The following is a 288,358-nucleotide window of genomic DNA, read 5'->3' on the forward strand; positions in this document are numbered from 1 at the left end:
CTCAATAAGACTTTGTTTGTCATAAACTGGAGATAATAGTACCTACACGATAGGTTGATTGTGAGGATTAAGTGAGAAAGTAAGTTGCATGTCTAATGTAGCATCTCATCAGGATCCCGGCAATGCAGAACGGTCAGTATATCATTAAATATAATGTTTACAATGTGGATGGGGAAGGGGAAGAAGTTTGCCAAGGATTTGGCCTTAATAACTTTACAAGATTTTCATTCTGTGAGTATCATTCACACTGATGTTTCTTAGGGCAAGTAATAATAGTAATTATTATTATATTCACAATGTACCAAGCACTATTCCAAACACTTCCCCTTTATTAACTCACTTAATCTACACAATATCCCTATGAGGTTGGCATTATTGTTGTCCTCCAATTTAAAAATGAGGAAACTAAAGCAAAAAAGTTAGTGTAATTTGCCCAAGGTCACACAGCTGTTAAGTGACAGAATTAGAATTAGAAACCCCACATGGCAGTTCTGGAGGCTTCACTCCTAACCATTCTGCTCTACTTTCCAAATAGGAGAAAGAAGCACTAATCCTCACATACCTGGGGGTGGGGGTGCTGCTCAGCTTCCTCCCTTGCATGCAAAATTGTTTGACTTGGGATGTGGAATAACAAATGACAACTCCAGTTTTAAAATTACATGTGTTTTGTGGATCCTCAAGAATAAATTTAAAGAGTTTTCAAGTTTTAACTTTCTTTAGACAAATACTTTATGTGAATAAATTCTCGGAGGACAGGGACCCTTTTAAGCCTTATTTCAATAGGAACAACTATTTCCTATATGCTGTTCCTTGTACATGTGAACAAACCAGCCACAGCTACCTGTGCACATTCCTTTAACTCTTGATATTGGTCAAGCTTCTCAGCTCCCTCTGGTCTTGTGAGCGAAACACATGGCATGAAGGTGTCATTGACTGGTATGGGATCAGAGGGACACAAGTCTTCTTTTCCTAGAATAGATTAAAATGGTTTGTCTCCAAGTATTTGACTATTTTAGATACCTCTTATAAGTGGAGTCAGGTAGTGTTCTCTCTTCTGCGGTTGGCACATTTCACTCAGACTGAGGTTCCCATGGTTCATCCATGTTGTTTCATGTTACAGAATTCACTTCTTTTTCAAGGCTGAAGACTATTCCGGTTTATGTATATATCATATTTTCTTTATCCATTTATCTATAGATGGGCACTCAGGTTGTTTCCATATCTTGGCTATTATGAATAACGTGCACTGGACAATGTGAGTGCTAAAATACATGCAGTCAGGCACTGGGTGGCTCAGTCGGTTAAGCGTCTGCCTTCAGCTCAGGTCATGATCTCAAGGTCCTGGGATCGAGCCCCACATCAGGCGCCCTGCTCAGTAGGGAGTCTGTTTCTCCCTCTTCCTCTGCCAGCCACTCCCCTTGCTTGTGCACTCTTTCTCTCTCTCTCTGTCAAATAAGTAAATAAAATCTTTAAAAATAAATAAATAATAAAATAAAATATACACAATCAAGGAGTAGAATGGTGGTTGCCAGAGACTGGAGGAAGGAGGAATGAGGAACTGCTAATCGATGGACATAAAGTTTCAATTAAACTACATGAATGAATTCTAGAGATCTGCTATACAGTGTTGTACTTACCGTTAATGATATTGTGTTGTACACTTAAAAATTTGCCAAGAGAATAGATCTCACATTAAATGTTCTCACATCATAAAATAAAATTTAATTCTTTTAAAGGATTTGGAGAAATTCTGGTAGACACCTGTTTCCCTGAACCCTGGCCTTTGGCTTTGGTCCTCTCAAAGGATCGCCAGGCTGGTATGAAAAGGATTTCTTCTTTAGGCTCTATTGCCCAGCTAGTGTCTTGGAGGATTAAGACCAAAGCCAGTCCTGGCAGAATTCCAAAGTAAACCAGATATCTCTTTGGTATCCACTCACTTTCCTTTCAGTTCATCCCCTCTCACCAGGATACAGTATCCTAAGTACAGAAAGCTTCCAACAGCTGTACTGTACCCCATTCCTGCCTCAGAAGCCATACTCTGCTCAGTCTTTCTTCCATTTCCCTCATTAATCAAATCTCCTAGCCTTCAATGTCCACGTTATTGCTCTATCAGGGTAATAATCTCCTGTCCTGCTTCTTACAAACTCCCATGAAGATATTCATAGAAGCTGCTTAAAACATAGAAGTTTCAACAGCATTAGAAATCCTGTCAGCCATTTGACAGGACCTAAAAAGCATCTAGCCCCATGTCCGCACAGAAGGGGCTGGACTGTGGAACATCACTGTGGCCAAGACACTAAGAGAACTTCTTGAAATAAACAGAATTCACCCTTGGGGACAGAGTCGCATAAATACCTGGGAAGGGCCGAAAAGGAGCACAAGTCACCCCACTCTCAGCACCGGGTCAGAAATCCAGGGCCTGCACAAAATAACACCCAGGGAGCTCTGTCCTGGTGCTGCCTCTTTTTGTATCCACTCCGGACTTGCCTCTCAGAACACCCACAGCTGGACGCAGAGGGGGTACCGAGCGGTGGAGGTGATGCTGGCTCATGGAGGCTAAGGCGGGAAGAGCTCCAGAGGCCAGCCACACTCAGGATGTCCTGCTGATAATATTCTTGATGACAAAAAGTAACTTTCTTAGTGAAGCAGAACAAAAGGGAAGGTGTTAGGATGACAATTTTTTAAAAGATTTTATTAAATTATTTAACAGACAGAGATCATAAGTAGGCAGAGAGGCAGGCAGAGAGAGAGGAGGAAGCAGGCTCCCCACAGAGCAGAGAGCCCGATATGGGGCTCAATCCCAAGACCCTGGGATCATGACCTGAGCTGAAGGCAGAGGCTTTAAACCACTGAGCCACCCAGGTGCCCCAGGACTACAATTTTTTAAGCTGCAACCATTGCAGCATGGAGGACACTGTAGACAATGGCTGGGCTGGGGGGGGGGCGGGGGGGGACTGCTTGCCCTCCACCATTTTTTGTTAAAATGCTTTAAGGTGGGTATTATAGAGGGCACGGATTGCATGGAGCACTGGGTGTGGTGCAAAAATAATGAATACTGTTATGATGAAAATAAAAAATAAATTTAAAAAAAATGCTTTAAGGGAAACTCTGATCACACAAAAGGAAAACCCCAGCCCCGTCCAGCAAGGATGGACGACAGGGAGAATGAGGACCTAAACTGCAGTAATGTGAGTGCAAATAGGTGGGGGGTTGCTTGTTTATTTCATTTTAAGAAGACTTCTTTTTCCTCCTCGCAGCCAGAGATTGCAGTTGGGGGGCGTCAAGGGAAAGAAGAGGTGGGAAAAGCCACTCCCATCTAAAAGGATGGTCTCTAAGAACATGGAAGCCAAATAGGATCCAAGGGAAGAATCAGCCAGAAAGGAACTCCCTCTTAAAGTGTGTCAGATGGTCTTTGGGCTCAGTGGTATCTGATCATTGATTTCAAGATATTTCCTGTGTTGTGACACACTTCTCTTCTATGACCACCCTCCCTGCCAAGGCGTTAAAGATGCTTCTTAACTCATATAAACCAGTGCCAGTTTTAAGTGAGAAGTGTCTCAGTGCTTGAAACCAAGTGATTTGGGGATTAGAGAGTAAACCAAAATGCCCAGGATTGACTGAGAATAAGCCGGCACCCAAGCAACACATTTCTTCTAACACATACCATGTTCTCAGTAAGAAGACTCTATAAATAAAAATTTCTCAATTTTATGACTTATTTGTCCTTATTTTTTAGATTTCCTTTCTTTGCTGTATTAATTCTTTCTCTTCTGTGGGTCAGTTCTGTCTATTGAAACCATGCCTATCATGCTTTTGGTCTGCCTTAAATGTTTGGCTATATTTGTGTTGAAGGTATATAGAACAATATCGGTAGTTTTGATTTTTTTTTTCAAACCAGTGAAACTGTTCTCCAACAACAGGATTGATCAGGGCAGAGGAGGATGTGCATTGAACAGTCTCCCCATCTCTCCTGTGGCTATAAGTTACCTGGGACATTAAACCCTTTATCGTGCCCAAATCTCTACTCTTGGAGCATGGCATTTGAGGAGACCCACTCGGGGAGCTGTATTCTCAGCTTTATCCTAAGGGTCACCGTGAAATTAGAGATAAGGGCTCATTTAGTAACTTAATTTCCCAGTGGGTCACCATATCAAGGGTCCCCAAGACAAAATTTATGTTCAGTGATGTTCGAGAAGGACTCACAGGAGCCGGGCGCGGTGGCGCGCACCTGTAGTCCCAGCTACTCGGGAGGCTGAGGCAGGAGGATCGCTTGAGCCCAGGAGTTCTGGGCTGTAGTGCGCTATGCCGATCGGGTGTCCGCACTAAGTTCGGCATCAATATGGTGACCTCCCGGGAGAAGGACTCACAGGATATAGTTATCTTCATAGGTACAGTTTACTGCAAAAAAAAAAAAAAAAGGATACAATGCAAAATCAGCACCCCCCACCAAATATACATATATGGGACAAAGTCCTGCTGAACCTAGAACCAGCTTCCAGAAACTATAAGTGGAGTCACAAGATGTACTTAATTCTTCCAACAACCACATGTGGCGACAAATGCAAAGTGTTATCTACCGGAGAAGCTCATTAGACTTAGATTCCAAGGTTTTTATTGGAGGCCCCTCATTTAGGAAACTACCATGTGTCAAAATTCCAGATTCCCAGAAGAAGAGCAGGTGTTCAGCGTAAACATATTGTTTGCACAAACAGTAGACTATCCTTATCAGTTAGGGAATGGTGAGAAAACTCCTGAATTCTAAGTTTCCAGATGCTGGACAAAGGCCAAACTTGCAAGTAAGTCTTTCTAAGGACAGCAGTCTCAGGGTCCCTATGTTATCTCTTTCCTGCACCATCTCCTGGAGGTCACTCTTCCCAGTGCCATGCCATCTCTGATCTTGGAGTTGTTCTGGATTCTGCTGGGTAACCTCAAGTCTTAGAGATCCTGTAAGAGATCACAGGATCTCTGGTTCTATTCATTTGGGATATCAGTACATAGGAAGTTCTCAAAAACATGCATTGAATAAAAGAACTTTGTAAAAAAATGGGTAATTTAAAAACTAAAAGAAAATATTCTAAAATATTAACAAAGGATGATGCTATTACATGAGGTTTTTATTTGTTATATTTTTATATGCCATCCTTATTTTCTAGAATAAACACATGCTAGTTTTATAATTAAGAAACAAGTAGAAATAATGTTATTTTCAACAAATTCAAGTGAAAATCTAGTAGGTTAGATGCAGAATTTGCAGTGTGGTGCCAAGAACTATTAGGTAACTTTAATCCTAAGGATATTTTTGGCCACAGAGATTCTGGGGAAGGCCAAGAGCATAAAACGTTTGTTTTTTGGGACCCAAACTTAGTGCTATTCCCTTCCATTCAGTCTTCATAGTTGAAATTCCTGAAATACAATGGTCAGCACATAAAACAGATAAATTGAAAATTTAAAAAATTAGAAAACCCACTGATGTTTTTCAGTATCCAGTTGTAAACACCACAAATTTTAACCATCTCCACTGATGGACAGAAATAATTTTTTTTTTTTTTATAAAAGACTTTTTTTTTTTTTTTAAGATTTTATTTATTTATTTGACAGATAGAGATCACAAGTAGGCAGAGAGGCAGGCAGAGAGAGAGAGGAGGAAGCAGGCTCCCTGCCGAGCAGAGAGCCCGATGCGGGACTCGATCCCAGGACCCTGAGATCATGACCTGAGCCGAAGGCAGCGGCTTAACCCACTGAGCCACCCAGGCGCCCCCAGAAATAATTTTTTTTAATTTTAATTACTTTCCTAAGCTTATCTTCCTAAGGCTAATAAAATTTAGCTCCCAGGAGGAGAAATGCTGAAATATTCTAGGTAGCAGTGGAAAACTAACCTAATTGTTTCTAAATTTATGATGAGCAATGACATAGTTTGCATTGTTCTCATTTATTATAACTTATGTTAACAAGTTATGATGTTATGTTAACAATTATGTTATGATGATTCAAAAGTATTGGTACCCAGCTAGTCTGAGCAATCCCAAAGCTTTCTTCCTAGCCTTCTGGTCAAATTATTTCCATCACTACTTCAATCCCTTTACTTCGAGAGAAATGTATATCTATACCCAAACTACATTTTCAATGTCAGGAAGGAAAAAAGATGCCATTAAATCTTATGTAAGAGATCCAGCTATTACATTGCCAACAGAAATGAAAGCATGTGTTCAGGAAAAAAACATGTACCGATATCTTTATGACAGCATTGTTCATAATAATCAAAAATTGGACACAATCCAAATGTCCACCAACAGTAAAACATAAATGCAATTGTGCTACATTCATATAATGGAATACTATACGGCAATGGAAATATGAGGTTTGGCAAGAACATAAATGAAACTTGTAGACCTAATATTGAGTAAAACAAGCCAGACAGAATATAGATGCTCTGTATAATTCTATTTATGCAAAGTTCAAAAGAGGCAAGAGTAATTTGTAATATTGGAAAACAGGGTGGTGATTACCCTTAGAGAGGGAGATTGGAAGTAGTCTAAGAGAGGCTTCTAGGCTGCTCATAACGTTCTGTAGACCAATCTAGGTGAGTCTGCATGAGTTATTCATTTATAAACTTCATTGTGATACACACTTCAGGTTTATTCACCAGCGTGTATTTTACTGCTATAAAAATAATACCCAAGATTAATAGAGTTTTGTAAAAGAGTTTACACATCAAATGAGAGACACGGTAATGAAGATTCTTTTAGTAAATGCTTTATAATTCTAAGAACCTGGTTAATAGTATATCCATAATGCCTATTTGTCCAGTTCTTACAAGCCTCTGTGTCAGAGGACATCCCATTAACTCCAACACAATGTCACTGGTTCTTGCTACCAAACCTCCAACCCCTGCATGGCAAATCCTGTATTTCTGGGAGTGTCCAGAAGGTGTCTCCACGTGCTCCCAGTTCTGCAGGCAACCCCCATGCCGCTTGAGCTAACAGCTCATAGCGACCCTCCTCCAAGCTGTGCAAGAGAATGACTCACCTGTTCACGTTGGAAGGGAAAAGAGTGTTTCTGGGATCTGAGCATTTTTTATAAAACTGGTGTGAAAATTCATTCAGTTTTTTTACCGACAGCCCTCCATGTCCCAGTGAGGCACATGCTTCTAAGTAGCTAGACTACAGAACACAATCAAGAAAGGGCCACACTGTCCCAGCCAGACCCACCAGGCCCCTCTGACAACAAAGGCTTCCTCCCGGCTCAATCGAATCAGCAGGTTCCTTCTGCCCTTAGGGTGAGCTGTCACCCAGGAAGCTCCTCAGACCTCACCAGCCACCCACAGCTTGCTAGACAGGCTCATATACACCTAAACCCCACAATGGACATGACTTGACTTCCTCCCAGATGACTTCAACCTGCCCCGGGCACATTGGCTTCACTCAGGCCTGTTTCATCAGTTCCGACATGCTTGAAAACACAGGATGGGCTTGAAAGCATGTGACAGACTCCAGTGGAGATCCCTCCACTCTGCTAGTCTAATCCTGTAAACTCTTACGGGTGACTGGGGAGCCCACTAGCACACCCAGCTTTGAGGGTGTTCTAAACCTAGCATAAGAATGTTAAGATCTCGGGGGTGCTTGGGTGGCTCAGTCGGTTAAGCCTCTGCCTTCGGCTCAACTCATGATCCCAGAGTCCTGGGATGGAGCCCCACATCTCGGGCTCCCTGCTCAGCAGGGAATCTGCTTCTCCCTCTCCCTCTGCCTGCTGCTCTCCTGACTACCGCTCCCCTGACTGCCAATCCCCTGACTGCTCATACTCTCTATCAAATAAATAATTTTTTAAAAATGTTGAGATCCCGTGCTTTTTTTTCTTTTAAATTTTTTTAAATACCTTTTTTTTTTAAAGATTTTTTATTTATTTGACAGAGAGAGAGAAATCACAAGTAGGCAGAGAGACAGGCAGAGAGAGAAAGGGGAGGAAGCAGGCTTAATCCCAGGACCCTGGGATCATGACCTAAACTGAAGGCAGAGGCTTTAACCCACTGAGCCACCCAGGTGCCCCTTTTCTTTTAAATTTTAAGACTGCTCCAGTACTCTGTCTCAGCATAAATTATTCCTTTAGATTTCAATATTTTACATTGAAGATTCTGAAAGGGAGAAAGTGCCGTCTACTTTATGCTCTGGCTGGACTGATGAAAATAATCAATTTTGATTTACCATCTTTGGATTATGGGTATCTTTTTCAGGGTGTTTTGTTGCATGGATATCTGGAACAAAGAAGGAGAAATAAAACAGTAATTAAAATTGCTATCACCATCTTGCCAAACCACTGGATAACCTGAGATGTCAAGTTCAAATGGCAAATTCCTCCACCTGCTGGTATGAGTCTGTCTCTGCAGTTCTCACACTAAATCTTATCCTCAAAAACATGAAAGATGATTTGTAATGAAAATAATGAGTGAAGTGAAGCTTCATGTTTTCATCTTAAACAGGAAGTGTATTATTTTTTTAAAAGATTTTATTTATTTATTTATTTGACAGAGAGAGATCACAAGTAGGCAGAGAGGCAGGCAGAGAGAGGAAGGGAAGCAGGCCCCCTGCTGAGCAGAGAGCCCACTATGGGACTTGATCCCAGGACCCTGAGATCATGACCTGAGCCGAAGGCAGCAGCTTAACCCACTGAGCCACCCAGGCACCCTATACTGGAAGTGTATTATGATCCCATGACTAAGATACTATCATTCAAGAGGGTGGAGGAGGACCTAGAACTTCCAGAAAGAAAAACAGAAGAAACAGCTGTTGTCATTTGCCTTTAAGACAAAGATAAGTCACTCCTTCCTGTGAACTTAGATAACACTCAAGGTCTGGGCTAATTATTTTTATACTTTAGTGTGGTCTGCCTTGTATTTTATTTTATTTATTAATTTATTTATGTATTTATTTTTCTTTCTTTTTTTTTAGAAGGAGAGGGCAGGGAGGGAGAGGGGCAAAGGTAGAGGGAGAGAGAATCTTGAACAGCCTCCACACCCAGCACAGAGCCCCACCCGGGGGCTCAATCTCATGAACCTAAGATCATGACCTGAGCAGAAATCAAGAGTCAGACACTTAACCAGCTGAGCCACCCAGGGCCCCCCGCCTCATATTTTTATGTGAATGTGGTACCTTAACATAGTTTAAAAGTTCTTGGTAAGGCAGAGACCATAGCCTGTATTTTTTATACCATTAGCAGTGAACACTATGGATTTATACAGTGGGTGCTCATTCAATCGTTGCTTTGTTGATTTTCCAAGTTGGCCAATACTTTCAGGTCCTTCTTTCAACTGGGACATGACCACAGGGGAGTCCTATAGTCATGGCTATAAAACCAGGTTAGGTTGTCAAATGACCCACTCCCCTGTCATATATATACCCAATATATACTATATACCCAACAAGTATATAGACTTATTATTAAAAATAAAGGGGTGGGAGGGAGATAAAAGGAGAGAGGTAGTCCCCAAAAAATAGAGTGACAGGGAAACAATGTAACTGGCTACTCTCTAGTCAGTTTGGTTCACTGATGTATCTCAAGTGCCCAGCCCATGCTAAATACATAGTAGTCACTGCATACATATTTTTCAAATAAATTGACAAATTAGAAATATTGAAAATGAGAAACAGAAATAGATTATGCTATGCAAAACTATGCGTTATGAACTATAATCCACCTAAGAAAACAAGAAATGCAAAAAGAAGAGCCCTGCATTTGTGTTTGAGAATGGCTTTTAATGCCTCATCCCAACTCCCAGGCTCCATCCTTGCAAATATTAAGTGAAAAAGAAGCTATATTTCTCTGTGTTATATGTTTGAAGTCCTCAGTATCTAAACACCTTACTGATTAGAGCTTTAAAGGTTGGTAATTAAACAGCTCAGAAATGTTAAAGAAAATATCTGGCATTTAAGAACCTATGTTGGTGATTCCCTTAGATTGACTTTCTAAAGAAACAAAATTCTAAAAACTAGTATTTGTATAGGAGAACCGCAGCTTTTCAGGGAACCACAGTTTGTTTTTCGTGGTTTATCTTTTATATGGTTAATGCTTACAATTAATCAATCGCCCACAAAGGGGAAGTCAAAATGTGCTCACGTAGGTGTCTGCATGACCAAGGGCCCCAAACAAGGTCACTGGGATGCTGTCTCTAGGGCATGTCCCATCATGATTATCTGCTGAAACCCTGTGCTTAGCCCATTTCTCACTTCCCTTCATTTGTTAGGATTTGTTTATATCTCTTTGCAAAATGTCCTCAGAATCAATCTTCTCATTTGTTCCCATAAAAAGTTAAAGTTTTTTCTGAAACATGTGTTGTTGCATTAGCAATGACACCAGAGGGTAAAGCAAATACAAACAGCATATAAACTCAGTTGTGCAAAAAATGCAACTTTATTTTTCATATATCAGCTTAATTTCTAATTTGAGCATTCATTTCTCCAGGAAAGGAGAAAACGGTCCATTCATTTGGAGACCAAAGCACCATGGAAGGGGCGGGGGATGGAAGGCTCAGGCCTTGACATCTCTACCCCTGGGGATTTGCTGAGTCAGCCTCATACTGGGTCTCCTGGGCCAATGGCTCCTTGGAGGTGGGGAGTCTTTGTGAACAGGTCTAAGCCCTAAGCCCTTCTGGAAGCCTCCAAGCAGCCACACCTTCCCTGGGGTCCTGTCACCTCCCTGGGTCTTCCAACGAAGGAGAGCAACATCCCAGGCTGCTTTCACAGACTCAGGCTTCCGGGGTTTCTGCTGCCTCCCCAGAAAAGCAGACTCCAGGCTCCTCACTTCAAGACCAGAGACATCATCATTCCCCCCACAACTGTTAGGTAACCTTCTCTCTCCTGCCCCAGTCTCCTCAGTCCCTTGGCCCTCACTCCTCCTGCATCTCCCAAATGCTCCCAAGGGCCAGCAGTCCAAAACCAGGAAGGCTCATGTCTTTCCTCAGAGATTCTAAGCCCAAGGGCTAGAGGGGCTTCTCAAAGGAGATGGGGAAAAAGTAAACTCCCAGGAGAATACTAAAATACATTGACTAACATTTCAAAACATAATCTCCAGCCCAAAGTTGACATCTTAAGAATGCTTGCTAACATACCCTAGTACTTCTCCAGGCATACCTTTTTTGAGCTTACCCACCTTGTGGCATGAATAGGACAGAGAGCTTCAGTATTATTTTGCAGAAGTCGAAATGGAGGCATTACGTGATTCTCCAGTCTCAGCCTATTCCCCGGCAGGCATATTAAGACCATCAGTGATTTGATGGACGGGAAGAGATGGGTTGTTAAATATTTCTGGCTTTTCAGGAACTCCCACTGGACCACACCTAATGAGCCAAACTACCATATTAATGAGCAAATCAAATATGACAGGACCTGAAAGTGCCAGGAACACTCACTTGCTTCAAGATAAGTCAGATATATTCAGGTAACAAGTGAATGGTCACGGTCACGGCCAATTACAGAGATGGCAATTCCGTCAGCCATGCTGTCTACAGATTCTAAGGGCATTTGATAGTATAATAAATCTATAATAAATATGCTAAATATTTAAAACAGCAGAGCCTGGGTAGTCCCCTTGGTTGACAGACTCATACATTAAATATACTGAGCGGAATGTAGTGAAACACGCTCACTGAACATAAAGCTCACCTTTCACACCGCCAATCTCCGGAGCCCAAGTGACCTAATGTGGGGCCACTCTGGACTTCTGACATCTCCCTGGACTTCAAAACTGATTGGAAGTAGGTCAAAAGGCCAGGGGACAGTATGGAACAAACCAAGCGGATAGGGTAAATAGGTCAGGGGAGGTGCGGTCAGAATTCAGGTTTACAAAACAGATCCCAAACCCTGTTTCAGAAGAGGGAAAACAACATGCAGAGATCTGAAAACCTCTTCAGCCCGTTCCCTGCGGGATCTTGAGCAAGCTACGTACCTTCTCTAAGCCTCGGTTTCCTCGTCTGTCAAATGGGAAGAAAATTACAACTTGTCCAGGATTAAATGAGGGAACACATGGCAAGCGCCTAGCCAGAGCCCTCAGGAAATGCTTGCTGTGGTTTTGATTAATCTGAAGATGGTTTGTCAACCCAATAAGCTCTATCTTAAAACACAGTGACTGTTAACCTATGTTTATCCGTTAACCTACGTTAACCTATGTTTAACCTTTGTTAACCTATGTTTAACCTATGTTAACCTATGTTTATCTATGATGACCTATGTTTATCTTCTGTAGTGGCCACCAGAATGGGACTGAGAGACCTCGAGGGAGCATAAGTGACCAAGGGCCCCAGATAACCTTGCTGTCCATGTGCAGAGGCCACGCCTGCAGGGCACCCCCCCCCAACCACCTCCCACCATGACTCAGAGAGCATGGGGACACTTCTGACCGTTGACTTTGGCTCCAGAACAGCCTAGTGGCCTTTGTGGTTCTTCCTAGGACTGCAGGGCAGCCTGGGATGCCCCCTTCCCATTCTCCCCTCCTTCTCTCCCTCACTGGTGCTCAGGCTTGCCTCAAGGCCTGATGCTTTCCCAGGCTAACTTGGCTCCTTCTCTATTTTCTCTCCCTCAGGCATTTGCCCTGATAAAAATCTTTGCATGTTTAATCATGTCTCAGCATCTGCTTCTCAGTCAACCACACTAACACACTTTCCCAAGGTTCTCTGCCCACAATGGGCAACTTAGACTTGTCCTGGGAGGTCTGGACAGTTTATTCAGCAATTCCCCAAGCCCCGTTTCATCATCACGCCCACTGGGTAACAGTAGTTGGGAACCAGGAATCACAGAAGCCTTTGTTGGCAAGGCTGGCAATTCAGGCAATGGGCTGTTCCTAATAGAATCTAATAGATTAATACTACCCTTTATTGAAGAAGAAAAAGCCTCTGACATCCTAAAATACCGTGTGTTTGCCTTTGCCCAGGCTTAAACACACACACACACACACACACACACACACACACCCCACCACAACCACCACCACCACCACCACCAAAGCTGGGGTGACCGGTGCAAAGATCAGTCTGTACTGTAGATTAAAACAGGCTACTTTGTTTTATGTCAACAAGGCAGCTGGCTCCGTGAGTTTTCCTTCATTTTCCACACACATACCCTTCTCTTTTCTCCCTACTCCACCCCGCCGCCTTCCTTTAAAAAGGTAATTCAAACAAGAGTCCTGATGGAAAAGCTCTCGACTCCTAGTCAGCCCCAAGATCCAGTGCAGGACTTTCTGACTCTTACCAACCCTTCTCTACAGATGAGCAGTAGGGAGCTTTTGATGGGGCAAACTGGGGATGGGTCTGAGGGGTCAAGCAATCCGTGGCCCTGAGTCTTCGAAAAATAACAGAAAGCAGAAGAGGCCCCTGGGATCTCTTTCTGAGGCCTGGGATCCAGGATGGGGGCCATTCAAGGAGGATTTGAAGTAAAAGCGGGCGGCTCCCTTCAGAGGCTTACGGTGGACCCCATTCCAGGTGAGAAGTGGTAACGCCAGGGGCACAGCAAGTAGACGTGCGTCAGACAAAGGTCTGCCCGTGGTCCACACGCACACATCCTCCAGTGTGGGAGCATCTCGAGCGGGTTGCCAGGACCAGCGCCGCCCTCCGGGACTCGCGGATCCGGAAGCTGGTCGCCGAGTGGCTACGTGACGGGCCGTAGGTGCCACCTCGGACGGCCCAGGGGACTCAGCCCAGCCCCCCCGGGGGGGGGGACGGTCCCTGGGAGAGGGGTTCCAGGCCCCCCTCTCTGCCCCGCCCCAGCCCCGCGCGGCGGGCGCGCAGACGCCGGCCGCCCGGGGACCCACGCGTGCGCCCCGCGCCCCCCGCAGGCCCCACCCCGGCGGCCGCAGAGTCCGGGGCGGACTAGGCCCTCCTTCCGCCCCCCTGGCGCGAGAGCTGGAGCCTCGGGCGGCGCCGCGCCCAGGGGCGGACCCCAAACTTTCCTCCCACTCAAAAGCGGCGGCGGGCGGCCCGCAGCCTGCTCCGCCCTCGCCCTGTCTCAGCTCCTGGGCCGCTAGACCCGCTCGCCGCGCTGCCCGCCGCCGCCGCCGCCGCCATGGCCAAGCCCCTGACCGACCAGGAGAAGCGGCGGCAGATCAGCATCCGCGGCATCGTGGGCGTGGAGAACGTGGCCGAGCTGAAGAAGGGCTTCAACCGGCACCTGCACTTCACGCTGGTCAAGGACCGCAACGTGGCCACCCCCCGCGACTACTTCTTCGCGCTGGCGCACACGGTGCGCGACCACCTGGTGGGGCGCTGGATCCGCACGCAGCAGTACTACTACGAGAAGTGCCCCAAGGTACGGCCTGGCGGGAGGTGGCCCCGGAGTGGCCCTCCTCGCCGCGCCCTTGCCCGCACCGCGCTCCCCGCGGGGAAGTGCCCCTGGAGTCCGGCTGGACGGGTGGGGTGGGGGGCACCCAGGGGACGGCGCTGCACCGCTCCGCCAGCCCCAGACCCACCCGAGTCGCCGCGCCCTGGGCTCCCGCGGCAGCCGGGAAGTGGGCGCCCGGGCCTCCCTCGTCTGTCCGCTGATTTCCCAAACTTGGGAGCATCCACATCAGCATTAAATGGGAGGTATAGGGCGCCTTCTGGGTGAAAGCCAGGCACGGTTCTAGGCCCTTAGCAAAACCGACGAAAGCCGTGCTCTGGCTAAGTTTAATGTTTTGGGAAGGGAGACAAACACAGACGCCCGTCAAGTGGTCATAATAGCGGGGACTCGGGATGGGGTTGGGGGGGAGTGGAGAGGAGGCAGAAGAGTTGAAGGAGCGTGCCTCACTGCCCCTAGATCCTTTGGAGGGGCTGGCCTGGGGGGATCGGTGGATGACCTGGGTTCTCCGGGGTCTGAGAGAGGTGAAGAGGGAGGAGCAGAGGTCCCGCCCCACTGTCAGAACTCCGCCCAGTCATGCCCACCAGTTCGGAGGAGTTGGGTGTGGAGCTCCAGGACTTCCTTGTTTCCTGCGGGGATGGAGGCGGAGGGCCAGCCGGTTCTCTGACTCTAAGCCCTACCCCAGAAGCTGCTGGGGAAGACTGTACCTGACCACCCTTATCCATGGCGCAGGGGCTGGGACGCAAGGTTCCTTAGAGAGCTTTTGGGCGCACAGAGGGGCACTATTTCCACCTGGCGAATGTTGGAAGATTAGGAGGGTGCGGGGGTGGGGGCGGTGGTTGGAAAGGATCTGGCAGGGAGAAGCATTGTGTTGTGCAGAGAGAGAGGGGTGTGAGTATGTATTGGGAGAGAAAACCGGACAGACTGGCTGGGGGCGTACTGAAAAGGGTGAAGGAGGCAGTGGGGAATGCATATAAACGTCTATTAGGAATATTTTTAATATGTAAACATGGGGGAAAAAAAGAGTAGTCCAAAGAACCCATGAGCAAAAGAAAGTAAATACTTGTAATAAGAAACTGCAGCAGTTACAAAGCTTTCAAATACTTCCACACCCTGGAGGCCTAGATCTCTACCCAAAGGTGGCAGCTGCTAAAATAGAACCTTAGAAATCACTTGGTGTGTACTTATGTCTACTGTACTTTTTTTATTTGCATAGGAGGGGCTGCACCTTCCATTAAATAAAATTTTTAAAGTTTTTTTTTATTTTTGAAAAATTTTGTTTTATTTATTTGACAGAGAGAGACACAGCAAGAGAGGGAACACAAGCAGGGGAGTGGGAGAGGGAGAAGCAGGCTTCCCGCTGATCAGGGAGCCGAATGTGGGGCTCCATCCCAGGACCCTGGGATCCTGACCTGAGCGGAAGGCAGATGCTTAAGGACTGAGCCAGCTAGGTACCCCTGTTTTAAGTTATTAAACTGGAGAGTGAGATGATGAGCCTATTTTAGAACCTAGCCTCCCCCAACACACACACACACCTCCATAGCCTTTAGCACTACAGAATACACTCACCTTGTGTGTTTCTCCTCCCTTGGCTTATCTGGTACTTTACTGTTCTCCAGTCCTCTGGCTAGTTTCCCACTGGACAGCACTTTCCTGCCTCAGCGCAGGTATAAACCAAATATTCTGATGGGGATAGGCTGGGGATACCACAGTGAACGAGATTCACTCCACACTTTAATAAAATATCTCCACTGTGGCAGTTGTTCCCCTAAGCAGAAGGTTCCTGCCCTCATTAGAACACAGAGCGGAGCCAGTAAGTGTCTCCCCTGCTCTCTATACAGATGAACCCCAAATCTGGACCTTTTGCCTAGATTCCTTTTCAGAATCCGTTCCTGCATTTCTGAGTGCTCAGTGAACATACCTAGACCTCTCCCTATTTCCTCAAACTCAAGTCATCATCCATCTGCATCCTGGCTATCTTCTGTATGTAATTCTAATGGCATTGCCATCCTGTCACCCAGACGCAGAACTTTGGTCTCACCTTTGATTTCCTCCTGTATCCCCCATTCAGCACATTGCCAAAGTCCGTTGGTTCCCGTGGGTTCTCTTGAAATTACCCACTCCTGCTTTCTCCCTTCTCTGCGCTGGAAGCCTAGGCTACTGGTGTGTGAAGTAGACCTCTGCATCGTTACCTTGCTTCCCATGAGTGTAAAGCTGGCAGCGTGCGGCTGGATATGGCTAGCTCTTGTGCTTCATTTGGCCAGGAACACGCCTTTAAGCAGTTAAATTTTCAGTGCCTTCGAGCAGGACACATACACCCCAGTTCTTGGCCCAGGACTCATTGTTTCATGTGATTCTCATTACACATTTATTTTCTCTGCCTGGCTCCTGAAGGCATTTGGGTATGCAATCCTATCTCATTCTGTGTGCTGTAGCCAGTTAAACTTCCTAAAGCAACACATTTTGCCCTCTGTTCAAATATGGCACCCACTGCCTGACACAGTCATGGAGTTCAGGTGAACCTCCCATTACCCTCCTGGGCTCACCTTGCTCTCCCACCAAAATGATCTGCTGTCCCTGTCCATGCCCTTGCCTCCCCTCATCTGGGCCTCTGCCCACAATGCACCTGTCACTTGGGATGCCACCCCCCCAACATGTGTCTCCATGCTCAACTCTTGACTGTCCTGCAAGTTACAGTTGTGTTGTTACCTGTTCATGGATCTTCCCAGAAATATCTGGGTCTTCTGGTTGATGCTAGAACTAAAAATAACATTTTAAAATATTGGTTATTGTTATGTCTTCTTTATAAGCCTTTCAAAAATGTCCACTTTATAGAAAATTTACATAAAATATCAGTAGTAATAGTAGTACATGCATATAATTTATAAGGTGTATTCGAGATGTTCAAATATTTTCTACCAGGAATATGTTTTAAGTGTTTAGAGACCTCTGACTAAGAGGATTAGTTTTTCAAGATTTTCAAGTTTTATCCCCAAATGTGAGGTGAGGTTCCCCCCAAAAAAATTACTTAAGGGAAAATGGGAAATCACCTTAAATTCATGTGCTTATGAAGTCTGTTGTGTAATGAGGTGCTTTTTCAATAACTTTATTTTAAGCAACAACATTTTTTAGGAAGATATTAAAATGTCTGAAGTCTGTGCTAATTTAGAATCATGAAAAAGGAAGCAAAGAGAGGCCCCTGAATGGCTCAGTTGGTTAAGTGTCCCACTCTTGATTTCTGCTCGGGTCGTGATCTCAGGGTCCTGAGGTCAAGCCTCTCTGGGAACTTGATGCATGGGGCTCCGTGCTCAGCGGGGTGTCTGCTTGTCTGTCTCCCCACCTCTACCTCTCTCCCCTTCCCCGTTGGATCTCTCTCTCTCCCGCTCTCAATAAATAAATAAAATCTTTTTAACGGGGTTGGGGGGGGAAACTAAAGGAATATAACACAGATGTAGTCACCTGGGGGTGTGAACTCACAATTGGAAGTGTTGGATATATATATGTACTGTATTTACAAACAAGCTTATTATAGATCATAAAACATAAAAAGCAATATATGGTGGTTTTATTATCAAGATCATGAATACACAGAGAAGAACAGAGAAAAACTGCCCTAATGTTATGCAAATGTGGCTTGTGGCTTGATGTATTCTTTCCTGTGATGTGGTAGCCTCCTATATGGGTTGTGTCCTTGGAAGGGGAGAGAAGTGGGGCCATGCACTTCCCTGGCCTGTTTCTGCCTCAGAAAAGATACCTTTCCTGACTCAAATAGAAGCAGCTAATAAGCTGATGAGGTCCCTAATGGCAGCATTATAGATATTCAGACACCTTGGATAAAAATAAGAGATATGCTGTGGAACATCATGTGATATGACCCATTAAGGTATGGATGTTGACAATCCATGGGAACACTTAGAATTCAATTGTTTCATAAGATGAACATGGGAAAAGGGGAAATTTCTAAGTTGACATTTTCATATAATATTTTGTTTTATTATTTTTTTAAAGATTTTATTTATTTATTTGACAGAGATCATAGGCAGAGAGGCAGGTGGGGGTGGGGGGGAAACAGGCTCCCTGCTGAGTAGAGAGCCCCATGTGGGGCTCAATCCCAGGACCCTGAGATCATGACCTGAGCCAAGGACAGAGGCTCTAACCCACTCACTGAGCCACTCAGGCGCCCGTAATATTTTTTATTTTAAATATAAATGTGTAAGTAATGCGTTAAATATTAGGTAGTTAAATATTAGATAGTTAAATATTAGAATAAGCCTTTGTGATATTGAGATATGTTCTTTTTGTATTTTTGGGTTGACCAAATACTTTTCTTTTGGGTTCTTCCTGTTGGGTAATGAAGGAGTCCCTAAACTTTGAAGTGACTTTATATAGATGCATTTCTAGATGTTTGCTTCATGTTTGGCAGAAAAGGAAAGGGGAAGTGATATGGAAAGTAAGGTATTGTAAAAGGGGATGATGAAGTTACTCACTGATCTTCCTTTTTTTTTTTTTTTAAATTAGTTAAACTTGGGGGCACCTGGGTGGCTCAGTTGGTTAAAGCCTCTGCCTTCGGCTCAGGTCATGATCCCAGGGTCCTGTGATAGAGACCTGCATGGGGTGAGGGCAGGGTGGGGGGGTGGTCTCTGCTCATCAGGGAGCCTGCTCCCCTTCCTCTCTCTGCCTGCCTCTCTGCCTACTTGTGATCTCTGCCTAATAAATAAATAAATAAATAAAACCTTTAATTAGTTAAACTTAGATTGTATTTTGAAAGGCTTTAGGCAATTCTGACCTTGGCACCTTTCACTTTCATCTCAAAAAGTTTTTACCTGGCTTTAGGTCAAAGGCAAACAGTTGCTAAGTTGTTAGAGAAATTTCCCATTTCATTAAGGACAAACACCAGTAAACCTGAGGTAGTCTTTTGTTTTTGCCAGACCATGGCCGTTCTAGAATCATTTTATTCTAAAATAATTAACTGTAGTATTACTTGCAGTAATCAGACACACTGGCTAAGTTCTAGCCATTGTGTGCATCTCGAAGGAGTTAATCTTTACATTTCCTGGATGAGTTGAGATGATCACAGTCAACTTCACCTGAATATCATCATATAAATATGTTACAAAATGAGTGATGAGCTGTGACAGTCTGATTTCTCTTTGTCCCAAACATATGCGTAATTCATGAGGCTCCTGAACAGGAAGGAAAACACACACACAAAACAGTGAATCTAATTAGTTGGAGGAGTTTGCTGTTCTCTCCCCGGGGATAAAAACTACTTTGCCAAAAGAAGAGTATAAAATGGTTTTTCTCAAAGCCAGCTGTCAGTTTTGCTTGTGTTTAGCCTTTCATCCATCGTTCAGAGTCTCATTTGAACCTGTCTTGGTCTGGCCTGTTTGTGTCTTACCGGTGACCTTTTGTGTTTGTATGTTGACAAATAGTGTTGGCCTTACAGCATTCACCTGACCTCTCTTTGTTTCAGAGGGTTTATTACCTCTCTTTGGAATTTTACATGGGCCGAACATTACAGAATACCATGATCAACCTTGGCCTGCAAAATGCCTGTGATGAGGCCATTTACCAGGTACGTTGTCTCCGTATTTCTTTCATTCTCTCCCCTTAAATTTCAAGTTCAATTCAGGAACCTTGAGAATATAACGCCAAAAAAAAAAAAAAAAAGTGAAAAATTGCTCCTTAGCTACAGCTATTACAATTAGAAATATAAACTAGTGGAGATCTCTGATTTAAGAGAAAGAAAGTTAGAGAACTGGTTTTCCCTCATGAGAATTTTGTTCGTCAGTTTTTGACAGCACTCCCCAGCAAATTACATCTTAGGAATTAGCATCTGAACAAGCCTGTGGGCGCTTATGTACTTTCATTATTTTTAAAGAATTTTTAAAGATTTTGTTTATTTATTTGACCGAGAAAGACACCTTGAGAGAGGGAACTCAAGCAGGGGGCATGAGAGAGGCAGAAGCACCTGCCGAGCAGAAAGCCCCATGTGGGGCTCAATCCCAGGACTCTGGGATCATGACCTGAGTGGAAGGCAGATGCTTAACAATTGAGCCACCCAGGTGTCCCTTAAATAACTTATTTTTAAATAATCTCTATATCCAGTGTGGAGCTGGAGCTTGCAACCCTGAGATGGAATCACACGCTCCACCAACTGAGCCACCCAAGCCCCCCTCCTATCTAGTTTTAAAAATGATCAAAATTTGACTGTTATTCATGTATCAAGGCAACATGTATAAATAATAAGTTTTTTAAATTACCTTGACATGCTTTCTTTACTGATAACTGAGCTGTAAAATACACTTCCTCCTTTAATGAGGAGCTCAGGGTCTTAAACTTACTATGCTAATTTGTTTTTATGGAAAGTATTTAACTGTTCCTCTCCCGAGCTTCAGGGATCTCCCTGCCAAAAACCAAATAGTTCTTAATCCTTTTCATGGGACTGAAAGGAGGAATGTGAATTTTCAAAGACACATTCTAAATGAGAGACCGTCTAGTCCAAACGGCTCCTTGTCCTTGCCATGGGATTGTCTCGTGTGGCCAGCCGCTGACACGAAGGGCTGGTTTCTTTCATGGCAGTTAGGTATTTTCTATGAAAGAATCATTGCAGCTCCCCTCCATGTCCCTGTTCTTTGCTTCCCCTGATAGCATGTGAAAATAAAATACCTCGCCTGGCCTGGCATATAACCAGATGGGTGAAGTAACCTACGTCAGCCTCCTCGAGGTTTTCAGCCAACTGTAGACTTCCATGTTTAGAACTGAAAAGGTCCTGAGTGTTAGCATTAGCCCTAAAGGGTTTCCAGAGCAGCCTCGTCTTTACCTTACTGTTGTTTGTTCACAGCTACTCGATTTACACAGTGGTGTGATACTTATTACTTAAGCTGCTTCCACATTGTGTTGTAGGCTTGCACAAGGACCCCAATAAACCCTGGTCACCGGGAAGCACATTTGAAAACTCCTTCAGAAATAAACAGAGGCGAGGCCATTTTTGAACTCTCAGGAGGTTTAGTTATTAAGACTTGTGTGAGAAAGCCACCTTCGGTGAAAGGGTGGGGATCCAAGTAGTTGGCTTTAAGGAAACCCAGGCGTCAGCTTCAAGCATGGTTCTAACTTAATGTGTCTGTTTGTAAATCTGTCAGTTATGTTCCCATTTTTAAAATAATGTCTAATTTAATGGCTTGTCTCACTTTCAGATAAGAATACAGTCATTTTCGCAACAAACCATTGTTAGCCAAGCATGGGCTAGATTACTATCTAGTCAACATAGGGGAGATCCTTTAATTTCTCTAGCCATCAGTTTCCTCATTGTAAGATGAGAAGCCCAAAGGGGTCTCCAGGACTGCTCAGCCCTGACATGAGTCCACACTGGTGCCAACCAGCCTCTGGTTGTATGAGCTAAACACTCGGGGCAGGGAGCTGGCTGGCAACCCATTCCGTCCATCAACAAGGTCATAGATGTCCATTGGCCTCCCATAGTCTCTTTCCCACTTCAGAAAGAAGTAGAGGATTTTCACCCTTGTCCAGCTGGCCCTCAGGGCTGTTTCCCCGGGGTGTTCTCTGGTCCCAGGCCTCATGGGAACAACCATTGACCCTACTGAGTAAATATGTTGTGGTCATGAAAAGATGAACTTTACTCCATCCCAGAAGTCTGACCTCGTACTCTTTGATAGTTTTCAAAATCCTTCAGCCCAATTAGTGTCAGCTTGGCGCTAGACCATTCCTGAAGTTTTACCCCTACGGCACACAAAAAAATAATAATAATTTTAAGAAATAATAATAGCTAATATTTATTGAGGAATATCTGTTCGGGGTAATTCTAAATGCTTTATTTGAATACGCTCATTTAGTTCATAATAGCCCTAAATCAGGCAGATGCTGTTTTCCTCACTTTTTTAAACAAGAGAGGAGGGGCGCCTGGGTGGCTCAGTGGGTTAAGCCTCTGCCTTCGGCTCAGGTCATGATCCCAGGGTCCTGGGATCAAGCCCCACATCAGGCTCTCTGCTTGGTGGGGAGCCTGCTTCCTCCTCTCTCTCTCTGCCTGCCTCTCCACCTACTTGTGATCTCTCTCTGTCAGATAAATAAATAAAATCTTAAAAACAAACAAACAAACAAAATAGAAAAAAAAGAGAGGAGAAGCACAGAGATTTATGTGGCCCAGAGTCAGAGAGCTAACTAACAGAACCCGGGATGGCCCTTTACAGCACACACTCCTCCCCACGCTGCTGCTGGCCATCTGGTACGGTTTGCAGTGCGGTCTCCAGCATCTGCTGGGGGCCTCTCATGTCAGAACACTGTGAGGTAGCTGACAGAACTGAGTCCCCGCAGGACCCTGGAGGCCCGACCCAGAGATTGAGGAAATGACTGTGATTCCTGAAGCGCCCTGCATTTGTGCCTGCATCCAATGGTGCTTTCCTTTCATCTCCAGCTTGGGTTGGATATGGAGGAGCTGGAAGAAATCGAGGAGGACGCCGGGCTTGGCAATGGTGGTCTTGGGAGGCTTGCCGGTAAGTGACATCATGAGGGTGTTATGTGCTGTCTGGCCGGTTGACGGCTCCTCACATGCCCAGTGTGACTATGCTTGGAAGAACCAGACAGGCTCTCTAGGAAGAGTGCAAAGTGTGACCTGGCTTACAGGTATCTTTGTTTTTGAGTTTGCACTGTGGTTTGATCAGTTCTACACAAAGAGCAGAGAAGGGAACTTGAACCAAAGAGACATTGCTTAAAACCCTTGGAGACATTGCTTAAAACCCCACAGTTAACCAGCTCCTTCCTGTGCTCTTCAGGGTTTCCCAAGTGGCCCCTTTCCTTCACTGCTGTTTGTCCACAGCTGCTCACTTCATGAACCTGTGAGGGGTGACCTGAGTTGTTTCACTATTGCGCTATTGTCTTGTGCCCTTGACAGTCTGCTTTCTGATTGACTGGTAGGCAACGGTACACTTACTATATTAGTGGTATGATTTAGTACATTAATACCTTTTTTTATATGGATGCAATTCGAGTGCTTTATCCAGGAAATGATTTTTCTGCAAATGTAAAGGAAAACGTTAAAAAGCTAATACCAACTGCATTAAATAAAAAATATGCTTCCGGATCTATAATGAACTCCTCAAACTCAACACACACAAAACAGACAATCATATCAAAAAATGGGCAGAAGATATGAACAGAGACTTTTCCAATGAAGAAATTCACATGGCTATCAGACACATGAAAAAATGTTCATCATCACTAGCCATCAGGGAGATTCAAATTAAAACCACATTGAGATATCACCTTACACCAGTTAGAATGGGCAAAATTAATAAGACAGGAAACAACGTGTTTTGGAGGGGATGTGGAGAAAGGGGAACCCTCTTACACTGTTGGTGGGAATGCAAGTTAGTGCAGCCTCTTTGGAGAACAGTGTGGAGATTCCTCAAGAAATTAAAAATGGAACTTCCTTATGACCCTGCAATTGCACTCCTGGGTATTTACCCCAAAGATACAGATGTCATGAAAAGAAGGGCCATCTGTACCCCAATGTTTATTGCAGCAATGGCCACAGTCGCCAAACTGTGGAAAGAACCAAGATGCCCTTCAACGGACGAATGGATAAGGAAGATGTGGTCCATATACACTATGGAGTATTATGCCTCCATCAGAAAGGATGAATACCCAACTTTTGTAGCAACATGGATGGGACTGGAGGAGATTATGCTGAGTGAAATAAGTCAAGGAGAGAGAGTCAATTACCATATGGTTTCACTTATTTGTGGAGCATAACAAACAGCATGGAGGGCATGGGGAGTTAGAGAGGAGAAGGGAATTGGGGGAAATTGGAAGGGGAGGTGAACCATGAGAGACTATGGACTCTAAAAAACAATCTGAGGGGTTTGAAGTGGCGGGGGTGTGGGAGGTTGGGGTACCAGGTGGTCGGTATTATAGAGGGCAACGGATTGCATGGAGCACTGGGTGTGGTGAAAAAATAATGAATACTGTTATGCTGAAAATAAATAAAAAATAAATTAAAAAAAAATGCTTCCCTGTGACCAGCCATTCTACTTCCTGATATTTACACTGAAGATATATTCAACACTTGCACAAGGAGGCATGTGAAAAAGTTATTATAGTATTATCTGTTAAGGCAAAGTATTAGAAATAACATGATGCCCCTTGATCTAAGAATAGGCAATTAAGTGTTAGGACATGTATGCTGCAGAAAAATATGCAGTAAAAGAATAAAAACAATAAAATCAATCTGTATGTATATCTCTGGGTAGACCTCTAAGGGGAAAGAAAAAAAAGCAAGTGGCATTAAAAGGAACACAGTGTGATACTATTTATGTTTTTTAAAAATTAAATATTTTCTGTAAGTAAATCCATAGGGAATAAAGTCTGGAATTTGAAATACTGAACTGCTTCCCCTGATCCTCCCTAGAGAGGAGTGTGAAATTGGGTGTGCTCACCCTGTCTGTAATGTTTTAATGTTTTTTACAATGAGGATATATTACTTGTGAAATTTATTTTTTTATTTTAATTCTAGTATAATTAACATACAGTATACTTGTGTAGTTTAAATTAAATAATAAAAATGTACCACCGTACATTTCTTTATCAGATTTCACTCTGAAAAATAATCTATTTCTTCTTCTTCAAGAATGATTTTAATATCTCTAAATTTACACACACTTTCGAGTTACTGGAAATCCATTTGTGTGTGTTTCATGGTATTTAATCCTTACGTTAGTGGCAGTGTGCATTAACATTGCTATCCGTATTAGAGATACTTACTATCTTGTAACATCAGCCTTTGGGCAGTTCAGTAGGCTTTCCATGAGGCGGTAGGAAGATCAGCAGAACCAGTGGCATACACATCTAAGAATGACAACCAGCTTGCCTTTCATTTATGTAAAGCCCCAGGCCTGTTTATTGGCTGGGTTAACCCCATTCTGTGCCTGATATTAATGACCTTGCTCCTTCAGTTGGCTGATAAGGTCAAAGAGTGAAGTGGTGAACCAGGCTGAGTGATTCTCTTTATATGGCTTCATCTCTGACTGACTGAAAAGGTTGAGACCCTGTTCTGGTCAGACTCTAAGAATAATTTGATCAGGATCCAGGAAAGACAAATGGCCACAGATCTGAGAGAGCAGGAACTAGAGCAGAGTCAGACCACGTGAGCATAGAGACCAGAAGACCACTGTGAGGTTCCAGTAGTAACTTGACAGCATTGGCCATTGGCCTTTGTGGATTCTGTTTTAGAGCCCACCGTGAATCTAACTCAGCCCATTTCTGTGTGATCTGCAAATGTTCTTTTCCATTTTAGATCCTATTGTGTGTTCCCTCATTCTCTGTATATTTCTCAGTTCCGATTCCTGAGAAGGACAATCAGATTGGTATAACCCCTCACGTAGAATCTGGCCACAACATAGATCCCTGCCTAGCTTTTGTTATTTTTTAAAGATTTTATCTATTTATTTGAGGGAGAGAGATAGTGAGCAAGAGTGGGAGAGAAGGAACAGAGGGAGGAGCAGAACCAGCTGGAGAAGCAGACTCCCCACTGAGCAGGGAGCCCGATGAGGGGCTCTGTCCCAGGACCCTGAGATCATGACCTGATCCAAAGGCAGACACTCAACCGACTGAGCCACCCAGGTACCCCGTGCAGCCTTTGGATTGGCTGCTCTGGATCGGGGCTTTATCATTAATGCTCTTGTCTACAAGTAACAGAAAATCTAGCAAAAATTGGTTCACCTGACAAGATGTGTGTTATCACTGACTAAACAAAGACTCCAGAATTCAGGCTGCTCCAAGATGAGTTTATTCAACAGCATGATTCGGTCAGGACTCTGAGTCTTTGTGGTTCTTCTGGCTTTCCCCCCATGGAAAAAAAGGTGGTAGGAGCCAGGAAATCTTTCAGTGCACCTAGCAGACTTCCTAGCACCTCTCATTAGAGAGTTCATCGCATGCCCATGCCAAAACCAATCACTGGTGAAGGAAATAGAAATACTATGAATGGCTCAGACCAAAGCAAGATTCATTTCCTGGCCCAGCCTCCCTGAAGCATATGGCCCCTTGATACCTGAACAACACTGGAATTCCACTGGCCAGAAAAGAGTCTGCCACAGATGTCTAGCTAGTTGGTTGGGTGGGCCTATGTAAATTACACTCTCCTGGGGCTATCTTTTCAAGCAGGGGCCACGGAGAGAGCTTCCCTTAGAAAGGGCAGTGTGAGTGACAGACACAATAATGGATGTGTCTGAGGCAGGCCAGCTTCCTTCTCTGTTCTCAAATAAGATGCCAACACATAACAGTGTTATTTCTAAATGGCAAGATAGTCAGTGCTGTTTATTTTCGTCTGTATTCATTTTTGTACTTTCTAACTTCTCTATATAATATTCGTTTTATAATTTTAAAATGTTATTTTAAAACAATACCACCGCACAGCTGTCTCTGTGCTTTAAAATACAAATGTGGGTTTTCAGAAAAAAAATGTTTTGTGGCTACCATGTCTTTTAAAGGAAGATGGAATTTGGACTAACCCTGATGACTCTGCCTTTGCCCATGTTTTCTGTGATTCAGCCTGCTTCCTGGATTCCATGGCAACCCTGGGACTTGCAGCCTATGGATATGGCATCCGATATGAATATGGAATCTTCAATCAGAAGATCCAAGATGGATGGCAGGTATGTGAAACGTCTTTCAAAAGTTTGTTATTAAAATACTTCTCCTTCGTAGTATGCTGGGTGATTTATAATTTACAGACATTTAATGTAGAGCTTTTCTAATATTTCTGGCATTTAATTGCCGTCACTGAAAACCGTCAGTCTTACCCCTTTGGGATGTGAGGGATGTGAGTTCCCTAAGAGCAGAGAGCCTGCCAGTATCATTCAGCTCCAGATCCAGAAGTACCTCATCTAGTCTGACTTCTGAGAATGCTCTGAAAATGCTCACCACTGACCCCTGACTGTGGACCACCTGTTATAACAGTAATCAGACCAGACAAATAACTCTCATATGATTTTTATGTAACCAAATTGGATTCTTAGGTATTTGTTTCTTTTATCTTTGGTCATTCTTTGAGCTTATGGTCAGCCCTAGTGGGGAGAGTCTTCCCTGATGCTGAGTGTGATTTAGACTTTCTCTCTCCCTGTCTTTTTCCCCTACACACCCCTCATTGACAAAAAGATACGGAATTCGATTTCCGAAAAGCCCACATTCTCTGGGCCCCTCCCACACTTCTGTGAGTCAGTCTGAGAGGGCAGAGTGCTCAGGACTGGATGGGGGCGGCCTAGGCTGGAACTAATCGCAGGGGAGAGGAAGGATGAGAATAAGCTGAGTGTCAACACCATTCTCCTTCCCCTCCCTCGGTATTTTGACACCCTCTGAACCAGTGAAGAAGGAACTAAAAGGTTTGAGGTAATCAAAGAATGCACCAAGGAAAGAGTCTCAGAAGGAGAATACTGAGTACATACCGAAAGGCAAACATTTTGAAAGATAAACTTCCAAATTTTGTTAAGGACCAGTGGATTTATTTAGGTATCCCTAAGTAAATTAGAAGGCAGCATTGCATAGAAAAAAACATGTAAGCCCTAACTGAGATCTGTTTTCTAATTTGAGGCCTAACTGCAACTCATTACCCCATGCAGGGTGTTGCTTTAATTAGGCTACCTGACCTATCTGACCCTCAGCTTTCCCGTCTGCACGATGGAGACACCAGCTTCACGAAACCATTATGAATATATGTAAAATGTCTGGCACACAGATAGGCACTCAGTAAAACATTAATTTTGCCTAAGAAAGGAGGATGATTTAATAAAATAGTGGTATTGTATAATATTGGTATAGTTATATATTAATTTTGATGAAATAGAAAGTTGTTTATGTTAGTTGAGAAGACAGGATTTGGAATCATATGGGTGATATGACCTACCCAAAAGAAGCCAAAAAGATAAAGTACTAGGAAGAAAATACATGGAAGCTTCAACAGTCATTATCTCTGGGAGATAGGGTTACAGGTGACTTTTACTATCTTATATTCCTCCTCCAAATGACTCATATTCCATAAGAAATGTGTATGTTATAATCATAGAAGTTATGAAAACAAAGTAATGGGTTCCCTTCCTCAGTGAAGTAACCTAGAGTTTCAGTGTGAGAAACCCAGGTTAGCAGGCCTTTCCAGGATGACCAACATTCTGACACCATCTGACCAAGCCGTACATGATTTCCATTTTCAGTCTTTGAGCGTGTCCTGTGCAGTATTCGTTATACCCCCCACTATTTAAGGATGTCCTTTCTTATCCCTTTACTGTTCTGTGGAAATTTTTAAAAGAAACTCAGCAAGCCCATCTCAAAAAATTTCTGTTCAAGTGTGTTTTCCCCAGAATCATACCTTTGCTACTGTTCAGTGGCCTTTAACCCAAGAAACTGTCCTTTTCTCTCGTATCAGACCCAGGTCGTAAAAAAGAGAAACTGCATGACTTTTGCTGGTCTCCAAAGCTGACCTCACTGGCCATCATCACTACTCTCACTATGACTTGAAACTGAGTCAGAAAAACTCATTTTCTTTACCATATCCATTGTTCACTGAGATGGGATTTTAACAACGTACCATTAAAAAAGAAACAATTTCCATTTAAAAAAAGGTATTTTTCAGGAAAGCAGCATGCCTCTTGAGGGAGGGGCACGCCCCCACACACATCAGATACATCATTGCTGAAGAAAATGGCACAAACTGAGGACTTTTTTTTTCAAGTAGGGTCCACAGCCAACATGGGGCTTGAACTCCTGACCCCAAGGTCAAGAGTTGCCCACTCCACTGACTAAGCCAACCATGCACCCCCAAGCTGGGTAGATTCTTAAAGGTTAATGAACTTCTACTTTTGAAGTCTCTCTTCAACAAAGATTTACAGAACTAAACTGTTCCCTTTCCCCCTAAGGAAAATAATTTCATTGCAAAAATTCTTGACTTAACAAAATTCTTGAACTCTAATGGGGATCGTTGAAACTTTATCAGTAGTAGTGTTCTATGAAAATAATTACGCACTGAAAGAAGGACAAAAAGACAATTGCGACAGCCTCGCATTAAAGTTTAACAGTCATAAGTGTCTCAGTGTTGAATCAAAGAGTATCTACTAGAGCCCTTCTCTCTCTTGGAACCTGGCCAAGCCTGCTATAACTAGTCACGCACAATTCACGTTCCCTAGCAAGCTTCTAGTTACCACTGTTCGATTTGTGGGCTTCTCCAGGAAACCATGGGTTTTCAGTTATTTGTACCATCAGAAAGCAATGTTTGTTTGCTCGTAAGTTCTTCATGTCCTGTGTATTCCACAGTGGAGGGGAACAGCATTTCTTAGAATTCGGTCAGTAAGAGAGCTCCCTGAGCTGACCTCCGCTTCTGTGCTGGCTGGAGGACAGATGCCATTGAGTAATTCCTCTAGGGAGGTGCCAAGAGCTGGTGGTCCTCCCTCCCCTGACTGGCACCCTGCTCCCCACTCAGCAGACCCACATTCGCTTTGTCTCCGTTCTCTTTCAAGTGGGATATTCAGATCCAGCAGCCCACTTGGATGGAAATGAAAGCTCTTCTCCCATCTTACTCCCGCCCTTCACATGGCCCTGTGTGTTAGTACATTCAGGAATCACTCACTGGCTGCACGAAAATCTAAATTTACAGAGTGGTTTGTTGTTTCATCAGAAGAAAGCAAGGTAGAGAAGACGTTTATCATCATCCTGCAGCTTCCGTCGATTTACTAAGGGTGGCGGGGTGTCTGTCCTCTGATCTGCTCAGACCAGCTTGTGGTAATGAACCAAGTTTTTCAGTTTACCTGATAAACAAGCTTTGTGAAATCGGGGGAGTTAACATCCGGTTCCTTGCCAAATTGGGAAGAGACTCAAAATAACAGCAAGCTAGGAGTTCTGTCTTCCTACAGAACTTGTTACCCCAGTCAGGCGAAATCAGCCAGAGCAGCATTTAATGGCATTAAGAGTGATCTGCTGACAGGTGTCGTGTGGCTTTGTGTACCCACAAAAGGGCAAATGCAGCCTCTGACTGGCATAGGAGGGGGCCGGTGGTGGCAAGCCCAGAGGGCAGCAGAAAATGTGTTGTCAGCTCTCCTGTACACCTGGTTTTTGAGAGGAAACCTTTTTCTGCCTCCTTGTCCTGTTTCGTGCCGTATCTTCAGGTGTGTTTTACAACAATCCGGAGTGCTGAAATGAAGTGTCTTCCTGTTACAGGAAGCAGTGTTCACACCAACCAGCGTTTGAAAACTCCGCACCCGCCCTTGCCTAAGAGCAGTAGAAAGTTCTTTTGTGTCAGGATGTTTTGATCCTCTGTGGATATTCTCATTTATTTGTGTGGCGTTTCTAGTTATTAACACAAGCAAGTGGACTCTGACTTCACCAAAGCTTAACAGCCAGCTGATGAAATTCCACCGTTTCTGTGTTAAGTTTTTGTTTTATTTTTTGTTGTTCTCTTTCTGGTTAGATTAGCAGAAGTTTAAATTTTGAGTTGCAGTTATTGACTTTTTTTGTTTGTTTGTTTTTGTTTTGTTTTGTTTTGTTTTTCAATTTATTTATTTTCAGAAAAACAGTATTCATTATTTTTTCACCACACCCAGTGCTCCATGCAAGCCATGCCCTCTATAATACCCACCACCTGGTACCCCAACCTCCCACCCCCCAGCCACTTCAAACCCCTCAGATGGTTTTTCAGAGTCCATAGTCTCTCATGGTTCACCTCCCCTTCCAATTTACCCAAATTCCCTACTCCTCTCTAACACCCCTTGTCCTCCATGCTATTTGTTATGCTCCACAAATAAGTGAAACCATATGATAATTGACTCTCTCTGCTTGACTTATTTCACTCAGCATAATCTCTTCCAGTCCCGTCCATATTGCTACAAAAGTTGGGTATTCATCCTTTCTGATAGAGGCATAATACTCCATAGTGTATATGGACCACATCTTCCTTATCCATTCATCCGTTGAAGGGCATCTTGGTTCTTTCCATAGTTTGGCGACTGTGGCCATTGCTGCTATAAACATTGGGGTACAGATGGCCCTTCTTTTCACGACATCTGTGTCTTTGGGGTAAATACCCAGGAGTGCAATTGCAGGGTCATAGGGAAGCTCTATTTTTAATTTCTTGAGGAATCTCCAGACTGTTCTCCAAAGAGGCTGCACCAACTTGCATTTTTTATCACCGTATGTACCTCACCCTGGGGACTTGTTAAAAATGCAGAATTTCAGACTCCTCCCCAGACTGCTTGAGAATCTGCATTTTAACAAGATTGGATCAGCCGATTAGCTCAAACTTCACTGCAACCTTCGCTAGGCTTCCCCTTGCCTGTGAGTCAGCCTCTTGCCTCCCGCATCTCTCTCACTCCCAGATCTACTGTTTACAGATGTCGTTTCTATGAGTCCCCTTTTCATTCACCACTATCCTGGAACTTAATGTTAATGGGTAGCTCCCTGGCTTTCTGGACAAAAAGTCATGATCAGTGTTGAAATAAATGCATGTGTATTTCCTTGTCTGTCTGTGGACTGCAGTGTTTTCTCTGATATCTCAAAACACAGTAGCTGTGTTTGTCTCTACTCTATGCCCACGGCAGGCATTGCATTCATATTTAGGTGGTGGTCATAAAACCACCTAAGAATTCATAAACAAAATTTTCTTAAACTAAAGCTATCTTTTCTAAGAGGGGAAAGTGAGAAATCAGATAAGTAAAATAACAAGATTTGGGGTAATCTCTTTCACAAGAGTACTTTGTCCCAAAAGCCCTCACCTCTCCTTTCTTGTCCAAACACAATTGCATTTTTTAACATATATGTAATATTTTAAGCTTTCACTGATAATGTCTTTACTTTAAAAGTACATTTCCCTCTCCATTGTGTTTTTTTGTTGGTTTTGTTTTGGCATGTTTGTTTATTGCAAACCAAAATTCATTGGAGGTATAGAATAACCTAAATACAAATTATGATTTTAAAATTTTTATGAGAAATATGTGGTTATAAATTAACATAAACATATGGGAAAATGTTGAAATTGTCAATAAAATAAATTCCTTACATATTAGTATATATTATTTTCAAAATGAACCATAATTAATAGTTCATTATCAGATCAAAATTACTAAAGGGATTAAATTAAACAAAGACTATAAAATGTAATAGTGTCTTGTATCTATACAGTTCAGCCAGGGTCCTGGGATTGAGCCCCACGTCAGGCTCCCTGGTCATTGGGGGGGAGCCTTCTTCTTCCTCTCCTGCTCCCCTTGCTTGTGCTCTCAGTCTCTCTCTCTCTTTGTCTCTCTCTGTCAAAAAATGAATAAAATGTTAAGAGAGAGAGAGCTTTCTATGAGTGGTATTTCTTAACTGGTCTGTGCATTCTAGGCAAAACAATCTTGACAGAAACCATCATGTAGAACCTTCAGGTCCAGGTATCCAGCTATAAACATTCCTAGATGGCCTCTCTCAGTCCCCCGAGCTGGACAGTTGTATTCACAGATTTATAAGACACAGGCCAAGAACCCACACACCTAACGTCAAAACTCAGCAGTGCCATTTACTATCTGTGTGACTTTGAGCAAGTTCCAATTTCCACTTCTTTAAAAAGGGAAAAATCATAGTTTCATCCTACAGGGTTATGCCATGAGAATGAAATGCAGTGCTATATATTGACAGGTGTGATTGTTGTTGATTTAGGTTGCAATACCCTAACATAGGTGAACTGCGTTCTACAGAATCAATGACCTCTCTTACCAAAACAGTATTTTTGCAGTGAGTTAGTCAAAGATATTTTGATTTGATTTGATTTGACTTTTGACTTGAGATAATGGAAGGTCCATATCTCCCAAAAAATAAATTTTCAGCTGTGTCCTTTTTGTAGGTGGAAGAGGCAGATGATTGGCTCAGACATGGAAACCCCTGGGAGAAGGCCCGACCCGAGTTCATGCTGCCCGTGCACTTCTATGGAAAAGTAGAGCACACCACCACTGGGACCAAATGGGTCGACACCCAGGTATTGGAAGTGTTCTCATGCTGAGCATTTTGTACAGTAGAGCATGGGGAATCCACGGCACTAAGGATGATATGCATATGATACTGAGGGTAGTATATTGTTAGTGAAGGACAGAGTCTGTTTTTGTCCATAGCTCTGTTCCTTCTCCTAGTGAACCCACTCTTGCAAAACAAAGGAGCTGAGACCAAGAGACAAGTGACTTCCCCAAGGTCAAGTGACTTATCAGGGTCATTCTGCAAACAGCTTTATCAGAGATTAATCAATTCTGTAATACTAGTAGGCTTAGCTCTCCAGTTTTATATAAAGTTTTTGATACCAAGATTAAATAAATGTAAATGTTCTTCCTTACCTTGCTGCCATAGATACCTTTACTTGTGAGTTCTCAGGGGTAAATATTTTAAAACCGAAGTACTTATTGAAAGGATTGAGAAAAATTTTATTTGTTGCAAAGTCAAGAAAAATAGTACAAAATGTTGCAAAATGTTTTTGTTCTGTGCAGATTCACTTCTAGAGAAATAATGCTGGTGTCAGTCCAAGTGGGCTTACTTCATGGCTGGGTATTTATCTTGCCACCAGATGTGAGCGTTACCTTGTTGCTGACCAGTTCACTTCTGAGCACCTCAGTGATGCTGTGTGCTCTGCTGTCTTCTTACTTTTCTGACAAATAACCCCTATTCATTACTAGACTGCCTTGTCCAATCTTTTGGAGGCTCCAGTTGAGATATTTGCTTAATGAATATGATCTTGGGCTGGGAGGGATATGACACCAGCCATTCTTTAAAAGCTTAAAGTAAACAGTAAAGAGCAAGTTAATATTTTTAGCTGGCAAAGCTGTGAGTGAAATTCAGTACTGCAGTGCTAAATTCATTTGGTTTGTGGATTATGCCCCATGAATAGATCCTTTATTTTATTTTAGAAGAACCAAGACCCATGTTATAGTTGACTTTTTAAACTGATAATTTATTCCGCTAATCCACATAGAGCGCTTCACACTATTTAAAAATGATTTTTCTATCTGAGGATAAATTTATTCAACATAGGAAATAGCAGAAGCTAAAATAGGTCATTATGGTATAATAGTAAAAGGCATAGACGAAGACTATAATTTCAAGGTAAGTTTCTCTTTCTCTTTCTCTAAATTTGGTTAAATGATGAAACACAATTTGAGTTGAAGTTTGTTACAAAGACAGTCAAGAGAGCTGCAAACAAATCAATTGTTAATATGCCTGAAGAATTCACATGTGTATTTGGCATTAAACTAGCATTTGGTATAGGTTTTGGTGTCTAAAACTTCCAGTGACTTTTGAGCTTTTTAACCATATGCAGTTTACACAATCAGTCCTGGAAATACTCTGTTTACAGGAGGTCCCACTGTTGAGCTACCTCGTATTTACAGAGCACCTCTACACATTTTCATAATACATCCAGAAATTCAGTTAGAGGCAGTATATTTTTCTGTGCCCACAAAGGCAATGTTACGGGGCAGATAGAATATAAGGTGAGCTGCCCCAAGGCAGGCAGCACTTTATGGATTTCTGGAAGCCGTCGTGCAAGTCAGCCCCAGATCTGTAGCTGGTGAGGTCAGAGGGCATGAGGACCGGCACAGTGTGCACACGCTGGGGGTAGATTCCAATAAACCAAGCAGTCCGTTTCATTCATGTGTCTGCTCCACCAGAGAGAATTAGAAGTGTAGGTGTGATATCGGGGCAAGGCCTGTGAATGACAGAGCGGAGAAGGGGAGGAGGCGTGGCACCTATGAAGAGAAAAGGGCAAAGAAGGAGATGTCAGGAAGAGCCTCTGCAGGCCCTGGAACCCAGAGCGAGCGGCCCCGCTGATGGGGCCTGAGATTGAAGATTGCTCATGAGAAAAGTCCTAGCTCTCAAGATCCCACCACACCGGGAGCCTCCCTAAGAAAGCACAGCCTCGCCTCAGTGGGACTCGAGCTCCCAGGTGGCAAGTTCTGCCAGACGTTCTCTAAAGGGACATCCGAGCTCTGTGTCTCCCCAGCTTCCTCAGTTACACTTCAAGGATCAGAAGGACAAATCATGTTCAACACCCAGACTCACTCCCACTCTGCAAACACCTTTTACTGATGGATCACAACATGCTTTAAAAATCTCCAGAGACCTTTATTTCCCAGTCAGAGGTATTTTAAGAAGGGTGGTTACTTCGCGGTCATGGTACTCGTGGAAGCATGACTGAATTTACGGGATTGACTGACCCGGCTATAATCTTCCTTCGCTCATAATTCAGCAAACCACATTAAAGAGATGAGTGTAGGTTTCAACCCTGCCACTGACTGTGACTGTGGGTGAGTCACTTCTCTCTCTGCCTCATTCCTCTCGTGTCTCAAATGAGTGGATTGCACGAATTGATCTCTGGCACCCTCCAGTACAAGCTGTCTGTCATTCCCCTTCCTTCGAGCTTGACGGATGAGGCGGGGAATACAAGTGAGGCTTTTCCCACATAAATTTTCAATTCACAGGCAACACAGTTATCTTCCTGTTCTTCTCTGTCTCCATGACTGTCACAAAGACTGAGCTAGAGTTTCTGAAGCTCACCTCTTAAACCCATCTCAGCTAATTATCAGCTGATTTGTCAGACCACTAAAATAACTCTTCTTCATGCAACTTTGAAAAATCTCCCACAGCACTTCCAACATCCTCTATAATCTATCTTCATATATTTTTGTTCCATTCATTTTCACCGTATTTGAAGTCAGATCACTGCATTACCTACACTAAACTTACCCTGATTACTATTTTGTAATGGCAACAGATTTACATTTGTCACTTGGCAAGTCATATTTTATTATTCTCAGAACAGTAGCTTAAATGAAACATGAAAGAGTGGCTTCCAGATCAGGACAAGGGACAGGCTCCACATTGCCCATCAGAACCTCCCCACCCCAGACCTAGGACCTTCCATCTTGGTTTAGGCGTCCCACAGTCTGAGTCTGGGATGGAGTCGAGAACAGAATCCCTTGCTGTGTCCCAGCCCACTGTTCAGCCTGCGTCACCACACATGGGAAACTGAGCAGCTGCTTCGGTTTAACCCCACAGGTGGTCCTGGCTCTGCCATATGACACCCCGGTGCCTGGGTATATGAATAACACTGTCAACACCATGCGACTCTGGTCCGCTCGGGCGCCCAATGACTTTAACCTCAGAGACTGTGAGTACAGCCTGGGCTGGAGGTGTGTGTGTGTTTAATCTTGTTGCTTTCAGAGGCAACCAGATCAGTACCAGCTCTGAAAGAGGACACACAACAAGGATCTTGGGTACCAGGACATAAATGGTCTCTGTGTCAGTGTGTGTGTGTGTGTGTGTGTGTGTGTGTGTGTGTAAAATCTTTCTGATCGCTAGTTAATATCAAATTGAGCTTGAGAGATAAGCCTTGAGTTTCTGATCAGAACTTTCCAGTGAGCAGACATTTTACGGAGCACGCACAGAGGACATTTTAAAAGCAGTCCTTCTGTCTGGCCCTCCCAGACTCTCATGAGGATCTCAGCCTGGACGGTTGTGGAAATCCTTTTGGATTTTCAGGAGTTGTAGGAATCCCCACATTCACCTGGCAAGCAGCAAGCATCAGGTGAGGTCAAGGGGCTTTGATAACCGTGGCTGGCTTGTCTACTTATTCATTTTTCTAACCTTCCCCTCAGTTAATGTTGGAGACTACATTCAGGCTGTGCTGGACCGAAATCTGGCCGAGAACATCTCCCGGGTCCTCTATCCCAATGATAATGTGAGTGGTGATGCTTGCTCTCGCAGCGGAAACAGAAGCAGCCTATTTCAGAGGCACTTTTCTGTAGCCCCTAAAGCACATCTTCGGAACTGATTTTTTGGTCTTCAGTGTACAATAATCTCCATATCTCTTCCTGAATTGTCTAGATTTCCCCTGCCCCCAAGTAAGGAAAACATATTGTAAAAGACATGAAGTCAGAATTGGTATTTTGCCTTTCACCGGTGACCTCACAAATTTCAAAACAAAACCGAGATATAAAAGATGAAGTGGAGCACTGATGAGTTACTGTTTCCAAACAGAAGTTTCTTCCACAGAGTCAGAAGCCCCTGGAGGTTTCCTGCCTGGCCTCTTCCTTTTGCTGACAGGCTCTTCCCAGCCTTCTATGTTCAGGCGAGTTGGGGTCTGGACCTCAGAGCAGACCCAAGAGCAAACACTTGCTTCTTATGCCACTTATTCATCTCTTGAAATTTTTCCTCATGAGTGATTATTCCTAATTTTACACTAAAAATAGCTGAGCTAAAATTTAAAAAAATAATAATAATTTGGAACTGTATCACAGATGAATGCCAGGGATTCTAAGTTGGTTTAAATACACTTATCTTATATGTGGGTAAAATTACCTTCTTGATGCTGTAATGATTGTCCTTTTAATAATAAGTCTCAAAAACAACCAGATTAGTAATCTGCTCTGCAAAGATGGCACCAAGCAAGGATTGGGAGATGAGGACATAAATGGTCCTTAAGGCTGGGTGTCCACTTAGTTGTAAACCGTTGTCTCAATTGTGGATGAAGTTTGTTGCAGCATTTTCAGAAACTTAATGCTCTATGTTATTTTGCCCTTTGAGAGGGACATGGTGACTTCAGTACAGGTCAGAAAAGTCTCTGACCCAAAAGCAAAAAGTCTTTTTGTTTCGTGGTCAGTTAAAGTAAGAATCCTTCCAAGCACTGCCTAGCCTAACCCAGCCTGCAAAATTATTTAACTGGAAGGGGCTTGAAATTCATCCTCCTGCCCTCAGTAAGGACCAAACCTAACTTTTCGTGGAAATAACTATCTACAGCAATTCACGGGGGACACAAGGTTAGAATGGGGTGCAAAGTTAACTGAATTCTTTGAATAAAAGGTAGCTGTCAGGGTCATGCCTATTTTTAAGTACAAGTTGATAAATCCGTTTTGTGCTGTAATTACAAAAACAAACTCGTTCACTCTCCCCAACTTGGCCATAGCCCTCCTCCAGGCATGAGTCCCTCTTCCAGGAATCTTGCAACTGGTAGCCCTCTGCAGCTAGTTATTTTTGCCTTGCTTAAAACTCCTTGAAGTCTTCTGATCATCTATAAGAAAAGTGCAGAATCTTAGATGTTCTCCCCAAGTTCCTCAAAGATGTGGTCATGCGTTTTCAGACGCACCCTCCATGATCTCGCCTGAGGTCCCCACTGTGCAGGACTGTTTGCTGTAACCTTTTCTCACCTCCGAGAGAAGCCTCTTGCAGCTTCCTTCCTGGGAGAAGTGATAACCGCTGCCTGGGTTCTGAAATTTGGTTGGGAGAAGAAGGCTCAGAGTCTCAACAATTCAGCACATAAACTTCCCTATAAATCCCTTCCCCCCATTTTCAGTACAGAGTGGTACCCCTGCTTTCGACTTCCTGTCTCCCTCCAGCCCAGAGACCCCTGTGTTAGCATCTCCAGAGAATACACATCAGGCTTCTGCCTGCATTGGGGGAAGAGATTGCTCAGCTGGGGGGGATCTGCGGGTGAAGTCTGAGGCCAACTCCTGCTTAGTTAGGCTCACAACTAACCTTTCACCACATCTTTTCCCCTACTTCCAAAGGCACCAGTGCTGCTAAGTCCTGATCCTTTAGGACTTTGGAGCATAAATTTAGTTGCTCTTTGGCCCTTCTTTTCTAGAAGGTCAGGATCCGGTTTTTCTGGGTCTTCTGGCCCAATTACCACTCATGCATCTATTTTTCAGCTTCAGAAAGGTTGTTGCTGTTGTCTTGTCTCCATTCCCTTTATCCTGTATCTGTACACCTTCTTTAAAGCTCTTTAGAATTCAGGAAAGAGCAAGGTCTGATGCTTGGCCTTCAACCTGTCCTCTTCCGCCAGATGTTCTATGAGCTTTCGTCTTGAAGTTCTCTGGGCAGGAGATCCCTGGCATATTTTGGCCACGCCGCAGTGTGAACCACTCTCACTCTGTCTCTCTCTGGCTTGAAGTTTTTCGAAGGGAAGGAGCTGAGGTTGAAGCAGGAGTACTTTGTGGTGGCCGCCACCTTGCAAGATGTCATCCGACGTTTCAAAGCCTCCAAGTTTGGCTCCACGGACAGCGCCAAAACTGCGTTCGATGCCTTTCCAGACCAGGCGAGTATTCAGTCTGCAAACACGGACAGAGACAGTGAGGGAGCAGGACTTCCTATCAGATGTACTGATAGGAACATCCTCTTTCTCAGGGCTAAAAAAAAAAGTTGAGTAGGTGCCGTATGCTTAAAGCGCCTCACCCAGGGTGGGCATTCTGTTAGGTGCTTTGTGCAGGTGTGCTTGAGGGTAAGAAAGACCTTATCCCAGGCCATCCGTCCCCTGCTCGCTGATGCCTTTTCCTCATACAGGTTGCCATCCAGCTGAATGACACGCACCCTTCACTCGCCATCCCTGAGCTGATGAGGATTTTTGTGGATATTGAAAAACTGCCCTGGTCCAAGGTCTGGATAGTTTGGCTTCCTTTTCCTTTAATTAAATAGTATATCTATGGTTCAGAGATTTTCCCAAAAGCTCCCTTTACAGTTTTTCAAAATAAGTTACTGTTGCTAACTTTACTTAACTTGAGCAAAGTTAAAGTCTGCCCAGTGCTAACATTTCTCTGTCCTTACTGCTTTACGGGGAGGAAGACTAAGAAAGTAAATACATTGCTAATGGTACCCAGCTCAGATGGATGGGGTCTAAAAGGATTTTTTGTGTGAGTCTTAAAGGATTCTAAATTAAATTCTCCAACCTCAGAACACAGCTAATTTTAAGTGTCCCCACCAGCTTGCAAATCAAAATTTTAAACATACTCCATACTTTCCCAGAAAATTCCTTGTTTGTGTTGCTCAGATTTCTGGGTTTGTTTTTTGTTTTTTTTTTTTTTAAGATTTTATGTATTCATTTGACAGAGAGAGAGATCATAAGTAGGCAGAGAGAGAGGGGGAAGCAGGCTCCCTGCTGAGCAGAGAGCCTGATGCAGGGCTTGATCCCAGGACCCTGAGACCATGACCTGAGCCAAAGGCAGAGGCTTAACCCACTGAGCCCAGGCACCCCGCTCAGATTTTGCTTTTAATAAATGGCAAGTTAGGACCGTAGAGAAGACTTATCAGTATGTTGTCTTCAGTTTTATCAGTTTTACACATGGCTGCTTCCCCCCCACCCAAAAGAGAAAACCATATTCCCAGTCTCTGGATGATTCGGACCCTGGTTGAATTGAGTGTGTTCGACTATGTGAATGAGCTGTGCTGTTGCAGACTGGCAGCAGCTGAGGAAGTGTGTGGTCCTGTGTGATGGGGTGAGCACCTGCTGGGCAGGCTTCTTGCACAGGGAAGCAGCTAACTCCTCTCCCTTCCCTTAGGCCTGGGAGATCACCAAGAAGACCTTTGCATACACCAACCACACGGTGCTCCCAGAGGCCCTGGAGCGCTGGCCTGTAGAGCTTGTGGAAAAGTTGCTTCCTCGACATTTGCAGATCATTTACGAGATAAATCAGAAGCATTTAGATGTAAGTCATTTTGAGAAATTCGTACCCCTTTTGAGAATGAAGTCTTGAGATGTTAAGGGCAGCTACCATGTTTCCTCTTACCAAACTGGAGGCCCAAACATCTTTCAGACATAGATACATTAAAAGTATTCAAGACTTGGTGGGCCACTGTTAAAGACACCTTTAGGAAAACAATAAAATTAGAGGATGCATCTCCCCAGGGTGAACCCCTGCCCTCTCTTTGGAAGTGAAATTTCATATTTGCTCCATCAAAGATTTTGCTGGGGAAGTGAATGACGTTATCTCAACACTGCTTTAAACCTGAGTGGCCAGCAAGGCCTTTCTCTTCCCTTGGCCAGAGAATTGCGGCCTTGTTTCCTAAAGATGTCGACCGTCTGAGAAGGATGTCTCTGATAGAAGAGGAAGGAGGCAAAAGGATCAACATGGCCCATCTCTGCATTGTGGGCTCCCATGCTGTGAATGGCGTAGCTAAAATCCACTCAGACATTGTGAAGACCCAAGTGTGAGTCTCCATTCCTGAGGTGGTGGGTCGAACATTGCTCCATGAATGTACTGATGCTAGTAAAGGCTGGGTTGCATTTGGGGAAGAAAGGCCCTGTCAAAATGCGCCGAATTATTTTCTCCTATACAAAGTAACCTTCTTTTTTTTAAAAAAAAAAAAAATGCCTTCCTCTCTGAACCATCCTAATTCTAGATGTAGGAGCAAAGGCGGAAAAAAAACCTATTCTGCAGAAAAGTCTGGTATATATGTCAGTGCCAGGAAATCATATAGAGGTGACTTGATTTGGAATTTTTCTTATAATGCTGAATTGCAAATGAATCTGTTTAGAATGACAGCATTAGCTGCTGCCAGCCTCTCCCTCCACCTTTCATCTCTCTAAGCCTACACTTGGCTTCTTGAATGTAACAGGAGCCTGCTCTTTCAGACAAATTCAGTGATGTCTCTCTTCCAACTCCAGATTCAAGGACTTCAGTGAGTTAGAACCAGACAAATTTCAGAATAAAACCAATGGGATCACTCCGAGGCGCTGGCTCTTACTTTGCAACCCAGGGCTCGCAGAGTTAATAGCAGAGGTAAGGAGGAAGGCAGGGGAGGCCTGACTGCAGGGTGAGAGGTGGTCGAGGGCCCTTTTGACTTGTGAGTCTGGTCTGCAACAGACAGCGGGGCCAGCCCTCAGCAGGTGAAGGGTGCTGTCCCATAGGGCTTCCTGTTTGATCCGGTTCTCTGCTGTAGGCCTGTCGAAAGTCTTAATTTTTATTTTTATTATTTTTTAAAAAAGATTTCATATATTATTTATGTCACAGAAAGACACACAGCGAGAGAGGGAGCACAAGCAGGGGGAGTAGGAGAGGAAGAAGCAGGCTTCACGCAGAGCCTGATGTGGGGCTCGATTTCAGGAACCTGGAATCATGACCTGAGCCAAAGGCAGATGCTTAACAACTGAGCCACCCAGGTGCCCCGAAATTCTTAATTTTTAACCAGGGGGTTCACAAATTACGTGGCTGGCTAACAGTACTCCTGTGACACGACAGATGAAAGACGGTGACCCTATTTAGTAAGCGAAGGTCATAATAACAGCTGGTGGAACCTGGGTTCTGCGTTACCCCTTTTAGGTAGGGCTCCTGTTTCTAACGCTCGCTGCCACTGAAACTGCATTTCGGAGACTAGCAAAGGGTTCTTCCCACACCAGGTGTGGTAGGTCCGCCGCCCTGTTGTAGGCACCCGCCGCAGACGGACACAGACTGCTCGTGTGGGCAGGTGCCGTCCCTGACTCAGATCCCCTCTTCTCTAAACTGAAAGAAAATCGGGGAAGACTACGTGAAAGACTTGAGCCAGCTGACGAAGCTGCGAGACTTCCTGGGTGATGACGTCTTCCTCCGAGAAATCGCCAACGTGAAGCAGGTGAGGCTTCCTGGGGCGGATTCCTCCGGCGGCACGAGTCCTGGGGTGCGCGAGCCCCCCCACCCCCGACCGGCTGATGCGTCCCAGTGCAAACAGGCTCCCGCGTGGCGTCCTTGTCTCCACAGGAGAACAAGCTGAAGTTTTCCCAGTTCCTGGAGAAGGAGTACAAAGTGAAGATCAACCCCTCGTCCATGTTCGACGTGCACGTGAAGCGGATCCACGAGTACAAGCGGCAGCTCCTGAACTGCCTGCACGTGGTCACCATGTACAACCGTGAGTCGGCGCGGCCGCAGCGCCCCCTGCAGGCGGGAGCCCCCCCCACCGCGCCCGCACCTGCCTCCCGCCCACCCACTCCTAAATCTTTTCCAGGCATTAAGAAGGACCCCAGGAAGTTATTCGTGCCCAGAACAGTCATAATCGGCGGCAAAGTAAGTTGATTCTCTTCAGTGGGGCTGCGGGGGCCCTGATCTCATGCCGTTTGTCCACTTCATCGCGGCTGCTTCCCGACCGTGTGTTTGACGTCCTTCCCCAAGGCTGCCCCCGGATATCACATGGCCAAAATGATCATAAAGCTCATCACCTCCGTGGCAGATGTGGTGAACAATGACCCTGTGGTTGGAAGCAAGCTGAAAGTCATCTTCTTGGAGAACTACAGAGTGTCTCTTGCTGAGAAAGGTAGTATGCCCTTCCCAAATCATGCAGGGGCAGGGCAAATTCTCGGGAAATACATGGTAGGGAAAAATGATGTAGCTGGGTTCAGGGGGTCAGTAGCTTAAGATAGAAAGCATCACTCTTGGGCACCATAAGGGCCTAAGCTAAGAGTCTTTAAGTAGATGTGACTGACAATGAGATTGTGGTCTCCAAAGTCACTATCACCCATTACCTTTGCAAGTGCATTTTTCTGTCAGCTAGCTAGCCAGAACTGGGTGCTGGAGGAGGGGGCCCCGATGTCTGGGCAAAGTACAGATGGTGCTCTATAAGGGAAAGGAAAGGAAAGGGCTTCCATTCCCAGGTCCAGTTTTGCGACAGAACGCCAATTCCCCAGCCCCTGATATTCCTCTGGTCACTTCATGGAAGGAAGAAGGGCTGTCATTTGTTCACGTGGCAACAGGGAATGAGGACAGATGTCAGGCTGCCAAGCCTGAGGCTTAGATGTGCTCAGATGGGCACTGAGCATGCATGGAGTTCCCACGTGGGGAGAGTTAGACTGGCAGAAAGCCAACATCCCTTTCTCTACTGCTCCCTTTGCTCATTTGCATCATGTGCTTACAAAGCACGGTCCACAGGCAGATGCCAACTGTGCATTCACCCAAGTCCCAAATTGAAAACAGGCCTTTCTCTTTTTGAGGTATTTTTGGGTCCTCTGATGTTACTGTTTAAGACTGTATGCAGAAAGAGGAAAGAGCCAGGTTCCTACTGATGTCAATGAAAATATATCTAATCTACAAATAAGACTTCAAAGTAAAACAGAATTGGTTCTGACTTTTGAAGTCAAAGAGGGGGAAGGGGGCCTTCTGGCAGCACTAATTTGTGTGTAAATTAGGCTGAAAGGTCAGAGGCTTGGTGTCTCGCCCCAGGCGCACCTCAGGTGCACCCAGCACATTTCCCTGCCTTGGAAGAGGGAGGGAGAGAGGAGGTGGGAAATGGAAAGAATGCAGACAATCCAATTTGCTCAGATCGTAACAGAAGGGTCAGGAGAGACTGAATTTTAAAGATCAAGAAAGAGAAGATTCAATATATTTTATAAAGTTATCAAGCAGAAGAAAAAAAAAAAAAAACACCATAACCAAAACCGGAAGGAAGAGAGGGAAGAAGAGAAACGAAGTGTCAGCTTTTATAGGGGAGAGTAATAGGTGCTCTCTAGAGTTTACAGACCAAGACAGAATAGTAGAAGCACATGATTATTTAGCACTGCAGCCATCACTGCCCAGGTAGCACATCAAAAAATGATCAAAAGTAGTTGCCTCAGTCAAGGGGAAGAGTAAGATCCATCCTTCCATGCCATATGAATGTTTATCTTGATAAACATGGGCTATTTTAATGATCACAACAGGCCAGCTGGATAAATACTCAGATCCAATGCAAGCAGATCTAGAGAAACAGGATCACTGACTTTATTATACCTTCCTTGCAGTCATCCCAGCCACAGACCTGTCGGAGCAGATCTCCACTGCAGGCACTGAAGCCTCAGGGACAGGCAATATGAAATTCATGCTGAACGGGGCCCTGACCATCGGGACCATGGATGGGGCCAACGTGGAAATGGCAGAGGAAGCTGGGGAAGAGAACCTGTTCATCTTTGGCATGAGAGTAGATGATGTGGCCGCTTTGGACAAGAAAGGGTAAGGGAGCAGCTCCTTCTTATTGGGCAAGTGCCCCCCACCCCTAGGAGGGTGCCTGCCTATCCAGGTATGCCTTTGAGGTGGAGTCACGGGAAACACAGCCATAGAACTCTCCCACACACCTGGGCAGCCTCCTCACAGCTGAGTTTTATTAAGCCCTGCAAGTGAACGTGAAAGGAGCTTGGGACCAGGTGCATCGGGTCCTTGCTATTTGTTATTGGTGGGTGTAGTTGATTACATTAGTTTCAGGTGTACAATATAGTATTTCAGCAATTCATTACATCACCCTATGCTCATCGTGGCAAGTGCACGCCTTAATCCGCATCACCTGTTTAACCCATTGCCCCACCCCCAGCCCATCTCCCCTCTGGTAACCATTAGTTTGTCCCCTGTAATTAAGAGTCTAAGGGTCTGGTTTGTTGGTTTTTCTCTTTATCTTCATTCATTTGTTCTGTTTCTTTAAGTTTTATATATAAGTGAAATCATATGGTATTTGTCTTTCTCTGACTCATTTATTTCACTTAACATTACATTCTCTAGATCCATCCATGTTGCAAAGGGCAAGATTTCATTCTCTTTGTGACCGAATAATATTCCATTATATATGTATACCACTTCTTTATCCATTCATCTTTCATTGGACACTTGGGTTGCTTCCATAATTTGGCTGTTGTAAATAACGCTGCAATAAACATAGGGGTGTATGCATCCCTTCGAATTAGGGTTTTTGTATTCTTGGGTAAATACCCAGTGGTAGAATTGGATCATATGGTAGTTCTATTTTTAATTTTTTGAGACACCTCCCTACTGTTTTCCATGGTGGCTGCACCAGTTTGCTTTCCCACCAGCAGTGCACGAGGGATCCTTTTCTCTACATGCTCACCAACACTTGTTTCTTACGTTTTTCATTTTAGCCATTTTGATAGGTGTGAGGCAATACCTCATTGTGGTTTTAATTTGCATTTCCCTGATGATGAGTGATGTTGAGCATCTTTTCATGTGTCTGTCAGCCACCTGGATATCTTCTTTGGAAAAATATCTCTTTGTGTCTTCTTCCCATATTTAACTGGATCATTTTTCTTTTTGGTGTCGAGTTGTATAGGTCTTTGTATATTTTCAATACTAACTCTTTCTCAGGTAAGTCATTTGCATGTATCTTCTCCCATCCAGTCAGTTGTCTTTTAGTTCTGTTGATTGTTTCCTTTGCTTTACAGAAGCTTTTTATTTTGATGTAGTCAAATAAACAAACAAACAAAAAAACCAAAAAGTTTGATAAAAATAAACAAAAAGTTTATTTTCGCTTTTGTTGCCCTTGCCTCGGGAGACACAAACAGAAGAATGTTGCTGTGCTACATGTCAGAGAAATTACTGCCTGTGCTCTCTGCTAGGACTTTTATGGTTTCGGGTCTCACATTTAGATCTCTAATCTATTTTGAGCCTTTTTTGTGTGTATGGTGTAAGAAAGTGGTATAGATATTTAAAATTGTTAGATCTTCTTGTTGGACAGACCCTTTGAGTATGATATAGTGTCCTCCCTCATCTCTTATTATAGTCTTTGGCTTAAAATCTAATTTATCTGATATAAGGACACCCCCCTCACTTTAAATCTGGGGGTGTCTTTGGGTCTAAAATGAGTTTCTAATAGAGAGCATATTGATTTTTTTTAATCCATTCTGATACCCTGTGTCTTTTGATTGGGCATTTAGCCTATTTACATTCAGGGTAACTATAGAAAGATACAAATTTAGTGCCATTGTATTGCCTGTAAGGTGACTGTTACTGTATATTGTCTCTGTTCCTTTCTGGCTTGCTACTTTTGGGCTCTCTCTTTGCTTAGAGGACCCCTTTTAATATTTCCTATAGGGCTGGTTTGGTGTTTGCAGATTCTTTTAATTTTTGTTTGTCCTGGAAGCTTTTTATCTCTCCTTCTATTTTCAATGATAGCCCAGCTGGATATAGTATTCTTGGCTGCATGTTTTTCTCATTTAGTGCTCTGAATATATCATGCCAGTTCTTTCTGGCTTGCCAGGTCTCTGTGGATAAGTCTGCTGCTAATCTAATATTTTAAACATTATACGTTTCAGACTTCTTGTCCTGGGCTGCTTACAGGATTTTCTTTGTCACTAAGACTAGTAAGTTTTAGTATTAGATGACGGAGTGTGGACCTATTTTTATTGATTTTGAGGGGTGTTCTCTGTGCCTCCTGGATTTTGATGCTTGTTCTTTTTACCACATTAGGGAAATTCTCTACTATAATTTGCTCCAGTATACTTTCTGTCCCTCTCTCTCTTTCTTCTTCTTCTGGAATCCCAATCATTCTAATATTGTTTTGTCTTACGATATCACTTCTCTCTCGAATTCTCCCCATGTGTTCTAGTTGTTCGCTCAGCTTCTTTATTCCCTGTCATTTGGTCTTCTGTATCACTAATTCTCTTCTCTGCCTCATTTATCCTAGCAGTAAGAGCCTCCATAATTGATTGCACCTCTTTTGATTTCAATACTTTTTTTATTAATACCTTTTTTGATTTCAGCTTGGTTAGATTTTAGTTCTTTTATTTCTCCAGAAAGGGATTTTATTTCTCCAGACAGGGTTTCTCTAATATCCTCCATGCTTTTTTCGAGCCCAGCTAGCTCCTTGAGAATTGTCATTCTGAACTCTAGTTCTGACATATCACCAATGTCTGTATTGATTAAGTCCCTAGCCATCAGTACTGCCTCTTTGTTCTTTTTTTCTTGTGGTGAGTTTTTCTGCCTTGTCATTTTATCCAGATAAGAATATATAAACGAAAGAATAAAGTACTAAAAGGGTGACAAAGACCCCAGAAAAATGTATGCTAACCAAATAAGAAGAGAACCTAAACTGGGGGGAGAAGTAAGGGGTTAAAAAGAAATAAATTTAAAAAAAAAAAATATATATATATATATACCTATATAGATAGATAGATAGATTATATTATATTAGACTGGTGAATAGAACAGAGCCACCTGTTTGATTTTGGGTATATTTTGGTCTCTTAGAAGAAACTACCTCCCAAAATTTTAAAGAACAAAAAACTTATATATATACAAAAATAAGGGTAAACACGATGAAGGGATGGAATATGACTGTAAAGATGAAAAGTTTTTAAAAATTCTAAAAAAGGAATTGTAAGATATGTTGGTTGGAGAAAGAAGAAAAAAAGGTCAAGGGAGAGAATGTGCTCAAGCTGGAGACTAGAACAAAGCCATGTGCTAGATTTAGGGTATATTTTGATCTATTAGAATAAATTGTATCCCAAAGTTTTTTAGGGAAAAAAAAAAACCTACATGTATACAAAAAATAAGGTTAAATACAATGAAGGATAAAATATGACTATGATAATGATGACTTAAAAATATTATTTTGGAAGGTATTAAGATAAACTAGTTTAAAAAACGTTAAAAGAGGAAGGAGGAAAAGTTTAAAAATTAGAATAATAAAAAAATAAAAATTTAATTTAACTTCGCAAGACTAAAGAATCATGGGGAGAAAGCCATGAATTCCATGCATTGCTTTCCCCTAGCTTTGGAGTTCCACTGTTTTCCTTGATCAGTGAGCTTGGTCTTGTTCTTGCTGATCTTCTGGGGGAGGGGCCTGTTGTAGTGATTCTCAAATGTCTTTGTGTGAGGCGGAATTGCACTGCCCTTGCCAGGGGCAAGGCTAAGTAATCTGCTTGGGCTCACTCTCAGGAGCTTTTGTTCCCTGAATGCTTTCCGTAGAGCTCTGGAGGAAGGGAATGAAAATGGTGGCCTCCCAGTCTCTGGCCCAGAGGAGCCAAGAGCTTATGTCCCCACTCCTCAGTGCGCCCTCAGAAAAAAAGGGGTCAGTCAGTCTCCCTGGTCTCTGGCTGCACTCTGGGCTCACTTGGCCTGTGACCGAGAGTTTCTGTCTCTGGTACACAGCCCCGTTCGGAGTCTCCAAACCCAGCAGATTCTTGCTTCTGGTGAGTCTCCCTGGATCTGCCACTTGTGGGGTCCCTGCTTAAAGAACAGTGCTCCACTCTGTCATGGATCATGGTTTAAGGTAACCCTAAGCTGAGAGGTCACTCTTCGGCTCTGTCCGGCTCTGTAGTCAGCTTCCCCACTCTGATATCACACTCAGACACCCCCAGTCTTTCTGTGACCCTGAGGGTCCTGAGACCACACTGTCCCCATGAGGCCTCCACCCCTGCTTAGCCTCTACAGCGATGTGCCTCAGTGGAGCAGACTTCTAAAAGTTCCAATTTTGTGCTCCACTCCTCCCACATTTCCTGGGAGCTGGCTCCTCCCTCCCATGGTCTATCTTCTTGTCTCCTCAGATTCACTTCTCCGCACGTCCTACCTTTCAGAAGGTGGTCGATTTTCTGTTCCTAGAATTGCTGCTCTTCTTCTCTTCTATCTCTTGTTGAGTTTGTAGGTGTTCAGAATGGTTTGATAACTATCGAGCTGAACTCCTGCGACCTGATGTCATTTCAATCCGCTACTTCTCTGCCATGTTGCCTCTCCTCCTGGAATTCTTAATTTCTTCTTCTGCCACTTCATTATTAGTATAAAAATGCAAGACTTATGTATACTTATTTTTCTATCCCATGATTTTACTGGATTTGTCAGTTCTAGTAGTTTTTCTGCGGAGTCTAGGGTTTTCTATATGTAATATGATGTCTTCTGGAAATAGTGAAGGTTTTACTTCTTCCTTACCTATTTGGATGCCTTTTGTTGTTGTCTGATTGCTGTGACTAGGACTTCCAGTATTATGTTGAATAAAAGTGGGGAGAGTGGGCATTCTTACCTTGTTCCTGACTTTAGGGGAAGAGCTTTTAGGTTTTCAGCATTGAGTATGATGTTAGCTATTAAGATTTTATTTATTTCTTCAAGAGAGAGAACATGGGCAGGGGGCATCAGGGAGAGGGGAGAGGGAGAGGGAACAATTCCCCACTGAGAAGGGAGCTGGGTGCTGGGGTTGATCCCAGAACCTGAGATCATGAGCTAAGCCCAAGGCAAGCACTTAATTAACTTAACCACCCAGACACCCCTCCATCTCTTCACTTTCAATCTATGTGTGTCCTTATGCCCAAAGTACGCATCTTGTAGAGAGCATATAGATTATTGTTTATTTATATATATTTATTTATATCTTATTTTTTTAATCCATTCCATCACCCTATGTCTTTTGATTTGAATGTTTAGTCCATTTACATTCAGAATAATTATTGATAGGTATGTACATATTGCCATTTTGCTACTTGTTTTATGGTTGTTTCTGTAGTTTTTCTTTGTTCCTTTCTTATTTTCTTCTTACGTTTGTTTTTGCATATCTAGTACTGGTTTTTGATTTGTGATTATCATTAGGTTTTATTTAACATCTTATGTATATAGCAGTGTCTATTAAGTTGATAGGTGCTTAAGTTTGAACCTATTCTTTACTCCCCCCACCAACATTTTAGGTATGTGGTATCATATTTCACATTCTTTGATTTTACAGATCCCTTGACTGATTTTTTTTAAATATTTCATTTATTTGAGAGAGAAAGAGCATGAACAGAGGAAAGGGGCAGAGAGAGCAGGTGGTAGGGGAGAAGCTGGCTCTCCACTGAGCAGGGAGCCCAACATGGGGCTCAATCCCAGGACCCTGGGATCATGATCTGAGCTAAAGGCAGATGTGTAACCAACTGAGCCATCTGGGTGCACCCCCTTGACTGATTTTTATAGATGTACTTATTTTTATTGCTTTTGTGCTTCCTATTTTTCTTACTCCTACTTATGATCATTCCTTTCCACTCAAAGAATCCTTTTTTTTTTTTTAAAGATTTTATTTATTTATTTGACAGAGAGAGAGATCACAAGTAGGCAGAGAGGCAGGCAGAGAGAGGAGGAAGCAGGCTCCCCGCTGAGCAGAGAGCCCGACACAGGACTCGATCCCAGGACCCTGAGATCATGACCTGAGCCGAAGGCAGCAGCTTAACCCACTGAGCCACCCAGGCGCCCCTCAAAGAATCCTTTTCCCGTAGGGCTGGTTTAGTGGTCACGAATTTCTTTAACTTTTGTTTGTCTGGAAAACTGTTTCTCTCTCCTTCTCTGAATAAATGGTTTTTTTTCTTTCAGCACTTTGAATATATCATGGCACTCTCTTCCAGACTGCAGAGTTTCTGCTGTGAATCAGCTCACAGCCTTATGGGGTTTCCCTTGTATATAACTATTTTCTTTTCTCTTGCTGCTTTTAAAATTCTCTCTTTATCACTACTTTTTGCCATTTTAATTACTGTGTGTTTGGGGGTAGACCTCCTTGGATTGATTTTGTTGGGGGCTCTCTGTGAATCCTAGATCTGGATTTCTGTTTCCTTGACCAGATTTGGGAAGTTTTCAGCTGTTATTTCTTCAAATAAAAATTTATCTTAGTCTTCTGGAATCCTTATAATATGAATGTTACTACACTTGATGGTGTCACTGAATTCCATGTCTATTTTCATTTACTATTTTTTTCTCTCTCATGTTCACAATTACTTTACAGTACTCTGTCCTCCAGATAGCTAATCCTGTCTTCTACTTCTTCTCATCTATTTATTCTAGCTAATGTATTTTTAATTTCAGTTATTAAGTTCTCCATCTCTGGTTCATTTTTATATTTTCTTTCCCTTTGTTAGGGATCTCATTGAGGTCCTGCACTCTTCTCAATTCCTGTGAGTATCTTAAGACCATGACTGTAAAAACTCTATCAGACATATTACATTACTTATCTCCATTTTGTTTAGGTCTCATGCTCTGATTTTGTCCTGTCCCTTCATTTGGGACATTTCCTCTGTCCCCCATTTTGCCTAACTGTCTGTGTCTGTTTCTGTGTGTTGAGAAAGTCAACTACAACTCCTGCTCTTAAAAGTAGTGGCCTCATGAAGAAGAGTTCAGCAGTGCCTTATAGTGCAGAGTCCCCTGTTCACCAGAACCTGGTGCTTCAGGGGTGTCTTCTATGCATATCACATGCACTCTGCTATTGTAGCTGAGCCCCTTTTTCCCCTTCAATCCAGTTGTCTGCAGTGGTTCTCTTTGCCTTTTGTGGGCACAGTTTGGTTCTTGTGTTGTGCAGAAGCCAGGCTGGAGCTGCCTTGGGCTTGAGTGGAATCAGAACAGGCATTTGCCAGAGCTGCAGTCCCAACAAAGTGCAGGGCACTCTCCCTATGCCAAGCCCTGAGAAGCTTTTATTGGCGGGCAATGCTTGTAGACAGACCAGCTGTCTGCCCCCTGGCCCATTGCTGGGGCTGCAGTCTGATTGTTGCATGTAGTTATCTTCCCCTCTCCCTCCATGGAGCAGGAGTCACTTTGGAGTGGTGGTGCCCCCTTTTGCGGCTACTAGCACACTGCTAGGTTCCTGACCCCACTTTGGATGGGCTCCCACCAAGAGCACATTGTAGGGGGCAGGACCGTAGGAGAACACAGGGGCAGGGTGGGCAGTGTCAGCCAGGTTTGCACAGGTCTGCTGTGGGAGGGGACCTGGAGGGAACCTGGAGGTGGTGGGACATATCTGCAGATGACCTGGGGGCCTGGGCACACTGTTAGCAAGTTAAGTAGCAAGTGTTGGCATAGCATTTGTTTCCACAGGTGTCCACATGGCTAAGCTGGGGGACAGGGAAGGGAAACAGTGGCCCACAGCTCCTTTGTTCCTGAAGAGGTCTCCTAAAGTTCCCTGCCCCTCCAGCATATGCTTTGAGATGAGTAAACAAATCTCCCTCCAGTATACCCCCGGTGTATTTCAAACTATGGCTTCTATACTGTAACTGCCTGGGTTGCTTGCTTTGCTGTCTCTTTAAGGCCAGGGACTCAGTTTCCTGTTGCTCTCCCCGCTCTCTCAGAGCTAAGCCTGCTGATTTTTAAAGTCCCAGGTAGTAAGCTTCACTGATTGTAAGAACTCAAAAAATTCAATCCCTCTGGTTTTCAAAGCCAGCTGTTAGGAGGATTCATCTGCCCCATGTGGGCTCCAGTGTAAGGGTGTTTTTCTACCCTCTCTATGCCCGCAGCATCCCTCCTTCCTACACACAGTCCCATGGGTTCATTTAACTCCCAACCACATCTCTATCCTTCCCACCTTCTTTGATGTGACTTCTTCTCCAGATTTAGCTCTGGACAGATGGTTTTCTCAGTAATTTACATTGATGTGGGTGTTATCTAGCTATATCTGTGGCACAAAGTGAGGTTAGGGTCTTCCTACTCTGCTGTTTTCCCTGTAAGTCACCTGTCTAGTATATTGTTAATCACACCCATTAATGGAACATTTTTCTTATCACCCACTCTCTCATCCCACAGGTATGAGGCAAAAGAATATTACGAGGCACTTCCAGAGCTAAAGCTGGCCATTGACCAAATTGACAATGGCTTCTTCTCTCCCCAGCAGCCTGACCTCTTCAAAGATGTAATCAACATGCTATTTTATTATGACAGGTGAGTTCCCACAAGAAGATCGTGCTGTTTGGGCCATGAAAAGGGGATAAGAACATCTAAAGCAACTACAGTGCCTCTGTGTAATTAGCATAGGTCTGTGATTTGAGAAGCTAATCTACACTTGAAAAATCAGATAGTCTCTACTAACTATACTAGGAAGGTTTAAGAATAAGACCCACAAATCTGGGATTCTTTTTCTCTTTCCACTGGTACACCCAGCTTTCAAGTGCATCCATATGTTGACATTCTTACATGTGGGAAGAACCATATAAATGTTGAAGGCTGGTTAAAACTCTAATGAATAGAAATGTAAGTTTGGTAAACCAGCCATGCCTGACATTACACAAAAGAGAATTTGTCAAGGGGAGGGAGCACCTGGATGGCTCAGTCAGTTAAGCATCCGACTCTTGGTTTTAGTTCAAGTCATAGTCTCAGGGTCCTGAGATCAAGCTTCACATCAGGCTCTGTGCTCAACCCAGAGTCTGCTTGGTATTCTCTCCCTTCCCCTCCCTCACCCTTATCCCCTCCCCCTGCTCATGTTTGCATGCTCTCTCTTTCTCTCTCTCTCTCTCTCTCTAATAAATAAATCTTAAAAAAGTAAAAGATAATTCTAGGTGGAATCTTAGCACAAATATTTTAATGAAGCTTTTTGTTGTTTTGTTTTTCCCTTGTAATCACAAAAAAATAGGTTTAAAGTCTTTGCAGACTATGAAGCCTATGTCAAGTGTCAAGAAAAAGTCAGCCAGCTGTACATGGTGAGTACACTGCCGAGACCATAAATGAAACCAGTTTACTACGGTTAATTAAAATTTTTGTTTCTTTTATTAAATCTAAATAACAGGGCCCCATTAACCAATCCAAAAAGAAGTGAGGCATCTGTCCAGGATATTCAGACCTTGTGTTCTGGTAGAACCATATCTAGTCCCCCCAAAATGCATAGACCAGAGTAAATTAAAGTTAGTGGCCGTCAGCCAGAAGGGGCAGTACTTGAGTTAAGCTGAGTGGCTCACTACCTCCCTCCAAGAACTCAAAGACGGAAAGGAAACGGTCAACTCCAGCTCTTTCCTCTTGATCTCCACTTGTATTTGTGTGTAGAATGGCTACAGAGAAAAAGAAATATAAAGGAAGCAGGAAAGGAAGATATGACCAAGGGCAAGGACAAGTGTGAATGCCAGTTTTGTACAATGGATCTCTTTTGCTAAATCTATGGCCCAAATCCAAAGATGCCCATCTCAAAGCCCAGGATTTGATTCACTCTTTCCTGTTCATTAGTGCTAATTGCAGTTTTTACTCATAACAATTATCATATTGTTAAGCTTAGAAACATGTTGAGAAGTCTATTCATTATCCATTTAAATGGTTTACTTTCTTCTTATTTAGTAGGTTTTCCAAGTTTGAATAAATGAATTTTAGACTCTGTGATATAGTACCTTATGGCATAATCATAGTTTCAGTTTTTCTTTTAAATTCTTATAATATATTGCTAATGGCTTTGAGTGATGTTCTGGTCTTTTTCTTTTTTTAAGATTTATTTTTTGAGTGAGAGAGAGTGGGGGTGAGGGGGTGGGGCAGAGGGACGGGGAGAGAAGCTGAAGCAGACTCCGAGCTGAGTGCAGAGCCAGATGCAGGACTTGATCTCACAACCCTGAGATCGTGCCTGAGCCAAAACCAAGAGTTGGATGCTTAACTGACTGCACCATCCAGGCACCCATGTTCTGGTCATTTTTAACAAACTTCGAGAGTTCTTTTTAAAAATCATGAGGGTATGAAATAAATAGCTTCTTATATTACTTTAAATAAAAATTATAAAATTTGGAAAGAATATATTTTTTCAAGGATAAGGCCTTAATGGATCCTATTTTGAAACCCAGTTGAAACCCAGTAGAGTATTTGGAATTCAGTGTAAATCAGCTGGGGTATCTACCTTCAGAAAGAACAAGAAAGGAGAGGTAGGTCAATAAACTGTCCCATTACATTGTTCCCCTGAACAGCAACTAATATTCTAGAGTCGTGTTTTTCACACGATGATGTAAGCCACAGATTAAATCTCTTGACACAGTATCTAGCGGACAATGAACATTAGTCCCTTCCTTCCCCTCTAGTTTAAAGGGAGGTGAAATTTTAAAAAATGAAGCATGGGAAATATGGTTTGCATGCCAAAATATTGTAACCATAGCAATAATTACCAATTAGGGAATTTACATCCGTGGTTTCTCTTAAAATGAAAAATACTCTTTTTCCTTCTTAAGAGAAATAAACTCTAAGAAGGAGAAAAAGCATGATCTACCCTACCCTCTCTAGCTCTAAGCTGTGAAACAAGTGTATTTATGACTCACTACAACTTTATCCTGTCATTTTTCCCCATGAAATGTGCTTGGATATGCTTGGCCTAGCGTTCCTCATAAAGTTGGACGGGCACTCAGGCCATAGGCCATATGTATGTGTTCTTTACAGAATCCAAAGGCCTGGAACACAATGGTACTCAAAAATATAGCTGCTGCAGGGAAATTCTCTAGTGACCGAACAATTAAGGAATATGCCAGGGACATCTGGAACATGGAGCCTTCAGATCTCAAGATTTCCCTATCCAATGAATCTAGCAATGGGGTGAACAAAGACAATGGAAAGTAAGTTGTAAAACATCTTGAGAAAAAAAAAATAACTTCTTACTGGATTTAAACCCTTTTACAACATTCTTTGATTTTTGTTTTATTTTATTAGCTAATAATCTGGTTAGGAATTTCTGGGAATTGGGAGGGCAAGTGTATGACTGTATTAGGGCTAAAAATAAAGTATCAATTTACAAGGGCTACATGAGTGCCAAAACTTGTTATTTGATGGCAGATTGAGTAGTATGCTAGGACTTTCTCCAGGGTTATTCAAAAAGCTAGAAGATACTTGGAACTTTTTAATGCCATTTAAATTAACTAAAACACAAATTACTTAACTATATTAGAGCACCATTATTACCCTGTTAAGTCCCAACTAAAGACCACCTTGTTCACAGCCCCACGATGTTTGGTAACCACACATTTTTAGAAGGGATCCAAATTTTACAAAATTCTGATACTCTACAATGAGATTTCAGTTTGTTCCTCAAAGTAGACTACAAGCTAAATGAGAACTTTCAATAACACCCAGCATCCATGCTTTCCCTAAAATGGCAAGTGACTTGTAGAAATGTCAGTGACTTCAGCTCATCCAAGCAGCCCAGTACAACTTTACATCAAAAATAGCATTGTGGGTGGTGTCTGGACCAAGTCTTCACTGCAGATTTCTGGTACTCTCAGACCTCATGCCCACTGCTCACTCAGGAACTCTCTGCAAAAAAAGGACCTAGGTCAGCTCACATGCTTTCTCCACTTCCTGGTCTAAGTAAAGCCAGAGCAGCCCTAATGGCCTTTAAGAGAAGGATTTAGCAAATCATTTAGCATTTAGCAAATCAGCTCTTACCTCACAGTGTTTAGTAGTGTGGGGCTTCTACAGAGGAAGTTGTGTTGGAAACCAGGGGGAAAGACCACCATCTTGACCCTCTCTTTGTTCCTATAAGCGTTGTGTGCAATTTCATAGAGCTGCATGGGACAGAAAGATAGAGACTCAAAGGTTGATCATCAAAGGTGGTGTTTTTCTAGTTTAATTTTCCTCAAAGGGTACAGAAACAGCCAACTTGGGGACTTAGTCCCATTAAGTCAGAGATAAGGGACTCTTCTACCACCCTTCCCCAACTGCCAGTGCTGGCTGCATCTACCGCTAAAGAACTAAAAGTTGCACAGCTAATGAACACTGACAGAATCTCATCCTTCTCCTGCCAACACCCTCCCTGCAAGCCGACAGGAACTGCGACAGACCCACTCTATTCATCTAAAAGAAAAGAAACTGAATCCCACTTTTGAGCCACAATGGGAGAGACTACATGGAGGTTGATGCAGCTGCCTGGGATTTTCTCTACCCTTGTAGATCCACACATATGTGTTCAGATGAGGAGCCAGGATCCACCACAAACACTCCTTCAAGCTTCGCAGCATAGCACACTGATGCAGACTATATACACCAGGAACATGGCCATTGAGGGGCGTACAGAATCCCTTATAATATCAGAGACTCTCCTGTGGGATCTAATCTCAAAGTCTGGCTAAATGAGAAAATGGTGCAACACATATAGTATGTTACAGGCAGGACTGAGCTCTTTGTTTACCTTCTTTCCAAACTCCAAAGGCACCGTCTTGTCATCCTCACCATGTATGATGAGAAGGGGAGAAGACAGGAATTTAACACTAGGCACAAGTAGAAGAAAAGCATTCAGTTAAAGAATTATAGGTTGGGATTTCTCTTCTTCTAAGTTAAAGCTTTAGTAAAACATGAAATTTGCCTCAAAATATAAGATCTCTTTCTTCTCCTCCCAGGAATGACAACTTCATACGTAATAAACTTCATATAGTAACTGTTTTTTTCTTCCCGGCAAGATTATCTCTCTTGTTGACTCACATAATTTAATTAGGTATTTAATTAATTTATTTCTGTATGATTTTTTTAATAAGAAGAAAAATACTAAAAACACTCACTTTGTACAGTTAAAAGAACCTCATCTTTTTCCTTATTCTACCTTATTTTATAATATTTGGGATATTTTAACTAAAAGATTAGATCGAAGAAATGAAACAACTCAAAACTCAAAAATAGCAAGAACTACCATAGGACTAAAGAGAACTCTTTGTAGCAATGCATTTACTTTTCCCTATAAATGTACAGATGGACACAGGATTAACAGGATTAATCAGCTTCCTCGTCAACCTCCTAGTCTGGTAATTCAGAAAGGCTGTGAAACAAAGAAGACTTGTTCTTCATTTTAACTTTCTCAAACAAAACTTCCCAAATTCTGATACGCATCCGTCCTGTCATAGTGACTCACTGTTACTCCTGAGAAGTTTAGATCCTTCAAGTGTGTTACATAAAGTACTGATAAAAACCGCCCATTTGGAGGCACTCTTAAAATCAGCTGTGAGGGGCTAACTTGCCAAATTCTGGTCATTGGACTTGCTGTTGGGTCAAAAGGCTGAATGGTGAGTGGGTTTTGGTTACATGGGGAACAAGGCCTAGAAGTCAGGGATCCCCCAAGGGACGTTAGACTAGACCCTCTCAGAGCACCTTTAAAGGGTCCTGTAGACTCTAAATCTACAACCCCCTTTATGACTTCAGAGAAAGTATCGACTTCATAAGTCATCAAGTTAGACATGAGGAAAATATCAAAAACTAAAAATTTGTGGACACATTACCTCAAAGTTTAGTGCCCATCAAAGAATTCTTATCTACCCATTCAGTAAGTTACATGATAGTTACCTCCAGAATCCCCTTAATATAGTAAAAATGGACATCTTTTCATCATTAGCTTACTTTTCATCATTAGGGAAGACTATTTTGTCTTTTCTCAGGGCATCCATAAGCGCGCGTAAAAATCCTGGAAGTTTCCGGTAAATCTGTTTTTTAAAAAGAAAAAAAATTAAAGCATGACCTATATCTATGTCATTTGTTATGTTTTCCTACATGAACTATACTAATGTAGAAAGTAGCAACTTCCTACATATAATCAACTTTTTAAAAAAAACCTCATGATTTTGAAAGTAACTCATGTCATTGTAGGGAAATTGGAAAATACAAAAAGGAAGAAAGGAGAGGGGTACATATGTGTGTATGTGTGTATATATATGTATATAATACACACATATATATATACATACAGTGGAATATTATTCAGATACACACACACAACCACCATTTCTTCATCCACTCATCAGCTGATGGACATTTGGACTCTTTCCATAGTTTGGCATGAGAATTTTTGACTAATCAGAATATTCTCTTCAGTAACTAGACTAATTAATTATGTTCACTGTAGAAGCAATTTTTAGGTTATGCATCTATCACCGCTCTTTTACAAATGTGAAGATAGAGTTAATGGTGCTATTTGTATTTTAAAGAAATACGGGAAGCAAAAACAACACAATGTTAACAGTGATTGTTTGTGGATGGTGGGGATTATGCATGATTTGTTTCTTCTTTCTAACTTTTTGCATCACCTTGGGCTCTAGCGCCCACAGAATCTGGCTGTCACCTGTCTGTCCTCTCACTCAGCCCACTCCTATCCACCCTCGGGCCATGCTGCCTTCTCCTGGAACACATCTGGAATCTACCACACAGGCTGGAATCTACCTCAGGGCCCATGTCTCTCCTTTCCCTCAGCTCAAGACCCAGATTTTCCCATGACAGCCTCTTGTCAGGCCAGTCTCAGCTCAGATGATAGTTTCTTCAGAGAAACTTTCCCTACCAACCCCCCATCCACCCACCAGTCACCCCCTGTCACAGCACTTCTCGTCCTGAAAATCAGCTTGTTGTGTATTTGTCTCCTACCTGTCTTTCCTACGGTAAGTACACACACTTCACAGGAAGTCAGGCCACAACTTTTTTTATTCCTTGTGGTATTCCTAGAGCCTAGGAAATTTCTGGAACCTAACGGACACTTGAATAAAGACTTGTTGCAGATGGACTGAATCTACTGGGCCCATAGCCCTGGCATACACAGTAAGCTATTCTCTGTCATGTTCACCGTAGTGTGACTTGAATTTCATTCAGATTTTATTCCTTGGAGTAGATGTGCCAAAAAACCAGAAAAGTATTACATGTCTTCCTCCGTTGTGCCTGAAGGGGGCGTGGGGAGGAAGGTGCTATGTCTATGATGGGACATTGCTGAAGGAAGGAACTGAGTACAGCACAGGTAGGCTGGGGCCAGTTTAAAAAGAAAAGAATTCTGCTCACTGTGGAAGGAATTTTTAGATTTTGCGAATCACTGCCATTTATCATAGGGAGAAATAGAGTCAGCTGCTCTAATACATCATCTGTTGTAGCCTTCTACTGTGAACTGTAGTAATACAGAGAATAACATCTTTCTAAATATAATGAGCTTAAAACATTTGTTTTCCTGCTTTTAAAAAGTTGTTGATGTCCTTGTAAGGAAATTAGCACAGAACAGGGAAGCTGGGTCCAGTAAAGATGAATATCCGTTTCACAGTTTTGGCCTAGGCCTGCTATTTCCAGGCGCTTCCACATTTTCATGGGAATGTGTCTGGCTTGCATTTTTTGCACGGTCTCATGGCAAATGATTTGCATTCAGGTGCGGTCTGGAGATCCTAACACTGCCTGTCCTGCCCCTTTTCTTTTTTCCTTCTCTTATCCAGGGCAAGATTCTGTGGTTTCTTGTTTTGTTTTCTTTTGTCTTTGTCTCCTGATTCTAACACTCCTGGAATCAGGACTTCTCTGAGGAAAATTCAATAAGAGAAGCCCTTCAGCAGTTCATCTCAAATTCCAAAGGAATAAGAAGAAAGCAGGCCCAAGTCAATCTACCCCCACCATTCCTCATCAGACAGTGGTGCTCCTTGAGACTCAGAGGTCATACCATCCCCTCTAGCCCAGACCACATCGATGGGCTCCTAATTGGTCTTCCTGCCTCCTCTCTCTTCTGGAATGCTGCTAAGTAAATATTCTTAAAAGACTAGTTATGGGAAATGTATTGTCACAAAGCTTTGGTAGTATCACATAAGCTACTTAAAAACAAAGTAAGAAACTCCCATCCTGGCAGCAAGCCCATCCACATCTGGCCACAATCTTTCATTCCAAAGGCTGCACACCTCCAATCCATCCGCCTCGAGTTAGAAGATGTAGGATTGAGTCCCATTTCCTCCTCTTATGGGACATATAACAATTGGGCAAGCCTCTGAGCCACATTTCCCTCAGCTCTAAGTGAAGGCAATGATGCCAAACTCAGAGTTGTTATGAGGATTGAAAAGGATGACAAGTGTGCAAGATCTTTCATGGAAGCCTTATAGGACTCAGGTATTTTATAGCACATAGCTGCCCCACTCCAGCCATGTGCCTTGGGTCACACTCTGCCCTCCTCTCTGTGTTTCCTAACTGCTCTCCCTTACTTTCAAGAAAAGAGCTTAGATCCTATCTCTCTGTAAGTCTTCACTGACCGTACCTGAACACAAAGCCCTTCTCTTCCCTGAACTCTTCCTACCCTGAAATGACTGTTCTGCATCCCACCCTAGCACTGCCTTAGTCTACTTAGCAATGGAAAAAAGTGGGAAAAGGGAACACATTTGTTGAGTCCCCGCTAGGAGCTGGGTACTTTACAATGATTATCTCACTTAATTTAAACTTCTGAACAACCCTAGGCAGTAGGCAGTATCATCCCCATTATTTGAAGATGGGAAAACTCAGAGAAGGAAAATAACTTACCAAGGTCATAATTGGTTAGTGGCAAAAACCAAATTTGAACCCAAATCTATCTGGCTCCATAGCTCATGCTTTTTTTCCCCACTGTGTCATGCTGCCTTTCTATTTTGAGTAATGAAATTGATTCCAAAGTGACTTATGGGAACCTCTGCCATCACTTTACATCCACCATTAATTTCCTATTTCCTCAACTAGACAGGAAGCTTCTTGAGAGTAAGGACCTATGCCTTTTACTGTATTTGTATGTCTCACACCACCTACACTTTCTTATTTAACAGGAATATTCAGAGTTATGGCATTCCACTGATCATAAAAAGAGATAATGGCCATTCAGTGCTTACTCTGTCCCAGGCATTATTGTAGATGCTTTTCATATACAAATTTATTATCACAGTCATCTGGAATAGGTTATTATTACCCCCATTTTATAGATGAGGAGATTAGAACATTAAAAGCAATTAATCCAAGGCTATACAGCTGTTCAGTGGCAGCCCTGGAAACCAACCCAGGGAGTCAGATGCCAGAGCTATGGTTCTTAAAGACAACATGATACTACAGAACTCCTCTACCTCTAAACCATAAGGGTATTAAACTGAAATATCATGACATTTTAAAGTAAATTTCAAACTTAAAAATATTGAAAGATTCCCCATTTCTAATAATAGAAGAACCATTACAAACCAAACCTTTGCCGAAGACACTAGAAAAGCTAAAAAATATTTAAAAAATCTTTCTGTGAAGGTGTCAGAGAACTGCCAAGGCATCTTGAGTGGTCTGGTCATCCCAGAGAGGAGGGAATCTCAGAGAGGTAAAATGGACAGTCAACACCACTCTTCTCCTTAAGACACAGCTGGCAAGTCAGGAGAAAGCAAAAAGTAGAGACCGAAAAACACAAATAGAAAAAAGATGGCACAAATAGAAAAGAACATAGTAAGAAAGTAGATTTAAACCTAAATATATCCTAATTTCACTAAGTTAAATAGACTACTACAATTAACAGACAAAGCTTGTTGGAAAAGGAAACAAAACCCTACTACATACTGCTGACAAGAGATATGCATTAAATACAAGAATTCAGAAAAATTTAAAGTCAAAGGATAGAAATTATATATTATGCAAACACTATTCAAAACAAAGATATATTAGACACAATGCTGACTTTAAATCAAGAAGCATTACTAATCAAAAAGGATATTTCATAATAAAAAAGGATCAATTCACGTGGAAGATATAAAATTACATTCTTACTCAATGTATGCTCTACATATGTATAACATATGCTCAAAAAAGCTAAAGCAAAAATTGACAGAACTAGAGTAGAAATAAACTCAAATCATGGCAAGATATTTCAATAATCTGCCCCGAGTAACTGATAAAACAACCAGTCAAAAAATCAGGGCATGGGCGCCTGGGTGGCTCAGTGGATCAAGCCTCTGCCTTTGGCTCAGGTCATGATCTCAGAGTCCTGGGTCTGAGGCCCGCATTGGGCTCTCTGCTCAGCAGGAAGCCTGCTTCCCCTTCTCTCCTTGCCTGCCTCTCTGCCTGCTTGTGATCTCTCTGTGTCAAATAAATAAATAAAATCTTTAAAAAAAATAAAATAAAATCAGGGAAAATACAGAAGAATTGAATGGCATGGTTAGTAATCTTTACCTAACTGATACATAAAGAACACTGCACCAAAAACAGAACATATTCTTTCCAAGCATATGGAACATATGCCAAAATTGACCATATGTTGGGACATAAAGCAAGTCTGAACAAATTTCAAAAACTGAAATCATACAGAGAGAAATCTCAGATCATGGCAGAATTAAACTAGAAGTCAATAGCAAACATCAAATCCTCAAATGTATAAAAATTATAAAATACATATCTAAATAACCCATAGGTCAAAGAAGTCATAATATTATAAAATATTTTGAACTAAATGATAATTGAAATGCACTTGAAAACTTGTGGGATCCATCTCAAGAGTGGCTTCGGTAGAATATGGCTTCAAGCATAAATTAGAAAAGAGGAAATACTGAAAATAAATTACCCAAGTACCATCTCTAGAAATTTTTTAAATAATAAATTGAATCTAAGAAAATAGAAGAAAGGGAAGAAAAAAGGTAAGACCAGAAATTAATAAAACAGAAGGCATTCAATATAGATAATCAACAAAATCTGAGTTGGTTCTTTGAAGAGAGTAATAAAACTAATTCTTGCTGTAAATGTTGGCTGTCCCCCTTCTCCTTAGCCTTGGATAACAGAAGCCATTGCCCCCAAGGTTATGTCACACCCCCCCCATTATTGTGTAACCCTGCAGACAGCAGAAACAACCAGCATCCCCCTATAGTTGACTCAAAGCTTAGAGTCCCAGGTGGATCAGGCCAAAGCTACACTTTACCTGAAGTCACATCTTGTTCTGCTCTTTTTTTTCCTTTCCCTTTCTTTTTTTTTTTTTTTTCAAGATTTTATTTAATTATTTGACACAGAGAGAGAGCACAAGCAGGGGAAGCAGCAGGCAGAGAGATAGGGAGAAGCAGACCGACTCAAGGCTCAGCATCCTGAGATCGTGATCTGAGCCAAAGGCAGATGCTTAACGGACTGAGCCATCCAGGCACCTTTCTGCTCTTTCCCCATCCCTTATCCTATAACCGTCATTCAAATGATCTTGCAGGTTTTGCCTTTAGACCACTCTCTCAATAAATCATGAACATCAAGTCCCTGTCGTGGGCTCTGTTTATAGGAGAACCTGACCTAAAACTAAAATTAAGAAAACCTCAATCAACCAATCAAAATAAACTTATAAATATGATGTTCCTAAATTAGAAGATTCAATATTAAAAAGGCATCATTTTCCCCCAAATTATATATAGACCTAATGCAATTCTAATCAAAATCCTGGGAAGCTTTTTATAGAAATTGGTGAGAATATACCAAAATATACATCAAAATGCAAAGGACAAAGAATAGTCAAGACAAATCTTGAATAAGAAGAACAAAGCTGAAAAACTTACATAGATAATAAAAAGATTATAAAGCTAAAGTAATCAGGGACTCCTGGGTGGCTCAGTTGGTTGAGCGTCCAACTCTTGATTTCAGCTCAGGTCTTGATCTCTGGGTCATGAGATCAAACCATGCTTTGGGCTCCACACAGGGTATGGAAACTGCTTGGGATTCTTTCTCTCTCTCCCTCCCACTCTCTCTGTCCCTCCCTCCATTCACTATCTCTCTTTAAAAAACAACAACAACAAAAAAAAAACCTATGCTAATTAGGAGATGCAGCATTCATATGAGAATGGACAGATAGATAAGGGGAAGAAATAGGAATCTACTAACAGACCCATATATATTAAGCCCTGATTATATTCAAACATTGGCACTGCAGAATTGGTAGAGAAGGTTTGTTTAGTAAATGGTACTAAACTGGATATCCATATGGACTTCTACCTCCTACATACAAAAACCCATACTTGTAGATTATAGTTCTAAATATAAAAAGTAAAACAGACTTTCTACAAGAGAGCATAGAAGGGTGTCTCCATAATCTTTGGTATCCACAGTTTTATTGAACAGGACACTTTTCTTAAAAATATTAACTGCATTTTGATAATTGATAAACTGGTCCACATTAAATTTAGGAATATCTCTTCATCATAAGATAACATTAAGGGAGTGAAAAGGCAAAGTAAGAGAATATACTGGCAATACAAATAGTTTTCTAATGACTTATCCTATGAAAAACTACAACAAAAAAGACAATTTAAAAATAAGCATGAACAAGTATCTCACAAGAGATACCTAAATGACTAATAAACATGAAAAAAAATCCCAGCTTCATTAATCAATGAGATATCCATACTAGGACAAGGATGTGAAGCAATTGGAACTCTCATATACAACAGGAGGGAGAATAAAGTGGCTGAGTCACTTTGGAAAACTGGTTGGCACTCTAATTACTAAAGCTAAACATATGCATATCTTACTGTCCAGCAATTCCACTCCTAGGGTATACTCCGGTGAAATATGTACCATGTTTGCAGGATAGATGTTCAAGAACATTCATAACAGCAATGTTGTTAATTACCTCAAGTAGAAAGCAACTCAAATGTCCATAAACAATAAGTCAATAAATTGTATATTTATATAATAAATTATATAGCAATGAACGCAATCAAACTACAACTATACCTCTTGGGTAAAATCCCACAAATATATGTTGGCTGAAAAACATAGAATACATCCTATATAATTCTACTAATTATATAAAGTTCAAAAACAAAATTATATTGCTTAGAGATGTACATGCAGATGGTAACATTATAAAGGAAAGCATGGATATGTTTACCATTAAACTCAGTCTAAGGATTACATCTAAGAGGAGGCTAATTGGATTAGGAAGTGACTTACAGGAGACTTCTGGAGGGGCTAGTGATGCTAACTTCTGGACTTAAATGTTAGTTACATGGATGTGCAGTTCATAATTATTTGTTAAATCATGTATTTTCCTATCATGTTTCATTTCAAAATTAGAATTTCAAAAAAGCAAAATACATGGATTGTATCTGATTTATCATACAAATTAATGAATTTATAAGTAATTACTTAGAATATAATAATAGGTGCTCAATTAGTGGTTACCTTAAAATGTATACTTAATTGCCTAAAACCAATTGAAAGTGTTTCATTATCTCAATTTACTCTGCATTCAGTATTTTTTATTATTGAGGGGATTTCTGTATCGAGATGGAGCTTTTAATACAGACATTTTTCAAGAAGATGTGGTCTGTGAATTAGCTGTCCCAGGAAGTAATGAGCTACCTTCTCCTGAAATAGTTAAGCAAATTCAGAAAGTTCTATGCTGATTTATTACAAAAAAGATTCCAAAAGTAGGCAGCTGTATTAAAGTACCCTTAAAATGCCTCCTAACATTATCAAAGTTCAAAAATGTGGGGTCATGTATTCCCTCTGAGAATCCTCTCTCTTTCTCTTTCTCTGGCTCACTGACTAACATTCATAAGGCGGTATGTCTATAAGCAGTTGAGCGTCAGGCATGGGATGAAATTAGAATAATCTGCACAACAGATTAAAAAAAAACTAGATCTTGTTGCCTAGTTCTTTAAACTTTATCTTCTTGGAAAGATTGTCTTCTCTACCTGGGCTACTGTGTAAAACCACTTGGCAGCTTCCTTGAATTCTCTAAAGATTTTTTTTTAAATCATAAAATAATGATAAATATATGGCTGACAATCATAGCGCTAAAAATTATATAGGAGAGGCATATTTTCACTTTAAAAGGGAAAAATAATGAACTAACCTAAGTCAAGTCTATTTAAAAACGACATGATAAAAGGTAGAGTTAAATGAAGAGGAGGGGAAAAAAACGTTGGCTCTTAATAAGCCATTATCTCAACCTATTAGAAGAAATAAAAGAACTACAAAATCCAAAAGCCATTGTGCCCTCCTTCAATAACAGCTGGCTAAAAACCTGTCTCCGGTAAAAAATAACTTAGAAATATATAATACTAGGTAAGAAAAGGAAAACGGTTAATAAACATAAGTGTGCGGAAATCGACTACATGTTCACATCTTGTGAAGACGGTTCAGAGACTCACCTTTAACAAGGGATAATTAATACTTGCAACCCATATGTTGGTAAATGGAGCCTCCAGAATAAGAGCATCAACTGGTAATCCTTGAAAATAATAAAAAAGAAATAACTCTCCTATCATATTTAAATACTACCTTCTCTAAACAAGGAGTCCTCCAGGTCCTATACATGAACTACCTGAACCAAAGTTATTTGTGAAGCTTGTTAATAATGCAAATTCCTGGACTCCACACTAGACTTGAATCAGTCAGAATCTCAGGGAGGGGAGTGAGAATGTGTGTTTTTAAGTGGGCACCCCCACCCCAAGAGATTTCTATGTACATGATAGTTGAAAATCACTACCTTCTAGGACACAGCCAGGTTTTCATGACTTGGATAATTTAAGAAAGCAAAGTACTATAGGAAGGAAGAGCATTCTGCAACCCATGGTTAGGAATGTACCAGAGGCTGACTAGGTTGTTTTGCTCAACACTCCTCTAAGAACAATTAGAAAAGGTGTGTCAGATGGGGATATGTATCCGTATATGTACACAGGTGTCCCCCTTTATCCACAGTTTCAGTTATCTGCAATCAAGAGCAGTCCAGAAGCAGATAATCCTGTTTCTGTCATATTGTCAGAAGATCGTAGTAGCCTAACACTATATCTCAATGCCTACATCATTCACCTCACTTCATCTCATCATGGAGGCAATTTATCATCACACGTCATCACTAAGAACAATGAGAACAGTACAATAAGTTATATTAGGAGAGACCCCAGTAAGATAACTTCTTTTGTAATATATTTTTATAATCGTTCTATTTTAGTATGTTGTTATTAATCTCTTACTGTGCCTACTTGATAAACTTTATCATAAGTATACACATATAGGAAAAACACTGTACATATAGGGCTTGGTATTATCTGTGGTTTCAGGCATCCACTGTAGGTCTTGGAACATATCCCCCAGGACTAAGAGAAGATTACTATATGTATATGTATATGTTTGAAGGCATCTGAAGGCTACAAAATCAATGAGATTTTGAGAGCCAACACCAAAAGAAAAAAAAAAATCCATGAGAGTTTGAGATGTTTTTCCCCTCAAGGCAGTTGAAACTTTGAAAGCAACAGTAGTGGCTGCTCTTAGAGGCTTAGAACTAGACAGAATTTCAGCAGTCCCACAAGACCAAAAGACAAAAATTAGAGTTTGGAAGCCAACAAGAAGGAGGACTCTAATAAATTTCTCAGGCTTTTGGTGACTTCAAAGGACTACACCCTGAGAGTAATGACGAACTAAAACTGGACCAGCCCTCTTAGAGACTAAAGCCCAGCTTCAAATCAGCTCAATTTCTGATAGGATTAAGGTGATCTTCCCTCTATTTTAACTGCTTTTCAGGAAAAAAGTAAATTTTGTCTGGAAAAAGATAATATTATCCCTAGGCCCTCAAATTATCTCTATAATTTCCATAAACAATATCTAGCATTTAATAAAAAATAACTAGACAGGGGCACCTGGGTGGCTCAGTCAGTTATTTGTCTGCCTTCCACTCAGGTCATGATCCCAGGGTCCTGGGATGGAGCCCCATGTTAGGCCCCTTGCTCCATGGGGAGCCTGCTTCTCCCTCAGCCTGTCACCCCCCTTATTTGTGTGCTTTCTCTCTCTCTGTCAAATAAATAAATAAATAAAATCTTAAAAAAAAAAAAAAACTAGACATACAAAAATAAAATAAAGAGGCCAAAATTACAAAAACAAAACAAAACAAAAAACAAATAATCGAAATAGATCAAAGGATCTAGATATTTCTGTTATCCTATATGGACTTTAACTTGTAAATAACCAAGTATAAAATCATAAAGTATTTGTTAAAATTTTAATAATTAATAAAATTTGATATTACATAGTGAATGATGTAATATGTCAAAAGAAAAATTTTAAACTAGAGCACAAGGAGAAAAATGTCTGGAAAACCCAAGAAAGAATATTGGAAACATATAGGACATGGGAACAGATCTAAAAAGATACATATAATTATATTCCCGGGGCAGAGAAGATGAAGAATGGGGTAGGCACAATATTTGAAGATAAATGACCAATTTTCCAAGATGGGTGAATATCAAGCCAGAGTTATTACAGTGCTATGAACCCCAAGCAGGATAACTACTAACAAACCCACATGTAGGAAAATCAAAGTAAAAATGCTGAAAAACAAAGCAAAAAGAAAATCTCAAAAATAGCCAGAAGAAAAAGTAATTATCTTCAAAGGAGCAGCAGGAAGACTGGAAACTGACTTCCCAATGGAACACTGAAAGCCAGAGCCAAACAGACAACGTCTTCAAAGTGTTGAAATGAAGTAACTGCCAATGAAGAATTCTACGCCCGATGAAAATATCTTTCAAAAATGAAGACAAAACAAAGATATTTTCAGAGCAAAGCTGAGGGAATTCTTCACCACAGATAGATAGGCAGAACAAAAATCCCCAGTAGAGGCCCAGAAATGTGAGAAGTAATAAAAAGCAAAGAAAAGGGTAAATCTAGATATTGACTTTATAATATAAGAGCAATAACATTTTATGGAGTGCGTATTATAGAGAAAAGTAAAATACAGGATAGCAAGAGTTCAAAGTCAGGGATGTAAATGGAATTGCATTATCCTCCAAGAAGTGAAGTATTCATTTATATGGGAATTTAGGTCAGATAATACAACATTGTCAACACTGTGCAGGAAGTATCCACAGAGAGCTATGAGTGCTTAGAGGAGCAGGAAATAATGTCTGCTTTATTTCCATAATTAATTAAGACTGTGGATAGCAGGTGACTTGCTTTAAATGTTCACATAACTCAACCTGACCAGTATTGACAAGCCTAAGAAACAAAGCAAGAGATGACAAGCTTTTGATTTTGATGAAATCACCTTGTCCTGTTCACAGAGATTCTAACTCATGGAAACAGCTAGGGTCCAGGAAACCAGCGTTTACAACAAGCACCTCTAGGGAATCTGAGACAGGCAGAGCTCAGAACACTGGGAAAGGCTGACATACATGTCACTAAAGACAAGCTGCAGAAAGCAAGTCCTGCTTGTGACTTCATAAAGAGCGTTTTCCTCTCCCATAATCCAGGTCACTCCACAGGAACATTTACTTCACAAGAAGGGTTTTTCAAGGGGGATTTTAACTCTTCCTGAGTATTTCATGACCTTGAAAGGCAACTCTTGTTTTATATAAAATAGAAAAAAGAAGGTTTATTACACAATCAGAGATTGTCTAAGGTCAGGGTGCTCTAGGTATCTCAGTGTTCCGAGTGCGCACAACAGTCTGTAAGCTACCTTTTCTTCCCCACCCCAAGCCAAGACATGATACATGGAAGCATTTTAGAGTACCTTTCTCTTCTAGTACTTTTGCAGCATTTGTTGCAACTCTGTAAAGCAATGAAAATTAGTACAGATGTGAAGCAATGACTTAACGGTCAGGTAAACAGTACAAAATGTAACATCTGATATGAGCATCTAATGAAAGTTCTGGACCCTCTGGTAGGAACATACATACAACTTCAGGGGGTTCCACTGGCCCTAAATTAGGAATCCTTTCCTTTAATACTCTCAGAGAGAGTTCTGGAACAGGCTTCAGTGTCCTAGATAACCACAGAGCTACACCGTCCCCTGCATTACAAACAGGCACACTGAGATGGCAATGTCTCTAGCCACATGTGGGATGTGAGAGAAACCAGAGCTCCACCTCCCAGCTCAGTGTTCCCTCCTCAGCTCATCGCTGCCTCTGATGACACCAAAGCCCCAAGGACTGCCCCCCAAAAAAGCCATCTTCAGACCCCACTTACCCTGTACCCAGAGAGTGGCCCCAGAGACACACAGGTGTGGTACCACTTCTCGCCTTGGTCCACTCGTAAACACAAACGGCATCCGTGGTCAGCCCCTCCTCTGTAGGCTCACCCGTGGAATCCCCGTACCCTGGTGGTAAGGAAAAGCGAGCACAAGTATCACTACCTCCAAAAGGAGGGCTATCCAAAGCCCCCCGGCTAATTGAAAAGTCTTTATATACTGTTCTCCACACACACCTCTGTAGTCCACAGATAGGACGTGAAAGCCACCATCGCTCAGCATCTAGATGATAAAGGAGAGGTTATCATTGTGATTAGAAGGTGTAAACTGAAAAGGGGGTATAACCTCCTCAACACTTCATAATCCTCATTGCGCTGGTTTCCTAGGCAGGGAATAGACGAAATCTGCTGTTTGACCTCAAATGTGAGAAGGTCAGACTCAAAGGGAAAGAAGGGAAGCCGGGGGGCGGGGGGGGGGGGGGCAGAGCAGGTCAGACAGCCTGGACACACCCTGGCTCTGCCCTGGCTCTGACCTTGAGCCACCTAACATCTGAAGAGGTAAACAGTATTCTGAAAAGCGAAAAAGAATAGTAGCTCCTTCAGGACTGTTGGAAGATGACGTTAGATGAAAGTATTGAAGTTGGCACAAAGCAAATGTCCATTTTAAGAATTCGCTTGAGAACAGAAGGTCTACAGAGTTGTAGTAGAGGCAGTCAAATAATGGGAAGATATTTATATTAAATGTGAACAGATAAAGAGTTAATGTCAATCAAAAATAAAGAGATTGCTTGATTAGATGAAACCATGGCCATGCTCCATGTGGATAAATGAGGAAAGAATATGACATCATTTTAAATGAAGTGAATTACAATGACAAAGAAGAGGGGACAAAAATGTACAGTGAAGATACTTCTATAACTTTATTTAATCCTCACAATAATCCCTAAAGGTAGGTATTATCCCCATTTTAGTGATAAAGAAACGGAGTCCTGAGGGTTTAAGTAACTCATTCGTGGTCACCCAGATGGCTAGAGACAGAACCAAGACTCACACCTGGGTCTGCTTCTGTCCCAACACCGTGCTTCCCCTGCCACAGCACAGATGTGGGGAGCTGAGTTTCCTCAGGAGTCTTTCAATGCAAATTCAGCTAATACTGAGGAACTAAAGGAAACTCTTTTATATAAATTTAAATGGCCTTGCCTCCAGAACAGTGATCCAGGACACAGAGCAGTTAAGCACCCCAGAAGTGGGAATATCCATGCATCATTTGTGGCATCGTTTGTAGATGGAAAGACCACTTGGTGAAACAACTTGAGAACAAATCTGACTTCTAAAAATTTATCTCTAAGAAGAAAAGTCCAAAAAAAGAAGAAGAAACTAAATGCTTCAAGTTTTCTCTAGCAACATCACTGAAATGATTTTAGGGGGAAAGATCTTGTATCTAGCAACAATGGAATCGTTAAATAAACAATTGTCTACAAATATAATAGAGAAGGATCACCTTTTAAATTGGCAACTATGGTAACTACAGAAAACCATGGAAGAATGTTTATAACATAGTATGCACATAGTATTAAGAAAAAGAGCAACAATGTAGAATTACATATAGATATAATCATAATAACATAAAACTGTATAAAGTGGTAAAGACAACTAAGTTGAAATCAGCTGTACTGGGTGACTGAAGTGACAAATGAATGAGAGACAGAGAGGGAGTGGAGGAAGAAAGGAAAGAAGAAAGGGAGGAAGGACAACATGATAGCAAAGACCTGATTTTTAAAGGAAATCACCCCATCCAAAGAGGAGAACAAAGGGCTATGGAAGTCTGGTCAGGGTGGGAGATGATGACTATGGCACAAGGTATCCAGAATCTTCCTGGAGGAAGAAGTCTTATCATACCTTCCCTTCCCATCCCAACTACCACAAGAATGCCCTGGCTCCTTTTCACACCTAAATCTATGATTCTTCCTGTCTGTGCATGCAGGGGCTATACAATTCAGTTTTGCAAAGAGTGGGGGAGAAAAAAACAAATACACGTTCTCATGGACATCAGCCTCACCACCATCCCATGTAGAGAGTGCAAACAGTGAGGTGCAGGGTGGAAAGCAAACCTAAAAATTAATACACATTATCATCCCAGGCAGAACTGCACCCAGCCCACCACCCACCAGAGTCGGCTCTGGGAAGGCCGGGAAGAAAGTGAGGAGTCCACAGGAGAGGAGCCTCCTGTCTGAGCCAGGGAGGGAGGATGAAGGAGGTGCTGGCCACACTGGACCTGGCAGGATGTGAGGCCCCACTCAGGCTGTTATACCAGGGAAGGGCTCTGAGGTGGGAGCTGGCCTGGCGTGTGGGAGGAAATATCAGAGCACAAGCACTGATCAAAAAGTGCACCAGCAGCCTGGTCACCTGAGGGAGAGATTACCCAACTGGGGTGTGGGAGAAGATAAACAGATAGCTGCACTACCAGCTGTGAGTCAGCCATGGCCGCGTCTCCCTCACGCTCGGAAAAGCAGGGGCCGCCCCAACAAGCTGCCATCGTGTAGCAGGCTAGCGAGAAGAGGAGTGTGGCCACCATCCCACATGCAAAGCCTTCTATGGGGCTGAAGCCAGAGCCTGAATGACTCTAACAGCAGCCATTCTGAGTATTTATCCTCTGTCACACAAAAAAAGGCTGTTTCTCACAGGAATAACTTCCACATTTAATATACTCTCACAACCCTCCCCTAGCCCTCAGGAAAAGCCGATAAAGAAGGTCTTCAACTCCATCCGGTGATGAAGGCAATATATTTATGAAAGTGTTTGGGGAATCAGGAATATTCACATTTGTTCTGATGCCCTGTGGTCACGGCAGGACCTTGAGTCCCACCCTTGGGAGCTCTCGGTAGATCCCCTCGCTGAGGGCTGAGGAAGATCTATGGCTGTAGCCCATAAGAGAAAAAAACAGAGATGTAAAATGGGTACTTGAAGCCCCTTCAGACATACCTTTACTAGCTCAAGTCTGTGAGGAGCTGCCCTGTGGAGGAGGTTAAAACAGAGAGCAAGAATTAGGAATTACAATGACAAATTCAATAAAAGTCACTCTTCTGCTTCTGGCATCTGATCTCAAGCATTTGTTTTTGAGGTTAGAGAAATAAATAACTAAAAGAAAGGGAAATGGGTTTTGGTGTCATAGCCCACTTGGATGTGTCAGGGGGAGTGACGGATGGCTCCCCAGGGCAGCTGCATTCCTCTGTGAGCGCTGGTCGCCCAGATGGCTAGTGCTTCTCAACAGAGGCGTGTGAGGAATTACTGATAATTCACCTCCTCTCACTGCTACACAGCCAGACTAATTTCTAGGGATGCTTTTAGAAGCTAAAGGAAAATCAGTTCCAGAAAGTGGCTTTTCAGAACAAAGGATGATAGAGTGATGTTCATTAAGCCAAGACCTGCCCGTAGTTGACTCTGCCATTAAGTACAAGAGGAAGTGAAGAAGACTCGCAAAGCTAGAGGTACAAGAAACACTTTTTCCCAAAATAACCATATCATCTACTCTCTATTAACCATGTTAATAAAGGAGAGACAAGGATGATTGAAAAGGCAGAGGATTCTTTTTAAAAACCTTTGAATTTTGTCTTAGAGCCAAAAACTTTAAGACTGAAATCTTAAGGGGCGCCTGGGTGGCTCAGTGGGTTAAGCTGCTGCCTTCAGCTCAGGTCATGATCTCAGGGTCCTGGAATCGAGTCCCGCATCGGGCTCTCTGCTCGGCGGGGGGCCTGTTTCCCTTCCTCTCTCTCTGCCTGACTCTGCCTACTTGTGGTCTCTCTCTGTCAAATAGATGGATGAAATCTTAAAAAAAAAAAAAAAAAAGACTGAAGTCTTAAGCTTCAGTGCATCATGAAGCCCTTTGAACATAAGATTAAAGCTATGGACCCATTGCCCAGAAAAATGTATCCACACTTGAAATTTTTAGTACAATTTTGGGAGGAGGTTCGTGGACCCTGTAGGGTTTCTCTGGGTCCCAAGTCTAGAACCACTGTTCTCAACAAGGCTCCTGTAACCTCCCATTTGGCCTCCTTTTGGTTCAGTACTGCTGACAGCCAGCTGAGACTTTTGGCAGGGGACAGGAGGAAGCTGGGGCTAACTCCAAAGCCAGTAAATTGGGTATCACAGCAGATCCACACAGAGGGACAGACATGAATGGGTGAGCCGAATGATCCTTTAAATACACACACTGTAACACCATGCCCAAGTTTGCACAATCAGAACAATGTTCAACAGTGCTGAAAAAGGTTGAATTTCATGGGAAATCTCTGTAAATGTCATTCTAAAATGGACACCTTTGGAAAGCCCCTAGTGCAAAGACAAAGCTTGAGAAAGCCATCAAGACAGAAAAAGACAGTGAGAAAAAGGGACATAGGCAAGGGAGCCAAGGGGCAGATTCCAGAGCTCGTTACTTAGTTTGCAGACAGCTCCATCTGTGGGTCTCTGAGGCACATCGCCCCTCCCCCAACCTGAAGCCATGCAGTCACAGCTGATAATCATCACCCACCATAATGACAGGCCCACTGGGAGGCCTGGCAGCACATCAGAGGGGATCAAGACTCCAGGGAGGCATTCTTCCTGACAAAGCAAGGTGGGAACAACAGAGGGTGGGCTGAGGCATCAGTCTTCTAGACTAGAACCAGTAGGATGGTTCCCAGTAGCAACGGTCAGAATTCCAGATGATCTCTCATAGGGAGTCCACACATCTGATTAACAGGACTCCTGCCAAATCAAGGAATCCCCAGGCCCTTCTGTGAGGGACCATCGATAAGGAAATTGCTCTTCCTTTTACCCCCTCTCATGCCTGTTCCCTTTCCCATCGTCTGTAGGCTCAATTCATTATTTTGGGCACTCTTTGGGAATAAAGGAACCACTGGCTTCTTGGAAACCAATATCTGAATTTTGGAAGTTGGTCTACCTTTCAGTTAAATGTCGACATTAGTCTACATACAGAATATATAGATTTTTTTTTAAGAGAAGCGTATTGCCAGAACACACTCAAATTTCAACAAAGGGGAAAAAAATATATGTGGAGGCATATTTACAGGGTCAAAAAGGGAGTTCTGCCTCCTTTCCTTCCCCCACCGGACTGAAATGCTCCCTCTGTCTTAAAAGAAAAGGAAAAAACAAAAAACAAAAACAAGCAAAGACACAGACCTGTGTTCTGCGCTGCCATGAAGATAAACAATAATTGGATTGCCATCCTGAAGGGCTGCTTCATACCAACCATGGTCCTTCCCCTTAGCATCTTCCCCCCGGCAGCTGGGAACTGTGTGCCTGAAGAACAAAGAAACGTTTTAACAAATGTAGAGACAGAATTTGCTCTCCTTGCCAAAGTCTGAAACCCTCCTCATGTCAATCAAATACATTTATATACTTTTATAGGTATACATTTATACATTACATTATACACACATTATATATACATATGTGTACAATATATATACATTATATATACATATATGTGTATATGGGTATATGTATGTATACATACTTATTATATATTATATATAAATGTAATACATACATATACATATATGTATACTTATACATATATATACCTATCAATGTATGTAATGTGTACAATGTATGTAATGTGTACTATCAATGTACACATTACATACATTGATAGGTATATATATGTATAAGTATACATATATACATAGTGGAAGTTTCCGAGTAATGCATGCATATGATAAAAATTAAAATATAATACTACAAACATCTTACAGTGACAATCACTACTTTTCTATCCCCCTCCCCCTTGCACAGAAACAACCCCTTTTAACCATTTACTGTTTCAGTCCTCCTGACTCTTACATCCACTAATCTTCCAAGACTACAATTCTTAGGTATAGTCCATGGAAATCCAGTCCGTTGGTTGGAAACAAGTAAAAGACAAGAGGTATTTGCCACCTGCTATTGGTTTGGCTAAAGAAACAAGCTGAAAGAATTTAAAGGGAGACCAGTTCAGGTGGGAGAAAACAAATATGAAACTAAGCTCTCCTATTCAAGAAACAGTGACCTTGTGGGGTTAAACACCTGCCTGAGCTCCAGTCCCTCCACCTGTTAAACCAGTGAATGACTCCTGAAGATAAAACAATGCCATATGACATGTCACAGGGGGACCTGGAAAAGTGACCATGTAATAATAAATCTTCAGGCTTCTCAACCCTTTAGGGGCAGAAAGGCTGACATCGAACCCCAGGGCCTCCGGACTAAGAGGACTGGCATCCCAGCCAGCTTGGTAAGCCAGGGCAAGAACAGCAAATAAAAAGATTTTCAAATTCCAACACTGTTCGCTGCATTGGACTGTGCAGATTAGGAGCAAGTTATGTGAACCCATATTGGTTCCTAAACATTCTATGGTGACATATTTAAAGTCCGGGAAAGGAATATAAAACGGGACACTAAGAAACTGGCAGCCAAAAACAAGAAGTAGAACCAAACAAAAATATGTCGACAGTAGAATAGCAAAAAAAATATAATAGAACGCTCATGATTTTGACAACTGAGTGGTTTTTTTTTTCTTTTTTTGGTAAGCTGTCCCAAGCAATGAAAACCCACCAGTGAGAGAAAGAAAGAAAGAAAAAGAGAAAAAAAGAAAAGAAAAAAGAGGGGGCTCTGGGTGGCTCGGTTGGTTAAGCAGCTACCTTTGGTTCAGGTCATGATCTCGAGGTCCTGGGATTGAGTCCTACATCGGGCTTCCTGCTGAGTGGGGAGCCTGCTTCTCCCTCTGTCCCTTCCCCTTCTTGGTTCTTTCTCTCTCACTCTCTCTCTCAAATAAATGAATAAAATATTTCTTAAACATTTTAAAAAAGAAAACACACCAACAAAGTCACCTACAAGAGCTATAGTCTTGTAAAGAAGACAAATATTAACCGAATAATCTCACAAATGTTTATTTAACTACAGTGGGGAAAATGCCATAAGGGACAAGCACAGGTTGCCACCTGTGCCTGAAATGGGAGATGAGGAAGGGCTTCTCTGAAAATTATCACATTACCATTTAAACTGAGACCCTGAAGATAAGGTAGGCAAACAGAGGGAGCAGAGACTAGAAATGTGGCACACAGAGCATATTCTGCAAGAGCGTGGCTTGGGGAGACAGGAGGCTAGCTGTTCTGGATCAGTGTGGGAAGGCCAGTGTGGAACACAGCAGAAGAGTGGGACAGTGCCAGGCCCTTGAGGCCTGATGAAAAACCCAAAGCACAGGGCCAAAAAGACTTCTCAGTCCAAGCTAAAAGCAAATTCAAGCAGGTCAAATATCAATACAAAGGGAAGGTATATGGAACAGCTTCCTGGTTACTCCAAGAAACACCAACCTCTCCCCAGGCAGCTAGCCCAGCACTGCTCAACCTTGCCCTTGTAACATGAAGACCATGCCCATCAAGCAACCCAGTGTCCATTAGTGCACTCACCAGATTCCCAGAATCACCCCAGGTTCAACTCTGATATACAAGTTCACTGTGTGAGGAATCTTTAACTCCGGTTTCTTTAAATCCACAAGAAATGGTGCTTTGACTGGAAAGTAGAATTCATTATCAAAACCCAGAGCCAAATTCCATGTCTTTTAATCACAATTAGAAAAAAAAATTAGTCTTATGGTTAACACTGTTTCTACATTGTAAGCTACCATGTTAAATTCCTAGCAAAGTGTTCTATTTTATAAATGAGGAACAGCCCACAGGAAAGTTGCCAAAACAAAACAAAACAACAAAAACCTCTAAAGCCAGATTTTATTTTTTATTTTTTTATTTAAATTCAATTAGCCAACATACATCATTAGTTCTCGATGTAGTGTTCAATGATTCATTAGTTGCATATAACATCCAGCTAAAGCTAGATATTAAAATAGCACCAGTGTGACGGGCCATCCTTATCCTCATCTCCAGCTAAAAACAAAGGAGACCATTCCCCTAAAAAGATAAGGGGGTCTAGGAGAAAGTAATGAGTATTCTGCTACCTATGTCAAGCATTACGTTTTCCATTAAATTAAACCTACTCATTAGCCACAAACCATGAAATGGCCTGAAGCAACAACCCCCTGGGGACCACCCGCTGAGAGCATTACCTGTGCGCTAGGACTGTGTTACACTAACCGCACTCAGAAAAAACGTGGGAGAAGAGATTCCTCTCAACAACCAATCCCCAGCCCCAGACCCCCATTTTCTCTTTCAAGGGATATAGGTAAAAAGAAAACATAAAAAAGTAGAGAATATACCAAGCAGTAAGGCATCCCTGTTAACAGCTAATTCAAACTGAGCTCCTGAACTGAAACCAAACACAAGACCGTGTTTTTCTATCCATAAGATTCGCGCTAGACCCCAAAACCTCTGTGAAATAGGTTTCAGACTATTGGAGTCTAACCACAATTTTATAGCCAATGTGCCTTTTTCATTGTCATACGGGTAACTTTAAGTGCAGCAAGTCCTTTCTTTGGGAAAATATATATATAGGCAAACTCATGACAGATATATACTTACAAAAATTAAAAAATATTAGCATGTTCATCAGAGGAGGAAAAATGTGTTCTTTTAATGGTTTACTAGTAAAGCTGTTGTACAGAGAGGCAATTTTTCTTCCGAGTGTTGAACAGGAACGTGGAAAAGATCTGTAAGATGTAACAAAAGCAAGGCATTCAAAATCAGTCCTAGTTTTGTCGTGGTTTTTTTTTTTTTTCTCTTAGCATCCAAATAAAATTTCAGACACTCACACTGGAATTACAAGTAATTTGGCATTTAAGCAAAATGTTTTACAGAATTGCATGCCATTAGTACAGATCAGGACTGGGCCCTAAGGGAGAACGGGAGAGGAAAGCAGTCAATCCAGCCCCCAGCCAGCGGCTGAGACCAGCTTGGTAGGACAGAACAGGAGTGGGGGAACATGAGTGCACTGGAGTTAAGCCTGTTTCCTCAAGTGGATCCCAACGCAAGACCAAAGCTGGATCCCCAAAGTCATCAGGACACTGGATTCAGACTATTTAACAGTTGTCACAGTTTTTAATCACATCACAGTTTAGCTGTACGTATTAACTATTATTAGTCTAAAGCAGTGAATGAAAAACCATCAGATCCCTATTCTTCCAGCTGGGTCTTAGGGGAAAATGAGCCAATGAAAAAAAATCCCCACTTGTGATGTGACGTCCCTGGTAAGAGGGGCTTGAGGAGCAAGATGGGGAGCGCGGGGAGTGCCTGGAGGGTGCTGCGACATCAGGGCTGGGGCCTGGTCAGGGAACAGGACACGCCAGGCTTGGCACGCCAACCACCCAAACCAGGAGCCATCAGCAGACAAGTTACCCTTGTCCATGAGGGGTCACTAATGCCACGTCTGTCCCTAGGCACATCTCTTATCAGAGTTGAAGGTCTCCTACCTTGGAGAAAGGACAGACACGGGAAGTCAGGGTCACCACTTCCTGCTTCCGGTTTTTGTCCACCTCATCCCCTGAATAAATCCCTTGCTCTGATTTGAGCTGTCCATGTAAGGACGGCTCAGTACATCAGAGGAGTCTGTGGGACTGGAAAGCATGTTGGATGAATGGTTTCCCTGTCCTGGTTTCTCTGCTAGACCAGAGCATTTTAGAAGATAGCTGTTAGCACCTCTACTTTGCAAACGAGGAGACTGAAAAGTTAAGGTAACCTGCCCCATGCCACAGAGCCAATGAGTGGCTGAGTCATGCGTGCCCAGGTCTGTCCGACCCCAGTGACCCCAATGAGCTGTCACCACCCTGGTGAGGGCAACTTGCCATTCATGCAGGCAAAAGGGAACCCCAGGAGCGAGACTGGCTTCTGGCTAGATTCAGCTCTTCAAGAAAGTTGTTTCAGGATTCCGCTTCTCCCCTTCTGCAACCTTGGCCTTTAGGGTCCCTCCTCTTCTTCCTTCCTGTTCCTGTATTCTCGGGAACCTTCTGACTCTAAAGTCATCAAAGAGAGACCTCTAAGAAAAATTCTCCCTCAAGTGTTAATAACTAAAAAAATCAGAGTGCTTATATGTTTGGAAGAGGCACGAAGGGAGAAGATAATGAATCTCTGATGAATTTCCAGCAATTCTGCAGGGAACAGAAAAGAGACGTGGGCTAAGGGTAGTGGGTAGCTCTCCAAGTACATCAGACATAGGCAACTGCCTACAGACAAAATTAGCAAGGAAAAAATGAAAATGATCTTCTCATAATAGTTTAAAATAGCCTCCATGAAGGTGGTAGGAAGGAGACGACATCGTTGCTCTGATTTTAGAGAGAAGAAATAAAAACCCAGAGAAGCCACTTTGAGTCCCAGATCAAGCCCAAATGGGCAAAACTGAACACAATCTGAGTTCTTCCTTCCCATTGGCTGGCTCAGGCTTTCTTTCTCCTGACTTGAACTCATGCTACCCCTCCTGTTAGTCTCCTACTAAGTCATCTTTTGAAGGCAGCAGGGTGCTTGGGAAGCAGAGACGGTGGAGGGAAATATGTTTCTGTTTTTAAAGAATAATTCATGTAGGACCCTTCTCTCAAATAGCTCCAGGCACTTCTGTGAGAAGCACTGCAGGAAGAGAACAGAGTGACCAGATTCCTGGGAGCATCAATAATGCACAACAGCTTCTTTTAACTAGGGGCTGTCAATTTGACTTCCCCTAGATCAGTAGGGGATCAAAAGTCACCAGTGGCTAATAGACCTTATTTGAGTAGAGGATGCAATTTCAGCCCAAACCCTGCCAACAGCCAGGCACATCAAACAGCCACCTTGATGCCTTGGTGTTCTTTCCCCTGCCCTTTGATCCGCTGTGGCTCCAACAGCACAGCACCCCACAGGGGCCACAGAACTAACTGGATCATTCCTACCTTGGAAGCCGACTGGCTATGGGGCAAATCATTCATGTTCATGCTCAGAGGCACCAGCTTTGGGAAGCCCAATTCTAACCCCATTTGGCAAGACAGCTATCCCAAACGGTAAGACTCACCACACACCCATCCCAGGTGCCCATTCATTTGGTCAACATGTACTGACCCCCAAGCACTTAGGTTACATCTATGGTCTCCTCCCTTCCTTCCATCCCACCAAATCCTCCCCCTTCCTTCCCATCCATTCAAGTGTCCCTTCTCGCTTCAAGCCTCTCTGCACAGATCTTCCCGAGGTGACCTTTCCTCTCTTTTCATCCCTCCCACTCATTATAATCGGGCCTCAGTCTGACCCTTAACTCTTCTCTGGGGGTTCTCCCGCTATTAGTCGTGGCTTCCCACTGAAAAGAATCACCTGGGCTCTAGCGTACCATGTCTAGCACAGGACTGAGCCCTGAAAGAAAAGTGTATTTCTTTCATGAGGGAGAAGGAAGCAATGCTTATTGGTAGCTTTGGGGAAGAAGGGAAAGGCTTCATATTCTTTTTTGAATTATAGTAGAAAATTAATTGTGAGCTCCACAAGAGTAGGGTTTTGTGCCCTGACCTAAACTTGTGCCCAAATGGTAAGCGATGACCAGGACTATGGAAAGAATGAATTAGATTATCAGCCTGCTCGTGGGGGTTTCCTTAACGCTATCCAGAAATGTAAAGACTTGGGGGTGAATGGGGAGCAACGAAGAAGGAACTAGCCCACTGGCTTCCTTCTCCCAGCTTCTTTCCTGAGCACATTTTCAATGTTTCTTGTTTGAAGAAAACCAGTGGTGAATGACACTGACTTCCCCCGGGCCCATCTTAAGTAGCAATGACAGCTGATGAAATTTTTGCAAAATAAATAAATAGATCCCCAAGGCATTAAAAAATAATCACTGAAAACATGTTTTGGTGAATTCTTCTCCTGAGTCACACAATACAGCTCCATAGATCCTGAGCTTCTAGCAGCCCCAGACCCACAGGCAGCTGTGAATGTTTGCGGATCTAAGCAAACTTGGTTCCAAGAACCAAAAGGATTCAGGATCCTGGATCTCCGTCTGTGCTTCTGCTTCAGTGTATCTTAAATTAGAGCAGTAATTCTCTGTTCAGATGAAGAAATGTGCTTGTATTTTATTCTTTTGGGAAACATCTCTTGAGACCTGTTTTTTAGTCATTTAGTATTTTTTGCCTACTTTAGTAAGGCAAGTAAGCAAGGGTCCCCAACTCCCCATGTTCCACTCCATTATCAACAAAGCAGGTTGTTCTCTAAGAGCATGAACTGCAGGTTTGATTCTCCACCAAATAAATGTTAAGTATCAGCCATCAACTCTGGAAGGAGCACAGAAGACAAAGGCAGAACATGCCAGCTTTCCCAGAACAGCCATATCAAGGAGGTAAGGCCTATGAATGTGCCGTCAGTCAGGATGTTCTGACTCATGTTGAGATCCAACACAGAAGAGAGGTATGGGTCTACACTGCTGGGCCAGGCGAAAGCTGCTCTCTGCTCTCTGCCCCGAGCTACAGAAGGAATAGAAGAGAGAATATGAGTTTTTGTCTTCATCACTCAGACATTCCAATGTGAAGTCTCCTGGTCTGGACGGGACTCTTGAATATTTTGTAATCAGCAAGAAACAAAACTAAGGAATATAAAGAAGAAAGGTGAACAAAAGGCCAACACCTTCCTGCTCCAACAAAACAAGATACCTGAGTCTTCTGAGTCCAGGGTTTCTAACCAATACCAGGCTTCAACACAAATGAGACCAGCAATATATTGCGGGTCAACTCAGGGAGTTTAACATTACCCTTTAAGCCAAGGATTTAGAATGGGAGGGAGAGGGGCACCTGGGTGATTCAGTTAAGTGTCTGACTCTAGATTTTGGCTCAGGTCTTGATCTCAGGGTCATGAGTTCAAGGCCAGGGTTGGTGTGGCCTCTACTTAAAAAAAAAAAAAAAAGTATGAAGAAAATTTAAAAACCCTCTGATATAGACATTTCAGAGTTAAAGGATGTAAGAACTTGGCACAGGTATGGTTTCAATGCACCATCCACTTTTAGCATTATGGAGGGATGTTCTTTAAATACATCCAAGAGACTTTACCCTGGGGGACCTGGCCTTGGGATCCTTTTCCACCTACACACAGACACTTTTGACCTAAGAGGATGCCATCTAAGAAAGAGTACAAGATAGATTACTATTTTTGGTTTTTAAAATCCCTCCTGAATTTCAGTAAAATGGTCAAGGCAGAAAAGGTCAAGGCTTGGGGTAGGAACCTGAGCCATCTTTCTGGAAATCTCTATTTCAGAAGCCCCCAAAGGATGCCAAGTTCCTGAAAGCTCAGACTCCAGAGGCAGAGGCTTGCTAGATGAGGCGGCCCAAAGGGCTCCCAGAGCTTTGGAGGTCTTCGAAGCCCCAGCCCCTGGACCACCCCGGGGCGCCTGATGCACCCTACCCATCCCTGCCCCGGGTTCGGGGCGCGTGGATGGGGTTGGGGGAAGGACGGGGCGCCAGGCGGCGGGCCAGGAGCACTCACCGCAGGTTCCGCACCACCATGTCCCACCAGGAGGCCACACAGTCCTGCCCGTCCGTCTCCATCCCGCGCCGTGTGTCGAGCCGCCGCCGGGGAGTCGCGGCCTGGAGCCCGAGCCGCCCCCGCGGACGCCGGGCCCGCCCTCCTCCTCCGCGCGGGACGCTGCTGCCGGGCTGCGGGCGGGCTGCGGCCGGAGTTCGGTGGCTCGCGGCGCCCCCCACCCCCGCGCCCCCATCTGTGCCGGAGACGCCAGTGTGCCAGGCTTGTGGCTAGCTGTGCACGACTTCCTTTCTACTTTATTTTATACATGTGTGTGCGTGTGCGCGCGCGCCCCGCGTGCTGAACTGAAATAGATTTCTTACTGTGCTAGTCATAAAACAGAAGCCAGCTATCACAGTCGCCTAAGATCTGCATGAGGAAAATAAGGTTTCCTCTACTTTGACCCGTCTTCTTTTTTTTGTTTTACGTTGTCCTTTTTATTTTTCCCTTTTTCTGAAGCTTAACCATCTCCAGCACCCTCTCTCTCTCTTTCTCTCTCTCTCTGCCCCCGCACCCCCGCCATTGAGTAATGGTTTATCTGTCCACAGGGTTATGAGCTACACAATTAACACCAAAACTGACACCATTTTGGCACTGGTTTATTTACCAACATTGAACAGAACCCCACCCTGTATCAAGGAGTTCACACCTTGAAACGTTTCGCCCGGATACATGCTTACATGTCACCCAGGGAAGTCACACAGCCAAGTAGGAGAGCGAAAGAGTTCGGAAGGGAATGAGGTCTCCATCAGCTAAAATTTGATACCAGCATCAAGACTTCATCTTGGAAGCAAGGTGCAATCTCCCTCAGAGGGAAAATGTTTTTTGTGGTGCCCATGCCATGGGGCAGCGGGCTGAGGGAGGACAGCCAAGCCATGGAAAGTGCCCAGGGAGCCACCTGCTTGGGGCTGGTAGGCCAGTCTGGAGAAAAGCACCCAGGCCTTTCAAGAAAGGGCAGTTCTCTTCAAGGACTAGGCCATTTCCTATAACTAGTCAGACAAGACTGAATCTTGTTCACCGCCTCTTGTAATCACTCGGGGGATGTCAATTGTCTAATTCAGATCAAGATAGAAGAGGAATCGCATCTGGAAGCACGGAAGGGACCTAAGCCTGACTGATGAGCCCGCAGCAGGCAGATTTTCTGAGGGCCACACCCTGCATGATGAGGGAGGTTAAAGGCCCCACTCAAGCAGGTGCAAGATTCCTCCCCTGGAGTTGTTCACGGAGTTGGGTCTGGAATCCCACAGAACTTGTTTAGGGAAGCTCCAGAGAAGACCCTGGGCCATGCCATGTGGAGACAGAGTGATCAGAGCTGGGGAGCACTGGGCAGGGCTAAGCAGCAGCAGCACCTGGCCCCAGATTCTATCTCCACCTGTTTATTCAGGTTGAAAGGATGGAGGTCCACATGCTGGTTAAGCCAAAATGTTGTGAGCCCCAAGTCTAACGAAATGTTTGAAATGCTCAGCAAATTCTCTGAAGTTGGAAATCACGATGTCCCCCCCACCCCGCCCTTTAAAGACTCTTTGGGGAGACTGGGTTGCTCAGGTGGTTAACCCTCTGCCTTTAGCCCAGGTCATGATCTCCAGGGCCTGGGATCAAACTCCACATAGAGCCCCATGTGGGGTTCCCTGCTCAGTGGGGCATCTGCTTCTCTCTTTCCTTCTGCTTCTCCCCCTGTTTATGCTCTCTCTGTCTGTCTCTCTCTCAAATGCATAAGTAAAATCTTTTTTAAAAATAATAAAAACATAAAAGACTATAAATTAGGAACTCTAGGAGAAAGCTTCCCCCAACATTAATAACCCTTTTTCAAATGGCACATCCTGAAAATGAGAGAACAGGGTCTCTGATTTGATTTGGCAGGATCTAAAACACAAATGATTCATTCATTTACTCAGCATCTATTTACTGACCAACTTTTAAGTGCCAACTACCAGGTAGGGTACAAAGCAGCATCCTGCCTGGTAGAGAAATTTATCTCATGAGAAATCATGAGAACACAGACTAGGAACTGAAGCGTACCCCAAGGGCAGAAATCAGGTCAGGGGGTCACAGGGCCTGGATGTGGGGACAGTAGGGAACATTTTAGGGTGATGGAAATGGTCTGTATCTCATGTGGTGGTGGTTACAGGACTATAATCTGTCACCAAAATTCATAGAATTGGTAATCTTCCAAGGGTGAGTTTGAAAATAAGTTATACCTCAACATACCTGACTTTTGGAAAAGTGACCTAAGAAATGTACAAATAAATTATATAAACAAACATGTCTTACATGATTTTGTAGAAATGTCAAGACAAAGCTGTGGGTAGAAATACTTCAGAAACCAGTAGTTGGGTGTTATTTGTATTTCCAGTAGAAAAAGAAATCTCAGAGATAGATTAGTTCTACCACTCAGAAATTATTCTGAAGGGGCACTTGGTTGCCTCAGTCAGAAGAGCATACAACTCTTGATCTCAGGGTCATGAGTTCAAGCCCCATGTGGGGAGTAGAGATTACTTAAATTAAAACTTAAGAAAAAATAATTATTCTGGAAAAAAGGAAAGGGAGGTAACACTGCCTGTCTCTCAGCTACCACACAGTCAGGAAAGTGAACTACTGTTAGTAGAGCATTTGAGGAGCAAAACAGTAGCAAACCACAAATCACCAATTTTATATGATTTAGAGAAAATTTTATCTTGAAAGCAAAGTTTTCATCCCCCTTGCATTCTCTTCATTTTTAGAATCACAGCTTTATTGAGACATAATTCACATACCATAAAATTCACCCTTTGAAGTATATGATGCTGTGGTTTTAGGATATTCATGGAGTTGCGTATCTATCCTCCGGATTTAATTCTAGAATGTTTTCCTCACTCCAAAAGGAAGCCCCCTACTCTTTGCTGGGTCATATGGTAATTTTGGGTTTAACTTTTTGAGGAACTTCTAAATTCTTTTCCAAAGTGGCTATCCTGTTGTTCAAGCCCACCATCATGAGCACCTCACATACCCCCTTGTTCGTCTTCACCCATCCTCAGCTCTCCATATGCAAATAGGGAGTTTCAAAAAAAGTGATGCTTAGGGGGTTGAAATAAAACATTCGAGGGAAGTTTGGGGACACTCCCAGATGACAGACAATGAGTGAGGTGACTCACTCAGAACATTTATTTTTTCTATGCTGTTGAAGCTTTGTATTGTCTTTGCCTATATCAGATCTAATTTAAGGACTGATTTATTTTAGTTACAAGAGTGGGTGGTTGTTCTCGAGTTGAACTTGAGGGTGTTAATATGAGCTTCCTTTTAGCCAAAGGGGTGATTTCTTTGAGAAGAGAGAGCAATGGGAGAGCTAAAACAGGAAGTGAAGGGCTTGAGTTTCTTCTCTCTTCCCAAGAACCCCCTGCACATTCCCAGACGTGGTCTACACGCTCCCGTGTTCGTGGCATGAGATGGGACTCTGGTTTTCCCTGTGTCTGTGGAATCCCTGAGTCAGGACGGAGTAAAGCCCCACGGTTAAAACTCCTCCCTCTCTAGATGCTCTACTCCAAATTCTTCCCGCCATTCCTTAAAAGTGACTTGTTCTGTAGACTTCCTTCCTGGACCTGCTTCTCTTCTTGTGTTATACCAGTGTTTCCAAAACCACATGCAACTATTTGGAAAGCTTTGGGCTCAACAAAATAAAATATATTCCTTTGGCCAGAATCTCATGTCTCATAATCGTTACTTGGCCAACGTTCCATGAGAATCTCAAGAAGGAGGTATAGAATGTCACTTCTCTCTAACTTCATCTCTGCTCCTCCTTCCCCCAAACCTGTCCTATCTTGAAGAACAGCTCATCACACACCAGCCCTCCCAAGCCACAAATCTGGAATTCACCCTGGATTCTTCTGCTTCCCTTAAGCCTAGAATTCCCTCTAGATAGAAAGGTTATTCTTTATTGTAATATTCATTCACTTAACAAACATTTACTGAGCTCATTTTAGATATTATCTGGCTTAGGAAGCTTACACTTTAATCGCAGGGACAGGACCCACACCAAGGTAAAGCTGAATAACAACCTGGAGCTCTATCACTAGGTAAATAAATAAATATGCATTACAGATAATATCGTGGGGCAGTCTCAGGGAACAACAGCTTTGTGGGCTGAAGAGGTCAGGCAAGGAGTTGGGGAAGTACTGTTCTGTTGCTTGGAAACCGCTTTCGTAATGGGCGGTAATTTAAAATGGCTATCCAAAAGGCCTCGGAAGATGTTAAAACTGGAAGAAATATAAGCAATCATTTGCCAATACTCTTCATTTTCATAGAGGAAACAGAGACACCCACGCTCCCCCAGAGACCAAATGATAGAAGTTCAGCAGCATTCATTCAGTAGTTATTGAGTTCCTACTGCACGCAGAGGCCACACTCATTCAGAAGAGCAGACCAAGTGAGAGTAATTCTCAAAGGACACATGCTATCAGCAGCCCGATACCCTGTATCAAAGCGGCCCCAGGGAGCAGGGCTGTGTTGGCAACATGGTGGGACCCACTGGTGGTTAAAAACTGGGTGACGAGTCCTTCCACTTGCCCTTGAAAATACAGGAATTCAAATAGTTAATCACAGGTTAGTTATTTCTCCTTGGTGAGTCATGGGGGCGGAAGAATCCACCGCCGCCCACAGTGCCGGTCACCCCATCAGATAGCCAGGTGGGAGATTCTGAAGCAATCCTCACAGCGTCCACTTCACGGGAGCTGACATGGCCAGAATTTTTGTGAAATGGAAACACCATGTGTTGGTATGAGGACAAACAAACAGCACTGGGGGAGATTCTCACTGGCAGAGATTTTTTTTTTTTTTTTCAACTTCTCCTTGAGTTATTTTTTCAATGTGCCTCTAACAGATTCAGAGAAGGGCACTTCCATAACCACCGCCCAGCCTGAGGAAAACAATGACATGGGGTTTTCATTCCCAAGGAAGCCTAACAGGAAAAGCTGAACGATTAGGTGAAAATACATTCATCTTCCTGAAAATGAAGGCACACTCCTGGAGAAGTGGAAGATGGGAAAAAAGTCCCAGCTGTAGATAGAGTAAACAGGAACTGGCTTTGCAATCCCAGGAGAGCAGAGATTTCCAACTCGGGGCTTTCTGGATGCCTGACAGGAGTTTGAAGTCGTCTATTTCTCATTGTTTGTACAGTCTCCAAAGTCGGTCCTCAAAGTAGCCTCATTTCCTTAGTTCCCCTGTTCATGCCCCGAGCGTCTGTGCGCTCCGAGCTCAGCTTGAAATTAGTGTACTTTTTCATCTTTGCCTTTAGTTTTTAAACCAGCCAGGAGAGACCCCGCGGGACCAGAGGCGCCTGCAAAGTTCGAGACTGCCCTGCGGAGGGATTCGGGTAGCCCGAGGCGGGGCTTCATTATCCTTAGCCGGCCTGGCTTTGCAAGCATGGAACAACCTGTCCCTAGAGACGACTTTTAAAATAATCATATGTAGAGTGAGATGAGATCATAGATATGAAAGCTCTCCTTTGAAGTTAAAAGAATTTTCAGCTGGCAAATGCACGGCATTAATATTATTTATTAACGAATGTATTTGATACTGTCTTTGTCCGGCTCCTAGTCCGATTTGCATGTATTCATTTAAAAATGCAATCATCAGCAATATGGCTTACAGACTAACGTAGAAGTTTAGTGACTAATACATACGAACACACACATAGATGTACAGAGAAGGCCATGGGGCCAATCTCTTCTATTTCATCACCAACCAAAAAGAATGAAAAATTGATATCACAGGAGACTCTCTTCCTTCCCTGCAGCGTGAGAGACAAAGGAATGTCTGGGGGTGGGGGCAGGGGATGCTCTTCCCTCTCCTGCCTACTAAGTGTCAAAAAGGATAGCAGCTCCCAAAGGAGCCCTCCCAATGCAGCAATCACTAATTACTTAGCAAACACCAGCTCTAGGAGAGGAGAGCATTGAATAGCATTGTGAGGTGACCAGAGGGGCTATAGGGTTTAGCATATAATCTTATAGTCTTGCAATGTATGAATCAGGAATCCTTGGCATGTTTGACATTCCCTGTCAAGTTGGAAACAGCTTGGGTATCCCCAGGTCTGAGCATAATTCCTGGCACAAAGCAGGTGTTCTGTAAGTCTTTTGCAAGATGAACGAGTGACTGGAAAACTTGAATCTGTTCGGCAGTCAGTCCAGGGCCACAAAATCCCAACGTCCCCATCCCGTACATTCTCTAGAGGCCCCTCCAGCATCCTCTGATTCACGCCTGTAAAATTCTGAACTGCGTGATGATGGAGAAATAGAACCCAAGACAGGCAGAAGTGCTGGAAGTTCTAGACACCTATTGCCGGTCCACTGCCTTATTTTCACCTTTCCCACCCAGCGCCACGCTGCAAGCTTGGTATGGCCCCTGTGCCCTCTGTAAGGGTGAGGTCCCTCCCCTCTCTGCCTTGGACACATCTGAGGATTTGCTTCTCTCACGCAACTCCACTCAACAAGCATTTTTAAAAATGCACGTGTTATGCCATGCCAGGCACTGTGGAGAAGAACAGAAATGATAAGATATGGCCCCTGATCTCAAGAGCCAAGATTATAGTAAGGGAAACTTTGCATTATTATTTATTCTACAGCATTTATTGAGCATAACAGGCTAAGCACTGTTCAAAGTGCTGGGGATTCAGTGTTAACCAAAGCAAAGAACTTCCCCTCTCTTATGATGCTGACATTCTACAGGGCTAAGACAAAAAATATATATATTCTTACAAACCAGCACATAATACAAATTCAGATAAGTGTTATTAACATGAAATCAGGTCACAGAGAAGCTATTTTATCTGAGATCTCAATAACAAGACTTGAGAACAGAGTTCCAGCCAGAGGGAAGAGCAAGTTCAGCGTCGCCCAGGTGGGAACACAAACTTCAAGTGTTCAGTAATACCACCTGTCCGTTCACACTGTGCCCTTTACAGCTTCCTTTTGGGAGGAGACATGGGGTTGGGTGGAAGACTACCTACCCCCCCCACAGCATCCTATGTCGGCTCAGCATCCTATGTGGGCTCAAAATTTGACTAGATTTGTTTGATTACTTTGGAGGAGGTAAAGCTCATGTCTTCTACCTTAGAGCTATTTTTGGATTGAGCAGCGAAAAATCCATGAGATCCACAGACAAGTACTCAGGAACCACAGAAGGTTGCAGATAGCAGGTGACTTTGGGAAGTGACACTAGGGCTGCCCCTGCATTATAGAAAGAATCTGGGACGAGGGTTAGGAGGAGGTGGCCCTTGTCTCCAGGCAGGTGATATTTCTGCTAAAGCAAGTGACTCCTTGATCTATTCAGGATGAAAGGCATTTTCCAAATTGCATCCAGGAAAACATGATATTCTGTGTGGCTCCCAGTTTGTAAGAAGCTAGAAGCAATGGAAATAAACTGCATGGATGAGCAAAAAACAGGAAGAATTGGTGCTTAATACAAACCCACAGAGGCAGGCTCTTTCACATCAAGTTGGAGATCCAAACGGCTCACTAAAGTCAAAGGTAGCGGGTGAGCACAAGGGAGGTTGCATTTTGATGTGCATTTGTTTGAGCCATTTCCCCAAAATTATCTCACATCAGAGACTCTGTGCAAACTTTCAGCCATCCTGAATATAAGATTTTTATTGAATGGTATAAATAAAATATAATGCACATCAATGAATAAGTCATGTGGTTTCTCTGCAAGGGGGTATCATTAGTAAGACTTACATTGATGATATAGTCATAACCCCTCCCTCTAAGGATTAAATTTTAAATGTATCCTTCCAGCAAAGCCATGGTGAATTGAAAAAGAAAGGAAGAAAAAGAAAAAAGGTGATATAATCACATCTCCTAAAATAAAATTTTAAAATCTCACTTGGGTTATACAGCTCTCACTAACAGGCTTAATTAAACATTGCTTTAATTCTGCGTTTTTTATTGTCATGGGAGCTAATAGACTGGTGGGGGGGTGGTTCCACCATTTATTCCTGAAGCCATAAACTGTGTGGCGATTTTTAGCTCAGACACAAGGGGGCAGCAGTGAGCCAACGAGGAGCATAAACAATGGTAACAGCTTGGAGCCGGGAAAAGTTTGACTCCAGACCCTGAGAAACCCGCTAGCTGTTTAAAATCATTTAAACCCAAACAGAAACACTTTATTTAAAAGACTTTAAAATTAAACATTAGAAGAATTTACTGTTCTAGCATATGTTTTCTGCTCCCCGTTAGTACTTACTTTCCCTACTTCCCAGATGTCTTTGTTTTTCCTACTGACGATTTTCTTTTTTTAAGATTTTAAGTAATCTCCACACCCAACGTGGGGCTCGAACTCACGAACGTGAGCTGGAACGTGGCCTGCTGTCCTACTGAGTGAGCCAGCCAGGCGCCCCGGGACAATTTTCTTTTTTTAATCCATTTAGGAGTTGGAGGAGTTGGAGCATTTTAAAGCTCCAGCATCTTTCTGTCCAGTCCAAGGTGAAGGCCGGGGTGCGGATCAGTTTGTTCCCAGCCCACCAGCACAAAGTAACAAGGACCGCCTTGGGCAGAACCCTCTGAGGACCACAGCTGACAACACTATTGGAGCAAATTGGCTTCCAAGGGCTCCTCTCCTTTAAATCCTCTTCCTCCCCAAAGAGGAAGATTGGTCTCCTCCCTGCCTCTCTGGAAACGGACTGAGCACTGCAGGCCGGGCATTCCGTGAACAAAGGTACCACACCCAATCCATCCTTCACCCACGGCGAGGGTGCAGAGATTCCTGGAAGCAAAGGAGGGGGTGTTGGCTGGGGGCAGGCTGGTCTGCCTCAGGGCGGGAGGAGGTATTGGGACTGACACGCGGGCCTGGGAGAGTCTGGGCTCCCTCCCCTCCCCGTGGCCTCAGAAGCTCCCTCAAGGAGCACCCAGGGCCGTCCCCCCTTGCTGCACCTCACAAGAGGCCTTTGTTAGGCGGTCAGGCCCAGTTTTATTTTTAAGTTCGCGGGGGGCTGCCCTCCTGGCTCCGGCTTTCCCCTCGCACAGCTGTGGCTTCTGCGGGCTTAAGGCCTGGCCCGAAGTTGCCGCGCTTCCCCTCGCCCGAGCCTGCCCGGACAAGTGGCAAAAGGGATGCAGCTGTCAAGGGGGGCTGGGGCGGGTGGCACCTCAGCCGAGGTCCCTCCTCCCGCCTGCGCTCCCAGATCCCCGCTCCGCCGGGCCCAGCCCTGAAGCGGCGGGCCTTCCCTCGTCTCCCCTCCCCCGACCCCCCTACCCCTCGCGGGCTCCAACTTGAGCCTTTCTGGAACTCAACCGCAGAAGCCCCGGGTGGGCAGCCATACGGCGCGGAGCGTCCAACTCCAAAGCCTGCTCTCCTTTCTGGGCGATTTCCATCCAGTCTGCCTCTCTGGGCAAATCGAGGTGTAATTTTACATTTCTGATTTTTTTGAGCCTGGCTGAACACAGCTGCAAGCCTCCCTTGGTGGGTCTTTAAATCTGCACAGAAGCAGAGATTGCCTATGGGGAACAGGCAGCTGGGGGTTTTGTTTGTTTTTACTTTCTACCCTTCTGCGTTGTTTCGCCTTTCCCCAATTGTTATTTCATCACGTCTGAAAAGGAAAGAATGAGGACAGCTCTGCAGCTCTGACCAAAGTCAGGGTCATTACCACGCTGGAAAGCAGGGCTCACACAGCCGGTTTTTCTCTTCTGTTCTTAAAACTAGGCTTCATTTCTTGCTCCCACTATTGTAGTCTCCTTTGCTAAAAAGAGGATTAAGTGCCTAACCTGTCCTTGGATGCCTACTTCCTGAGGAGCAGGCCAAAGGGCTTCCTAGGGGCCCAGACCAGTGGCCTGCATCCACTGGGCTCTCCACTGCATCCTGCCACTCTGTTCCAGTTACCTAGTACTTCTGGAGTTACCCAAACTGAAAGATAATTGAGGGTTAGAGCAAGGGCTCTGGAGCCAGGCGGCCTCAGCTCAAATTCTGACTGCCCAGCAGGCTGTGGTTTTTCCTCGTTTTCAGAAGCATGATGCTATCAGGCCCAAGAATTGGACAGGGAAGGGCTCACCATAGACAGGACTTCTCAGAAAAACATTCAGATAAGTCCATGCTGCGTATGATACTCTGAAAAGCAAATTGTCAGGAGAGTGGGAGCAAACTGGCTGCTCTTTAACACTTTGTCCTCGGATTTGCATTCTCTCCTTAATCCATTTAGCCTCCAAACACCCACCCTGCTCAAGGCTCTCTGGATCTCTGCGGTACTGGGTTACAAAGGGAAGGAGACACATCCTGCAACCCAGAGGACCCCCCCACCTGTGTGGGATACAGTTCAGGGATAGGTGGGGGTCACAGAGCCCAGAGCCTTGGCCAGCCCCGCCAGCCCAGGTTCCAGAAGGCTCTCAGGAGGAGGAGATGCCTGAGCAAGTCTGAAAGGACCAGGTGGCCAAGCAGAGAACATGGGAAAGGCCATTCCCCATGAAGGAAACATGAAATAAAAAGGAGGTCCCTCTGTCATTGAGCTTCTCTACATGTCTTGTTCCCCCCATTCTAAACACTGTGTGGGTCGTACACTTAGTTCTCACAACACAGTGGGGCAAGTGCTCTAATGGCTCCATGTCAAAGCCAAGGTCCCTGAGGCACGGAGGATGGAGTGATTCTTCAAGGTCACACGCGTCATGAGCAGGGCGGTCAGAATTTGAGCTGAGGCCGTCTGGCTCCAGAGCCCTTGCTCTAACCCCCAATTATCTTTCAGTTTGGGTAACTCCAGAAGTACGAGGTGACTGGAACAGAGTGGCAGGAACTGGGTGGAAAGGTAGGCAGAAGCCACAGGATGCCAAGGAGTCCACATTTTATACTGAATATGGGGAGAGGCTTAGAAACAATGGAGTGTTGTTATCAGATCTAGGTTTTAGAGACATCTGTGCTTCTGGAAGTATTGGTGAGGTGAATAAGGCAGCAGCCAGGTGGCTGTGAGCCATCTAATGGACGACTGAGGTGGTCAAGCCAGGTGGAGAAGGTGGATATTTCCGAGCTCTACTGGGGAGACAAGACCTAATACTCAGCACCCAGTTTAGGGGATGGGATGGGGGGGGGGTCTCTGCTCAGGTATGCTGGGGACACGGCAATGATAAGATCAGGCTTGGAAGGTGGGGGAGGAGCCAGTCAGGGGTCTGTGGAGATTCCATGTGGACAGAAGGACACTAATTAGGTCAGTGGCAGGAGGAATGGAGAAGAGGAGACAAGTGCCAGAGATCATTTTAAAGCAGGCATTCTTAGCCTGGAAAGAATTCAAGGGGTTAGTAAACTTGTAGGGGAGAAATATTTTATCTTCATTTTTATTTTTACCTTTCTCTTACTAAAATGTATCCTATTCTGTGATGATTAATATAAAAACACTACTGTAGCAACATTAGCAATATTTATGGCTTTGTCACCCATAGAAATCACCAGATTTTTCACATCATATTTCATGGAGTTTCTGTGAGTATCATTTGTGTTCATCACTGCTTTAAAATGATGGTAATTAGACTTGACACTGAATCTGAGTATTTAATACTATATTAGTGCATTATTACAATTTAGGGGCACCCAGACACCCCTAAAAAGCATTATTCTTGAAGCTATCCTAAGTCTTCACCATGCTGCCAAGAGGTTTAATGATTCCAAAAAAAAAAAAAAAAGTTACGAGCACCTGACCGAGGGATCCCTGGGTGGCTCAGTTAGTTAAGCATCTGACTTTGGCTCATGTCTTGATCCCAGGGTCCTGGGATTGAGCCCCGCATCAGGCTCCCTGCTTACTGGGGAGCCTGCTTCTCCCTCTCCCCCTGCCTGCCACTCCCCTTGCTTGTGCTCTCTCTCTCTCTTTCTGTCAAATAAATCAGTAAAATCTTAAAAAACAAAAACAAACAAACAAAAAAACCCTGACTGAAAGGTAAGATAAATTATGCTTGTTAATGGCTGGTGATGAGGAGTGAAGGGGAAGGAGGAAAACAAGGAGCCTAAGAGAGTACCTGGGTGATTGACAGCAGCACGTTCCACCATGGAGTACACAGAGGGAGGAGAGGTTTGGGGAGGATGGGGAGCAGGATCTTCATTTGTAAAAACGGCAGGTACAAGAAGCAGTTGGAGCTTCCTAGTGGAAAACTGGAAACGTGGGTATCAAGTTCAGGAGCAACTGTGGGAATGGAAATCTCGTTGCAGAGTCAGCAGCAGTGACTTGTCATGGAATCAACAGGCATATCCAGGAAGAGCCTGTGAGATGGGAAGACAAGAGGTTGGAGCCTGGGGGACACTGGTAGGTACTTAAGGGAACCTGGGAAGGGGGGGGGGTGACAGATGGAGATCAAGCAGTCAGAGGGCAAGGAGGTGAACCAGGAGAACTGGCCATCCTGTGGGGCCAATACAGAAAGGATACAGGGGACTGTGTTGAAGACCTTGGTAGAGGCAGCACAGACGCTCCATGAGATAAGGACCAATCAGAGGCCAGAGGCTGGCCCTGGCGACCGTAGGGGGTGGTTCTCAAAAGCTGTGAGGAACCAGATCTCAGTAAGTAAGTAAGGAAAGAGGAAGCAGAGGCCATATAGAGGAGCTTCTCTTTCAAACCATTTAATGGAGAGAGGACAAGAGTCAGGAAGCTTTTAAAACAGAAGAAAGCAGGGGCACCTGGGTGTCTCAGTGGGTTGGACCTCTGTCTTCCACTCAGGTCATGACTCCAGGGTCCTCAGATGGAGCCCCACATCGGGCTCTCTGCTCAGCAGGGAGCCTGCTCTCTCCCCCTGTCTCCCTGCGGGCCTCTCTGCCTACTTGTGATCTATCTCTCTCTGTTAAATAAATAAATAAATCTTTAAAAAAATAATTTAAAAAACAGAGGAAGGCAGGGAGTGGGTGGGCAGAGTCAGGGGGGATGACACTCCTGAGCATGCTTGTGGTGTGACAGGGAAGAGCCAGTGAATAGCCATCCAAAGGTGGGGACATCCGCAGGAAGAAAGAGCTGCTGGACAAGGTGGGTTAGTCGGGTCAGAGGCCAGAGCCCAGCAGGGCACACGTGGAGGGAACGAGTGGAGCCCTCTGTTCCTCTTGCAGGACAGAAGATGTTAAGTATAAAAGAACACACAGCTCAGACTGGACTAAGTGAGAAAGGAGAGAAAACACATCCCCTCATTCTGGTTTCCTCCTGGGAGAGGTGGTCCAGGGCTCATGGGCATGAGACGCATGCAGTTTGGGAGGAAGTTCTGTTTAAGAAAGAACATACAATTTACAAAATCAAAATTAGGGACAAAATGGATATTATTTAGAATGAGAAAAGGAGTCACACAAATTACACCACCAGCTATACAATTCAGAAAATAATATGATTTCTATTCATTGACTGGCATGTCTCTCCAATACTTTATTTGCCCCTACATCTTTGGCCATAGGTTCTGATCATCTATAAAATGGAGAAAATTTTGTAATATTTTCTAAAGAAATCATAGAATAAGAATGCAATACTTCTCATGTCCATGGCGGAAATTTATTTTTTATTTTTAAAATTTTTTAGAAGATTTTATTTCTTTATTTAACAGGAAGAGAGATCACAAGTAAGCAGAGAGGTAGGCAGAGAGAGAAGGGGAAGCAGGCTTATTCCCAGGACCCCAGGATCATGACCTGAGCTGCAGTCAGATGCTCATGTAACAGACTGAGCCACCCTGATGCCCCATTCTTCTAGACTCTTTGAGTTGAAATACTCTAGTTGGAAGAATATAAATAAGTAATATCTTTGGAAAACTGCAAAAGAAAGTGAAAATTAGAGGAAGTGCATACCAAAAAAAGCAGGGGGTGGGGGAGGATTTTGACTGACATGAAATTCAGGAGAGAAAATGAAATTTATTATGTATTTTGAATATACATAATACATTCACTATGGCTCTGTTCTAAGTGTCTGTGATTCATGTTCTCCTGCCCCGTGTCTCTCAGATCAGGTTGGTTATACAGGGAACCAGCAGGGGTGATCAGATCATCTTGAAACTCAGATGATCTTGAGTGCCCAGTTGAGGTTTGAAATTCAAAATTTGTACTAACTCCTGATGGCATGAGTATGTATTATGTGATTTTCTCCATTAATATTCAGGGCCCAAAGAAAATGGATAGATGGATCCAAAATTGAGGCTTTGTTGACTGGCTGTGCCATTACATCAAAGGAGGAAAGAGATTGTATCTGATGATGACCATATCCTGAAAACCAAGAGGGCTGAAGGCCATTAGCTGGGGAGACCAAAGGCCAGATGCCTTGGTAAGACTGAAGATGGGGGGTGCCTGTTAAGCATCTAACTGTTGGTTTTGGCTCAGGTCACGATCTCAGGATCCTGGAATGGAGTCCCATATCAGGCTCCTTTCTCAGTGGGGAATCTGCTTCAGGATTCTCTCTCTCTCTCACTTTGCCCCTCTCCCTTCTTGCTCTCTCTAAAATAAATAATTTTTTAAAAAGACTTTAGTCGGGAGGAATGGCGGTGTAGGGGAGGAAGGTATAGGGTTGAGGTCTGAGTGGAATTTCCAAGTTCACGGTGTCAGAGGTGAAACAGTTCTAGGTGATGACAAGGTCTTGTAACAGGATAGGAGATATTGATGACAGGTGAGTACAGCTCTCAGATGAGTCATAGGATATGAGAAAATTTGATAGGATGTGGGTTAGGCATGGATGTATAAGTTCATCAGCTTGAACCATGATTTGTAAACTGTAAAGCCAGCCTTAAATATCACCTTCTCCAATACTCCACTTTTTTTTTTTAAAGATTGTATTTATTTATTCGACAGGAAGAGATCACAAGTAGGCAGAAAGGCAGGCAGAGAGAGAGGAGGAAGCAGGCTCCCCACTGAGCAGAGAGCCCGATGTGGGTCTCAATCCCAGGACCCCAGGATTATGACCTGAGCCAAGGCTGAGGCTTTAATGTGCTGAGCCACCCAGGCGTCCGCTTTTGACTGACAATACTTTATCTGTAATAATTCTAAAATAATGACCCTCCTCAAATTAACAAACCAGGCTCCTAGCATCATCTCAATTCAGTAGGCTTATAAAGTCGGGGCAGTTTTGTTTGTTGAAGGATTAATTCTGTTCATTTGCAGATAAACACACAAGAAAGAAATGTTCTTCACAGCTCCAGATTAAGTCCCTTTTAAGATGATACTGAAGAACCCATATTTTATTCAGTGTTACACACATCATAAAAGACTTGTGGTCTCTAGAAGTTCATATTCCAAGGTGACAAGCCCCTCAGTCAATGCATAAATATGATGTTAAACAATGGGAGGATGGATAAAAGCACTTATATCTTCCACACACCCTGTCCATGAAGTGCTCCAATTGCCAATACACCCAGCTGATTTTCAGAGAAACAAAGAACTTTACCAGATACTCACCAGGAGCTTTTAACACAGATAATAGAAGCTTGAAATTGGATGTAGCGTCCAGTGAGGAGTAAGATTTCAACTTCTTTCAATGTCAGGTGCAGCTGGGGATAGGCAAAGAAATGTTTTGTTTGGTTTTGCAGACTTTTTTCATTCAGTACTTAGCCTGAAACCTTAAAGAGCAGTATCAGAAATCCCAGATGAGCAGTAGCCAGCCAAGAAATGGATTTTACTTTAAGGGTATTCATAATAACAGAACCAATCTGTATGTTCATTAAATTCACCTGAAATGATAAGAAGTCTCACAGAAGTCTTTAGAAGTGGAGGTTTTGCAAAAAGGCTTTCAACCCTGCACATATTCTAACCAGGGAGTAACTAGGCAATTTCTCCTCTCCCTGCTCTGGAGGAAAGATCGACAGGCACCTGGGTAACATAGACGTTAGAAGTGAAGGATTCCATGCGCCAAATCTTGCATGTGAAGTAATTTTTAGAGATTTTATGGAGCTAGGGAAACAATTTTGCCCTTTCCATTTTTCCCCTACTGAGTTTTCCATATCTCCAAGACAGATGGAGCACATGTAACAAAACCAACCAAATGCAGAGAATGCAATCTGGGATATTAAAAATAAAATCTTTTCCAAATCTTCACAGACTCCTTTAAAAACACTTCTACCCAAGTGCTAAAGCAGCTAACAGAGGTGTCTAAAAATGGAAAGAAGAGGTGCCCCAAGGGTTCTTTTTTTCAAAACCAGTCAGCATTAATATTTACTTCTCAGAAAGGGTTCTATACACAATCAGCAAATATGACCAAATTTAGTCATATGTGGATTGAAGATGATTATATCCCAGAGAGCTCTCCATTAAGAATCTTTAAATATAAAAATGTTGAATCTAATCCAGAAATAAGGCGAATGGGCAAATGCAATCAACACCCGGGGAAAATGTTAGTATTTCAATGGGCTTCAAATAAACACTCAGTACCATTATATTACTCAAAGAAACCAGTAAAGAGAATATGGTGAGGTAGATTTTGACATTGTATTGTTTGGCCTTTTACTAACTATAAACTCTTTATTATGGACATGCTGTAGCTTATATTTTACATTTTCATAGCATTTAAATTTTATATTTCTGTAATATTTAAATGTAGGAACCTATCAATCATGGCTCCTGGGTTTTTAATTTTCTATGTAAAACTAATTTATTCTGAACCGCATGTAATTTCAGATTTTCTAAGAGTAGATTAACCTCACAAAATTGTGTTCAAATATCACTATTCCTTTGCCATCATCCAAAGAATACATCAATATTCAATTAAATGTAAATAAAATTAATTTTTTTCTCCTTCTTTTTTCCACTGGGGCATATAAGTAAATTGTTTGAAATGTATTACTGATGGAAATTAAATGTAAATTACTTATTTCTCAGTTTCTGGAACCTCTGTGCACTGGGAACTTATCTAGGTGCTGGCGATGAACAAAGTGAACAAGGCCCAGTCAGGCTAAGGGGGAGGGGGCGGGTGGGGGTATGTATGGGCAAAGCTCCATAAATAAGCAAATAAATGAATAAGACCATTTCAGATAGTGATGAGTACTGTAAAGGAAAGGAAATCTGCTAATGGTATAGAAGGTGCTGAGAGAGGGTGAGGGGCCAGGACCTGGGTGGTTGGGAAATTGGAGGCAGTGGTGTTTAGATCACTGGAGGGGAAGAAGTCAGTGATGCAAAGAGCTGGGGACCCTGGGGTTGGGGGAGGGGGAGGCAAAGGGAACTGTGAGTGCAGGGAGGAACTCGGTGTGTTCATGCAACAGAAGTGTGGCCGGTGTGGCTGGGCTTGGCGGGGAGAGGAGTGAGAGATAAGATCCAGGTGTTAGAGCCGACTTTTGTAGAAAAGATTTGGAGTTAATTCTAAGAGTGAGAAGAAGCCATAGGAACTGACTGCATTCTTCTAAAGATAAGTCTGTCTCCTGCGAGGCAAATGGATGGGAGGGGGCAAGAATGCAAACAGGGAGACCAGCTGGATGGATGTGGGTACTAGGAGAGCCACAATGGTGACCCCAAGTGGGCTGCTGGCAGTGGCCTTAGTGGGGATGGTGAGAAGTGTTCAAATTCAAAACATATTTTAGAGATACAACCTAAAGGACTTGCTGGTAGTTAACTGCATTTTCCCAAGCTAAGTTCTCTCTCTTGAGCTACATTTCCAAAGCTTTTCTGAAACAATTTTAGGTCCAAGCTCCTTGCCCCTCACCTCCCTACTCATATGTGTATATATGCATATGAGTAGGTCTTTGGGCCTCAGGAAAGTGTCCCCCCAACCTCTTATTTTTTTTTTAAGATTTCATTTATTTATTTAACAGACAGAGATCACAAGCAGGCAGAAAGTTGGGGTGGGGGGGAAGCAGGTTCCCTGCTGAGCAGAGAGTCCAATGCAGGGCTCTATCCCAGGACCCTGAGATCATGACCTGAGCTGGAAGCAGAGGCTTAACCCACTGAGCCACCCAGGCGCTCCCTACCCCAACCCTCTTAAATCACAGTTGGTCCAAATGGCTTATCCAGCTTTCATTTGAATATACTAAGTGCATTTCAGCTGCGTTTCTGTCTGCATATCCCAGAAATGACTCTCCAGACAGCTGTTCCCAGCTCCTGTCCCCTTACCATCCATACCCTCCTACAGACTCCTATAGAAATTCACACACAGTCATTTCATATTTGTGCATGACTTCTCACATCCCCAAGAGTTCTCCCCGCTCTGGGGGTTGTCCTAGAAGTTGCAGCAGCCCCAGTAACATTATCACGGTTCCCCTCAATGCTGGGGTCTTCACAAGCCTCAGTCATTTCACAGAGGACAGAAACCTACAAAGTGACATTTCACAGTTGGGAAAACCAGGATGTAGACAAGTTTGCATATCAAGGAACAATACCCAGCAGGTTTTTCAGTTAGGTAAAGCTCCACTGGGCTCTTAACCTCTTGCTTCTCCAAGAACTGGCTCCCCAAGAACTTAGGTAGAACACTAAGTAGAGGCTCCTGAGTGGCTCAGTCAGCTGAGCATCGGACTCTTGGTTTGGGTTCAGGTCATGATCTCAGGGTTATGGGGTCTAAGGCCTGTCAGCCTCTGTGCTCCGCAGGGTGTCTGCTTGTCATTCACCCTCTGCTTGCTCACTCTCTGAATGAATGAATGAACGAATGCACGAGTGAATGAATGAAATCTTTAAAAAACAACAAAACACAGCTCTGGATTGCCTAAAATCGAATCTGAGTGTCACCACATTTTAGTGGCCTGACTTTGGATGAGACACTTAACCTCTCTCGCTGTGCCTCTGTTCATACATGAAGAAGACATGATAATACTTGCCTCAGGAGGTGGGGAGTAAGGGAGCTACTGTGCACAGAGTGCTTAGAATGTGCCCTTGGCAAAGAACAAGTGCTTTGTAAGTGTTAGCTCTCACCCTCATCATTCTCTTGTCCCACCCACCGAGGCGTCACCCTCCTCTCTTATTTGTGCAATAGAAATTCAGCACTATGATTATGGAGCCGTTACCCAGCCCCCTAGGAAGGTGTGCAGCAGGTGGATGTGGTTAGGGGAGAGGACAGTGGGGTCATTACAGAAAAGCTCGGTGGGGCAAAGCGATGAGGTGAGCTCAGAGATGCTAGAGAGACACTTAAGAAGTTGTGATTAATTTACTCTGAATAATGCATCGATGTGAAGACATTTTTAAAGCGTTCTTCGGATTAAGTTACCTACCATTCCAAGGTTCATCTCACTGAGCAGCAAGTGTGTGGAGTGGACAGGGGCAGGCTGTCTTTTGCAGTAACTCAGAGCTGAGCTTCTGCATCTCAAGTTCTTGCCTTCCCTTCCCTGTTTCACCGGAGATTTGGGGATGTTTGGCAGTCAAAGTAAACCAGATTTATCTGTGGTCACAACACATTTCAGCAGCTTAGGATGATAAAGTTTACTTCGTGTTCATGCTACAAGTCCCCCATGGAAGAGACAAGAAGGTTTTACTTACGGAGGAACCAGACTGTCAGAGGCCCCATCTCAATGGGCTTCCTTGATCACAGGGGCAGGGGAGAAGGAGCATGACAAACCACACGTTGGCTCTTGAAGCTTCCACCTGGATATGACCCATCATATTGCTCAGATTTCTTTTGCCAAAGCTAGTCATATGGCCATGCCTGGGCTTAAAAGGGAGAACATGTATAATTTTCCTACAGGAAGTGCCCCAAATACCTGGGGACAAATTACCACAAGGAGTTAACTGAAAGTTAACAGAAAAAAAACCCTAAAAATTACAGCTTAAACAATTAAGGGGTTATTTTCTTACACTACAAGAAGTTTGGAGGTAGGTCAAGGCTCAAATTGATAAATCCAGTAGCTCAAAGATGTTTTTAGGGACCCACTTTATTGCCATCTTTCTACTTTCCCATCCTTAGGAAATCAGCAATATATCTCTTCATGGTCACAAAATGGCTGCAGCAGTGCCAGCCACCACATGCAGAAAAGTAACATCCAGTGAAGAATGGAAGGGTTTCCTTCCACTATTTGTATAGCATTGAGAAAATCTTTCCCAGAAACCCCAGCTTACCTTGGGTCCTGTCAGTCAGAATTAAATCACAAGACCATGACTCATCCCATCATGAGCAAAAGGAAAGACCACTTCTTGGGATATATATATTAAAAAAAAGGCCTATTTTCCCTTTGTACAAACAACTCTGATTTCTATAAGGAATATGCCACTGAACATAAGAAATCAGGAAAACGTAACCCAGCTTTACCAATTATGGTAAGCTCCTTTATTCAGGGTGTAAGTAAAGAAGGACAATTCCTTTATGAAAAGCCAACATTAGTGCTTACATAATAATTATTCACAGTTAAATAACTATGGGCAAATAAAGCAAGCAAAACAGGCATCTAACAGGGAAGGATCATTTACCTACGGGACAGGGAAATAAGAAACTACTTTGGATTAATATTACATCCATCTCAAAAGAGTTGACCAAAAGAATTCACCACTCCCTTCTTTGTGGCCACCCTGGACTACAGCTTAAATGTTCTTTCTTCATCATTCACCCACACACTTCATTGCCTTTATCTGTGTACCTGTCTCCAACTGCAAGACGATAAGCTTTTTGAAAGATGTGGCCTGTTCCATTTGTTTATTCCTATGCATGCTAAAAAGAATAATGGGTAACATCATTTGATTGCCCACTGTGTACCAGAACCCGTTCTAAATTCTAAATGAATTGATTCTTGTAATACAACTGTCCCATGAGGCATATGCTATTATCTATGCTTAATACATGAAGAGTTGTAGGGTAAAAAGGTTAAGTCATTTGACCAAATGTATACAACTATTAACTGATAGAGTTGAATTTTGAATTTCAAATGAAGGTAGCCTACTTGGGTTATGTGTGGCACATTTGTCCCCAAAATAGATGAACCCAATATGCTTTAATACACAATATGAAGGTGTCAGAGAACAGGAGTGAAGGACAAGTGACATTGTCTTTTATTTACATGTAGAATTTGAAATTAAGTATGATAGACTTAAATTCTCTGAGGGTGGAGGGCATGTATGTTTCCCTTGCTCAGTATGGAGTCTCTATCTCCTAGTATAGTTCCTGGCACACAGTAGGTCCTTATGTGTTCCTGGAAGTGGGGGAGGGAGGACGGGAGGGACCATGGGGGGAAGGAAAGAAGGGAAGGGGGGAGGATGAGGGAACAAATGAATAAACACAGTTAATGTCTTTCCCTTGCTCCTTATATTTTCTACCTTTTCCTGTTTATTTCTATGGATAATTTGGTGTCTAAAATCTATATCTTACCTAGGTAGAAAGAAGTGTTAGTTTCTCTAAGTATCAAGGGTTCTCAAAGAGAAGAGTTTAAATGTACATTGTTACAGAGTAGGGAGGCCTCTCTGCAGGTCTATAATTCATTTGGCTTTTGAAACAATGTGTCTTATTTAAAGTAGATTTTTTTCCCTCAAATGGAAACATTTTTTAGGAATTTGGACTTGTGCTTTTTCTTCTAACTGTGCAGCTTGAAATGTCAATACCATGCATAGACATAATGATTTATTTTTTTAAAATCAATACAAGGCCATAAACAAATGAACAGCAATAAGTAAAGAAATGGCCACTGTCAGTAGATGGAAATACTACTCTAGCAGTCCCTCCACCAGCAGCACATTTCAGGAGACAAATAATAGTTTGGGACCACTAAAAACACCATGTTTATCCTTTATTTTAGCACCAGCATCATTAGGGGCTGCTTCCATAGAATGTTCCAAACTGTCATACAGATTTAATACATTAGACCGAATATTAGACCACATAGACCCCCCTAGTTTCAATCAACAAAGTAAAATCCTGATGAAACTGAATCATTGCACTGTTGTCACAAGTGAATTTTAACTGTTCTTATTTGTAAAGAGTATCCAAGTTTCTACTGTTGACTTTGTTGTTCTGATTCTTATCCAGAGAGCTAATTTTTAAAAGCATGTCTATGATCTAACCTTGAACTAGAGCTTCATGAGTCCCCGAATATCCCAATTTTCCCCAATATTCCATTTTTTTCTTTGTTCTTTATTCTCAGATGATTTTCAGATTTCATTCAAATTTCTTTGAGTTGTTAAGGATTTTTTTCAGATGTCTCATCCAATTTCAATATATCAATGAACTCACTAATTTCCCTCTGCCATCTGTCTTTCTCTCCTAGGTTCTGTCCCTAGGTCAATGGCATCATCATTCACTCTGTGATCCAAACCAACATTTACCCACTTTTGATGGCTCTTGCTTTCCCACTTACCCCAGTTAGTTGATAAGTCCTTTCATTCAACCTCTATCTAGATCCATCCTTTCCTTTTCACTCCACACCCTAAGTCGGTTCCTCATCAGCCTCACCCAGAATATTGCCGCAACTCCCACCCCCAACAACTAGCTTCCACTTTGTATCTCTTATTCCCCCAACCCATCTTTTATATTTCCATTCAGTTATTTTCTAACAAAGAGATAATCATGTTTCTTCCCTGCTCAGAAACCTACAATGGTTCACTATTGCCAATTTTTAAAAAGTCCAAACTCTTTAATAACATTCAAGACTTGGGGCACCTGGGTGGCTCAGTCAGTTAAGCATTTGCCTTTGGCTCAGGTTGTGATCCCAGAGTCCTGGGATTGAGCCCTGCGTTGGGCTCCCTGGGCTGGGAGCCTGCTTCTCCCTCTGCCTTCCACTTCCCTTGCTTGTGCTATCTCTCTCTCTGTCAAATAAATAAATAAAATCTTGAAAAAAAAATCTTAAAAAAAAACTTTCAAGACTCATCTTCAGTTACTCCCCGCCTGCCTTAGTAGTCCCGTTTCCTATCACTCCCCATCATTACCTGCACATATATGTGTACTCCTCAGATTTATGTGATACTCCTCAGTTCTATCTACCTGCCAAAATCCAAATTACCCTTCAAGGCTTAGTTCAAATACCCTCCTTGGTATCCAGGCAGTTAGTCAGTTGTTCTCTGCTTTCATATTCTTTTGTTTCTAATCTTATTGTGCCCCTATCTTAGGTCAGGTTCCCGGATGCAGACCCTGAGGAGAGGATTTGTAAGGAAGTCTTTTCTTTTCTTTTCTTTCTTCCTTCCTCCCCCCTTCCTTCCTTCTTTTCTAAGATTTTATTTATTTGACAGAGAGCACAAGCAGGGGGAGCAGCAGGCAGAGGGAGATGCGGCTCCCCAGTGAACAGGGAGCCTGATTCAGGGCTCCAACCCAGGACCCTACTAGGATCATGACTTGAGCCCAAGGCAGGTGCTTAACCAACTGAGCCACCCAGGTGCCCCACCCAGGAAAACGTTTCCTTAAGGAAATACTCCCAGAAGAGATTGTCGAATGCAGGAGAAAAGGAGACAGGCAAGAGAAAGGGATTGAGCAAGGGTGACTTTAGATAAAGTCGCAGAGGGAGTGGCTCAGCCTGATTCAGTAGAGAAAGCCGGGACATTAATTTACATCCTGCTCTATGGGGGACTGGGCCTTCCTGCCCCCAAACCAAGCAGTCACTAGCAAGGAACTCAGCTCTCAAGCACTTCCTGTTCCCTGAATATGTTCGCAGTAGTCAAGGACAGCCACTCAAGGCATCATAGGTGCAAGCCATTGGAAGCAAAAGTATGTCAGAGCTGAATGGGGGGAATGGGAATGGTAAAAAGGGATTCCCAGGCATTTGGGAGGAGTCAGACAGCGTCAGCTATGCTCCTCGGCATAGTCTGCCTTGTTTCCACCTCTGCACCTCCAGCCCAGGATAGTGAGTTACTTGGGAGGGAAGACCCCCTTCTTAGTCGTCCTTATGTCCCTACGACAGGGAAGATATTACTTCACACCCAGAAAGTGCTTAAATAGCGTTTATTGGTCTGAACTGAATACTTATTTTGTAGGTCTTTTGCAACATTTTGCTACTACTAATCATATTGCTGAGATTTTTTTCCCCCCTTGCTGGTTTTAGCTCACTAATAAAAGATAGGGTTTCTGGGGTTTCAAAACCTAAGGTTCAACTTTTCACCTTGTACTTTTCTCCCCAGGGCAACAATTTGCTCAGCATATCTCTTCCTAAATTCCAAGACAGGCTGCTTGCTCTGCTCAGTCAAGACTGCCAACCCAAGAAACATTTTCGAAAGATCACAATCAACATCATTGCCAAAAGAAGAAGTTCTTGGCACACAAAAGACCTGGTTCAATATGAGATGCCAGATGGTGATTTCAACTTCAGCTAAATTCCTGCTGAAAAAAGTGTTTGAACTGCAGATGAGAAAAGCTTCTATGACAAATTTCCAAGCGTTAGAAGCTTCAGAGGGAGATGGCAAGTGTTGATACACCCCCCCCACCACCAAGCACATGCACACACCACAGACTTACTACCTGCAGCTGGTAATTAAGATTCCCACAAAGATGCCTCTGCTTTTTACGAAGACTGAGCCCTGACTTGATTTTTACGAATATCAAAGTGTATTTACTGAGCCCATTGAAAGTAAAACCTAGTTGATTACATGTAGTGTTTTTCAAAGCATCTGCTTTCATTAGCATCTGCTCTAAGTTTTTTTTAGTATCTGGAGTATCTTATTCCTCTCTACCAATAACTCCATTATTAAGCCAATTAATAATAAGCATGTCTTCCCTCCCTAACTTTCTTTCTTTCTCTCCCTAACTAATTTCAGATTACAGGGAATATACATGAAGTATAAATTGATGGTGCTCTGTCTGGACACTCTTGGGTCCCTGACTCCCTTTTTCCTTCCAGGAGATTGAAAGCCCAGCTCCCCTGATTCCAGAGCTCCATTCAAGATTTAGCTGAGATTGGGACTTTGCCTGAAACTGTGCCCTGGGCTGGTTCCTTCTCTTCTGCATTCCCTGTCTTGTTCCTCCCTCCCCATCCTTCTCCTCCCCTGAACTCCCTTACAGAACTAATGAACGTTTCTTTAACAACATTCTTGCACCCAAATCCTCATCTCAGGGTATGCTTCTGAAGAAATGGCTTAAAATTCTGTGCAATGGGAAAATTCAAGGCATTTCATGCTGACATAGAGAAGGGCCATGTTTCTGGGGCAAGAAATGTATGCATACCTCCTTTATCAATCAAAATTTAGAAGAAAATAGTGGATACACTCAAATTAGATATTTGGAGAATAGTTAATCAAAGGACTGGTTATGAAGGGGTGGGGTGGGAGAGAAACAAGGAGAGTGCCTGCCTGGAAACTGGTAACAGGGGCTGCCATTACCAACCCTAGGCTCCACTGGAAAGTGGAGAATTGGTGATGGAGAGGCAAGGAGAGGGCTGTGGGACAGAAGTTGTGATTTTAAGGGTCGCGGCCAGCCTAAGGGACCCCACACCGAGCAAGCTGGCCAAAAACCCCAATCTCGTGCTCTTTCATTCCTCCTGTCTTTTACCAGTGATCCCATCAGCTGAACCTAATGGGAAGCCAGGTGCAAAACAGCCCCATCACACAGCACATCTAAGCTGGCCTCTAAGGACATAGGGCAGATGGAGAAGGGCAGAGAGGGCATCCAGACGGACAAACAGAATCTATCCAGCATACCTACTTATTTTCTCTCTCTCTCTTTCTCTCTCTCTCATCTGTCGTACACACACATACACACACACAGTTCTTCCTGTTCTTGATTTTGACTTGTGACTAGACACACATAAATAGACCCTGATTTTTCTGTCTGCTGATCTTGTTTCTTTCTATCTTATTTATACTTCAGAGGACCCAGAGATAAGGTTGAATGATATTACTCATCATATAGATAATAATCAAGAATCAGACAAAATACATTTTTTATTAAAGTCTGAGTATAGTATCTGGGCAATTCAACAGTGGCCCCCAAACCCCAGCCTCTAAGATGGCAATTTTGGTAGATTGAAATGTGACTCACAGAGCTTGCTACCATAAAATTTATCATCTCTTTGACCTCACCATTTTGGTGTAAAGAGCTCTAATTTCTATCCCTAGAGAACTGTACCCATTTCCTCCCAATTGAAAACAAAATACAAATCAAAGATTTATGTTGTTTCTTGTAATGATGTGTTAATTGCTTTCTCACCAACCCAGGTGCAAAGATGCCCTCATTATTCGGCTTACTCCCAGATGTCCTCATTATTGGAAGCAACGCTCTCTTTCCATGGGTCTCATTTTCTGTGTTTGAAATGGTCATTTCCCCACAAGCAGCTCTGGCTTGGTTCAGAATATAAAGCTCCATGAAATGTGCAGAATGAAGACAAAGGGTTACTCAGTTATTTGAAGGTCTTTGAGATTAATCATGGAAAACAACATCCTGGTCCTCAGGAGGCTGGCAGGAGCCAATGTGGGGGAGATGAAGGGTAGATGATGGAGAAGCACCACTTCCCATATCCCTGGGGGACAGGCCGTGCTCAGCAGTGCCTTCTGAGCCTCTAGCTCTCCCTCTCTCTGCTGGGTGCCTTGCAGACTCAGATACGGCTGAGCAGAAATCAGGTAGGTTGTGGTGCACATGGCCTACAGGGCTGTCATTTCTAAGTATTAAAATAATATATATTAAGCTATTTTCTTCTGAAATTTTATTTTTAAGATACTTTTGGGGGGGTCCAAAGGTTTTAGAGGGTAGAGATTAAAAAAAAAAATAAAAGTCTCTAAACACCAGGCTTTCTTTTGAGGCAACTGTTCACCCAGGCAAACTAACCACGGAAGGGGGCGTGAGGGGGGCTGAGCTTGCCTGGGCATCTGATGTGGTCACTATGAGATTATGTGGAGCAAGGCACCCAACCGTCCGGAACCCAAGTTCCTAGTAACAAGAAGGAATGAGGTGAGATGAAATTAGAATCCTCTTCTTGTCCTAACATTGCACTGTGAGCTACAGTAACCACTGGCCACATATGGCTGGTCTAAACTGAGATGTGTGGCCGGTGCCCCAAATCACCAGATTGCTAAGACTCAGTAAAAATGCAAATGTCAGGTATATCATTAAAAATTTTTATATCGGTTATGTGTGGAAGTGATAACAATTTGAGGTATCCTGGGTTAAATAGAATATAAAAATTTTCCTAATTTACTATTTAAATTGTGGCTACTAGAAATTATAGAATTATACATGTGTCTTATATTACATTTCTATGGGACAGAACGGTTTGATAAACTTATTTATTTATTGAACTATTTAAAAATATGTTTCTGGATTCCCATTTCATCTGGATGCACCTCAAATTCTAGAAAACTTGCAGTAGTCTTGCTTGGGAAAAAATGTTATATCATTTTTCCATGCAAAGGTCTTTTTAGAACAAGAGGTAAAAACTTCATGTCATGCTGGCTAAGTGTTGAAGAGAGTGTGAGGGGAAGGAACGGCAATGTTCCTTAAACTAGATTTCATTTTCTTCTCCTTTGAGTGAAGCTCGAGTGTCAATCTTTAATTTCTAGAACAGTAGAACATTTCCAGATTGCAGAGACATGAAAATAGATGCTACCCAAAGTAAAGAGCAGTCCTCCTCCCCTGCCACGCACACGCATGCAATATCTCTTCCCCGTGGGAGTGCCAAATATTTGGAAAGCACCTAAATGCTCAGTTCATGAGCTCCAGAAGGCACATGTTCAATAACCACTTCCTGCTGTGTGTTAACTGCTGGGTCAAATAAAGAACAGTACACAGAGAAACAGAGACAGGGTATTACAATATGACTTCAGACTGATGATTGGGGCAGAAAGAGCAGCACAGGGAAGATTCAGAGATTCAGAGCCACATAAGGGCAGAGTGGAAGGAGGGTGTGTTGTTGGGGGACACTGAGCAAACATCCATCTGCAAGTATCAAGTGGGCCTTGCCTATCAGGAAGGAGATCTAGGACGTGACATGACAGATGCTGGGTTGAATCATCTAATGGAAGTCGTGTTTTAGGGGACTCATCCCTCTCTTCCCTGTCATGCTATATGTGTGTGTCCCCCAACTGGAGGACCTAATTAGAATCCAGTGCTACCTAGGGGCGCCTCAGTGGCTCAATTGGTTAAACATCTGTCTTTGGCTCAGGTCATTGTCTGGCTCAGGTCATGATCCCAAGGTCCTGGGATTGAGGTCTTGGTCAGGCTCCCTGCTCAGTAGGAAGTCTGTCTCTCCCTCTGCCCCTCTCCCTGCTTGTGCTTTCTCTCTCCCTCTCTCTCTCTCTCAAATAAATAAAATTTAAAGAAGAAGAAGAACAACAACAATCCAGTACTACCTAACGCTATTCCCTTACTCTCTCTTCTCTGTGTTTTTTGCTTCCCTGAAGGAGAATGACAGTCAAGGGCAAGAGCCAAGGTTGATGTTTCTGTTGAATATCTCATGATTTCCAGGACAGTTGTAGGCACAAAGTAGGTAATTCAATGCTTATTTTAAAAGTAATAATAATGAATTAAATTGTGCTAAATCCCCGTGTCCTCTTCTTTCATATATTTCATGAGGGAAAATGGGGAATCCTAATTCTTAATGAGGTTTCTTCAGAGACAAAAGTGTAAATCAGTTTGCCTTCTATTTCCTGTCCCTTTCTGGTATATAGCTCCTTTCTTCCCAGCATCTTCCTGGGTTCTTAACCACCGTTATCTTGTCACTGAAATTTTCTCTTGGGCTTTAACTTGTGCATCTGGGTGGAACCCAAATTTCCCCCTTCCTCCTTTTACCACTCATTTCCTTTGGTTCTTGGGGGGAGAGTATGGTGCCCCTTCCACCCAGACAGTCCCTGGCTTGGACTAGAAATGATGATCTGCTTTAACCATTTAGCCCTCCCTGATGAAGCTCTGTAACTCACCTGAAGGTTGTTTCTTTCTTTCTTTCTAAGATTTTATTTATTTATTTGACACACACATACACACACAGAGATCACAAGTAGGCAGAGAGGCAGACAGAGAGAGGGGGGAAGCAGGCTTCCTGCTGAGCAGAGAGCCCTATGCAGGGCTCCATCTGAGGACCTCGAGATTATGACCTGAGCGGAAAGCAGAGGCTTAACCCACTGAGCAACCCAGGCACCCTAAAGATTGTTTCTGATCAGTTCACATGGTCAGAGAAATAAAAAAGGCATTAAATGAAGAAGTGTAGAAGGGCTGGGAGTTACCACGGAGGAACAGAAGCATTTTTGTTTTGTTTTGTTTTTTGTTGTTTTTTAAAGATGTTATTTGTCAGAGAGAGAGAGAGAGAGAGAGACTGAACACACAGGGGGAGCTGCAGAGGGAGAGGGAGAAGCAGGCTCCTTGCAGAGCAGGGAGACTGATGTGGGGCTCGATCTCAGAACCCTGGGACCATGACCTGAGCTGAAGGCAAGCCACCTGTTTTGCTTTGTTTTTCACTGTACTGTGAAAGAAATAACTTATACTTGAGTGTGACTCTGGGGGAGAGTAGACTGAGTCTGTTTAGAACTATGGGCTTTCCTTGCCCAGCAAAGAAAGATAACTCTGTAGATCCCAGGAAATTTACAAAGCCTGAATTTTCTCTCAAAAAAAAAATTCACTTTTGTTGTCCTGATTTTTAGGACATTAGGACAACAATGTTGTCCTAATCATTACAAAGTTACTTGAGGAAGAAAGATTATTCCCTCGATTATTCTTTGGTTAACTTTTTAGAACTTTTAGCCACCTTAGAAAGCCAATCCAATACTGAGAAGTGTTGCCAAAAGCCACTCAAAAACGTCACCTACCTTAATACTTAAAGGATCCTGAGTCCCTGAACAAGGCTCTTTGTAAGGTAAGAGTTAGTATCAGAGACAGATGAACTGCAATGGATAAAAGTGAAATGTGGCCTGTAAAGGCTGGGTAAATGTTTCTAGCTCTTTTCTTTTTTCCTTCTATTGCGTATTATGCAGATTTGGAACCTGGCTACTATTTCTGCTATCTTCATTTTTGTTTAACAGAAAAGCACAAGTAATAGGTTCTAAGGGAAGTCCCTGCTTTTTTTCCAGTGACTCTAAACTGCACTAAGATTGACCCCCCCCCGCCCCCACCCCATGCAACCTAAATTGCAGGCACATGGTATTAAATTATCTGCCTTGGTAAGACTGTCCTTGCAAAACGACACCGTAAAATAGCCATGCTCTGGGCTCTCCCCTCCTCTGCCACAAGGCTGGAGGTTGGATGTCATCCCAGGTTTCTAGCCCCAGCATTAACTCCACCCCACTCTCCCCCCTCAAGAAAGAGTATCTTCTGTTTCTCAAACCACACAACTCCCACCAATTCTGACCTTTTTTCATAGGGAGTGAATGCCACCTCCAGAATCCCGACTCCCAAGAATCACCATTTTGAATTAATGAGCAATCCCAACCTTAAGGATTCTTGCAGGTAAAAAGGGATGCTCAGAGAACATAGGATGAGGCTCTCATGGCCGAGATTAGGTGAAAAAAGGAAACATCTCTTCATTCTTACCTTTTAAGACTATTGGCTGTTTTTCTCTCCAGTGAACAATTTTCTCTATTTATAAGATGACACCTACGTAAGTATTCTGGTCACAAGTTAGCTATCCACTTAACAGTGTGTCTGTGTGTTGTCTAATTACTACTGGATGGAACCGCGCATAAAGTATATAAGTGTGTATGTGATAAGAGTATTAAAAGCGGGGGATGGGGGAGGAGTGAGTATGTGTAGAAAGAGAACTTGGTTCTAAAATAAGACTGATATGCTTTTAAAAAAACTTTTAATTTGGGGACAACTGTAGATTCACATTAATTTTTAAGAAATAGTATACAGAGACCCCTTATAGACCTTTTATCTGATGGTAATATTTTGAATAACTGTAGTACAATATCACAACCAGGAAACTGACGTTGATACAGTCCTAGGGCCTTATTCAATGTCACCTCTTTTGTATGTACTCATTTGTGTATTTAGTTTGGTGCAGTTTTGTTACATATGTAATCTGCTTTTGAATCTCAGCTAAGTAGTAGCTGTGTGACCTTGAACAAGCTCCCTAGCTACTCTGAGGCCCAGTTTCCTCATCTGCAAAATGGGTATAATGTCTGTCTTCTAAAGATGGTGCCAGGATTAAGTAAGATCATTTCTGCTAAGTTTCCAGCACACTAGATTCTCAATAAATGCTGGTTTCCTTCCCGTCTATCCCTTGTTCTTTCAGTAGCAAGGGAATATTCTCCAGTTTCTTGCAGAAATAACCAGACTTGTGGGTTATAAGAAATCAGGCGGCTCCTTCTTCAAGGCCAATGCATTTAACCCTGCCGTTCAAAGAGAGCCAAGTGGATGTCACCTGCCCACAGCTGCTGCCTGAAGGCCTGGACTTGGAATCCTATTTGTATCCAGATCAGAAGTGTAGAGGTGGGGGTGGGGGTAGTGAAAAAGGAGAGACTCTGGGGGAGCTGTGGAGTAGGGGTAGGAAGCGGTAAATACTGAACAACCGTTGGCTGAAGAACTACCAGTTCCAAGGATTTTTCGTCCGGTGTGGCTAGTGACCAAGGGTTGGATGTACCCGCGGAAGGCTAGATAGGAGGCGGGAGCCTCTGAAGACATGGTGGGCAGGTGCGGAGCCCAGTCTAGACCTGGTAGGGGGATCACCCTCTTTCCAGAGTTCAGTCAAGTCTAGAGCTCTCCTGTCTTTTGGAGCCCTCTTTCAAAGACGGCCGAAGAGCGCTCAAGGGCCAAGAAATCCAGGACCGCGCGGGGGCAAGAGAGGCACCTGAGTCCCTACCTTAAGGTCCTGCTGGCTGGAGGACGAGGCCATTCCTCCACACGGAGACGTGGCTGGCTGGGAGTCCTAAGGGCAGCCGAATGTGAGCGGGCGGGTTTGGAAGGAGAGACTAGCGGGCAGGGGGATCGCGGGGTGGACGCGCTAGCTCCTGCTCGGCGGCGACCTCTTCCACCTGCACCCCGCGAACCTGGCTTTTCCAAGTTCAAATCTCCAAAGCGACCGCCCTAGCGTCGCGCAGCAGCCAAGCCGGGACCGGGGCTGTGTTCCCGCGACCCGAGCAGTCCCCAGGAGCCGGGGCGCAGTCTGCGTCGAGGTGGGGGCTGGGGGGAAGGACCCCGCGGGGGCCGCGACAGCGCTCGGCGCTCCTCCCGGGGCCGCCCCCAGCGCCGCGGGCCGCGGAGGAGGAGCCGCGCCCAGGCCGGCGTCGCCCTGGCTCCTCCTCCCCGCGCGGGCCTGGCCCTTCCTCCCCGGCGTCCAAAGCTCCGGGTGGCCGCGGCCGAGTCGGGAGCGGAGCGCGCTGGGCGCGGCCGTCCCGCTGCCGCCGCCTCCGAGCCCTGAGTGCGCCCGCGGCCATGGTCCCCGCGGCGGCGCCGGGCGCTTGAGCCCCGGAACGCGGTAAGCAAGGAGCCCAATCCCGGGGTCCCCGGCCCCGCGGCCTGGGGGTGCGCAGAGGCCTTGCGCCGCCCCCGCGCCGTCGGCAGGGCCCTGCGCGCCCAGGGCGGACCCCACACGGGGACGGGTTGGGGCTTCCCCTTCGGGGCCCGGGTGGGATCTGTCCCTGCGCGCGGGGCGCCCCCGGGGGACGAGGCGGGGAGGGGGCGGCTTCGCGGGCGGGAGGAGGGGCCGGTCCTGGAGGCGCGGGCTGCGCTGCCGGGGGGAGGGCCGGCGGGCGGGGAGGATGCGCGCCGCAGCCCCGGAGAGCCGCGCTTTTGTACGCGCTGGCTCCTTACATATGGAAATGACGCTCGCGCGGGTCCCCAGTCGCGTCCTTTTGAAGGACGCCCGCCCGGAACCACGGCGCCGGCTGCGAAGTATTGTCCCGCTTCTTGAGCCCTAACAAAGCGTCCTCCTTCGCTTTGCAGAGCACTGGAGGCGGGCGGCCGGCGGTGCGGGCGCAACGGAGAGGCCGCCTGAAGGTAGGCGAGGACGGCGGGGGCCGGGGCGGCGTGCCGCCTGGTGACACAATGGGGTGTTTGAGGTTTCTGGGGTGCAACGGGCAGGCAGGTCGGAGACGCATCGGCATCACAGGTTGCCCGGGGAGTCGGGCGGCGCGCCCGCCCTCCGGCAGCACCTCCGCCTCCCCGCCCAGCAGCACTGCTGCGTCTGGGCTGCTCCGCCGCCCCCGCGGTCCCGGCCAGCGGACGGCGATTGAAAGCCGCTTCTGTGTGTAGACCCAGGAGCGGACTTGACCCCGGGAGGGAGCAGAAAGGGTGGTGGTGCTGTTGGCTTGTGCCACCAAGGCAGCCTCGTGATGGAGCCGCGGAAGAGAAACCTGTCTGGGGAAACCCGAGGTGATAAGCCTAGGCTGTCTGAGCAGCGGAGAGCTGTTTGGGGCCCTTAAAGGGGGGCATCTCAGAAGGCGGGGGCGGGGGGAACTCATATAGCAAGACTTTCCCAGTGCACTGAGCAAGAACTAAGGGGGAAAGGACCAAATGACACGCGGTTATTGCCTGAAAACCTTGATCGCCAGACCACTGGAATGGAAGTGTGGCGTGCTGCGGGAGAAGCTTCCAGGATTCCCAGTGCTGGGCTTCTGCGACCACCACACCGGTCCCTGACAAAAGGACAAAGCTGATGGAAACACTTTACTGCAGAAGGCTCTTTCTGTGAAGTTGAGAGACAGAGAAAGAGGCGTTTTCCTAGTCCCAGCCCTGACAAACCCGGGTCAAGGCGCACAGAAAATGGGGGTGGGGGTGGGGGTGTAAAGATTGCTCTACCCTGTATCTTGTTTCGACAACTTAGCGATTATGAGAACCTGGGCCTTCTCTACTAAACAGCAGCAGCGGGATTCCTGAGGTGGACTTGCCACACAACTTAACTCTTAATTTATGAAATCAAATCAGATAGCCTAGTTGTCTTTTGTGACTGCCATAGTAGCTTTTTAGGATTAAAATCCCGGTAAAATCCATCCTGGCATATGGGCCGAGCTCCTGAGGCCATGGAGGATTTCTCAGTGGGGCTCCCTTAAATAGGTTGACAGAAATTTATGTCTGCTTGTTTCCTGAGGCTTGCCATTCTACAAGGAAATATATTTTTCCTGTGTCAGCTTAATTTTGTCTTGAATCTTCTCTAGTGGCTAGCATATTAGTGGATGACCTGAAATACTGGCTCTAGAGTTGAGGTTTGTCGGTGGTGGTGGTGGGGGTGTTGTGAAGATTTCCAGACTGTGTGTAAAAGTAGCATTACAGGCTGGCTGAAAAGCAGTTTGTTGTCTCTTCAGCTGTTGTCAGTGTTCTTAAGGAGGTGAAGGGAACTCCTGGGGAGTTTGTTTACAGATTTATTTTCACCTGTTCCCTGGCGATTCTGCAGGGGAAACCATTCTGAACTACAGTAGAGATAAAGGGAAGGACTTATAGATGTTCCAAATGGGTTGGGCATCAATAAAGATATAGCCAAGGCAGGAGAAGGCTTTACAGGGGCAGTGGAAAGGAAGCCATCAGAGGCACAGTCTTCACATTAAAAAATGTCAAGGATCAGTCATTTTAATAGGCACTTGCTCAGAATGGTTTCTTTCTTCGTCTTTTTTCACTTTAGATGTGCTATGACCCTTAATATCAAAAGATGTTGACTGTCACAAAGGGGGAGAAGAGGACCCCAGTGAATTCTGAACAGCCAACCTTAATTTAATGGGCAATATTCTTATCATAAGTCAAATGTTAAAATGAATTGTTTTAAATGTCACTGCAAATGACTTTCTAAACTAACATTTCACCAGTCTTGATGCTTCCATTATGTGTTGATAATGAAAATACATTTTATCAGTCTCACGTTGATAAAGGGTTGGCAAGTTAGCTGGATTCAAGCAACCTAAAGCATTTTCAGGAGGTTTATTTTTATAGATGCCAATTCATCTGTAAGCCAATAAATTATGTGGTTTGAATTCTGGCTATTGAGCTTACATCTGTTGGGCAGGAACTTGTGGAGAAACCAAAGCTTGCAAAAAGATGTTTTTCTTTTATTTACAAATAAAATAGAATTTTAAAAAGATTATGGGACTATACAAGTGAGCAACTTTTTTTTTTTTTTTAAATTAGGACACTTCTTTGTTGCAATGTATATTAGCAGTTACTCATTTATTGAAGCTTTTGAATGGAACAGTTACAAAGTATTTATGTCCTACCATTCACATAAAATACAAAGTTGAGAAAACATTGTTTATAGGCAGGGAAAAGAGATCCCCCCCCCCCCCCCGGAGTGGGGGTGGGTCTGTGCCCCTAGCTGCAGGCATTCTGAATTAATTCCAGTAAATATGGCTCAAGAAGTGAAAGTTGTTATGAGCAGTCTCTTTTAAGAAAGTAACAAAAATGGAGCTCTGTTTTCTGCTTCTATAATTTTACTTAGTAGCTGATTACAGGTTATTGACTCTACAATATGCTAGGCTAATGATTTTTTTTTCCTCCAGCTATCCTGAGTTAAGTACTTGATTGGTAATCCATCTCACTGTTAGGTTTAACAAAAGCTTGGCTTTGGCACATGGTTCAGAATAGTCACATACTAAAATTTTTTTAACGTTTTAGAATAAATGCTAGGAGACGGTCCTTGGTTAAATTCAGTTTAATAGTGTAGTTTAACCAAGGTGGTTATTGTCTTCTAAATATATGTAACGTCATTTTTGTTTCTGTGCAGTGGCATTTAAACTTTTGTTTTGTATCTGTATCCCGTGACTTTATTCCTGGTGATACTCAGGTGCCTGTGGTATCCAGCTAGGAATGAGGTACTGTCGGAGCCGAGATGAGGCTACCTGACGGGAGTCGTGATGAGCAGCTGTGGTTTCTGGCAGAAATATCCTATATAGATATGTAAATAGTCGCTTTTTCTATTAAGCTTTCGCTCAACTTGAATTTATTCTTGTCACTATTTCATTTTATACTGAAATGAATCCAAATGTTAAGAATGGAAATCTTTGCAATTAGAGTGGTTGCAAAAAGAGAGAGAGAGAAGAAAAAGAAACATTTTAATTTGATCATTGGCATTATGAGGCTCCGACTTGCCAAATGGTGAAAGCTAATGGCGTGAATGAAAAGTGTTCCCAGAGCAGGGTTTGTCCATGTTGACCGCTTTCGTTATAAAGTAACTAAATTAGTCACTTGGTGGTCACTGCCTGGTCTGTGGATCCCCAGCAGCTATGTCTGAACACAAACCTAAAAGCATCTTTTGTGATACCCAAGGAAAGCGACTGAGCCAAGAGGGGCATCCAGACATTCCACATAGCTGTTCAGCTGCTGGACCATCTGGAGGGAAATAAAAGGCCTGGGCTAGGGGCTCTGGCATTGTGCTCATTTATTATTTGGTTTTCCCTTGCCAGACTTTGTCCTTTTTTTACTCCCTCTGGCCCAGAACAGACGTCCCCTTTGGCTGGGGTGCCATTCTTACAAGCTCCTTTCTGTACCCTGCATGCCGGAAAGTTCAGAAGTTCACGTAGCCCCTTCATGGTGGCCTTATGTTGGGGACTTCATTATTCCAGCGGCTCCTCACCTGTGTCTTTCCCAGTCCCAGGTGGTGCTGATTTCATCAGCCGGGGTTGCTGAGTAGCACAGAGTACCACAGACTGTGATGGACATCCCCGTCCGGGTCTACGCATTTTGGCAGCCTTGTTCTGAGTTATTTGGAAGGAAAATGCTCCAGATAGTTCTCATTATGGGTGCTTATTGGGTGGTAAATGTTTTGATAAATGGCTCTGTGCATCTGCCTCTTATTTAACCGTCCCTAGTTAGAACTCCCAAATACTGCCCACCCTGGCCCTTCTATTCCAGAGGAACTGTGAAGGCTTCTGTCAGTGTGATGGGGAAGGTAGCAGGTGAAGAGAGGCCCCGGCTTGGCGGGGGTGGGGTGGGGAGCTTTATAAAACTGGAATTTTTCTTTGTGATTTGAAGGAGGGTTTGTCACTCAAAACCCAGCGTTCTTCATCTCTGAGGAAGATTTCTGTCACTGGTGGGAGTCCATTAGGCTTTAACTCTGGAAAGCACTGATGGCACAGATTAGACATACTTGAGTATTTTGAGGGAGTGATTTAACAATGATCAATTTCTGGACCAGGCCCACTGTTGGAAAATACGGGGCTCTTCCGATCATTTTTATTAAAAAAAAAAAATGTGTTTCTTCCTTGCCCTAAATTCCAAAGTTGCTTTGGAAAAAAAGAGTGCTTATTCCGTATATCTCTAGTGCCTTATAGGCTCTAATTATTCAATAAATGGATTAGAGTGGTAGGCAGGGAGAATCCCCACCCCCACCCCCACTCCGATTGGGAGGAGTTTGTGGCCATCAGGTTTTCTGGCGGTTTCTGGTACTCAGTAGTCTAGCTGATTAACACGAGAAGGTGGAGATAAGGGATTTGTCTTGATGTCATTTCAGTGGTCTCGTTCCTGTGTTCTGTGTGCACGAATAGCCCTGAGAGAGGGTCTGATTTAGGGTCAGACCAGAATTAAGATCTCATTTCCACCCCTGTATTAGCACTCTCTCCTTGCACAAGTTGCTTAATTTCACCAAGCCCCAATGTCTACATCTTAAATGGGAATGTGATGTCTACTTTAAAGAATTAAAAGGATTAAATGAGCTCATTTATGTAAAGTACTCAGCATGGGCCAGACTTCTAGTAGATACCCAGAAGTTAAAAAAAAAAAAAAAAAAGTTTCATCTTAAGTCCCAACTGTGTTTCAGCCTTTCTGCTTTTGTTTGATGTTAAATCTATCAGTAATCTGCCTTTAAAGATGGAGGTAGCGCTGAGCCTTACCCATTGTCGTTGACCTACTGTTAGTAGTAGAATATTGTTTATAGTCCTGTTCCCTGCCCTGTGCATTCTTGCTGTCTGTAAGGCATTCTGCAGCTCCTGCTCTGCTTCCTCGAAGGCAGATCCATGGTTGGTTGACTTTCTTCAGTTTATTCTTCCTTGGTCAGTTGTTTCTATTTTCATGGTTGTTTTCTCAATTCCCCTCTTATATCAACTTTCTCTGGGATTATCCTGTCACTTGGTTGCCACCTTTAACCCCCAGAACAGCCCTTCTAGATGGGTATTATTATTCCCATTTTATAAACAAAGGGACTTGGGAAAGTGTTTTAGTACAGACTCCCCTCCAAAGTCACATCCTATAACCGCCCCCCCAAAACAACACAACAACAACAAAAACCCCAAATGCAGCTGAAGTTTATGACTCCATTGGCTTAATCACTAACTCCTTAATCCAACTCCAGACGATTCTGGATGCTATAGTTTGGGAGTGGGTCCTGGCTTCTACTTCTGCTTAGGTACATCTAAGACTGAAAATGCCTTTGAAGAAAGGGTTGGATGGGGGAAGGAGAGGTATGCTTGTGGAAGAAATAGGCATTTCAAAGTCTTTCTGTGCTCATTATGTCACTCTCATCCAGGGGAAGTTTCCGCTCAAGGGATCTCCCTACACTAAGTCAGTCCTTGGTGTTTACTGAGTTTCTGGTGTGAGGAACAGACTGTACTATGCATTTGGGGGAGTGATATAAAAGAAATGAGTTGTGGACCTTGTCCTGAAGGAAATTTCTGCCAAGCAGGGGGAAAAAATTCTTGCACATGAAATTACTCATGAACATTTGGGGGATAATATCATCCAGTAAAAAGGCATTCTGTGCCAAACGAGATCTGACAACTTGTCACCATATGCAACATCATTTGGATGTTTCCGTATGCTCATTTGTTCCTCAGAGTTGGGACTGTTTTCCCCCTTCAGTCAAAAGAATGTTTTCCAAATCACAGTGTCTTGGGAAGAGGGAAGATGAAATAAAGAGATTAAAAAAAAAAAAAAAGCTAAAAAGATTTGCTTTAGCGAAAGTCCAATGACCTCCTGAAGACAGGGCATGATAGCTTATCAGATTCACAGCTGTGGATAAGATAGGCCTTCTCAATGTGTTAAGAGTTTTATGCCCCTCTTTCATTGGTCTAAATGAACCAATCCCCATGGCTTAAAAATAATTTTAAAAAGAGGAAATGTTAGAATTCTTCCGCTTTTGAGGGTTTTTTTTTTTATATGCAAAATCAAGTGAAAGCAGAATAGACTGCCTTTTATGACATTAGTCAGATTATAGCCCGGGTAGGGGTGCTGAAGAGGTATGGAAGCCCCAAAAACCCCAGAGCAGCCAGGGGTGTGTGTGTGGGGTGAGGGGGGGTTGGTTCTCAGCTCTCAGTTGACAGCAAACTGGCTGACTTGTAAGTGAATCTCACCGAGCCAGGCATTGGCCTTGTCTGAATCCCTAACTTTGGTGGCTTTGCATTAACACCTTGGTGTTTCTTTTCTGGTGCTCTCATGTTTATATAGCACTCTCAACTTAATTGTGAAAACATTTGCATGGTGATTAGTTAACCCAACAGACCAACTCTGGGAAGGCAGCCAGAGCCAGCAGCACCTTAGTAATAGAAAAGCTGATAATTAGAAGAACCCCCCTCCCACCACCTCACCCCCAACACACACACCCAGACCAGCAGCCTGGACGTAAGTGGTGCTCCTTTGCGTTAAGGAGTGACCTCAGTGAAAACCGAGAAGTGGTTCAGCTGTTTGAATCCACCTTGAGTCCATCCAGTTCTGCAGAAACTCTTGGGATGGGCATGGCTCTGGGTGAGCTCGTGATGTTCCGGACGGCTGTCTGGGGGGGAGAGAGTAACACTGATGGGTCCTGGGAGCCTCTCTCATTTTCAGTTCTGGCCACATTCCACACCTGAACTTGTGCCTTGCCGGTGTTTCCCATCTGCTCTATGAACAAATATCACCCCTAAGTTAGAGAGTCCTCTTAGGGCTTTTATTAGTTAAAGGTGCTGCTTTCAAAACTAGAGTGAGGATCCCCAGGAGCTGGGGAAGGGGGTGGTGGGACGTGGCTCTGCAGAGGGTCTAGTTTCCACTGAGTGAGATGAAACCATGCCAGAGGTCTGCTGTACAGCGGTGCACATAGAGTGAAGAAAGCTGTCCTGCACACGTCAAATTTTAAATAAATTTTTGTTAGACTAGGTGTCCTGGTATGTCTTTTTTAGCGTAGTAAAAAACATAATGGCAAGATAAGAATATTTTTGCAAGTGCTGCTTTTTATAGTCCGGGGGCTGGTTCTGAGAGCCTGGTTTCAGAGGGCTGAGGTCACCGTCTTGAGGGCGATGTTGTTTGGCTTCCATTGCCTCAGGGTGAAGGTAGCTTCCGATGGGCTCATTTCAGGCTTTCGTTGGAAGCCCCACCACATTAAAAATGAATTATTGTGCAAGCAACCCCACCCCTGAAGATTTGACTGTTAATATATGAGGGACTGAGAGTTTAATGATGTATATTTTTAGCAGAAGTGGTTCTGCGTTAATCTCGAGTCCACATTTCCACTGATCCCATGGAAGGTGGAGAAATGGAAGACGGGTTGGAAGGATGGAAGACAGATGAACCAGGTGTGCAGACGGGAGGTGGTCTGGATGAGGGAGGCTCCCTGACACTGTAGGGTTCCTGTGATCTGCGGCTCCTCTGAACCTCCCCATCTGAAAACTGGGAGTAGTGTTTTCTCCTTTGTCTAGGCAACTAGGCATTACCTAAAACTCCTGGGGGGGCTAAAGTGAGCTTCAGGGAATACTGGTCACACCTCATGTAATTGCTCCAAGGAAGTTAATTGCGCTGCTTTTTGAGGAACTTGTGTAAAAGGCATTGTGTCTCCTGTAAACAGGGAGGTGGTTTGCCCGGTGCCTCTCTCCCCGCTGCTTGCCTCCAGGCTGGCTGTGATGGGGGGCATCTAGGCTGAACGAAGGGGGCCTAGATAGCCCCACCACAGGAGTGGGGTGCTACATCCGGGCAGGTGGTCCACAGCTCGCCTACTTCCGTGGAAGCCTGTGGGTACTACCGGTTAGTTGGAAAGGACTGAGTGTCCGAGGTGGCCTTTCACTGTAAGTCCAGGGCCAGACGAGCTGAGAGAGAACTGCTTTCAGTCTTGAGTTTGGGACTGGCCGCTCACCCAAGGACCAGGCAGGAGAGGAGACTCCCTCATTCTGGTAACGCTACCCCGCATGACCGAACCTGTGGCTGGGGCCCTGGTGGCAGTGGCCATGGAAGCTCAACTAGCCAGGGCTGGCTCCTGGAGAGCCCCTTAATCTTGCTGGGGGAGGCGGGGAGGGGCGGCGAGGTGCAGCATTGCCTCTCCTGTGGGCCTCCACCGAGGTCCCAGTCGGCCAGCCCTAGGGGCTGCCACGACCCCCCCCCTTGTCTCTGTCCCACACAGGTGAGCGCCGTGGGCTATGGGATGGATGAGGTGGGACAGGACCAGCATGAGGCCCGACTCAAGGAGCTGTTCGACAGTTTTGACACCACGGGCACCGGGTCCCTGGGGCAGGAAGAACTCACCGACCTTTGCCACATGTTGAGCTTGGAGGAGGTGGCCCCTGTGCTCCAGGAGACGCTGCTTCAGGACAACCTCTTGGGCAGGGTAAGGTCTGGGGAAGAAGGCAGGTGGATGGAAGTGGGTGCGGCTTCTGTGGGGAGGGAGGGCTGAGTGTGGGGGAGAGGGGCTGTGGCGACCTGCCTCTCACATCCTGGCTGTGTGTGCCCGGAGCTGTTAACCTGATAAACAGAAAGAGAAAATGTAATGGGCGGGACCAGCAGTGTGGTTTGCTTGGGATATGGAGGGCCTGCTTGAATTTGTGCTCTGGAGTGTACGTGTGCCCAGAGCATCTTAAATGAAGGGAGGAAAAGAGGCAATAGGAGCACGTTTTCCAACTCTTGTTCATGGTGGATCATTCTATGGACTTTGCATTCATCACTGGGGCACAGGGAGGGGACCGAGGTTTCCTTTGAAGAGCAGGAAAACACAGTAAGAAAATTGCTACTCATAGGACGAACAGTTTGCTGCTCTGACTTTTATTCCCAATAAAGCTATTTCTTGTGCAGATTGCTTCTAGGGTGAAGGATTAATTAAACCTTTCACCTAGGAAATATGACAGGAGGGTAAGTAAATACAGGGCAGGTTCATTTAAAACCCAGCACGACTTCAGCAGAGATATGCAAGTGTGTGCTGGTGGTGACTTCTGCATTTGACAACAAATAGTCCTGTTGTCTCCGCAAACCAAGTCACAGGACCGAGTACCGGGTGAGAAGGGGCCTTTTTAACTCCTGCTGGGAGTTAAAAGTGGGAAGGGTACTGGATCTGTCTTGACCTCCCATTGACTTTAGTTCTCATAATTCTAATTAAGAGCATCATTTGTACTGCCTTGAGTTGAGTCTTGCTGTTGGTTGTTAGAATGGATGAGAGGGAAACAATGGGCAACGCTTTCTGAGCTCTGTTGTTATCATTGATGACACTTCGTGGACAATGGTTTTTATCACGTGGTACAAACGGAGGAAGGAGTTATGAAATTGAACTTTATTCTGGTGACTGAATTTCCTTTTCTTCATTTCATTTTCACTGACTTTGAGTTGACAATTTGGGTAAGTGACCTCAGAGACAGTACGATGTACTGGCTGTCTGCGACACGAGACAGGAGTAGCGATTATCCTGAAATTAATATACAAAGGATGCTGTTCTCAGGGGCTTGGCACTATGAATGCAGTGGCTAACAGGGCTCCCTCTTAAAGGAAAACAAATGTGAGGTGTTTTACAAAACTGGAACCATTCTCTGTCACTCTGGGAGTGGGGACTAGCTGCTTGTGAATTCTAAAAAGTGCTGAAAACCTTGTTTGGAAGCCTTAGCAATGGGAGATTTGAGGATGAAGTCATTTGCCACTCCCCCACCCCCCCACCCCACCCTCCGTAATGCTTTCAGATGTGTTTTTGTTCTGTCTCAATCCCGGACACCTTGGGGAGCCAAGGGAGCCAGGGGAGCTGAGTTTCCCACTGTGGTCCTGGGAGAGAAGGCAGAGTACCAAGAGTGGATATGTTTCAGGGCTGATGAGAGCCTGGGAAGAGCTGGTACAACCTGAGGCTTCCTTGGGAGGTTGTCTCCAAGTCAGTGTAAATACACAGCCCTCTGCTAACAGACGGAGACTTGGCAGCGCGTTCACGGTGTCCCTCTCCAGATGTTGCCCATCTTCGTGCGCACTCCCTCCCCCCCAACCATTCTGCAAACTAAAGCAGGGGAACAGTTATCGATTGATTTGTTAACGACTTGACACTATCAGCCTGCTTTTTGCGTTTGCTATTTGCCTATGAATAATGAATACCTAAGTGGTCTAGAGCCTGATATTTACTTAGTGAGCCAGTGATAAAAGTTAAATAGATAGATGCATGTTGATTTCATGTGGAAGGTCCCTGGGGACTGTCTGGAGAGCAGGGTTGGCATGAATTAATGCACTCCTGTTCGATTTGCATTTTTTGTGAAACTGAAATTATTCTCCTCAGATGATCACATAAACTTGGCCATATGTTGGTAAGATACTGTATATGGTCTAAAATTTTAAATTATAAGGAAAAAAATTCCTTAGAATTTACTGAAGAATTCTAAGCGGTAACCTGTTCTTGATCTATTGAGTATGGAGCTTAAGTTGTAAAATTATATGTTGTTTCCAATGCCAGTCATCTTTCTTCTCTTTAGATGGTATTTATAGAAAAACTTGTAAGGGTTTGCAGTTTGGTTTCATAAATATAAGGAGAAGGAAATAGTAGCATGACAAATCTCAATATATTCAACTATTCAGTAATTCAACAAATAGGTATTGAAGGGTCTCGCATGTTAGGCTTTCTTCTAGTCTGTGGGGGTGCAACTTATGTTTTTCATAGACTAAGGTTTTCCACTAAATTGGCTTTTGGGTGCAGTTGTATCCAACAGCTTCCTGGAGGCTTAGGATTTAATTGTATCTTTAAATATTAATGAGTATAATTTCTAAATGAAACAAAACTTTCAAGTTTACCTTTGTTGGAATCAGGCTGAATTAATCATTTTTTTCTTGAAAAAGAAATAAAATAGGGCGCCTGGGTGGCTCAGTGGGTTAAGCCGCTGCCTTCGGCTCAGGTCATGATCTCAGAGTCCTGAGATCGAGTCCCGCATCGGGCTCTCTGCTCAGCAGGGGGCCTGCTTCCCTTCCTCTCTCTCTGTCTGCCTCTCTGCCTACTTGTGATCTCTCTCTCTGTCAAATGAATAAATAAAATCTTTAAAAAAAAAAAAGAAATAAAATAAAAGGCATTGCCCTTGTCAATAAGAATATGAATATTTTCTGTTTTTTTTTTAAATTTCCAAATCCATCTGTAAAACTTCCTGGGTTTTTTTGGGTTTTTTTAAGGCCTAATGTTTCTTTTGACAGTTGTTGAGGAGAGTAACTGAAATTGACTCCTTGACTCACCATTTTCATGCATTTACTCCTAGGCCATTTACCCCCAAATCAGGTTTCTTTTTTTCTTTCTTTTTAAACTTTAAAAAAAAAAAAAAAAGATTATTTATTTATTTATTTGACAGACAGCTATCACAAGTAGGCAGAGAGGCAGGCAGAGAGACGAGGAAGCAGGCTGCCTGCTTGAGCAGAGAGCCTAATGCGGGGTTGGATCCCAGGACCCTGGGATTATAACCTGAGCCAACGCAGAGGCTTTAACTCCCGGAGCCACCTAGGTACCCCGCCCCCCAAATTGGTTTCAATTCATCTATCTGATCTGGCTTTGTAACTTGAAGTCATATCCCCCTGAGTATGGTGTTCACTAGTTAAGGATTTGAAATGCCTGCTGATTGTGGATCACTGATTTGAAGGAAGCAGGACAACAGTGGGTGTTTCCTGCTAGTTATCAAAAGAGCTCTATCCATATCTTTGTCCTCAGCTAAGCACCTGTCAGGTGGGTGGGAGTCGGAGACCCAGGGACTCCTGAAGATACTGAAGAACTTTCAGTCTGGTCAGCTAATGTTTGCCCGGCAGCTGAATAATCCCTTTGTTTGTTTGTTTTAAAGGTTCTATGTATTTGAGAGAGAGGGTATGAGTGGGAGAGCAAGGGCCAGGGAGGGGAGGAGCAGAGGGAAAGGGAGAAGCAGATTCCCTGCTGTGAGCAGGGAACCCAGCATGGGGCTGTGCCCCAGGACCCCGAGATCATGACCCCAGCTGAAGGCACACGCCCAGCTGTCTGAGTACCCAGGCATCCCCAGCTGAACAGCCCTGAGAGCAGATACTACAAGCATATAAGAAAACATAACAGCATTAGCTCTTTTATGGAACCAAGTTTTCATCTAAGCAACTGATATTGGTCCTAGTGCTTCCTCTTTTTTGCTTTTATTTTTATTATTTTTTTAAACATTCAAATTAGTTAATATATAATGTGTATTATTAGCTTCAGGATAGAGTTTGGGCTGCATCAGTTGCATGTAACACCCAGGGCTCATCACATCAGGTGCCCTTCTTAATGCCCATCCCCCCAGTTACTCCATAAACCACCTACTTCCCCTCCTGCGGCCCTCAGTTTGTTCCCTATAGTCGAGAGTCTCTTATGGTTTGCATCTCTCTCTGTTTTTATTTTATTTTCTTTTTCCTTCCCTTCCCCTCTGTTCATCTGCTTTGTCTCTTAAATGTGTCTTTTAAATTAAATGTAGTCATATGCCTCTCTCTTTTATTAGAAATTAGGACATAACTATGATATCTACCTTGGTTTTATTGAAGCTGTCGTATCAGTTTTAAAAATGCATTTTCATAGATAGATAGATAGATAGATAGCAACTTTGAGACATAACAGCTCCCTGGGATTCTAAGGAGTTTCCTTGCTGTGCTCTTTGATGGGAATCTGGACACTGAGGTGCTCCATGCCCTTCGCACACTTTAGAATCTGAACAAGCCATCTGGTAGCAGAACCCACTGCTGACTTCCAAAGAATCCCATAGGTGTGTGGACTTCGGTCATCAAAGGCACTTTGGAATTTTTAGTGTTAAAATCTTATAGCTTCACAAATATATGATTTAGCTCACTTTTCCTACCTTTCATTTTAAAGTGCTTGGGGGTTCTTTTATGAATATCGTGATTTATTTCATATGATGGATTTGCTTATTTGTTTCCAGTTCCCTAAAAGCTTTTTAAGATTTCTTTCTCTTATACATATTTTAACCATTTGAAAAGTAAATCAGAATTACAGAAGTACTTTCTGGTTGTGATTATCTGGGCTTGTTCTCCGTGTGCAAAATTGTGCTTGATCATCAAATAGTGTCTATTTACAACTACCCCACGTTCATGCTTCTGTTTTGTAGTATTGATCTGAGGCTTTTTAAATGCATTGGAGGAAATGGTGGCAAGCATTTCTCATTGCATCTCTTATTAAATGTCTGAAAGTTGCTGTATCTTACTGTTTAACCACCATAGTTTAACCTGAAATGGGGACGGGAGTATTATCTCATTCCCATTTGGTCTTGTGACTCTGTAAACCATCACTCCCTTCCTTTACAGTAGTATCCATTGGGGTTGACTTGAACTCCCAAGGGCCAGCGGTGCTCAGTTATAGACAAGAAGACATTCTTTAAAAAAAAAAAAAAAAGACATTTTGATTACGAGGCTGCAAGACTTGCTTCTACTCTCTATTAATACTTTGTTGTCAAACTCATTGCAAAATTAACTTCGATTTTGCATGCTGCAAACCTCGAGCCTCTTGGAGCTATTGAGTCTAATGGGAAGCCAGAGCAAGGGGAGGGCTGGAGGTGGGAACAAGTGCAGAAAGGCTGTTCTCTCTGACCTGCTTGATTTCATTGACGACTGCCTCTTTCTCCGTAGAAAGTATGGTCCAGACCACCAGTCTGATTTCTGCAGCATCCCACTGATACTCTTATGAGTAGCTTCTTGTTTGGACAGAGGGGACTTACAGTTCTTTCGTGTCTATCACGGAGTTTAGACTTCAGTGTTCATCTGTATGACAGAGAAACTTTGGAACCCAGAACTGGAAAAGTACATTGGCCTGTCCAACTCATTTCAGGCAGCAGCAGGATAGGAACCCAAATTCTCCATCCTTGAATTCAAGTGCATGTCTTCACAGCCTCCTCAGACTCCAAATATAGGCAAGAAAGAATCTCATTCTCCACACCCCACCCCCACACCCACTCCCATCACCGCTAGCACCACATCAAGACAGTATAGGATTAGAGCACAGTCTTTGAAGTCAGCCCCAGATTCAAGTACTGATTCTTGCCATTTTTAGCCCTATGGGCATGTTATCTTAAGTAGTCTGAGTCTCAATTTCCTCATCTGTATAATGGGAAAAATAATACCCTCTTTACAAAATTGTTTTTTGGCTTTCTTTTTAAGATTTTACTTATTTATTCGACAGAGAGACAGCGGGAGAGAGAGAACACAAGCAGGGTGAGTGGGAGAGGAAGAAGCAGACTTCCCACTGAGCAGGGAGCCCAATGCAGGGCTGACCCCAGGACCCTGGGATCATGACCTTGGCTGAAGGCAGAGGCTTAACGACTAAGCCACCCAGGCGCCCCTCTTTACGAGATTGTGATGAGGGTTGAATTGAGTTGTGTGTGTCAAAGACTTATCCTAGAGCCAGGCACACAGTTCACTACCATATTCTAGGTCGGCCTATATGCTTCTCTCCTCCCTCCCTCCCTTACATACCCAGAATGGGTCTTTGATAAATAGGGGCATCCCAGTAATGATTTCCTGAGAAAGATCCTAGGCGTGGAGAATGGATTTGCCAGAAATTCTCTTGTGTGGCCGCGGTTTGCATCTGTTTCCATCTGTAGGCAGGGCCCCTTGACTCACTCTTGGAGTGAGTGACCTCAGCGTTTGCTCTAGGTTTGGACTCGCCTTTTTGCCTCTCTTCACGTTGTCTGCAGTAAACGGCTACAATAACCTGAGTGCGTTATTTAGAATCAGACATTTCACAACAATGTCTTTCATTATGAAACTGTGTCTCGTTATCTATATCCTTTCTCATTTGCATAATGCCGTACACATCATTTTTCTGCACAGTGACCTTCTGGAGATTTCCAATTTTCTCTTCCCGTGGCAGCTACCCCTTCATGTGTGGAGTGTTCTTTCATCGATTTCCCTTTGTATTAGGAGATCCGAACCTCCTTGGTGTGGTGATAGTTACGCAGGCCTTTGTCTCGTTTAATAAGATCACTTGGTTGAACACTTGGCTTGAGCCTCTCATCCTGGGGCTGTTTGAAGTGCTGCCTGCACACATGTGGAAACTCTGTATTTCATCTCCATGATTGCAGGAGACAATTTTATGCAACGTTAAGTTCCTTATTCTACTTCCTGTTACAGGGTTTGTGTGTGTGTGCGTGTGTGTGCGCACGCGTGTGTGGTTTGAAGTAACGTTTGTTTCTTATGCCATGCTTACTTTCTTTCTTCAGAAAGACAAATTGTGTTTCTAAAAAAGCATTCGAATAAAATGTGGAGAGGAAAGATGATGAGGTACGTTTCTATTAGGCGGGGGTGACACAGGACAAAAAAAAAAAAAAAATCAGACTTGACTGGTCTTCCTGTTAATTTAGTTTAAATGTCATGTGTGTTTTTAGTCCGTCAGGTAATTTTCCCATTGCTGCAAACTGCCCTTTGAGGCATACAAGATAGAGGAATGCTTGTAAAATGAATGGCAGCAATTATTATTCAAATGAGGGGGGTACCAACCCGGGGAAGCACAGCTTGAAGGCTTGTTACAGCATGAGATTTAATTGGATTGTATATTTGTGAAGATTTCTACATTTTAACATAAGGCAACAGCAAAGCTCCCTTGGAGGAGAAAAATGGTACTTACAAATTCCAGTTACTGAGCTTAGCGAGCCCACTGGTGCACATTTCTTCACAATAGAGGGCATTTATTAACGTTTGGGTTCTGGGATGTGCCCTCAGGGGCTTTTCCACCACATCAGTATTCATGAGCATTGTCAGAAAATAGCAGTCACCTGCCTCTATGAGCGAATTATCTTCTTGGAAGATGCAGAATTTACTGTTCTCTAAAATGGAGGGTCCAGTGTCTATGTGCCTTTGCAGAAGGAAAAATAAACATCAGTTTAAGACAGTTTTTTGACAGTTTGCCGTGTTTTCATTTTTGGATTTTTAGGGGGCGGTGTGTGTGTGTGTGTGTGTGTGTGTGTTGAAGAGGTCCATCAGATAGGCACTGTTGGATTATGAAGAACCTCTGAGTTCATCATGTCTTAGTCTTTTATAGACCCTTTTCCTTGTTTAAAAAAAAAAAAATGTGGCTTATCTAATAGGTCCATTTTGGAAACGGTTTAGCTCTGCCTGGGAATATCTTCGTGAAGCCAAATGTCCTGAAACTGTCCCACGAGTTTCAAAGCTCTCACCGGACCCTACCTTCCAGGTGCTATCAGCTTTCCTCTCTTCTGCCCTCCCATAGTTAAGATTCTCTTCCTGCTCTTTTACCCCCTGTCATCCCAGCATGTTGCTTTAGTGGGGTTTGTGTGGAGGATCTGACCACCAGGAGGGGCACAGGGTTTTCCCTGAGATGTCAGACCAGCAGTGAAGCCTGTCTGGGGTGGGCAGGGCTGCCAGGCTTTGAATCCAGTCAGAAGGCCTGGGTTCTGCAGGTAACCCCAAGGTTTCAAGACGTGAGGTGCCCATCAAGGCACATGCCTTCTTCATGCTCTGTCTCCTCAGTTCTACGGGGAGATGCCTGCCTTGACCGACTCCCGCGGATGTTGTGAGATCCAAATGACCAAATGCCTGGGAAAGATTGAACCAGCAATAACACACCTGGTTCCTCTTGTGTGATCCAGGACCCACATTTCATTCAATTTTCTAATAATTGGATCTCTTACCCCATTTAGTGACAGTCTTTAAAAAAAAAAAAAAAAAGAGTTAACCACTGGGGATTACAAACATTTTATTAAAGTTTTACCCTACCAAAGAGGATATGACACGAAATAAGGTTATTCACAATCATTTAAAATCTTCTTGGTCTGTCAGTTACTCATCTGTGTTATAAGAGCTGTTCTCTCAGGATTTACTTGGTGGCACATAATCCTTGCCTCTAAACAAGCCCAGCCTATTAGGTTTTTGACACCATGGCTTTTTAAACAGTTGGTATAGTTTTTAAAACCAGGTGTTTTAAGTGTAAAAATAGTGCTGTATTTTTGCTTGAGGGAAGAGAGTTCATGTCTTTTTACTCAATCCCAAGATGTCAGTTGTTACTTCTTGGAGTGGTTACCCCCGAGTACTCCTGTCTCTTGTTTGCTGCTTCTCATCTGTGGTGGGTGGGGAAGCAGGACAACAGAGCTACTAATAAATCAGGTAAAGTGACATAAATAGCTGAGCTGCTTGTGCGGCATTTTCTGTGAGAAGAGTGTGTGGGCTTTCTAGCACCTTCCTCAGCTTTGGACACCACTTGTTTGTGTTCTAGTTGTCTACTCTTGCGTTGTGTGATAAGCGGTCTCTGTATAAATGAGGCTTTACTGGCTCAGAGGCTGGTGTGTTTCTAGGAGGCCTAAATGTCCCTCAGATGTGGTATAACGAAGTCTTGGAAGTTGAATGGGATTAACGCCCAGAGTATATGTACCTTGGTCATTTTTCAGGGTAAGATTGAGGTCCATAGACTCCTGGGCGACCTTCACGGCTCATACTCACTGAATTGAGCTGTGTCAGAAGGACACAGAAGATTCAGAAGGCCTCTTTCTGGTAGCCTCTGCCAAAGCTTAGGCCTTTAGAAGACTCAGCAGAGACCCTTGAGTGAAGCGTAAAGGACTCAAAGTTCTCAAGGCTAGTTACCTTCCTTTTGAAATAGGAGCTCTTTCTGTCCATCTCACAGCTGGGAAGGAGAGACAGAGTTTTCCTTCAGGCCCTTCCCCTCAGTATCCTACAAGCAGAGAAACCCCCAAACTGAGGTCCCTAACACAGCACGATGGATACGGGTCTCTGATGGGGGGGGGTACCTGTCCAGGTCTTGGTGGGAAGGCAAGATCCCGGCTGCCACCATGCCCCCCTGGCTATCCTGGTTACTCTCAAGGCTTTGCTTAAAAATGTGGCCATCTCTCTGTACAAGTCGAGGAAGCAGTCATGCTATATACCAATTGGTAGTAACTAGCATTACCTATTGGTAATTAACTATACCAAGTGGCTTTACTTGCTGAGTACCTGCTAGGTCCCTGGAAATTCTAGACACCTCATGTAACTCTCCTTTGGATTTCCTCCTGCCGCTGTGAGGGAGGTATTGTTACAAATCACATGAAATATGTGCCGTGCACTTGACATGGCGGGTGTCCGGGCTCCCCGTGCCATCTCTGGAAGATGCGCCCTGTGGTGGCATGATCTTGTCACTCTTGTTCGCTAGGATAGTGCCCAGCCCATAGCAGCTGCCCCATAGATATTTGTTGGATGGATCATAAACATTGTTAGAGGTGGGGCGCCTGAGTCAGCCTGTGCCTTCAGCTCAGGTCGTGATCTCAGGGTCCTGGGATCGAGCCCCACATCGGGCTCTCTGCTCAGCAGGGAGCCTGCTTCCTCCTCTCTCTCTATGCCTGCCTCTCTACCTACTTGTGATTTCTGTCTGTCAAATAAATAAATAAAATCTTAAAAAAATTTTTTTTTTAAATTGTTAGAGGTCCCCATTTTTACACCTGAGCAAACTAAAGCGCAGAGCGGGTGAGTTGTTGAGCTACAGCTGGAAGGTGGTGGCTGGGCAGGGTTGGATCCTGGACCCAGCTGGCTCCAGCGCCGAGCCTGTGCTCCTAACCCTCCTACTGCCCACCCTAAGGGGAAGGGATGGCTCTAGTAGGCAGTGGTAAATGCCTGGCAAGTGTCCAAGATGGGAGAGCCCTTGGGTATGTGCTTGCTGTTTGTGAACTGGCTGGTGCTGGGGAGACTGCCTTGCCCTTGGAAACAGGAGCCAGGATGCCCCGGTGCCTGAAGCCCATGCTCAGACTTTGGGCCAGCAGCAGGACTTGGCCCTTTTCCCTCCTGCAGGCTCCTTAGTCATTTGTCCCTTTCAGTCTCTTAACCTTCCGTTGACTGCTGGGCCCTGGTTCTCTAGCAGATGCCCTGCCTCCCTTGATGGATTGCCTTTTTTTTTTTTTTTTTTTTTAAAGTGGGAGAGAGGAGGAGGGCAGGGGCAGAGGGAGAAGGAGAAAGAGACTTCCAAACAGACCATCCTCTGAGCACAGAATCTTACACAGGGCTCGATCTCAAGACCCTGAGATCCTGACCTGAGCTGAAACCGAGAGTCGGATGCCCAACCTACTGAGCCACCCAGGACCCCCTGCCTTGACAGATTTCTGCTCTGTCTCCACAGAGTATGCTGCTTTTTAGTCTATACTGGCTAAAGGGACATGATTTTAGAAAGTAATGGTAAGTGATGAAAATGGATTTAGTAGAAAAAGCACATATACTTGGGGAGAATGTGGTGAATTGCAAGCATATACAATTTTATGACATAGGAACTTCGATGGACTTCTCTCCCTTGCATCGATTTGCATGGATAAGACATGCTTTCCTTTCTCCACTGTTTAGGTAACTGACGAAGTTTGCTGCTTTTCCTAGTATAATTTGGCAGTGTTACTGTCACCTATATTCCAACTTCTAGGCAGTATTTTATAGTGATGTCCAAAGAGACCCATAGCAGCACAAATATCAAATCGACTGACTTCTGTATAAATATACTGGCTTCTGTATAAATAGGTGCCCCATTATCAAACGAGAAGGAATACCATCTTTCCCTTCTGTCCCATGGTGAGGTCACATAAATTTAAGTTACAGAAGAATACACTTGGCTGTAAAGAAAATCATGTTACCCCTTCAGCCACAGCCATATCCCAATTCTGAGTAATTCATCCTTCTATCAAGGTAATTGTGTGTTTAAAAATTCAAGAAAATGCTTCCCAAGGTTCTTTTATTCTTTGTGTTTGCTATTGATTTCTTTTTGTTTATAGAATCACAGGGGGCTTGGGCAATAAATATTATATACCTGCCTCAGGCAAGACTATACTCAAGTCATCCTGAAACCGTTGCTCATTCTCCTCTAGAATGTCTGAAGAGAGGAAAGCATCCTGGGGGCATTGTTACACTGGATCATTTACTTGGGGAGTTTTTCCTAAAATCTCACCTAACCTCTTTCTCTTGTGATCTTGTTCAGAAAAATAAAAGGAGTTGAGTTCAAAACACATCTTTTCCCGAGTTTATAAAGAGGGTTTTGCTCTATAGCTTTCCCCCTAAGGGTTGAATAAATATTGGTGTTGACGTTAGTGTTTATGATGCTGGGGTGTCAGAGATGATCAGCCCACTTTGCCTTCAGTGCTTTACAGAAATGAAGAAAGGGGGACAAAAGCAAGTTACGACTCACTTCGAGGCCGTCAGGTTGCTACCTAATGGTTCTGGTACCTTGAAGATGGATTTACTTCCTTAAGGCTGTGGAAACTATTTTGAATTTATTTTTTGCTGTTTACTTTTAGGTACATTTTGACCAATTTAAAGAAGCATTAATACTGATCTTGTCTAGAACTCTGTCAAATGAAGAGCACTTTCAAGAACCAGGTAAGGGCACTGACTCACTTTTCTTCTCTACATTCCCTTTTAAGAATTGTCCAGAGAAGAATCCAGGGACCTTGAAGCATGTCTATGAAAGCTTGGGTGTCTGCCTTTTACAGATTGAACAGTTATTTTCAGTGACTTGTCTTCTGATATTATCCTAAAAGCCTTGCAGCTGTTGAACACTAGAAGGAGGCTTCCCTACCACAACAGTGTATTATGGAAGAAATAATTGGATTGTTCCTAGGCAATATGTCAGATGGAGCGCCTGTAACTCATTCCTGGAATGAGCAGAGTGAAGGTGGACGGTGCCTCCTTCATCCTACTTCCTGTGTTCATGGAAGGATCTGAGTCGGGGGAGGGGGGAGGGATTTTGCCTGAAAGAAGAGTCATCAATCTAAAGATAATCTTATTTAGTCCTAGTAGGTGGATAACTCTCTACTATAGACATTATCGCATTATATCATAATTGATAATATCTGTCTCCAGCGATAGTTCTTGTGGGCCATGTTGTTCATTTTCGTATTTTCAGTGTCTAGGAGAATGCTTCACACATAGTAAATATTCAACAAATGTTAAAAAATAAAGAACTTAACATTACACTTCACTGATTTTTTTTTGAAAGCACCATAGATTATAAGACATTATTTTATGTATCTCTGTAAAGAAACATCTTTTGCCAGTTATATTAGTAAAACACCATTGATTGTAAGACTTATCCTAAAGTCAGTGTTCAGATGTGTGTGGGGGAGGGTGTCTGTGTGTGTGTCTGTCTGTCTGTTATAGGATCAGTGAAATATGGTGAATATTTAAAGGAAAGTCTGAACAGGGTTGAAATTTGTATTATAATACAGTCCAGTTTTATCAAATCATTGGTTGTCAGATTTAGGCTAGGGCTTGGCTATAAGGAGCATGAGGGGATTTTGGGGGTGATGAAACTGTTTCATATCTTGGTGGTGGTGGTAGTTAGAGATACTATGAGTTTTTCCAATCCATAGAATTGTGTGCTGAAAGTGAAATACTGTGTGAATTACACCTCTATAAACCTGCTTTTATTTTTATTTATTTTTTAAAAAGATTTTTTATTTATTCATTTTTTTATTTGAGAGAGAAAGACCACAAGCAGACAGAGAGGCAGGCAGAGAGAGAGGGGGAAAGTAGGCTCCCCGCTGAGTAGAGAGCCCTATTCGGGGCTCGATCTCAGGACCCTGAGATCATGACCCAAGCTGAAGATAGAGGCTTAACCCCCTGAGCCACCCAGGTGCCCCTATAAACCTGCTTTTAGAAAAGATAACATAAAAATATAATCCAGTTTTTGAGATTGAGGAGAACTCATTAGCATTTTGTCACTAGAACGACTCATTCAATGTGACCTATTTAGATAAAGCACTTTGATTTCTTCACTGGTGATCTAGTTCTTCAGTCTACCTTCTGGAATGGTTAAGATTTGTGTCATATGTATGAACATTGCGTTTAGCAGTGTTTTGGACCCCAGACTGAAGTTCCCCTTTCTGCCTAACGTCACCACCTCTAAGAAGGTTATCATCAACTCTGAGGCTTGCCAGCGCTCTCTAGAAGCCTGCAGTGAGCTTGTGGGGGAGGTTATTGCCTTCTGGAGATTTTCCAGACCACTAATAGAATTTCTGTAGATAACCACTGCTGGAACGTGGGCTTCTGTTCTCAGGAGGTCTCACATTCTGTTGGTATTTTTACTTATTTATGGCGTCTTTCATCTTGATAACAATAGGGCAAGATCCTAGGGACCTGAGTAGAGCTATGGTGACATCTCCACATTTTAGTTCATGAGAGTCTCTGTAACCTCAGAATCCAGTTTGCTTCTCTTCTGTGTTGATCCCGTGCCTTTATGTGGGTTTGGAATGGGCAGTCCTGCCAGTAGTCCACATGATCTCTGCTGCCCTTTCCTCAAAATCTGTATGGTCACCTGCCAGAAAAAGGTCATACTAAATGTGCCAGTTTATGGTGACCCCAGTCCTAGAGCTGCTCTGTGTTGGGATCTAAATAATGGGATGGGGAAGGTAGGCAAAGGCTGGCTGAGCTTGGTCATAGCCGGGAAGTAACATTTACAAATCTGGCTCCAGATGGTGGGCTTGGAGTTTTGGGTGTGCCCCACTGCTGTGCAGGTCGAGACCATAATTTGGACAAGTCTCCTGTGTTCCAGGAGAACACACAGAAGGGTTTTATCTTGTTGCTGTGTGCTCCGTCCTTTGGGGAGGCTGCAGCAGACCTTTGGGAGAGCGCCGTCCCAAATCAGCGGGATGAAGCAGCCGAGCACCTCTTGAAAGTATTTTGTACAGCATTTGTGCCCGCCCCACCTCCCCCCGCAATGCCTGGCCTGCAGGATCAAAGCTAGGATTGAGCCAGCGCCTTAAAGAGTGTTTGATCTCCTTGGAGCCAGTGAGTCAGCCCTGCCTCCCACACTCCCCGCTTTATGCCTGGGCATCTCTGCTTTTTCTGTCCCTGGCCCATCTCACTCTGGCCCCTCCAGTTGTTCCTGGGGATCACGCAGTCCGTTCCACTGCAGCATAGTCCCACCCACTCGAAAATGTGATTCAGCCCCCACAGGCTGGCTGGCTTGGCAGGCAAGCGACAGAGAAAGAAGGTTCAGGGCTCAAATGCCATCTCAGGAGTCCACCTGAGGTCACCCTCTTCTTCCTCTGTATGAAGATGACTGTCCCCTAAATCCTAGACCATATTCCTGTAGGGCTGGAGAAAATGCTGGCATTTTCTCCATGAGCTCACCAAGGCCCGAAGAGACACGTGCCTTCATCGAAGTTTCACAGAGAGTGGCAGAGGGGGTCGCTGCCGCCATGTCATGGGGGGGCCTCCTCCTCTCGAGGAAGCTCTGGTTTAAGAATGTCAACCCCCAGGGCGCCTGAGTGGCTCAGTGGGTTAAGCCACTGCCTTCATCTCAGGTCATGATCTCTGGGTCCTGGGATTGAGTCCCATATCGGGCTCTCTGCTCAGCAGGGAGCCTGCTTCTCTCTCTCTCTCTCTGCCTGCCTCTCTGTCTACTGTGATCTCTCTCTGTCAAATAAATAAAATAAAATCTTTTAAAAAAATAATAATTAATTAAAAAAAAAGAATGTCAACCCCCAGATGGATGAGCTGGAGGCAGACCCAGTCCTCAGTCCGTGCAGCCCAGCCCCAAGGATTCTGACAATTGGCCCGAGTCAGCAAGAAGGACTGAAAAGAGCAAGTTCACCTGATCATTAGTGACAGGAATGCCTGTGTCTGCAGCATTCTTTGGCTTTTCAGCACTTAATTCATCTTGTAACATAAGGGCCAGACCTGTGGTATTTTTGTCTTGTCTTTTGTAATCAATGGACCAACTAGACTTTGAGAGCAAAGACTGCCCTTCAACTGTGGAAGGGCACAGTGAAAAAACAGGGCCACAGTGCATAGCCTTTGAAACGGAATGGGTCACAAATGGATATTTTTTAACACCCGAGGTTTTTTTCGTTAAAAATACCGGATGCAGTACCAGACTATAATACAGAAAGCCCAGCTTGATATGGTGGAAAGGCTCTCGAGCCAAGACTTACAAAATACCAGCTCTGCCCCCCTAACGGGGTGGCCTTCTACGTCACCACCTCTGTGGTCTTCAGTCACCTCAAATGTGAAAGAGGTTGTACTGGAAGATACTTAAAATCTGTTCAGCTCCAGGATTCAGTCATGTCATTCTGAATATCTAAATGACATCTAAATTCGTGAAAATGGCTAGCTTTGTGTTTCTGTCAGATTCTACCTCACATAAACTGACACTGTGAAGTCCTGCTTGCTAAGGACGAATGCCTAGCGGACCTCAGGCTTTCACATTCCTCTAATAAAAGAGTTATTTATAAATTAAACAAAAACGAAGCTTTATTAGAATTTGAGAGGATGGGTGCCTGGATGGCTCAGTCAGTTAAGTGTCTGAGTCTTGGTTTCTACTCAGGTCCTGATCTCAGGGTGGTGAGATCAAGCCCCATGTGAGGCTCTGGGCTGGGCATGGAGGCTGCTTAAGATTTTTCTCTCCTTCTCTCTGCTGCCTCTCTCTGCCTCTTCTCTCGTTCTCTCCCTCTAAAGAAAGAAAGAAGAAGAAAAAAAAAGAATTTGAGAGGAGATGGAATTAAGTCATTATTTCATAGACTTGAGTTCTGCCATTTATAATTTCTCTGAGGTACAATTTCTTTATTTTTAAAGTTAGTGTGATGATTTTTCATGCTAGATGATTTTCAGCATCTATTTTACTCTGATAATTTATGATTCTAAGACTCTTAGAGAAGAGTTTTTCCCCTAAAACCAGTAACAACAAAATGAAAAATGCTGATATTGAGATAGGGACAGAAAAATGGATTGGGGGTGTAGGGAATTATTTGCAGATTCCTAATGGGTTAACACCAGTGACTAATTCCTTCATATCTACATGCACAATTGAATTTTTAGACTATTTTCCCAGAATAAGAGCGGGACAGAAGCTTAATTATTGGTTATTTTTTCAATTTGCTCTGGCTTTGGATTATAGGATTTTTGTAATGGAAATGCCGGCATGGGCTCTACGCCGTATGGTATCAACATACCGTCTGGGTCTGTTCTCCAGAGATTTTATCCTTGTTTGATGCATCTTGCATTAGATTTCTGTTCAGTAGTAGATGTTAGAAAGGAAGATGTTAGCAAAGAAAGGAAGCCCTTTCTTTCACCGACATGCTTAGTGTAAAAATCTTCCCTTTGTTTACCTGGGGTGGGAAAGCTCAGATCTGCAAAAGCCAAATCATGAAGAAAATAAGACTATGTATGGTTTTGGTGCAGCTAACTCTTTGATTTTTTAGATAATATTCCTAATTCCAGGGGCTGCCCTAGTTTAAATATTTTTCTTCTATCTTGAAGAAGCTATAACAATAAACAGATACCTCTTCATCCACTCACTAAGTTTGCAGTGAAGCAGGTCTTATGGCCAGGCATCGGGCTGGAGATGGTGTTTGCCACTGTATTCAGAGGCGTTGGGCCAGGCGCCAAAGTCTGGCCAAGGGCTCTGTTTTTAGGAGATGAACACACAAATGGCCCAAGAGTTGAGTTCTGTTGTGCTCTGTCTGGTTGAGTCAAATAAGTAAGAACTTGGTTCCTTGTTCCCATGTTGTCTATGAAGACCAGAACAATGGGGACCAGAACATTTTTCCAAAAGTTAAAGGCAAAATAAAATCACCACCACTACCATCAAAAAAGGAGTGAGGAGTCACTTCCTAAGGTCAGGGGGAGCTGGAGACACTGCTGGTCACAAAAATGATAGGACCTTCTTGGAATTATGTGAAACAATGAAAGGGCACCAGAAACTATAAAAATGCCTTTGGCTAATCAGTGCAGCTTACAGATTTTATGCTATGGAAATATTTATGGACATGCACAAAGATGTGTGTTTAAGGATAGTCATTTGAAATAGTGGGAAAATATATATCAAGCATGAATATTTGATAATGTATAGTTAGACAAATTGTGATGTGTCTGTAATCAAAGAATAAATGGCAATTCAAATGTGCCAGAGAAGAATGCTCGTGATAATTTTACTAAGAATGCTTGCTTTGATGATCTTGCATGTGCTTTATTTTCACTAAGGGCAAGAAGGCATTTTTTAAAAAAACTACATCTGTTGTGCAAAACATACTCTTTTGAACAAAACCATGGACTCAGGAGTTTTGCCAGTGTTGTAAGTTTGTGTCTGTTCCAGAGCTGGAGAAGGCTTCCAAAGCAGGGACATGAAGAGGAGAGTTAGGGAGTCTTAGCATCCCTCCCATATCAGGTAATGGAGAAAGAGGTGACAAGAAAGAAAATTCAGGCAAGAATGACACGGACGGGACTCCAGTTTCTGAGATGACAGACTGGATCACATGATGTGTTTCCGCTAGTCTTCCCCATGGCAAAACAAAATGAGGTTAAGGAAGTTTGCTGCAGGTTTGGGGGCCGTGGAGTCTCTGACTTTGCTCCCCAGGCTCGGCCCATTGGCTCCAGGCCACTGTTGGCCCCACAAAAGTTGGGGGGCGGGGAGGGACCCCATGGGGTGTGTCTCGAGCTTCTGGAGCATGAGCTGCCAGACAGAGCAGCGACCTTGTCCCCCTGAGCTCCTGTCGGTTTCCTTTCCACATAAGTAGGCTAAGCTTTCATGACATGAAGTACTTCTGATCTTTGCAAGGACTGAGGGTTCTGGTCCAGGTCTGTTTGAATCAAAGGCCAAGCTCTTTCCATGAAGCTCTGCTGCCCTAGAAAGGATCACAGCCCAGCCCGGTTGGTAATTCTACCAGGTAAAATGCTTTTAGGAAGAGGACCGTGATCGTTACAAAGTCAGGTGCTATCAAGTGGGTGGCACTGAATTCATAGAAGAAAAGGTTCCTTGAGAGTTGGGCCAAGCAGTGACTTGAGAGAAGTACATCATGAGTTGAACCTGGAACAATGGGGAGGATTCACTTAAGTGAATGTGAATTCTCAGCCTCTTCCCCCAAGGCTGCATGGCCTTCCAATAGGGATCCAGCAGGCGGACACCCCAAGAGAAGGCTGGGGAAACAGTCCTGTCATCGTTAGCGACTCAAAGTGGTTTTCTGTGGATCTGCAAGGGCTTTAGGGCTCTGCGGAGCAGCTAGTCAGACTGCTCAGTCCTGTGGGTTGCTGGCCACACCCTTCCACCATCCTGGGCACCCTGGGGAGGTGCAGACCTTCACCTCAGAGCTTTCTTCCCAGGTAGGGTTAATCAGAGCCCCCCTCCTCCATTAACGTTGTGCCCCAAAGCACCTGTGCTCCAGCAAGAACCATCAATGCAGACTGGTGGCGACCATTCCTGAAATTCTGTCACCACATTCACTGAAAGCCCCGGATGAGTCCCTGCATCTTGTGTGCGGATTCCAGGAGAGAAGGGTAGCTGTGGAGCAGGGTAGCTGCAGAGCGGGGTTCTGGCAGCTACGGAGCAGCTGCCCTGGAAAGGGCCGTATATGCACAGAGGTGTGGCGGGGATGACCCTGCTGGCTGGTGACCTCCCACGGAGGCAGAGAGCACGCAGGGAGGCGGAAGGAACTTCCGAAGGCTTCCCCAACGTGTTTATGTTCATTCTCTCTTGGACTCTCTTCTCCCCTTCCCTCCTGGGGACATCCCCCTTCTCACCCCTTTCTTCTTTCTACCACTCCAGCGCACTTCTGCCCTCCTCCTCGGACCCCCGCTACACTTTGCCCTGACTTCTGATCCCCACCCCATCTGTTCCTCTTGCTTCCCACCCTCCATAGGCCTCTGGGTCCCTGCCCATGTCCTCCTCCCCACCCTTTCCCGACTTGTGTCTTGTGTCTGTCCATGTCTCTCCCTCCCTCCCTCTGCCCCTCCTTTTTTCTCCCTCCCACCCCACCCCCCGGTCTTGGTCTCCCTTTAATTCTTTCTCTTCTCTCTCTCTTACTTAGGGTCAGGTATGGGGTTGCACTCTACGTCATGCGCGTGTAAGGGTGTTCACAGGAGGCCAGGAGGTGGGGATGGGCCATGGTGTTGGGTGATGCTCATTTGCTGCCTGACTGCCCTCGCCCAGGGAAGCTTCTTGGGGCCCCTTGTCCTGAGGGTTGCATGTGCTTTGTCTTGGACTCCTTATTTTTAAATGAGTTTCAGGAATCCATTGAGCTCAGCAGAAATGTAATACAGGGGTCCCCAGACTGGCATCACTCCGTACTGAGGGCCTGTGGCTTTGGAAGGGGCTGCTGTCCTTGGGAACTATTGTCCCAGGCTAACTGAATGGGGCAGGAGAGGAAGGAGAAAACAAGGGTCCATACAAGTGTTTAAAAATAAGAATATCAGCACTAAAAAGACAGAGCTTCCTTCTTTATCCTGGAAATATCCTGAGGTCAGTTTTGGGAACAGGGAGATTTAAATCAAAAAGTGATACAATATCCATAAAGTGATAAAATATCCATCTTATCCCTCAATAGATACAATACAATACTTTGCCTGTGAACTTCCACTTGGATCCTCATTGTATTGCCCTTTGGCCATTGGGAGGGCAGAGCTTCCAAGTGGAGACCTCTACCCCTCAGGCTGCAGTAAGTTCAAGAAGGAGGGGTGGACAGTCCCTCCTTAATGCTCAGCTAGAGCTTGAGGCAGGGAAGGCAGTCGAGAGGGGTGGGTGGGTGAGTGTCTGTGGTTTTCCCTGCCTGCAGCTGGCTTATCCCCTGAGTGGTCGTTCTCACTGATTCTGCATTTCAGTTTTCCTTTTAAGTGCAACACATGTGGTTACAAGTCATGCATATGCGTGCTGGTTCATCCTGATTCTGGAAGGTGGACATTATCACAAGTCTGGAGTTCCTCTCCTTGGGACAGATGGGATATGGAGTAAAGAATCCGGTGTCTAGCATCCAGATTTTGTTTCCTTGCTGAGGCTGGGAGAAATGGTATTTCTTTAGTCTTTGGAACTCCCCTTTAAGATCTTCCTCCCCTCCAGCTGCTCTGTAGAGACTGTTGGTTGGTTCTGTGTTTCTCTAGCAGTCTTTTGGGAAGTGAATCAGGATTTCTCTGTCCCTTACTCATAACCAAGTGTTTGGTTTATGGCATAAAACCCAGATCATCTAAACTAAGTCACATAGGACTGCTTCAAAGCCACCTTATTAGGACTGGTGCATTTCACAATAAATTCTCCAAGGATGGGGTCTAAGACTCCTCTAGGCAGTCTGGGCTTGTCCTCCTTCCTTCAAAGACCATTTTTACTTTTCTCAAATAGGAGAAACAGAAAACTGAAAGAAGCAAAAGTGACTCTGAAGCTTGGCAGTCCAGGCAGAGTCATAAATAAGTGTTGAAGGAAATAGACGCTGAAAGTTTGGCAGTCCTTTATGTATTGTTTGTTTCACTGGCATTTCATAGCCCTCCTTGGATCACGTGATTGGAGCAGTCACTTACACTTATGTTAAAGCTGTTTGACCTAAATGATTTCATTTCTAAATAAATCAAGCTACACCCTATTATCTGGCATAGATAAACTTGTTCTGTGATGGAACCTTGAAATGTGTGTCTTCCAGCTGGATGCACTCATAAAGGACAGAAACTTTGCCCCCAGGCTGCTGTTGTGTGAGTCTCTCTTGGGCATGGTATGGATGGGGTAGAGCATTCTTTAATTTAGGGGTTCAAGAGTGTCTTAACGTTCATTTGGTGGGCTGCTGCCTTGGCCTTCTAAAGGTCTGGTTGAGATTGGTGAAGAAAATCATAGTTTTCAAATGTTTAACACACGAATAACTGGTGTCCATGAATGTTCTCTCCGGATGTCCTTACTTTTGCTCTCTCTTCGCTACTTAGCATGTAAGTACAGTGATGCTCAGGCTTGAAATAGAGATGTGAGTATATAAGTCAGAGAAGTAACTGTTGATAATTGGTTCAGTTAGTCTTTATTGGTTACAGAGATGGTTTCAGAAATTTGCTATCAGGTCACATGAACACCCCGTTCTTCCTCTCTGTGGGCTGATATCTTTAGTATCCCCAAAGAGTATACAGCTCCATAGAGTTCTCTAGAAATTGACTTTGTGATGTAGTTACATTCTGTTAAAGATGCTAACTTATAGTTTGCTCAAAATTACTACAATAATAAAATATGAAATAAATTAAAAAAAAATACTAGCAATGCTAAAATAGATAAAATAAACCCAAACCTCACAGGCTTCCTAATGGCTCGCAATCCATTACCTTCTGTCCCCTATCCAAATCCACCAGCTGTTCCCCATATAACTGGGGAGTCATTTCCCCCACAGGTGGGCTCTGAAATAAATCCCAGGAGTTGTTTTAAGCGGGTCGGTCCCCTGTCCCACCAGTCTTTACCTCTGTAAAAGCACAACACGCAGCGAGAGCTCCTCTGTCACTCCCATCCCGAGACCACCAACCTTGTCACATTGGGGACATGTCACGTTCCCGTTTCTGACATCCTAAGTTTTTCTTTTCATCTTTTTCAACCCCCCCCCCCAGTTCCCCCCCTCACCCCAATGTCACGAATGGTGTATCTTGTCTGCCAGGAAAATTTAAGAATGTGTACTAAATTAAGGATGGTTCTGCATTGCCTCTTGTCTGACCAGCATCTGTGGGGGTCAGCTGCCAACACGTAGCTCGGGTATCTGGGCCGCTCCTGAATACGCGCAGGCTGACCCACTCTCTCCTGATGAAAGGTACCTTCAAGCATGCATGTGATTTTTTTCAATATAAATTGCGTCTGCTTAAAGCCTCTCTGTGAGAGAATCGCTCAACCAAATGAGATGAGTTGGCTGGGACTTTTAAGAAGCTGGATATAAATATCGCTGGAAATTATAGAGCAAGCATAAATACTTCACTCTGAGCTCTGCTTAGCATTTTCAGGATGCTTCTGACCACATCTCTGAAATCTGAGCTGATACCAGAGGAAGAGGGGGGAGGTTTCAGGGAAGGGCAGAGTTAGCCAGACGGGATCACCTGGCCTCCCAGGGAAAGGACAACATAATGACTAACCCTGAACATGGTTTCCGTGGTGGTCAAGGTAGGGTTTCACTCTTCCAGTCCTTCTCTAATCAGCCACGCCCCAGTTTTGATGACGGGTGTCCGCAGCTCATCTGAACATCTGCGTGACTGAGTTCAGACACATCTTGTGAAGACTGCCCTGTTCAAAGAGAACATGATGTTCTCTAGAGAGACCCAGTGCTTTGGTGGATTTTAAGAACTGCAATCAAAGCTTTGGCAATCTTTAGTACTTTAATAGAATATCTTATTCTCCTAATTCTGTGCAAGGTGCTAAAAAAAAAATCTAAGATGACATTGGCATAGAGTGAAGTATTTATTCTACTGCTTTAAAGCTACCCATTGTAGAGAAAGGTTAGCATGCGGTGGCGGCGGTGGCGGGTGACGGTGGCCGGTGACGGTGGCCGGTGACGGTGGTGACAGTTGTACCTGAGACACATTACATCAGAATGCTGAGGTCCTCCTTTGAGGTCAAGAATGACTCTCCTCTTAATGCACGCTCCTTTTTATTTTGTACAACACTGAAGTTCATGAAGAGGAGAAAAAAACATCACCTACTGTTTGCCTTTCTGCAGTTTTGCATTGACGATTTTATTTTATTCCCTAGGATTTAATTTTATAATGAGATCTCAGTGCCAGGTTTCATGTAAGCGATGAGCTGTCATTAATTTATTAGGAGCCAGTGTGTCAGTTTCTTTGTTCTGTCATCCTGCTTGTCTGATGGATCTGAAGGTGGGATGGGTAACAAAGGAGTCACCGAGGTACAGGAGGAGTGTGTGAATACTAACGGTGCTGATGTGGCGTTTGGTTTAGCATTATTCTCCAAGACTTCCTCCGACGTGCCTCTGTTGCCCTGTCCCTTTTCCCCTCTCTGCAAGGCACCATCTTCGTCAACAGAAGAGTAGATAGGACATCTGACTTTATCCCATTCTTAGTCCTGTCCTTCCCAAGGGAACCCTTCCTTGACGGCATTGCATCTCTCCCGTTGGAAGCAGGGATGTGCTCGGGGTGCTGTCAGTCACTCAGAATTAGAAGCCGTGCTCTGCATCTGACCTGAGGGCTCAGATCCGCCCACAGCCAGCACAACTGGCCAACAGCGGTGGTTTATTTTGGGGCTAGTATAAGAGGCTGCATCTGACAGCTGTGACTGTCAGCCACGGCTGAGTCTGTCATGTAATGTGGCCTCAACTCTTGTCTCCTCGCCTAGACTGCTCACTAGAAGCTCAGCCCAAATATGTTAAAGGTGGCAAGCGTTACGGACGAAGATCCTTACCTGAGTTTCAAGAATCCGTGGAAGAGTTTGCGGAGATCGAGCCCCTGGATGGAGAAGCTCGGCCCTCACATACCCCCGCCGGGGACCGCAACGAGGTAAGGAGTTGGACAGGTGCGCCCTCCCCGGCCAGCGGTGGGGACATCCCCACCCACTCCCACGGTGGTGGTGTGGGAACAGGTGAACTGGGGGGTGGTGGTGTCATGGCCTCTGTTACCAACCACTGGCTAATCTTATTACTTGCCTTTGGGATATATATGGCCGATTTGTCTATCGTTTGGACATTCTTGTTTCTGTTTCTTCTGGAGAGCTGACATTTCTGTGCCAGCCTTATGTTTATGTGTTTTCAAATTCAATGACTTCCACGTTATCTGGGGTCTGCCACTTTCAGCCCTGCTTGGGGATATGTCTCTCCTCACAGCACTGCCATTTTTAGTTGTGTAAAAAGCTGCCCCTTTTGTCCCCCAGCCCCGGCACCCTGCAGTCCATAAGCCAGCGTCCGTGGCAGGTGTGAGAGGAAGGCGGTGTGCGTGGCCATCCTGAGAGCCACGCCTTATCTTTCGTAGCAGCAGACGGCAGCTTTCAGACTTGGTTCTTGTGGTCTCGGCTGTCGCCACAGCTCTCCTTCTTGGGTGAGGAGTGCCCGGGCCCGCCTGGTCCTCCAGCAGCCCGATCTGCCTGCTTTACTCATCTCCCTGCTTTTCCTTGTGCACGTCACCGTCATCTACCCGCAAAGGGGAAGCAGTAGCATTTTCTTTATTCTTTCCTTACGGCTCATTTACCAGCATGCCATTTATAGAATGTGGTCGAGAAGGCCGTGCTGAGCAAGCTCTAAATATTTCTTGCAAATCCCAGCTCCAACTGGGGATGCAAATATTTCAGATGTTAACTAACATAAGCTGGGGAAGAGACAGAGTGCCTCAACTTTCTCAACGTGGTCTGTCCATTAGGGGTTGGTAGACGTGCACGTGCGTATGCTCATTGCTGTCTGACACCCATGTTCGGCTCCTTAAAGCCCGCAGGAGGCTTGCTCCAGCAGCGTCCCCAGCAGCCAGACCTCTAGCATCTTCTGCCTTGAGAATGTCCACAAACCCTGAGATAGCTGAAAAGAGCGCAGGCAATGAGCAGAAATGAAACAGCCACAGTACCGTAATCTCGAAGACACAGGACTGGTCTGCCAATCCCAAGAGGTGGCCACCATGGTTTTAAACATAAGGAATGCATGGGAACACCTGGCTGGCTCAGTCAGTTAAATGTCTGCCTTTGGCTCAGGTCATGATCCCAGGGTGCTGGGATCGAGTCCCACATCGGGCTCCTTGCTCAGAGGGGAGCCTGCTTCTCCCTCTGCCCCTCTCTGCTGCTAGTGCTTACTCTCTTGCTCACTCTTTCTCTCAAATAAATAAAATCTTTAGAGGAAAAAAAAAAAGAAAATATTTATCCTCACACCAGAAGTGAAGAAACAGTGTCAGACATGGGAGTGAGACAAGAGGAAGAAAAGCAGACAGAGAAAGCTAGAAAGACCCCCAGAATGGTTAAGAGTGTCATGGAGACGGAAAAGGCTATGAGAAGCGAAGAAGAGAACGATGTCACAGCACAGGGCCGGTTGGTCTGGGACAGAGGCTACTTCCCTTCTTGGGTTCAATTTTAAACCCTTTTTGGGTCCCTGTGAGGATTTAGATTGGGCTCTTTCCCCAGCAAATCACATGCACAAAAATTTGGCATATCCAATTTCAGAGATGCAAGTGGTTTTCCTACTTGAGTTATTGCTGTGTCCATAATGTTTATGTTGCTGTCAGGAAGGGTACCATTTTATTCCATAACGTCTGTATCATACCCCTAAGTACTGTGGAATGTATCTGAGACACTTCTTTATGGGGAAGAAATGGTTAAAATCTGTCTCAATACTTTATGGGGTAAGCTTTCATTATATAGAACATACTTTTAAGGCTAGTATCTCTTGTCTCCCGACGACTTTCAGTACCCAAGGCATTATTATTTGGTGGTAAGGAATAAAATGATTACTAATTTTTCGATAAGGTAATTTCTAGTTACTACCTGGGGGTACCCAGAAAGTTCTTGGACAGAGCTGATTTTGTTGCTGGCAGCTTATTTCTTAACATCCTTGCTTTATCTTCCAACTTCCAGTGAGACTTACTGTTTAAAAGTGAGACTTTTGGGGGTGCCTGGGCAGCTCAGTGGGTTAAGCCTCTGCCTTCGGCTCAGGTCATGATCCCAGGGTCCTGGAATCAATCCCAGCATTGGGCTCTCTGCTCAGCGGGGAGCCTGCTTCCCCCTCTCTCTGCCTGCCTCTCTGCCTACTTGTGATCTCTCTCTCTGTCAAATAAATAAAAAATAAAATCTTTTAAAAAAAAAGTGAGACTTTGGGCTCATGTGTGCATAATGGTAAGAGTTGAGGCCTAGTTTGGGCAAAATCTTAGTAAAAGTGTACATTGGGAGAACCATTTCACACCACGCCAGGTACTTCTGCTCCCCTTAGTCTTCAGGACCTCGTAGATGAGACCTTCTGACTCTGTAGATGGATGCTTTAGTACTCAGTGAGCCCTCTCCATGGAACAGCAGATAGAGGCCCCAAAGGGTCCTTTCTCTCCATGTTTGTTCTCCCAGAGGACCCCTACTGACCTGACTTGGCCAGTCCATTGTATCCCGTCTCCCAAAAGCCCTACAGAGGCATTGGATTACCCCCTTTTACCATTTTTTAAATTGCTAAAGGTGGACCCAAGCCAAAGTTCATCCACATGCTTTCTTGCCTAAAAATGAAGTGTTTTGTGAGCTGAATTGAGCCTCTCAGTTCTCAGAGGGATTCCTCTCTTTAAGAGCTGCATGAGCGACGTGTTTAGAGTTCTCTTGTCAACTCTTGTCCTAGCCACCGCCATCCGTCACCCTTGCTGCCTTCACGGATGCAAATAGTCCAGTGACGTCGTTTCCTCAGGATGTCGGTCCTATGGCACGCTGTCCTGTCAGGATAGCGTTCCTGTTTTCTGGCCAGTTTCCACAGAAACCTCGGAGATCTCGGGCCACTCGTGGGCCAGCAGAGCTTCATGCTCTGGATGGCTCGAGCTTGTCCTAGAAGTGCCCTTGTGTCTTTGGGAATGCCTACTCATCCTCCTTATGCTAGAGTGGTCCCCACGCAGGAACTGTAGGGAGGAGAACATTCTTAATAACCTGCAGGGTTTGTTTATTCTCAGCTTAGAAGCAGTTGAGAATCTGTCAGGAGTTCTTCACTCTTCCATTGGCTTCTTTTTTCCCTTTGGAAAAGGAGGCCCTTTTGTCTCCTGCCCTTGGGTGTTAAAAATTTATTTCTCGGGTGTGTTTGTTCCCAGCGGTTCATACTTCATCTCGGTGTCGCTGGGCAGTCCTGAAGGAGGGAGCGGGGGTGGGGGAGCTGTCTCCTGACGTGAATAATTCACAAGGGGTTGTCAGACGGGAAGCTGGAGATGGGCCTTCCTGGTTTCGATTGTGGGTTTCCTTCGACGCCTGGACCCGGCTCAGGAAAGGCGAGAACGCTAGCTTGCTGTCAGACTGCTGTCTCTGCCGTCCCTGCTGCTCTCAGACACGCCTGGTTTTCTCTAAAGTGACCTGAGAGTTTTTTGGTGACGATGAAAGGACCTGAACTTGTTGTCAAAAGTTACCTGGAGCAGAGGCCCTTCTGTTGCTCTGCAACAGGAGACCAACTTTTGCTCTTGGATGAATCTTTTGTTTTATTTATCTGAGTACATGGAGGGGGATGGGCAGCTGAATGGAATGTGTCACAAACACCTCTGAAAGCTGTCCTGGGGTGGCTTTCTTCCTTCTAGGACTCCTTCTATAGGGGTAAGTGAGCAGACAATTATCTGAAGGGATAAACAGTAACGCTCCGCGTGCCCCCCACTTCTTTCTAGGGTTATTCCATAATAGGGAAGTTGCCATTGTTTGACAGTCCATTCCTCTCCCCTGGGTCAGTGGCTCACAACATTTTTTCTGCATCCTTATTCGGGAGACCTTCTCCCATACGTCCAACCAGAATTACAGGGCATGTGGCACAGTTGTACTTCTCTGCAACTCCTGCCCTCCCTCCCACCCAAGAAGATACAGACACTCAGACCGATGAGAGGGATGCCATTGTAAAGTTTGCTTTCATGCATCTGAACTTATTTCTAATGTAAGTCCCATGGGAAGCTTCAGGCCTGGTTCATTACCTGGAATCCCTCTCACGACCCCTCACGGTCCACCCCTGTGCTGCGCTGCCTTGGGGGGAAATACACGTGGTTGCCCCGGGGGACTGAATGCTCACCACCTTGGCCTCATCCTCAGAATGGACTATGTGACGATAAACTTTGTTAGGAGGTGGTAGTTCGTGCACGTTGAACGAATAAAATGGTACACATTTTAATCCTCTCAATCCAGCTTTATTCCAGCAATTTGATTCTTTCCTGCTGAAACAGAGAATCTCTTACCTAGCTATGAAGCACGCCTCCCCTGCCATGTGTGTGGTTCACAAGACCATAAAGCTATCGCATAGGGAAAGACCTAGAATCTTCCTAAATTTTCAGTGCTAGAATGTGTCTTTCAAAATTTCTTTTGGAAACCCCGAAGCAGAATGTGATGATTCACAAATGACAAGTGTTTTCTACCGTCGGCTGATGGCGTGTTCACCTTCCCATTTAGTGAGTTTATCAGGTAAATGCATTCCCCTTGGGAGTCTGACCGCTCATCTCAGGTGGCATTAAAAGGAAAGTGGTGATTTTTCTTTTCTTTCTTTCTTTTTATGGGATTATTTTCACTCAGGGCGGTTCAGTTGGACATTCTATTCTGAATTAATTGAGACCAACAAAGGACACATTCTTGATTCCAGTGTAAGATGTGATTAATGAGACCATTTTGGTGGTGGTTTTTGCTTCACTTGGTTAAGAAATAGAAGTGAGATTTGAGGGTCCAAAGAGTACATTTCCCCCCCTTTTTATATGCACACCTGGCAGTGGCTACTGAAATGACCTTGAATTTTATTTTTGTGCTCTCTTCTCAGGATAGGTGGAAAAGGGGAGAAACAAAACTAATGCCCAGTTCTAGTCTCTTCCTCAGACCTCGTGGGCGAGGCGGTTCCGTGAATATAATTGGGGCAGGGCCACTTTGCTTTCTGCCCTTGTCAAAAACAGGGGACACCTTGTTAACTGTTTTCCTCCACAGGGAGTAAAGCAGGTCTGGTAAGATTATTATCGGGAGCAGGAGGCTTTAAACAATGATTTCTTCAACTATAGACAATTGGAGTGTAAGCCAAAACCAGGCAGTTTAAGTGAGGACCTGAGAGAAAAGTGGAAGCCATTTGCTTCGTCTGCTCAACAATGGCCATGCAATCACCGCTTTGTGTCCCTCCCGCTGTGGAGAGAGGGAGAGGAGGGGTGCTGGGGGTTTAAGAACTCAGAAAGGAACAAACCAACCCCCCAAACTGGTTTTACTACCCTACAGAAAACCAAACTTGGCCAAGCAGTGGGAAACTGACTTCTGGTCCCCTTACATTCATTTTCTTATGTGCATAACTTTGCCATTAACCTTCATGAATTATTCATTTATATTGTATAGAGGCAATATTTGATGCCGGAGCAAACATGTTAATAACAGAGAGAAGGTCTGCCAAGAACTTTGGTAGTTGAAATATACCTATTTTCCCCTTCCTCCCATTAGATTTTCTTGTTCTAGTCTGACAAAGTAAGCAGTCTCGTTACTGATGCCATTTATTCCCATCAAACGATGTGACATCATCAAGATAGTTTTTTTTTTTTTAACGGAATTCCAGTGTTTCCTTTTCTTTTTTCTTAAGTCTATTAGAGCCTTTGGCTATTCCTGGAGATGAAACGCTCATTCAAGATGCAATAGTAGACCACTTGAAAGTGATATAAAGAAGTCCCTTCAAAGCTAATAAGGTATCTCTCATTCGAACATAGACTGCCGCTTTCAGACTTTGAGGCTTTGCCGTCCTGGTAAGCCTTCCTGACTTGATCCCAGAGGGAACTCCTTTGGCGTCCAGCCCCAACGCCCACGTCCTTCCAGGTCAGCAGTTTCCAGTAATGATTCTCCAACTAGAAAATAAAACAGACAACAAATAAAAAAATCAGCAAGTTAATTTTAATGATAAGAGTAACATTTTCCAACTATACCATTAAGTTTATTTTCCAAATTGAAAAGCAGTGTTCACTACCCACCGAGAACAGCTCTGATGAGTAAGATACGGTGAGCAGATGTATTTAAAAACCCCTTTCCTGGGGTGCCTGGGTGGCTCAGTGGGTTAAGCCGCTGCCTTCGGCTCAGGTCATGATCTCAGGGTCCTGGGATCGAGTTCCGCATCGGACTCGGAGCCTGCTTCCCTCTCTCTCTCTGCCTGCCTCTCCATCTACTTGTGATTTCTCTCTGTCAAGTGAATAAATAAAATCTTAAAAAAAAAAACAAACAACCCTTTCCTTAGGGACATAAGAACCCAGTGAACCGAGAACACTCCCCAACCTTGGTAGGAGGAGAGACTTAAGGCTCAAACTCTTAAATTCAGCATTTCTTCACCCTGGTAGTCCTGGAGGTGTTTTGACAGTGTAGCAGGACCCCTCTACATGTGTGTGCCGTTAAAAATCCTACATTAACTCCTGTTGTCGGTGGTCCTTACCTGTACCTTTAATTACTGGTGAAGATAAAGGAGGTGATTGGCTTCGTGGTTGAGGCAGAAGACTGGCAACTGAGCAGCTTGACCTTGGGTTCCCAGCGGAGAGATCAGGGGCTGGGCGGTCAGGCCCTCCACTGCCCGGTGTGCCTTCAAAGGCAGGGTGGCAGAAAGGAACTGAAGTCCCAGGAAGGGTGTCCCTGCCAAAACAGGGGCCCTGCTGGGCGTCCTGGGTTCCCAGGACCTGGCTCAGAGCAAGGGCTTTATAGACATTTAGAACTATTCGTTACATATTTCACAGATGCTGTAGTTTTGAAAGGTCTCAAGTTTTTGGTTATAGGCACTCTTCTGAACTGATCTCTGTGTGGGTTTTGCCAGAGACTTCCTAAGGCAGTCTAAGACGCCTAAATGTGCTGCCTTCGTCAAATGGACATTACAGCTCCATTTGTTTGGGGAGCTTTGTTATCGCGGTAAATTTCCTTCCTCCTTTCTCTAGGCTTGCAAGGCTTTCCCCTTTCAAAAAAAGGAAAAGGGGGAAAAAAAAAAAACAAAAAAAAAAACCCAACACATCTGCTTAAGGCTGCTGAGATCAGTTCAGCCACCTCTGCTGGGAAAGGATAACCCCGTGTGCGCCCCCATAATCGTTTTAATTAGCCATACGTTCTGTGGGGCACAGGTCTGCACTATGGAGCAGATGGCTAGTGGGGGCTGTGACTGGGCTATTGTGGGCGGGGGCCTCACCAGGCCCGCAGGCTACAGATGCTGCCCCCGCCTCAGGGCTGGAAGCCCGGGCTCCAAGAGGCTCAGGCCATCTGCTCTGCAGTCCAGCAAAGCAGGTGGCCCTCCCAAGAAAGCATTCCTGAAAGCAGTTTCTCTGGTGTGGCCCATGTGCATGGGGCTCCCTGGCCCAGCTAGAGGATAGCCAGAATGCCGGCCACAATGGCCCAGGAGATGTGAAGAGGCACAACCCATGCAGTGGGTGTGGGGCTCCCTTTGTCTGCTTTGGGTCGGGTGGTAGGGGGCTGGAGGCTGCTTTCTGTAGCAGCCATCTCAGGGCCCAGCAACCTCTGACCCTCTCCCCTCTGGCTGCTCTCAGTGGGGCTGTGGGCCAACATGCTGGGCACGGTAATACAGAAGCCCCAGCCGCCCCTGCCTGCCAGCTGTGGCCACCCAGGGGACACTGCCACCCATGGGGAGGGTTCTGGGGGGCCCTGTTCCTAAGTTGAATCACAGATTGATGGCTTCATCACAACTACTGTGTTCCAAGCTGTCATTTCTACAGTCTCTCTTGGGTTTGTTCTGAAAGCTGACACTGGTCTATCAGCTGTGTCTTTTCTCTGCCCTTGTCCTAGCTTTGGACACCCAAATAATAGGAATAGTAATAGTGATATTTATTTGCTTAACAGACACTTAGCTCTGAATTTATAGCAGGCACCGTTTTAAGTGCCTTCCAAGTATTAGCACACCTTTGTAGGCAGGCATGGTGAGATAATCAAGGCGGGTGGGAAGTTAAGTAACGAGGCCAAGGTTGAACACACATAAGTGGGAGGTGCACGGAACTGGGGGGGTCCAGCTCCAGAGCCCAGATCCTTAATCACAACATCATCGTGGCTGAGCTAGTAGCAGTGGTGGACATATCCCAGGTGCCAGGCTCATGCCTCCTCCTCCCCCCGGGGTGGCTCACCAACACCACCCCCCCCCCCCCGCCTTGTGGCTGAGGCTGGGTACTGAGGGCTCCCAGAGTGCCGGAGCAGGACCAAACCCCATCTCTCTGCTCAGCCCTGTGCTCATGCCCTCTGCCATTTTGCCTCCAGCTTCTGCAGTCATTGGAAGTCCCACAGGATGATTTTGAAGCATTGATTAATATCCATTTCTGCAGCGAGAGGGGATATAAGACTTCAAGGGAAAAATTAAAAATCCCTTTTCTGAATTAGTCTCGAGAACACATGCCCACAATTGTCCCTCCCTTCTCTCCTGACTTTTCCAGATTTGTGAGATTCTCTCCCTTCCGATGCTCATGGCTGGTCTGTGCCTGCCAGGCTTTTCACTGCACTGGGTACACCAGCAGCAATGAAAAGACCTTGTTCCAGAATGATGCCTCCTTTTATTGAGCTGTTCTAGTAGGCGAATGAGCTCATCCCCCCAACCTTCCAACCTGACATCCCCCCTTCCCCCTCCCCTTGCTTTTTAATTGGAACTGCAGCCCCCCCCCGTCCACCCACCCCTCAAAATTGCAATTTAATAAACACTCAGCCACTGTGTGCTTATCCCTCCCCCTTACTAAAGGAACAGACCCTTGGTGGAGAATGGGGACAAGCACAGCTCGTTTCTGGGCAGCAAACTCCATCTCCAACCGAAGCAGTTGCGGAATGAAACTACAGCCATTCAGCATAAGTTTGCGGCTTCTAGAAGGCTGGTCCTAGCTTGCATCTAGGTTTCTTACGTAGGGCCGTGGGAGAAATGCATACGTGATCGTCACCCTAGCCGTTTTCTAACAAGTTCTCCCTTACCCACTACCACTTGCCCAGAGGGTTTGGGTGATATTGTTAAAGCTGCCCGAGCTGCTTGCCTGGGCTTCAGGAGGCTGGGCTGAACCTGGTGCCACCAGGTTAAGCTGCCTCTAGTGTGTCATGATCTCAGGCCCCTATTCTGGTCTCTGACCAGTGTCCCTGATCTTTCCACACTCTGCTTAGACTGGGAGGCACCAGCAGCAGCTTCCATCCTCTTGAAGGGCATCTGGGCCTCCTGCAATGCTTCCCCTGCCAGGACACAGGGGAAGGATGCCGCAGATATCACAGAGGGTTGTGTAGCAAAGGGGAAGTTCTTCCTCTTTCTCCCCATCCCCACAACATACGAAATTCATTTGGTGAGGATTTGAGGGCAGGTGGGTAAAAGAAAAAACAAAGTCGGACCTGTTTGTATTTCTTTTTAAAGATTTTATTTATTCATTTCAGAAAGAGAGAGTGCACAAGCAGGGGAGGGTGGTGGGGGGAGACAGGCCAAGAGAGAGGGAGAAGCAGGCTCCCCACTGAGCGGAGAGCCCAATGCAGGACTTGATTCCAGGACCCTGAAATCATGACCTGAGCTGAAGGCAGACACTTAACTGACTGAGCCACCCAAGCACCCCAGGGATCCCAGTGAACATCTAGAGTAGCAAAGGAAATATAATTGTTTGCCACATTCCCTCAACCAAATGCATCAATTCTGATTATGTCTGTTTCCTTCCAGTCTTTGTCTAATTGTATAAATATTTTTGCCAGCAGCAGTTGTAGTGTAGAGAACATTTTTCCATCTCCTATATGGTTTTGTAATTATAATTTTAATGCCTATATTATGATGTATAATTGTACTTTGTGCTCCATTGTTCAAAGTTTAAATTGTGTTCAGTACTCTTATAAAAAGTGCTAAATGTACATATCTATGCATATGCATTTTTCCTTTGATTTTACTATCATTAGAAATCATGAAATTACTGGGTTGGAGAGTATGAACATCTTTATGGCTTTCAAACATGAAGCAATTTTCTTTACTAAAAGCTAATGTCCATACACATTGCTTCCAGTAACATTTAAACAGGCCTATTTTAAATAAATCATAACCTTGATGGTAATAGGACCCCTGTCTTAAATACTACTAATTTAATGGGCACAAAGTGTTTCCTTGGTTTTAATTTATACTTTGCTGTTGAAATGAGTCTTTCCTCATATTTGTTTAACTGTGTTGCCTGTCTGTATTCTTTGCATATCTGCCAGACTTGGCATTTTTCTTTTTCTTTTTCTTTTTTTTTTTCATAGATACAAACACAACTTTTATTTTTAATTCGTTCCCACTATTCAGGTTCTTTTCTTTCTTTTTTAAATCAATTTATTTATTTTCAGAAAAACATTATTCATTATTTTTTTTCACCACACCCAGGGCTCCATGCAAGCCGTGCCCTCTATAATACCCACCACCTGGTACCCCAACCTCCCACCCCCCCGCCACTTCAAACCCCTCAGATTGTTTTTCAGAGTCCATAGTCTCTCATGGTTCACCTCCCCTTCCAATTTACTCAACCTTCTCCTCTCTAACGCCCCTTGTCCTCCATCAGACTTGGCATTTTTCTTATAAATTTATAGGAATAACTGATACTGACCCAGGACCACCCAACTTAACGCCTTAAGTTTAAAACATGGTAATAAAAATAAAATCTGCAAAAAGAAATGTAATAAGTTCTATATATATACATGCCGCATAAAAATAAGTTCTTATCATGCTTATTATGTGCCAAGCACAATTCTAAGCATTCTACCCAACTCTGTGAACTATGTACTACTTTATTCCCATTTTGTTGATGGAGAAACTGAGGCAAAAGCAATTCATAAATGTGTCCAGGCCAAATTCAGTAGGTAAGGCAGTCTGGCTCCCATGTCCCCACACTCGAATTAGTTGGGAGGAAGAATCAGGGAAGGAGGGCAATACTGAGAATACTGTTCTGAGAAGTGACTCAGATACACGCATCCAGGCCCATAGAGTCACGTGCCCCTCTGCATATTGGAGCCTCTCGCACCTCTGAACGAAGTGCTTCCTATTTTAAAATGAATTGAGAAGTGAGCAAATGTGAAATAAATCTTTCTGTCACTATACGCACCTCATTATGTTAGGGATTGTTACTAAGGGGGGGCTCCCTTGCTTGTTGGGTCCAGTGGTGATATAAATTGTGTTACTTTTCTGTCCATTTGTGCTGTTAAAAAATTGTTCCCTGCTCATGATTTTAGTCGGTTTTACATTTTGCATGATGGTTCTTAGATCATAGAAACCCATTTTATTTGTTTCAGGTGGATTTGTGTTGGGGTGCTTCCAATTGACATGCCGAATGATACATTTTCACAATGTGGGATGCCAAAGTAGTAGAAGAATTTAATTCTTTGCTCTGTGGGTGAGGAAATAAATATGCTGGGACAGAGAGGCAGGCTGCTTTTATTAGTGGAGCTTTATTGACTTAAATCATTTCCTATGACAACAGTTAAATTCTGCCTGGAACCAGTGGTGTAAGAAACTGGACGCTGGGCTGCTTACCCCACTGCTCCTTCCCCACCCCCACTGTGACTCCTCCGTCCACTGGGTCGGCAGTGTGTCTTTATGAGGAAATGTGGACTGCTAAAATTGTAATCACAGACAAGCAAAAGTCCCACTGTCCCCTAATTTTGTTTCCATAACTACCATGTGTATTAGCGACTTGCAGTTGTAATCTGAAGGACGTGTAGTAAAGTTCCGCATTTTGAGTCACGGTCTTGTGACGTGTTCTTCACGGTGAGAATGACCCCTCCCAGCATTGCCAGCTTGGGTTTCAGTATAGTGTGGCAGAACCGAGGGAACGTTCTGGTGCTAGCTTCAGTCTCTAACTAAAATATGGAATTGTGAAACCCTGGTAGACATCTATCCTTTAGTTCACTGGAAAGGACCAGTGTAAATGAGTATGGGGAGGAAGAAAGTAGATGACCTCAACTCATCTCCGCTTGAATGAGATACTGAAAGTCAACATTCCGGCTTAGAATTTGGGTGGCACACTATTTGCTGTGAGGGATCCAAGCTCTTGCAAACTGGAGTTAATGAGTTGTATTCTCCTGTTGAGTTTCTTTAGGATCCCAGGGAATCAGATCGATTTGTGTAGTTCAGCCATCACAGAGAAAGGCTGGGTATTTGTAATCAAAGGCAGCTTCATTCGTCAAGTTGGATCTCTGCTGAGACAGCAGCCCCTTTCGAAAGGGGGAATACCCCCTTCTCAACAGGGTTTCCTGCAATGGTTGTAGAACCTCCCCGCAGGAGTGATTAGGCAGCTTGCTGGCTAGCCAAAAGCTACTGCGAACCTCCTTGTTGCCACTGACTGGAAGTAGACCTGTGCTGTGCTTGGTCGGTGGAGCCAAGGCTGGAGTTGGGTTCTGCTTCGTGCCCTTGGCTGGGTGCTTTTCTATAGTACATGGACTACAGATGTATGCTGTGACTTGAAAAAGACCCAGTAGTAACACAGCACGGTAGTCCAGCAAACTGGTCCAGTTCAGGTAATTTTCATGGCTTCTTATGCACTTTACCAGTAACATAGATTTTATTTAACTTGAGCTTTCTGGCCTACCTGTTTTGGGTTGCATCTCTGTCTCCTTCCTCACTGAGTCATGGACACATTAGGCTCATTCTTGCCTCTGTGCTTCAGCAAATAGTGGCTGTCCCTTCCTTTTCACTTGGCTGTCATCAGCTCACCCTTCAGGTCTCAGTTCAGATGTTGCCTCTTTCAGGAAGTCTACCCTGATTTCCTGAGTCTGGAGGATCCCATTGAGGTACCCTCATAACATTTTGAATTTCCCCATCATAACACTTCATATACTACAGTATTGTAGTTTCTGTGTTCTTGTCTGCATGTCTTCATTAGCGTATGAACTTCTCGAGGCAAGAAATGTGTTTGTTCTGTTCATTGTTGTATTCTGAAGATGTACCATAATACCTCGCACCCAAGTTTTTGTTTTGAAGAACAAATTCATAAATGCATGGTATGAATTTTTTGTTGGTTGACCAATTCTGAGTATTTGCTTTGGCTTGGTTTTATTGGCTGTGCTAGGTTTTGCTGTTGAATGAGTCAGTTTGCACATGTGAAAGGCAAATCCCTAGTGAAATAGAGCAGGCTGCTACCTGGTGTTTTTTAGGAGTCTCTTCTGGATTGGCTTGTTGACTCCGGAGAGCCCACATGGAGGGTTCTGAGTCATGGGACTCATCCAGCTGATGATTCCAGAACCAGAAAGTGCTCTGATCTTGGAAAAACTGAATTATGTACTAAAACACGCTAATCTTCTCTCACCTTCTCTAGCACTGGAAGACACAACGCAGTGAGGAGTATGAAGCAGAAGGTAGGAACTGAGTGTGTGTCCGGCTCTGCCCATCACAGGGCACTCTCCACCCCCCACTTCCTGCATCTCCCAGCCTTCTTCCCAACAGCTACTCCTAGGCTGGAGGCCAGCTGCGAAGTAACCTTAAGAACAACGTTCACGAGAACAACCTCATTTCCAGGGGAACATTCATAGTTTTAAAACCTTAGCCTTTAACCTCATGCAAGGTATGGCAACTAAGATGTGGGATTTTACTTATGGGTCAATTACTGTCTCATACAAACTTTCAAATTAATCTATGGGCAGTCCTAAAACTAAATAGAGCCCTTTTAAAACGCGCTCATTGACAAGTTTCCCATGGTTTGAAGCCGCTGCAAAGCCTGTTGGACTTCTGTGGCCAGCAGATGGCACTGTGGTTCAGCGAACAGAACTTCCCCCTTCCTGCGCAGCACCCCCTTCACAGCCTACCCTGGTGAAGCTCCACTTAAGTGTAATTACTGTGTCTAAACTGGAAAGACACAGCAGTAAGGAGCTTAATTTCTTCAATAAATAGTAAGGGTAGCACTAAATGCACTTCTCAGCCTCCTAAGGTTCTTCCAGGCACGCAAAATTGTGCCAGTAATTATCTCATGGTTCAGTAACGACTTCATAAATCTCTAACGCGCAAGTGAAGAATTTAACTTGAAGTGAGAACTTTTAATAGAGGATAAATACATTTTGATTTTTAAATGGGAAGTCTGACCCTTAAGCGCTCAAATAAACCCTATCCTTAATGTTTAGATGATGAGTCACTTGGCATTTTGCAACCATGTACTCTTTCAAGTGGGTTTGTAGGGCAGAATATCTAAAGGTGTAAAGATTTAGAAAGAGGCTAATCCTGAGACTTTTAATGATTATGTTTTGATATTTATCATGAAATCATTTCCTTCTCAGTAAAAGCAGTTCTCGTGCTTGGACTCGAAGGAGTGGCGATAGTGACGTCTGGCAGCTATAGTTGGGGCAGGGCATAGAAGTCTCTTTGGACTGGTTCTCAGCTAGCCTTCTTTTCCAATCACACCAAAGCCTGAAGCCTGTGCATGCTTTCAGTTGGAAGAAAACAAACCTAGAACCTTTGTATGCCTGTGCGGGAGGTGTTTCTTGCGTGGTGTAGAAGAAGGTGCCTCTTGGCTCTAGTTGTAGCCCAAGAACCCGTGGTTCCATTTCATTTGAGCAGCAGATTCATATCAAAATGGAACCAGCATCAATAGTCTCATTCCTGTAATACCAACTTTTACAAAACACAATTCTCTTTGAGGATAGGCTTGCTCTCCTTGCACTTCCTTTGCGGACAGCACAATAGATGTTTTTATTTCAGGTCAGTTAAGATTTTGGAACCCAGATGACCTGAATGCCTCACAAAGTGGGTCTTCCGCTCCCCAAGACTGGATAGAAGAGAAACTACAGGAGGTTTGTGAAGACTTGGGGATCACCCGTGATGGTCACCTGAACCGAAAGAAGCTGGTCTCCATCTGTGAGCAGTACGGTCTGCAGAATGTGGATGGAGAGGTAAGCCTTGCGCCATGTTTTCATTCAGGAATAGTAATCATGATAAAATCTAGACAGGCCACAGGCTAGGAACAGCCGTGTTTTGGCTTCCTGCAGCATGTTACAGAGACTCTAGTCTCTTTTTTCTTCTAGGAAGTAAGCCATGAAGATTCTTTCTGGAGAAGCTCATGTTGTGTTAGGGGGAGGACCAACCCTGACAATAGCTGACACCTCCTAGGCACACACGATGTGCCCCTCACTGTGCTAAGCGTGTTACCCCACGTCATTATCAGCCATGACCTCAGTGCAGCCACCACGTCAAATGTATTTGTAGAAGTAGCTTTCACTGAGCAAAATGTGGGAAAGACTCCGAGGCTGGATGACACGGAGTTGAGAGAATGGGAGCTGGCCGAGTGTTTATTTCAAAAGCCAGGCTGATGAGTTTAGGTTTTTGGAGAGATCTCCGTATCAACCATGGGTTCTTCAGTAGGACAGACTTGGATACTGAGGTGGGTCTGAGCTTTCCTTGTGGGGCATATTGGTGTCAGAACAGCCTGTGCGAGGGGCCCAGCCGGGAGCCATCGCACTTTTCTGGTCATGAAGAAATGGAAAAGGGTAGGTTGGTAGTTTTGAAGGGACACAGAAGAATCTTGAAGGAAACCCAAAGACTCCTGCTTGCTGAGATTCTGAGTTTTATCTTTTCTGAAGAATGAAGAGGGGAACGACCAGGACTGCGTGCTTGAACGACCGTGAAACATGAGGAGAGAAGTAATTCTAAGATGTGTTTTTCCAAGTGTTGAAAACAAGGAGGGACTCAGAGGTTAGGGCTGCAGTTATAGTTGGGGAAGTCTTGGATTATAATGATGTTTCAAACCATACTTTCTGCTTGCACGGGGGCTACGTGGTATTATTTTCCTAAGCCAGAAAGATATTCATCATCAAAAGCCACCAAGTAGCCGAATTTGCAGAAAAGCCTTTTCCCTGCTTCTCCCTAGAATGTGTGACTGTTCTGTGCCCTTTGACTACTTTCTTAATGGCTCAGTGGGTATTTATTTTTCAGGGTTGGTTGTTGAATCATAAAATTAAATTCATCCTCCTTACTGTAAACCAGCGCAGTATGCAGAGCCTTGGGCAGTTTTGCCAAGAAATATTGCACACACTTGGATTATTTCTGTAAGAGCAATTCTTGGGATAATCTGTAGCCATTTGTGGGGAGTTGCATTTTCTTCCATGGTGGAGTTTCCAAAGCCCAGGAAGAGAAGTAGCACAGCTGGTTATTTTCCTCTGATCGAGAATGAGTAAAAGATTGCTCATTGAATATAGCTTTTACTTAATGTCTCCCCCGCCAAAAAAAATCATGAAATACTATAGTACTTCATACGACCGGCTCTAGACCACAGAGGAGCCGAAAGTTCAAGATGATCTCATCACCCTGCAACTTGGGATCATGGGATTTCATGACTGAAAGCAATTATGGATTTAGTTCTCTCCTCATTTTATAGATAAAGAAAGTGATGTCCCTGCTGCTTGTTACCCTGAAGGGGAACTAGATTGCCTATCTCATGTACCCTACTTTCCAGAAGCAAGGACAACTCTAGGGCAGGACTGGCAAATTATGGCCCTAGATGCCAAATATGGCCCAAGTTTTTGGGGCTTTTGGTTTTCTCCTTAGGCCTGCCAAATGTTTAAAACTGAACTTTTGCTATACTTTTTTTTTTTTTTTTTAAATTAGGAGATTTTTCTAAGAACCAGAGTATTTGACTCCATTCTGCTAACAGTGGGAGGCGACTGGCTAGCTCCTTTGGACAGGGCTTGTGCTCATGTGCTCAGTTCTCGCTTTAAATGGGACATCCCACTCTGTGATGTCTGAAGACCACCCAGCCTCATCTATCTACGTCACCTTCCTGGCCTCTCTGGGTATTTGGGTCTGTTAATCCTAATCTGGTGCATCATTTCCCAACTGACACATTGGGAAATCAAACATCTGAGACCCGGCTGGTGTGTCATGAGGAGTAAGAATGTCCTCAGGGTTCTAGATTTGGCTCCTGCCCAGGGCCCAGGGGGGTACCCCTGTTGATGCCCATTTTCCTTGCATTCTGTTCAGCCCAACCCTGCTTTCTCCAGAGTCCATAGGCATCTCTTTGCCACTTGTCTGCTCTGCTGTGTGCAATTCCTAGTGGGACTCATTGCTCTGCCATTTTGAAGGGATGAGGCAATGGGTTTTTAGGCATTCTGGAAACTGTGCATAGGCTTAGCTGAGGTCACAAGACCAAGCAGTGTGGAGCTAAGGTTAGAGTCAAAATCATGCTTAAACTTTGGTCAGCACACCTGGATTTACTGTGACTTCAGGCTTGGTGGACCTCCAAGAAAGTGGTCTTTTGGTCAGTAAAAATGAGACAGAAATGCTAAGAGATCTTAGTAACCTCAGAATCTCACCCCAAATACTTTTCCATTGGTTTTACCATTTAATTCTCTTTTAGGAACTGTTCTTCTTCCAGAGATTTCCACTCTTTTGAATGGTTTCTTAAAAAAAAAAAAAAGAAAGAAAGAAAAGAAAAGAATGGTTTCTTGTTTCGGAGACCTCTCTAGAGGAAGTGGTATTTTAAAAAAAAGAATAGAAACAGATGTTTCCTATTGGATGTGACTTGGAAAGAAGCATTTGAGATAAATGCCTCAGGCACTTCCACAAATAATAAAATCAAAAGTTATGAGACGACAAACCCTAGCAATAGTCCAGACTGGTGAAATGAATATTCAAAATTTGAAGATGTGTCACAAAGAGACCTTTGTTAGAATGGACCCGGTTGCAGACTCCACTGCCTCAAGAGTATTTCTGCTGCTTTTTATAGGTTCCCTTGCCACTCAGCAACATGGACATCACCTGAGAGCTTGTCAGAGATGCAGAATCTGGAGCCCCTGCCCCCAGATTTATATCAGCCCCCTGATAGCAGAATCTGCATTTTAACAAGATCCTCAGGTGATTTGTACAATGGAGATGTTTCTGTATAGAAAAATCTTAGCCCCCAAAGTAAAGAGGAATCCAGCTGTCAGGAAAAAGGAGGTCATTGCCTTTCCTCCCTGTTTCATGGTGTCAGTGACTCATGCTGCTTTATTCATCCCTTTATATTCTTCTGTTTAGCTAGGACACAAACCACCTCCTAGGCAAGCCTCTGGAAGGGACTGTAGTCCGGTTTTTCCTTCCCCGGTTACATGATGAGGACCACTTGGTTATTGTTAGAGGGTACAAAATAGCCAGACAAAATTCCCTTCTCTTTACATCTTTTGGATCCTTCTGTTGAACACACACAAATCCATCTCAGCTAATCTTTATTTCCCCTGTGCTAAAGCATTAAATAAAAACCCAAAACATGCATTGCTGTTTCAAGTAGTGCTCTAAATCCCAGGTCCTGGGTTTCAGACCCAAACTCTTAGATCATTGCAGTCTGTCCCAGACCAAATTCTGCTGTGCTAATGTACCAATTTCAAAAATTCAGTATAAGCAAAATATCGTGTAGAGTCACCACAATATAATGGCTTAATGATTGTAAAACAAAAAAAAAAAAATTTTTTTTTTTCTTTTTTTTTTAGAGAGGTTGGGGAGAGGCAGAGGGAGAGAGAGAATCTTAAGCAGATTCCATGCCCAGTATGGGGCTGGCCTTGGGGCTCCATCTCATGACCCTGAAGTCATGACCTGAGCTGAAATCAAGAGTCTGATGCTTAACCAACTCTGCCACCCAGCTGCCCCCAATCCAAGCTTATTTCTTTTATTACAACACTGGGAAGCTAGACCTTTATATTTTTTTAAGTAATTTTTTAATCCATAGACTAATGTATAGCAACATTACAGACAACCCATTTGAAGAGTACGAGTAAAAGAAAAAACAGGTAATTGCTAAATTGCATAAGATTATGAAAATGGACATTTACTTGGAGAAGGAAGTGGAGGAGGAAGGACCTATTCCTGAAAAGGAAAATAAATTCAGTGAAATGAGAATAAAGGAACATGTTCTATTCCTGGAGCTCTAGGGTCAACAGTGGTGCCAGTTCTATTGACCACAGATGTACTTTGGTCTTGTGTTATTTTGAGGGAAATATTGAAAGTAAGTGGTTACTGTTTTCTAGATGCTTGAGGAAGTCTTCCATAATCTTGATCCTGATGGTACAATGAGTGTAGAAGATTTTTTCTATGGCCTATTCAAAAATGGAAAATCCCTCACACCATCAGCGTCTACTCCCTACAGACAGTTGAAAAGGCACCTCTCCATGCAGGTAAGAAAGCAATAGGAAGTGGTTTCTCTGTGAGTAGAAGTTAGAACCCATTTGAATCATTTCTAATGAATTAACCTGTTGTCTGAAGAAGGAGGAGGAGGAAGAGAAAGAAGCCAAAGAAGACGACAGACTAAACCACTGGGAAGGAAAAGTTGGGTTTGAAAAGTGACCATAAATTACAGAGTGGGAAGCCACTAATTAGGCTCCTTAATGTTAGCTGTGGATCAGAAGAAACCTGGTGTTAAGCAGACACATCTATGTTGAGGGATTCGCTACCAGATGGACTGTTCTTGATAAGCTTTGCATTCTTGACTCACTTGGGAAAGAAAGATCAAAGGGGCTGTATGACTTGTTTTTCTAGTAGTGTTAGAGAGACATGTCTCCTGCTCATTGTGGTCAGGACTGTCCAGTTTGGGTCAGCATCTGGCTTAAGTCTCTTTCTTCTTCCAGTCCTTCGATGAGAGTGGCCGACGCACCACAACCCCATCGGTGATGACAAGTACCATTGGGTTTCGGGTCTTCTCCTGCCTGGACGATGGGATGGGCTATGCATCGGTGGAGAAGATACTCGACTCCTGGCAGGAAGAGGGCATTGAGAACAGCCAGGAGATCCTTAAGGTGTGGCAGCTAACATGGGACAAATAGGACAAATTGGGGAAGGGTTGAAAATTCCAAAACTTTTGACACTGATTTGATTTGATTTGATTTCTCCTTAATGATTTCTTGAGATTTTTTCATAAGATCTCAGAGATAAGAGGTAACTTTTCTTACCCCATGTGACCAGGAGTCTGTTGCTAACTACTTTCCATGTTCGTAAATCCTAAACTATTGAGAAGTGCAGTGCTCTTTAACGGATTTCTGGTTGATAAAGATTAGATTCATATTGTTGTATTTATTTACAGTGCCAGATAGTATTTTTTTAAACATGCAAATAAGTACGTTATTTTTTCCTCAGAGGGAACTTAGATGAAGATGGTCCCTAAGCAGTCACTAAAGAGACGTAATTATCCAGCTTCTTGACTATACAGTCTACTTCTCTGTATATGCCCTCCCCTGCTTCTACTTTAGAGGACAGAACCTGTAATCATCTTCAACTTGTGATTTCTAGGCCTTGGATTTTAGCCTTGATGGAAATGTCAACCTGACAGAATTGACACTGGCTCTTGAAAATGAACTTCTGGTCACCAAAAATGGTATCCACCAGGCAGCTCTGGCCAGCTTTAAGGCTGAGATCCGGCATTTGCTGTGAGTTGAGTAGAAGGTTCACCTGCCCCATCCCCTTTCCCACTCGAGCCACACGTCCTTTAGATGCCCGGGACACGTTCTGTGCACACATGTGGCTCAAGTCCTCGCATCTCACTACTGTGGAAACCAGGTAGCACTTAGATTTGCGTAAGGCTTTTGAAGGGGGTCATGGAAATGTTTTTCTGTTTTGGAAGGGTTTGGGTTGTCTTGGTTTTGGCTTTGTGTCGAAGCAAGCCAGATGAGAGCCTTTCTGGATCTCCTTGTTACTTCAAGACAGTTTCTCTTGAACTTGGTCTCTTTCTCCTTCTAGGGAGCGGGTTGACCAAGTGGTCAGAGAAAAGGAGAAGCTACGGTCAGATCTGGACAAGGCTGAGAAGCTCAAGACTCTTATGGCTTCAGAGGTGGACGATCACCACGCAGCCATAGAGCGGCGGAATGAGTACAACCTCAGGTGTGACCAGTAGGGCCACAGCCCTCCCTCCTGCCACCTTGGCCCCTCGAGGTGGGACTCAGCCTGCCCACCTGCATGGCCACACCTGGGCTGGGGCAACGTAGGTGTAGTCAAGCCTAGAGGAAAGCAGGACACGTTAGATCCTTTAAGGAGGTTCCCATCTCTGTGACCCTGTGTTTCCATTTTTGGTGGATCTGCAGAGGCCCTCCGAGGGATTGGATGGCAGCTCGTTGGTCTTCCCTTCTCACAGGAAACTGGATGAAGAGTATAAGGAACGGATAGCGGCCTTAAAGAATGAACTCCGGAAGGAGAGAGAACAGATCCTGCAGCAGGTGGGCAAGCAGCGTTTGGAACTTGAGCAGGAAATCGAAAAGGCAAAAACAGAAGAGAACTACATCCGGGACCGCCTTGCTCTCTCTTTAAAGGTAATCCTCCTGGGAGGTCTCTAGCCTATGTCCCTGTTGGGGATACTGCCGGAAAATTAGGGCTCTATAAGAGGGTGGGTCTGTACATGACTGAGTCCCAGGATTCCTGGAAGTTTGCCCTGCTGGTCATGACCCAGACATGGCCAAGCCCCTGCTGGGATCCAGATTTCAGGAGGAGCCAGGCTTCTGGTTTGCCCACAGTATTGATTAGTGTATCTTGTTCTTCCCTCTTCCACCTGGTCAATGCCCTCTCCCTTCCCTGTCTCCCACCCCAGGTCAGAGCAGATAGCATTGTCTCCTGCCACACATAGCTCAACAGTTTTGTTTCTTTGCTTCCAAATACGGCTTTTGCCTTATACATCCTCCTCTCCTTTCCTGTGTCTCAGGAGAAGAAGCGATCTTTCTCTCTCTTTATTGGACTCTGATATGGTACAGTGTAGTCTAAAGGGGGTTGGCTGTGGACTCAGACTGCCGAGTTCCATTCTGGATACCACTACTTACTGGAAAAGCTTGATCACATTATCCCAACCTGTTTCCTGATGCCCCAAATGGCGTCATTGTGATGTCTACCTCAGAGCATATTTAAATATGTGGAGTTTGTAAGGTAATAAATATACATAGAATATGAAATATTGTTCCTGAAACTCCACACATCAAAAACTGAGTGAATTCTCCCACTCTCACCATCAAATTGGTTCCTTTTCGGAATTTCCTCCTTAGTCTCCATCATTACCATGTGTTGTCACAGAAGCTAAGATCCTCAGTCGACCTCATTCATTGGTCTCTCAGACCTGTTGATGTTCTGAAAGGTCTCTCAGATTTATCCCCTTCCTCTTCGTGTCTGCAGCCTCTGCACAGGTTCAAATTCGTCAGAATTTCTCAGCTGACGTCTGTGCACCTTTTCTCCATCTACCCAACCCCCATACGGCCACCAGAGTTACCTCACTTAAGAACTGACTAAAGAACATGCTGTTACTCTTAAGGTGCAGCCTGGTAGCACTGAAGGCCCCTGAAAGGGAGCCTGGCCTCCTGCTTTTCCAGCTGCAGGTCCCGCCAGTAGGCCCCCACCTGCCCTCACCTGTCTCAGTTCCTCAGTGGACTTTTAGGCTCCTTCACTGCTTTTTACAACATGGCCAACTGCATGACTTTTTCATTCCCATGATGCTTGCTTTTTTCTTGCCAGAAGATAAGGCATCGTAGATGATTGTATCTATATCTGTCTCCCTCCCCATGGTCCAGACTGTGTTTTCCTTGTGGTCAGTAACAGAATCTGACTTGTTACTTTCCAGAGGACCAGCACAGGCCTGATACACAGAGATCACTCCTAACTGTTTTGACATCTAAATTTAGACATACTTTGAAAGATTAGAGTTTTAAAACTGGCATTTTGAGAGAAGGTGATTTTTTTTTTTTAAGGAAAAAAAAAAAAAAAACTTCAAGCACATTCTTTTTTTATTCCATATTGCTATGTGAGGGTGTGAACAAGAATGTATTAAAAATATACTGGTTTTATATTCTTTTGGCAAAATATACTCTGAAAATAATGTTCTTCCAATCAGCCTTTAACACTGGAACAGAACATATGTCAAAATGCACGTCTGGGAGGTTTTATTTATTTATTTATTTAAGCAAACGTGACTAGAAATCTAACAATTATTATACATACAGGTTAAAAAAAATCTTTTATGACATCTGTTGATGTATTATTATATTATAATAATGTAAACATATAAGTAATGAAAAATCTGTATGTGTAGCTTTTATATCTTTAAGCCAAAATAAAATTGTAAATATAAATTAAACTATATCATCAGTAAATAAAAGCAATGTTCATTATTCTCCTTTTAAACTTTTCTGAGTTCTTTTTTGCTATCAGATGAGCAAGGTATCCTGCTACCAATTTTGACAATATATTGAGAATGTTTTTCATGTCAGTAAATACTCTATTGCAACACTAGCCCATAGAAATACAATGCAAGCCAAATATGGAACTTCAAATTTTCAAATGGCCACATTGAAACAGGTGAATGTAATCCTGAATTGTTTTTATTTAATCCAGTATCTCCAAAACATTACTTGGACACATAATCAAGATATAAAAAGTATTACTAAGCCATTTTGCATTTTTGCACTAACTCCTCCAAGTCCGGTGAGTATTTTACACACTTAGAGTGTATCTCATATAACCACATTTCAAGTCCACACGTGACTGCTAGTCACTACCATATTAGACAGCATCGTTCTGTAAGGTCAAAGAAAGAGGAGGTAGATTTTTGGGTTATAAGATAAATATTAGTTTTTTTATATTTACTTTTGTCCTCTCTAATCTACTGAAACTTTCAAGATGAACATATTCAATCTAGAGCACAAATTAATTTATGCATCCTCCCAAAAGATTCGACACTGCTTATTTTTAATTCTGTGCCCATTTAATTTCTCCATATTTCTTCAGGAGAACAGTCGCCTAGAAAATGAGCTTCTGGAAAATGCAGAAAAGTTGGCAGAGTATGAGAATCTGACAAACAAACTCCAGCGAAATTTGGAAAACCTGCTAGCCGAAAAGGTAAATCTGTTTAAATTTGATCTCCTGACACGCAGCCCTAAGTGTAGTTTACTCAAAAGTGCAGAAGCAACGCCCCCAAGGAAGTTTCTATTAGAGAAGTATTTTGATGGCTCAAGGAGGCCGTTGGTTTGGCAGGGATATAATTTCAGAGCTTGGATACGAGGGAAAATACTGCCTAGTGCTGAGACGTGATCCCTGCCCTAGCTGAACACATCTCTCTAGTATTTTCTTCCCATCATGCAGTTGGTAATGTTCTGCTTAAATGTCACATTCCTTTCATACTCAAGAGACCATCCTCTGGGTGAACACCAGGATCTGGGGCTTTTGGTGGGTTAAAGGTCCAAGAGAGATACTTGGGGAAAATGAAAACTATGCTCTTTCTCTGTTTCTAGTTTGGTGACCTTGATCCCAGCAGTGCTGAATTCTTTCTGCAAGAGGAGAGGCTGACCCAGATGAGAAACGAATATGAGCAGCAGTGCAGGGTGAGTGACTAAGGAGAACCCAACAGGTGCAGGAGGGCCGGGGTTCAAGGCCCGTGTCACCATTTACTAGTGACCATAGGCAGGTCACTTAATAATCTGTGGGCGCCTCAATTCCTCATTGGTAAGACGGGAAACATGAGGGTACCCGCTCAGTAGCTTGTTGTGAAGAGTCAATGGGTGAATATTTGTGAAGTGCTTAGAACAGAGCCTGGACCTAGGAAGCACTTAACCCAAATGTTAGCTGTATCCCCAAAATATTAGGAAATCATGCAAACTGCATTTAAGTCTGTTTTATCTAGGTCAGAAATTGCTAGTGCTTAGAGGAGAATATCATTTCATTCCAAGTGGAGAAATACATGGTCATGTTGATGGGCTTATTCCAAAATGAGTCTTACTTAATCAAACACCGCAGACCTAATCAGATATAATTTGCTTTGTCCTGTGGTTTTTGGGTTTTTTTTCTGAATACATTCCTTATATTATTTACAAAATGCAAATGAAGCAAAACCACTCAAGTCTTCAGCCAATAAATCCTCATACATTCCTACCAGAAAAGACAAAAACGTCCTTATAAATAATAGGAATCTTTGATTTTTTTTTTTTTTTTTAAGTAACTCTCCTAAGTTTAGGAATTTGGGATTTTTTTTTTCCCTTAAATCAAAAACACTTGTGGCTTTTAACAAGGGTAAATATAACAGTTCTAATAACTACTTTAGATGAAAATTGTACTCATGCAGAAACGAGGAAAACAATCACATCCTTATGAGGGCGCTCATGGGCTGCCTTTCCAGGAAATACATGTGCACATTTTGAAAGAAGAAATGAAACATTAGTGCCACTTTTACCATTAAGTTTTGACTCTAGGCTCTAATCAAAGAGAGGTATTTTCCTTATAGATCTTCAAAGTTATGATTTCTTTAGTAAAATCTGTCATCTCTATTTCCCCAAACTCCCCAAATTCACTAAGTGTTTCTTTTTTTAATAGATTTATATACCATTCACCCATTCAGTTCATCCATGTAAGGTGTACAGTTCAGTATCTTTTAGTATATTCATAGAATTATACAATCATTGTCATAATCAATCAAGGTTAGAATATTTTCATCACCCCAAAAAGAAACTCCCACTCCACTTAGCTATAATCTCTCCCTAGGCAAATAATAATCTACTTTTTGTCTCTGTAGATTCACCTGTTCTTTACATTTCATGTAAATGGAATCATATAATACATGGTCGTTAGTGGCTGGCCTCCTTCACTTAACCATAATGTTGTCATGACCCATCCTTGTTGTAGCATGCATCAGCCCTTCCTTCCTTTTATTGCTGCGTTCTAGTCCCTTATATGGTTACGCACATTTTATTTACCCATTCATTAGTTGATGAACATCGGGGTTAGTCTGTTATGAATAATGCTGCTGTGAATATCTGTGTGTAAGTTTTTGTGTGGCTAGGTTTTCATTTCTCTTGGGTATCTAGCTAGGAGAGGAATTGCTGGGTTAGAAGATCACTGCATGTTTAACCTTTGGAGGAACTGCCAAACTTTTCCCAAGAGGGTTGCACCATTTTACATTCCCACCAACATGAGTGTTCCAGTTTCTGCACATCCTTGCCAACAGTTGTTCTGGCTGTGGCTTTTGGAGTCGAGCCGTCCCTTGGGGTTATGAAGTGGTACCTTACTGAGTGTTTTATTTGCATTTCCCTGATGACGAAGCCTTTGAGTATCTCTTCAAGTGCTTATCAGCGTCCCTCTTTCGGAAAAAGATCTATCTAACATCCTTTGCCTAATTTTTAAATGGATTGTCTTTTTATTATTGAGTTGTAGTAACTGTATATTGTAGGCTCATATATTATAGTTACAAGTCCCTTATCAGACCACATAATTTGCAAAAACTATTCTGCCACTCTGTGGGTGGTCTTCTTACTGTCATGATACCCTTCGAAACAAAAGGTTTTTTGTTTGGTGATGTCCAGTTTATTTTGTCTTTTGCTGCTTGTGCTTTTGCTGTCACATATAAGACTAGTGTTGGTTTTTAAACTCAAGGTATTACAAGACCAAGTGGATGAACTCCAGTCTGAGCTGGAAGAATTTCGTACACAAGGCAAAGTGGTGAGACTTCCCTTGAAGAACTCACTGTCCGAAGAACTTGATGCTAATGGGGGTTGCATTGAGCCTGACCAGGGTAAGCCATTCGACATCATCTTTCCAGAGGCTGGGCTTCAGTTTTTGCTTTTAGGGCCATGTTTGTTGTAAAATTGCACAACTTTGGCAACCAACAAAAACAAAACAAAACAAAAAAACCTGGCAGTACAATTTTCTTGAGCTATTTCACTTGTGGTCTATTTTTTCATTTGTCTTTAAAGTCTTTATGAAAATATTTCTATCTGATTTTTACGTGTATCAACAAAAGAATGGAAAAATCAAACCACAAGGATATTTGTTTTATTTAAAAAAATAAAACAAAACAAAAACAACTGACCACAATTCTGAGAGTCTAAGGCCTTGTGAGCATTAGAATTCAGACACTGAGCTGTTGCAGAGTCCTCCCTTTCTTGAGTGCCTCAGCAGTATGATTATGGTTTTGGAGAATAGGCCAAGTAGAAGCCAGAATTTGGTTTTCTTATGCTGGCTGTGCTAAATACCAGCATTGCCTCTGTAAAACAAGTAAGTCAATGTTGGTTGACTGTGCCTGTGAGGAGGATTTTGAGTGGTGAGGTGGAAAGGCAGAGTTAGCCCTGCTACATTCATTATTAGCTCTTTTCCTCCTTCCTGTGCTGAGTTTGCATTTCAGAAAGGGCTCATAATAAATTCTTCTGTTATAGTCTTCCCCACTGCTACAGAAGTACAGGTTCTTAGAAGGTTTGTTTATTCCTCTTTTTATCTATTCATTCTAGAATAAATAAGGGATTGGGGAGGGGACTGGGACAGAGCAGAAGACCTTTCCTGTAGTTCTAAGTATGTGATCAGTGGCTTTACTGTAGTGTGAGGATGGAACCCAGCTGATCATATGATGCATCTCAAAGCTTTTCTGGGACTTTCTTCATATAGTGTTGGGGGTTCTCCTCATAGGCATATGAAGCTGTGCCATCTTGGGGAGGCTTATACCCCAAGTATCACTTCTCACATTGGGTCTATGCCACCTGAAAAGAAACAATATATGAAAAGAAACGCCAAGGCAAGACTGTCAATCCCAGGTGCCAGACAGGCTCTTTCTCCTATCTGCCTATGGGCCCCCACACGAAAAGCCTTTTTGAATCCCCTCCCTTCAGAGACGTCCACATAGTATTAGACATCATCATTTTGTCTGTGTTCTGCCTCAGCCTCCAATTTTCACTTCAAATTTCAGTATTGTTCTCAGTCATCATCATGGGCAGTTGAGGAAGTGAACCCATATGTAAGAGTTGAGAATTTTTCTCCCAAACTACCTATATCTAGGTTCCTAACTGGTGCCCTGTATTTATAAAATTTGAGCTGATAATTGAAAATGGCGTTCCACTTGCACCGTAGGGAACCAATACTATACTTCTCGATCTTCTGTAACTGAGTGGTGAATTGGAGATCTTGACCAATGAAGGTAATGCCTCCAGGCGCCTTCTACCACATTGCCCCTCTGCTAATTTGTCCCGTAGTATTTGTTGGATGGGATAGAAGGAGGGTTGGTGTCACCAAATTACCTCACTCCATGGCATTTTCATTAAGAAGGTCATCTTTAAACAAGAATTTCCACCCCTACCCACCTACTTCACAAAAAGATGGATTCTGTTAAGGTCTGGCACATAGTCTATCCATGAAAGAATCTTACGGTACTGCCCATTCACCTTCATTTTTAATGCTTGAAAACAAGAAGCCTCTTGGGTTCTTATGGTTTCCTAGTAGATCTCATTAGTGGTAATTTAGGCTAAAAATTATCCCTTAAGCTGGACATCCCTTCCTCAGATGCCAGTTGTGTTACTGAAAGAACCTGCCACAGGTTCAACAGATCCCATGTGTTTTCAGGGCTCAGTTCTGAAGAATGCAACCCATTGAACATGAGCATCGAGGCGGAGCTGGTCATTGAACAGATGAAAGAACAACATCACAGGGACTTGTGTCACTTGAGACTGGAGCTTGAAGATAAAGTAAGTCCTTCTTATCCTGTACATTTCTTTGAACTCTGACAAGCGTTTGCATGAAGGACGTTCTTAATTCTTTTTACTCATAGAGCATCACTTTCTATACATTTCCTCTTGCGTTTGGTAGCTCAGGATGGTTTCATAAGCAGAGCCTGAAGACTTTTCTTCCTAGGAGAGAGTTTCTCCAAAATGTATTATCTTCAGACCTAGCAAGCATGAAACTTGAAGGCCAATACATTATTTCCAGCTGGTTCCAAAACATCTTAATAAAAGCAAAAAAGCCCTTTGATATAGCTAGCATTAGGTACAAGTTCTGAATATTGGCCTCCAAAACCCTCCACCGTGTTGCTTCAACTTATACTTTTAGTCTTCTCTTTTACCTTCTTCTCAGAAACAGGAGTTCGCTGTTCTCCATCAAACTGTCCTCTCTTGTTCATGCTATTACATGCTACGTTATTTCTTTCCTACTCTTAAGAGTCTCCTTACCCTTCAGAGTTTATATCAGATGCTACCTCTTGCATGAACCCATTCCTAAATACCCTTGACCGAATGTGGTTTCTTTTCCGTCTTTGGATCTCCAGGTTACAATGTATCTCTGTTTCCTAGACCTTTTATATTTTTCATTCTGCCTTGTTGTATGCTTGTCTGTACTTGTCAAAACCATGTCTAGGGTGGTTTCCTCTGGATGGCAGGGCTACATCTTATCTCACTTTGGGTCCCCACAAGGCCCACAGAGTGCCTGTGATAGGTGTTCAAGAAATGCTTGAATTTAATTAAGTATTTTAAGACCCTACATTTACAGCTGGACAGGATGCATGGGAAGACAGATGGTATCTATGGGAAAGTCTAGTCATTTTTTTTAGAGTTGTTCTGAAAATAATAAAATTCAGGGCACCTGGGTGGCTCAGTCTGTAGGGCATAGACTCTTGATTTCGGCTCAGGTCATAGGATGGAGCCCTGCATCAGGCTCCCCACTCAGTGCAGAGTCCGCTTGAAATTCTCTCCCCCTGCTCCACCCCCCCTTGCCCTGCTCATGTGCATGTGTGCACACTCTCAAATAAATAACATCTCTAATAAATAATAATAATAAGATTCAATGAAGTTAAAAAGGAAAGCAAATTATGCCTGACTCAAATATATCTTATTTGACATGTTTTCAAGTCATTAAAATGGGAAAACTGAAGAATGTCTCATAGGCAAAAAGTGGCCACAGCCCCTGTCACCTTTCCACAGCCTTGAGTTGAATAACACTGTGGTGGTTTTGCTTTTTGACCTCAGGTGCACCATTATGAAAAGCAGCTAGATGAAACCAAGGTCGCCTATGAAAAGGAGCAAGAGAACATGAAGCAAAAGTATGAGAATGAAGTGCATGTCTTGGAAAAACAAATAAGTGACCTTAAAAGTGAACTAGCAGAACTTCAGGGTCAGGCAGTGGTGCTCAAGGAGGCACAAGATACAACTATCTGCAGACACGAGGACGAGAAAAAACAACTGCAAAGAAAATGGGAGGAGGAAAAGACTCACCTGCAGGAGAAGCTGAGATTGGAACATGAGTTGGAACTCAAGGCTCACCTGGAGCAGGCAGAGGAAAGCTTTAACCGAGAGAGAGAAGGACTCATTCAAAATGGCGCCTGGACAGAAGAGAAGGTGAGAGGCTTGACTCAGGAATTAGAGCAGTTTCACCAGGAGCAGCTTAAAAGCCTGATGGAGAAGCACACTCTTGAGAAAGAGGAGTTGCGAAAAGAGCTCTTGGAGAAACACCAAAGGGAACTTCAAGAGGGAAGGTAAGAAAATAGGGGAAAATGGAGAAACCTGGGGTACTGTCCTTGGGGCACCAGAAGTTCCATTCACATAGGGTGACTTTGACTGGGCTCTTTAGTTTCACAGCCCATTTTGTCATTGTTTAGACGTAAGCCTATCCTAGGATTATTGGAACTGTTTTGTTTTTTTCAAAGACTATATTTCTTATATCAACAAGTATCCTTTCAGGTTCCAGATGAGAATAATTATTGTGTTTGAGAAACGCTATTTGTGAGCTAAATTCTGGGTAAAGTTCTGTTGCTGCCAAAAGTATGAAATGCTGCTTTGTGCTTCCCTTCCTCACGTGAAATCTCAGGCACATGTGAAGGATTTGATGCTTCATACTCTGATTCATTGGGTGCTGCTTTATTAAACAAGAAGGAAAAACAATGATTATGTTAATAGGTATGGTTTACAGGACTACTGTCCTCCAGTGTGTATTTAATTAAAATGAAGGAATTTTATATATTTCCCAAGTTACAGATTAGATTAATATGCATTTGATCATTGATGTGAAGTATCAGTTTACGTTTTCCACACACAAATATACCCAGGAGTATGCCAAGGAAGTCCATGTCTCAATTTTCCCTCTAAATGCAGACAGAGAGGTAGGTCTTATAAATTGATTATGGCTGCCCGTCTTAGCCCTCAGAAATGAGATCCTGTCTCTGTAGAAATCAGTTATGTAGGAATAAGTGAAGACCGTTTTTAGAAAGCATTTAAATTTATTTGCCTGGCAGCTTCCTCTGTGCATGGGAAAATGTGTTTTGTTTGCTTCTGGAGTTGGTGGCAGTTTCAGTAATGCTGTATATTGACTACATTTAGGGAAAAAATGGAGACTGAGTGTAATAGAAGAACCTGTCAGATAGAAGCCCAGTTTCAGGCTGATTGTCAGAAAGTCACTGAGAGATGTGAGAATGCTCTGCGGAGCCTGGAGGGGCGCTACTGCCAACAGCTGAAGGAGCTCCTGGAGCAACAGCGTGAGGAGAGATCCCAGTGGGAGTTTGAGAAGGACGAGCTCACCCAGGAGTGCGCAGAAGCCCAGGAGCAGCTGAAGGAGACTCTCCAAAGAGAGAAAGCAACCTCTCTGGTCCTCACCCAGGAGAGAGAGATGCTGGAGAAAACCTACAAAGAACATTTGAATAGTATGGTTGTTGAGAGGGAGCAGCTTCTCAAAGACCTGGAAGATCTAAGAAACGTGTCAGCGAGTCAGCAGAGCCTCCTGTCCGACCAGATCCTTGAGCTGAAGAGCAGTCGGGAAAGGGAGCTGAGGGATGGCGAGCTGGTCCCGGGCCGGGCGGGGGCCTCAGAGCCCCTGGCCAGACAGCAGCTGGAGAAGCTCGCCACGGAACGGGACCGGGAGCGGCAAGAAATGGCGTCCAAGCTTCAGGCCATGGAGAGTGTTCACAGAGTGACCTGTGAAAAAGCAGACCGAGAGAGGGCGGAGATGAGCACCGAAATCTCCAGGCTTCAGAAAAAAATTAAGGAAATGCAGCAGGTGGCCCGTCTTTCATCCAGGAGAGAGTCTGGCCCGCAGGCAGCAGGAGGGGAGGAGGCGGACGGAGGTGGAACCATGTCCCTGCTCCAGCAAGGAAAGCAGCTGTTGGAAGAGAATGGAGATGTCCTCTTAAGCCTGCAGAGAGCTCACGAGCGAGCGGTAAAGGAAAATGTGAAAATGGCTGCGGAAATTTCGAGGTTGCGACAGAAGCTGCAAACATTAGAGCCGGGGTCGGTAACGTCCTCTTGTTCAGAGGAGCCAGCAACTGGCTTATTTGGAAACTCTGTGGAACGAACAGAGCCCTTCTTGCTGCAAAACCAGATGAAAGAGGTGGAAGGTGTAAGCCCACAGTGCGTCCTCAGTGACCTCCCGGACGATGAGACCCAGGATCTGGGCAGTCCAGGGACAAGCTCTGCTCAGAGACAAGAGGTCAAGATGCAGGAGTCTGAGGCATCGATGGGGAGCTTTTCCGAGCTGGAAAACAGCGAAGGGACCAGGACTGAGACATGGGACCTGCAGAATCAGATTTGTCAGCTTAAGGAACAACTGACGATCCTACGTGCAGACTGCAGTCGAGCCTCCGAAAAGAAACAGGACCTGCTCTTTGATGTTAGCGTGCTGAAGAAGAAACTGAAAATGCTTGAGCGAATCCCCGAGGCTTCCCCCAAGTATAAGCTGTTGTATGAAGACGCCAGCAGGGAAAATGACTGCCTCCAGGAGGAGCTGCGAGTGACCGAGCTGCGCTACGATGAAGCCCTAGAGAGCAACAAAGAACTCACTTCGGAAGTGTTCAAACTGCAGGACGAGCTCCAGAAGGCGGCCGAGGTGACAGACGCGTTCCTTAGCCTGGAGAAGAGCTACGAGGAGGTCAAAAGAGAAAACCAGGAGCTGCATGTTCTGGTGTTAAGACTTCGGGCCAAGCTAGAGAAGCTGCAGGCTGGCGCCGGGCTGAAGCGGGACTGCATCTCCTCCCGGGAGGCCCCCTTTGCCATCCTGGGAGCCCCGCCGGATGAGAAGGTACTTGAACTCCATCAGAACCCAGAAGAGCGTGTGGCGAAGGTAACGGACATGCACCATGTTATAGAGGAACATTATCAAGAAAACCAGTACCTCGAGCAGGAGAACACACAGCTCCTGGAAAGAGTTCAGGCCCGTGAGATCTCCTGGCTGCGCAGAACGATCCGGACACGTCAAGAAAGGCCCCGCGTCCAGAGCCCGGTTATATCGGAGGAGGAGGACGCCACTCTTCTAGGCCTTCAAGACAGACACCTGCAGCGTCAGGCCACGCTAGCAGAGTTAGAACTGGAGAAGGAGAAGCTGCAGGAGCTGACCAGGAAGTTGAGGGAGCGAGTCACTGCTGTAGTTAGGCAGAAGGACACACCTTGCCAAGGAGAAAACGAGGAAGAGCTAAAGGCCATGATGCACGACTTGCAAAGCACGTGCAGTGAGATGCAACAGAAAGTTGAACTTCTGAGGTAACGTATGTACCTTCTAAGCTCCCCGGACTCCCGAGAGCACCTCACCACATCTAACTCCCACTGCTTGCTCTGCCTAGAGAAACTAACCCCTCTAGTCTTCAAGGAGAGAGCACTACTGTAGACTTCCTTCTGCTTCTGTGTCGTATTAACAAGTAGAATAACCCAGCCTAGGAGGCGCTCCTGTCCCCCGTAGGAGATGCGTGTCGTTCGTTTGCCGTGTCGGAGTGGAGAATGTTTGCCATTTAACCGTGTGCCTCATCAGTGTACGTCAAGTCTTTAACTCCTCTCTAGCATCTCATTTGGATTGATAGTGGTTCGGTTTGGTTTTTGGCTCAGTGTTCTTTCCATCATGTGGCGGAACGTGTTCTAGGAGAATGCCTTTTGTGTATTGTTAACTCACTTGGCAAGGTCAGAACTCCAATCCTGTACTCATAGACGGGAAAGGTCATGCCTTGTGGCATATGGTTTTTCACTGGTAGCAATTGAAGTACATGCTGGTATTCTGCAAACGATGGAAATTTATTGTAGAATGTAGAATTTTATCAAAGAGCTATCAGATTCTAATAAATGTGCTCAAAATAAAGACAGAAATAAGACTAATTTGAACCATTGCTCACTTGACTTTATATACTATGAGTGCAGTTATCTTCTAACAAATTTGTTTTTTTTTTTTAAACTTGGAAAATATTACATGTTTCTGAAATATCTTGATATGAAACAAAGTAATTCTGGATGTAGTTTTTCCTCTTAAGACCATTTTGAAGTTCTAAAAATCAGAATATAATGAGCTGAAAAGAAATGACAAAGTAAACATGAGTGTACATATTTCAGTGTGGTCTTTTGATTTATGTAGTGAATTTTCTTTCTCTAGGAAACCTGAGGCCTGTAACTAAAGCTAATAAGCTTAAGTAATAAGCTTATTCCCATCCAGAGCAAGTAGGACTTGAGACTGAGATAAATGAAGTTATTTGCTCAAAGCAGTATGCTTGCCACTGAGAAAATTAGCAACTTTGGTGGGCAGAGTCTCAATTCCTATCTCTATGCTCAAGTGTTTTAGAGACACTTAGAGACACTTCCCTAACGTCTTTTCATGAAATTCTTAACTTCCCAAAAGAAATGAATCAATATGTCATAGCTTGACTTCCATTACTAAGAGTCTACTAATTTAGACTTCTCTTTCTAACTGGCATGGAAAACTTGTTTTATTGGAAGTTACTAGAAAGCATTTTCCAAAGATGCCAGATGACTGCCTTGTTACAACTGTTTTTTTTTTTTTTTAAATCTCTGTAATTCAGATATGAATCTGAGAAGCTTCAAGAAGAAAATTCTATTTTGAGAAATGAAATTACTACTTTGAATGAAGAAGATAGCAATTCTAACCTGAAATTAGGGAAATTAAATGGATCTCAGGAAGAAATGTGGTAAGACATATACTTAAATTTTCTTAAGGTATTTTTGCAAGGGCTAACACTGTTTTGCTTCCTTCAACTTTTAAAGGCTAACTCTTAGGTTATATTTTCACTGTCCCTTTAGGCAAAAAATAGAAACTGTAAAACAGGAAAAAGCTGCAGTTCAGAAGATGGTCGAAAGTTTAAAGAAACAGGTAAGGAGATACGTAGTATTTCCCAGTGTGTCTTGATTCTCTGAAATTTTCCTTATTTGTAATTTATCAACTTATAGGATATGCTACTGGAAGAGCATGTACCTGATGATAGTAAAGTTGTAAATCCAGAGTTCCAAAATGTAACTCACCCCGTGCTGACTCTAAACTAGGTTTCTATTTTTTGGTGAATATCACAATATATATACTACTTCTAGATTCTGAGTGCTTAATATAAACTTTATAACCAGTGGGAATGGGGAGATGATATCTCTAAAACCATTTCTATGAAATACTAGCTCTATCCCTCACATTCTTTCATGTAATGTTAACTCCTTCCTCTTTCATCACCATGATTGAAACCAGAAAGTTAAGGACACAATTTTCACAGATAGAGAGTAATGGTTCATCAGTATATCTTTGCATAGAATTACAGTATATTCTGATAGCTTGTGCCATTTGGCACCCAATTTGTATAATCTCACAACAGGCAGTTGTGCAGGGAAAGGCCATTTAAGGGTGTGTTTGAAACAGACAGGGTCTTAACATCCAAAATATATTCTGTACTCTTACAAATAAATGGCAAAATCCAGTTGAAAGACGGATAATCGGGTGTGAAGAACTCAGTGTACTCATACATTTTGGGGAGAAGTATAAGCTGGTAGCACTGTGAGGAACTCTTTCCAAACACCGATGTGTATACAGACCTCCTAACCCAGCGGCCCCACTTCTAAGGAAATAGTCCTAAATACAAAATGGTCTCATTTTTCAAAAGATTATTCTGTTTCTTCACAATTAAAAGAATAATAACTGTCCTATATGTCTGTCAATGTTGGAATGATATATACGTTATGGAATGTCTTGACACATAGAATATGCTATTGCCACTAAAAAACAGAGCATGTGGTGGTTTCTAAATGCACTGACTTAGAAAGCTAAAAGTCTGCAAGAGACAAAGTGGAAAAAGCAGGCTGTCCAAATGTCTGAAATGATTCCTATTTTTGTTTTAAAGAGGAGAAAAACCTCTATGTGCATTTGAGTTTTGTATATACACGGAAAGCAGTCTGGAGGGAGACAGACCCAGCTGTGAACAGTGCTATCCCCCTGCAGTTAGACTGAACTGAAGGTCTCTCACTTCCTCATACACTTCCCAACTGATGGAATTTGTAATAACGAGTACTGTATTCGTTCTGTTAGTAGGGGGATGGGGGTTGGAGTGTGTGCATGTGCACGTATCTATGTAGAAAACCTTATCTACAGAGGAGGAAGAACCAGTTAGTCTCTCTATCTGTTTTTTAATACACGTGGGGTAACTCGTTTTTAAAACTTATCTCAATTTTAATTAGATTTCAGAATTAAAAACCAAAAACCAAGAGTTGGATTTGGAAAATTCTGAACTTAGCCAAAAGAACTCTCAGAATGAGAAAGAACTGCAGGAACTTCATGAGCGTCTGGCAGAAATGCTGTGCCCGGAGGAAGAAGAGCCGGGACCTGGTGCATCTGAGGAGTGGAAACAACGAGAGTCTCACCTAAAGGAAGAACTGGAACAATGTAGAGCCCAGGTACGGAGGAGAGCTGCCCTACAGCCCAAGGGGGAGGAAATCCCACAAAATAAAGCAATGCTGGTATTAAATTCCTTACATATACAATCTTAATAATTACAATAGTGTGGTACCGGCAAATGAATGGGCAAATAGATACATGGACTAGAAAGACTAGAATTAGACCCCAGCACAGATGGAAACTTAGTATATAACAAAGGTACCTTCTCCGATCACTGGGGTAAAGATGGAATTTTCTTTCTTTTTTTTTTTTTTTTTCATGAGTGGTTCCTGGAACACTTAGTAGACATTTGGGAAGAGATAAAATGAGATACATATTTTGTACAGTACATAAGGACCAACTCTAATTGGGTAAGGAGTCTAAATATCAGAAACAAAACTGCATAAGTCCTAGAAGAAAACATGAATGAATTTGTCTTTAACCTTAGTGTAGAGAAATGCTGTTCAACTTTGACTCATAAACCAGAGGCAAAAAAATAAATAAATAAATAAAAATTTGTTCATGGTTAAAAAAAAAAAATACCATAAAGTCAAAAGATAATTCACAAACTGGGAGAAAAATGTTTACATCACATACTGCAGGGAGTAGGGCTAATATCCCTACTGTATAAAGAGCTTTTAAAAATCCATGGATTGGGGGCGCCTGGGTGGCTCAGTGGGTTAAGCTGCTACCTTCGGCTCAGGTCATGATCTCAGGGTCCTGGGATCGAGTCCCCATCGGGCTCTCTGCTCAGCAGGGAGCCTGCTTCCCTCTCTCTCTCTGCCTGCCTCTCCATCTACTTGTGATTTCTCTCTGTCAAATAAATACATAAAATCTTTAAAAAAAAAAAAATCCATGGATTGGGGCACCTGGGTGGTTCAGTCAGTTCAGTGTCTGCCCTCAACTCGGGTTATGACCTCAGGGTCCTGGGATCAAGCCCCATGTCGGGGTCTCCCTCTGTCTACCCCATGGTCATATGCATGCTCTCTCTCTCAAATAAATTTTTTAAAAAATCTTTAAGAAAAAATGCCCCAAATCACTCATAATTAGAACACTGCAAATAAAAACAACAGTGATACATCTTTTCTCACCTATGAGACTGGAAACAATTTAAAAATAGGACTGTCTGTTGGCAAGGCTTTGGGGAAGCAGGCCATTTTTATACATTGCTGGTGGGGCTGTAAATTGAGGTTATCCTTCTGGAGGGAGATTTGCTAATTCTTATCACAGTTACATATGGACTTACCTTTTGTCCCGGCAATACTATTTCTAGGGATTTACCCTAAAAGTATACCTCCAACAGTGTGAATATGCATATGCACAGAGCTTGGAAACAACCTAAATGTTCATAGAAAGGAGAATGGTTGAATAAATGTGGACACAGTCACAGCTCAAAGTAGTATTTAGCTATAAAAGGAAGGAAGGAAGGGAGAGAAGGACAGAGAGACTTCTACTTGATATGAAATTATTTCCAGGACATACTGTTAAGTGAAAAAGAAAAGCACAGAAGAGTATAGGATGCTTCTTTCATGTAAGAGAGAAGGGGACGTGAAAAAAATACACATATACTTGCTCATTTGTGTGAAAGAAACCCAAGAATGATAAACCAGAAACTAAAGATAAGGTTACCTATAGTGGGTAGATGGGAAAGGGACAGAAGAGAGGAATGGGAATGGTGTCAGAGGGAGGAAGGAAGGGAGTGTATCTTTTCCCATAGCTCTGACTCAAGGAATCATAGCAGTGTTTTCCAAACTCTTCACATACCCCAAAAGAAACAGAATTAGAATCAGTCAAGATGGCAGGGGATAGCAACATGGAACACAAACACTTAAGAATTGAACCTAGCCATATTATAAATGGATAATGTAATTACGATAGGGAAGAAAAGAATTCAGTCATTTGGAAATTATTATCTGACTCCATATTGTAGGGCTAAAGATAGAAGTGTACCCAAATGCTATAATAATGTAGTCCGTAAATGTGTTTCTCATGGGGGATAAGTTAGTAATTCTGAAACTGTATATATTAGAAGTGAGTAAATATGTAAATAGATTATAGGCAACAGAACTGAGTCTCTCACTTTTGGAAAAGGAAGCTTCAAGTAGGAAAATGGGGAAACTATCTTCTGGTTTCTGGAATTTGAGGCATTAGTATAAACTCATGTTTCTTAGTATATATACAGATTGACACAGAGATAGAGATGTGTGTGTATGGATGGAGTGCCCAAATCTTGGTTTCTAAACACCATTCTCCTATAGAAGAAACCAGAGCTCCTTGGAAAAATGATTTATTCCAGGGCTGGAGCAGGGAAGATTCAAGATGAGCCCGAATACCTCGTGGTTCCAGAAAGAAAAAAGTGTTTAAAAAAAAAAAAAAAAAAAAGAAGGGCACATTAAAGGGACACAAAGCCCCACCTGAAGGAGCTCTTACTGGCCAAAGCTAGAATGGTGTGATCAACAAAATTAATAATTCTAGTATAGCATAAGATAAATATAAAATGAAATATGTATGGGCACATCCTGATATTAAAAATTGATTAAATAAATGGGGGGAGAAATAACAGCTCTTCTTCACAGTAGAATTCCAATTAATGAATGTAGAAAGAAAGAAGGAAAAAAAAGGTCATCATCAGGCCAACATGAGGGTAATAGCTGTTGCAGACAAAAATCCACTGAGAGAAACTAAAACAAACAGAAGTTTCAGGAGAAACATGATTTTTGTAGTCTCAAAGTATCTTCCCCCAAGAGAAAGTAACTTTGCCATGGAGAAACCCGCAAAACCCATCTCAGAAATCAAGTTCCTACCGTTGAGGTGCCCAGCCTTTCAGAGGATAACTTTGGTTCAGAGCGTGTCGCTGAACTGGGGCTTGGGTTCCCTGACTTCTGCCTTTTGTGAGCCTCGTACGTGTCCCCAGGCTACCTGAAGATGCCTGTGTCTTGACTTCCTAATTTTTCGTCTTAGTCCTCTACTTTAGTGTCTTCTCTGGAGGCAGAACTTTCTGAAGTTAAAATACAGACTCATATCGTGGAACAGGAAAACCTCCTTCTCAAAGATGAACTGGAGCAAATGAAACAAGTAAGACTGTTTGCTGCTTGGAGTGGGCATCGGGGCGGCTCATAGAACATATGGTACCTGACGGTCTGGCTTTCCAGCCACCGGATGTCCTTTCTACAGAGTCCTGAGGGCTTGCAGGACAAGTCCACTTACAGGGCTCCAATTGCCAGTTCTCTAAATGCTGTTCTAGTGTGTCACTTACATATGTGGCCGACTGAAGTTCTATCACTACAAATCAATCACAACCACTTCAGTTTAAGAAGTTTGTTCTGCCTTCTTCCAGCCAGGTGGTAACGTAATAGAAGTGTATCTAAAAAGAAAGTGACTTTCTTGCTCATAACTTTAATAACTATTCATTTAGGTTTGTAAGACACGGGTGGAGCTCATCCCTCTTTCCCTTTATTCTTACAGCAAGTTTGAGGCTTCAGTCCTGGACTAAAGAGTAGATTCTAGAACATTGTCAGGGATGCAGTCTCACTTGTGAACTTGGCTTTTAGAAGCCAAATAGGCATTTCAAAGTTTCAAACAAAGACTTAATTTTAAACATAAAAGAGGGCTCACCTTAAAGTTATATCCTGAGTGTTGCCCTATTTTATTCTTTATTCTGAACTTTTCAGTGGGTACAGGATTTGAGCAATCCCGATTTATGAATAGGAGAGTTTGGTTCTGTTTTTTTTTTTATTTGCTTCACTAAAGGTTTATTTTGATATTATGATATCCTTAGATTATAAAATTTTCTCGCTTGTGTCTGTTCAGCTTATGAGAATAAAGGTGTCCTCTGCATGCTGAAATACTGGGTCTCTACCACTGAGTTTTCTGTTTGTGTTGATCTGTACTTGACTCTGATAAGTCTTGATTTCCTAATAGGATTGTAAGACTTCCAGGGAATTTGTGTCCCCCGTAATGCCTCGTGATTGATACCTGATAGGAGCTTTATAAGAACCTTTCAGCTCAGATGCTGCTATGCAAAGTATAAGTCTTCTGCCATAACAGAAGCTGTCTGCCATTATAAACATTCCAGAAGTTAAAATTCATAAGGCCTTTCTGTTGATGCATAACTATTCCAAAGCTGTTACTACCAAGTTCATCCTGATTACTATGGGCTTACTATTCTCCTTCATCTCTTGAAAATCTGTTGTGCAGTCTTTAAGATGGTTAATGATGGACTCCAGATCCATAGCAAGAGAAGTCCGTGTTTTGTGACTTCACTAAGCTAGAGATCAGAAGAAGAGGAGTGGATGGGGGAGTAAAGCAGCATGGGGAGGACATTATACAGCACATTTTTATTGTCTGTTTTTTACAGAGGCATTGGTATAAATAGTGAAGTGGAAAAATGGTGAACCCTGTCTGCCTCTGGTAGAAGGTGTTTCATGGCCCCTGGGCTCTTTTGGATCCCAGCAGTGGGATAGTATCCGCCCGTTGTTGCTGACATACAGTTTGGACCTAGGAAGTATGTGTGGCTCTGTAGGACCTAATACAAGTAAAATACTTCGTGAGTGAGAGATTCTCTCTTGTACAGAAAAGAAACAAGAGTAGCATCAGCAGAAGTCTCATACCAGTCTCTGCACCCAAAATGGCACCAGGTTTTGTGAGGGTCTGGGGATGCAGAAGCAAGGTAGTGAGCAAAGGAGACAGGTCCTTTAGTCAACCAAAGCCCAGGTACTCTAAAATACATTTAATATGTCCTTCTGACTTTAGATATGTAAGGGATGCTGGATTTGTTGTCAGCTGAAGACAACATTCAACCCTCAGAGTCAGTTTGTCATATTATTCCTAAAGTGAATGTAAAGGAACGTAGGGTAGGAAGTAGAAGGATGACCATAAAAGCATAATGAATAATAAAGAATTGAAGATGGGAAAGCCAAGTGAAACAGAGGGAAATTAAAACTGTAGGAACTGGGGTGCCTGGGTGGCTCAGAGGTTGAAAGCCTCTGCCTTCAGCTCAAGTCATGATCCCAGGGTCCTGGGATTGAGCCCCACATCGGGCTCTTTGCTCAGCAGGGAGCCTGCTTCCCTCTCTGCCTGCCTCTCTGCCTACTTGTGATCTCTCTCTGTCAAATAAATAAATAAAATCTTTAAAAAAAAATGTAGGATCTATGGGAAAGGATAAAGAAGTATAAGAAACAGTCAGTCTCTTTAGAGCAGCTATTACTGGAGGTGGGACTTACTCCCCCACCCTGGGCCATCTAGCAATGTCTAGGTCCATTTTGGGCTTTCACAGCTGGTATGTGGGGAGGGCAGTGCAACAGGCATCTACTAGGTAAAGCCAGAGATGGTTCTGACCATCCGCCAGTGCACAGGACACTTTCCCCCCAAAATAATTATCTGGCCCAAAATGTCCATGCTTGTAAGTTAGGTGCTGAAATGGAACAGAAACTTGGTTTTTCTTGTTTTCAGTAGAAAGGAGAAAGTCAGTTTGTCCACGCTGAACATTTCTGAAGCAAGTCAGTTTTGGCTTCTTCCAAAGGGAAGGGCACGTGGTACAAACTGAAAAACACTCACTGTTTTAGCTTTAAGACTTGCCCTTGCATTGATTTACTGTACTTTGTTCATGCCAATGAACATAGTCCTAAGATTTCTTTATTTTTTAATTTTTTTTAAAGATTTAATTAATTTATTTATTTGACAGAGATCACAAGTAGGCAGAGAGGCAGGCAGAGAGAGAGGAGGAAGCAGACTCCCTGCTGAGCAGAGAGCCCGATGCAGGGCTTGATCCCAGGATCCTGGGATCATGACCTGAGCTGAAGGCAGAGGCTTTAACCCACTGAGCCACCCAGGTGCCCCCTGACTGAGATTTCTGAAAAAGACTTTTTTCTCGTTAAAAAAGCCTGAGGAAAATGTACTGTGCTATATATGTGCACAAGTTAAAGTGATGACAGAATGGCGGTATGTTACTTACCTTGGCCTGAAGGTGAAACAGAAAGCAAGGACCACGATGTGACTGTATCTGTCTACGTGAATCTCTCTGGGCAGACATTTTGGCAGTCAGTTGGAGAGTGGAGAGAATGTAGCAGGGAGCATTCTGTTGAATTTAATTTTAGTCCCCTCAGTTTATATGTCCCCTGAAATATCTATATGGATAGGAAATAGCAGCAACCACGAAAATGCCTTGTTTATAAATACTCTTTATAAACACACCCATGAGATGTGATGGGATTGTTTATCTCTTACAGCTGCACAGATGTCCTGATCTCTCCGACTTCCAGCAAAAACTTTCTAGTGTTTTAAGCTACAATGAAAAACTGCTGAAAGAAAAGGAAGCTCTGAGTGAAGAATTAAATAGCTGTGTGGATAAGGTAGTAAACATAAGACATTTTACCATTATTATATAGTATATACTATAATGAGCATTTCTCTGGACAATTACATATGGGCCTCAAATTTTAGCCTAATTGTTCCAAGGTCTCCTAGTCGAACAACATTTCAGCTGGCCTTATGTGACCTAAGAATTCCAAGGTCATGATTTTGACAGGCGTCTATGTTGGTTAATAATTATATTATTATATATGTAGTAATATGTAGTTTATCTCATTTTAATATATAGCCATGTTACTTAATGTATATTACTTAAACATTTATTTATTATTGAGAGAGAGCACGAGCAGAGGCAGGGGACAGAGGGAGAGGGGGAGAGAGAGAACCTTAAGCATACTCCACACCCAACCGGGGGCTCGATCTCACAACCCTGAGATCATGACCTGAGCCAAAATCAGGAGTCAGACCCTGAACTGACTGAGCCATCCAGGTGCCCCTTAATGTATATTATTAGATATATCACTGTTAACATATAATATAAATATTGTTGCTTTTAATAATCTGAAATCTATTACTTCGACACTTTTTTTCTATTTTCCCTAGCAAATCCCCAAACACTACATTTGTCCCACAGGCCTTGATAGGCATTTCATATTTTCCTGTTATGGTACTCTCTCGAGACTAAACTAGGAAGGGACAGGAGAGGCCTAGAGGACAGGAGAGGCCTAGAATCCCAAACAGGCTCCATGCCCAGTGCAAAGCCCATCTCGGGGCTCAATCTCATGACCCTGAGATCATGATCTAAGCTGAAATCAAGAGTCAGACACCCAACCAACTGAGCCACCCAGGGGCCTCTTGAAATTTCTAATTGCATTCTAGCCTACCATTTCTTACCCACAATGAGGCAATGAGAGAGAAAAATGGAAATCGCCAAAAAGAAGAGACTCCTCAAAATTAAAGGTAGAAAGGGAGTCAGGAAGACATCTCTCTTTGACCTTGCCCTGCTCCCCCATGTAAACAGACGGTGCTTGATCTTTTCAGTATATGCAGCAGTACAGAAATTGAGGCTAGATATGTGTGCAAAAAGCCCTGTTCCCTCTTTTCTTTTCCTGAAACAGTTGGCAAAATCAAGTCTTTTAGAGCATAGAATTGCTACTATGAAGCAAGAACAGAAGTCTTGGGAACACCAGAGTGAAACCTTAAAGTCCCAACTCGTGGCTTCACAGGAAAAGGTATGTGGCCAATTCTTGTTTCATCTGCCCAGTTAATATTTTCCTGGATATTCGAGCAGAACTCCCAGTAGAAAGAATATTCCAGGTGGAATTGGCCTACAAGGGCTCAGATGATGCAACTTGACTAATACCTGTCACATGTTTATGGTATGATGAAATAATTTGAACAGTTCCCTCAAAACTCATTGTTAGAATTATGAGATTATCTCATCATTATGAGATTACTTATGAAAGCTTGAGAATAATGTTGTAGAAAGGACTGCTTTTTTTTCTCATTTAGAAAAAGGGTTTCTAAGGCAGATTCATGCCCTATTAAAGATCTCTATCAACCTTGCTTTTACAAATTTAAATTATTTTTAATTAAAACATATACTAGATGTTAGCATGGAGTAGGGTTCAGACAGCTACATATTTTTATTTCTAACTAAGAGATCCTTTACAAACCAACACCACTGGCTAAAACACATTCTCTACAAAATTGAGTAAAGCCATCTTCTGTCATGCCAGTTGGTTCTCATTGGTTCTGTGAGATACCACTTGGTAATATACCAGATGACGCTATCAGCAAGACCCTGTTCCAGAGCATAGTTCATCACTGACCTAAATATTGCATCCTGTAAATATACACAATATCTGGGATTTCCACTAAGCTACTGAAAAAAGCTGTATATAAATAAAAAGAAACAGAAGGGACTTTGGAATTCTCTTGTCCTAGCTTATTCATTCCTGGACATGTTTGGTGAGACCGTGAGGATCTGTGTCAAGTGTAAGATTGTTCTCATGATACAGGTTCAGAGTTTAGAAGACACGCTGCAGAATGTAAACTTGCAAATGTCACTGATTAAATCTGACCTACGAGTGACTCAGCAGGAAAAGGAGGCTTTAAAACAAGAAGTGATGTCTTTATATAAGCAACTTCAGAATGCTGGTGACAAGGTAATTTCTTTTTTATTGAGGTGTAACTTTATACAGTAAAGCACACAAGTTTTAAGTCTATAACTTATTATGTACATACCTATTATGTGCATATGTTTATATTTGTGTAAACACCTCCTCGCTCAAAATACCATTTCCAGCACCCAGCAGGTTCTCTGGTCTCCTCTCTGGTTGGTAACCACAAGGGAACCACTTCTGTGCCCTCTGCCACCGTAGGTTAGGGATGCCTGTTTCTGAACTTGAGATAAATGGAACCACAGTGACAAGGTTGTTTTATGTAATGTGCAAGACAAAAGACCATGCTGAGTTATTTTGTAGTAACAAAACTAAAACATTTTTTTTTTTAAAGATTTATTTATTTGAGAGAGATTTATTGAGAGAGATCACAAGCAGGCAGAGAGGCAGGCAGAGAGGAGGAAGCAGGCCCCCGCTGAGAGCCCGATGCGGGGCTCGATCCCAGGACTCCGAGTCCACGACCCGAGCCGAAGGCAGCGGCCCAACCCGCCGAGCCACCCAGGCGCCCCTAAAACATTTTGATGTTGTATAAAGTGTGTCTTATTTTAATATATCAAAATGCTGCTTCACCTGTGTGCATAGAAATGAAAAATGGTGTTACTGATGTCAGCCCTGTGGAGATGTTAAGAGTTTTGCCTACTGTAAAAGTAGGACAGTTATTTTAATCCAGTTATTTCACATCTTTTTTTATATTTTATTTTTTTACATAGGCTATATACCGAATGTGGGGCTCGAACTCATGACCCCGAGACTAAGATTCTCATGCTGTACCCAGTGAGCCATCTAGGTGCCTCCTTTTTATTTTTTATTTTGTTAAAGGAAAATAGTTGTTTCCATTTTTTAAAATTACTTCTGGGCTGACGTTTTCCTCAAAATGAAATTGTGACTTTTTTTTTCATGTTTTGGCTTAAAAAGCAAAAGGCTTACCTACTTGTTACCTTCTTTAAAGCATTTTCCAGGATTCAAAAAAATCGCTCTGATAGCTAAAAGCATGTTCTGGAGTTCAGGCCTCAATTACATGAACAGTATGTGCTTTAGATTCTAAAAAAAGGATCTGACTGCAAATGTGAAAAGAGTTTAGCCTGTGAAGGCTTTCAAGTTAGCAGTGCGTTTTAAAGTTCCCTTTGTGTCCTCTGTTAACCAAAAGAATAGTTATCTGGGGCCCAAAGCGTTACCTTCATAAGGATGGAGCAATTTTTAAGGCCACCGATCTCTATACACTTGGGTTCTCTATAGAATCAGGATTTGCCCTACAGTCATCTTTCCTATTAGATTTGCTGGGGCTATTTTGCCAAAGATCATTTTCAGCAGAATTTCCAAACCTTTTTAAAATCAAACTCCCAAAATACTGTTTTTATATCTATGTATACAACATACAGTCACACCTCCATTAGAAAAAGTGAAGAATGAAAGGTGCTAAGAATTATTGTCACTGAGTTAAATACACTCAAAACAGAAATGAGCTTGTTTTTAAGGCTTACCTCTGCCCTTTGCTCTTTAAGAACCGGGCCCCAGAAACAGCCGCCCATCCACCAGGATTCCACACGCAGCAGCCAAAGCTGACTTGGGACAAGATGGATCATCTGATAAAGGAGGAACAACAGCTACTTCAGCAGGAGAACGAGAGACTCCAAACCGTGGTGCGGAACACCAGAGCTGAACTCACGCACTCCAGGGACAAGGTAACTTGAAAAGCGGCAGTTGCTGGCATAGATTTGAAAATACTTTGTTTGACGGGAAAATGTGATTGAAATGGCTCTAGGGTGTGGATTTGAGTATTCTGCCACGGCAGACTTACTTTCAGAATGTTTAGTTGGTTTTTTTTTTTGTTTGTTTGTTTTTAAGATTTTATTTGACAGGCAGATATCACAAGTAGGCAGAGAGGCAGGCAGAGAGAGAGGAGGAAGCGGGCTCCCTGCTGAGCAGAGAGCCCAATGCGGGGCTCGATCCCAGGATCCCGGGACCACCACCAGAGCCAAAGGCAGAGGCTTTAACCTACTGATGCACTCAGGCACCCCCCTCCCTTTTTTAAAAAGATTTTATTTATTTGACAGAGATCACAAGTAGAGACAGGCAGAGAGAGGGGTGTGGGGGGAAGCAGGCTCCCTGCTGAGCAGAGATTCCCAATGTGGGGCTTGATCCCAGGACCCTGGGACAACAACCTGAGCCGAAGGCAGAGGCTTTAACTCACTGAGCCACCCAGGTGCCCTAAGAATGTATAATTTATCATTTACTTGCCAGTAATTTTACCGTGGTATGTTTATAGAATAGTTTTCATTTTGCATCATCAGTTCTTTATTTTTTTTTATTTTTTTTTATTTTTTAACTAAACATATAACATATTTTTATCCCCAGGGGTACAGGTCTGTGAATCGCCAGGTTTACACATTTCACAGCACTCGTCATAGCACATACCCTCCCCATTGTCCATATTCCCACCACGCTCTCCTGTCCCCTCTCCCCCCAGCAACCCTCAGTCTGTTTTTTGAGATTGAGTCTTATGGTTTGTCTCCCTCCCGATCCCATCTTCTTTCATGCATCATCAGTTCTATATTAAGTCAATGATTTTAATCCTCCTATCCAGAATAGCCTCAGGGAAATTATAGTTTATTGTTTATTTTTTATTTTACTTTTTTTAAAAAAATATTTTATTTGTTTATTTGACAGAGATCACAAGCAGGCCAAGAGGCAGGCAGAGAAAGGGGAAAGGAAGCAGGCTCCTTGCTGAGCAGAGAGCCCGATGCAGGGCTCCATCCCAGGACCCTGGGACCATGACCTGAGCCAAAGGCAGAGGCTTTAACCCACTGAGCCACCCGGGTGCCCCAGGGAAATTATGTTAACCATATATTCTTTGTTCAAATGGACTAGTTCAAAAAGACTGGTAATTAAAAAAATGGCAAAATTAGACTTTTTGGAGAGAAAAGGGACCTCTTTTTAAAAAGACTCAAGGTTAGAATGGTCTCTGAAGAGGGGCTTTTCCAGCCACCGATGTTTATATTTACTTCCACTAAATAGCTGACCAACTCTGCTGAAACACCTCTTTCAAGAAAGAACTCTCAGGGGCACCTGGGTGGCTCAGTGGGTTAAGCCGCTGCCTTCGGTTCAGATCATGATCTCAGAGTCCTGGGATCGAGTCCCACATCAGGCTCTCTGCTCGGCAGGGAGCCTGCTTCCCTCTCTCTCTCTCTCTCTGCCTGCCTGTCTGCTTGTGATTTCTCTCTGTCAAATAAATAAATAAAATCTTAAAAAAAAAAAAAAAATACCTCTCAGAAGAGCCACAGAGTCATTTAGAAGCCCCAAGACTGTGCTCACAGAAGGTGCAGTCTCGACAAGATAGACGGGGTCGCTGTCCTCATGGAACTTGATTGATATAAATGCATTGTTTCAGGTGTGAACAGTCCAAGACAAAATGGAGGGGACTGTCACCTCATTGACTCCTAAAAGCTATGCTCCTGTCAGAACATGCCTAGGACTACATCTGTTTTTGCGACAGCCACGTCACACTATTCGACTCCCTGTAGTCTGGTAAATTCAGAGGTCCCCCATGTCTCAGTCTCATCCTTAACAGGGTTGGAGTTTTACACCCAACCAGACTAAAAATCGATTTCCCCAGAAGGATTTTTTGAAATGCAAAAAAGCAGACTTCAAGAATTGACCAATTTGGGGTGCCTGGGTGGCTCACATCAGTTAAGCGTCTGCCTTTGGCTTGGGTCATGACCTCAGGGTTCTGGAATCGGGCCCCACGTTGGGCTCCCTGCTCCGTAGGGAGTCTTTCTCTCTCTCTCTCTGTCTCCCCAACTCTGTCTCTCAAATAAATAGAATTAAAAAAAAAAAGAATTGGCAGACTTAACTGGGGGAAAAAAAAGCATTTTTGATACAACAAAACCCAAGGGTGAAAAAAATTTTCTTATGTTCATTTTTTTCTTTCTTGCTGGATGACTAGATTAACATTTCTTCCTCTCGCATATGTTCTTGTTAGGTCCGTCAGCTGGAATCCAACCTTCTTCCCCCCAAGCACCAAAAACATCTAAACCCATCAGGTACTGTGAAGCCCACAGAGCAAGAGAAGTTGAGCTTAAAGAGAGAGTGTGAACAGTTTCAAAAGGAACAATCTCCTACTAATAAGAAGGTGAGTTTTAAGACTTTATACCATGTGTCTATGTCCTTACCATGATGTGTCCCCATGCATAGGTTTCTTTGCCTGCAGGCTTCCAGGGAAATTATTCCAGTGGACTATTTTGGTTCTTCCATCTTTCTATACTTTTGTGATCTTATCAAATAGTATCATAGTTCTTTCTGATTTAGTGATGGTTAGAAAGGAGCACTTTAATATTCATAATGAAGATGGTTAATCATCTTCAGTAGTACTATAGCCCTTTTAAGTTAGTGAAATCTATTTTTAAATGTATATATCCTGAATATAAGAAACATCTTAGTATGTTATTAGTTACCTATTGCTATGTAACAAATTAAAACAACACACGTCTATTGTCTCAACGTCTCTGGGGGTGGGGAATTCAGAAGCAGCTTAGCTGAGTGGTTCTGCCTGCGGGGCTCACAAGGTTGCAGTCCACGTATCAGCTGGGACTGCATTTATCTGAAGGCTTCTGAAGTACTAGAGTTTTCACTTCCAAGTTCAATAATGTCACTGTTAAGAGGAGGCTTCTGTTCCCTGCTGGCTGATTACCAGAGGCCTCTGCTCCTTACTACCTGGGCCTTTTCCCAGGACACAGCAGTGATAGGAGAAAGATCCCAAAAGTTGTAGAGCCTTTTATAAACTAATCGTGAAAGTGACACACCATCATTTCTGCTGTCTTCAGTCGGTCACACAGACTGACCCTGTTACAGGAAAACTACACAATGGTGTGAACCCCAGGAGCGGGGTGGAGATCATGAGGGACCATCTTGGAGGCTGGTTACCATGTGACCACGTGGTTGAACCTCAGTGGCATCACTCGGTTTGCTTTCTGTACTTTGTTCCATGAATTAAGAATTCTAAAACCAATGTTAACCTGGGGGCTCTTGTTACTTGTTTTCTTTTTTTCCTTCTAAACTAAAACCCAGGGTTTTCACTGTTACCTTCCTCTTCTAAAAATTATGGGAAGAATGATGAACAATTACTTCTGTTATAAAAATTGTATGAAACTTTTAAGTTTGTAAAATTTATCATGACCATAGGCAGTAAGAAGACTGGTTTGTGCTCTCAAGGGGGAGATGCCATTCAATTTTAGGTACATTCAAGTAAACTTTTCAGAAAGATAAAAGGGTTTCATCCAGATGCTAAGGGAAAAGTCTAATGGTAGTTTTAACCTGAGAAGATTATACTTCTAACAATTCTTGCTCCTCTCCTCAGCTCTTTTTGATAGAAACCAAAATCAGCATTCTAAAAGTATCCTGTATTTTCTGCTTAGCAATATTCTGAATTCCAGGATCATGTAGCTCATTGAAGTCCTCCTATAATAGAGAATTCCAAAAATGGATACTCACAAAACCTTCAAATTTCATCTTTAAAATTGAGAATGGAGTTCTCCAACTCAGGTTTTATGTACTCTCTGATTTAAAACTTTAAACTTTGCCTTAGGGCCCCTGAGTGGCTCAGTCTTTAAGCATCTGCCTTCTGCTCAGGTCATGATCCTAGGGTACTGGGATCGAGCCCCACATTGTGGGCTCCCTGCTCCATGAGGAGCCTGCTTCTCCCTCTCCCACTCCCCCTGCTTGTGTTCCCTCTCTTACTGTGTCTCTGTCAAATAAATAAAATCCTAAAAAAGAATAAATAAGCTTTGCCTTAAAGACAGTGTTTTTCCCACTGCAACTCCATAGTAGAGGGTCATGAAATTTAGTGATTCAGCGTTTTTATTAATAAAATATGCTAGGAAGTTTGAGAGTACATGGCTTATGGTAAGGATAAATTTCATTTCATGAAAGCTTTCTTTCAGGGATATGTACTTATAACTGGTTATGGGCGTGGGCTTATGTCCTGGATATATTTTGTACAGTGGGCGGAACTGAAGTTTGAAAGCCAAGTGCCTTCTGGAATCTGTTCCACATAAGCAGTGGTGATTAAAAACTATCCTAGGGGCACCTGGTTGGCTCAGTCTGTTAAGCATCTGCCTTCAGCTCAGGTCATGATCCTAGGGTCCTGGGATTGAGTTCCTCATCGGGCTCCTTGCTCAGTGGGGAGCCTGCTTCTCCCTCTCCCTGCTGCTCCCCCTGCTTGTGCTCTGACAAATAAATAAATAAAATCTTAAAAAAAAAAAAAACCACTATCCTACTTAAATGTAACCAATGCACTCAGTTATATTGTTGTTTTCCTTCACTGAGTGAACTCTGCTTTCTTACAAGGGTTAAGATTTCTGACTAGCACAAATTTGTCAAAATAAAGTAGAGCAACCCAAAGGGTTTGGCTTTTTTAAAGGGAATTTTTTTGTTTTTTAGCAGGTCAGTCAGATGAATTCCCTTGAAAGAGAACTAGAAACAATTCATTTGGAAAATGAAGGCCTGAAAAAGAAACAAGTAAAACTGGACGAGCAGCTAATGGAGGTAAGTTTTTAAGCAGCTGGCTTTAGCTCATGGATGTGACATTTGTTGGGAGAGGCTAACCTAGCACTGAATTCTGATTATGAAGAAAAGTGGAAAAGTATGCCGCCAAGCTGAATTCTTTGGTTTGTCTTACCAAGACTGATAGTCATTTTTGCTCATTACATAGTCACATAGTCACATTCATAGTTCTCAGATGAAGGAATAATGTTGACGGTCCTAAAATGCAAGGAAGAACACGGACCTCCACAAATTCAGGTGGCGGGAACTTGGTCTGATCTTGGCCAAGAGGTCCAGAGCTCTCCGTACCCCCACCCTGCTTCTTGGGTCATAACAGTTTCCTAATACCTCCCCCATTGTAGTGTTTTACAGATGGGATTGCTAACAGCCTTTTTAGTTAGGAAATCCATGCAGGGAATTTGGGAGCATTAGCATTTAGAAGCTTAATCTTCAAGTGCTGTCACCGTGCATTACTACGTTCAAAACTCAGCATGGCCTTGTGAGGGGTAATATGTTCAATACAAAAGTGGACTTGTAAAACCTTTCAGCTTGGACACTGAGTTTCTAGATCGCTTTCTGAATATAAGTGCGATTTTAGGATCTAAAACAACTTACGTACAAATTCTCCTTAAGAAGTAAAAATTGCAACAAGATTTTTGGCTTGGGTAGATGAACATGTCATGTAGTGAGCTGTAAAGTTTATTTAAGCTAGAGAGGCTTGGGCAGGAAATGTCTTTTTGTGCTCTTAGAAAGTACTAGGTATACAAATATTTTAGAGCCAGAATTAGAGGATGAGAGAGATTTAAATATTCTCTTTTATGGAGCTGGACACATGCAGAAGTAGCTTTAAATACATGTTTTTTAAACGTGAAATACGGGCAGATATGTCATACTGGCATTTAAATGACCACTGAGGTTTCTGCCAATTTTATGTTCTCTGATTTATTCACTAATAGGGAGATTAAACTATAAATAGTGAAATCCAAACCATTTTTTCTTTCTCTGACAGCATATAATAAATGTGTTCCAGCGCTTGAGCTGCAGGCTGTGTTTTGATGTAGACATGCTTTCTGATGAAATAATTATATATTGTGGTGAATAAGAGATCTGAAGCTAAGCTCCACATGTCTCGTCCCAAACGGAACAGTAATAGGGTATACTTAGTCACTGGAGGAGCCTCTCCAAATGTTCCGCCAGCAGGCTCTTCTCCCACCCGCTCTCGCTGGCCTCAGAAACCCCTCTCTCTTCCTAACTCCGCTTTTCATGATTAGCCATCATAACCAATTTCCATTCATTATTTTTCTCCTCGATCGAATAGTAAATATTTGCTCATGAAGGAGGCAAATTGAATGTTCCTGGCACCAGAGCTATGAATAACTAAAGAAAAGGCATGAATTTTCCATTGGAACACTGAAAAGAACATCTTTTCTAATGAAACACTATTCTAATGAAACTTTTTTAGGCAATAGGAGAGCTATTAACTCTGTATAGACCGATACAAATTTAACATGTAAGTCATATACCATATAAGCTCACCTATTTAAAGTATAATTTTATGACTTTGGTATTTGCATAACAAAATGTGCCGTTTTAAAATTCAGCAACATGAATTACATTCACAGTGTTCAATAGCCGTCACCACTGCTTCTAAAACTTTTGCATCACCTCAAACACTCTAACCATTAAGCAATAACTCTCCCCAGCATGCTAGCCCTACAAAACAGGTTCTTATTTATGTTCTGCTCTCTATAAATTAGGCCACTTTGGGGGCACATATGGTAGTTTTCCTACCATTTTTTATGCCCACCTCACCTGAGAGGTACATTCCTCTCACTTGGCAGAGATTCTCACTGGGTTTGGGTGAGGAGCAAGCGGCAGGCAGGGAGATGTTCCTCTATCAGAATCTTTGGTATCAAGGATTTTAAGAAAAGCTTTCTAGGCCATTCAGATCTGGTTCATGCCCTCCCTCGCGGGAAGGAGTTTCTCCTCATCCTTGTATGCCAGTTTACATGTCACTGATCTAGGGGACCCCGGCTGGCTCAGTCGTTGGAGCGTGCAGCTCTGAGTTTGAGCCCTGTGTTGAGTGTAAGAGATTTTACTTAAAAATAAAATCTTAAAAAAAAAAAAGTCACTGAGCTAATACAATACATACTCATAGCCTCCATAGCCTAGGGCAATTAAATTCTTCCATTTCCTCATCTAGTGATCTGGGATCTTCTATTCCCTCTCCAGGGCTTTTTCAGTGACATCAGGCAATGTTCTATAAACAATTCATTGTGAACGTTCAGGAAAAGGGTTACAGTCTGTATCAGCAGTTCTCAGGTCTGCTTTAGCCAAGGGTTCCAACACTTGAGCAACAAAATTGCCATTTAGAGATGCAGAATGTAAACTATAGAAGAACTCCGTATCTGATCCATCCAGACTGGACCTGTAATGTTCTAAATAATTCTTTGGAGATAGGTGGAGGTAAGGGTGGTAAGTTCACAAACTAACCAAACCACAGTAGGTGAAGAAGCAGTTACAGGAGTAGATGAGATGAGACATTTCAAGGTCTGCAAAACTGATACACAGAGAAATGTAAATGTTGGCCCCTTGTAAGTTCTTACAGACTAGAGCACACATGTTCAGGTATATAATATACCCAGTTTTAATTGTTCTTTTTATAACTCATACTTTTCTTCCTCTTTTTATGACTCCTGTAATTTTCTTTTGTTTCTGTTTTATCTGTGGCTAACCTGTACCTAGAAGTCTGTGGTTGGAACTAGCAGAGAGGGGTGCAGTTCTCTGCCTGAGCTAGTGTGTGAAGGTAGAACGTTCTCTTTCAATGAATTTCATAGCATGGAGATCTCTCATTAGACTCCTTGTTCACATAATCATTTCTACTGATTGTGACAGTAAATACACAAGAGCCAATATTCATTTTCATCTTGCTTTGACTATGGAATAGGTCTCTGTTTACATGTACACCAGGATTTCCCTCCATATTTGAAGACTTACCTGAAGAAAATCATCCTGCTGGTATAAAATCATGGGATCAAAACTCTGTTTTTTATTCCTGAAAATAAAATGGTGGGTGTTTCTGAATCTACTACTAGAAAATTTCAAAATGGGTCATCTCCTACCTCCGAAGTTTAGATATCAGGAAATGGATAGTGGCTCTGAAGTTTCATAACATTTAATTAGAGTTGTGTCTTGGAGGGCCTTTTTCCCTTCTCACAAGCCTGGAGGAGCTGAGGCTTGAGTCTGGTATCTGGTCATGTTCATTGCATGCCTTCTGTGGAGTCCTGTGTCTGCTGAATGTGTCGATAGATGGGAAGGGGCATGTCTGCCTGGCCAAATGCGGTGTGTTCTCCTCCTTTTTCCTCTCCCCAGCTTTGGCATGTGATACACATACCATTTCCTCATGGTCTTGAACAAATACTTCTGTTCCATGTACTTCAGTTCCCCGGGGGGGGTTCTCGGATATCCCCCCTTTGTCCCAGAATTGCTTATCGTACAGTGCTGTTTAAGAGTTTAATGTTGGTAAACTAAAACAGGGTCAAATAATTTTAGATAGGAGGTTCTGTGGCTATCCTGGAAAATAGGTGGTCCCTGAACATTTGCTTTTAAGGATCTTTATGAATGGTAAGTAAAGTGGCAAAACCCTAAAGCATCATCACTTTCTCCCCTTCGCTTACTCCAACCCTGTGTTTTGTTTGTTTAAAGTGGCGCAATTAAACATCCTAATATAAGGAGACAGTGAAGTAGAATTTAGACACACTATGTATGTCGTGTACCCCATGCCTTTAGAGTCCCTCAAGAGTGAGGAAGTACAGTGTTTCAAGTCGAAAACTGTATTATCTCTTAAGGAAAACAATGCTTCCCCCTTACTTCTACTCCAGTCACGTTCTGTCCTGTTTTCAAGTTATCAGGGGGTCTGAGAGGCCATTACTGAATCTGTCAGCTTCATTCACTCTGCTTGACACTTTCAAGAGTAGCGCTGTGCTGGGGACGCAGCACCGCTGATCTGGGCTTTGCCTTTCTCCTCCAGAAGCAGCACCTGAGGTCCACTGTGACGCTTAGCCCGTCCCCTCACGCCTGGGAACTCCAGCTGCGCCAGCAGCAAGCCTGTCCAGTGGTGCCCAGGGAGCAGTTTCTGCAGCTTCAACACCAGCTACTGCAGGCAGAGAGGATAAACCAGTGCCTGCAGGAGGAACTTGAAAATAGGACCTCCGAAACCAACACACCACAGGTACGAGGCGCTTTCTTCCCTGCCAGTTAACTCAGCTCGTGGAATTTGGCCCGTTTATATAGGAAAGTTGTACCCGTTCTGGGGTGGGGGCAGAGAACCGAAATCTCTGTCAGAGAGCTCCACCTTTCCTGTAGGACAAATCCGCAGAACTGCAGTGTTATTTTGGGGTTTGGTTTTGATGTTTTTGCAGTGATGCTCTTGTGCTCTCAGCTTCCAAGCTAGGTAACAGTGTTCTGGGTCTCAATTGCACCTTCGTAATTGATGAAGTATCAAGATCACCTGACCGAATGTACAACTGACCGAACGGACCAAGTTTTTTTGACTTGACATCTGTCTGATGCCAAAAATATTACAGAATTCAAGTGCAAATGATCGAGTTTGAAAACCTCTTTTAAGAAAAGGAACATCTTTTCCCCTTTCCTTTGAAGTAGCATTACCCAAGCTCGCTGCAGACACAATGTGATACTACCTGGGTTTTCAAATACTTCTCTTAAAGTGCTTCATTCATAGTCAAGCTTTTTCAGAAGTCTCAATGCTTTTTTCTTGCCCAATTTATTCAGAACTAGGAATAAAATTAAAAAATACTCCTTAGTCTGTATAATTCTGAATTCGTTCCGGTTTGGATGCTTTTCTTCTGTTGTCTCTCAGTTGACTTTTCATAAGGAATTTCCCCACCTCCTTTCTGTAATCCTCTCAAAGTGGCTTTACAAGTCAAATTAGCACCATAATTATACTCTGAAGCAGTTCTGTCTCCCCCTTCTAGTAGTAGATAGCTATGCTCTGTCATGATACACTTCTGTCAGCTCTGCTTTCAAACAAAATCTTAAAATTATTTTTGTCTTTTGTGCTTTAAAAATCCACGTTTTTGGAAGTTTCTGCTATTCCACTTCAGTTTCCCATAGTAAAACTGTGCCGGTGGGGTATTGAACAGATGCTTCAACAATTCAACAGTTACAGAACTGAATTCTAAAACCTTGACCTCAGTTTTTTTAATCAACATATAATGTTTCATTCATTTCAGGGGTGCAGAACTGTGACTCAGTCTTACACAACTCACAGAGCTCACCTCAGCACATACCCTACTCCCCAGTACCCATCACCCAGCCACTCCTCCCCCTCCCATCGCCCTCCCCTCCAGCAACCCTCAGTTTGTTTCCTGAGATTAGGAGACTCTTACGGTTTGTCTCCCTTCCCCATCCCATCTTGACCTCACTTTTTTTTTTTTAATATTTTATTTATTTACTTGACAGACAGAGATCACAAGCAGGCAGAGAGGCAGGCAGAGAGAGAGGAGGAAGCAGGCTCCCCGCTGAGCACAGAGCCCGATGCGGGGCTCGATCCCAGGACCCTGGGATCATGACCTGAGCTGAAGGCAGAGGCTTAACCCACTGAGCCACCCAGGCGCCCCTTGACCTCACTTTTTGACAGACATTTTAAACCAAAGGATTAGGGGAAGACTTTATCCACTGCTTTCTCATACACACTGTTTTCAGAACACGCTTTTCCATCCCACCTGCCAGTGTTTAAAAATCATATCCTTTTACTCTGATTACTTCAGAATTAGGAGGACAAAAACTGTTAAGATTTTTGTACAGAAAAAAAAAAAAAATTTCTCCAGCCAACAGCAGAGTGGACTGCTTATTGTTCTCACTAGAATGCCACTGCCCACTCTCCTACTTCTGTTAGAACTGAGTTGACACGAATTTGAAGATGACAGAACATTATTAGAATCTGCACCTTGCCTGTGTGGAGTGATGATTTCTCCTGCCTCGGTGTTGCTTTGCTTGCAGATGGAGTGTTAATGTGTGTGCTTTAAAAAACTGTTTGCATTATAAGTGTGTGAATTTAGACTCCTCCCAAAACATAATCTTGACATCAGGGTGAAGTGTACCACTTGCCTTCTTTCTCTAGGCCTTGCTACCGGAGCAGCGAGCAGTGCACGCAGATTCCTACAGAAGGATTGGGCACCTGTGAAAACTGGGCTGCTTTTGCTGACATTTCTTACCCTGGCAGATACTCAGTGCACACACCCACATACCCCCCCACACACACACATAAGCTGAAAAACATTTTGGAATCAAGTGCTCTTTTAAATTATTATTATTATTATTTTTTATTTTTTAAGCCTTTGCAGTATTATGTCTCTTATTTATTAATGTAGAAATGACAGATTTTGTGAATCAAATTCACAAACTTAAGCTTGTTTTGAATCGTTTTATTTATACCATTTAAAGAGTGTGGACTTGAGATTCTTAAAAGGATGTATTCTATTTTCTCATTCCATATGCTGTAACTATTTTTAACGAGAGGTACTACTTTTATATATGGAATTTGAAGAAAACTTGGGTTATTTATACTGTTTTGTATAAGATGTATAATGCTTTTTTGACAGGAAAAAGGAAAATTTTGACAAAACAATAAAATAAATTTTAAATATATGACTGCCTTTGTTTTTCCTCTTTCCCCTTTTGCTGTGTTCTGTGTTGAGTTATCTGTTACGGTTTTTTTGTTATTGTTGTTGCTTTGCTTTGTTTTGTTTTTTTAGGCAAGTAGAAATCAGGCATTTTCCATTTATGTTTGAAATTTAAAAAGCCAATATAGCTTTTAAAAGAGTGTTTTTTAAAGCTAGATGTGGTCAAGGCCTGATTTCTTGAGGTTTACTTTCTGCATTAGACTTCCGCCTACTACAGTTTTTGTCTTCAAATCATCACATGGTTTAGTTGCTTTTATCTGAATAAATGCTGTTATTTTATCCCAACCAATGTCGGCTCTCAACCCATGTTTGGTCATTCTGCGTGCTTTTAAAAGGAATAATACTATTAGCCGTTAACACCTGAGTTTTGCTTAAACGTTTGAAGAACCTTTTAAAATCTCAAATTTCTTATGTGGACATTTTAGCGGCCTGCCAGGAGGGGCAGTTGGTAGTACTGAGTTGCTCCCTGGGTCCTCGGGCTCTCCAAACCCCACACAACTCCTTCAATCCATCACTGTTGTGTGGGGAGAGAACAGCCAGGGTCTTCTCCCCTATTGTTCTACCTAGGAGTCATGGAGGCAGAGAGGATTCCTGATTTTACATTTTTTAGGATAAACCCAACCTCCAGTACACGTTTGCTTCACACTGACAAGCAAACTGGGAACCACTGACTACAGAAACTGGCAGGAAGAAGCTGTTTGTTACGAGGAAAGGAACACTAACACCCTTCCAGTAACCAGCCCTTCTATGCAGGAGAAATGGACACACACATTGCAAGCTGATTGGCTTTGTTTTGTTTGTTTTATTCTTGGGAGACCCACAGTATGGTAAAGGCCCCAATCACAGATGGAAGTTTGATAGCTTGATTTACTTTGGATACCTATTTTACTGGAAGAGATGCACACAGGTACAAAATTCTAGGTTTTAAGAATATTGCTTTATCTCAGGGGAAGATGGTAACACAGGTAAGATTTTTTTTTTAATCTTTGATTCTTTCTCTGATAGGGTTTCTTTCCTAATGTGCAACCCCGGTGTTCAGAACCCCCATTTCACCAGAAATCCACTCTTCTAGTTCCAAAGGCAAACATTTCCTGTCCTTTGTCTAGGCATCTTGTGGGAAAAAAATAAATTACTAGTGTTTTCTTTCCAGTATGGCATGATTTTCCAATGATAATACCCTTTTCTGTTCTTCCCTTCAGGGAAGCCAGGAGCAACTGGTAACGGTCATGGAGGAACGAATGATGGAAGTTGAACAGAAACTGAAACTGGTGAAAAGGCTTCTTCAGGAGAAAGTGAATCAGCTCAAAGAACAAGTGAGCCTCCCGGGTCACCTCTACCCGCCCACCTCACATTCCACTTTTAACTCCAGCTTTCCATTCCTTTATCGCCATTAACTCATTCACTTTTGCTGTCAAATAAAGGCAAATGCTACTACGAATGTATATAGCTGAATTTAGGACTCACTCTTCCCCCATACCACTCCAGAAGCATGAATTCTGTATTCTGCATTATTTTCCCAAAGCTCTTTCAAGGAAGGTTGGTCCACAATTTTAAAAATGTACGTTTGCTGACAGAGACTGATGCGGACCTAACAAATCAATTCCTAACAGAGTTCAGCTCAAATTTAATTTTTGTAGATTTTTTTATTTGCCCAAGACCGGAAACATTCTATTTGAGTAAACACAAAATTTATGTTGGTAAATGGGAGGATAATAAGTGGAACTTGAGCTTTTCCTATTTGCAACAGCTATGAAAGTTCTTACGGCTATAAAAAGTACTCATAGCTATAATCAGACCCCAAGAGGCTGTGCTCTGAATTAGAATAGGGACCCGGAATTCTAGGACCGCTGTGCAGACTGATCCTTTTCACCTGCTGCTGGCAGGTGGGTCCTGTGTTTGTAAAGTATTTGTGTAACATCTGATGACATGCAAAAAAGGGACTATTTTATAGGAATGTGTTGTAGTGCTTTGGAAATGGAGATTAAGAACTGAGGGGCAGGAGCAGAAATTGTCCAAGTGGTTTTCTAGATATATAAAAAGAAGAAGAAGCCCAAGAGAATGCCTTAATGCAGAGGTAGACTGGAATTTTCCTTTGCTCAATGTCTTAATCACAAAATGGAAAGAAAGGAAAGTCTTATACAATAAGCATTTATTCAATCCTTTAATCACTCACTTCTTCAAAACATAGCTACTATGTGCCAAGTCCTGTTCTAAGCACTAGAAATACAGCAGAGAACAAAACAAAATCCTGCCCATGTGGAAGGTAGTTCATTTACAAGGTATTGAGCATTTGGCAAAAAATAAAGAAAACGGAGTCTAATTCAGCAGAGGGGAACATAGAGAAGAAGTACTTGATCCAACTCAGGAGTTTAAAAGCGAGTTTCCTGAAGGCCTCTTAAAGCAAGTACTGATGCTGAGTAAGATTTAAACAGATGAAGAAGTGTGAGAAGGGCAGCCTAGGCTGTGGGAACATCATGCAATTATGGCAACATATGGGGTGTGGACATCTACAAACATTTTGGCATTAACAGTTCATACTGTCCTGAAAGAAGCAGAAGAAACTAGAGCAATAGGGAGGAGTGGGCAGTAGAGAGCCTTAGGTGCTGAGCTGTGGAGTTTGCATTTCATAATGCAGGTGATGAAGAGCCATCCAAGTGTTTTTTAAAAGGGAGGAAGGAAGGGAGGGAGGGAGAGATGAAAAGTTGTCTTAGTTCAGTAGAATAGTTCAGTATGTTACACCTGAGAGGCATCCTGGTCCTGGGCTTCAGTGTTAACCCCTTTGAAATGCTAATAAATTAGCTAAGTTTCAGTTCTTAATTCCCTGAAACCTCTATACTTTCAGATGTCCTGGTTAAAATTGGGTGTAAAATGAGGCATAAATGGGGGATTGGAATACATTAATAGGAACCATAATAAAATTATCCCAAGGCTGCTGATAAATTTTCCTAGCCCAACCTAGACTTTGTCTTCTAACCCTAAAAAATTAAAATATATCTTCTAGGCAAGCTCTACCATGCAAAAGGGGAAGAGTTAAGGAAAAATAACTGCCCAGATCTTACCTCTTTGTTCCAAGTAATACATGGACCAAAGTTTAAAATAATCAGGAGGTTATAGTTATGAATGTTCTTAACAGATGTTTGAGTTTCCCAGAGTTAAAGTTCATACTCTATACCTCAAAAACTAAACATATTCTGATATTTTTTTAGAGAATGAAAAAGCAGTAACCATTTATTTAGGTGGAAAAGGACTTTGATTTTTGAGCCTTCAAATATCAATATGTTCCTTTTGTTAGTGACTTCTAAAAACAGGCAAAGAAACAGCTTGGAAGAAGTGGATTTGCTCTATTTGTATCCCTGATGCCAGGTCTGATGTTAAAACTGTGTTCTAAAATAAAAGAATGTAACTGCTAGATGTCATTTGCCTTTATGAACAACTGTCCTAATGTCACCCCTTAATTACAGAAATGGAGTCAAGATGTTTCTGGTTCTGTTTCTAGCTCTGCAAGAATACTAAAGCAGATACAGTGGTGAAGGACTTGTATGTTGAAAATGCCCAGTTGTTGAGAGCTCTGGAAATGACTGAACAGCGACAAAAAACAGCAGAGAAGAAAAATTACCTCCTAGAAGAGAAGATTGCCAGCCTCAGTAATATAGTCAGGAATCTGGCACCAGCACCACTGACTTCTACGCCTCCATTGAGGTCATAGCCAAGCCAAAGGATACACTCATTTTTGTGCACTTGACTAAAATGGATGGAACATTTCAGTAGGTTCTTTCAACCTTTTTTTTTTTTTTAAACCTTTAATGGTTTAAAGTTAAGCTCAACCTAAAACTGCCAGCAACAGACCTAGAGACTCCATTTAGTATAATTAGTTTTCCTAAAGAGACTAAATCATTCCCAAGTTTTGAATTAAAAAAAAAAAATCCTAATAGCCACCAGAACAGTAGATATAAGAACACAACACAAAGAGTCTTAAAACCCCAGTTTTGAATGAGTTTAAAAAAAAAAACAAAACAACTATGTACAATGCTATGTGTCAATCCAGATATTTAATGTTTGAGATCTGATGACTTTTAATCTTTATTTACAAAAAAAAATGTATTCTTACACATTCAAATATGGAAAAGTCATTCTGTTTCCAATAATTTTGGTTCTTTGGTAACAGACCCTGGGCTCAATAACCACAGAGGTCAGAAAAGCCAGAGTCCGTAGTACTCTATCTTCTAACACGTGTGACAGTATTACAGCTCTCGATGTATAATAGATGTGAAACTGATTTTTTCAGCTGCACTGTTAACTAGTGTTAAAACTGTACTTCCTTTAAACATTTTTTTTCCTTCTTAGAAATTTCATTTGGGGAGCTTATCTTCTAAAAAATGGATAAAGCCACATTCTTAAAGCATTTGAACTATAGGGAAAGCAGGGAACAAATCACTTTGGAGTAAACATCTGCTCTTAGAAGGGAGATAAGTAAACCAGGTAGGTTTCTCTCTCAACTCTTGGAGTTCATGAACTTACTTTTAGGGTTGCTTCAAGAACTCAGGGAACAATACTTTGAATGGTCTTCCTGAAACACTGTAGGGCCTCTTTAAGAATTTGAAATGCATAAACCATGTGACCTTATTTAGAGCTATACTATGATTTTTATTTCTACATTTTTGGTGAATTTACTCTTCTGAAAATCCTTGATTTTAGAATTAAAAACTTATGGAAGAGTTACTTGCTTGTTTAACATAGAAGAATAGGAAGCATGGAAATTTTAACCTAACACTTCAATTCTGATCATAAGAATTTCTTACTTTGGGGACGCCTGGGTGGCTTGGTTCAGTCTGTTAGGCATCTGCCTTTGGCTCGGGTCCTGGGATGAAGTCCCACATGGGGCTCACTGCTCAATAGGGAGTTTCCTTCTCCCTCTGAACCTACCCCTTCTCATGCTCGTGCGCGTGGGCTCTCTCTCTTTCTCTCTCTCTGAAATAAATAAGATCTTCAAAAAAAAAAAAGGAATTTCTTACCCCAATAAGCACTGGCATGCCGTCTGAGGTAAAAGAGTGCCAAGTGGGATTTTCCATTCAGTTCTCAAGACTGGAACTTTATAGAGCAGTCAACATTTTTACGATGGGTAATCATTTTCCCCCAAATCAAATCTTTGCTTCTTAGCCTACTTCATCTGGTCAGCCATGGGTGGAGGACTTATGTTTAGGACACTAACAAAGCTCAGTATAGTCACCTATTTGTTTTTGTGGAACAGCAATTAGATAAGAAATATTCAATCTGATGTATTTCTAGAAGGCCAAGACCATCGATTTATAAGACAGGTAACAGCAAAGTCACACACAGCGTTATGGGCAGGAACAAAAGATTCAAGAACGCTGCCTAAGAAATCATATGATGTTTCAAAATCTCAACAAAATAATTTGCATCAAGCAACTTTCAGGTTCCTCATGGCCTAACCATTTATTGGTCCCTCCTGACAAGCTTAGGGCCAACACAAGTACTTACTACAAGAGCTCTTACAAGGCATTGCAGTTTTGTGGGACTGGAATTCACACTCATGAAACAAACCTTTTCAGGTCTGGAAAGCTCTTACTATCAGAAAGTCCTAATTTCCCCCTGGAAAAATAATTAATTTTAATCCTTCCCTGTAATTACTCTTCAAAACATGTCACATCTGCTACTATCCCTTCCCTCATCTTTCTTCCCAGTGCAAACAGTACTTGTAAACCCAACTACTTGTATGGCATTGGCTTTTTAACAGAGAATCTTTTTCACTTAAAACTGTGGATAGACCTAGGCAACTAAGGTCATAAATAAACTATGCATTTATGTGATATGCTTCGAGTTACTCAAGGTTATCACTGTCAAAACTGAACACCAAGCAGACTGCTCAAATAACTGGCTTTAGCATGTAATCACATGTATTATATTTGCTTTTACATTATGAAAAGTGTAGGTTAATTTCTCAAAAATCTGTATTTATATGTATATAAAATGCTGTTTAATGAATGTAAATATGACTTTCTGGAAAGTTTTAGACCACATTTAGAATCCCTTTATCCAAAATCAAAATGCTGCTCAAATGAAAGTTAATTGGATCAACATCTAGGTGCTTTATTTTTTGCTTTACTGCACTTACAAAAGGAAAAAAGATCAACATGAGAAATAGTTACCTTAAGTTTATATATTTGTGCAGCAGTTTATTTTTGTAGCCTAGAGTGGGAATTTAACTAGCAATTTATAATAGCATTTACAGCTTTTAAAAAATCTTTTAAAGAGATTAAGTTTGAACTTAAATGTTTAGGTTTGACTTTCAGACTTTAACAACACCCTTTAAAATCACAAGTTATATATTCTTTTATTGGCATTTAGCTACTCGCTTATTAAAAGCACTGGTTATTCTTTGACTTTCTTCAGAGTTATTTAAATTAGTCTGAGAGGATGGGATATTCATTTCAAGGAAAGAGTCAAGTTTGCCTTTGCGATAATATGTTACACTAAGACAAAGAAAATGTAGATCTCAAAACCTGTGTTGTTCTATTTTGCTTTCTTCTGCATTTTAGAAGCCTGAACTCTTAAGCTCAAATAGTGAAGGGAGAAAAATAGAGGGGGAGTGGTAGAACCGATCACAGTATTTTATTTATTTTTCTAAAACCTGGATTTTAAAACTTTTAAATGTGAATCCTTCCCAGAAGCTTCAAATACACTGCTTATATATTTAATCATGAGCATATTTTACATAAATAGATCACAAAGTCAAACTTTCAGGATATAGGCGCTCTTACAGTCTAGTGTTTCAATAATGTACAAATACCCAGGTTATGTATTATTAAGAATGAATAAAAAGTCTACTTTATGGTGGATTTTAACCTGGGAATGAATTTGTTAGATTTTTTTTTTTTTCCTGAGTGAAGGAAAAGAGAAATATGTTGCTATTGTCAGCATCTTAAAGGTGTTCCCCATCAAGGCAAGGCTAAGAGCTTTGTAATAGTATTAAGCAAATCTTGTTTTAAATGGATTACCTGTAATGGCTCATTGGAATGATATGCAAGTAATGCCAAAAGCCACATCAAAGCCTAATAACCAAAGCATTCCATATTTAAAGTTTATTATATCAAATTTGGACCTATTTGAACATATCAATACTCTAAAATAGAAAACTGTTTTATGGTAGGGATAGCTGTTTAATAAAATTAACCTTTTATTTCTCAGTTTTGAATGATTTAAGTTAACTATTATGGGAAAACATTTTCACACCGTGTTTTAAGGGAACACTAATTTTGGGGGGTGGGGGCTGAGTTTATCAAGAGGCCATCCATAGGATTTTTTTGAGAGAAAAATTAATGTGTATGTGTGGATACCAACTTTGTATATTTTATCTTAGCCATTCTAAAAGGTTTTAATGTGAGCTTAAAATGTAAATAAAGAGTTTTGTAAATGTGGCTCTTGTGTTCTATATATCCCGAACTTTCATACAGTGTCAGTGTGTCCATCATTAGTCTTTAGAGTAAAAGCATTAAAATACTGCAGTGAACACATTTTACAAATGCAGAATCTCTGCATCCACCCCGGCCTAATAAATCATATTCTTCATTTGCTGCATTTTAAGGAGATTCCCAAGTGATTTGTATGTGATTCAGAGCACTGGGACTCCATTTCTGTCGCAGAATTGATTACTTTTACACCAGCAAGTTTGAGGTCCCTGTACCCTGTAGTGGTTCATAATTCACATCCAAAATCCTGACTTAACCTCAGTTGAGGCCCTACTTGGGATTTTGGGTGCACTTGTTTCCTTTTGCCATCTTTATGGGTGACTCAGACTTTGTTAGTTGAGCTGGGAGTGATGAGATATATACAAGCATATGCATAAAAAGTCAGCCTGAAATACATCAAGCCACAATGCTGAATACTGAAATGTAGAATGGAAATGCCGGCCAAAGTAGACTCGTCTCACAGGCCTTGTTTCACTATTTTCAAAGCTTTTATATCAGCCTTACACTGCCTTTAGGAGGCAAGAGCTATAATTATCCCCAGTTCACAGATGACTAAACTGAAACCTAGCAAACTTGTGACTTAAGTCCATGCAGCCAGCTAAAATTGGCACTCAGGATTTAAGACCCTGATTGGTCTATATTAATATATGAAACACTTTCTCAATTTCTGCTTCCATCAAACAACATACAATGTGTTGACTAAATACCTACCATGCATACTATAAAGAAAAATGTAAATCATTCCTGGTTTTCTGTTTATGGTTGGATTGGGGTAGAGCAGTAAGATTTATGCACAAAAAAAAAAAAAACTAGAAAAAATATATAACATACAGAAGACGGTTAAGTTTTGTTGATGGATTCAGTACTATGGGCATTAGAATAAGGAAAATTAGCATTTTCAGGTTTTTATGTGGGTTTTTTTAAGATTTTTACTTATTTATTTGACAGAGTAAGTGAGAAAGACAGCACAAGCAGGGGGAGAGGAAGAAGCAAATTCTCCACTGAGCAGGGAGCCTGATGTGGGGCTCAAACCCAGGACCCTGGGATCAGTACCTGAGCTGAAGGCAGATGCTTAACCAACTAAGCCACCCAGGCATCCCAAATCTTCAGGTGTTTTAATGTAAAATGGGGAAGGTTCTTCACCCAGGGTGTTAAGTGTAATTGTGTATATACTTCATTGAGATTAGTGTAAACTGTTTGTTTTGTGGTCTCTTATTCATGTTGCATTCAAAAAGTCCCATTTTCCCTCTGATACTAATTTGACATACATTTTCCAATAATGGTTAGATTTTATCCAAAGGATCAGAATTTTTATCTAAAGTATATAAACTATCTATAATCTATTGATTAAAATGTTAAACTTAATCTAGATAAAATGTGTTGAGAAGTCACAAAAGCAGTTTTTATTCACTGGTTTAGCCTCATTTGCAAGTCAGGAAGAAATGTTAATTAAAACATCTTTTTTTAAAAAAATTTAAATTCCACAAAAGGGAACTGTAAAACTGAATCAAAGAAATGTCAGTTGAAGAGAAGGCAACCCAGGATGCTTGGCTAGCACAGTCAGTAGAGTATTTGACTCTTCATCTTAGAGTCATGAGTTCAAGCCACACATTGGGTACAGAGCTTACTTAAGGGGACAAAAAGCAGGCAACCATGTAAAACAAAGCTAGATACACTTATGTTAAAATATTTAATTCTAAATGATTGCAAGATACATGCTTTACTAGTTAAAGCAAAGTAAAAATCTGAACAGTCCTTAGAGCCCAGATGAGCTTCCACCAACCATTTTTCTTTCTTGTTTGGAATTTTATCTGTCTTTAAGATCTAAAACAATACATAAGCACCAACTCAGTCCCAGGCACTAAAATGTTATCCAGTATTACAATGCTATGGACAATGCTATGGACAGTGAATGCTACAAAAAGATGAAAAAAAAAAAAAGCCTGTGGAAATGTCCTGAATTAGAGGAAACTAAAGAGACATGACAAATAAATGCAATATGTACTCCTAGGTTGGAATTCTGTATCAGAGAAGCCAACCAGATGGATGGTACAGTAGAATATAGTATTACATCAGTGTTAAATTTAACGAAGTTGATAATTAGTATGTTTATGTAAGACTATATCCTAAGGAAAGACACACTTAAGTTGTTTTTGTTTTTTTTTAAAGGTTTATTTATTTGACAGAGAGTTCACAAGTAGGCAGAGAGGCAGGCAGAGGGAGAGAAGCAGGCTCCCTGCTGAGTGGAGAGCCTGATGTGGGGCTCGATTCCCAAGACCCTGAGACCATGACCTGGGTCAAAGGCAGAGGCTTAACCCACCAAGCCACCCGGGTGTCCCCACACTGAAGTTTTTAGGGATAAAGAGCCATAATGTATGCAACTAACAATTCAGAAACAAAGAATTATACACACAACACACACACACACACACAAACAGAGCAATGAAGCAATGATGACAATGTATTAAAAAAATTGGGAGGGGCTCCTGGGTGGCTCAGTCAGTTGAGTGACTTCTGATTTTGGCTCAGGTTGTGATCTCAGGGTCATGGGATTGAGCCCAATGTTGGGCTCTGCACTCAGTGTAGAGTCTGCTTGTCCTTCTCTCTGCTCCTTCCCTACCCCACCCCACCACTCCCTTGCACTCTGTTTCTCTCAAATAAATAAATGAATAAAATATTTTTTAAAATACAGAAGAAGAGTATGTAAGTATTTGTAATATTCTTGCAAGCTTCTTTAAGTTTGCAGTTATTTCCAAATAAAACGTTTCTATCTACAACATATAGATAGAAATTTATTTTTTTTAAAGATTTTATTTATTTATTTGACAGAGAGAGATTACAAGTAGGCAGAGAGGCAGGCAGAGAGAGAGGAGGAAGCAGGCTCCCCGCTGAACAGAGAGCCCGATGCGGGACTCAATCCCAGGACCCTGAGATCACGACCGGAGCCAAAGGCAGCGGCTTAACCCACTGAGCCACCCAGGCGCCCCTAGATAGAAATTTATTAAATGTGGTAGTAGGCACTTAACTTTAATTTTCCTTACCCTCACAGCAACTCTGAAGCGTAGATGGTACTCCAATGGCAGAGAAAAGGAAACTGACTAGAAACCATGTATGGCAGCCTCTCCATATGCCTATGCTCTATTATGTAAAGTTTGGCAGATCCAGATATTTTTCCTATTTCCCTGGAAATATAGACAGTGGGAAAACATGGGGAAGATGGAGGCATTTGGCAGAAGAGGTAAAAGCCAGAAGGAAGCAACAAGGGGGTCTGTAAGGCAAAAGAGAAGATGTTCAGGAAAGTAATCCTCCCTCCAGATACCAAAGACAGTCCTTAAAGCAAGACATAAAGGACAGTAGGAGCTTAGGATAAACAGTGCGCCCTCGTCGCTCTCTTCACTTGGTAGCATACAAGTACTTATTTTTCCTGAGGTAGAAAACACACTATCCATGCCTACAAATGCTTGTACTCTCCTGCTACCATAGGGAGGAAGTGACTCAGAGAAACTAGTGCCACCTAGTTTAAGTAAAGGGGGATTTACTGTAAGAAATCATCTTTGTTTCATGGAACCAAAAGGCAGAAAATACACAGACTGACTTCATGAGGTATCTAATCAAAGACCTTTGGTGCTTTGCCCTACCACATCACCCCTCACCCCGCCCCCGCCCCCATCTCTATCCTTATCTCTCATTACATGGTCTCTTGTTTTTGTTTCTCCCTCTGCACCTGTTTGATGGTGGGAGTGGGGGCTGGCAGCTGTGTTTTTCTGGTCTCACTCTTCTTTCAAATGCCGAATAGAGTTCAACAACTACTTCCAAGTCACAAATCCAAATTCTTTAAGAATGTGATTAGATTATGGAAAGACCGTTGCCTGGTCAACTATGGACAGCAAGGGTCAGGGTCTTGGGGTATGGTACAATCTGCAGAGGTTACCACAGGAGACAGAATTCTCTCACAGATAAGGGGTTATGATGGATAGTGAGGGATATTTGGGCTTAAGATGTATAGAGAGTGGATAAAAATGATGATTTTAAAGATAGGATTTTGAAGACAGATTTTTCTGTTTACCCACATTATTATGGAAGCCTATTCAAAGATAAGTGCCATTTTAAGATGCCACCTGGTGACAAAAGTAGTTGCTCATTACTGTTCATGTTATTCCTATCCTTTGTCCTTGGTCCCTGCCCCCACACCCTTGTCCTAATTCCTACATTTTCTCCAGCTATCACATACAGAGCTTCGTCAGGGTGTCCATCCAAGTCACAGTGGCCATAATAAATACCACCTACCATAACCTACGTAAGCCGTGCAATCTTGGAGCAATGTATTTAAAATATTGACAGGGAAGGCAAAAGTTAAAGGTCTTTTTAAAAATATAATTAAAGAAGATTTAAATTTTGCATTAAGACCATGCATAAAAGAAATTTTTTTTTTATTTGACAGAGAGAGATCACAAGTAGGCTGAGAGGCAGACAGAGAGAGAGGCAGGCAGAGAGAGAGGAAGGGAAGCAGGCTCCCCACTGAGCAGAGAGCCCGATGCGGGGCTCGATCCCAGGACCCCAGGATCATGACCCGAGCCGAAGGCAGAGGCTTAACGCACTGAGCCACCCAGGTGCCCTGCATAAAAGAAATTCTATCAAAGTTTTTCAAGATATTTTTCCTTATTCTCGAAATCTGGTGAAGGAGCCCCTCCCACGTGCTCCCATAAGCACCCTGTGCATTTTCAGGTGAAGTTGGTACTACTGTGTAATTGCCTAGGACTTGTCTCATCTCTATCTGACTTTTAGATATTCCCAGTTCCCACCTCAATGTCTGAAAAAAATTGTTGCCCAATTAACACTCATTACATGAATGGAAAAGTATACATTTTTGAGTTTTCCATCCTATAGTGGCACTGCCCTCCCAGGAGAGTATGTACACCAGTTGTCTTATAGCATAGGATTTAATGGTGCTCTTCTCAGTTTTCAGTGTTTATGAAAAGGACCAAAATTTAAAAATATATTAGTAAGAAGCTGTATGGAATTTTCCAAGTAATTTAACGAAAAATAATCTTTTAGCAGGATAAAATCAAGTTGAAAGAATACATTTCCTTTCCAGGCCCTTAAATCACAATCTAATAACTGGCAAAAAGTAGTAAAAGCTCATGACATTTACTTAGACTAATGGTTTGTAAGAAAGTATAACAAGTTAAGTACCACTTTTTCTAAAGAAAAGGGCAAAATTCTAGTGATTTCTTTTTGATAGAGATGTTGGGCTTAAATTATCTCACATAATGTTACAATTGTTTAATCTTTGCTAGTCAACAAATTGCAGCATTCATCATTTTTCTGATAAAAGCAAAAACTGAAAGGTTAGTTCATGTCCTGCTTGCATGCAAAGGGGTCAGCCTTTGCCTCAAGGTTTGTGCCTGGCTGTGATTTAAATGTCTTCCCACAATAAACTGTCACCCACCTGCTTGAACCTAGCAATCCCATGATGCAAGAAGACAGTCTCTTCCCACCCGCTTCTTTATTTCATTCTTCCGCTCATTAGTACTTGAAAATGAAGGTAGGCAAGGACCAGGGCCACTTCAGAACAATTCGGTAAAACGGCCTCCCAAAGGGGCACCTGGGCTCCTCAGTAGGTTAGGCCTTTGCCTTTGGCTCAGGTCTCAGGGTCCTGGGATTGAGCCCCTCATTGGGCTCTCTGCTCAGTGGGGAGCCTGCTTCTCCTTCTCCTTCTGTATGTGTGGTCTTTCTCTCAAATAAATCTTTAAAAAACATTTTTTAAAGCACTATAAAGTAAAAATGACCCCAAATCCTAACACCCAGTAGGAACCACTGTTAACATTTTGGATAAAATCTCTTCTGGACATAATTTTATGCTTATATATGTATACACAGGCACACATTCACACTTACCAAATTTTATGTAAAGGACAGCATAATGCATACATGTGTATACACACATACATACACATACTCACATGCATATATATGGTGTGCCCCATAATTCTCCTATGTAACAAATGTCACATTATTTTCTGTAATTAGTGTAAGTCTAACTTCAAGTTCCTCAATCTGTCAGTGATTGGTCATAATCGGATGGTTCTCCTTTTTGAGATTATGCTGAGTGAAATAAGTCAAGCAGAGAAGAGTCAATTATCATATGGTTTCACTTACTTGTGGAGCATAAGGAATAACACGGAGGACATTGGGAGATGGAAAGAAGTGAACTGGGGAAACTGGAGAGACTGTGGACTCTGAGAAACAAACAGGGTTTTGGAGGGGTGGGGGTGGGGGTTGGGTGAACCTGGTGGTGGATATTAAGGAGGGCACATATTGCATGGAGCACTGGGTGTGGTGCATAAACAATGAATGCTGGATCACTGAAAAGCAATAAAAAAAAAGATTGTACAAGAATCTCCTCTACTAATATTTAGACTACTACCCTCCATTAACCCCCATTTATTACAGAATTTAACACCTGGATCATTATCTTGTTGACAACTATTCCTGTCATTATTCTTGATTATTTCAATTCCATATAAAGGATGAGAATCCCAGGGAGGTAAAGAGTTTAGGTGGCAATTCTTTTGAGAAGTTGGGCTATGAATGGGAGGAGAGTAGGGGGTAGACCTAGCTCACAGAGAAGACCTGTTTTAAGATAGGAGATACTTAAGTATCAAACGTGAGTCTAAAGGACATCAGACAAGTAAGTCAGAGTAAAAAAGGAGGGAATAATAGATAAATTGGTCATGATAAAGTGAGGAAAGAGCAAGGGGTTTGAAGGTACATTCAGGGTAAAAGTTTAGGGAAGAAGCACAGAATGTAAGATAGGTCAAGAGGCCAGTGGGGACAGGAGTTGGATGTGGGTAAATAGCTGCCATATATTGAAAAGTAGTAGAGTCAGTGTTTGGAGATAAAGATTTTTTGAAGAGAGAATGCTAAAACAGATGCATAGAAAGGTAGAAAGTGGTGGTCAAAGAGTTGGAAGTTAAAAGAATTTATGAGGTAATACACATAAGGGTCATAAAGTGGGGAGAGGAAAAGATCAAGAGAAACAAAGACATCAAGGATCTGAAAGGCCTAGGTTTGGGAGTGCTTTCCTGTCAGATGTCTGTTCCCATCATTTCACCAAAACTGCACTTGCCAAGGTCACTAGGAACCTCTTCAAGTTGCCCCATTCCAAACTGTACTTGACATAGCCTCCAAAGCTAGTCCTTCTAAAACAAAACCGTAGGCCACACTAAAACAAAATTAAACATCACACTCTTATTTAAAGTCTTTCAGTGTCTCTCCATATCGGCAAGCTCAAGTCCTTGTGCTCTAACTAGCTTACATATAGGTCCTTCATGCTCAGAACCTAACTTCCCACCCTTGCCCACTGTCCCCCTTGCCCCACAATTCAGTCATACTAAACTTTGGTCAACTTCCCAAAGGACAAGGCTATCTCTTACTGTGCTGTGTCTGTGTATTGAGTACAGAGAGAAAGGCAGAACAAACAGTTGCCTCTAATTAGCCATTCCTGCCTCTTCCTTAAAGCATGGATGTTGAAATTAAACCATGCATGGAATTACCCAAAAGGTAATACTACATTCCATAGCTACTTCTGTAGCTGGCTATGGCCATATGACTAAGTTTTGGCCACTGATACACAAGAAGTCTGAGAAGATTATCTTAAAAGGATGAGATATACCTTTCTTTGTGCCTTCCTTGTTCCTACTATCTGAAGTAAAGATGATGACTAGAGAGCTATAACTATTCTGGACCATGAAAGTGAGGTCCTCATCCTACATATGGAAGAGGAGATTGCTGGAAAGGGCTAATGTCTTGACAAATTTATGCAGTTGTCTGTGAGGCCTGAATTGAATCCATGTGCAGTGGAATATTATTCAGCCATAAAAAGAAGGAAATCTTGCCATTTGTGACAACATGGATTGACTTTGAGGGCATTATGCTAAGTGAAATAAGTCAGAGAGAGAAAGACAAATGCAGTAGGATTTCATTTATATGTAGAATCTAAATACCACTCATATATACAGAGAACAGACTGGTGGTTTCCAGAGGCAAACGGTGGGGAGGAGGACAAAAAGGATATAGGGGATCAAAAAATACAAACTTCCAGTGATAAAATATGTAACTCATGAGAATGTAATTCCAACCCGGTGACTATAATTAATAATATAGCATTGAATATTTGAAATTTGTTATGAGAGTAGATCTTAAAAGTTCTCATCACAAAAAGCTAAATTTGTAACTATGAACGGTGATAGACATTAACTGGACTTATAATGGAGATCATTTCAAATGCATATAAATAAAAAATTATTAATGTTGTACACCTAAAACTAATAGGATGTTACATCAATTTTACTTCAATAAACTATTGAAGACTTCAAAAAGTTGTGTTTATGTGGACTATATTGATTCATATTACATATATTGGAAATTAAGTCTAAGAAATTTAAAAATCCCTCTAGATATCTTTACGTTAAAGGAATGAATTTTTTTAAACCATTGTTAATTTAGATCTTGTGGTCACATGCAGCCAAATGTAATCCCAATGGAGACCAAGAGGTTGTCGTACATTGGGATGGCATGGTGTGGTCTTGACCTTCTAACTTGAACCTAGAGAAGATGTAAGATGCATGCCAATCTGGGGAAGATGGAGAAGACCAAGAAAGGTAGACTTTAATTCCATAGTAGCTTTCCTAGCGAGAACAGGGTTAATTTTATTTTAAAGGTGATCTACCCACTAGGGAAGGACAAAAGTGGAATCCTGAGAGAGAGAAAAGCAGCAGGTTGCAGTGTTGGAAGAAAATTAAGTGCAACAGTTTTATTTTTACATGGACATCCCATGTACCAGTCTCTAGATTCTACTTTTCAAGTAGAATTGATTTGGTGGCACATAGACCCTGAAATAAGATTGTCTTATTCTCACTGAACAAAAGGCAGAACAAGATAATCACACATATGGCACTGGAGTGGCAGTCTTCTGGCACTACTCCTCTAACACTTGCAGTGAATACATGAAATTAGGGTCTTCAGAAGAGAAGCCATGAGGCTTTTGCCCACAGATAGCAGTATTATCAGACATAGACACAAGGCAGTTTTTTACAAATTTTCTCACCTACATAGGAACAGTCACTCACAACGAGGATCTGAAATGAAGAGTAGTTCCAAATAAGTAGAGAATACACTAGAAGAGCATCTTTGAAGATCCCCTTTGAAAAATCACTTAAGCTTTTTCTTATTTTCTAATACAAAGTCTATAAAAAATAACTAGTGAGAACACAATAGTCCAAAAATTGCAGGATGCAGCAAAAGCAGTTCTAAAAGGGAACTTTAGAGCAATACAGGTCTCCCTAGAGAAATAAGAAAAATCTCAGATAATCTAACCTTACACCCGAAGGAACTAGAAAAGAAGAACAAAGTCCAAAGTTAGTAGAAAGAAGAAAAGAATAAAAAACTTGGAGGGAATAAATGAGGATATAATAAATAAAATCATAGAAAACATCGGTGAAACCAGGTACAGGTTGTTTGAAAAAAATAAACACAATTGATAAAACTTCAGCCAGACTCAAGAAAAAGATGGAGGACCTAAATAAACAAAATCAGAAATACACGAGAGGTAATGACAACACAGAAATGCAAAGGATAGGAGACTACAAGAAATTATAGGCCCACAAATTACACAGCCTAGAAGAAATGGATAAATTCCTAGAAATATACAATCTTCCAAAATTGAATCAGGAATAAAAAATATGAACAGTCTAATTATTAGTAATGAAACTGGATTGATAATTGAAACATTACCATCAAAAGGACCAGATAGATTTACAGGCACATTCTACCACAAATTTAAAGAAAAATCATTATCTATTCTTCTTAAACTATTGCAAAAAAATAGAAGAGGAAGGAAAACTTCTAAATACATTCTACGAGGCCAGCATTACCCTGACAACAAAATCAGACAATCACCTCCCCCCAAAAAGCTACAAGCTAATATCTACGATGAACATAGATGCAAAAATCCTCAAAAATATTAACAAACAGAATCCAACAATACATTAAAAGGATCATTCACCACGATCAAGTTGGGGTTTATTCAATAGTTCAATATCTGCAGTACACCAATCAAAGCAGTACACCACATTAACAAAATGAAGGATAAAAAAATCATGTATGACCAACTCAACTGATCTAGAAAAGGCATTTGACAAAATTCAACATCTGTTCATGATAAAAACTTAACAAAGTGGGTTTAAAAAGAGCATACGTCAACATAATAAAGGCCATATATGACAAACCCACAGTAACATCATACTCAACGATGAAAAACTGAAAACTTTCTCTCCAAGACAAAGATGTCCTTTCTCACCACTTTTATTCAACATAGTACTGGAAGTCTTAGCCACAGCAATCATACAAGAAAAAGAAATAAAAGGCATCCAAACTGGTGAGAAAGAAATAAAACCTCTACTATTTGCAGAGGACATAGTACTATACATAGAAAGCCCCAGAGACTCCAAAGAACTTTGAGAAGTAACAAATGAATTCAGTAGAATTTCAGGATACAAAATTAATATACAGAATTCTGTTGCATTTCTATATGTTAATAATAAAGTCACAGAAAGAAAAGTTAAGAAAACAATTTCACTGACAATTGTGCCAAAAATAATAAGATACTTAGAAATAAACTTAACTAAGGAGGTAAGGGACCTGTACTCTGAAGAAATTGAAGATGACACAGACAAATGGAAAGATATTCCACACTCATGAGTTAGAAGAACAAATATTGTTAAAATGTCCATACTACCCAAAGCAATCTACAGATTCAATATAATCCCTATCAAAATACCAGTAGCATTTTGCACAGAACTAGAACAATCCCGATATTTGTATGGAACCACAAAAGACCTTGAATAGCCAAAACAATCTTGAAAAAGAACAAAAGAGAAGGTATCACAATCCTAGATTTTAAGATACACTACAAAAGCTATAGTAATCAAAACAATATTGTACTGGCACAAAAACAAATTAGAAATCAATGAACAGAGTAGAAAGTCCATAAATATACCCATGACTTTAAGGTCAATTAGTTTATGCCAAAAGAGACAAGAATATGCAATGAAGAAAAGACAGTCTAGTCAATAAATGCTGCTGAGAAAACTAGAGAGCCACATGCAAAAGAATGAAACTGGACCACTTTCTTATACCATACACAAAATAAACTCAAAATGGATAAAAGACCTAAATGTAAGACCTGAAACCATAAAAGTCCTAGAAGAAAATATATGGTAATTTCTTTGATATTGGCCATCTCCTTTTTCTAGATCTTCTCCTGAGGCAAGGGAAACAAAAGTGAAAATAAACTACTGGGACTACATCAAAATAAAAAGGTTTTGCACAGTGAAGGAAACCCTCAACAAAATTGAAAGGCAACATACTGAATGGGAGAAGGTATTTGCAAATAATTTATCCTGTAAGGGGTTAATATCCAAAATATGTAAAGTACTTAAACAATTCCACATAAAAACTAAATAATCCAATTAAAAATGGGCAGAGGATCTGAATAGACATTTTTTCCAAAGACGACATACAGATGGCAAACAGACACATGAAAAGATGCTCAACATCGTTAATCATCAGGGAAATGCAAACCAAAACCATAAGAGCAGTGCCTGGTTGGCAAAATCAATTAGGTGTCCGACTCTTGACTCACCTCATCAACTCAAGTGATGAACTCATGGGTTGTGGAATCAGTCCTGCATCTGGCTCCGAGTTTACCAGGGAGTCTGCTTGAAAGTTTCTCTGCCTCTGCTCCTCCTCCTGCTTTCTCTTTCTCTAAATAAATATATCTTTAAAAACACAATATATCACCTTACATCTGTCAGAGTGACTAGTATAAAAAAAAAAAAACAGGAAATAACAAGTATTGGTGAGGATGTGGAGAAAAAGAAATCCTTGTGCACTTTTGGTGGGAATGTAAATTGATAACAGCCACTCTGAAAAACAGTATGAAGTTTCCTCAAAATATTGAAAATCAGAATGCCATAATGATCCAATAATTCCACTATGGGATATTTGCCTAAAGAAAAAAAAGCACTAATTCTAAAAGATATATGCACCCCTATGCTTATTGCAGTATTACTTACAATAGCCAAGATATGAAAGCAACCCACATGCCCATCCATGGATGAATAGGTAATTATGTAGTATGTATATATACACAATAGAATATTATTCGGCCATAAAAATGAACAAGAACTTGTAATTTGCAACAATGCAGATAGACCTTGAGGGTATTATGCTAAATGAAATAAGTCAGACAGAGACAAATACCATATGATTTCACTGACATGTGGAATCTGAAAAACAAACCAAAAAAGCAGAAATAGACCCATAGTTTGGGTTCTCTCGCTTTTCTTTTGGGTTAGTTTGGCCAATGGTTTATCGATCTTACTGATCCTTTCAAAACACCAGCTTCTAGTTTCGTTGATGTGTTCTACTATATCCCTAGTTTCTATCTCATTAATCTTGATTATTTCCCTTGTGTGTGGGGTTGGCTTAATTTGTTGTTGATTCTCCAGTTCTTTAAGGTCTAAGGAGAGCTGGTGTATTCTGGATTTTTCCATTTTTTTGAGGGAAGCTTGGATGGTTATGTATTTCCCCCTTAGGACCGCCTTTGCTGTATCCCATTGGTTTTGGACTGAAGTGTCTTCATTCTCATTGGTTTCCATGAATTGTTTAAGTTCTTCTTTGATTTCCTGATTAATCCAAGCATTCTTAAGTAGGGTGATAAATAGCTTCCAAGTGTTTGAATTCCTTCCAAACTTTTTCTTGTGGTTGAGTTCCAGTTTCAAAGCATTGTGGTCTGAGAATATGCAGGGAATAATCTCAATCTTTTGGTATCAGTTGAGATCTGATTTGTGACTCAGTATGTGGTCCATTCTGGAAAAAGTTCCATGTGTGCTCGAGAAGAATGAGTATTATGTTGTTTTAGGGTGGAATGTTCTGTCTATAGCTATGAGGTCCATCTGGTCCAATGTGTCATTCAATCCTCTTATTTCTTTATTGATTTTCTGCTTGGATGATCTGTCTATTACTGAGAGTGGTGTTTAAGATCCCCTACTATTAATGTATTCATATCAATATGACTCTCTATATTAATAGTTGTCTTATGTAGTTGGATGCTCCCATATTGGGGGTATAAATATTTACAGTTGTTAAAACTTCTTGGTGGATAGACACTTGAAGAATGATGTAGCATCCTTATTTATCTCTACTAATCCAAAAGAAAAGAGAGAGGACCCAAATTAATAAAATTATGAATGAAAAGGGAGAGATAGTGACTAACATCAAGGAAATAGAAACAATCATAAGAAATTATTATCAACAGTTATATGCAAATAAGTTAAGCAACCTAGATGAAATGGATGCATTCCTGGAAACCTATAAAATTCCAAAACTGAATCAGGAGAAATGACAACCTGAATAGACCAATATCTAGTAATGAGATTGAAGCAGTGATCAAAAGCTCCCAAAAAAACAAGAGCCCAGGACTTGATGGATTCCCTGGGGAATTCTACCCAACATTCCAAGAAGAAATAACACCTATTCTCCTGAAGCTGTTTCAAAAGATAGAAACAGAAGGAAAACTTCCAGACTCTTTATGAAACCAGCAATACCGTGATCCCCAAACCAGGCAAAAACCCCACCAAAAAGAAGAATTTCAGACCAATATCCCTAATGAACATGGATGCCAAGATTCTCAACAAGATCCTAGCTAATAGGATTAACAGTACATTAAAAAGATTATCCACCATGACCAGGTGGGATTTATTCATGGGATGCAAGGGTGGTTCAACATTCACAAATCAATAAATGTGATAGAACAAATCAATAAGAGGAGAGAGAAGAACCACATGATCCTCTCAATTGATGCAGAACAATCATTTGACAAGATACAGCATCTGTTCCTGATTAAAACAATGAAAAGAATAGGGAAAGAGGGAACATTCCTCACCTTCATAAAATCTATATAAGAAAAGCCCACAGCGAATATCATCCTTAACAGGGAAAATCTGACAGCCTTCCCTTTGAGATCAGGAACAAGACAAGGATGTCCACTCTCACCACGGTTGTTCAACATAGTACTAGAAGTCCTAGCAAGAGCAATCAGACAACAAAAGGAAATAAAACGTATTCAAATTGGCAAAAAGTCAAACTCTCTCTTCACAGATGACATGATACTTTATTTGGAAAACCCAAAAGACTCCATCCCCAAACTATTAGAACTCATACAGCAATTCAGTAATGTGGCAGGATACAAAATCAATATACAGAAATTAGTTGCTTTCTTATACACTAACAATGAAAAAATAGAAAGACGAATTAGAGAATCAATTCCATGTACTATAGCACCAAGAACCATAAGATACCTGGGAATAAACCTAACCAAAGACGTAAAAGATCTGTACTTGAAGAACTACAGAACACTCATGAAAGAAACTGAAGACACAAAAAGATGGAAGAGCATTCCATGCTCATGGATCAGAAGAATAAACATTGTTAAAATGTCTATACTTACCAGAGCAATCTATACTTTCAATGCCATCCCTATCAAAATTCCACTGGCATTGAAAGTGGAATTTTCAAAGAGCTGGAGCAAACAACCCTAAAATTTGTATGGAACCAGAAGAGACCCTGAATTGCTAAGGAAATGTCGAAAAAGAAAAAAAAAACAAAACCTGGGACATCACAATGCCTAATTTCAAGCTTTCCTCCAAAGCTGTGATCACCAAGACAGCATAGTACTGACACAAAAACAGACACATAGACCAGTGGAACAGAGTAGAGGACCCACAACTCTATCGTCAACTAATCTTCAGCAAAGCAGGAAAGAATATACAGTGGAAAAAAGGCAGTCTCTTCAACAAATAGTGCTGGAAAAATTGAACAACTATGTGTAGAAGAATGAAACTTGACCATTACCTTACACCATACACAAAGATAAACTCGAAATGGATAAAAGACCTCAATGTGAGGCAGGAGTCTATCAAAATCCTAGAGGAGAACATATGCAGTAACCTCTTTGACATTGGCCACAGCAACTTCTTTCAAGGTAGGTCTCCAAAGGCAAAGGAAACAAAGGGAAAAATTTGAACTTTTGGGACTTGTCAAGATCAAAAGATTCTGTACAGCAAAGGAAACAGTCAATAAAACAAAGAGGCAACCCATGGAATGGGAGAAGATATTCACAAATGACAGTATGGACAAAGGGCTGATATCCAAGATCTATTAAAAAAAACTCCTCGATCTCAACACACACACAACAGATAATCACGTTAAAAAAAATGGGCATAATACATGAACAGACAGTTCTCCAAAGAAGACATACAAATGGCTAACAGACACATGAAAAAATGTTCATCATCATTAGCCACCAGGGAGATTCAAATCAAAACCACATCTTGCCATTTGCGACAACATGGATGGAACTAGAGCGTATCATGCTCAGTGAAATAAGTCAAGCGGAGAAAGACAACTATCATATGATCTCCCTGATATGAGGAAGTGGTGATGCAACATGGGGGCTTAAGTGGGTAGGAGAAGAATCCATGAAACAAGATGGGATTGGGAGGGAGACAAACCATAAGTGACTCTTAATCTCACAAAACAAACTGAGGGTTGCTGGGGGGAGGGGGGTTGGGAGAAGGGGGGTGGGGTTATGGACATTGGGGAGGGTATGTGCTATGGTGAGTGCTGTGAAGTGTGTAAATCTGGTGATTCACAGACCTGTACCCCTGGGGATAAAAATATATGTTTATAAAAAATTAAAAAATTAAAAAAAAAATCAAAACCACATTGATACACCACCCTACACCAGTTAGAATGGCCAAAATTAACAAGACAGTAAACAACATGTATTGGAGAGGATGTGGAGAAAGGGGAACCCTCTTACACTGTTGGGAATGCAAGTTGATGGGAATGCAAGTTGGTACAGCCACTTTGGAAAACAGTGTGGAGATTCCTTAAGAAATTAAAAATAGAGCTTCCCTAGGACCCTGCAATTGCACTACTGGGTATTTGCCCCAAAGATACAGATGTAGTGAAAAGACAGGCCATCTATACCCCAATGTTCATAGCAGCAATGACTACAGTAGCCAAACTCTGGAAAGAACCAAGATGCCTTCAACAGACGAATGGATGAAGAAGATATGGTTCGTATATACAATGGAGTATTATGCCTCCATCAGAAAGGATGAATATCCAACTTTTGTATCAACATGGATGGGACTGGAAGAGATTATGCTGAGTGAAATAAGTCAAGGAGAGAGTCAATTATCATATGGTTTCACTTACTTGTGGAGCATAAGGAATAACACAGAGGACACTGGGAGATGGAAAAGAGAAGTGAGTTGGGGGAAATCGGAGGGGTAGACAAACCATGAGAGACCGTGGACTCTGAGAAACAAACTGAGGTTTTTGGAGGGGGATGGTGGGTGGTTTGAGCCTGGTGGTGGGTATTATGGAGGGCACGTATTGCATGGTGCACTGGGTGTGGTGCATAAACCATGAATTTTGGAACACTGAAAAAAAATTTCAAAAAAAAAAAAAAAGAAAGAAAAAGACCCATAAATACAGGGAACAAACTGTTGGTTTCCAAAGGGTAGGGGTGAGGTCATGGGAAGAAGTGGGTAAAGAAGTGGGAAGTACAGGTTTCTGGTTTAAAGCAAGAATGTGGGTTTTCATTTCACTCCCGTTCCCTTGTTCAACATCCCCCACCTCCCCAGCGCCACTTTATTGGCTGAGAGATTATCCCCTAAAATCTATAAATGAGATGAGAATGCTCTCTATGTTTTTCTTTAAGATACTTTCTCCTCACTATGACATCACAAATCTCAGCTCATCACCACTAATTGACCAAGAGGCCAATCCTAAGTAGGAGCCTATAATTCTAACTAGACTAGTCAGTCCTTGTTATGGTCATCTACTTAATAGGATTCCACCTAATTCTCCTTTTCTTTCCTCTAGTACAAAGATTTCTCTTCTGGGCAGAGAAGACAGAAGCAAAATAGGCATATGACATTACCATTTGCACATCTCCTCTTCAGGTGCCCAATTTCTCAGATCGTAAATTTTTTAAAATTTTATTTGACAGAGAGAGAGAGAGAGATCACAAGTAGGCAGAGAGGGGGAAGCAGGCTCCCTGCTGGGCAGAGAGCCCGATGTGAGGCTCAGTCCCAGGACCCTGAGATCATGACCTGACCTGAAGGTAGAGGCTTGACTCACTGAGCCACCCAAGCACCCCATCAGATCACAATTTTTAAGAAATTCTTTTTTTTTTAAGCATATTTTCAAGTCCAGGCTCATTTTAAAAATTCTTGGTACTACTGGAGCTCATGGGTGGCTCATGGGTTGAGCATCTGATTCTTGGTCTCAGTTCAGGTCTTGATCTCAGAATCGTTAGTTTAAGTCCCTCCCTGGGCTCTACACTGGAGGTGGAGCTCCTTAAAAAAATTCTTTATACATTATTCCAGGCCTATGTGACATTTATCTATTCTTACTTGATTATAGGCCTATCTTTTCATCTTCTGTACAATTTTTTTTAAACACCTGAGCTCAAAGAAAATTTCTCTATTAAATCATTCAAGATTTAGGGGCACCTGGGTGGCTCAGTGGGTTAAGCCTCTGCCTCCGGCTCAGGTCATGATATCAGGGTCCTGGGATTGAGCCCCACATCCGGCTCTCTGCTCAGCAGGGAGCCTGTTTCCCCCCCCTCTCTCTGCCTGCCTCTCCGCCTACTTGTGATCTCTGTCAAATAAATAAATAAAATCTTTAAATCATTCAAGATTTAAATAGTTCTTCTCTTACTTTCTTTGAAAATATCTCCATTTGTACTTTCGTATTTTGAAAGTTTGTGATTCTTTTTTATTCCTTTTTCTCTCCAAGATTTCATGCCAGATAAACCTGCTCTTTGAATTTTGTGAAATATACTTTTTACAATCTTGGCAATACATTTAATTTTGTCCAATTTTTCTCTCCCTAACTATTAGAATTCTTCCTCTAACATCGAGTCAGGTATCCTGGTTCCCATCACTGGCTTTTGCCAACAATTCCTCTTTAATGCTTGGAATTAAGTACAGAGTAGCAATTCTACTTGTTGCTTCTGTCTTCTTGGTATTTTAACCACTGGTGAACATTTCTTTTGGTTATCTAACATGAACCAAATCCTATCACTGTTATTACATTTTCATTTTCAGAGGCTATTATGATGTAAATATTTATGAAGATTCAAAGAAATGTAACTTAAATACTATCTTACTTATTTGATCTTATATTATGTACAATATATTATTCTAGAAGCTAGAAATATGAACAAATGCAAAGTCCTTTGGATTTTTTTTAATATTGTAGGAAAGAGACAAACTGGCAGAAGATAGCTTCACAAAAACTGAATTTCCTAAGAGTAGGTGGGTGGTCCAGATAGTTATATTAGAATAGATCAGAAGATTTCAAGTTACCTGACAAAATGGATGTCTACTATAAATCTGATGACTGGAATTTATAAGGAACACAGGCTAAGGGCACACTGGAGAGAGGCACAGGGAGTCTAAAGTTTCAGAAATTTTCACCACAGTAAGGACAAAGTCAGGAATTTCTCATTCAGCTTCTTACTACCAGAAGCTATCCAAAAAAAGAAAAAGAAGGAAAGAAAACAAGAGAAAAGAAAAGGAAAAAAAGCTATCTAGGAGGGTGCTGGAGTGGCTCAGTTGGTTAAGTGTTTGCCTTCAGCTCAGGTCCAGATCCCAGGATCCTGGGATTAGCACCACATCCGGCTCCCTGCTCCACAGGGAGACTGCTTCTCCCTCTCCCTCTGTCTGTTACTCCGACCACCCACCTACTTGTGTTCTCTGTCAAATGGATAAATAAAATATTTTTTAAAAATAAGAAGAGGGGCGCCTGGGTGGCTCAGCGCGTTAAAGCCTCTGCCTTCAGCTCAGGTCATGATCTTAGGGTCCTGGGATTGAGCCCCGCATCGGGCTCTCTGCTCAGTGGGGAGCCTGCTTCCTCCTCTCTCTCTGCCTGCCTCTCTGCCTACTTGTGATCTCTGTCTGTCAAATGAATAAATAAAATCTTTTTAAAAATAAGAATAAAAGAAGCTATTTAGGTTTAATTAGTTATAGCAAGGTGGTTTAGAACATTAAGTTAGAAAACTCTAGGATGGAGAAAAATCTGAATTTAAATTCTGACCATGTCATCTACTGCTTACTGGTTTTAAAGAGTTACTTAATACTTAAGCTCTCAGACCCTGATTCGCTGCATTTGTAAAGTGGGAATAATAATGTTGATCTTGTAAGACTTGTGAGGTCACATTAAGATATACTTAGGATAGTACCTGGCACAATGAAAGTTAAGTATGTATCAGCAGTTTTCAAAGTGTAGAAACAAGGAAACAAGGAGTCCCCAAGATCCATTTCAGGGGGTTCTTGAAGTTAAATGATACATTTCTTAATAATACTTTGCTTGCCTTTTTAACTATGGTGACATTTGCACTGACTGTGTAAAGGCAATGGTGGATTGAAACTTTTGGCATCTTAGTATGAATCAAAACAGTGGCACCAAACTATACTATACTAACAGTCATAATTTTCTCTACTGGGGTGCTTGGGTGGCTCAGTCATTGAGTGTCTTTAGCTCAGGTCATGATCCCGGGGTCCTGGGATTAAGCCCCACATTGGGCTCTCTGCTTGGTGGGAAGCCTGCTTCTCCCTCTCCCACTCCCCCTGCTTATATTCCTGCTCTCACTGTCTCACTCTCTCTCTCTGTGTCAAATAAAAAAATAAAATCTTAAAAAATTTTTTTTCTCTGCCACATACTTTAAATGCTGGAGAGATAAAAGGCAGTTTCAGTTAAGGATTTCCTCATTCTTTGATGAAGCAATAAAAACTTAATTTTATCCAAGCTTGACCCTTTTTAATATTCTGTGCAATTAAATAGGAAATACCCATAAAAAAACTTCCCCATACCAAAAAGTGGTTATCTCCAAGAACTTATGTGATTCCTTGAATATGTGAAACTGCTTTTTTCACGAAACACCATTTTTACTTAAAAGAATGAAGGGCCTCAATAACAAAACAATTCAATTAAAATATGAGCAAAGTACCCCGAATAGACCTTTTTCCAAAGAAAACATTCAAATGGCTAACAGTTAAATGAAAAGGCACTCAGCATTACTAATCATCAGGGAAATGCAAATCAAAACCATAATGAAGCAGACGTGATGTCAACATTAATTTATGACAAAAACTCTCATTAAAAAAGAAATACAGAGGGAACGTACCCCAACACAGTGAAAACCATGGATAACAAGCTTAAAGCTACCATCATATTCAATGGTGAAAATTCGCAAGCTTTCCTCTAAGATTAGGAACAAAACACTTTCACTCAACATAATACTCGAAGTCCTAGCCAGAGCAATTAGGCAAAAATAAGAAACAAGTCAGAAATAAAAAGCAACCAAACTGGAAAGGAAGGTACAATTATTTACAGAGAACATGATATAGAAAACCCTAAGTACTACACAAAAAAATTTACAACTAATAAATTTAGAAAATTTGTAGGACACAAAATTAATACACAAAAAATCTGTTGGTTTCTCTACACTAATAACAGACTTTAAGAAAAAGAAATTAAGGAGACAATTCCAATTACATCAAAAACTATAAAATATCTAGAGATAAATTAAACCAAGAAGGTGAAAGTTCTGTACACTGAAAACTAGAAGACACTGGTTTTTTTAAAAATTGAATACAAGACAAATAAATAAAAAGATATTCCATGCTGATGGATTAGAAGAGTATTATTAAAATGTCTATACTACCCAAAGCAATCTACAAATTCAAAGCAATCCCTATCAAAATCCCAAAGACATTTTTCACAGAAGTAAAACAAACAATCCCAAAAGTTGTGTGAAATTAAAAGACCCCAAGTAACCAGAGCAATCTTGAGAGAGCACAAAGTTGGAAGCATCATACTCTCTGATTTCAAACAATATTACAAAGCTAATCAGTAAAATATGGTAATGGCATAAAGACATGGAGATCCATGTAACAAAACAGAGAGTCCGCAAATAAACCTACACATATGTGGTCAATTAATTCATAACAAAGGAATCAAGAATATTGTGTCTTCAATAAATCATACTAGGAAAATTGGAGGGACATGCAAAAGAATGAAATGGAGCCACTACATTATACCATATACAAAAATCATCTCAAAATGGATTAAAAACTTGAACATAAGATCATAAAATTCCTAGAAGTAAATGGGAGATAAGCTTGAATCAGTCTTGGTGATGATTTTTTGCATATGACACCAAAAGCAAAAGTAAGAAAAGCAAAAATAAACAAGTGGAACTATATCAAACTAAAAAGCTTCTTCACAGTAAAGGAAATCATTGACAAAATGAAAAGGAACTTAATAAATGAGAGAAAAAATAACTGCAAATGATTTATCTGACAAGGGGCTAATATTCAAAATATATAAAGAACTCCTATATCTCAATACAAAAACCAAAGCCCCTGTGCTTGCTTCGGCAGCACATATACAAAAACCAAAGCCCCAATTAAAAAATGAGAATTCTGTATTTTTCAGTTTTTTTTAAACAATTAATATTTATAGGATTTCTACAGCCAGAACTTGTTTTCTTCCTTCCTCTTAGAGACCTAATGACACAAGAGAAAGCTAAAAAGACAACCAAAATGACCAAGATTTTGGGAATTCTATTCCATGAGAATTGACCCAAATTAACTGAAATCCCACATTTTGGTTTTTTATTTTGCCAGACTCCAAAAAGTGGTAAGTAAATTATGTTACTGAGATTTCAAAATTAAATTAAATTAAATGAAAATGAAAAAAATAGCAAAAGATCTTAACAGACATTTTTCCGAGAAGACATTGGATAACCAGCACATAAGGGAAAAGATGAAATTCTTATCATTAATCACAAGGGAAATGCAAGTCAAAATCATAGTATCACCTCACACTTGTTAAAACACACCTCCCCCTGCCCAAACACACACAGTAATATTCTCTAGCCATAACAAAGAATGAGACGTTGCCACCTGTGACAACATGGGTAGACCTTGAGGGCATTGGGCTGTGAAGTGAGTCAGTCAGAGAAAGACATTCTGTATTATCTAATATGTGGAATCTTAGCAGGGAGGAACAGATGGGTGGTTAGGGGCGTGAGGGTCAGAGAAATGAGTGAATGGTTTCTGTTTTTGTTATTTTTAAAAATAAATTAAATTAAAAAAATTTTTTTAGAAATACCATGAGGTATCACCTCCCACTTGTTAGAATGGCTACCATCAAAAAGGAAATAGTAAAGGTCTGCAAGGATATGAAGAAAAGGGAACCCTGTGCACTGCTGGTGGGAATGTAAACTGGTGCAGTCACTCTGAAAAACAATATAGAGGTTCCTCAAAAAATTAGAACTAGACAGAACTGAAAGACCAAAAATGGGAGTTACAAAAGTAGGAAGCACCAGAGCAGTAAAATCAAGTGTTATCTATAAAACTCAGTCAAGAGATTCACAAAATAAAAGGATGTGAAGTAGGACACCATATACCTAAAACATGAGGGGAGAGCAGAGAAAAAATTTAGAGCTTTTATACATAGTAACATAAATATATAGAGGCAGGGATGCCTGGTTGCTCAGTGGGTTAAGCATCTGCCCTCGGCTTAGGTTGTGATCTCAGGGTCCTGGGGTCGAGTCCCACATTGGGCCCCTTGCTCAGCAGGGAGCCTGCTTCTTCAACTCTGTCTGCCATTCCCCCTGCTTGTGCTCTCTGACAAATAAATAAAATCTCTAAAATATATATAAGCATATATAGAAATGTATATACATATAATTTGGGGGGGGGGCTATGGGGACAGAAGGGCAGAGGGAGAAAGATAATCTTAAAGCAGACTCCACACCCAGCATGGAACCTGATGCAGGGTTTGATATCATGACACTGAGATCGTGACCTGAGCCAAAAATCAAGAGTCAGACGCCTAACCCAGTGAGCCACCCATGTGGCCCTATAGTAAAATATTTTTTATTTCAAGTATTTATTTAATTTCTAGTTAGTTAACACATATGGTAAGAATTGGTTTCAGGTATAGAATTTAGGGATTCATTACTTATATATAACACCTAGTACTCATCACCTGTGTCCTCTTTAACGCCCATCACCCATTTAAGCCCATCTCCCACCCATCTCTCTCCATCAACTCTCAGTTTGTTCTTTGTTGCTAAGAGTCTCTTATGGTTTTCTTCCCACTCTTTTTCCCTTCCCCTATGTTCATCTGTTTTGTTTCTTAAACTCCACATTAGTGAAATTATATGGTAGGTCTTTCTCTGACTTATTTTGCTTAGCATTATATACTCTACCTCCATCCATGTCATTGCAAATGTCAAGAGTTCATTCTTATTTGATGGCTGAGTAATATTGCATGGTATATATACCACATCTTTATCCATTTATCAGTTGATGGATATTTGGACTCTTTCCACAATTTAGCTATTGTTGATAATGCTGCTATAGATATGTGCCCATTTGAATCATATCTTTGTATCCTCTGGGTAAATACCCAGCAGTACAATTGCTGGGTTGTAGGCTAGTTCTATTTTTAACTTTCTGAGGAACCTCCATATGGTTTTCCAGAGTGGCCACACTAGTTTGCATTCCCACCAACAGTGTAAGAGGATTCCCCTTTCGCTCTATGTTCACCAATATTGTTGTTTCCTGTGTTCATTTTAGCCGTTCTGACAGGTGAGTGGTGGCATCTCATATGGTTTTGGTTTGTATTTCCCTGGTGAGGAGTGATGTTGAACATCTTTTCATGTGTCTGTTAGCCCTCTGGATGTCTTCTCTGGAAAAATATTTATTCATGTCTGCTCATTCCTTAATTGGATGATCTGTTTTGGGAAAGTTGAATTTGACAAATTCTTTACAGATTTTGGATACTAACCCTTTAGCAGATACATCATTTGCAAATATCTTCTCCCATTCCATAGGTTGTCTTTTAGTTTTATTGTTTCCTTCCCTATGCAGAAGCTTTTATCTTGATCAAGTCCCAGTAGTTCAGTTTTGTGTTTGTTTCCCTTACCTCAGGCAATGAATGTTTCTAGTAAGAAGTTGGTGCAGCCAGGTCAAAGAGATTGCTGCCTTTGTTCTCTAGGATTTTGACAGTTTCCGTCTCACATTTACATCTTTCATCATTTTGAACTTATTTTTGTGTATGGTGTAAGAAAGTGGTCCAGTTGCACATGACTGTGCAATTTCCCCAACACCATTTGTTGAAGAGACTTTTTTGTTTGTTTGTTTGTTTTTAAGATCTTATTTATTTGACAGAGAGAGAGCTCACAAGCAAGAAGAGTGGCGGGCCAGGGAGAAGCAGACTCCCCACTGAGCAGAGAGCCCAATGCGGGGCTCAATTCCAAACCCTGGAATCATGACCTAGCCTAAGGCAGACACTTAACCAACTGAGCCACCCAGGTACCCGAGACTGTCTTTTTTCCATTGGGTATTACTTACTTTGTTGAAGATTAGCTGACCATAGAGTTGTGCATTCATTTCTGAGTTTTCTTTTCGGCTCCATTGATCGATGTGCCGGTTTTAGTGTTAGTACCATACTGTCTTGATGATTACAGCTTTGTAATATAGCTTGTAGTCCATAATTGTGATGCCTCCAAGTTTTGCTTTTCTTTTTCAGGATTGCTTTAGCTATTCAGTCTTTTGTAGTTCCAGACAAATTTTAGGATTGTTTGTTCTAGCTTTGTGAAAAATACTCATGATATTTTGATAGAGATTACATTAAATATATACATTGCTTTGGGTAGTATAAACATTTTAACAATATTTCTTCTCTCAATCCATGAGCATGGAATGTTTTTCCATTCCTTTGTGTCTTCAATTTCTTTCATAATTTTCAGAGTACACATCTTTTACCTCTTTGGTTAGACTTATTCCTAGGTATCTTATAGCTTTTGGTGCAACTATAAATGGGATTGATTCCTTGATTTCTCTTTTTGCTGCTTCATTATTGGTATATAGAAATACAATAGATTTCTCTACACTGACTTTATATCCTGAAACTTTGCTAAATTCACCTTTCAGTTCTAGTAATTTTTTTGTGGAGTCTTTCAGGTTTTCTACATAGATTATCATGTCATCTGCAAATAGTGAAGTTTGGCTTCATCCTTGCCAATCTGGATGCCTTTTAATTCTTAAGCAGCATTTGTTTGGGTCTTAGTTTTTTAAATATATTTTGATTACCCTGTATCTTCTGATTGGAGCATTTAGTCCGTTTACATTCAGAATAATTATTTATAGATAAGAATTTTGTGCCATTGTGTTACCTGTAAACTCTGACAATGTTCTCTGTTACTTTCTTATTTTTTTGGACAGACAGCGATCACAAGTAGGCAGAGAGGCAGGCAGAGAGAGAAGAGGAAGCAGGCTCCCTGCTGAGCAGAAAGCCCGATGTGGGGCTCGATCCCAGGACCCTGACTCTTCGGCTCAGGAGCTTTAACCCACTGAGCCACCCAGGCACCCCTCTCTGTTCCTTTTTTTCCCTCCCCCAAAGATTTTATTTATTTGAGAGAGAGAGAGAGAGAGAGAGAGAGAGAGAGAGGGAGAGGTCAGAGGGAGAAGCAGAGTCCACATGGAGCTGGGAGCCTGATGCAGGACTCGATGCCAGGACTCCAGGATCATGACCTGAGCTGAAGGCATTTTCTTAACTGACTGAGCCACCCAGGCACCCTCTCTGTTCCTTTTTAATCTTTGTTGCTTTTGGTCTTTCTTTCCTATTTAAAGGGTCCTCTTTACTATTTCTTGCAGGGCTGGTTTAGTCGTTACAAACTCCTTTAGTTTTTGTTTGGGAAGCTTTTTATCTTTCTTTCTATTCTGAATGAAAGCCTTGCTGATAAAATATTCTTGGCTGCATATTTTTCCCCTTCAGCCCCTTAAAATTTATCATGCCACTTCTTACTGTCCTGCCAGGTTTCTGTGGAGAGATCTACTGCTAACCTGATTGTCTTCCCTTGTAGGGTAGGGATTTCTTTTCCTGCTTTCAGGATTCTTTCCTTATCTCCATATTTTGCCAACTGTACTATAATGTGTCTTGGTTTTGGCTGGCTTTTGTTAAATTGAATGGGAGTTCTCTGTGCTTCCCGGACATAGATGACCATTTCCTTCCCCAGATTAGGGAAGATTTCAGCTATAATTTGCTCAAATAAACCTTCTGCCCCCTTTTCTTCTTCTTCTGGGACATATGTTATGACACTTTATGGAGTCACTGAGTTCCCTAAGTCTACATTCATGATCCAATACTTTTATTACCCTCTTCTTTTCAACTTCATTATTTTCCATGATTTTATCTTCTGAATCACTAATTTGATCCTCTGCTTCACCCATCCTTACTGTCATTATATCCAGTCAGTTTTGTATCTCGAGTATAGCATTTCTTATTTTGACCTGACTAGCTTTTAAGCTCTTTTATCTCTGCAGAAAGGGATTCTCTAGTGTCCTCTGGGCTTATCTCAAGCCCAGCTCAGTATCCTTATGATTTTTTTTCTTTTTCTTTCTTTCTTTTTTTTTTTTTTTTTTTGGTTGTGGGAGGGTCAGAAGGAGAGGCAGAGAAAAAAATTTTAGGAAGGCCTCATGCCCAGTGAGGAGCCGGACATGGGAGTCCAATCTCACAAACCTGAGATTATAACCTGAGCTGAAATCAACCTGAACACTTAACTGACTGAGGCAGCCAATCAATCAATGTTCCAATCAAAAGACAGCATTATAGAATGGATAAAAAAGTAAGACCCATCTATATATTCCCTACAAGAGATGTACTTTGGATATAAAGACACATGCAGACTGAAAGTGAAGAGATGGAAAAATATTTATCATGCAAATGAATGTGAAAAGTTAAGGTAGCAATACTCAATTCTGACATCAGAAAACATGAGCTTTAAAACAAAGTTTGTAAAAAGAGACAAAGAAAGAGACTACATAATCATAAAGGGAAAAATCCAAAGCAAATAAAACAATTGTAAATATGCGCTCAACATGGGAGTACCCAAATACACAAAGCAGCTATTAACAAAGGAAATAACTGATAATAATCCAATTAATAGTAGGGGTCTTTCACTCCATACATACATCAGTTGATAGATCATCCAAACAGAAAATCAAGAAGGAAACGGGCTTTGATTGACGCATTGGACCAGATGGACCTAACATAGATTCAAAACATTCCCTCCTAAAACAGATACATTTTGTTCAAGCGCACATGGAATATTCTCTCGAATAGATCACACATTAGGCCACAAAGTAAGTCTCAATAGATTAAAAAAGATTTAAGTCATGCTATACATCTATTCCAACCACAATGCTTTGAAATTAGAAATCAACCACAAGAAAAAAAATCTGGGTAGGAGCACAAGTAACATTCTATGAAACAATGAATGGGTCAAAAAAATACATAGAGGCAAATGAAAATGAAAATAGCGTGGTCCAAAAATCTTTGGGATGCAGCAAAAGCTGTTAGGAGGAAAGTTTAAAGCAATACAAGCCTAACTCAAGAAGAAAGAAAAATCTCAAATAGACCACCCAACCGTACCTAAAGAATTCAGAAAAAGAACAAACAAAACCCAAAACCAGTAGAAGAAAGGACAGACTCAAGGGCAGAGCAGTAATAAACAATACAGAAACAAAATAAAAAGAACAGATCAAAGAAATCAGGAGTTGGTTCTTTGAAAAGATCAACAGAATTGAAAAACCTTTAGCCAGACTCAGAGATAGAGACTCAAAATCAAAAATGAAAAAAAGGAAAATAACAACTGACACCTCAGAAATATAAAGGATTACAAGAGACTATTATAAAAAAAAATGCAGCCCAACCAATTAGACATCCTAGAAGAAATGGATAGATTCCTAGAAACCTGGGTCCTGGGTGGCTCAGTAGGTTAGCATCTGCCTTCAGCTCAGCTCATGATCTTGGTATCCTGGAATCAAGACCTTCATCAAACTCCCCACTCAGAGGGCAGTCTGCCTCTCTCTCCCACTGCCCCTCCCGCTGCTCATGCTCTCTCACTCACTTACTCTATCTCTCTCTCAAATAAATAAATAAAATCTTTAAAAAATTTCCTAGAAACCTATAACCTCCCAAAACTGAATCACAAAGAAACAGAAAATTTGAACAGCAGTGAAACTGAATTAGTAATAAAATGTTCCCAAGAAACAAAAACCAGGACTAGAGGGATTCAAAGGTGAATTCTACCAAATGAGAAGAGTTAATACCCATTCTTCTCAAACTATTCCAAAAAATGAAAGAGGAAGGAAAGCTTTCATATTCATTCTATAAGTGAATTATGCTGATTTTAAAACCAGATGAAGTCACACACAAAAAAGAAAACTACAGGCCAGCATATCTGATGAACATAGATGCAAAAATTCTGAACAAAATATTAGCAAGCCGGGACGCCTGGGTGGCTCAGTTTGTTAAGCTGCTGCCTTCCACTCAGGTCATGATCCCAGAGTCAAGGGATTGAGTCCCACATCGGGCTCCTTGCTTGGCAGGGAGCTTGCTTCTCTCTCTGCCTCTGCCTGCCACTCTGCCTGCTTGTGCGTGCTCTCTCTCTCTCTCTCTGACAAATAAACAAATCAGATCTTTAAAAAAAAAAATTAGCAAGCCAAATCCAGTTATACAATTAAAAAATCATTTATCATGATCAAATGGGTTTCTTTCTAGGATTCAAGGTTTATTCAATATTCATAAATCAAATCAGCATAATACATCACACCAACAAGAGAAAGGATAAAAACCATATGATCATTTCAAAAGATGCAGAAAAAGCACTTGACATAGTACAATATCCATTCATGGTTAAAAAAAAAAAAGCCCTCAACAAAGTGCACTTAGAGGGAACATACCTCAACATAATAAAAGCTATATATGAAAAATCTCAGCTAACATCATACTCAATGGTGAAAAACTGGGAGCTTTTCCCTTAAAATTAGGAACAAGATAAGGATGTCCTCTCATTTTTATTCAACATATTTCAACATAGTACTGGAAGTCCTAGCCACACCAATCAGACTAGAAAGAAGAAATGAAAGTCATCCAGAATTTGGTGAGGAAGAAGTCAAACTTTCACTATTTGTAGATGACATGATACTATACATAGAAAATCCTAAAGATTCCACCAAAAAACTACTAGCACTGACAAATGGATTCAGTAAATTCACAGGATATAAAAATCAATATACCAAAAAACTTTGTATTTCTTTACACCAATAATTAAGCAGCAGAAAGAGAAATTAAGAAAATAGCCTCATTTATAATTGAACCAAAATACTACCTGGAAATAAACTTAACCAAGGAGTTGAAAGACCTGTACTCTGAGGACTACAAAATACTGATGAAAGAAATTGAAGATGACAACAAATGGGAAGATATTCCATACTCATACATTGGAAGAACAAGTATTGTTAAAATGTTCACAGTACCCAAAGCAACCTACAGATTTAAGACCATCCCCATCAAAATACCAACAACATTTTTCACAGAACTGACAAATAATCCTAATACTTGTCTGTAACCACAATAGACCCCAAATAGCAAAAGCAATCTTGAAAATGAAGAACAAAACTAGAGGTATCATAATCTCAGATTTTCAAGTTATACTACATAGCTGTAGTTATCAAAACTATGGTACTGGCACCAAAAAAAGACTCATAGATCTATGGAACAGAGAGCCCAGAAATAAACCCACAATTACATGGGTAACTAATCTACCACAAAGGAGGCAAAATATGCAATTAGAAATAGTCTCTTCAACAAATAGTGGTGGGAAACCTGGACATGCAAAAGAATGAAACAGGACCGCTTTCTTACACCATAAACAAAATAAACTCAAAATGGATCAAGGACCTAAATGTGAGACCTGAAACCATAAGAATCCTGAAAAAGAACACAGGCAGTAATTTCTCTGGCTGGATCAGGATCCTTTTAGATAGATCTCCTGAGGCAAGTCAAACAAAAGCAAAAGTAAACTATTTAGACTATATCAAAATAAGAAGCTTCCACAAAGCAAAAGAAACAATCAACAAAACAAAAAACCTACTGAATGAGAGAAGATATTTGCAAATGCAATATCCAATAAGGAGTTAGCATTCAAACTATATAAAGAAGTTCTACAATTCAACACCAAAAATTAATCCAATTTAAAAATGGGCAGAAGACACGAATAGACATTTCTCCAAAGACAACATACATATGGCCACCAGACACATGGAAAGATGCTCAGCATTACTCATTGTTGGGGGAATACAAATCAAAAGTACAACAAGCTATTACCTCACACCTGTCAGAATGACTAAAATAAAAAATGTAAGAAACAAATGTTGGCGAGGATGTGGAGAAAAAGGAACACTCTTGCACTGTTGGTGAGAATGCAAACTGGTATAGCCACTGTGGAAAACAGTATGTATGGAGATTCCTCAAAAAATTAAAAATAGAATTACCATATGATCCAGTAATTTCACTATTGAGTATTTATTTACCCAAATGATTAAAAAAACACTAATTTGAGAAGATACATGTTTTTTTAAAAATTTGCATGCATGCATATGTTTTTTAAAAAAATTTTTTAAATTTATTTGACAGAGAGAGACACAGCAAGAGAGGGAACACAAGCAGGGAGGTGGGAGAGGGAGAAGCAGGCTTCCCACTGAGTAGGGAGCCCAAAGTGGGGCTCAATCCCAGGACCCTGGGATCATGACCTGAGCTGAAGGCAGATGCTTAACGACTAAGCCACCCAGGTGCCCCTGAGCGTATATGTTTACTGTAGTTCATTTATAATAGCCAAAATATGGAAGCAACCCAAGTGCCCATCAATAGATGTGTAGATAAAGATGTCCCATATACATATATAAATATATTGGAATGTTACTCAGCCATAATAAAGAATGAAATCTTGCCATTTGCAACAACAGGGATGGATCTAGAGGGTGTAATACTTGGTCAAATAAGTCAAAGACAAATCCCATATGACCTCATTCATACATGGAATTTCAAGAAAACAGATTTAAAAAGAGACAAGCCAAAAAAACCAAAAAACAACAACAAAAAAACCCCAGACTCTTAAATATAGAGTACAAAGTAGTGGTTACCAGAAGGGAGATGGGTGGGAGGCTGGGCAAAATAGGTGAAGGTTAAGAATATACTTATGATGAGCACTGAGTAATGTATAGAATTGCTGAATCATGATTTTGTGCATATGAAACTTCTATAATACTATATGTTAAAATTATACTGTAATTAAAAATACTTTTTAAAAATTTTTTCAGTGTTCCAAGAGTCATTGTTTATGAAGACATCAAAAAATTAAAACTAGAGCTATTATACCTGGCAATTCCACTTATAAGTATTTATCTGAAGAAAATGAAAACACTGGGTCCAAAAGATATCTGCACCCCCATGTTCCCGGGAGCACTATTTAATAATTGCTAAGACATGAATCAACTTCTAAAGTGTCCATCAAGGATGAATGCTTAAGGAAAATGTGGTGTGTGTATGTATCACGGAATATTATTTAGCCAGAACAAAAAAGTAGAAGATAATCTTGCCATTTGTGACAACATGGATAGATAGATGCTGAGGGCATTACACTAAGTGAAGTAAGTCAAGACAAATACCATATGGTTTCATTTTATGTGGAATCTAAAACAATAACAACAACAACAAAAACAGAAAAAAACTAAACTCATAGAGTAGATTGGTGGTTACGGGTGTGTAGTGCAGGTGGAGGAACGGGTGAATGTCGTCAAAGCTTACTCATTTTAGTTATAAGAGGAGCATATTCTGGGGATGCAATGCACAGCATGGTGACTATAGTTAATACTGTGTTATATATTTGAAAATCATTAAGTGAAAAAAACCTTAAGAGCGCTCACCTCCCCCCTACACACACATACTGTAACTACATAAGGTGATGTGTTAACTAAAATTATGTTGCTCATTTCAAAATATACTCATATATCAAATAATCAAGTTCTACATCTTAAACTTAACAAAGTTACATGTCAATTATCCCTCAATAGAGTGGGAGGGGGAGATAGGCAGACAAACTATAGTTATTCAGACTATGGTATCTGGACAGTTCCTTCAATAACAAATAAACTATATATGTTGTCAGTGGCCAAATTTAAGCTTTCAAGAGAAAGAATTTTGAAAAAACTTATACCTGTCATGGTGATTTTGATAGCCTCCCAATACTTAAAGATTTCTTGGGTTAAATCAGTGATGATATTTATTAACATGATTTCAAGATGTTATATCATGATATGTATCAGAGAAAGAAGACATGTACAACTTGTAACCAATATTTGATCAATGCATGAAGTTACAAAATCTTGTCAAGAGGCACCTGTTTATGCATTTGACTCTTGATTTTGGCTCATGTCATGATCTCAGGGCAGGGACACTGAGCCCTGTGTTGCACTCCACACTGGGAGTGGAGCCCACTTAAGATTCTCTCGGTCTCCTTCTGCCCCTGCACTACCCCACCCAGCTCGTGTAGTTCTCTATCTCTCAATCTTTCTCTCTCACTATTACTATATATATATATATATATATATATAAAAGATAAAAGATCCGAAGTCCAGGACAGACAGTAGATACTAATGTAAGAGAGCTCCCAGAAGTTCATTGGTTTCTGATTCCACATTACAACTTACTATTTGAGAAACTACTATTTGTTGAATATGCTTTAGTATCAGTGATTAATATCCACAGTTATCTGAAAAAGATACTAAAGTATTCCCTTGCTTTCCTACTACTTTGTATGTCAGGCCAGGTGTTCTTCATATAACTTCAACCACAACAATGCATACACACAACAGATTGAATCCAGAAATAGAGGAGAAAATTCAGCTCTTGTGTATTAACCCAGACTCTAAAGAGATTTCTTTTTTTATTTATTTTTTTTAAGTAGGCTCCATGCCCAATGTGGGGCTTGAACTCATGACCCCGAGATAAAGAGCTGCATGTTCTACTGACTGAGCCAGCCAGGCACCCCTGAAGAGATTTCTTTATAGCTCTTTTCACCAAATATTTTTGTTTTGGAAATATGGTCATTTTCCACAAAAATATGTTATTTGTGTTAACATATAATGGCCTTATTATAAAATACTTAAAAATTTTTCTCAATTTAAATTCTAACATGGTCATTAATGTCGATTGATAGATATAATCCATATAAGCAAAATCTCTTTGAGGTCTTCAATAATTCTTAAGAGTTGGACTCCTGAGACCAAAAAGTTTGAGAACCATTACTATACATTATTTAGAGTTAGCCTACAGACAAATGTAATTTTGTCAACCTTGGTGTTATTTGATCCCTTTCTCACCAGAAGAATACATATTTCTGGTATCATAAACCATTGGTTTTAAATCCATATCCCATTCATTTTTCCAGAACTAGAGAAAAAGATCTATTACATAAAGAGGAACAGAAGTAAAGATGACAACAATTTTTTGTTTTCACCAGAAGTAAAGAACACAAGCAATGTATTGGAATAACATCTGTGAAGTACATAAAGAAGATAAAGGGGTGCCTGGGTGACTCAGTCAGTTAAGCGTCTGCCTTCAGCTCAGGTCATGATCCCAGGGTCCTGGGATCCAGCCCTGAGTCAAGCTCCCTGCTCAGTGGAGTGCCTGCTTCACCCTCTTCTTCTGGCTTGGTATCTCTGTCTTTCTCTCTCAAATAAAATACATCTAAAAAAAAAAAAAGTAAAGAAGATGAAGAATCTAGCCTCAAATTCCTTACCCAGTGAAAAAATAAAAACAAAAATTGTTTAAAAATATCAAAGGACCTTGGTACGCCTGGGTGGCTCAGATGGTTGGGCATCTGCCTTCAGCTCAGCTTGTGATCTCCAGGTCCTGAGCCCATGGCAAGTTCCCGGCTGAGCAGTAAGTCTGTTTCTCCCTCTCCCTCCCTCTGCCTTTCCCCCACTCATGCTCTATCTCTCCGTCTCAAATGAATACATAAAATCTTAAAAAAAGAAAAGTCAAAGGACCTTTTCAGACATAAACAAGCTGTAATGTTGTATCAATAGTAGACCTACATTACTACAAGTATTAAAGGCAAACTTTTACATAGGTAAAGTTAATTATACCCATTGAAAATCTGGATCTAAACAACAGCAACAAAAAAATGAAGTATACTAGAAATTCTAGCTACACTGGCCAATGTATTATTTTTCTCTTACGCTGTAACAAATTACCACAAATCTAAGGGCTTAAACAATTTAGTTCTGTGAGTCAGAAGTGTAACACAGGTCCTACTGAGCAAACATTAAGATACTGTCAGCACCGCACTCCTTTCTGCATTCTCTGGGAAAAACCATTTCTTTCCCTTCTCTAACTTCTAGAGATCACCTACATTTTTTTTGGCTCATGACCCTGGTCATCTTCAAAACAAGTGATGCTGGATTTCTCTGACCCTTTTTCCATAGTTGCAGATCCCTCTGAATATGGCTGGGAAAAGTCCCTCTGCTATAAAGGGCCCATATGATTAAATTGGACCCACCTGAACAATCCAAGATACTCTCCCCATCTCAATATCCTTAACCTTATCATGCCTGTGGAGTCCCTTTTGTCACTGGGGATTAGGATATAGACATCTTTGGGGTTCTCTTTGCCTACCGCAGATGCAGAGGACTTAAGCATTATCAGCAAACCTGAACTGACATTCATAGAACATTCTACCTAACAGCAGCAGAATACACATATTTTTCAAGTGCACATGAAACATTTACCAAAGAGACCATGTTTTGGTCTGTTAAACAAGCCTCAATACATTTAAACAGATTTAAGTCATATGAAGTAAATTCTCTTTTAAAGGACTTTTACTAAGTATGATATGCTCTCAAACTCAACAATATAAATCAACCCAATGAAAATTGACATATTTGAACAGGCACCAAATAAGATGGCAAAGAGGCACATGAAAAAATGTCAACATCATTAGTTTATTAGAGAAAGACGAAGATCACTAGCAGATAGCACTACATACCTATAAGAAGGGCTAAGGAAAAATGAACAGAACAAGGGGGCATGACAATGTGGAGCAGCTAGAACTTTCGTGAACATTGATGGTGAGACTGTAAAATGGTACAACTACTTTGGGAAACAGTTTGATAGTTTCTTACAAAGTTAAAAATATATCCATCGTATCACCCAGACATTGGGTTAAATCGCTAGGTATTTAAGAGAAATGAAAACACATGTTCACATAAAGGCATGTACGTGAATGTTCACAGCAGCTTTACCTATAATGGCCCCAAACTGAAAACCATGTCCATCAATAGATAAAGGACTGAACAAATTGTGGTTATGTTCAAACCATAAACTACTAGCCCAGTAAAAAGGATTAAGTTATTGTACACATGAAGACATGGGTGAATCTCAAAATATTTGTTTTGAGTAAAAGAAACCAGAGTACAAGGAGAACATACTGTATAACTTCATTTATACAAACTTCAAGTACCTGAAATCTCATCTACAGTAACAAAGCAGATTAGGTGGGAAGTTGTGGGAAGGAGCCGGAAGGTGGAATACAAAAGGGGACAAGGAAACTTTGGGGGGGTGGGTGGATAGCTTCATTATTTTTATTATAGTGATGGTTTCTCAGGTTTTAGGTGTCAAAACTTACCAAATGATATACTTTAAACACATACATTTTACTGTATGTCAATTTACCTCAAAGCCATACAGAAAAAAACATAAAGGGGTAACAACAGAAACATGTGTTAGAACACAGGTGGAAAGAGAACAAGGAAGAATGTGTTAATCATGATCTACATCCAGGTGTCTCCATATTAATCAACATAGTAGGATATTTCTATTTCTTTAATTTTTTCCCTTTGCTTCTCTCATTTTGGTAACAAAATAGTATAACAGGTCTGCTAAGTTAGTCCTTTTAGCATGAGATATAAGGGATTCCTGATTATTTATTCTTACTACTTGCTTTCCTTTTTTTCTTAACTCCCAAACACATGATATGATACACCCAACTTCAGAGGGCTCAATTAAAACTTATGCAGTTCTTTGGAAAAAATTCAAGTCAAATTTTTCCTCGGTACCTTCTTACTCTACTGAAACCCATCATATTGTTAATACACACTTTTGTGGACCTATCAGGGTCCGGAGATTTCGTGAGATGAAGAGAGGCAGAGGACATATTTTGTAGCCTAGGAAGGTTTCCAGGCTACTTAGATGAAAAAAGACATGAACATAAGCAAATGGAGATTAAAGAGACACAGTCTCACACAATGCTGACAGGAAATTCAGTGATCAGAACCTTGAAACTATTTGCGAACTGTGTGCATTAGTTTCCTATTGACAGATCACCACAAATTTAGTGCCAGAAAACAAAATAAATTTATCACTCACAGTTAGAAGTTCAAAAATCCATCTCACTAGGCTAAAGTCCAAGTTTCAGCATGGCTGGTTCTCTTCTGGAAGCTCTGAGGAGATAATTTCCTTGGCTTTTTCAGCTTATGGACGACGCTATCCTACCTTCTGCAGCTCGTAGCTTTTACATGCCGCCAAACTCTTGCTTTGAACGTTACCTCGACTTCTGTTCTTATGAGGACCCTCGTGATTGCATTGAGCCCACCTGGAAAATCCAAGATACTTTCCCCACCTCAAGATCCTTAACTTAATGGCATCTGCAAAGTCCCTTTTACCATGTTAATGTATTCACAGGTTCTAGGGATTAGGACGTGGACATCTTTGGGGTGCTATTATCTGGCCTACCGCACTCTGAGCCAGAGATTCTACTTCTAAAAGTTTAATCTGAAGAAATGTATTCAGGGATTCAAGTATAAGGATGTTCACCTGAGAAAGCAATCACTGACTTGATGTGGAAGAATTGCTCTGTATCTTTAACAAAAGCTACACTGCTTGTCCTTTATTTGGACTGTCCAGCCATGGATCCTCATAGTACACTCAGTAGTGGCAGGAGTTCAAATATTAGTTATTAATACTACTATTAGAATCCAGTAAGTTTTGGGATTTAGACAGGAGAACTTTTTATGTGAAGGATGATGTGTTTATAGAGTAAGAGAAATAAAGGCAATAAAGACAGTAGCTTGAAATTCCTTTTTCCCCCTACATTCTCAACCATTGTAAGAAATATCCTCAATATTGTCCCCGGGGAAAAACTGCTGATACTATAATTAAGGAAACTCTCCTGGTTGCCAGATATGGTCATTTGGTTCTATTAATTATCATGTATAAAATAATCAGGCCCTTGTATCAAGTCTGTAGTGCTCTTAATTTGGAGGAGACTATTACGGAAATTCCAATCATCAATCTGTTTAGAGGCCTAATAGCACTGTGCATCAACAATGCAATACATCAGACAAATACAGTATTTGAATGTCACTACTGCATGTTCTCAACAGAAGTTAATGGGATTCCAAGGCCTTATTGTAATACATTAATTATAAAGAAGCAATCTGGTATTTTTATGCCCTTTATTCTATCCTTTTCTACTGATTTCTGAGACATTCCCTTCACCCCTCTTCCATTTTTTATGGAACTAGGAATAACTATTCCATAGTTTATTTTTGCCAGATTCCATGTCTTCTGACATGCTGCCTTTGCATTCCTTAACTTTTTCAATTCCATCCCTTTCACTCTACTCCAACTACTGGCTAATGTTTTACAACTGGTAATATCATTCAAAACTTATAAAATTCCCCTCTGACTACAACCACCTGTTCATCCCTCCTATTTCTTCACTCCACTGAATCTGCTCTTTGTCTACCTTGTTATTTCTAATTCCTCAAACCTGATGAGTATGAGGTAGATAGCATCACCAGCCAAAGCAAAGGATCCTGATACTTAATATCCTGTATAGACCTGTCCTGACTAAATGCATCTGGATTAAGTTTTTAAAGATACTAAACTCTTTTAGTAAATAATTTTAAAGGTGTATTAATATGAGAAAATGCAAGACAAATTCTGATTTCTTTAAATGTCTTAATTCCCACAATTGTTTAGGCTTTTCTGTATTAAAATGTGTTTAATGCTAACCACCTGTTCATTTTCAACTACTCCAATCCCCATTTTCAATTTTTAAAAAATTTATTTATTTTAGAGAGAGTAGGCAAACACGAGCAGCAGTGGCAGACAGAGACTCTCTGCACTCAGCATGGAGCACAGAGCCCAACATGGGGCTCAATCCCATGGCCCCGAAATCATGATCCTAGCTGAAACCAAGAGTCACATGCCTAACTGACTGTGCCACCCAGGCAACCCCCCCACAAGTTAAAATTTTTGACAAATCTCTTGCTTTGTTGGATCTCACATTCATGTAGGTCCTTTTCAGAAGGGTCATGCTGCTATATACCCACAAGTTTTTCATGTTTCTTTGCCCTTTTTTCCTGAAACTTCAGCTTTTATCATCTTAATTTGTTCCAAATTGTACATGTTTCTTAAATTCCACCTTTTCCTAGGTACTTTCTCCTAGAGTTCTCTTAATTCTAATTCCAATCTGGATTGAATTCCAGTTGTCCAATTGTGATACATAGACTTAAATTCATTACTTTCTTGGGTTAGAGTCATTTACTTCTTTAAACCTTACTTTTCTCTTTTTGTTTTGCTTGTTTGGTGTGTGAGAGTTTATTCTCTCATTTTGTTAGAACATACCTGCTGGTAACTTACTAGGATAGGATATATGGGAAGTATGCTTTCTGAGTTCCTTCATGCCCCCAAATATCTTAACTCTCCTTTTACTTTTGAGTGACACTTTGGGTGGATATGGTATAAACTAAAACTGATTTTCCTCCATTTATTTGAAGGTATTGTTCCATTGTTTTATAGTAGTCTTTGTTGATGATGAAAAATCTGATGCTAGTCTGATTCTCATTCCTCTATAATTAAAGTTCCCATAAAACATAAAATGAAGTAAAGCATTTGAGGCAGAAAAACCCTGAACAGGGAGAGTAGGCCCCAGGCTGGAGTAAGAGATGGTAGTATTAAAAGACTAGTGAAATCCCCAATAGCTACTGAAGACAGATGAATATTTGTCTCAATTTCCTTTTGGGACTTCCGGACATCATCTTTATAGGAGGACTCTACCTCAGAATGGTGTAGCTACAGCAAAAGAGAAATAGCGGTTTGGCTTATTTAGGCAGATGGAGTAGAAATGGGGTTTCTAAGTATCCCTTGGCTCCTATGTAGTGAAAAAAGGATGCAGGTGTTTCCACATTAGATATACGTCCATAGTCACCACCTTCCCAGTAATGATAGCCCTGGGCAAACTTTCAGTGAGTTCTCAAAAAACAAACAAACAAACAAAAAACTTACTGTAGGCCAGGAAAAAGTTGTTAATTATATAAAAAAACAGTTAAAAATAAAACTAAAAGTGGATGAATATAAGACCCAATTTTGGAAGAAGATGCTAGGGCTAGAGAGGCAAAGATACAGAAAGGCCTACAAAAACATACAACTGAAGTCAAAGGCTATCGTTGCCAAGCTACAAGACTCATTTTGGCTACCTGTCAATGTTTCAGAGGACCTCTAAATCTGGGCAATAACAGTATACAGGAACAAGAGCTAACCTTAGGGACAGACCTTAACTATTTTTTATCAGACTTATTATACTAAACCTTGACATTACTGGGGTGGCTGGGGGGGAACTCATCAGACACTAAGAGTTTGGGAACTCAACTCGTTGCCAATATTAAGCATTTATATGTTCAGAACTGTATAAACATCACACATCCTTATCCTTCATAGGGAACAATCAAAGCTTCTGCTTCAAAGGGTAAGAACAAAATTTTGGAGGCTTAGAGAGCCCTAGACCCTCACATAGTTATTAGTTCCTCCTATTCAGATTTAGCTTATCTTGTTATATGACCAAGAAGAATGGGTTAGAGAGTAGAAGCTCCTCTTCCCCACCCCTTTATTTTTGAAGCTCCATATATAGTGCTTACTTCCATTTGGTCCTTTCTTAAACAATCCCTTATCACATAGTTTACTCTTTCAAATTATACACTTCTAACAAGACAAAGTAAAAATAGCATTAGAAACTTGGCTCTTTTTGAAAGTAGTGATCAGGCTGAAATTTTATTTTTATGCTAATAATGATTATATATAATGCCGACATTGTAACTTTTACTTTGTTTTTTAGTGAAAACAATAAATACAAATATTTTTAAAGAAGATGCCCATTGTCCTACTAGGGCAACTCTTAATTTTTGTATATGTCCTTCTGCCTACGTGGCACAAAACTATAGGACTGAAAGACACTTTGAAAATCAACTAGTCCAATTCTTACATTTTCATTTCTTAAAATATTTTATTTATTTATTTGAGAGAGAGAGAGAGAACAAGCAGGGGGCAGGGGCAGAGGGAAGGGAGAAGCAGACTCTCCACTGAGCAGGGTGCCTGATGTGGGGCTCCACCCCAGGATGCCAGGATCATGACCTGAGCCAAAGGCAGACACCCAACCGACTGGGCCACCCAGGTGGTCACCCAATTCCTCCATTTTCAGATGAGAAACCTAAGACCCACAGAGCCATGGAATTAGCCAAGAATCACACCTTATCACTTTCTATAAAAAAATTTTAATCCTCAATTAATAAAAAATAGTTGTTAAGACATAAGTAGCTCCCTAATTGATTTTCTTCACTGAGAAAGCAACTGCAAGGGGGAAATATCACTATTAAGTAATATAGTATCAGTCTTATCAAAAGCAATGTCTGGAGAACTATAGCTGCAAAGTCTGGATTCTTTTTTTTTAATATTTTATTTATTTGTTTGACAGAGATCACAAGTAGGCAGAGAGGCAGGCAGAGAGAGAGGGGGGAAGCAGGCTCCCTGCTGAGCAGAAAGCCCGATGCAGGGCTCAATCCCAGGACCCTGAGATGAGATCATGACCTGAGCCGAAGGCAGAGGCTCTAACCCACTGAGCCACCCAGGCACTCCATGTCTGGATTCTTTAATAAAAGCTCCAGAAGTCCAGAAACTCCTAGAAAACAAATGTGAATTCAAAGTCTCTGGATTTAGGGATTTGTATTCAAAACTTACACACCGCTATGCATTGGTACTGCTGAGACTGTGCAAATTGTGGATTCTGGAATGCACCCTTCTTGATATGATGGCAAATTATAACTCTTAAAAAGAGCACCTAATTGAGGCTTTCTCTGTGCTGTAATTCAAAGAATTGAAATAGCATTGAAAAGGGGAGTACTTAGTAGGGGACATGGACAGCTTTCAGAACAACTGTATTAGAAAAGGGCTGGATTCACATTAGTGGGATTCTTACAGTGCCACAGCAGAAAAAGGAGCAACATGGGAACAGAAAACTTCAGTTCTGAGACTAGTCTGCCACTAACCAGGAGTATAATTTGAGGCAAAACATTTAATTTTTCCAGTTTTGTTCCCATATCAATAAAATGAGGTTAGCCTAGCTGATCTCAGAATTCTTTTCCAGCTATAAGATTCTGATTCTTTCTCCCAAGGATGTAAGCTAGCCTATATTTCAGTCTTTGGGAAAATCCCAGTGTTGAAGAGCTGGCTTTATTAACAAAGTCCTAATACCCTTTCATTTTCTTATCCTTCTGAAGTAAGTCCTGGACAGAAACCTGAGACTTTGAGTGCCCCCCTTCCCTCCTTCATCTCCCACCTCCATACTCTATCTATAACAAAACCCATTGTCTCCCCCATTCCCTCTCCATCCACAAAACCAATACCGCAGTACTGGGCCTTCTTATGTGAGCCACAGGAACAAGTCACTGCTTCTCTCATGTTCTTCTCGATGTATAATTTGCTTTCAACTGGGTGTTCTGTTCTGTTCTATCATTAAGATTTATATACCTACAGGAGTGATCCTTGATTTCTCTTTCTCTCACACTTCATATTCAATCTGTTGGTAAATCCAACTGGGTGTTCTGTTCTGTTCTACCATTAAGATTTATATACCTACAGGAGTGATCCTTGATTTCTCTCTTTCCCTCACACTTCATATTCAATCTGTTGGTAAATCCTGTTGGCTCTGTCTCTAAGATACGCCCAAAATATGAGCACTTCTCATTCTCTCTTCTGCTATTATCTTGGTCCAAGCCAGCAATAGTTTGACTGATCTTCCTACTTTCACTCTCTCTTTCAATCTATTATCAAGACAGCATCCAAAGTGATCTTATTATGACATTGTTAGATCATGCCACTCCTCTGCTCAAAGTGAAATTCTTTGCTATAATCCACAAGGCTATCGATGCTCTAGCCATTGTTACCTAACATATTTCCCACTACCCTGCTCTTCTACTCCAGCCACATAGACTTTCTTCCCAGTCCTTCAGTTTGCTAAGTAACTCCATTACCTTCTTCTCATGAGCCTTCTCTAGTCATTGTCACACTGCCTAAAATCACAGCCCTCTGTTTCTTATTTTAGCCACAGAATGTATTACTTATTTTCCTTCTTTGTTTCTCTTCCCCATGAGAGTAGGGATTCTTGTCCGTTTTGTTTATTGCTATGATCAAAGCATCTAGAACAGTGCTTAGCATAGTGGACGCTCAATAGTATTTGTTGGATATTGAATTAATTGTGAGAAACTCTATACCAAGGGAACATCATACAAAGATGGAGACAGACACTAAGCATCTCATTTGTTCACAGCAAAACAAAATTTGATCACCTTCTTAATCTTATGTAGTTAAAAAAAAAATCCTTGCTTAATTGTTTTACATCTGTTTTAACACATTTTCGATCTCAGGGAAAGCATTCTCCATTATCAAAACCTTAATCTGTTTACTAGGGAATGGAGCCCCTTATTTTCCGAATGTTACTGTGTACATTTGGCAGCTCCTCTAAGTTATACAGAAGAAACTAAGTTCTGTTTTAAATAAAAAAAATTTCAGGTCTTGACCTTTAGTGCTCAAAATCCTAAAAAATTCTGACTGTAATATTAAATTCCAAGAGGTAATACATGGCTATTCAATGTAACAATGAGAGTGATGACGAGTTATTATGGTAAGTTCGAATTTATCAAAGGAAGAGGTAGTAGAAACTCCATATTGCTTTTCCCCTCTGTTTTCCCTTTATCAGAGAGACGCACCCTGGCACACAGGAGATGATCGATTTATACGATTTAATTTGTACCGGACAGATTAATGTTTTCAAGAAAAAGAAGCATCTTGAGTTATTTGTCTCCGCACTAGCCTGCGGGTTGTGGTCCTTCACTCTGCTCGCATTCTGCGTTACCAGGGACCTGAGTTTACCAGCCCAAGAAACTCCGGGAGGGACGTCCTCACTCAAGGAATGACGACGGGAACGCTTCTCCGGGGGGGCGTCGTCCGCTCCCTCAAGGTCCCGGGGAAACCTGTGGGTAGAAGGGGCTCCACTACCAGAGCGCGCGACGGCCTCCAGCACTTAGTCGGGCCGACTTGGCCCATCCTCCTCCCCCGACCACCAAGACGCGCTTCTCCTTCGAGGAGACAGAGCGGCCGGCCCGTTAGCTGACAGCGCCGCCCGGCGACCCGCAGCCCTAGCCGCGCCCCGGAGCTGGAGTGGGGGAGGGGCGGCGGCGGCGCTCGCGCAGCGTCGAGTTTCCCAGAATTCCCAGCGGTCGCGGGGAAAGTTTACGGGACGTAGGCGGCGGCGGCGGCGGCGGCGGTAGCGGTTACTAGGCGGCCCTCGGCGGACCATGGCCCTGGCCGGGCGTTTCTGGCCTCAGCTCACGGAGTTCTCCGGCAGCATCGCGGAGCGAGTAGCTTTCCGGGAAGGAACTGACAAGCGACTGAGCTGTGGCCGGCGCGCTTAGCGCCCCGAACATGCAGCAGTCCTTGCGGGCGACCCCGGGCTGCGGAGAGGAGGCGGCGGCGGCGGCGGCGGCGGCTCGGGAGGGAAGGAGGCGGCGGCGCCGGCGGAGGTGGCGGCGGGGCCGGCCGGCGCCCTTCGCGGAGCCCTAAGGAGGCTGCTTAACGCGGCCTGGAGCCTCGTCGACAAGGATGCTGTCCCGAAAGAAAACCAAAAACGAAGTGTCCAAGCCCGCCGAGGTGCAGGGCAAGTACGTGAAGAAAGAGACGTCGCCTCTGCTCCGGAGTGAGTGTCGGGCGGGGCGTACCCACACCTGGCCCGAGCGGCTGCGGGGAGCCTGGCTTTTCTTTCCTGTTGGTCTCTGTGAAATACTGTTTTCTAAGATTGTATTGTGCCCGAAGTGGTGGTCATTGTTTGAAAGCCGACGAAGCGTAAGAAACTTAAGAGTAGTCCTTCCCCCGTGGGCCTCCCTGAAAATAACAAACTTTCCCGTTCTCCTCCCCCCGGGGCGGAGTGTTGTTTTATTTTGGGTACTAGAAGAGGTTCTTTCGGAAACTCTTCAACTGCTGATTCCCTGATGCTACAAGAGGTGAAAGTGATCTGGCTGGGGCCCACTTCTTCCTCTTCTAGGTACTTAGAGATACGCCTTGTGTTTGCAAACATTTCGGGTGTCACCCATCCGTGCAGGAAGTTGTGCGAACTCGGGTAGAATTCCTTAGCCCTTTCGCTGATGATTGTAGACGTGAAAAGGTGGTGACAGTTGACCGTCCCTTTTGTGGCCGCTCTCCAAAGCCTCATCAACAGTCTCAGATCTTAGAAAAGCGAAAATCATGTGTGTTTGGGCGTTTAAGTGAGAATTGCTTCAAATACCACCTTCCTTCCCGGACTCTCCCCCCCCACCCCCCAAAAAAAGGCGAAGTACGCAAAAATTTCTATCGTACTTCAGGAAAAATTGCCAAGAAAGTTTTGGTTTTGTTTTTTTTAACTTTAACAGTTTCTCGCTGCCTCCCCGCCACACTTTTCAGTTTAAGCATTTGACTCTGCTTTCTCAGCTGAATCTTTGAATTTTTAATTCTTGCTTGTGTGTTTAGAACATTTGTGAGGTAAGGAACTAATATTTAGAAGTTCATACTGCATAGCGGGCACTTTGTGTAAGTGCCCTTCTTGGAAGCTCCTACAAACCTTATGACTTAAGCATTACTTCATTCTGTAATTGGGAAAGCTGTTCATAGAGGTTCCTAGTATTTACCCAGGATCACACAGAAAGGTGTTAAGAGCATGTTTTTTTAAATAACAACTGCATCCTCAGCCTTAGAGATTTATCCTTGTATTTTCAGTGCTTTCTTATAGAACAACAGGATAGATCAGTAGATACATCAGTAATTAGCATATTAATTTTTATTTTTTAAGTTTATTTAAGTAATCTCTACACCCAGTGTGGGACTCGAACTCACAACCCTGAGATCAGTAGCCCTTCATTCTTCCCACTGAACCAGCCAGGCACCCCCTGAAAGTTGATTTCTTTTTTAAAAATATTTATTTATTTATTTGGGAGAGAGAGAGTGAGCCTGAGCAAGGGGGAGGGGTGGCGGGAGAGGGAGAGCAACAGACTCTGCCCAGTGCTGAACAGAGACTTGATCTCAGCACTCCGAGATCAGGACTGGACTCAGGAGTCAGAGGCTTAACTGACTGAGCCACTTAGGTGCCCCCTGAGAATTGATTTTTTTTATACCTTTTTTTTATAAGCTTATTTTTCAGTTACATATGCTCTTAGGTTTTCAGCTAAATTTATGATAGCTTGCAGTTTGCTGCAAATAAACTTTATTAAACATTACTTAAAATCATGAAATACGTTAGCTATATATTATTATTTTTTTAAAGATTTATTTATTTATTTATTTGAGACAGGGAGAGAGCGAGTGCCAGTGAGCTCATGTTGGGGCAGAGGCAGAGGGAAGGGGGGGAGAGAATCTCAAGCAGACTCCCTGGTGAGCACAGAGCCCATGGTGGGGCTTGATCTCACAGCCTGTGAGATCATGACCTGAGCCAAAACCAAGAGTCCCATGCTTAACTGACTGAGCCACCCAGGCACCCCATGTAAATCATACTTCAAAGCAAATTTATTTCTTATTAATTTATTCTTATTAATAAATTTATTCTTATTAATTTCTGTCTTGTTAGCTTTTGAACCTTATTAATATCAGTGCTCTTTAATATTTTGTACTTAATAAATGAATAAAAGTTTCCAAATCTAATTTTTTTCAGGTTACGAAGTTATTTGCTTTGTAACCTGGCATGTCTAAGCCACTTAAGTTCTGTATTCAGAAGTACTATATCCTGAAGGCCATTGTTCCACTGTTATCTTCTGTTTTGAATTATAATTACTTGTTCTTAAGAGAGTGGTAGTTTCAGGTTTGGCATATTTTGAACTGATTGAACATTTGTGTACCTCTTTGAATTGAGATTTTTTTATTTTTTAATTTTCATACCTAAGCTTTTTTACTTTCCAGCATTTGATTATGTACTGGTATTACATAATTCTGAGGGGAAACCAGATTATTTTAAAGTCTTTTTAAAGGAATCCACTTTTACATGTTTGGGAATAGCATTATGTTCTATTTTATATTTGAAATTGTGTTTGCTTGTAAAAGGATTTTGGGGAATTTTGAAAATGAAGTGAAATCAGCAAAAAAATAATTTAATTTTGTTAGGTTGTTTCTTATTTTTACACATTTATTCATGAGTATTTCATTGACCATAATTAAGCTTACTGACATTTCATCATGTTATATATGGTGTTATGCAGAATACATTTGATTCTGACTGAGTTTACACATACCACGTTTGTGAAAATTATAAAATCATTTGCATGGGAAGGTATTAATTAGCCTTAATTCTAAAATACCCAGGTACTATCATAAATTAGAATTTTAAATTGTGTTTGCTCAAGTCCATTGAAATTTTGCATTGGGGGGGTGATAGATATAAATGAACAACTTTTGAAAAAGGTAATTATTACTTACCAAAGTGGTTATTTTACTCTTTGTTTTATTTTATTGTAGATCTCATGCCTTCATTTATTCGGCATGGTCCAACAATTCCAAGACGAACTGATATCTGTCTGCCAGATTCAAGTCCTAATGCCTTTTCAGCTTCTGGAGATGGAATAGTTTCAAGAAACCAGAGTTTTCTTAGAACTCCAATTCAAAGAACACCTCATGAAATAATGAGAAGAGAAAGCAACAGATTGTCTGCACCTTCTTATCTTGCCCGGAGTCTAGCAGATGTCCCTAGGGAGTATGGCTCTTCTCAGTCATTTTTAACAGAAGTTAATTTTGCTGTTGAAAATGGAGACTCTGGTTCCCGATATTATTATTCAGATAATTATTTTGATGGTCAGAGAAGGCGCCCACTTGGAGATCGTGCACATGAAGACTATAGATATTATGAATACAACCATGATCTCTTCCAAAGAATGCCACAGAATCAGGGGAGACATGCTTCAGGTAACTTAAAATTACAAATCCTACATTAGTTTAGATTTATTAACAATTAAAAAGGTGCTTTTTTTCCTGGATTTTCTCGGGAACCACGCACACACTCGCAGAAAAATACTTTTCCATTTTGCCGGTTTTGCTAAGCCAGCTTACAAATAGTTAGTAATCTATACTGAGTGAAAGAATTTTGTGCCCATTTGTTTTATTAACTCATTTTATAAAAATTTAGTATTCACCCAAAGGTTATCTAGACTGTTAACCTTGAAAACCCAGAGAATTTAATGTCTACAGTTGGATTGAATCTAGGTTTAGTTTTGGTAAGATGGGAAGGTTAGGGTTTCAAAGAACCTGGACTTATACCAGAGAAAGGAAAGGTGGATAGGAAGAATTGGGCGTGGCAAAAAATACCATGGGGCAACTGCTTCATTCCTCAGGTACAGCCTACACTGCTTCTCTTAACAAAACTGTTTGCCTAGGTCAATAATTATTTCCCAGGTTTGTCAAAAAGACTCAAATGGAAGTCTGTCCTTTTGTTCTTTTAGTAATAAAAATACTAGCCATATAATTTTATTATTTATATTTTATTTTTTCTTAAAGATTTTATTTATTTATTTGACAGAGATCACAAGTAGGCAGAGAGGCAGGCAGAGAGAGAGAGGAGGAAGCAGACTCCCCACTGAGCAGAGAGCCCGATGCGGGGCTCCATCCCAGGACCCTGGGATCAGGACCTTGGGATCACGACCCGAGCCAAAGGCAGAGGCCTCAACCCACTGAGCCACCCAGGCGCCCCTGGCCACATGATTTTTTAAAATCTGTTTGCCATATTTGCTAACTTGGGAATACTTGTACAAGGAGCAGAAGAGATAGGAGAAATGGACAGTTCTACTTTATTCCCAGAGTATTGGATTACACTAGATAAACTGAAGCAAGCTGAAACTTAAACTTTTTTATCTAATTGTTTTTTTCCTGGTTAAGTTGCAGGCTTTAAATCTTGGTAGGATAAGAATAAATACACTTTGCTTTTTAACCCATGAAACTTAAAACAAGGTGCCTTAAAAACAGTTTGGAGGAGTGCCTAGGTTGCTCAAAGTGTTTTGGCTTGGGTCAGGATCTCAGGGTCAGGAGATGAAGCCCAGCATCAGGCTCCATGCTGGCTGTGGAGCCCGCTTAACTTTCTCTTTTTCTCCCCCCCTCCCTCTCTCAAAACAACAACAAACAGTTTGGAGCAGGAGTGTAGAAAACATTCATTTAGTATTTGGGGTGGGTAGGGGGCAGAGGAAGAGGGAGAGAGAATCTTAAGTAGGCTCCATGTTCATCATGTCCTGACCTAGGGCTTAACTGACTGAGCCACCCAGGCGCCCCCTTATTCATTTAGTATTAATCATTTATGTGTTTAGCATTGTCTCTGACATTTTTGGCATCTGCTTTCTGGTATCTTGTTTGGGGAACAAAACCAATATATGTACAGTAATCACAGAACACTGTTATTGACAGTAAGTGCAATAGGGAGTCAGAGGATAGATCAGGGTAGGCTGGAATATTTAAGAATGATTCGTGAAAGAGGTAGGACTTGCTTTGAGCTTGGACTTCAGATTAATGGGGCAGAGAAAAGGCATTTAAATGAGGAATTTGGAATAGGCCAATGAAAACAGAGTGAACGTGTAAATCGAAGGAACTATGTAGTTCTCTAATATGAAGAAAGAAGATATGAGGTAGAATGGAGATTTGTGGTCCAGCAACAATCTGAAGGATTTAAACAGTTTGGAGTCAAACAGAAGCCATGGCAGATTTCAAAGACAAGTCATTTCATGAAAGCAGTATTTAAAGATTACTGGTTGTACTCAGGATAGATTGCTAGAGAAAAGATGACTTTTCGGGTACCAGTGGTATTGGAGAGGAAAGGAGAAAATGAAAATTATGGAGAAGTAAATCAGAAGTTTGGAAAATTGAGGAATAATGGAAAGTAATTGGTAAAAGCAGCTTATTTTATGAAAGCTGACATTGGAATCTCTTTGGGTCATAAAAGAGGAAAGGTTTTCTAGGCATAGAGAAATGAGCATGGATGAGTGTCTTTTTTTTTTTAAGTTTTTTTTTTCCCCATAAGTAATCTCCACGGAGTGGGGCTCGAACTCATAATGCTGAGATCAAGAGTCACATGCTCCACGGACTGAGCCAGCCAGGCACCCCAGAGCCTTTTTGTTTTTAAAGAGTGTCTAGGTTAAGGGGTTAAACAGTTGCATACTTTGGTATGGTGTTTATTTTGGCTATTTATAATATTAAGTAGTTTTAAACCTCAGAAATGATTTGTTAACCAACCAAAATAGTAAGTTTTTAAAAAATCATTTTTTAGAGTAATAACTGCTTGCTGTAGAAAATTTGCAAAAAACAGAGAAGTTAAGGGAAAGTGCCCATCAGGCCAGAGATTCATCGTATATGTTATTTCCTTCATCTTTCTAATGGCATTTTTTTTTTTGCATTGTTATTATACTCTGTACAGTTTTATATCCCTGCTTTTTACTTGAATGAGTTTCTTAATGTTATATGCTACTTATGAGTTCCATTGACTTAATAATCTTTCATTTGGTGCATTGGTGGTTATTATTTTAAATGTTAATGAGGACCCAACTCAGGCTGCAAACATTTAGAAAGAGAAGTGGGACACATCTGTATTGATGGGACGTGGCCTCAAATGGGAAATGAGAGATAAGGAAGAGAGAAGATTCAGATAGGATTAGCATAGACATTTGCCTGTGTAAATGGTTGACTAAGTGAATGAATCCAGAGATTTCAAGTCTGGAGTCTTCAGACAGTTTTGGTGGCTGACGAGTAGCAGGAATAAAAGATTAACACAGCTTACCATAAATACAGATTGTTCTTCACACTTACTTTTATCATGTATATTTATATTTCAGGTATCACTGATAATTTATAACACTTTTCTGCCTAAATGAAAGTATAAGGAATTAATAATGCCAAGTTAAAATATTGTTTTAAAAATTCTGGTTCACAAAGTATCATTGAGGAAATACTGCTAGAACTAAATTCCTACCGATCCTCTCTTAGAGGCAGTCTGACACTTTTTATAAGTTTAGTGACAGACTTCAAAACTTTCCAATCATGAGTTAGGGATAAATAAAATACAAGTTAATTGGATACTTTTTCAAATTAAAAAGTCATTTTAAAGAAAGATTTGCATTTATTAGAGTGGTAATATGCTTGAGAAATTTCACTTAATAGAATTACATCAGAGCATAAGATTTAATGTTTTACATTTTAGAAAAAACCAGTTCTTTGAAGGAATCCGTTAAATGTCAGGGAAGGATTAATAACCAATAACTAACCAAGCAGAAAATCCTATCAGCTGTCTTTTCCAGAAGGAAAAAAATCTGAATATGAAACAGTAGCTGGAAGTTTCTTGAATTCATCTTGAAAAAATTTGAAACTTACCGTATTTTCGAGATTAATGCTGAAGAGAATTCAAGGAATTACAGGGAATGAGAAGGAGAAAGTAAATTTGTGGGAGGGTAAAGATGTGCCATCAACTTTTAAATTTTGATTATTGTTGCTAAGGTAGTAAGCATTAAGAATATATGAAAGAAAATAGTTTGGTAATGATTTAATGCAAGTGGTATATCCTGCCAGTTACTTAGACTGGTAACTTAGACTGGTAACAGTCTAAGTAAATGGCAGGATATACCACTTGCATAAAAAAAAAAAAAAAAAAAATCATAACCAAACAGTTTATATGATATTTTAGGGGGTTTCAGGGCCTACCGAGTTTAGGTTTAGCTGTGAAATCTGACCTTTAACATTTTGGCCAGTGTAACAGGCAGGCACCTACTCTATGTGCCAAAGGAAGGAATTTGGCTGTTAACAGGAAGTCTTCAGTTGGAATACTAAAGGCAGAATGAATTCCTTTGTTTTGCATTTGAGTAATTTAGTTCTATACAGTTTTAAGTAATGGACTTTTAAAACTTTTTTATTTTTAAAGATGACTAAAGAAATCAAGTTACCAAAATCAAGCTGAAAAGTGTCAGCCTTTACAAAAACATGGAAGTAATGTTTACTCCAGGAAATGCATAATTATTTAAGGAACTCAGAATCATTTTTGAGAAGGGGTTAATAATCTTTAGGGACACAACTTTATTTGTAATATTATTTTGCAGAGGAGGAGAAAAGGTTGATCTCTTTAGATCTCTTTATCAAGTGGGGCTCCGTAGCTCGGGTTAGAGCACTGGTCTCGTAGATCTCTTTATCAACATCTTAATTGTAACATGGGCTATAGTGTTTAGCATTTATTACCCTGAAGCTTGTGGACCTTCATTAGAGTTCCAGATTCCATTTTATTCTCTGTAACCACTACAGAATTAGTCAACCAGAATTTTTGAGCTTTATAGGCATAGGGTTCACAGATATCTGCCTGATTGTATGAGATTAAATTCTTCAGAGATATTTCTTGGTAGAAAGACAAAATAATACTTCATCGTTGTGTTTGGGAAATAATGTATTTAGTTATGAATGCCTTACTTTATATAAATGGAAGGTGTTTGTGCAGTTAATTCCTACAAGGAAATTATTTTGAACATTATGAATTCCACTCATTCTTTTCTGGAACTAATTGAAAAAATGAAAAACTAATTTTTTCCCTTGTATCTCAGAAACAGGTTCCTAAATTTTTCCACTGATTGAATTCAAAATTTGCAGCTTGTTTTTTTTTTTTTTTTATTAGTGACAGTCATACTTTTCTTTGAAGAATTACAGTTGATCTTTGTTTGTTGATTACTTTGTTAGTAATAATTTTGTCACTTGTATACCAATTCTATGATTCTGGAAATAACTTACTTGAATCTTTGTTTCCTCATTTGTAAACTGATAGTGATAGTATCACCTATAGGGCTCTTTTGAATATGAAATAATACATTTGGAAAAGGGGCAGGTCAGAGGAGACACTTGTAACTGTTAGTGTTCATGCCTTTTATAAGAGCATTATGTGCTCTTCTCTGCTTTTTCCAGATTTGACATGTTTGGCTATTGAAATTTCAACTTTTTTTTTTTTTCCAATTTATCTATTTTCAGAAAAACAGTATTCATTATTTTTTCACCACACCCAGTGCTCCATGCAAGCTGTGCCCTCTATAATACCCACCACCTGGTACCCCAACCTCCCACCCCCCCGCCACTTCAAACCCCTCAGATTGTTTTTCAGAGTCCATAGTCTCTCATGGTTCACTTCCCCTTCCAATTTACCCAAAAGCACATACCCTCCCCAATGTCCATAACCCTACCCCCCTTCTCCCAACCCCCCTCCCCCCAGCAACCCACAGTTTGTTTCGTGAGATTAAGAGTCACTTATGGTTTGTCTCCCTCCCTATCCCATCTTGTTTCATGGATTCTTCTCCTACCCACTTAAGACCCCATGTTGCATCACCACTTCCTCATATCAGGAAGATCATATGATAGTTGTCTTTCTCCGCTTGACTTACTTCGCTAAGCATGATACGCTCTAGTTCCATCCATGTTGTCGCAAATGGCAAGATTTCGTTTCTTTTGATGGCTGCATAGTATTCCATTGTGTATATATACCACATCTTCTTTATCCATTCATCTCTTGATGGACATCTAGGTTCTTTCCATAGTTTGGCTATTGTGGACATTGCTGCTATAAACATTCGGGTGCACGTGCCCCTTTGGATCACTACGTTTGTATCTTTAGGGTAAATTCCCAGTAGTGCAATTGCTGGGTCATAGGGCAGTTCTATTTTCAACATTTTGAGGAACCTTCATGCTGTTTTCCAGAGTGGTTGCACCAGCTTGCATTCCCACCAACAGTGTAGGAGGGTTCCCCTTTCTCCGCATCCTCACCAGCATCTGTCATTCCCTGACTTGTTGATTTTAGCTATTCTGACTGGTGTGAGGTGATATCTCATTGTGGTTTTGATTTGTATTTCCCTGATGCCGAGTGATATGGAGCACTTTTTCATGTGTCTGTTGGCCATCTGGATGTCTTTGCAGAAACGTCTGTTCATGTCCTCTGCCCATTTCTTGATTGGATTATTTGTTCTTTGGGTGTTGAGTTTGCTAAGTTCTTTATAGATTTTGGACACTAGTCCTTTATCTGATATGTCGTTTGCAAATATCTACTTTCTGGCTGAACTTAGAGCAGAGGTCTCATGTGTTAGAGCTTGATTGAGCTTTATTTTTCCTGTCTTCTAAACCTATTTAATTACTAGGTATGTTTTGTTTTAAATCTCACTTTTAGGTTTTTTTTTTTTTTTTTTAAGATTTTATTTATTTATTTGACAGAGAGAGATCACAAGTAGGCAGAGAGGCAGGCAGAGAGAGAGAGGAGGAAGCAGGCTCCCTGCTGAGCAGAGAGCCCGATGCGGGACTCGATCCCAGGACCCTGAGATCATGACCTGAGCCGAAGGCAGCGGCTTAACCCACTGAGCCACCCATTGCACATCCTCCTCAATAGGTTTTATAAAATTATCCCAAATAGGGTGGCTCAGTGGGTTAAGCCGCTGCCTTCGGCTCAGGTCATGATCCCAGCGTCCTGGGATAGAGTCCCACATCGGGCTCCTTGCTCGGCAGGGAGCCTGCTTCTCCCTCTGCCTCTGCCTGCCTCTCTGTCTGCCTGTGCTCACTCTCTCTCCCTCTCTCTCTGACAAATAAATAAATAAAAATTTTAAAAAATAGTCTAAAAAAATAAGTGTACATGGCACTTTCGGAAAGTGAAGGTGGAGTGTATCACGGAAAGGTTAGGAATCATGGTTTTACATGGCATTGGTAAAGCTGATGAGCCTATTAAGAACTTTGAAGATATCTTTGTGCCCGTATCAAATTGTTGAGGTTTAATTCTGAAAAATAAGAGTTTCTACAGAGAGGTCTTTGTATTTCCTCTAAATCCGAATTTCACATTTTGTCATAGTTTAAATTTGGTGTTTGGTACCTAATACTGTTTAAATGGAGAGGTGTATGTGTTTCTGGATTTAGGCAAGTTCAGTATATGGAAGTTTGGACTTTCTAAGCAGATTAATAAAACTGTCACAACTTTAATAGTATTTAATAATTAATTAATAATAATTAATTTAATAATCTTTAATAAAGTTTGTACCTTTTAATTTATATTTTACTATAAGAGGGGTTTTTTTTAAAAGATTTTATTTATTTATTTGACAGAGATCACAGGTAGGCATAGAGACAGGCAGAGAGGGGGTGGGGAAGCAGGCTCCCCACTGAGCAGAGAGCCCAATGCGGGCCTTTATTCCAGGACCCTGAGATCTTGACCTGAGCTGAAGGCAGAGGCCTAACTCACTGAGCCACCCAGGCACTCAAGAGTTTTTATTTTTAAAAATGTTGTATTTAGAAATCTGTTTGTATATTTTTAGGAGGGCCTCTGTTGGGCAAAAAATTTATGGTTCTTATGAATAAGTCAGTACGAGTACAATGAATTGACTTTAACTTTTTAAAAAATTTCTATGTTATGGCCAGTAGTACAACATTTCTAATGATGGAAGTATGAGAAAATATAAAGCCATTGCATGCTTTAAAATGTGATTTTAAAGTTATTTGCTATGTACATATCTTTAGTACATTGGCTTATTTCTTTTTTGTTTAAACATTTTTTTTTTAAGTACAGAAATTGCTTAAGCTACACTTATTAAATAAGCCTTCAGTTTCAGTTTGATAGAAGCCAAGTTCAGTTTCACCAAAAGGCTTGTTTTTCTATAGTTCCCATATGTTTTAGAAGTATATGCCTTTCTTTTCAAACAATACTGTGATTGTGTTTATTTTCTTTCTTGCATTTTTCTTTTTGCTAAAATAGTTCATAGATGCTGTTGTATACATTCTGCTGCATCAGTTCCAGAGACACATAATGACTAATTTCTCTTTTTGATCCTAAAATTGATGATGGGATCAGATATCAGCACAGTTCATTCATAATGAAGTTTTCCATTGGCCTTTTTACCTGTTGATTTGATAACCATTAATGATCATTGGCTAGATTCAATATTTTATTAGGTGTTACAGAGGATGATACTCTAATTTCTGTCATCTCTTCTCTATTAGTTGGACTTCTATAATGAAGAACTATCTCTCATCAATTATGTGGTTGCTATTCATATAAGAAAGGATAAACACTAAATCTTTCTCTTTATTACTAGTTTTTAAGATGATGAATTGGCACCCTAGCTACCTCCAAAGGTAAACAGTGGTTTTTTATTTTTAGTGTCTCTGAAGTCAAGAATGTTTTATTAACTCCAAGGTTTATTTGGATTTCGCCAGTTTTTTCATTAATGTCAGTTTTCTGTTCCAGGATCCAATCAGAGTACTACATTGCATGCAGTTGTCATTTCTCTTTAGTGTCCTTTGTCTATGACAGTTGCTTAGTCTTTTTTTTTTTTTTTAAGATTTTATTTATTCATCTGACAGTGCGATCACAAGCAGGCAGAGCAGCAGGCAGAGAGAGAGAGGGAAGCAGGGTCCCTGCTGAGCAGACAGCCCAACGCGGAGCTCCATCCTAGGACTCTGAAATCACTACCTGAGCTGAAGGCAAAGGCTTAACCCACTAACCTATGGACATAAACTAAATGAATCTTTGAATTTTGGTGTGATTAGTTATATACAATTACTATTCTTATGTGAGAATAAAACAATGCAGCTAGGTTATTCTCCCTCCCGCCCTCCCCCAAATAGCATACAGTAAACTTAAGGTTTTTTTTTTTTAAGGTACAGGGTTCTATGAATTTTGATATATATCTCTATCTATCTATATATCTATGTAATGCCTAGACAGTTTATAGGACATTTTATTCACTCCTAAAAATTATGTCATTGCTGTCCCTTTGTGTAGTAAGTGTTCTTTGGTTTATGACAGTTGTTTAGTCTTTTCACCCTGCCCCAAATTCCTGGCAACCATAATTTTCTGTCCTAGTTGTTTTGCCTTTGCAGTAATTTCATTTGAACGGAATCATACAGTTTACAGCCATTTGAGGCCTGCTCCTTTCACTCAGTGTAATGCCTCTGAGGTTATACATGTTGTTGCATATATCGATATTTAGTTCTTTTTACAGTAGATTCCACTGTATGATTGTATTAGTTTACTCATTTTCTTGAAGGACATGTGGATTGTTTCCTTTTTCAACACTATAAACCTCCCCATACAGGTTTTTGTGTGAAGAAGCATTTTCATTTGTCTAGGTTAAATATTTGGGAATAGAATTGCTGCATCATATGGAAAACATATTTAACTTGGTAAGACCTTGCTGAAGTGTTTTCCAGAGTAGCTGAAGTATTTTGCATTTCCACCAGCAGCGTATGAGAGTTTCAGTTGCTCCATATCCTCTTCATCACAACTTGTGTTGTTAGATTTTTTTTTTTTCTTTTTTTGGCCATTCTCATAGATGTGTATTATCCTCTCATTGTGGTTTTAATTTGTAGGGGTTTTTTAATTAGCAGTGTCCGTGATGGTTAATATGATTTGAGCATTTTTTTCTACTCATTTACCATCTAAATATCTTCTTTGAAGTGCCTGTTCACATCTTTTGCCCCATTTAAAATACTTTCCTAGTGTTTTGAGAGTTCTTTATGAATTCTAGATTAAACTCCTTTGTCTAATATGTGACTTGGAAATATTTTCTCCCAGTCTGTAGCTTGATTTTCTTTCTCTTAATAATGTCTTTCATAGGGATGCCTGGGTGGCTCAGAGGGTTAAGCCTCTGCCTTCAGCTGAGGTCATGCTCTCAGAGTCCTAAGATCAAGCCCGCATTGGGCTCTCTGCTTGGCAGGGAGCCTGCTTCCCCTCTCTCTCTCTCTGCCTGCCTCCCTGCCTACTTGTGATCTCTCTGTCAAATAAATAAATAAAATCTTTTTAAAAAACAATAATGCCTTTCACAGAGCAGACATTTTTAATTATGACAAAGTCCAATTCAATATTTGTTTCATGGATTGCACTTCCAGCATCATGGTTAAGAGCTCTGCCTAATAATGAAAGGTCACGAAAACTTACCCTCCTTTTTCTTTTAAAAGGTTTATAGTTTTTATGTTTTACATTTAGGTATATGATCCATCTTAAGTTTATTTTTATGGAAGGAGGAAGGTATAGATTGTGATTAATTTTTTTTTGCATATGGATGTTCAGTTGTTCCAGCATCATTTGTTAGAAAACTACCCTTTCTCTATAGAATTGCCTTTTTACTTTTGTTAAAAATCTATTGATTGTGTATGTGTAGGTCTATTTTAGGATTCTTTGTTCAATTGATCTGTCTGTCCTTTTTGCCAATACCATATTGTCTTGATTACTTCTATCTTTATAGTAAGTCTTAAAAATCATGTAGTATGAGGGGCACCTGGCTGGCTCAGTTGGTAGACCATGCGGCTCTTGATCTTGGGATCATGAGTTTGTGCCCCACGTTGTGCATAGAAGTTACTTTAAAAAAAAAAAAAAAGTTGAATCCTCCAACTTTATTCTTTCTTTTAAAAATGTTTTGGCTTCTCTAGTTCTGCCTTTCCATATACATTTTAGAGCCCAACTGTTTCTGTCTATACCTATAAACTCCTGCTAGAATTTTGATTGGAATTATCTTAAACTTAAAGGTCATTTCAGGAAGAATTGGCATCTTAACTAGGTTGAGTCTTCTAATCCATTAATATGGTAGGTTCTTTTAACTCTTTCATCACTGTTTTATAGTTTTCAGCATGCAGATTCTGTACATAATTTGTTTTCCATATTTTGTTTTATTTATATGTAAGTATTTGATTTTTTGGAGCTATAATAAGTGGTATAATTTGTTTCCAGTTGTTGTTAGTATGCAAATACTTAATTGATTTTTGTATGTTAACCAAATATGTTGCATCTCTGATAAAGTTACTTAATGGTTCTCGGGGACAGCTAGATTATATTTAAATTATAAACTGGACAGTTTTACAAGTTGGTTTTTATTTTTTGTTTTTTTTTTTAGTTTTAGGTGAAATGTCAAATCTTAAATCTTGAATGTGGTGAAATTTTATTTTCTTCACTTTTCTTTAAGCAGTATACATATTTAGTAGCTTTGCTAATAGCTAAATGTTTGTGTAGCCTGGTGATAGCGGCATCAACCAGAACTAATTTCAGAGAGGGAGTCTTGTTCCTCCTTCGTTCTGTAATTAAATTTTAGTAATACTGGCTAGTTTATGAAAATTCTTACTTACAATGATAAAATCATGAATTTTAACAGAAGAGTGTAATTAGAATTAGGATAGTTAATTTTGTGACTATTTCACAGATACCATAATTTTTAGCTTTGAATAATTGTTCTATTTCTTCTTTTTCTATCTTTCTCTTCAGGTATTGGGAGAGTTGCTGCTACATCTTTAGGAAATTTAACTAACCATGGTTCTGAAGATTTACCTCTTCCTCCTGGCTGGTCTGTGGACTGGACAATGAGAGGGAGAAAATATTATATAGATCACAACACAAATACAACTCATTGGAGCCATCCCCTTGAGCGAGAAGGACTTCCTCCAGGATGGGAGCGAGTTGAGTCATCAGAATTCGGAACCTATTATGTAGATCACACAAATAAGAAGGCTCAATATAGGCATCCCTGTGCTCCTAGGTGTAGTATCAATTTTATTTTCAACTTTTTGTTTTGAGATTGTCTAATGTTAGATTTTGAGCTCATATTTTCATCAAAGAGAAAGAAAGGCACTCTAAAGTTTGATATTTGAAGGCTTATGACATTTTTCTTTGAATTTGTATTTAGTAATGATTTGGTAAATACATTTTAGTAATAATTAAAAAAAACTTTTTAAAACAACCTCAAAAACACAGTCAGTATTCGTATGATCAGATTCTGTTTTAAAATACCACAATGTTTTTTATTATAGATACCCAGAAATTGAAATAATTAAAACCTCTGTCTCTTTCCATTTAAATTTCTATAAATAATACAGACCTCCCTCCTAATTTGTCAAAATATACTTCTGAATTATAGCATCTGCTTTATTCAATTTCTGACTTTTTATGTTCTGTTTCTTACTGCTGCCAGGCAAGAAAGTGAAAACTGGAACTATACAAAATATCCCAGATGTGTTCAATAAATGTAACCAGTGATCCTTTGGGCTTATCAGTAGGTCTCAGTATGTCCAGATTTTAAGCCCTGTGAATATTGTAGCCAGTTGTCATGTGTAGCTATTGAGCACCTGAAAGGTGGTTAATCCAAATTGCGGTGTGCCATATATGTATATGTAAAGTACACAGGATTTCAAAGTACATAAAAAAAACTAGTACCAGTTTAGTCATGAAATTACAAATAAATTCCTGTTAACTACCTCTGAGCCATAAGATTTAAAATGGGTATAATATCATCAGCGTGTTGATAGGTGTTCTTAGTACCATTTAGCATAATATGATCTTCAGTTATAGTAGACTTCTGCATTTTTTAAAACCATTAAAATTGTTATGAAAATACACTTTAATATTACCACCTAGAAAACTAAGCTTTATCATGATTGTGTCATTTTATTTATTTATTTTTAAAGATTTTACTTATTATTTATTTGACAGAGATCACAAGTAGGCAGAGAGGCAGGCAGAGGGAGAGGAAGGGAAGCAGACTCGCTGCCAAGCAGAGAGCCCAATGCAGGGCTCGATCCCAGGACCCTGGGATCATGACCTGAGTTGAAGGCAGAGGCTTTAACCCACTGAGCCACCCAGGTGCCCCTATTGTGTCATTTTACATATTTGGATTTATTCATTCAACTTGGAAAAGTTTCTTTTCCCAGTGATTCCATTAAGTGGTATTCAGTCAGTGTTAATTGAACAGCTGAACTTGTCACCGCTTCGAAAGAGCCAGACCAACTTCTCTGCCTGTATTGGGCTCTGGTCTCTTTGCCTACTCTCTAAACCATTTCAGGCAAGCTGCTGGCCTCCATTTTCAGGCCTGTGACCTGGGAGTAATTTAGAGTCCTCCTCTGACCTGATCATAGTTCCCCATCAAGGGCAGGGATGAATTTCACTTATCCCTGCTGTGTCCCAGCATCCAGCACACGGGCAGGTACATAGTGAGAGTGCAGCCAGGTGTTTGCTGACAAAGAATGATGGAAAATGCAAAAAGAAAAAAAAAAAAAGAACTAAACATGATTACAGATTGCTTTCACCAGGTGGCAGAAGACTTTGTGGTCCAGACAACCAGATTTGAGAGTATATCGAGCTGATTTTTCTGTTTATCATTAGTAACCTTACATTATTATAGAATTATTATAGTTTACAAGGCGTTTTCACAATTTGCTACTCTTACCAGCTCTGTAGACATTAAACTGGAGAGAACAAACATCTTTCTTAAACTCACATAGATAATACTAATAACTATTTTTGATTGTCTCTATTATGCTAATCCTTGTACAGAACACTTGACATACTAGCTCATTTATTGTTGAGAAGAATCATCTTTAGTATGAATTTATTCTAGTTTTACAAATAAGAAGTCTGAAGCTTAGAGAAGTGAAGCAGTTTTTCCCACATTCATATAACTTGTGAAGTAGCCAAACTGAGGTTAAAAACCTTAGGCCTGTCTTCAAAGCCTCAGTTCTTTCCCACCCCTAAGTTGTGCTGTCAAAGGATATTTCACTTTGTACCTACTTAGTACTTATTTATGAAAGAAGAGATAAGTATAAAATTGCAGTACCATCTGGACATTGATCTTTAAAGTATTAATCACAGCCTAACAATTATTTTAATCCTAGTTTAGTATTACAGTGACCTTTTCTGATATACACATAAATATTGATGTTTGGAGCAGGCTCTTCCGGTTTTGTCTCCTGTTCTGGAATAGATCATTTGGTCTTCCAAATTTCAGTCTTTAGGCTTCAAGTGGTTCAGTGCTTTTTTCCTTAGCATTTTTCTCATATAACTCCCTCCTCCTATTGCTATTCTCTCTGTCCCACCGGTTAGGCTATTAGAACTAATTAAAAGCATGGTCTGTTTTTTTCTTTTTGTTTTAAGTCTCTGTGATTTAAAATAGGTTCTTGTCAACTCTAACTCAACTCTCACTTATGCTCTCATAAGTCGGTAAAAGCAGAAAATAATTAATGTGGATAATTCAATCACAGTTCTCATTCCCAGTGTACTACATATTCCAGATCCCCTTTTCAGCCTACAGGAGGAAGAAAGCATCCATTCTCATTTTGAGAGAAACTGTCAACCTTTCCAGTATAAATTTACAGCTAATTACTAGTTATTACTGAAAATTATTATTTAAGTTTTAAGCCTCAGTATAAAGGTAATAATTAGCTCTAAATTTTTTATAGCTTCCTTTTAAGTTCCTTGAAAAGAATAAATACCACACAGAAGAAATCTCTTAAAAATATGTAAAGATTTTGGGCACCTGTGTGGCTCAGTTGGTTAAGTGTCTGACTTTGGCTCAAGTCATGATTTCCGGGTTCTGGGATTGAGCCCCACTTTGGGCTCCCTCCTTCAGGGCGAGTCTGCTTATCCCTCTCCCTCTTCCCCCTCCTCCCAGTTGTCTTCTCTCTCTCTCAGCTCTCAAATAAAATCTTAAAAAATTTTTTATAAATATTTAGTTTGGGTTTATATTCATCACTAGTGACCTACTAGTTTCCAGAAGAAGGTGTATTTTATTTCACCTTATGATTATGGTAAAAAAAAAAAAAAAAGTCAGACTTCTGTGTTTTTTTAAGGTGGTAGAAGGAGTTCAGTTTGGGCAAGAGGCACATTGAAAAACATTTAAATATTATTTGTTCTTTACAATTTCTTGTTTAGATTTAGAGTCTTTATCCTGATGAATGTTGATTCCTTTTTTTTAGTGTACCTCGGTATGACCAACCCCCTCCTGTCACATATCAGCCACAGCAAACCGAAAGAAATCAGTCCCTTCTGGTACCTGCAAATCCATATCACACTGCAGAAATTCCTGACTGGCTTCAGGTTTATGCTCGAGCCCCTGTGAAGTAAGTGAATTTATGACATAGTTTTGTTGAGGGGTAAGTGGAACCAAAGTCTCCGGGCTGCTTAACCCACATAGCACTGTGTTTTTTCTCTTAATATTGGGCATCTAAAAATTCTTTTACTTGAAAAAGAATTATCACAGCTTATAAAGTTTGAAAATCATTGACTAGAAATGTAAGTTCTGCAAACATTTACTGATTCTTCACTCTTTGTATGGAGACCTGTGTTATATTAGGGATATAATAAGCTTATGTCCTCGTAGGGGAGATTAACTTGTAAATAAGTGATATATACCGTGTGATAAAAGGACGGACCCAAGGAAATCCAAGATACAAGGATGAAGCAGCAGGACACAGGGGTGTTGAAATAATACAGGTAGTGGCTGCAAGTTCTGGGATGAGATGATTTGAGTTCACGGATACCTTTTAGCTGTGTATCTCCTTGCAGAGTGCTTAACTTGGTTTTGTCTTCTGTAAATTGTGGGTAGAAATAGTGCCTACTCTTAAGGTTATTGAGAATTCAATAAAATAGAGCATCTAAAGTATTTTTATGATAATACCTTGCACATTAAGAGAGCTTAGTGTAGATGATGATGATGATGATTCTTGGGGGTAGAGGTAAGGAATAGTGGTCAAGATCACTCAGGAAGGAAACGGAGTCTGATTTCTGGCTTCATCACCTGCATACTGAATGACCTTGAGCAAGTCACTGAACTTAGATCCAAGTTTTTTTCCTCTCTACTGAGCTATGGGGGTTAAGTGATAATGCATTTTCAAGCACATGGCATGGTGACTGCTTTGCATAAGCACTTACTAGGGCTTCTTATGATATGACTAGAGCAAGGAAAGCTCCACTGAAGAAGAAAATACGTGGGCTAGTTTTTAAAGATGACTGTGAATTTGCCAGGCTCATTGAGGATATTTACTGGGTGACATAGTAGGCACTATTCTTGAAATACAATCATGAATAAATGAAAGCTGCCTCAAAGAACTTTTCTATTCTGGGAAAACAGAAGTAAATACTCAGATCAATAACCAAACATGATAAAGATTAATAACACTGGTATATACAAAGTGCCATGGTTTCAGAAAAGAGTTTTTGAAAGCAAATAGTTACTGATTATCCAGTGCTTCCTGTTTGTATCTTATGATGCTAAACTTTTACATATGTTATCTCATATAATCTTTCCAAAACCCATTTTACAGGTTAAAAAAAAATGGAGGCTCTATCTTTGCTAAGAAAATACAACTATTAAGTGGTAGATTTTGAACCTTTATCTCCAGTTTCAAGGATCATACTCTTAATTTTTGTCATTAATAACTTATTTAATAAATATATACTGAGCAGCTATTAAATTCTTTTTAAACCTTGCTAGGCATTTCATATATGAGTGCATATACTTTTAACAACTTTGTAAGGTAATATTTAGTTTCTGGTTTTTGTAGCCTTACTCTTTCTTTTTAATCAAAATTAATAGCATAAAATAGCCCAAAGAAGAGTTTTAAATAGTTTAAGATGATTGGACATTGAATTTGGGAAAAAAATTAAATCTTTGATATTAAAAAAAAGGAATGTAAAACCTTTCATATATACTTTTTTGAAATAGTAACTTTTCCATAATTTTAAAGGATGATCATTGAAACAAAATTTGCAAGGGGTTAAGCCAACTCTGATCTAAATTTTTTTACCATATTATGTATTTACCAACTGTGTGTTTAAGTGGCAGGGAAAGGGCTTATGTATATGCCTTTAGTCTAGTGATTTTAGAAGTTATCTTTCTTGCTTAGAGCCATTTGTTTTTATTAGCTTATTTTCATGCTTTTAATTTGAATGGTTGGTTACCTTAAGGATATGTGTCATAATTATTTGATTATGATTCACTTATTTAGTCCAGATTAACATTCTTATAAAGCTAATGGTCATTTACTATAATTATTTATTAATTTTGGGCCAATGTAAACATTCTTCTTGGTCTGTAAATTCACAGTTGTTAATCTTTGGTCTGATGTGGAGACAAAACCATCTTCCAGGGTTCTAGTCCCAAAGCATTGGTTCTTCTTTTCCAAGTCAAATTTAAGCCCTGACACTGTAATTTTTTTTTTTTTTTTAAAGATTTTATTTATTTATTTGACAGAGAGAAATCACAAGTAGGCAGAGAGGCAGGCAGAGAGAGAGAGGAGGAAGCAGGCTCCCTGCTGAGCAGAGAGCCCGATGCGGGACTCGATCCCAGGACTCTGAGATCATGACCTGAGCCGAAGGCAGTGGCTTAACCCACTGAGCCACCCAGGCGCCCCGACACTGTAATTTTTAAAAACATTTTAATTATAGATATTATTTTGCAAGATATAAACCATGCTTTTCAAAAGTTTCATTTTAGTTTATTTGAAATTAGGTACACATTTATCCATAGATGTTTACCTTGGTTTAGTGTCTGGGATAACCCACGGCAGCCTCTTTATCTGATCCTATCCATACAGTATGGGAATGGAGTAAGGAATGATAGCAGGTGGACTTTTCAAACCCGTTTTCCATCTCTTCTTTCACTCTTGATGCCACTTGACCTACCAGTATGTGTAGTCTTTGTTCATATACTGATTTTATGCCATACATAATATGTATGTTTACATTTTCCTTAAGTCTGGAACAATATATGCCCAACTGTTAAATTTTCTTATTTCTGGGAGTTGGTAAGATTGAGGAAGGTTTTCTTTCTACTTTATAATCATCATTAGAAATAACATACAAGCTTTCCTTTTTGGGGAAAAAGATCATACTTAAATGGTATTCCTTGCTGCTTATGAAAAGAACAGACTCCCAAAGATTATAGCCCTTTCCACTCTGGTTCTGTGAGCTAGCTTTAAAACTTTTTAGAAATGAGCAACTTAGTTTTTTTTCCAAATAGGTCAGGACTCTCAAAATAAGCCAGACTGAAACAAGAACAGGTACTTCTTTACTGCTTAAAAACTTAAAACGAGAGGTTTAGGTATGTGTTGCTTTTTAGTTGGTCCAAAATTTTTGTCTCTAAAGAAGGTGGAAATGGTTAATATTGTTATCAACAAAGGATGAGCTGTTATTTATGAAGTAGATTATGAAGAATCATTTACTTAACAAAAGGAAAAGTTTTAGTCAAAAAACTAGCATGTTGGACACCTGGGTGACACAGTGGGTTAAACCGCTGCCTTTGGCTCAGGTCATGATCTCAGGGTGCTGGGATCGAGTCCCGCATCGGGCTCTCTGCTCAGCAGGGAGCCTGCTTCCTCCTCTCTCTCTCTGCCTGCCTCTCTGCCTACTTGTGATCTCTCTCTGTCAAATAAATAAATAAAATCTTTAAAAAAAAAAAACTAACATGTTTTTCCTTTTGCTAAAAATTGCCAATCTTCTAAGTTCCTGAAATTTTAAAATTTTAAAATTGTCTCTTTTTGCATATACTTCCAAACTTGACTTAGATTATATTCTAAATTTTTATTTATGAATTTAATAAAGCTTAAATTTTAATGTTCCTGAAGCTGCTCACAAAAGTCTGTAATGCATCATAAAACTGTAGTCAAGCTGAACTACAGAATAAATGATAAGGTTAGTATACAACGAGAAAAAGACCATCAAAAATGTATTTATTTCATACACACACACCCCAACATCAGTCCCCAACAGTGCTGTGGGATGGATTGTATTTTACTGCTATGGCTTGGCAGTCTTGCAGCGTCACCATTACCCCAGCTCTGGGTGAAGGCAGAAAGGGCGAGTGGGCACACTGTTACAGGAGGCAGGCATGGGGAAGGGACTTAGGCTGCATTGTGATCGCTGGAGCTGGAAATAGCAGCACTTTTGGCTCCTTAAAGATTGCATCCATTGAAGGATGAACACATTATTTGTAGGATTATAGCAATTGATGTTTGCATATATGGGCTTTTTATAAGTAGAATACTGCCCTAGGAAAAACAGCTTAAGTGCTACAATAAGCATAGGCTACTGAAATAGTTTATAGCCTATTTTCTGAACGATTTACCTGTGTGTGTATATGTGTATTTTAAAGATTTTATGTATTAGAGTGTGCACATGAGCGCATGAGTGGTGGGGAGGGAAGAGGGAGAAGCAGACTCCCTGCTGAGCAGGGAGCCCTAGGCAGTACTCAGTCCCAGCACCCTGAGATCATGAAGGCAGATGCTTAACCAGCTGAACCACCCAGGTGCCCCACCTGCATATATATATTTCAAAGATTTATTTATTTGAGAGAGTGAGCACATGGTGGGAGGAGCAGAGGGAGAGGGAGACAAGCAGGCTCCCCACTGAGCAGGTAGCCCAACACCAGGGCTCAGTCCCAGGACCCTGAGATCATGACCTGGGCCCAAATCAAAAGTCTGATGACACTTAACCATCTGAGCCATCCAGGCGCCCCTACCTGTATATTTAAACGATAAGTGACTAAAAATTAAACCTGGGGAATCAGATGATTTGTCTAGTTAAAAGGAAAAGAATGGGAATTTTACATTTCTCCTAAAAAAGAAAACAAAACAAGCATATCAGGAAGTATTACATGAGAAGGGAAGTAATTCCGTAAAAATGGCAGGGGCAAGATTTTGGAAGGCACATGGGTACCTTTCATACTTTTCTCATCTGTGCCCTTCTAGAGTGTGTTTTCTTCGTCCCAAAGGATTTTCTGTAATTTTCTGATTTTTTTTTGCTTCTACCCTTAATCCTATTTTTGATGCTAAATGCTGTGCTTGGGAAGTGAGAAAATTGCTTGAAGCTTTTTTTTTTTTCCTTTTTATAAAACTTGAATGCTTATACAGAATGATGTTCATATGTTAAAACAAGTATGATATTTTCCAATTAATCTTCTTTTTTGTTGCTAGAAAGCACAGATGATAAATAAGCTTTAATTTTCTTATAGTTCAACTGGCATAAATTAAGCATTTTGAATCAGTTGACATTGCTGAAATGCCCATTAGCTATGGAATTCTGACTCTAGAGGATTAAGATTTTTTGCTAGGAATAAGGAATTTGTTTCAAACAAATAAGATCTTAAGCTGCATGAATAGCAGAGGTTCTAGGAAACAAAATTGTTACTTCATAAAGGCTCATTGAGTACTTCTTATGGCATCTCTAATTTATGTTGGAGTTTCTCACTAAAGAGAATATAAAGCTTTCTACCAAATATACCTTTTAATAGGTTGTGGCACTTGAGTAATTAAGGGGGTAAATTTGGTATCCAACAAGATATATTCATCTTGTGGTCCTGCATATTGTGCTTCTGGTATTCTGGTTACATGTACCCAAGTTGTACAGAAATAGAAGTCAATGTGCCAGGCACAATCTGGCTGTTCATTGTTTGTTTACTCTTTCCCTTTTTAAAAAACATCTTATAAAATATATTAGAGGATCCTTTTGGAATAAGATGTTAAATGAATTACCAAACAAAGGATCATGGGTAGGAAATACTATAAATGACTATTAAAAATAAATTTACTAGAATTTACAGTCAAAGCTCCTGATTATATCTGTAATATTTCAGAAAGGCAGTTTCAATATCATACAGGTATATGACCTGCTGTCATTCAAGTTCTTTATCTAATCTCAGCATTCAAAACTATTACGCTGAAGTAATTTGGTCCATAACTCTGCCTTTTCATTTTTTGGTCACTGAACAGTTTTGCAAAAAATATTTGGCCTCTTTAGATTTAGTTTTGTGATCTGTAAGATGGAAAAATTAGATCAGAGTTGTCTTCAGGCCTTTCAGTTCAGAGTGTAAATTACTCCTTTTTGTTGCATACTTCCCTGTCAGTATGGGATCATCTTACCATTGAAGGAGGACTAAAAAGCCTTCTGAGATGTATGTAAATACAAGTGAGCATGAGTCCTTCTCCACATACTTCTACAGTCTACTGACTCATTTTGAAAAGAACTTATTCTTCCCTTTCTGCTTGATTTTGTTTTAATACTGTATATTCAACCTCAGGAAAAGAGCCCATGAATGATGATTCCTGTTCATTCCTCTTTTATTTAGTTCCTTGTCTGCAGTAGTGAACAGCATTCCTCAGAAAGTTTTGTCAACGCTAATAACACAAGTGACTTTGCCCATTTTTGTGTATTGTCTTTGGGGATAATAAGGTCTAAAGTATTCTTAACTTTCTGACAGTTAAACTTCAGGTGAACTTATGAATAAGCATATAATATGTATTCTTTTGAAATTATAGAACCACAGTGGTTTGAAATCTGTGTTCATTGTTGTCTAATGTTAATAGTACAATAATTGATATAGAAATTATTTTTTCAAATGAAATGTAGTATCAGCAGTTCTCTCCCTAAAAAGGTAGTATATTTAAGTAAGTTAACAACTCAGTTATTTTTAATTAAAGCTTTATGGTTTGTTTAGATATAATTAAATTGTATTTTATAAAAATACAAATAGATTTATAAAAATAGATCAGTTTGTTGCTGTAAATACATATTTATGTATGTGTTGTGAACATATGCATGATTATGTTTTAAAACAGATATGACCACATTCTGAAGTGGGAACTCTTCCAGCTGGCTGACCTGGATACATACCAGGGAATGCTAAAGTTGCTTTTCATGAAAGAACTGGAACAGATTGTTAAAATGTATGAAGCCTACAGACAGGCTCTTCTCACAGAATTGGAAAACCGCAAGCAGAGACAGCAGTGGTATGCCCAACAACATGGCAAGAATTTTTAAGTTAATTTTTATAAAATAAAATTTAAGTTTTGTAAGGGCTTTAAAATATTTTCTCAGATAAAAAACTGCAAACAAATACTTTGGTTAATAAAGGCAGCTTTTTGGAAATTATAAAATTCTAATTTTACATGTATTTTGTTATTAGAAATATTTTATTGAGCAAAAAAATTATCATTTTAAGAGCCAACACACCAAACACTTCTAAATGCTATATATTAGAAACTGCTTTGAATATTCTCAGTGAGAAAAATGCAGCAAGAAATGTCTCATTATAACTAGCTATTAAATAGGAAGTCATCACTTGGTAAACTTGTACAGCAGTATCTTTTTTTAAAAAATGGAGAACCTATGCAGTGTTTAAAAAAAAAAAAAGTTGTGTATTGCTTTCATGTGGAATAGTACCTGGAATCAGGTGGTTTAAATGTTACCATTGTGCAGTTCAAAATACAAAATGGGATTTGGGACCTTAATTGTGATCAATGTAAGTATATAACGTATAGGGTTCCCTTCCAAAACAAAGAACCCCTTTAAAACGAGAACACATTTTTTGGTATGAAAGGATAAAAGGTCCTTAATTTTTTAGGAACAAATATAGGCACTAAAGTCTTAGCTTGTTTGGGAAAGCTGTGTACAGCACTCAAAAGTTGCTGTCATTTCCTTACTTTTGACCGGGGCTCTTAAAGCATTTAGTAGCATGGCTCTAATGAGACAGTGGAGGGTTCCCAACAGCGTACGGCACACTGCCATCCCAGCAGAGGGGGTTGAGCTGCCAAAAATGACAATCAGGGATTCATTAAGAAATCTTGGTCATTAAATTGATTTTACGTATTTTTTATCTTCTAAGGATTTGTCACAGAACTTTAAAACCTACCATTTCCTTCCCACTTTTTTTTCTTTTAATAGTTAAGACATTGTTCATAATTAGTGCAGTACAATTGATGACAGAAAAATTTATGGCACTTTTAGCCTGTAGAATTCTGTGAATTTCAACATTATTTGAAGTAGCTCTTCAGTTACATTTACATGTATTGTAAATATGTAAATATATTTTTAGTTTAGGTAATCTTTGAAAGTACAGAGCACTCCCAGTTATCAGTGAGTTTGAATTCATAAAATGTTGAAAATGTTAAATGTTTGATTTTATATAACAAGCTTATTAAATATATTTTTGTGGAAACTAAATGCGTCATGTTTGAATCCATGTTTTTTACATAGTGTTCTAAATAATCTGGTTTTTCCATTCAGAAGGTCCAAAAGCAAAGGATGCAGTGTATTATGAAAGGATATTGAAAAATGAAAATAAGCTCGTAGAATTTTATCAGTTGGAGAAGTTATTTTTCAGAGCATGTAATCAAACTTTCTAGGATATAAGCTTATATATCTTATGAACTCTCACATACTCTTGTATCTTAATCATTCTTTCCTGTTACTCATTACCTTTGTATTACTGTTTAATTTAAACCTAGCTAAGCTATTCCTAAGGAAGTTAGAAATTACTATTTTAGAGCTCCCAGATTATAGAATGGCTGGTTTAAAAGAACTGAAAGGTACCAAAAAAGGGATTGGCGTATGCTAAGTGTCTTGAAGTGGAAACAGATTTGTAATGGTGTCAACACTGAAGAAAATGCATTTTTAATTTTAAAAAGAGAGATAAACCTTTATCATTCTATATCAGTACCTCCCAAACACTTCCAAATTCAGTAAGCATTTGTTTTTAATATTAGGAACCAGAGTAAACTTTAATAATAGTTCACATGTTAAAAGAATAAACCTATGAAGAATACATTTCTTTGTGTACCAAATGAAAAAATATACAATGCAGTGAAACTCAAGTACATATACAAAGTGATTTTTTTTGTGCATTATTGATCAAGAAGTTTATATTCTGTATTAAATCATAATATAAAAGAAGCAGTATTTAGTTTTTGATAAAGCAACTGAAAAGCTCCCAAACGTCTTTAAAAATAAAAGCTTGTGGTATATATAAGATGATAGAGATTGAATCAAGCCTGTTGAGTCATTATGCTGTGCTTAAATGGATGACTATGTGAAATAATTTAAAAATTCTCCTGTAGAAATTAAATGAGCATACCCAAACATGGAGTAATATTACTACATGGTTTAATTATAACCCAGTAGTAGAATTTAGTAAATTCAAGCAGAACACATGTACTGTCATCATAGACAAACACTTTAAATTATAACAGCATATTTGAAGACAAAATTAAGAAACCATACATGTTAACAAAAATGATACAACCATGCATACATACATCTGCTTATTAAACACCGAAGTAAAAGAACTAAACCATTTTGAAGTTTTCAGAGGAGCTTGGAATTTTACTCTGTCCTGATAGAAGCACTTTGAATGTTTGCATGGAGACATAAAACTGAATATTTAACTGACAATTGGTCATGCACCTGTACTTCTAAAAATTTGGATTACATTTTCTTCTTTTCTGATTGCTCAGTAGATTCTGACTTCGGCGCAGGAAAAGCTTGATGATACAGATGTCTGTGGGTTGCTGCTGCACTGTAAAGCTTGTATAAAGCCTAGAGATACAAAAATCAAGATTATAAGCACAGATGTAAAATTTTTCCTTTGAATGTAAATAGTTTATGGCACTATATAATTAGCATGCTAAACGTGGAATTTTTATATCATTAGCCTATTTAAGATATAAATTAATAGCTAAGAATCTTAGAACTCAAAACTATTTTCGCTTCCCCAGTGTGTGTATGGATTGATCTTGTGGCAAATAGTTTATTCTCAGACTACATTTCCTTTGACTTTGCACACCTTTTGGAGCAGGGCTTCCCAAACACTGTGCCCTAGGGATGTGTGAGAACTCATATCTTGAATATTACCAGTTTTGGAGGAATTTAACTTCTGACTGCCAATAGCTACCTTATTACACAGTTAGACCACTTGTTATCTGGGCTTATAAGTTTTTCAGAATGGGACCCTTTATTCCCCCCATTATTTCCTGATGCCAGTAAGTACCTACATTGCCCCTCCTCTTGCCACACTGGGATCATTCATTTAAACATTCTCTTCCCTTGTTTCCATTACTTGATTCGTATCTTACAAAACGTTTTTCAGAAGTATTATCTCAGAAAGCCTTTTCTCATAAAGCTGTGATTGTTCTTTGTGTTGACAGTGATTGAGTCATAGGAATTTTTATATATTACTTTACAAAAGTGTCCATAAATATTTTGGTCCTTTTCCCCCTCAGTGACTGTCTCTTCTGGCTTTCATATATTGAACACTCAGTTAAAACCAGCTTTTCTGAGGTAATTCTGGAGTCTGTAAAGAGTCTGAATATTTTTAAAAGGTTGATATCCTTTAAATAGTAACCAATGCCCAGGAAATTCCATTGATTTTTATCTTTTTGAAGTCTTGATAGCTGTTTTCTGAAGTCTGAATAATACATACCATCATCAGTTCTGTGAATACACATTGGTGTAACATGGTATTGCCCTAGCTCTATCATACTCCTAACATTCAACTTAGATTATTTTTACTTCTTTAATGAATTTGTTTTACTGAATTTTATGTAAAATATTTCTCTGTTGACTTGTATTAAATGTATCACTAGTATGGATTAGAGGACATACTCCAGTTGTATGTAACAGCAGAAACTGAGGAAAGAAGGATGTGCTATCTCAGTAGCTGTTCGAGATCAGTTTTGCTTCCTGAAGATGACCAGAGTAACTCTACAGAGGTCAGTTTTCTTATGTAACAAAGGATTCTTTCCTCGTTTTGCCCATGTCCAGTAGGAGAAATGAACACCAATTTACAGGTCGTTCTGAGGAATGCTCAGAAAGTCACACTTCATACTGGCCTGGAACCTGCTTAACGTTGGTAAAGGTAACTGTCACTCAAAAGCCCGAGTTAAAAACATCTAAAGGTTTGTAGCTCCACTTTGAGACTCTCTACGAATTAGGTTTTCTCAAGATTCATAATGCTATTTTTATCTCACTATGCAGTAGAGCAAAATGCACAATGCTGGAGCTTAAGAATTTTGGAATTTTCTACACATTCAAGAAATAAAACTTTTATAAAACAGGATATTCTTGATAATCAACTTATGTTTCATATGCAGATTATATCACATAAGATGTTGGGAATAAATATTTTAAAACCATATTAAAAATTCACAGCTAAAATTGTGAATCTTAGAAGAACAAAGGAGCAGCTGTGCCCAAAGTTTGTTTTTTTTTAAATTTAAGTTCAATTAATTAACATAATAGTGTATTACTAGTTTC

General features: G+C 41.6%; 5 protein-coding genes and 1 long non-coding RNA gene across 20 annotated transcripts in view; 4 read left to right on the top strand and 2 right to left on the bottom strand.

The window, feature by feature from the left end:
• Window positions 1–13,973: 13,973 nt before the first annotated feature.
• On the top strand, window positions 13,974–60,099 carry PYGL (glycogen phosphorylase L). 2 transcript variants are annotated; one of them, XM_044231503.1, is made up of 20 exons: window positions 13,974–14,285; window positions 19,786–19,887; window positions 22,741–22,819; window positions 26,871–26,974; window positions 33,175–33,306; window positions 36,369–36,480; window positions 36,968–37,050; window positions 39,259–39,402; window positions 39,648–39,740; window positions 40,640–40,786; window positions 41,125–41,288; window positions 41,746–41,860; window positions 42,588–42,689; window positions 42,815–42,962; window positions 43,059–43,117; window positions 43,223–43,364; window positions 44,824–45,031; window positions 53,321–53,455; window positions 54,144–54,210; window positions 55,910–56,267. In XM_044231503.1, the coding sequence occupies exons 1-20, from the start codon at window positions 14,043–14,045 to the stop codon at window positions 56,084–56,086; spliced, it is 2,556 nt and encodes an 851-aa protein (XP_044087438.1). In that variant the 5' UTR covers window positions 13,974–14,042; the 3' UTR covers window positions 56,087–56,267. The 2 variants fall into 2 exon arrangements, with proteins under 2 accessions (XP_044087438.1, XP_044087437.1); XM_044231502.1 differs by lacking the exon at window positions 55,910–56,267 and adding an exon at window positions 59,939–60,099 and having other exon boundaries at window positions 13,980–14,285.
• Window positions 56,149–116,373, bottom strand: ABHD12B (abhydrolase domain containing 12B). Of its 6 annotated transcripts, XM_044231507.1 has the most exons (15): window positions 103,912–103,982; window positions 103,647–103,813; window positions 99,919–100,010; window positions 79,657–79,784; window positions 78,592–78,694; window positions 76,328–76,447; window positions 74,132–74,162; window positions 71,387–71,432; window positions 71,150–71,279; window positions 70,695–70,732; window positions 67,342–67,421; window positions 58,847–58,929; window positions 57,651–57,729; window positions 56,909–57,027; window positions 56,149–56,776 (listed from the first exon to the last, which is right to left on the bottom strand). In XM_044231507.1, the coding sequence occupies exons 4-15, from the start codon at window positions 79,682–79,684 to the stop codon at window positions 56,749–56,751; spliced, it is 885 nt and encodes a 294-aa protein (XP_044087442.1). In that variant the 5' UTR covers window positions 79,685–79,784; window positions 99,919–100,010; window positions 103,647–103,813; window positions 103,912–103,982; the 3' UTR covers window positions 56,149–56,748. The 6 variants fall into 6 exon arrangements, with proteins under 6 accessions (XP_044087442.1, XP_044087441.1, XP_044087445.1 ...); XM_044231506.1 differs by lacking the exons at window positions 103,647–103,813; window positions 103,912–103,982 and adding an exon at window positions 116,055–116,373; XM_044231510.1 differs by lacking the exons at window positions 103,647–103,813; window positions 103,912–103,982 and adding an exon at window positions 114,785–114,801.
• LOC122894116 lies at window positions 93,140–109,159 on the top strand. 2 transcript variants are annotated; one of them, XR_006381742.1, is made up of 4 exons: window positions 93,140–93,264; window positions 96,724–96,817; window positions 98,633–98,794; window positions 108,460–109,159. It is a non-coding gene; the product is annotated as an uncharacterized LOC122894116 (long non-coding RNA). The 2 variants fall into 2 exon arrangements; XR_006381741.1 differs by lacking the exon at window positions 93,140–93,264 and having other exon boundaries at window positions 96,670–96,817.
• A 240-nt stretch (window positions 116,374–116,613) lies between the features above and the next one.
• NIN (ninein) lies at window positions 116,614–215,028 on the top strand. Of its 7 annotated transcripts, XM_044231218.1 has the most exons (31): window positions 116,614–116,669; window positions 117,137–117,190; window positions 125,472–125,675; window positions 137,548–137,629; window positions 149,310–149,470; window positions 162,854–162,893; window positions 164,227–164,417; window positions 168,519–168,665; window positions 169,116–169,283; window positions 169,774–169,910; window positions 170,221–170,361; window positions 170,612–170,786; window positions 173,239–173,349; window positions 173,742–173,831; window positions 175,873–176,011; window positions 177,826–177,947; window positions 179,220–179,725; window positions 180,567–182,714; window positions 184,013–184,138; window positions 184,251–184,320; window positions 185,664–185,879; window positions 188,821–188,934; window positions 192,087–192,209; window positions 193,287–193,400; window positions 194,190–194,336; window positions 195,854–196,033; window positions 198,331–198,480; window positions 200,787–200,891; window positions 204,919–205,119; window positions 208,792–208,905; window positions 211,089–215,028. In XM_044231218.1, the coding sequence occupies exons 3-31, from the start codon at window positions 125,493–125,495 to the stop codon at window positions 211,296–211,298; spliced, it is 6,411 nt and encodes a 2,136-aa protein (XP_044087153.1). In that variant the 5' UTR covers window positions 116,614–116,669; window positions 117,137–117,190; window positions 125,472–125,492; the 3' UTR covers window positions 211,299–215,028. The 7 variants fall into 7 exon arrangements, with proteins under 7 accessions (XP_044087153.1, XP_044087147.1, XP_044087148.1 ...); XM_044231212.1 differs by lacking the exon at window positions 116,614–116,669 and having other exon boundaries at window positions 117,139–117,190; window positions 200,790–200,891; XM_044231213.1 differs by lacking the exons at window positions 116,614–116,669; window positions 208,792–208,905; window positions 211,089–215,028 and adding an exon at window positions 207,031–207,557 and having other exon boundaries at window positions 117,139–117,190.
• A 44,032-nt stretch (window positions 215,029–259,060) lies between these two features.
• SAV1 (salvador family WW domain containing protein 1) lies at window positions 259,061–285,266 on the top strand. The gene is made up of 5 exons (XM_044229839.1): window positions 259,061–259,234; window positions 262,012–262,455; window positions 273,773–274,043; window positions 277,252–277,395; window positions 283,888–285,266. The coding sequence occupies exons 1-5, from the start codon at window positions 259,141–259,143 to the stop codon at window positions 284,087–284,089; spliced, it is 1,155 nt and encodes a 384-aa protein (XP_044085774.1). The 5' UTR covers window positions 259,061–259,140; the 3' UTR covers window positions 284,090–285,266.
• Window positions 285,267–286,193: 927 nt separating this feature from the next.
• ATL1 (atlastin GTPase 1) overlaps window positions 286,194–288,358 on the bottom strand; it is an 82,193-nt gene continuing 80,028 nt past the window's right edge. For both annotated transcript variants that reach the window (XM_044229837.1, XM_044229838.1), the window contains one exon: window positions 286,194–286,642. In XM_044229837.1, the coding sequence (XP_044085772.1) occupies window positions 286,532–286,642 (111 nt within the window). In that variant the 3' untranslated portion in view covers window positions 286,194–286,531. The remainder of the gene's footprint in view (window positions 286,643–288,358) is intronic.

The sequence above is a fragment of the Neovison vison genome, chromosome 13, assembly GCF_020171115.1.
Source record: "Neovison vison isolate M4711 chromosome 13, ASM_NN_V1, whole genome shotgun sequence".
NCBI lineage: Eukaryota > Metazoa > Chordata > Mammalia > Carnivora > Mustelidae > Neogale > Neogale vison.

Excerpts from the sequence above, each read along its gene's own strand:
- NIN (XM_044231218.1), top strand. The coding sequence starts at position 125,493 with ATGGATGAGGTGGGACAGGACCAGCATGAGGCCCGACTCAAGGAGCTG. Across the intron at positions 184,321-185,663 it reads TCGAAAGTTTAAAGAAACAG|ATTTCAGAATTAAAAACCAA; the intron begins GTAAGGAGATAC and ends AATTTTAATTAG. Across the intron at positions 205,120-208,791 it reads CCGAAACCAACACACCACAG|GGAAGCCAGGAGCAACTGGT; the intron begins GTACGAGGCGCT and ends TCTTCCCTTCAG.
- PYGL (XM_044231503.1), top strand. The coding sequence starts at position 14,043 with ATGGCCAAGCCCCTGACCGACCAGGAGAAGCGGCGGCAGATCAGCATC. Across the intron at positions 22,820-26,870 it reads TGGTCTTGGGAGGCTTGCCG|CCTGCTTCCTGGATTCCATG; the intron begins GTAAGTGACATC and ends TCTGTGATTCAG. Across the intron at positions 41,289-41,745 it reads GACATTGTGAAGACCCAAGT|ATTCAAGGACTTCAGTGAGT; the intron begins GTGAGTCTCCAT and ends TTCCAACTCCAG.
- SAV1 (XM_044229839.1), top strand. The coding sequence starts at position 259,141 with ATGCTGTCCCGAAAGAAAACCAAAAACGAAGTGTCCAAGCCCGCCGAG. Across the intron at positions 262,456-273,772 it reads TCAGGGGAGACATGCTTCAG|GTATTGGGAGAGTTGCTGCT; the intron begins GTAACTTAAAAT and ends CTTTCTCTTCAG. Across the intron at positions 277,396-283,887 it reads TATGCTCGAGCCCCTGTGAA|ATATGACCACATTCTGAAGT; the intron begins GTAAGTGAATTT and ends GTTTTAAAACAG.
- ABHD12B (XM_044231504.1), bottom strand. The coding sequence starts at position 84,608 with ATGGAGACGGACGGGCAGGACTGTGTGGCCTCCTGGTGGGACATGGTG. Across the intron at positions 67,422-70,694 it reads AAAAGTACTAGAAGAGAAAG|GATTACCAGTTGATGCTCTT; the intron begins GTACTCTAAAAT and ends ATTATTTTCAAG. Across the intron at positions 56,777-56,908 it reads ACACTACTAAACACTGTGAG|AGAGTTCCTGAGTGAGCAGT; the intron begins GTAAGAGCTGAT and ends CTTTTTTTGCAG.